Source organism: Cuculus canorus, chromosome 8, assembly GCF_017976375.1.
Source record: "Cuculus canorus isolate bCucCan1 chromosome 8, bCucCan1.pri, whole genome shotgun sequence".
Taxonomy (NCBI): domain Eukaryota; kingdom Metazoa; phylum Chordata; class Aves; order Cuculiformes; family Cuculidae; genus Cuculus; species Cuculus canorus.
The window spans coordinates 15,219,377-15,490,418 of NC_071408.1; the positions used below are offsets into that span (position 1 = coordinate 15,219,377).

At 39.3% G+C, this 271,042-nt stretch overlaps 6 protein-coding genes and 1 long non-coding RNA gene across 23 annotated transcripts; 2 read left to right on the forward strand and 5 right to left on the reverse strand.

Annotated features, from left to right (window-relative positions):
• Positions 1-12,903: 12,903 nt before the first annotated feature.
• Positions 12,904-26,490, reverse strand: RWDD3 (RWD domain containing 3). The gene is made up of 4 exons (XM_009563510.2): positions 26,339-26,490; positions 20,152-20,633; positions 19,348-19,463; positions 12,904-19,249 (listed from the first exon to the last, which is right to left on the reverse strand). The coding sequence occupies exons 1-4, from the start codon at positions 26,412-26,414 to the stop codon at positions 19,135-19,137; spliced, it is 789 nt and encodes a 262-aa protein (XP_009561805.1). The 5' UTR covers positions 26,415-26,490; the 3' UTR covers positions 12,904-19,134.
• Positions 26,491-33,125: 6,635 nt separating this feature from the next.
• Positions 33,126-40,778, reverse strand: LOC104061558 (holocytochrome c-type synthase). Of its 4 annotated transcripts, none has more exons than XM_054073501.1 (7): positions 40,690-40,712; positions 39,327-39,476; positions 38,440-38,591; positions 37,677-37,825; positions 36,436-36,555; positions 35,539-35,625; positions 33,126-35,283 (listed from the first exon to the last, which is right to left on the reverse strand). In XM_054073501.1, exons 2-7 carry the CDS (start codon positions 39,439-39,441, stop codon positions 35,085-35,087), a joined length of 822 nt encoding a protein of 273 aa, XP_053929476.1. In that variant the 5' UTR covers positions 39,442-39,476; positions 40,690-40,712; the 3' UTR covers positions 33,126-35,084. The 4 variants fall into 4 exon arrangements, with proteins under 4 accessions (XP_053929476.1, XP_053929472.1, XP_053929474.1 ...); XM_054073497.1 differs by having other exon boundaries at positions 33,127-35,283; positions 39,327-39,497; positions 40,690-40,778; XM_054073499.1 differs by lacking the exon at positions 40,690-40,712 and adding an exon at positions 40,545-40,684 and having other exon boundaries at positions 33,127-35,283.
• Positions 40,779-51,954: 11,176 nt separating this feature from the next.
• TLCD4 (TLC domain containing 4) lies at positions 51,955-89,898 on the reverse strand. 13 transcript variants are annotated; one of them, XM_054073763.1, is made up of 12 exons: positions 89,761-89,898; positions 88,823-88,947; positions 81,220-81,394; positions 80,639-80,751; positions 79,320-79,547; positions 74,328-74,489; positions 70,052-70,217; positions 64,944-65,033; positions 59,978-60,036; positions 58,060-58,154; positions 55,853-55,926; positions 51,955-52,656 (listed from the first exon to the last, which is right to left on the reverse strand). In XM_054073763.1, the coding sequence occupies exons 7-12, from the start codon at positions 70,204-70,206 to the stop codon at positions 52,341-52,343; spliced, it is 789 nt and encodes a 262-aa protein (XP_053929738.1). In that variant the 5' UTR covers positions 70,207-70,217; positions 74,328-74,489; positions 79,320-79,547; positions 80,639-80,751; positions 81,220-81,394; positions 88,823-88,947; positions 89,761-89,898; the 3' UTR covers positions 51,955-52,340. The 13 variants fall into 13 exon arrangements, with proteins under 13 accessions (XP_053929738.1, XP_053929733.1, XP_053929737.1 ...); XM_054073758.1 differs by having other exon boundaries at positions 80,639-80,759; XM_054073762.1 differs by having other exon boundaries at positions 74,274-74,489; positions 80,639-80,759.
• A 218-nt stretch (positions 89,899-90,116) lies between these two features.
• Positions 90,117-119,321, forward strand: ALG14 (ALG14 UDP-N-acetylglucosaminyltransferase subunit). Its single transcript, XM_054073771.1, is given in 5 exon segments — positions 90,117-90,246; positions 92,736-92,857; positions 92,859-92,888; positions 97,708-97,830; positions 112,949-119,321. Coding segments are annotated over 5 exon segments (636 nt in total). The 3' UTR covers positions 113,180-119,321.
• Positions 100,680-106,687, reverse strand: LOC128852956 (uncharacterized). Its single transcript, XR_008451124.1, has 3 exons — positions 105,839-106,687; positions 104,312-104,423; positions 100,680-101,479 (listed from the first exon to the last, which is right to left on the reverse strand). It is a non-coding gene; the product is annotated as an uncharacterized LOC128852956 (long non-coding RNA).
• Positions 119,322-131,877: 12,556 nt separating the features above from the next.
• CNN3 (calponin 3) lies at positions 131,878-157,505 on the forward strand. Its single transcript, XM_054072952.1, has 7 exons — positions 131,878-132,043; positions 152,166-152,287; positions 152,734-152,800; positions 154,174-154,311; positions 154,701-154,817; positions 155,545-155,691; positions 156,390-157,505. Exons 1-7 carry the CDS (start codon positions 131,987-131,989, stop codon positions 156,735-156,737), a joined length of 996 nt encoding a protein of 331 aa, XP_053928927.1. The 5' UTR covers positions 131,878-131,986; the 3' UTR covers positions 156,738-157,505.
• Positions 157,506-161,490: 3,985 nt separating this feature from the next.
• On the reverse strand, positions 161,491-203,024 carry SLC44A3 (solute carrier family 44 member 3). 2 transcript variants are annotated; one of them, XM_054072654.1, is made up of 16 exons: positions 203,007-203,024; positions 202,261-202,368; positions 199,303-199,445; positions 198,576-198,712; positions 197,124-197,217; positions 195,426-195,595; positions 194,787-194,876; positions 193,528-193,652; positions 191,768-191,954; positions 183,372-183,537; positions 177,271-177,427; positions 174,678-174,761; positions 165,531-165,668; positions 164,792-165,028; positions 162,865-162,963; positions 161,491-161,755 (listed from the first exon to the last, which is right to left on the reverse strand). In XM_054072654.1, exons 1-16 carry the CDS (start codon positions 203,007-203,009, stop codon positions 161,750-161,752), a joined length of 1,944 nt encoding a protein of 647 aa, XP_053928629.1. In that variant the 5' UTR covers positions 203,010-203,024; the 3' UTR covers positions 161,491-161,749. The 2 variants fall into 2 exon arrangements, with proteins under 2 accessions (XP_053928629.1, XP_053928627.1); XM_054072652.1 differs by lacking the exon at positions 203,007-203,024 and adding an exon at positions 202,510-202,850.
• Positions 203,025-271,042: the final 68,018 nt, after the last annotated feature.

The following is a 271,042-nucleotide window of genomic DNA, read 5'->3' on the forward strand; positions in this document are numbered from 1 at the left end:
GTTACTGCTGGCTCACTTCAGCAAGTTGTTTTCCAGACCCCAGGCACTTTTCCACCAACCTGCTCTCAGCCAGTCCATCCCAATGGAACACCAGGAATTCCTCTTTCCCCAGGGCAAGACTTTGTATTTGACCCTATTGAATTTCAGGAGGTCTCTGGCAGCCGTCTCCTCCATCCTGGCTAGGTCTCTCTGAAGAGCAGCCCAGTCCTCAAGCGTGTTGATTGGCCACTATCCCCCATTTTGGTGACACCTTCAAACTTTTTATAAGAGTGCACCCACCCTCCCAGGTCACTGACAAGGATGCCAAACAGGCCAGGTTCCAGGATAAACACCTAGTACTCCACTTATGACACATAGAGTGAGATCCGTCACCTGTCTCCCACAACCCACTGAGACCCATCACCCAGCCAGGTTTGTACCCAGTTAGTCACCCACCCATTCAGGCCTTAACATCCTAATTTAGACACTTGTTAGCATCCTACTTTTGAAAAGCTTTTTCTCTTGCACTGGTGTAACATAGAAAGAACTGTTGGTGTATGAGCCTGCTCAACAGGTAGAAGAAGCAACCCAGTCACTGGAAAAGGTCATTTCTCCCAGCAAAGGGTGGAGAAGTGAAAAAGCCACAGGAATGTCCTACATTTGACTTTAGAGTCAAGCCTGTTTATGCAGTTTGCAGCATTGCCTGAGCAATTAAAGGAGTTATTATGTAGTGTAGCAGATGTTTAAATACTTTACATATCTAACTAGCAAGTAAAGCCACACCATGTTTTTGTCACCTGCTTCAGCGCAGACAGGGAAAGAGGTGATATTTCCCCCTCCACATTTTTTCTTTCACAGCATTAACTTCTTTCTTCATCCCTGCTTTTCCCCTGAGTCCCCATTGCCTTTGCCTCTATGTCTCCGAGAGTCAAGACCCCCTACTCCTCACTGTCCCTAGGGTCCCTGTTCCAGTTTCCCCTCACCTTCTCCTTCCACTGCTGAAGGACACAAGCAGCCAAAACCAGACAGACCTAAACAGACTTTTTCCACAGTCAGAGGGACCCAGGTTAACCTCTCCTGACTCTCCCCTGTCTCCTGCTGGGGCTCTGCTGCGGATTGCCTCCAACACTTCATGAGGAACATTTTCCATTACATTTTTCATTTCCAACTCTCAACCTTTCTATCATATGATTTAAAGTTAAAACAGCAGGAATTTTGTACAGCTTATCTAGTTCAATATGGTCTTTCTGTCAGCTGCTGGAAAAAGATTAGTAGACGTGAAAGCCAAAAGCCAAAATCCAGCTGTGATTCGCCTCCAACCTCACCCTAGAAACTTAGCCTCATCCCAAATACCAAAGTTTTTCTAACTGAAACCAAGGGCTTGTACACATGAACCATCATTTGTAACCTTAACACTCCCTACAACACACCTTCAACCATCATAACTAGATTTTCCTCAGCTATGCATGTTTTTTAGTGATTAAGATGGTGCAACAGCTGAAATAGGAAATGCCATGTAGTTTCAGCTACTGAAACTACTGTATTTAACAGCTGCTCACTGCTCTGCGGGGCTGTCAACACTGCTTTTGCTACAGGCAGGTAAAAGAAGAGTGTGAGGGGAGTCACATACTCATTTTTAGCTATCGCATCTGTACAATGTACTAGTTTCTTCCATATTTTCCATCTACTTTGTGTCATAACAGTGGCTCCTGGACTGTAGCTCATCAAGCCACAGCAACTGATCCACAAGAAAAGGTGCGCAGCTCTGCATTGCCTTTGTAATAGTCAATAAAGTTTAACAGGGAGGACACTTTATACTTCCCATCAACCCACCCCTTGCAACTTCATAGTTCTCTGTTGAAAGGCAAGAAAAGCCTGGAAGTCATTCTCTGCTTTCTGTCATAAAGGATAACACTTTTACAATGGCATTTCCCAACAAAAAAAAAAAAAAATTACCTGGCCATAAAACCAATTAGAATAACTAAGTCACAAAAATGAGTCTCTGCAGCAAAGTACCCAGATTCCAGAATTTTGCAAATCCCAGACACTAACTGGCTTGATCATCTAATTTACACTGACATCATTACAATGAGCTGCCTACATCTGACATTAAGCATAATCTAATGATTATTAATCGACAATGAGGGGAAGCATAAACCCCGTGTTCCTTATCTAACGCTTTCCTTCTTTGCTGAGAGTTACAAGGATTTGCCTTGCTCTGTCTATCATCTTCTTTGGTAAAGACCAATCACTGGAGTAAATCTGATAAGGAGGATCATTCCTGACCTCTTTGTTCATATTCATGTCGTATATAAACATGGCGCTGGCAGCATTTCCTGGTGGTAAACTTCTTGATGTTTTTTTCAACCTATTAAACAGAAATGCATCACAGAATAGAACATAAGGGAATTTCAAAGTATCACAAATATAGGATTAGGAATCCTGCCAGCCATATCTACTGCTGACAGCTGACTTTATTAAAGTTCATCAGCATTAATTGTCTCATTGTTGAATGACTTTTGCATGTAATTATCACCACTCTAAACTCAGATTGCCTCAGGTACAGTATCTAATGCGATCATGTCTTCTGAATCCTACTAAAACAGCCAAGATGTAGCAGAGATTATTCTCTCCCTAACAGTAAGGAACTGAAAGAATCAACAGAAACAAGGGGAGATTGTTTTGCTCAGCCTAAACAGAGTTAATTTCTCTGTCTCATTCCAAAGTTTCGAGCAATGCTTTGGTGCCGTGGATGCTGAAGTAAGACTTAGAGATGCCAATTCTATACCAGTGTCATTTATCTCAAGGACATGTGAAAATTCCTGTGCCCCACTAGAAAGAAAATGCCTGAGGCGTGATTGCTAAAATGGGCTTTAAACGTCATGCTATATTTTAATAGACAGAAAGATGGATACATCAATGTCTAAAATAATAATTCTTAGATTATATTTATCAGAACAAGGCAAGGCTGGAATTGTAATTTGAAGATGTCTGAGCTCTAGTATTGTGAGCTAATACAGAAGAAGAGAGGACACACAGCCCCTGCTTTGAACTTCTATGCTGTTTTAAGATGTTTTCAAGATCTAAAGGCTTAGCATCAAAGACAAAATTTCATATTTTTTTACACCAACCTAAAATCTTCACACCATATTTCTATCCCATTCCCAAAATCTACTTTCTCAATAATTAATAAATAAATAAATTGCCATTCCCTTCCCTCAATGTACCAGCTCTTTTGAGGCTTAAAAGAATATATTCTACTCTTCCAAATCATTACATGCAATACGCGCAAGACGGGTTTTTTAAAAAAATAAATAAAATAAGATTTTTTAATTTTGCATGTGGATTTATTTAAAGTCTTCAAAGGGATGATCTTAACAGCCTCAGTATCATCTCAGGAATGAGTTGCTCATCATAGCAAATTTTGTCAATGTCAAATACCCAGCATTCTCAGGTACGTGCCTCCTTATGTGCACACCTATTCATATTCAAGAAATTCATATTCAAGATTGTGTTTCAGCCACAGATTTAACAGCAAAAGACTTCAAAACTACGTTACACAATATTTAAAAATACAGCATGAAAAGCTATATTGAATAAGGCCTTTCAACAGTGAAAAAGAATTTGACTATGGAACATAGACAGCTTCAGAATTTTTACAACATTTTTAAACACTACTAGATGTTCTTGATTTGATTTGATGTTGTGTGTTGTCAAGTTCTTTCACAGTTCTTTTGTAAGAAAAGTAGCTGCAGACATGAATGCTTGAATAAAGACAAGGCTTGTCACATATTACCTTCCCTTACCACTCCGCACATTGCTTTTTCTCTCAAGTTTATTAGCATTAATAACTGGAAGCACTGATGTAGCCTTTTAGGGTATTAGACCAAACCTGTAAATTAATGCATTGGTTCATCACAATTCATTAATCAAGACTGTGCTGGATTTAACAGACAGCAGATTATTAAAGACACCAAATTACACAGACGGAAAAAAACAGTTCCCAGAGGGTCAGATGTAATGTGAATGGCTTTGCATAAAACCATAAACCTGCTATTAAATTGAAAACAGGCAAAAATTATGTCCGCTGCTTATCTAAAGTTGTTGGGTTTTGTTTTTTTTTTTTAAATGGATGTTACGCTAATTTACTTCTTAACTGGTCCTGGTTACACAGCAAAGGACTAAAGGTTAACTGCAGTGGCTCCTCTGATGCTTGGTTAAGCAACTTACGCTAACATATCCTGACTGAGGTGAAGAAATTAATGAAATTACTACTGTAATTCATTACTAATGGAAAATTGTCAATGCTTTCAGCCAGCAGTTCACACAAATTTTCTGCAGACAGAAAGACCTACTACAGTGACTCATGCTCTTAGACTTCCTACTCTTAGTTCAAGTCCTAGCACCATTCATCACGGCCGAACTTTATGCCATGCTATCCAGCAAAGTTTAGCAACCTTTGATCTCAATAGCTGAGGTCTTTCTACTTCTGTGACAGGGGTTTATGAAGGTGGAAAAAATAACATGTAATTTTCAGCGTCAATCTAAGGAATGCTAAAATAGAGAGAGAGGCAGAATCACTGCAAGCAGCATCCAAAGTATATCAAACATAGGAAAGGTTGTAATGTGCCAAATAATGATGCCAAAAGCAAACAGTGTAAATGAGTGTAGGATTTATATATCAATTAGGAATTTAAAAGACAACATTTATAACAAATAATGAACACTAACAGTTAGTGAGGAGCCTGAACAAGACTGGTGAGTTGTGCTACGTAGTCCTGGTTTCCCTTTATATTCTTCACTAAAGCACAAAAGAAGATATCAAACTAAGATGAAGTTCTCCATCTCAAAAGAGAGATTTATCTGTGACTACTGTAGTATTTATCATCTGCAGATAGCAAAAATATGTTATATTCAGGGCATTTTGACATAAATGAATCATTTAATATTACTTGATTGTATATAACATGCAACTCCTAATAGTAGCATACTTCTATGTTAATTTATAGGGCAAGGTTAAATTATAGGACAACGTTGTTTTATGGCTGTGGGTTTATGATGGGAGGAAGACAATAAAGGTAATGTTTATAATCTTCCTATTGATTTGCTTTTTGTTTGTGAGCAAGAAAAACACTGTTTCTGATGGCCATAAATACACAAGAGATAAGAATTGTGCAGCATGGGTCCTCATGGAGCAGCAGGGTTAAATTATGCAAATAAAAATTGAAGTTTGAATATCAGTATGGCTTTTCTCTGTGGGAAAGGATAGAATTAAAAGAGGTAAGGAATACCTCTACACACATATGAAGCACAACCAAAGATGGTTTGACTGTTCTGTGCATTCGTCATGTGAAATGGAAAGTTCTGGCACAATGACGGTAACCAGCATAGAGATATGGAGGAAGACAGAAGATTTGCTTTCACATCTTTCCTTCCTTGTGTGGAGTGGGACTCTGCAGATGACATTCAGCAAGCATGGCCAAAATGTTCCTGTACATAATGTATTTTAAGCGATACATGGTGTCCTCAGGAGAAGCCAGTGCAAGTAAAAGCCAAAAGGATGGGGACCAGGGAGGAGCCTCACTGCAGATGTTGCCCATGCCTTATACTCAGTTCATAAGCATCGCTCCCTCAGCTGCTTTGAGAGAACGAGCGCTGAGGCAGACAGGATCCCTATGCAACCCGCATAGTATTTCTCAGGTTAACCTTTTGTCAAGTTCAAAAATCAGCATTTCTCATAACTTACTGAAGTGTATTACAAGAACTCTTACTCAAACCCTGATGTCACAGTGCACACTGAGAGCAAAGTGCCGCTTTGCAGCTGCTACTGACATGGATTAGTACAGTGGCAGAGCTCAAAAATTAGGTAATGCAACCTAGAAAACAAAGGAATGATAAGGTCTTTATGGACAAAGGATTCTTGGAATGCATCCAATGGAAAAGCCTTTGGTAATGTTGTTTAATACATAAAAATGACTTACACTTCCAAATTAATTCGCAGTGAAATCAGCTGAATATTGCCTTTGCATCCACATCTGCACCAACAGACTATAATGTACTCCATCAAGCACAATCCTTTCACCAGTATCCCAGGCCAAATCTCTACTTCGAACCTTGGACTTGTAACATTTCATGATGCAAATTACTAACTCTTCTATCGAGTTTTAAAGCATTATTTGTAAATCCCATTGAGATGGTATACACAGTCCCATTTTTAATGCCAAGTGTCCTGAAATACCTGGGGGTTTAGGGAGAAATTTAGTACGCATATGTGACACTGCTGTAATAGCTGTATATTACAAGCAGGTGAAAACAGCGAATAGTTTAACAGCAACAACAAAGTTCACCTTCCTAGCACTATAAAAACTATAAAATTTTAACGTTGAATGTGTTCCTTAATCATATAAAACTCACCAAAGAATAACATGGTTTAAATTTATTATGCAAATGCTCTTAATTTATGACAGATTGCTACTTCAAATACAAGTATTAAATCTCTATTAGATTCATTGAGGTAATGCACTAATATGCATCACTAAGGTCTTAAATTTCTAAGCAGCAATAGTGTTTGTTAGATGCAAATAAGGATTACCTTAATTAAAACACTATCCTCCGCATCTCGGAAGATTTAATCCAAATCTTTATATAGGGCACATTCATTATCTATCTCCAGTTAATAAAAATGTGACCTACTTTGGTTACATTTCAGAATTTAATGTTGATTACCATTTTGTTAATAGAAATAAGATACTAAAGACTTTAAAGACAAGCCAAAAGCAATTTAGCCAGCCTAATTAAAATACTATTTAATGGCCTCAGAAGGAGCTTTATATTTATGCATAACTATAGAGGTAGACTTTTAGAAACAGTTTAAAATATTGAATTAGACAACAGACTCCTAAAAATATACCTAAGGATAACAAGTGAGATTTATAACCAACAAGCTTAAAGCAGAGCCTGAAGAGATTCAGAGAAGAACTCCTAAACCCCACAGGGACACTTTCAAACACGGGAACTGTTCTGATAAGCTCAACAGGACTCCTCACTTCTGCGGGAGGAGGCCCATACCATGTGTCTTTGCAGAAGCAAGGCTTAAATTAATCATAACACTCCAAATGTAGCATCAAGTTACTGCTAAGCAGTAGTTTCCAAGGAGACATGATGCTTATCAAAATACTCTGATGTGCTGCAGCCTGCCAGATCTGAGACAGTATCTGAATGGGTTAGTGCACTTCTTAGCAAAATGCAGCTTATTCTGGATTAAATCAGGGACACAGCAGGCTCGGAGAGAAGGCAAAGTTTTTATGGAGCAGAGGGAGAGTATATCCTCACTGTAAAGCTTCTCTGTACAGACTACTGCTGTATTAAACAGCATAAAGAGGGTCCAGAGGGACCAAAGCCAGAAGAGGCGTGTGGTCAGAGACTCCTTGGGGCCACTGCTTCTCCAGATCCCCTTTTCCATACAGAAAGGCTGGACAAAACCACACTTACTAGAGAGACTATGTGTCAGGATTTGTCCTTCAAACCCCCACACAGGTGCCACTTACAATATCTTACTACAAAATACTTTTTTTTTTTAAGGTAAGAATGTCAGGTAATGGCTGAATCCAGAGCCATATCCATTTATAACCCAACAAAAACTCTAGCATACAGTTCCTCTTATTGAAATTAATTCAGATTGGACACCTCTAGTTATGACTAGGTTTACATTGTTGAAAAGTTTTGAGGGACTGAAGAATCTCACCACTTTCAAGAGACACAATGTTTATGGCTTTCTATGAAAGGTGATTATCAATTCCTACATTGTAAACTTGAAAGTATTATAGGTGAACAATGCCACAAATCTCTCACTAAGGTTCTCACTGCAAGTGGAAATTCCCAGTTTAATTAAAGTCAGTACATATTCTTTTCTCTTGATCTCCACCATGTAGAAGCCACCTTCTCCCACAAAGGATTCAAGTAGCAGTAGCTACACCTGAGGTTCTCAAAGGCTGGAAGACCAAGTGGCAGGCTCAGACAAAGTGACATCATTCAGAGAGGAGGCCACAGGAAGACATCAGCATACACAGCTGAGCAGTGCCGGGCGAAGCTCCCTATGCAGATGTCTCTGCTTGAAAACACAAGCAGCAAAGCAGGGACCAGCAGTCACCCTCATCCTCTACGTCTCCTCTGGCATGCGATGGGGAGCCAGAAGAGCCGCCTGCCACTGAGCTCCTGGGCACCCTGCAGCCCAGGGAGGTGGGAGGCAGGTGTGATGCCCCACAGCTCCCAGGTATGGGGCAGCCGGGGGGCCAGCAGCCACACAAAGCCTCGCTGCGGCCACTGGTCTCCATCCACACTTTCCACTCTCACACAATGTGCTCTATCTGGCATTCTCGGCCCGTTGTCTTACACTGGTTTTAGCATCAGTTTCTAGTCCAGTGTGTTTCCTTTTTCCTTGTTCAGTATTTCCACTCTCTTTTCTCTACTTGGTAGTTATTCGCTGGCCCTGTATCCTTAACAAGGGATATAAAAGCTCCTTCCCAACACCCAAATACGCTTTCAGAACAAACAAGGGTAATGATACATTCCGCCCATCTCTTTCACTGCGCTCAGTCCAACAGCAGCAGGTGCTGCGAGCCCACAGGCACCCGCACCCTGCCCCATCCTCGGGGCTCCCGCAGCCTCCCTGGGAATCCACTGCCATACACACCCACTGGGCTGTCCTCTGCTATCCCCAAACAAGGATTGTTGAACATGAGGAGTTAATTTTATGAGAGAAAGAATTTTTTAAGTCAAAAAAAACCTGATGACATTAGAAAGCTCATTGTAAATTTTACATTAAGAGGTCTTGTCTCTTTATCACGTACATAAATGTCACCCACTGAAAGACCGTTGTCACAAATGCCTCCCATGAGTGCTGGATCTGTCTGTAACATGGCATATAAGATGCTTGTTCTTCTAGTAATCTGCACTTTTCGGCAATTATTAATTCCTTAAACATTTAAAATAGACCTTTTCAATTGGACTTTCACCTCTTCAGGTCACCACAGCAATCTCAGCCTATTTGGCTCATAGTACCCTTTTTAGCATTCATTTTCAAAGGCACATAAGACACCCAGACAAACCAACAGTCAAAAGCAGACTCCTGAGGCTAAGATACATTTTTCCCCAAAACTCTTCCATATGTTAATATAAGTCCCTTTTACCAGGTTTCATGCATGAGACAAGGGACTTTAAAATATTCCTTATCTCAGGCAAAGCACAATAGTCAGGATTTTTCCCCTTTCAACTCTCAGCTACTCCTCTCCATGGCAGCATAGGCTGGAAAGATGATAAGGAGAGTATTCTAGCAGATCTACCCCTCTCTCTTCCTTTATTATTAAGAAAGTGAAAAAAAAAATAAAAAACTCATTACTTCCAAAATGGAGGCAGGCTTTCTGCTAGATAAACCACTCCTCCACATCATGTATTCCAATGAAAGGATTCATATTGGGCTCAGTATCTTCTAATAGTTTCATCAGTTAATATTAAATTGGTTTCAGAGAGGAAAAAAAGAATTTTCCTTACACTGCACTAAATAATTTGCCTTTACATAGGCTGCATAAACTACATTTCTGAAGAGGAACAAACATTTATTTTTCTATTTATATAACTGACAGTGGATGGATTTGCACTGATTGGCAGTCTGTATCCCATATTTTTGGTGTATTGCTGTGTAGCTGATTTTCACAATTTGGTCAGTTTCTCACAATTTACAAATGGAAAGACATTCACATTAAAACACAAAAGGATGGTGTTTTGTAGCACAAAGCTCTGGAATTGCGGTCTTCCATCCTCATGACAGCAAGGTGGTCCCTACTGCCACAGTTAGAATTGCCCATATATAAGAACAACCTGTGTAACAACTTGGACAGTTAATGGGATAACGTGGCATATGATGCATATGATGGACATGGGGTGACACCCAGGTGTCCCCAGAGGCAGCCAGGGTCAGTCTCATACAGCCTAAAATTAGTTCTGACACCCACCTATCCCCTTATTTCTGTCACAAGTTGGCCACAGACAGCCACTGCTGGGGACAGCTTCTGCACCCTTTGCCTGGACAGAAAGCTGACTGCCTTCCCACTCCTTCCAGCCCCAGCTGCCAGAGCTGCTTTCTCAGTTCTGGGGCCATCCAGACTGAAATGTCACTGTGCTCCTTCAGACAGTGATTGTACTTACACAAACCATAAAAGAAAGTGAGGAAGACCACTGTTTCAGCACAAAAAGAGTAAGAATCAATTATTTCCCTTTTTTTTTTTTTTTTTTTTACATAGCTAGTATTAACTGCAAAAAATGTTGCAGTGGCCGAGAACATTCCAATTGTCCAGCTTTGAAAACCAGCACTCATCAGTACTGAACAGCTTCATCTCCTACGATGACCCTTGTCCTTCAGAACCGATGACATGGGTTCCATTTAGGTATGTTTTACAATAGATTTGGTCAGTTAAATAAGTACTTCTGAGGCTGTACCAGTGCTCCTGTGGGTGTTACACTCTTACACATCACATAGACCGGCTCCCATGACTGTTTAAAAGCCAAGACCTTAAAAATGGCCAGTGTGCTGTCTGTACTTCCAAGCTTTGCCTTTGACCTTAGCTGTTCCCTAGTTCCTCCATAAAGAGATCTTTAATGCCAGCAACAGGGACTACTGTACAGATACCTGTTCTCCTCTGCTGAGCACTAACATCAGCTTCTGCCAGGAGCTCGGAGAGATGGCAATTCTGGACTGGTTTGAGGATGTGCCTTTGTTCCTGCTCTGCTTTATCATTGTCCTTCTTGTTATGATTTTTTTTTCTTTTTCCACAGCACCAATATGTAAATGAACAGCTTCTCCTGAGGTTTTATCTCTGTTCCTTTCTTTGTTTTAAAAAGCATTCCCCTGATTCTTCAAAATTAGTCTGAAGGAAACCTGCAGCATCTTTTAGTAATTAGTGCTGTAGGAAGTAAACAACAGAATTCAGAGAAAGCAGCTTCCAGCTCCTCTCCTGCAGCTGCCTTTAAACAAAATAAAAAAAAAAAAAAAGAAAAAAAAAAAGAAAAAATCAATGTGGTGCATGGCTGGCAGGAAAGATGCGCACTCTGTGCCAAGCTCCAGGCACTCTCCAGGTACCGCACAGCCCAGAAACTCCCACTGACACCCTCACACCCAGATGAATTTCTGGCATTGGTCTCCTTGTCAATGCAAAGGTCACCCTGAAGTCCTCCTTTGGGACACAAGTATGTCACAAACATGATTTTCTGGAACTCTTGTAGCCATTCCAGTGGAGTGTTTTCTTTCCCTCCCATTTTTGCTCTTACTAGATATGCCTTGTCTTAAATACTTAAAAGGGCCAGTCTTAATCCCACAGCAAATCCTCGACCCAGAACAGGTTTGCAGCACTTGAATCTTGTAATGCCACTGACCACTGTTATCATCCAAAACAACCTCTGTAATTGATGTGGAACTGAAATACATCGGCCACTCAAGACATCATGCAGTATTTGAGCAAGGACCACCTAACATCTCCACACCAGGTCTCAACGATATTAATGCAGAAAAAGTCTCATAACAATTAAACGCTTACCTGTGTTCTCAGATTCCACACATAACCACACTTTTTTTTTCTGAAAGTGATTTGTCAGCTCTTAGTCCTTGCTTTCCAGAAAGCCCATATTTTACAGATAATCTGCCCCTGGGAGCTGCTGGTCATCTCTTCTCTCAATCTTCCCAACTACCTGGAGGTATGACAGCATGGTAGCATAGTCTTATGAGACTTTTGGAGGTTGTTGCCTCAATAAAGCCTTTGTTATCACTGAGCCGTTAGAGGAAAATTTCTAAGAATTGCTCTAATTCCTTTGCTGACAGCCTACAGCTCTTGAGTGAGGTTAGTCATCTCTATACCCGTGAAAACTTCCATTACTTAGTTCTCAGTTCTACATGCCTTTTCTGCTAAAAAGAGAAAATGACAATGAAGCTGCATATTTATTTCAGGCAATTCTACTTGAAGCTTGGATACAGTAGTGATTTCTTTGCTCGTATCCTCAAATCTCTTTCCAAGACTGCAATCTTTTGGATTAAAAACTTTCTTTTGGCTTCTCTGAAAGTCACATCACCAGTGTTTTATTGCCGTCTGTTCCTTCCTAACACATCCACTTCTACCAGATAAAAATCAGCCTCTGGCATAGCTCTATCCACACAGCTCAGCTTCTGTTCAGCATCTCACGTTCTCAAACTAACTGAGTTATTTTACTTTAGAAAAGAACTGCTTTTTATAATATCTTGACTGAAAGGTACTCATAGCATCAACTCCCATAAAAATGTACTCTGCCTCTGTATACTACTACAGATAAGTGATCAATCAGAAACCAACAAAATCAATTTGTGTTGATTTTTTGCTAAGTGCATCCCAAGAACAATACAGGTACATTGATTTTAGCACCTTCAGTCTTAAAAAACTGTGGCACTGATTTTGCTCTGCAGCGTTCTCTGTGACTAGCACAAGCATAAACTTTAGGTTATTAGCCCCTGTGGCACTAACAGAAAAGGAGAACCAGGCTGCTCTCCTGATGTAAAGCTCAGATCAAGCTGAAGTCAACCATTCATTTTCTGCATAGGTGGAATTAGCCCCTTTAATTCTCTATGTAAGGTTGAAGAAATATCTAGCTAATTGCTTCAGCTGCGCAATTAGATGTTGCCGAAAGTGGTCCCATAAAGGCCTAGAGAGTACTCCACCTCTAAAGAGCAGTTACCAAGATCTACTATAACACAGTGAGCTGGCCTGTTAAGCTCAGCTCAAGAAAACCATGATTGACTACTCCCCATATAAATCTCTCTTCATTTCTTATTTGTGGGAACGCAAAAGGTGACAACAGGAAAAGAAGTACAAACCGGTGTCACTGTTCTAATGCAGAGATCTTTTATATAAAGTTCCATCTTGAAATAACTGCTGGCATTCAAGTTACAACACATAACAATACATGCAAGGGGGAATACTAATATAAATATTGACCCCAATTCCACGATCAGCTATGTTCTAATGCAGGATACAAATGGATTACTTGTATTACATTAAGAAACACAAAGGAAATCAAATGTGTAACAGTTATTAATTATTAGCATAAAATTAAAGCACCTGAATGCATATTTAACTGAAATGTTAGAGGATGCATTTTTAGAGTCCAAGAATTCTTTAAATCAAATCTTTCAGGCAAATTTTTTCTGTTATTCTGAAGAGTTCACTGCAGGTTAACACTGTGAGGTTTGAAAACACAAACTAATATCAATATAAAAGCCAATGAAAATATGAAAATAGCACAGAATAATAACTGCATAATGCTATTGGTGCATTTACATTTCAAGTTCCACTTATGTCTATAACTAAACCTATAAACAATCGTAACTCTTGCATAAGATAACATAAAATTAAAGTTTACATATAAAATATAAAAGCAGTACAGAGTGCTGCCAGACTTGCATGTGTAATGCACAAAGAGACAGGATGATAATGCTTAATGCTACAATAAGATATATGAAAGTTGATTCCAGCAATTGTGGTATTTCATAATATAAGCAATTTCAGTTGTTTCTGGCAGAAATAGTGTGTGCAACATTTCACCATCTTATTTCAAATGGACTATAAAATTATTACGTTTGTATTTTCACAGATAAAGCTGAACAAATCAGGGGACATACAGTTTTAAATCATGCATCTGTGTGGTTTATTAAACTATTTTTAAAAGAAACAACGTAAACAAATATTTTTCCACTATGACGTTTCTTTAGGCTCATTACAGTATTTCTGCATATAATTCATACTAATCTCGGAGGGGTTTGTGGGTCATTCACATTGAACTAAGTGACAAATAGTCTTATTATAGGAAAATGAGATAGAACTACAAACTCACAAAAATTAGCCTCATTCACAAAACAAACAAAAAAACTTTCAAATTTTTTCAATTGATTATGTCGAGGATTTGCATCTATGAGTTCTTAGTGTCTCATCCTCCCTGGAACACCAAATAACAAATGCAGGGTGGGTGGATGGGTAGGTGTGCAAAAATTATAATCTTAATGAGACTGAATAAGTAAAAAAAGTTGGTGAATTCCCAGTATTGATGTTGTCTCCCAAAGTATTTCCTCCCTTTGGAACTTCACATTACTTCCACTGACGTCATGCTATTCTCCTGAATGGTGGGCTACTTCACAGTATATGCTGCTCATAAAGGTTTCTTTCCAAAAGACAATAATAAAAACACTCACATATAAATAGTACATGTTAACGTAATAAATAATGCCTTGAAAGATTAATACAGAAAAGAAGGGAGTTTTATTCGTGCTCCCTCTACCAAGACAGAGACAGTTTTATCTACAGACCTGGGTCACAATCCCAGTCAGCAATGATTCTAAAAAAAACAAAACTGTACAAAAACTAGGCTTTCAGCTGTTGCACTCTCATTTCCTTCTTTCCAACGATATGACCACTCTATTGTAGTAGCATTGTACATATGTAGCAAGACCTGGCATTATATGAAATGATAAAAATTACCTGGATCTCACATTGCTCTTTTGATCGCTTCAGTTTACAAAGGGTTATGAGATAGAAAAGCTCTTCAGACGATCAAACCATCCTTCTTCTCATACCACAGAAAATGCAGGCATACGACACTCATGAATCACATGAGAGGAGAAGAAAAAGTGAACCTGTGCTATTCACCAACAAACCCGCCCAACATAGCCAGTGCCATCACTTCTAAAGACTACTGGATGCTCATCCAAGGCATTCATTCAACTGTGGTTTCACACACCCTTCCGTGGATCGAGCATGTCTCTTCCGGATTAGAATGGATGCTTTGGATATGATGTATTCATTGAAAAACAACTGTGCAAGTAGGGTTGACATTGGGTGTGGGGGTTGCTCCTATATCTATGTATCTTTCTTTCTTTACCCATTTTTTGTTTTCCCACACACTTAATAAGCCAAGGCATTCAAAAATACCAATCAAATCTCAGCTTGTTCTAAAAAATTATTTTTCAAGTGGTCAGTCCTATTGCAACAGCTTTCATTTTAGCCTGATTTTCAAAGAAAACTACAATTACAAATGACAGCGACTGTGCTGTCCATGCAGAAGCATGCACAATTATACTACAAAATTATTCTAGAACTTCTTAATTCAAGACATTTCAATTAAAATGAGAGGTTAACAGCCTGAAAGAAACAAGTTCCTACAACTTTGATGAAAACAGGTAGCAGAGAAGAAAAATGCTATTGATACTTTAACAAATTATGCAGAAAGCACAATCAATATCAGGCATCGGGAACGCACCTGGAAGAGCACCACAATGAGCGTCTCTTCTGCACGAAAGGCTTCATGCATGCAATTGTTCAGAAACCAGAAAGGCCAAAGGAAATGAGCCTTTACAAACCATGCTGTTTAAAGAGCTATTTATAACACAATATCCACAAGAAAGCTACCTTCTTATTTACTTGTTAAACCATTTTTTTCTTTGTGGATTTGTTTTTCCTTGCAATTGAATTGTCTTATTCTGATAGTTACACATACTTCACTAACTTTTTAGACACTGATATGCATTCTTTAAAGATTCTCAGGAGTCTTGACTTTGTTTCCCTGCGTTTTGTTCTTCCGTCTGTTTCAGTTCCCTTGGAGGGTAAAATATGCACCACAGTATGCATTTTGATGACTTTTGTGCCCCAGGGGCTCACAGGCTTGCCCGTCTCTTTTTACAGTAAATGGAAACAAACTATCAGTTAACAGACAGCTGCAACTTCCTTCCAAAAGAGCAACCTTTAAAAATACTGTTTACTTGTCTGAGCACAAGATACCCTCCTATCCTTCAAAATAAGGGACTGATTGATGGGTAGGCAAAAGCATTTCCTTTGACAGAATCAGACTGACATCAATTTTTATGTCCTCTGCTGTTTGAACAGTATCAAGCTGATCAGATTTGTAATTCTTCTGAAGCACATCAAATCAAGCGAAAAAAAAAACCACAGTCCCTTCCCACGCTGGACTTGTTGATTTGTCCAATGTAAGTTAGTGAGTAAGAAACTTAACTATGATTAAAAAAACATTGTATAAACTGGTTTTTACAACTTACCAAATGCAGAGATCATCCAGCTCCATACAACAACTTAATTCAGCAAGAAAATGAGCAAGATTGTGATATAGAATGTGCTTAAGTACCTTACGATTCTCTTTCCAGAAAAGTGAATCATTTTACAGTAAAGAGTTGGTTGGGGACATAAAATCTGTCTGGTGAGACCTGACAACACTTAGATTTGCAGAAAGATAGGGATCGTGTTTTCTTACGCTGCACGTGCACAGGGCTTTTTTGGTTTTGATATGTGTCAGATCTATCACACAGTATAAGCAGAGAGCCTCTGCATCATCTCAAGACTTTATACTCCATTGACACACAATTTTTCAACACAGATATTTTAACTAGGAATAGCTCGATTCTGAAAGCTATAATTTAAAATACATGGTATTTTGATATTTGAAAAATACTTGTGCTTTATTCTTCTTTATAAAATTAAAAATTCATCTCCACATACACACACTTAAAAAGGTAGAAAATTAGATTTCCTTTCCCTCAGGAAGCCACTCCAGAATAACATAGAACAGATTTGTAAAACCTGTTTAACCCAGTCTGTTTTCTGCTATGCCTGAAGTACTATATATGCTACACACGAAAGACTCGTTAAGAAGAGCTTTTGCTACAGCCTCATTAAAGAAGCCTTGGTATATAAAATAACATGCAACATATGTATTTGAGACACTCCATATTTGGAAAATTACCAAACTCTTTAAAAACTTAAACTCTCAAATAGTCTACAATCCGCTATGCATTTGACATCTCAAATGATAAAACTTAAAAATCTTAGTAATTTGTTTTAGTTGCTTTTCTAGAAAACAAAGAAAGAGGCATGATCTCATGGTCTGAGTACGCAAGTGGAAATCAAAATGTCTTACACAATGATTTGCCAAACCATGCTACAGGAACTAACCAAATTGTACCAGTCTGCCCTCAGTATAAGAGAGAATTTAATTGACAATAGTTTATATATGTTCAGTTAACACAGAACACATGAAACATGTGACTGCTGGAAGTGACTTTTAGAAAGCAGTAAAGGACATGTTTAGCTACAAGTTAAAACCAGTTGTATTGTTAGCTACTAAGAAACTCATGACTTCAAAATTTTTACTACTAAACAACTTACCTAGTCTTGCTAGAGAATGGTATCAGGTAAAATAGAAATCAAAGGACATAAATAATTATAAGAAATAAATCATAGAATGATTTGAGTTGGAAGGAACCTTAAAGGTCTCTGCTGCCTGGGGCTGTTGCCATGGGCAGGGACACCCTCCACTAGACCAGGTTGCTCAATGCCTCATCCAACTTGACCTTGAACACCTCCAGGGACAGGGCAACCACGACTTCTCTGGGCAACCTGTGCCAGTGCCTCACCACCCTCACAGGAAAAAATTCCTTCCTAATATCTGATCTAAAACTCCCCTCTTTCAGCTTTAAACAGTTACCCCTCATCCTATTCCTGCACTCCCTGATAACAAGCCCCTCCCCAGCTTTCCTGTATCATTTCTTCTTGTTCCTTGTCGAACAACAAGATAGAGCTCTTGCCACCTCTTATTGGAAAATTTTCCTTTTTGAAGAGCCTTGTTCTAAACAACAACAAACTGAGTATGCCCGCTAATTAATATCTCCACATATTTTTAAAATAATAACCTGACTTCTCTGATTAGAAATTAAATGTAATGATTTAACATTTAACTTCCCTTTAAGTAACGGAAGGCTGTTATAAAGTAGCCTGGGAGCCTTCTCTTTTCTAGGCTAAACAACCCCAACTTTCCCAGCTTGTCCTCATTCGGGAGGTGTGCCAGCCCTCTGATTATCTCTGTTGCCTCCTCTGGATTCACTCTTAACAGATCTATGACTTTTCTGTGCTGAGGACTCCAGAATGGAACGCAGTACTCAGGGTGAGGGCTCACAACAGCAGAGCAGAGTGGGAAAATCCTCTTTGACCCGCTGGCCATGCTTCGTTTGATACAGCCCAGGATATGGTTGGCCTTCTGGGCTGCAAGTAAGTAATCAAATCAAACAAAGTATTCAATTCTTCCCCGGCAAACCGAACTTGCACAACTTAATTTGAAAAATGATGTATATAATTTCTACCCCTATACTTAAGTAAAACACAGACAAGCGACAGAAAAAAAGCTTATAGGCAGGCCAAGGCCACCTACCAATCAGAAAAAATGCTAAAGATAGGAAAACTTTAATAGGGAGTTATAACTTACCAGCTTCTAAAATGACAGAGGTCTTGACAGAAGTCTTCAGTGGCAGAAGACTGAAGTCTGTATATATACTGCTTTGACAGTTTAATTGAAACAAGATATCTAAAGATGCACAGACAGCAAAACTAGATAAAGTGCAAAAAGGAATCTGTAAACTATCAAAGAAAACATTACAATTGGCTCTTTCCCAGCTTTTTAATCAATTTAAATTCTCCATTTGGGTACTTTCATACATTTTAGAGTAAAAAATAACATTCAATAACACACTTCTAAGTTTTTTCAGGCCCCAAGAGCCATGAACTTCTTCTTTAAATCAACATTTTAGTATTTATAGTCAGATAAATGGAGAAGGAAAAGTTAGCAGATGGACACTTAGGGGATACTAAGTATATGCTGTCCTAACATAGCAAATCTTATTTGCTATGCTTTTTATTGAAATATCTTCACATGACCTTTCAAAGCAAAATCAGTCACACTTTCTAGCAAGCCATTATGAAAAAACACTACCATGAAAGATAAAAAACAAAACACTGAAAAATAGAGATTGAGAAACTAGAAGACCATTATTTTAACATAATTTCTTCCCAATCTCTCATGCTTGTCGTGCAATTATGATAATTAACTGCACATCCCTTGGAAAATGTTATCAATACATAACTGTCAAAAATTTATCAATTCTTAATGTGTGAATGGCCTTCTCTTTCTTGCAAGAGCATGGCTGCTTCTGGCATTTTTTTGCAGGAGAACTTTAGCATTATTTGCCAATTTAGTTCTTTTTTCTTCCATCAACATCTTCAGTCAGTCCTGTGTTTTCTCTTGGTTTTATTTTAAGAGAGGAGGCACAAACTCAGAGAAAAGAGTTGTAAGTCCTGCTGTTTCAAATTCTTTTTGTAGTTCATCCAGCGTTGAATATTCTTTGACTTCAAATGTCTGAAACCTAAATTGTAGAAGGGAAACTCATGAATATGACTAGATTTGTCAGAATGTAATTATCAATTCTGTTACTTTTCTATCCACAACAGTACTAAATTATACCTTTTATGCTGTGACTGTACTTTTGTCTCACACAGTACACTAATCATTTTCTCTTTGCATTTCTTTCCGGTTGAGTCCACATCGACCTTAGAAGTTTTCTGAAGAATCAAGTACTCCTAAGTGACAAAAAAAGAACAAAATATTAAATGCCATCTAGTATCTTTGAAATTTAGTGAAATGCAAAAATCTATCAAAACATACACATATTTTCAGAAGATAGCAATCGAACTTTGAAAGTGCCCATCCCAAGAAGTGAATGATTGTTTTTGTTCATCAGCCTGAAGTTAAGCACAGTCTTAAGTGATCTAGAGAATATGAGTTTCAAAAGCCTCCTCCAATAACACCACAAACTTGCCAAAAGCAGTGGGAGTTCATAAGTACAGAAAAGAAGTTCAAAACCCACGCAGGCATTAGGAGCACCATGTGGTCTAAGTCGAGGAAAGAGACAGTAATGAGCTAGAAATACATCTGTTAGTAAATTCTCATCACAAATTTTCTGTTTTCTGGGGCACTTGGGAAATAGAGGAGACTGAACCTAGGCATATTAGAGCCATGGAATACAGCGGTATCATTACAGCGTGAAGCAAAGCAAAATAGGCCACAGTCTACAGGTATCACTTGTTTCCTTCCATAGAATAACTTCTTTTTCTTGAATACAGAATAAAGTTGCTGGGCCTTCCTGACCTCCTAATGATCAATTTGCTTCCAAAATTGTTAATCTCAGAAAAACACACACAAAATATTCAGACACATGGGTTTCAGTGGTAAATCGATAGAACTAGACAACATTCATTGTTCCCACACCTTAATGTTGCTCCTGTCACCCTGAAGAAGAATCAATATTATCTTGCTCATGAACATCAGTCTTCCAGTCAGCCTTAGATCTGAAGCCCATTTTTCCACAGTTTTGACGTATTTTGCCTTTGCTCTCATGTGATCTAAATGCAAAAGGAGCATCCAGATACCATCTTCTGTACTTGTTCCTTTTGACAAAGTATTTTCTTTGCAAACTGTTGCTGATTGCTTAATGACATCTTTAAGATGCTGCTGTATCCAAAGAATCAGATCATGTACCATAGGTTCAGAAAGATGCTTCTTTGCTTGTTCAAGTAATTTATCTTTCACATCCACACACTGGGCCCTTGTAAGCTGGTCTGAGCTAACAGAAATATCTGGTATAGTTGAGGGATAACTGACTGGTAAATGAAACACCAACTTTAAAAGTACATCTCTATCCAGCTGTTCTTTCACACTGATTTGAATGCTAAATGTGATTCCATGCGTCTCTGTAAAGTACAAAAAAAAAATTAATAGTTTGCTTAAAGTTGAAATACATATAAGTTATAAAGTCACGCTATTTTCTGTAACAATTCAATACAAATGACTGCTTTTCTATATGAAATAAGAAGTGCGGGTTATTTTGCAGGGTGGGAAGTTGCAACCAAAGGCTCAAGCTATACTTGCAGGGAATCTTGAAATGAAACACTTCCATATCAAACTAGAAGGAAAGTTATTAACATTCTAAAAAGCATTCACACTTTTTGGCTCTTTCAAAGTCTAGACAAGTCAGTAATAAAGAACTGTCTCTCTTAGAAACACATAAGCTGGCTTCCACATCTCAACAGCAGCAGCGAGGACAACTGAAAATAGGCTTTTCTGGATGGATTCAGCACTACCCTAAGTTTGCTCCTAGAGAAATTTGTAGGACTTCTAGCAATAAAACCAGCAGAAACAAACAGACTTGGCAAACAAACTTGTACTGAGTATTTTTTCAAGATAACTGTTCCGAAGCAGTTCCACACTAAAAAGAGCCTTGGAAAGAAAAAAAGCCAGATTCTTTCTCCCCTACAACTTTCAGGGAAATTACAGTTAATTATTTCTGCCAGCTTCTCCACATTTACAACAGCTGGACTGACATAACGAAAACATTTCTGTTGTACATCTGACCCTCAATACAACATACATACATACATTTGCATATGCTTATATAAATATATGTGCATATATCTGCATATCTACTCAACACCTGTTGTTGGTCTACTTTAGAACAGAATTATTTTCAGAGTGGAACAGATACATACAGCATGTAGCAGGAAGAGCACAAGACCACATCCTCCTGATAAATCACATAATCAAAGATGCTGAATATGAAAGTTATGTACAGTAATTCCTGCAACAAAACCTTCTTGACCAAAACGTGTTTCACAGAAAAACAATTCTAAACCTCATAAAGTGAAAAGCAGACACAAAGACCTAACCTACTTTTGCTCCTCTGCAATGAAGAAAGAGGGTATCAGATAAAAGATGATCTTTTTCAGATGTTCTCTGCTTCACCCCTTTGATGCATTCTAAACACTTCATGCCATTTCTTTAAAAAACTGCTAAAATGTCAGGTTGATTCATCCTACAAGGGCAGAAGCAGCCAGATTTGAAAGGCAGATTACAGCAGAGCCAAGTTTCAGAGGAGCTCTTTTGAAGTCACTTGCTGCCTTCTCCCACTACCTTATCTCACCTTCCTTTACGTGCCAGTCAGTTGAATTATGTTTGATTGGTATTGCTAATGCCACTAACCAATGTCAGTGCTCTCTATTATTTTATATTTGAGCTGTACTAAATAAGTGAAAGAACCTAAAAGTGGCTTGGACAGACAGAAGTACTTTAGACAGCTTAGCCAAGAACTTGTTTCCAAACCTCCTCCCTGGATCATCCAAAGAACTCTCTAGGTCAGAGTAGTCACAAAATAAAATAAGCAAACCCTCCAAACCCAATAATCAAACTTTTGTGTTATTATAAAAAACTCTCCAAACATCTAGAAGCCATTGCTATCTAAACAGAGTCAAACCCAGGGCTGAAAGTAGTGGACACAAATCCAATTAATTAAATGAAATTACATCCAACCATATCCATACCTAGAGGCAGTACACCTCAAAGCCTCATTCCCTGCCAATGGGAGTTGGTCTCCAGTCTTGTAAGACCCTATGAAAATTTCTAGACTGCTTTTAAGGCAAGTTTGTTCCTCAGAGATGCAGAGAAGAGACTCCTAAGCATCCATCTGGCAGCACAAGGCCCTCATTCACAAGCAGGAGCTACGCAGGACTTCAAGCCTTGCTATTCCAATCTCTGTCTTCTACTGCCCTGGCAAATGTTTCTACCTAAGCACCAGCAACAATAGCTCCTCTGCCATCACATTAGGCTCGGCACATTTAACCACACAAACAAGAAGAAAAACCTGCACTGCACCTCCTGGGATCCCCAGCGCCCTCTTGGCCACCGTGGAGGGTCTCCATACACACCTAAGCATTGCACCACACATGGACAGTGCCTGCTGACCCATCTCCTTCCAGCTGCCCCTTACACAGGGCAGCCTCACCAGGCACAGAGCCAGTCGAAAGCAAGTTGCATTGGCAGAATAGTATTAACATTATCACATTCCTGCCCATGAATCACTTTATTTTAAACTATGTTGCCGATAAATTTTAAAATGCACAACCTATAAATGAACTCTATTGCCGGCGTAATTACAGCGACAGAAAAACATGTTACTTTTCTGATAATCCTCCCAGGATTTTTTCTCTAGCTTGTCATAACAGATCTCACCAAAAAGTAACTGAGGGATAAGCAGACAGGCCAACCTTGCCCTTCAGCAAGGGCCTCCTGCTGCAGTGATCATATTCTTAAACCTGCAACAATCTCACACCTTTCCCTGTGATGATGAACTAACCCGAAGGAAGCAGCACAGCCTCGCATCCCAAGGTGTATCACCCTGAGCTATCACAAAATGCCCAGCCATGCTCATTTACATCTGCTTCAGACTTACTTATAAAGGAAGAATTAGTTCAAAACGTTTGTGGGCCTAAAGCTTCTAAAGTTTATTTAAACATGCCACCGTCCATTTTCTGCACCAGCAGTGCAGACAGCAGACAGAACAAAGAGCGAACCATTTTCGTCCTGCGTAAAGAGGCTCTAAAGAAATATTTCCTTTGTTTGCACATGCTACAAGGTCTGAGCTGTCTTCACAGCAAAACAGCAATTATTCTGAAATAAAAGGTTGGGTATGGCCATTCTGTTGGCATTTAATGTGCTAGTAAGACTAAACTCAATACATTTTAACTAATTTCCCCCATAGCTGCGTGCTTATCAGTATATTTAGCTCTAGCACACTTCAGACTTCTTATGTTCCATATCAACCAGACAGATATCCCCCTCCTCTCCTGCCCAAAGGCATTTTACGCAATACACGTGTCTATTTTAAAATTCAGAAAATGGCACCTACTAATGTACAAGCTTAGAATATATAAATATCTATTTATAGCAACTTTGGTGAGCAAACCAGAAGAGAACAGATTAACAAGTGAATTATGGATTTCTATCTGTAACTCTAACCTTTGTAAATAGATATGTAAGCTAAAAAAGATATACCATAATTAGTTTATTTAAATTCAACACACCACTTTTGATAAAATCATATTTTACATTCTGAATACTTCACTGTTAAATTCCAGAAACCTGAAGTTTTTAGCGTACCAAGAGATCTTCTTACATTCCTCAAAACTATAAACCCCCGGTTGCCTGCTTTTTTGACCCTGTGGATCTACAGACAAATTATTCTCACTGCATTAGCAATAGTATAACATAACAGTCTTACTCGAAGTTACTTCTGTGCACCCTTTGTCAATGACAATTTATATGGTTTGAAGGGATAAAGCAAACATAAGCTAATGAATATAGCAAAAGTTAATCATATATAAACTAAAGGATTCTGTAGCCCCAAAGTAAAAGAGAATTCCCAAAGACAGACAACTACCAAGAATTATTGTTGTAAACCATGTTTTCAACTCCAGCAGAAAACAATGGAAAATCAACTAGATATGCCTGATCCTAACATACTATGCACACAGCCTGGCTAAAGGCCCTGTAAGGTTACATAACATCAATATAAATACAATAGCCTGTTCCCCTTGTGCACTCATGGCATTTCACTTTATCTTTCTGGAAGGTTTCTAAGTCTTTTACAAAGCACCAAGAAGGATGTGTGCATATTTCTCTAACAGATTTGGAGGCATAGATACACATAAGCACTGTTCAGATACGTTCAAATTTTTAAAAGTAAACATCTGCTAAGCCTGGATGCTGTATTTTCAAACTATGCCCAAAATAACATTTCTGAACTTTATAACGTTTAAGACAATAAAGCTCATGCAAATCAGTTCATCCATCATATTTTAAAAATACACCTCTATCTGCATTGGTGTATCTTTAAAAATACACCAATCAAAAAAACACAATGGCAGAACTACCTGCCTGCACTGGAGCAAGAGCTGTGCCATGCAGATCTAGACACACAACAATTCTGCTTTTAGAGTATGCCAGTTAATTGTGCTCCATGCAGACACTGATGTTTCCATACCTCTGCAACTGTCTACATACAAAGTCCTTTTTTCAAGTAACTGCTTGCTGTTGTCTATTTCAACAACTATTTTCAAATCAAAGTTTGAGGTTTATTAATTTCCAAGTAACTTTTTAGTCAAAGTGAGTCACTCAAAAGTAGCCACATGCAATTACACAACAAAGCAGCAAAAAGTTATTTTTGCAGAATCACAGAACAGTTGATGTTGGCAGGGACCTCTGGAGGTTATCTTGCCCAAACTTCCCAGTCAAGTAGGACCATCTACAAGCAGGCTGCCCAAAGTAACATCCAGGTGGCTCCTGAGTATCTCTAGGGATGGAAACTCCACAGCCTCTCTGGGCAACCTGTTCCACTGTTCAGTCACTCTCACAGTAAAAGAGTGTTTCCTTATGAATCCCAGCTCTTTTGGCCTGAATACACACGCAGACGAAATCTGAAGGCAGGCCACTGGATGCATTTTTAATCACATTCTCCAGGATTTTACTGCAGCCCACCTAGCAGGAAGCTACTTCCTGGCAGCTGCTCCAAGAGCTCTCAGGACATCAGGGAATAGTGACTGATACAGAATATATGCACATTCACTGTGTTTGTGTGTGTATTAATCTCCAACAAATAAATAAGAGAGTTGTCACATCTGTGTTAGGCACTAAGCAAAATGTACTCGCACTCTAGAACAGAGGTGCATCACCTGCATATTCCACCTGATATGTTCTTTGAGCCTGACAGAACTGCTGCTGTACACTAGAACTACTGGGACTTATTGTCCCTTGCAGAAGGGGCACCTTCACAACACTGTGACAGCACAGACTGATAGAAGTCATCTCAAAGTTAACTTCTGATTAGCAGCTATGATGGCTGGCACAGAAAACACGGAGTGAGTCATAGGATCATAGAATCACCAGGTCGGAAAAGACCCCTTGGATCATCGAGTCCAACCATTCCTATCTGCCACTAAACCGTGTCCCTGAGCACCTCATCTACCCGTCTTTTAGAGACCTCCCGGGACAGGGACTCCACGCCCTCCCTGGGCAGCTGTTCCAGCGCCGCGTCCCCAGCGTGCAGCCCACAGCAGCTGATGGGAGCCAGAACTGCAAACCTCCTCGCCTTCCCCCCTCTCAGCAAAGGTGAAGGATCAGCCTCCAAACGCCTAAAACCGCAGCCACACGCCTGCTGCTGGAGCCGGGGAGGTTTCAGCACATCCTAAGGCCTGGATTACCACCTTACCCCCAGGAAAAGACAGAGAAGAACCAAAGCTTCTCCGCAGCTGCCCCCTTGCTAAACACTTCAGGCCCAACCCCAGGTGTCGGCGCAGGGGTGGGATGCAAATGCTAATCCACCCAAGCAGCAGCTGGGCCGTCCCCAGCTGCTCTTCGTAGAACCACAGAACCCCCCGCCTGGAAAAGGGCTTGGAGACCCAGACCCGCGGCTCCTGCCCACCGCGAGCCCATCCCCGCCCCCCCACCGTCTCGAACCGCCGCAGGGGCGCGGCTTCCGCCAGCGTCCGGAGCGCTCGGGCTGCGCCCGCTGCCACGAACGAGGTTGCTGAGGGCAAAGCGCCGCCCGGGGCGACCCCGCCGCCTTCACCTGAGGCCGCCAGCACCTCGCAGGCGCCTCGCTCGCAGTAGATGGCGGCGAGAGCCGAGAGTTCCTCCCGCGCCATGGCCGCGGCGCCCCCTGCGGGCGGCCCGGGGAGGGACAGCCTCTTGGGGAGCCGCGGGGAGGCGGCGCTGAGCGCGGAGTTGTGTGGGATGAAGGCTCAATAGCTTCGCCAGTGATACAGGAAGAGATCGAGTAGTTGACAGGTGACACCAAGATGAGTGGCGCAGCTGTCATGCCAGAAGGACGGGACGTCATCCAGAGGGACCTTATGAGGCCAAGAGCAAGGTCCTATACCCGGGTCAGGGCAATCCCCATTTTCAGTACACGATGGGGGATGGTGTGATTGAGAGCAGCCCTCCAGAGAGGGACTTGGGGGTGCTGGTCGAGGAGAAGCTCAACATGAGCCAGCAGTGTGTGCTCGCAGCGCAGAAGGCCAACTGTGTCCTGGGCTGCATCAAAAGAAGTGTGGCCAGGAGGGGAGGGAGGGGATTCTGCCCCTCTATTCCTCTCTTCTGAGACCTCATCTGGAGTATTGTGTCTAATTCTGGAATCCTCAACATAAGGAGATGGAGTTGTTGGAACGGGTCCAGAGAAGGCTACAAAGATGATCAGAGGGCTGGAGCACCTTATGAGGACAGACTGAGAGAGTTGGGGTTGTTCAGTCTGGAGAAGAGAAGGCTCTGGGAAGATCTTATAGCGACCTTCCAGTAGCTGAAGGGGCTACAGGAGAGCAGGGAAGTGACTGTTTACAGAAGTCTGTACGGGTAGGACGAGGGGCAATGGGTATAAACTGTAGAAGGGCAGATTTAAACTCGATATAAGGAGGAATTTCTTCACCATGAGAGAGGTGAGGCACTGGCACAGGTTGCCCAGGGAAGCTGTGGCTGCCCCTTCCCTGGAGGTGTTCAAGGCCAGGTTGGATGGGCCTTGGGCAGCCTGATCTAGTGGGAGGTGTCCCTGCCCATGGCAGGGGGGGTTGAAACTAGATGATCTTTAAGGTCCCTTCAGGTTTAAGGTCCTCTCAATCTTCTCACCAATCAGCACCCCCAAGCCATTCTCTGCAGGGCTGCTCTCAATCACATTATCCCCATCCTGTATTGAGACCAGCGATTGCCCCGACCCAGGTGTAGGACCTTGCACTTGGCCTTGTTGAACCTCATGAGGTTCGCACAGGCCCACTTCTCCAGTCTGTCCCTCTGGATTACATCCCGTCCTTCTGGGTTGACATCCTTCTGGGCTGGCATTTAGAATGCCTGGATTTTATTCCAGCTTCTCCTGTGTTCTTCCAGTTGCAAAAATGGGAATATTTCCTTTATCCTACCAGACATTCAATTTGCACCTTTGCCTGCACACTTCTGGATGTTCTTCCACACAGATGGCAAACGAAAAGCAATGAGAGCTGTCAGAAGTACAGCCAGCGCCGCTGGAGGAAGGCTTTGGTGGAAATCAGCCTCAGAAGTGCCTAGTTCTATCACTAAGAACTTTCTTGCCCCTGGTCTTTCCCCCTTCTCCTCATCCACTTTGCATATTCCATTTTACATGTTTAAATAAAAAAGTCGATGTAAATGTCTTTTAAATTGACACTATCACAAGACATTGAGGTCCCTGTGAATAAGTTACCGCGCTCTGACATTTGGAAGTCATCAAATGAGACAGTATAATGTCAGCTTGATATTTTTCACACTATGAAAATATCAGCTTCATGTCAAAGATCTGAATTCCATCTTAATGTAATAAATTTTCTTGTATTTGCAGACTAGTGGAAATGCTAAATATTTAAATTTGAAATGAACTTCTACAGTTACAATCTGGCCTTCATATTCCATTATTGTTAAACTGGAAGTCGAGATCTTATTTTCTCTCTCCTTTTTTTATGATTTCTTCAAACACTGCAGTGTTTTATGGAATAACATTAGCCATAGTCATTTCTCTAAATGGATGCTTTCCCATCAACATGTAGCAAATAGGGCTCAAAAAAAATCTTGCTTTTTAGAGTCAGCTTAAACCAGTTCCAGCATCCTGTCACAGATGTACATGCCACTGAAGACACCAGCACTTTCCACTTTGCCTGGCAAAGCTAATAGAATGCAACCTTCCATAGTAGGTGAGATTAATCTTCCCAGTGTTACTTTCAAACGTAGTATCCTTTGCTTTCCACTCACTATAATTACAGCCACAATCAATTAGATGTCATTTCGACAGCCGCTACTGATTATATATAAAACTGTGCATTTAGATGCATTTTCCCCTAATCTGAGTGGTGAATAAGAGAGGAGGAGTAGACAGACATTTGGAAAAAACCATCAGTTTGCAACATCTGTCTACATCTTTATACCATCATTTCCCTTCCAGCCAACCTTCTGGTCCCAGCTACTGCAACTGTAAGGAATCCTAAAGGCATGTACTTTAGCAAGCATCAAGGGACTACTAAGAAGAGCCTAAAAATCACTGCAGTTGGCTGTTTTGGGGTCAAAGACATACACTAACAAGGAACCTATAACCACAGCTAAGTGTGATGGCTAACCTAAGCAACGTAAATCATGTCCATCTTTCAGCACTGCTGCAGGACAGCTGCAGTTCCTATACTTTCTGCTAAACAATGTTGAGAGCTTTAATGCAGCCAGAGTGGTATTCTTACCAGCTAGAACTGTTCTTAACTGAGTTCAAAAGCACTGATTTTTCAGATATCTAAGAAAGAAGCTATAATTGCTGTAGTAACAACTGTTATTGCTATGGTAGTTTTCCCAAACGTGGCTTGTACAAAAACGGCAGAGAAAGCAACATGAAAACTTCTAAAAATCATTAAAATAAGCAAAAAAGCAAAAGTTTAAAGAAAACAGAAGAAGCAACCTCTGTAATTGTGAAAAATTGTATTAATACATGGAGATGTTTTTCCTCAGTATTTTCAAGAACACCTAGTAAAAAAGATCTCACCTTTTTTCTGGCCCAAAGTACGTGTTTTTTTTAAAGTTGGAATAAAATCATTTAACAAAACATTTACATTGCAAGTTAAAGTGCCAAAATTTGCATGTTTTGTTCTAGGGTTAAATTCAATATTTTTATGAGGTTTTGCTCTTTGGCTTTTGAAAATGAGCTAATGAATTCTCATTGATGTATTAAAAAGCCTTCTCTAATTTGACAAAAAAACAAATCAGAGGAAAAAAGTTTTCTATTAATTTTCCATTTAAGTATTTGAGAAGCAAGTTTTTCAAGGATTTGTGATCTAGTGGTGCTTTTTAAAGGCACTTTCATTTATTCTCTGTGCATCAGGCTCCTGTAAGTCAATTCCCTATGACACTTAATCTTTTGGCAGATGGAAACTAGTTTTGAAAGTCTGCTAATGATCAATTAAAGCATTAGCTATCTCTACAGACAGGTTTATGGAGTCACAGTCTTCAGAAGCTGGAGGCAAGAGCAGCAGCATGTTAGAAAAACAGCTAAAACTTTCTGTACTTACCACAAAATTGGCAAAGCATTGGAAGACAAAAATCATGACTTAAGTCTTTAATGGTTGAAAACAAATGTGATGATTTATATTTTACAAGAGAGACTATGGTCCAAACTGAATGACAGCAAAGGAAACTATAGTGTTTTAATTTTTTTTAATGAGGCCTAATAACAATCCCAATGCATCCAATAAATTTACATTATACCTTGAAAATTGGATTCATTCAGGCTCTAGTCATAAAAATATGTACCCATGCTGAAAATATGAAGACATGTGGGTGGCGAGGCACTGGCACAGGTTGGCACATCCCTGGAGGTGTTCAAGGCCAGGTTGGATGGGCCTTGAGCAGCCTGATCTTGTGGGACGTGTCCCTGCTCATGGCAGGAGGGTTGGAACTGGATGATCCTTAAAGTCCCTTCCAACCCAAACCATTCTCTGATTCTATGATTTGATGATTCTATGTCTTAGAAGTGGAATCAGTAGTTCACTAGTAAATAATGCATCATTTCACATTTGCTCAAGGTCTCACTTTTACATTAGGAGTCAAGACTTGTACACTGCCCAAAAGCTTCTATACCATTTGATGTACAAGTAGTATGACCAAATAGGTGTAACAGCTACATTCGTGAAAGAATTTAAGATTCTTTCTCTAGGAGTTTGGCAATACTTTTTTCTTCAAGGAGAAGCATGTAAAAGTGACTACCCATCCTATGCAAACTAAAAAGGATGCTTTTTGTAAATTGACATATCTAGTCTGACCATAGGTTCCTATTATTACTAACATTGCTGAGAGAATCAATACTTACTTGACTTACTGCATATAGATCTTTGCCTGCAATTTACCCCATGCAAAGTAAGATGGAATAATAAATAGAACACTCTTTCAGTGAGCATAAAAATGTGTGAAGTTGCCTACTAAAAATTTGTAGAAAACTAGCAATGTTGTATATTTTTAAAACAACATATGTGATGATACCTGTGGGTAGGGAATGGTGTGACACTGAAGACATAAGCACAGCTTGCATTATAAGGAGTATGTTCTATCCTCAAAATAAGTTCAGCTTCCACATCAAGTACATCTGCTTGTGGAACCTCACTATATGCATGTTCCTCCAGGTAAGCAAAGAGAGATCTAGGACTAAAGTGTAATTTAATGTAGTAAATGTTGGGAGACAGATCTCTACAAAGCAAAGGAATGGTGGTTTTGAAATGGGCATTTATAACCTCTATAAAACCCACAACATTTAAGAGTCCAAAAATGTGCTACTTAGTTTACCATTTCCCTTCACTTTTAGCTGCTGAGCTACATCAGTCTCAGTATCTATGACTCCATCTCTTGAACTTTAGCTATTTTCCCCTCACACTTTGACACGAGAGTTGTACAAACAAAACTGAGTGCCTAAAATAAAGGATTACTTATATTCATTTTCAGACCACCAAGAGATCCTTTGCCACTCTCACACCTTTTGGAGGCGGAACAATACTTGTCACCATATTTTAGACTTTAAATAATTATTTACAGATCATATTAAAGTCCTGATAGTAAATACCTTATATAAACATTATACAGCATTGTTGTCTCATTTAACATTAAACTAGCATACTTCTTTCACATAATTAAAAATGTTAATCCAGAACACTTTGCTTTGGGAGCAAAATATAGCAATAATCAAGAATGACACAAATACCTTCTTACTAGCAACAGTTTCTTTCTTCTACAGCAAAGTAGGGCAGAAATTCTAGGGCTTAGGTGAAAAATTCTTGTAAGAGGTTGAAGCTATGACCATTGGCATAATAGGAAAGGGAGGAGAAAAGTTGGTTTTCGGGGGGGGAGATAGGAGAGAGGGAGAGAGAGAGGGAAAGAGAGGACAAACAAGAGCTACAACTCCCCTTTCCAAACTACCTGCTAGTACAATGCAAGGGCAAAACGTCATAGAATGACAAGCCTGTGAATTACAGGGCACTGGCATTGACCAGATACTATCAGGACATACTGCAGAAGACCAGAGAGCTGGGCCAATGTTATAGAGTAGGAAGACTGTTATAGGCACAGCAGCCACATGTTTGGTGCCCCTCTAGGGTGGCAGCACTCAGCCAGTCAAGCATCTGAACTGCAGGGGAGTCACTGGCTGCCTGAAGCAATGTGATGGCAAGAGGCCAAATCAGATATTTGAATGCACAATGGTCTCCTGCTCCAAGTAATGAAGATCAATAGCACTTTTGATTACACATGTATGACCCAAGAGCTGATTACACTTGGAGTGTTACGTTGGAGTATTTTTTCCATCAACAGTCACAGAGGCTGCAGCTTCTGAGCACAATATCCTTGAAGGACGCATCTTCAGATACAGACCAGGAGAGCTCTCCTAACTTGTTTTAAGAGTCAAACACAGTAAGTCAAGCATGGCTTCAACACAGTAAAACAGAACATAGGTGAACTTCAGATACCTAAATACATAACGGAGTGAAAAAGTGTTCCTCTGTTAGTGAGTATCCACATTTTCCTTTTTACAGGTGCACAAGGTTACCCTGGTTTGAGATGCTGGTTTCCAAACTTCTGTTTCAGCCTGACTGTAAAAGGGAACCTGATGCTGCTGCAGAATTCCCTGAAGGGCCTGATCAGCGTTCTTCCTCAATGTTTTGAGCTTCATGAATTCTCCGTGCCTTTCTATACTTACAAAGACAAGATATAAATGGATTTATCTATGCATATATACACACACAACCTTTAATCTAGCCTAAACAAGTTCTATAATTAAAATATCCTCCCAAAGGGTAGAAAACATCAATTTAAATCACTGTTTTTCAAGTTTACATTGGAATTCTAATCACTCTTGACATCCATTTTCTCAGAAATAGTAAACTGCTAACATCATGTGGAAAGTAACCCAAATCTAGATGGGAGAACTCTGCCTTTATTTCCTTAAATCTTCCTGTTTGTAAAAATGAACTACTTTCATTTACACTCCAAGGAGCATAAATTCCTTGCATTCCTCTATTCAGAAGTTAGCCTGACTCAGGATTATTATATTTGTTATCGTAAGCTTTTATTCTGAGAGCTGTTGGTTTGTTTGGTGAACACTTGAATTTAGTCCTTGATTTGGTTCTGTATTCACATAAATAATTGAATAGTATAAACCTGTCCTGGTTTCAGCTGAGATAGAAATTGTCTACCCAACCACCACTGAGGGCTAAACTACGACAACGGTCAAAGATTTCATTATTTGTAACAGACTATAATCTCATATGACACATGCAAGAGCCCATCTTAATAATTCTTACAGCTGCAAATATGATCACAAAATACCAAAGTTAAGAAAAGTATATTTATTTGTTTCTCTTTTTTGTTTGATGACAAAGTAGTACATGTCATTAACAACAGCACAGAAAAGAATAGTTTTGAATCTATGTGAGATAAAACAGAAGACAGCAGATGTGTGAAGTGGCATCTGACACCTCTCACCGGATGTAACAGCAATTACAGTTTCCATAATGCACTCAACATCACGCTTCCAAAATCAACAAAGCAAACTCCTTCTTTTGAAGTTTCCAAAGCACTTCCTACATTGATGTTCCTTTTCCGTATTGAGTTACGAGAAAGACAGAACTCCACATGTATCAAGTTACCAAACGTATAGATAAGCCAACCAAACAAAAACTGCCCAAAAGCAGTAAGCCTCAGTTGTTACTGGTAGAACGGAGAAGAGCAGCTCTTTCATTATCAGACATGCCTCTGAAGTGGGAACCACCTACATCTCCATTGGTACCTTAAAGAATGGAGGCTTATCTGAATAATTTTTTCCTAAATGCAAAGTTTTTGAAATTTTGAGGCACTTTCCCCTTAGGAAAAAACCAAAACCAAACAACTTCCAATGTCAGTTAAAAATAACTACTTTCAGAAAATGAATGCACAGCTGGTTCCCAGTTTCATGAAGGAAGCTTCTCCCATTTGAGAAGCTACAATGTGATACTCTCCTCCTCCTTCCACGTCAAGTGTTCTGCATGGAGGACTCATTCTCAAGACTAATATACGCTGAAAGGGAGGAACAATTTAAATTTATAGGCACCTGAAATGTACCAAGCCACGCAAATTTAAAGCTATTACAGTGGAAGGTTTGAAAAAAAAACAAAAACGCAGTTTCTCTTACTAAGTACAAACATTAATTGATTCTTTAAGCAACCCAGCATTAACACACATCACTTAGAAAATGCTTAAAACAACTCCATTTCTTGGCACTTTTGATACCCTTCTAGCCAATCTACATACATATCTGCAATATGCCTCACTATAATCACTATGCAGAAATGTGTACAACTGTGTTGCCATACACCCTTGTGCAACTCCATATTAAAAAACCACACCGTGTTATAGTTGAAGTCAAGATGCAAAATACAGATGTAGTACACGAGTTCCTTTAAATAAGGTTTATTTCTGTCCTAAATGCATTATGACACACACATTAATGACATGAAAATACTAATATAGTTTTCTTATATCAGAAAACAAACCTTTTAAATACTCAAATAAATAGCCATTAGATATCAATTTTATCTCCCTTTAGAAATGTTGTTTCAAAAATAATTGATATTCATTCCTGTTTCTTAATAGATGATCTTCTGTTCAAAGATAGATTGCAGATGAAGGCATGAGTATATTCTCCCTTGCAACTTAACACACCTTCAGTAACACTCATACCACACTACACTTCCCCTAATAGACTAGACTTGACTGCAGTTTGCTGAGGAAGCATGTCTTTGAACAGGTAAAGTGCCCACATGAAAACAAATGCGTGGCTTTATATAGTTAATAAAACAAGCAGTTTGAAGCACTCCATGTCTTTTACCCTTCAGTCAGCATCTAAGTATTCAAATCCTGTAACTACATGAAATAGTTTATGAAATTTCCAGTTTTCACTATTTAAGTAATACTCAAAACTCCAGTCAGAGTCAGAAACATAATGTATTTGGTGCAGCACTGGAGTTATGAGGTGAAAAGGCAGCAAGCTTATGCAGAATTTGTGACAAAGTAAGATTTCCCAGTACTTAAAAAAATTAAGATACATATTTTTGCTACTACATTATTTGATTCAAAACACTGTAAAGCATCAGTGTACTTAACAATGGATTTCCCCATCCTTCCTTTCCCCACCTCCACCCCAGAACAGTGGTGATGATGAAAATAATGAGAAGTGCAGACAACTTCTACTTCAAGTCCTAGTACTCAAGTCATCTTTAGTCTAGGAGGAAAGTGGTTTGCTTTCTGACTACACTGCACAGGAGTAGTTATGAAGTCCACCTCCACCAAGCTACCTTCATTCTGTCCCACACAGCTGAGAGAGAGTCAAATGCAGGGCGAACATCCAGGATAGTGAACTGGTAGTTCTTATCTACTGCTCCACCATCATAGTAGTCAATAACATACCGCACTTCTTTTCCACATCGGTCAACTATCCAATCATGTCTGTCAAAGGGAAGTTCATATCTGGAAAGACAGATAACAGACCATGTAAATATTTTAATGTGTATTATGAACCTCGGAGAGGAAGCGGTGTCTTATTTAAGAAGATTTATTTATTCAGGCACTGACATAAGATCCCCACTAGCACCGCAATCTTCTTGTGATTGTAACTTGCAATTGCAGTCCTGAAGCACCTTAAAATAAATTCTACGCCATGCTTCCAGACATGTCTCCCTATTCTCGCACCTCAATGGAAGATCTTCTTTCCTGCCTACGTACCCCATCCATGAACGTATTCTGGCCCTTGGTGAATACTCCTTCGCTTTGCCTCCAAACCGCATCAGTGCAGGTCCACATGGACATTCCCTGGGCACACAATTAAAAAAGAATATAGTTTTTACCTTTCAAAATAGTCTGTATTATCAGTGTTTAAACCACTACAGTAATTTGCTTTAGAAACAGATAAAACTAATAGGAAAAAGAGCAACAGTAAAAAATTAATTACAAGTGATCTAAATCAGTTTTTTTAAAAAAAAAGTTTGAGAAGTCCCCTAGTTTCTGACGGCATTTACTAGTATAATAGTACCTTTGATATGCTCCACATCATTGCTCTAACTTATCAGCTGAGCAGTTCTCAGCAAATCTAATCTCCAGATTTAACAGAATAAAGAACAGAAAAATGTTAATGAAGAGAAAACCATAATCCAAGTTACTGTGTGACAAAGACCACGGAATTTCAGAGAACAATTTTTACATAAAGAATGCTTAACTTGTCTGTCAGGGACTAAATTGACCTAAAAAGTGACAGGTTGTTTTACACCAGTCACTTTTTATCAAGTTTACATCTTCTATCTTTTTCGTAATTTAAAGATTTCAAATAAATAATTCCCAAACAGACAAGATAAGAAGTTAATTTCCCCAAGTCTCCATTATACACACACACACCATCAAAATGCTCATCAGTTTTATCAACATAATAATTATCCAGTTCTAGTTAAGCTCTTCTGGATAATCTTCCTCTGTATTAATCAAAATGCAGGCTCCTACAAGAACATAACTTGAGACAAAGCAGCACCAGAATACCTCTGCGAAAATTAAAGAGACGTTCTATTTTCAAAGAATTGCAAAAGCCACAACAAAACCAAAGGATTGCCTTTTCATTTCATATGTACATACCCAGCATGCAGTGCTTCCCATTTCAAAATCTCCTTCCAAGCTTGCTCATTATTTTGGTTGTGTATCTTAATAATGTTAGTCATGTCTTCACCTGTTATGTCATCATCTTTCCACCTCCACCTAAAAAATGAGAACTTAAGAACAGTTTACAAGCATTACAGCATAACTATTCCACCTTCCTTTGTCTATCTGATGGGCTTTTGAAGAGCTTTAAGGTATTATGCAATGACACAAAGCAAGTATGGAAACTTCGGGCTCATCTGCTTAAGCACCTTGAGAACCACTTCGCTTTCTGTGTTCAAATGTAGTTATCAAATTATCATTGAGATCCGCAAATTCTAGTCAACTAAATTAACAGCTTAACTGGATCGGAAAGTTATCAGTGTGCACAAATCAGCACATCCATAATATTTATAAAAATGCTGAGTAAAAATCCTATCTGCATTCCTAATGCAGAAACATCTTGTATTCAGGACATTTCTACAGGCCCTTAGAAATACCTTTCATCTCTCTGACCCTGCACTAGGACTTCACATGTGCTTCCTTTACAAGAGGCAGAACGCTGAACATATTTAAGTGTTTACAGGATCAAAGCTTGTGTTCAATACAGACTTCTTATGACATATTGTCTTAAGAAAGATACTGATGTGTAGAAAAAAGAACTACTACTGTTTTTATAGTAAGTGCCTTTAAAGTCATCTGTTTGAGGATGACAAACAAATAAAACAATGAGGAAAGAGCACAGAAGGCTTTTTGGGCCACAGGAGGCATTTATCATTCAGTCAGATCTTGCCTACGCTGAATTTCTGTGAAGACTGAAAACATTTACTTGTCAAACAATTTGCATATTTTTAGCAATTCTGCAAAGGCAAATTAGATGTGCTCACAATCGCAGAACTTTTACTATCACTTTATAGGATGAACATGAAGCAAACTGAGTTTGAAAGGTGCCGATCATGCAAAGTGTGTCTATGCTTGTGCATTGACTGTTAGTTTTCTCAGCTAACAGCATTTGCCTGCCATTTGCTACCATCTTGCTGATCACTAGAGGAGACGTCTCCTTTGAGACCAGCTCATCTTTCAAAATAAAGTTGCTTATAAAACCAGCAATTTTTCAAAGAGTTGGTTATTTACTGCTTAGAGTCCACAAACACTTAAATAATATCAATGAATAACAACTAATGATATTAATTCATGAATTTCAGGATCATAGATTCCATCTGATAATTCAGTGTATTTACCCTTTCCTCAGCATAGCATTCCAGAACATTTGCTCTGAAGGATAGACCCATTTCTTGTCAGAATGTGCTCTAGGAATGGAAGATTCTTCTCTAGCAGTTGACAATGGAAATGGTTGACCAGGACTTGGCTGCTGATTAGGAGGAGGCATCTAAAAAACAAAGAGAATCAACAACAAATAAGAGTATTAATTTTTTTTATGTTACCGTGTTTAAGTAAAATAAAAGCTTAATCAATCAGCTGCTACAAAGTCAAGAAGTTCAGCCTTTATATAAGTTCACCAAAATTATCTCTTTTGCAGCAGAACTCCTTGCACAGGTTTGCCATCTGAAGACTAAAGGAAACCTTTCGCCTACACTTCAACTTCCAAAAAGCAATAATTTTCATAAATCAGAGGAAATCCTGGAAAGACCTGAATCAGAACTTAGCCGTATTGCTGCTACACAGAACACAAAACCCACTAGTGTAGCATAAAACCCATGCACGTCATTAACAAATACAATCAGACAGCAAAACACATTTACAAACTAGAAAATCACCTTTCATCAAAAAAATGTAAATTTGAAGGAAAGAACGTTGAGTAAGATATAACTTGGTTTTATACAAAATTTGTACTCAAAATGAGAAAAAGCAGTGTTAAAAATAAAAAAGTATGTTATCTGCTACAGTTTCTACCTTACACAGTATCACTATCTACATTTTGGGGATAGTATTTCAGAAGAAACAAGATTGGAGAAAACACCTGAAATTGCCATCAAAAATTACCATATTGCTAGGATCTATGTCATCTTTCATTTGAGATGCACCAGACTTCACTGGACATGCCACAAATTCATATGCTCTTTCTTGATGAGCAGGAACATCATCTGTGTTCTCAGTTCTACGATCAGGGGTCTTCTTCATATGCATTGGGCAGCCTGAAACACAGGAAAAAAGCAGTACATATTCTGCTGCAAAATGAAAACTCTAAGACATGGCAGGAAATGGGAAACAGTTCATCGAATGCTCAGGTAAACGCAAATTGGTATTTCACTTTTTCTTCTGAACTCTGCAGTAGTGGTTTTACCTGTTCTCTTTCCTACATTTTAGGACTCACCATGTTCTAAGATCTAAGCCTCTCATGCAGTCCTTGAATGCTCACTCCCCACTCCATGCTAGCCCTTATACTCAACTGTTAGTACCTAAGGTTTCCACAGCAATCTTAATCAAACATGCGTTGAGTGTGTCAACGACAGAGCTGACCGTCTCTTTCTCCAGACATTCAACCTATTTCACCCTTCTGCTGCTCTTTTCCAGATGCATGTTCTTCAGCAACAACCACCTGCTCCCAGTAACCATCTTTCGCACCTCCCTGACCTTCTGCGGCTGCACCATTCCATGGGAATAGATCTGCAGGACCCCTGTGGAATGGGACAATCAGAGCGACGTCCCACTTCTACAGCAAGCGCCTACTGTCTCTACAGATGAAGCAGCATGCATGCGCTCTGGTGAACAACCGACTCCTTGTCATGAAGGGTTACTCAAAAGCTATTCCTGCTAAAGGAAAAATTCAAGCTTTTATTTAAAGAACCATTTTTCTTCTCCCCTCCCCCTCAATATTTTTTGATCTGTTTTCAAAGTAAAGGGCTTATTTTAGTCTGAAGTGTAATTACCACTCATTTTTCCCTGGTGCATAGGACATTCTGAAGGTGGAGACGCTGACTGATGTTGCTTGGACCCATCTGGCGACTGTGCCGCAACAGCCGGGGAGGATGCAGACAAACCCATGGCTCTGACACAGCGGATCTTTTCCAATCAAGTTTCTAAGGAAAAAAGGCAAATATCTGTAACAACAAGAACAGGCACACTGTTACAACAGGAATTTAAAAAGTGAATTCAAGATAGGCATAAGTAACGAACGCCTAAACGAAACCCCGCTGCACCAACAGCACCAATCGCGTGGGACAAGTGGCGTAGAGCTCCCTGTGAGTGGCACCCGCATGTGCGCCCAAGAGCTCCACGCAGCACTGCCAGCCCCTCACAGGCACCCACACCCTTAGAAGCTCCGCGCCCTGAGACTGCGGCGGCCCCAGCAGCCCTGCACAGGCACCTGCGCCCCAGGGAGATCTGTGTCCATAGACTGCAGTGGCTCCAGCGGCCCCGCAACCGCACCTCAAGACCGCAGCGGTCCCGCAACCCAGGAGCTCTGTGCCCCGAGGCCACAGCGGCCCCAGGAGCCCCGCACCCCCGGGAGCTCCATGCCCCCCGACCGCAGTGGCCCCGAGACCCCGGGGAGCTCCGTGCCCCCCCGACCACAGTGGCCCCGCACCCCGGGGAGCTCCGTGCCCCCCGACCGCAGCGGCCCCGCACCCCCGGGAGCTCCGTGCCCCTAGACCGCAGTGGCCCCGCACCCCGGGGAGCTCCGTGCACCCCCGACCGCAGTGGCCCCGCACCCCGGGGAGCTCCGTGCCCCCCGACCGCAGCACCACCAGCCCCACACCCGCACCCCGAGACCGCAGCGGCCCCACATCCCCGGGGAGCTCCGCACCCCGAACTCGCACCGCCCCCAGCAGCCCTGCATCCCGCACCCCTAGGAGTTCCGTGCCCTGAGACCGCAGCACCACCAGCCCCACTCCCGCACCCCGAGAGTGCAACGACCTCAGCAGCCCCGCACAACCATCCGCACCCGCGGACCTCTGTGCCACAAGACCGCAGCGGCCCCAGGCCCCCGCACCTCCGGGAGCTCCGCATACCAAGACCACAGCGCCGCCAGCCCCGCCCCCGCCCCCTGAGAGCACAGTGGCCCCAGCGGCCCCGCACAGGCACTCGCACCCCCAGAAGCTCCGCGCCCCGAGACCGCAGCGCCAGCAGCCCCGCACAGGCACACGCACCTGCGTCCCCGGGAACTCCGCGCTCCAAGGCCGCAGCGGCCCAGCCGGCCCCGCCCCCGCGGCCGCGCCAAGGTCAGCCCGTCCCGTCCCGGCGGCGCGAGCACCTCCCCCCGAGGCCCCAGCAGCTCCACCGCCCCCGCCTCACCTCGGCCCAGCCCGTGCCGCGCGCCCGCCTCGCGAGACCTAGCTCGCCCCCTCCGCGCCTGCGCGCGCCGCCGGGGGGCGGGGCTGCGGGCGGGGGCGGGGCTGCGGGGAGGCAGGGCTGAGCCCGGGCTTTGGTGCTGCCGCGTGGAGGAGCGAACGAGTTGCTTCGAAAATTGTCGTTCACGGTGTTTTCTGCGCCGGGGCTCACGCGCAGTCCCCGCGGTGCCTGCGGGGTGAGGCACGGTGTGGTTCGGTCTGGGAAGTAGCCCCCCCCGCCCCTCACTACTGCAAATCATTTCTTAAGTATTAAAAAGCGCTTGGAGACACGAGCAGTGTGAATCATAGAATCACAGAATCACTAGGTTGGAAAAGACCTCCAGAATCATCCAGTCCAACCATTCCTATCACTAAACCATGCCCCTGAGTACCTCATCTACCCGCCTCTTAACTCCAGGGACAGTGACTCCACCCCCTCCCTGGGCAGCCTCTGCCAGTGCCCGAAGACCAAGATCTTCTGTGAAACATTTTTTCCGGCTATCCAGTCTGAACCTCCCCTGATGCAGTTTGAGGCCATTCCCCCTTGTCCTGTCCCCTGTCACTTGGGAGAAGAGCCCAGCTCCCTCCTCTCCACAACCTCCTTTCAGGTAGTTGTAGAAAGCAATAAGGTCTTCCCTCAGCCTCCTCTTCTCCAGGCTAAACAGCCCCAGCTCTCTCAGCCGCTCCTCATAAGACTTGTTCTCCAGTCCCTCACCAGCTTCATTGCTCTTCTGTGGACACACTCCAGAGCCTCAGCATCCTTCTTGGAGCGAGAGGCCCAGAACTGAACACAAAGGCTATTGTTGTGAAACAAGATCATACAGGAGTGTCCTCTGGTACTAAACTTAATTAAAGTTCCTTAAAATGGTTTGTAAACATCAACTAGTCAAGAAATGTATCACAGCTCTGCGAGATTTACTAAGAATATCCCTTTATTTCAATGCCAAAAATTGCAGTTAAACCATGCTCACGGAATCCTCCTAGAAGCTCTGCTAAAGCACATGGAGGTGATTCAAGACAGCCAGCATGGCTTCACCAAAGGCAAGTCCTGTACGACCAACTTAGTGGCTTTCTATGATGGCGTAAATGCAGCAGTGGTCACAGGAAAACCGATGGATGTGATCTATCTGGACTTCTATAAAGCCTTTGACATGGTCCCTCACAACATCCTTCTCTCTAAATTGGAGAGATATAGATTTGATGGGTGGACAGTTCAGTGGATAAGAAACTGGTTGGATGGTCATATATAGAGAGTAGTGGTCAATGGCTGGAAGTCCAGATGAAGATCCATAACAAGTGGTATCCCTCAGGGGTTTGTACTTGAACCGGTGCTGTTTAATATCTTTATCTTATTGACAGCAAGATTGAGTGCACTCTTAGAAAGATTGGAGATGACAGGAAGCCAAGTGGTGTACTTGCCACACCAGAAGGATGGGATGTCATCCAGAGGGACCTGGACAGGATGGAGAAGTGGGCCCCTGAGAACCTCATGAGGTTCAACAAGGCCAAGAGCAAGGTCCTACACCTGGGTCAGGGCAATCCTCGTTTTCAGTACACTATGGAGATGATGTGATTGAGAGCAGCCCTGCAGAGAAGGACTCCAGGGTACTGGTCAATGAGAAGCTCAACATGAGCTGGCAATGTCTGCTCGCAGCGCAGAAGGCCAACCTTGTCCTGGGCTGCATCAAAAGAAGTGTGGTCAGCAGGGTGAGGGAGGGGATTCTGCCCTTCTATTCCTCTCTTATGAGATCTCATGTGGAGTACTGTGTCTAATTCTGGAATCCTCAACATAAGAAGGAGATGGAGCTGTTGGAACAGGTCCAGAGGAGGCTACAAAGATGATCAGAGGGCTGGAGCATCTCCCATATGAGGACAGGCTGAGAGAGTTGGAGAGTCTCCAGGTTCAGCCTGGAGAAGAGAAGGCTCCAGGGAGACCTTATAGTGAACTTCGAGTACCTAAAGGGGCTACAAGAAAGGTGGGGAGGGACTGTTCACAAAGGCTCATTGTGATAGGACTAAGGGCAATGCCTGTAAACTGGAAAAAGATTTAGACTAGACATAAGGAAGAATTTCTTCACCATGAGAGTGGTGAGGCAGTGGCATGGGTTGCCCAGGGAAGCTGTGGCTGCCCCATCCCTGGAGGTGTTCAAGGCGAGGTTGGATGAGGCCTTGGGCAGCCTGATCTGGTGGGAGGTGTCCCTGACCATGGCAGGGGGTTGGAACTGGATGATCTTTAAGGTCCTTTCCAACACAAACTATTCTATGATTCTATGAATGGTGTCTGCACCACAGCAGTTTCATGAGTCTGAAAACAGAGCGCATCTTGCATCAGAGCGAGGAAGGCGGCTTTCCTGTCCCTTCCTGACCAACAGGTGTGAGATCCAGCTGTGCAGCAACAGCTAGAACAGGGAATACAAACCCTGCAGTCATCTGTTGAGTGCAAAAGGCAGGTGGGGAGACACAAGATAATCATTCATTATAAATATAACAAATAGAACTGATAAAAAATTATTTTTGAAATATAGTATTTCATTGATGCAATTAAAAGTAAAACTAAAGAGGGAAGGAATTTAAGCTTCGTAGGCCTGTTATTAACGTTAACTTCAGGTGAAGAAAATCCAAATTCAAAGGTGCAAGAGGGGTTTCTTGCACTTTCTGTATATACTTTTGTTGTAAAGAAAGAAATGAGTGATTCCCATTTCTTCTGAAAAAGATCAGAAGGATTATTAAATACAAATTCTAAACCACACTGAAGCAGTTCTAACAAGCATCTTTCGAATGATGTAACTATGTGAATTTAAAAAACTTTCATACATTTCTGGAGTGCTTTCAGGAACATCTTTCAAAACAGGACTTGTCTTATTAGCCATTCACTGTAAATGCAAAATAAAAATACAAGTATGAAGCAATATCAAATATCCATCCTTGCATTCATTTTTCCCCTTTCATAGTCTTTATTATGTAAGAGGAAATTGTACCCTTTCTGAATGCAGGAATTATTAGCACAGCATTGAGAGCTTGGAGTTGGAAAATGGCACTGTGTCAGTAATTAAGTCTCTCACAGGCCAAGTTTTAGGCGTGTTTGGCTTTGTTTAAAACTCTAAGACTGCATTCCCAGTAACAGCTGTGTAAGCAGCACTAGACAGGATACATTTTAGTCTTCACTTGCTGCACCTGACAATGCAGTTAAATAACAAGAGCCTCCTGCAGACCAACTGACATCTCTGCTTCCAAATATTTCAAGTCACTGGCAGAACAACTACAGGGTGAAATACATTTTCTGTCTGATGTTCTCAAACCAGGAATTCTTTCTACACCCTCCTCTCAAAGTACATTATGTTGTTGATGTCAGTGTGCTGTCCCCTTGCTTTCCACCATCACACTTCTCCAGAAGAAACAATTGCACTACTTATTAGACATTGCATAGATAATAGTTTTCACCTTTTATAAGATAAACCAAGCAGCAAATACTTTTTCCTCAATATAAAGAATTACAAAGAACACCAATGCCACAATCTTACAAAACACACATTCTACACTTAGGTATATTACACCGTGAACTCCAGAAAAGCTGAGCAAAATAAGATACTCACAACAGGAGTCCACTGTTAAAAGGATATTTGCTGTTAAATAAGAAAAAAACCCTGATGCAGAATTATGACAACAATACAAGGAGAGAAAACAAAAGAACACAGAGTAATAAAAAAAATAAAATGGGGGGAGCGGTGGGGGGAGGAGGGAAGAAAGTGAAGAGCAACTTTGCACCAAAACATGACAAAGAAGTGGATATGCAAAATACTTTCTATACCCTGCATCTTAGAAAGAGGTATGTTTCCCACAATTCAGGCAAGATTTGTTGAATTTGCCAGGTTAAGAATGGTCCTCTGAAAGGCATCCCTTGTTCCCAGCCTTAGTCCTTGCTTTCTTCAATTCATCGTTAAAAGCTGCCCAGCAGCAACACGGAAGCCTCCCACCAAACTCCCTTTGTCCTTTCTCAAGCAGTTGGAAATCTGACTTATATAGCATCTGACCCCAAACAACACTTCCAGACATTCCCAGTCACTTTCACACAGACTGAGTAGTTAATGAGCAGTTTTCCATGCTAACGGTGTAATATTAGTACCCTAAGAATATCGTTTACAAAGGGAACAAAACACCCCTTACAAGATGAGGGGACAAAAATAAAACTCTCTGGAATGCTTTGTGTATTCTAGTAATTTCACTGTCACAAAATACAAAAGAGAATTCAAAGAAACATGAGCAACTCCTGTGCTTGGAAGCCAATGGTTAAGGTGTAAGAGAGGAGCAACTTCCTCCAAGGATGCCCAGAGAAACTTCTGAGTTTCACTACCCATTTCATGCTTCCAAGGTGTACTTTCACTGCACACATAGAATCTAGCCACTGCCATATTAAGGACTTTACTTGCTCATCTTAGCATTCAGTGAGGGACTGTGTAGCGGATCACATTTATAATATGCTGATAACATATGCTCTTTATCCCTACAGCCTTCAGACAACTGTCCAACTTGTGCCCCAAAACATGTGGTATTACGATACAATGCAATATAATTATATTATCCAATATAAATAAAAGTTTTTCCTCAATATAAAATAAAATTTTTAGTTTAAGTTATGTTCCTGGCCCCACTGACATCCTACATTGAATTTCACCCTTCAAAAGTCCAGCCACATGCACCACAGTGTGGCTCAGACCTCAGAACATCCTCTTCACCTTTTTTAAATAAAGAAGATACAGCACAAAATCTAAAGATTCCATGTAAGCCAGTTATTTCTGAACTGAACCCAAAGTAAATAGTTCTTTCATGATGCATTCATTATAGGTACACAAGCTATTACCATATTAAGAAAGAAAAATTCACAAAATAATAAACTGTGTTCCTTTGCTTTATTATGAAGTACCGAGACCTTGCATACAACATGCAATTTATTGCTTCTTGACATTATTGCATATATCAAAGAGAAAAAATATAATCAGCCAGTATCATTTTATGCAAGCTCCTAAACTGGTCAAACAAAATACAGAAATGCTTTACAGTATCACTGAAATGCAAACAAATAATTAACATTTTTTATAAGTAGTAGTAAATTTAAACCCATAACACTTAATCATTTGCCTTATTATGACTGATTACTTTTATCACCAATCTCTTATATTGCACTTTTAAGTTCTTGTGCCATGATAAGGATTGCTACCACAATCAGACCACATTACTATTTGAATTAAATAATGTGATCCTAACATTTTGTGACAGTATTAGTACTTACTGTAAACTAGATTGTCAAGATTTACCAGAAATGAGTCTAGCACAATTTACAGTTTTTGTCCTTACTCTGCACATAAGTTACACACATTTATCAAGGTTTTTTTTTTTTAGACAGAAGATTATAGAAACATTTTTGAGTTACAGGCTCCATTACTTACGCCTAACTTCTGACTCATTTGTTCCCAACGGTTTTTGTAATTCAGTTTTATATCAGGTTAGCTGTGCTTATGTGTTAAATTGTTCTACATTTATAGGTATCTGTCAAGATTAAAGAAAACACTGTTTGGTATATGCACGCTAGAAACAAACTCAGGATATCTGGATGTATGCATATTAAGTGTGCAAATTATGTAGCCGAGCTCATGATTAGCCCTTTTCCTCCCTTCCTCCTATCATATGATCGATTTCTCTTGTGAAAATGGAATAGGGTTACAATAAACAAACCAAATATATCCTGCATTGCATTCAAAATGCTATATTCTGAATTACAGCTTAGTATTAATATTTAAATGTTGCTTTCAAACCCAGCAAATTTTTAAAAATACCAAAATTTAAAAACTTAAGAGGACAATTTACATGCAACATGTTCCACTTGGGTGCAGAGTCTCATATACTTACATATTTATAGGCTCATAAAAGCATGTCCTGTCCACAAGACAAGTACAATGTTTGACATCCCACACATAGATTAAAAATGAAGATACACTACAGAATATTTTCTTTGCTTTTATATTTTCAATTTCAGTAAGTAGGAAGTTATAAATAGCACACTGAATCATTATATGGTTGATACCAAGCCATGCTGAACTCTTCATAATTCACTCTCTTAAAGACATTTCCTTTACCTTACAACTAGATTAAAAATTTATATACATCATAATCAGATGCCCTCTCAGTGCAGGGCATCACACAATGAAATTGATCTCAGAAGAAATTTTGCCAAAATACTTCCTATACCAAACAAGACAATTTATTCTTCATAGCTACCTTCCATAGCTACCATTCTTTACTGAACTATAAAGTGCTTGGTTATTATAAATAGAGTAAGAATAGCAAAGGAGGTAGCTAGTAGAGATTTGTAATGGATAAGAAACCTTACTAAGTGTTACCACTGAAAAGTATGATTTGATGCTTTATCTCAGATCTCTAAACAGCCCGAGCAGCTCACCTTTCATCTTCTGTACTGATAAAAACCCTTTCAAGTTGCTTTCAGAAAATCCTAAGACCTTCACCTGTCCAACAAAGAGATTTTACCCGAGTTTGGATCAATGTTCAAGTTCATAAATATTGATAATTGTTTCCATATGACTGCTGTCAGGATCTCAGCAATGAAGTACTGTTCTTTTTCCAGCTGTCAAATATATTCCATAGACAAAGACACTCCACTGGGAACAAATCCTTCCTTGTGAAGTGCCTCGTAGCCAGATAATGATGATGTACATTAGGCTAGTAAAAATATGAAAATGAAGGCTGCCCATATTTTTCAAAGTCTTCTATACTTGCATTTATTTCTTCATCTAAAAATTCTAATGCCTTTCTCTTCACTTTACTGCTGGCTTTCACTTGCAGCCAAAACCACACCAGATCCTAAGCTGGAGTAATTCTCAAGGAGGCCTTTATTTTCCTCTGAATGGCGCAGCACAAGCATCACAAAACAATTTTGAAAACCTCTCAATTAAATGATCTTTTATGGAAAGCTTATATGTACATAGACTTAAACACGAACAAGTCCATGAGAAAAAATGCTCTTCATACAGCAATTACCAACTGATAACACATTTTATAGAGAATAGAATAGGAATAGGAAATAGAATAGGAATAGGAAATAGAACAGAACAGAACAGACTAGAATAGACTAGACTAGATTAGACTAGACTAGACTAGAATAGAATAGAATAGGGAATACAACAGAGTAGACCAGAATAGAATAGAATTTTCCACTGTGAAAAGAGATATGGAAATACCTAAACCTTTCTGCTACATATCAGTCTGCTGTTGTCCCAACCACAGCGGTAGGAAGACATCTGGATCTCTATACTTGTGTTCTCAAAGTCTCCTCCACCTCTCCTCTTTAAACCTGCTTGAATGCTTTTGCTCACTTGTGTAAGCTTTTTACTCTTAGGTTAACATTAGTTCTGCAGTATGAGTAATAGTCTCTCATAATTTTCCAAGATGGAAGTAATTATTTTCCAGACACTGTGATTAAATTAGTTTTTAATAAATTTTAATACAAAATTTGGAATGGTTAAGAATTCTATGTAAAAAGTCAGCTCCCCTCATTTTCCTGTGTATATGATATTTTTCATTATTCAATAGTTTCTATTTTTTAAGCAATTAAGTTATTAAATTATTGACCTCACTCAAGATAGCATGGATTTATAGAGGTAGAGTAGGCTTCAGAGACATAATTCTTACCACTGAAGAACGTGCACACATCACCCATAAAGCATCTCTGTAGTGTAAGGCTGGAAAGCTCACCGAGAAAATGAGTATTTGAAGTACATTTCCTCTCTGCAAGTGCTGTACCCACAAATCAATTATAAAAGCAAAACTTTACCTATCATGTCCCTGTAGTAGTTCTGAAAGTGGTATTTACTTATCTTTTGATGAAAAAGTAAAACCATAAAAAAGGGAAACTTGCATTCCTACATACAGCCTTATGGGTACAAATAGACTCTCCCATGATCATCATGCTAATTTTATGTCACCTAGTACTGAAGAAAGTAAAAGAAAAGAAAAACAAGATATCTGAGCATTTTTTACAAGATTAACTCCTTCAATTCGATATGTCCACAGCAAAGATATCCGGTGACATACCAAGAGTCTGCTTTTACCCTAGACAATGCATCTGTTAAAAACAGAAGTTTTAAGCCACTAGTAAGATAATGTTAAATTCTGAAGTTAGCATTTATTTTGCTGTTATTTATCATGCATTTAGTTATTTTGCATAAAAAAAACAGACACAAGTTTGCAACATTAAATTTCAGCAATATTCCACCACACTTTTTAAAATAAAGTGCAATTGAAAAAATGTGTGTTGCACCTATCTAATCTGCTGTATTATAAGTTTTTAATGGCAGGAAAAGAGTGCCCTAATGTATTCAGTACATCATAACTTTGCAGACTGTTTTCTATAGTCCTTGCTGACTAAATGATTTTTTTCATTAGGAATTTGTCTTCTGACACACAGTAGATGCATAAGAACATAACTGCAATACATAACTGCAATACTAACAAATTAGAAAATTGAAACCTATTGTACTGCAAAATACATGAATTTTGTACAGCAATCCAAAATATTATGTGTTTTAAAGTAATTATCCCACTGTCCTTCCTTTCTGGATTGTCGCCCAATGTGTATTATGCAGGGTCTGCGTTTTTTTCTATCTAGTTTTAACTGAATTTTATTATAGCTTGATCTGCCCCCCCATCAGACACAAGCCTATCTAGAAGTAAAAGAAACAAAACATTTTAATTAATGCTCCCTACTGAAAATAAATACTGAAATATCAAAGATTAATGTTAAGAAGGGATGAATTTCAAAAAGTTTTCATGAATTATCACCATAAGCATGGCTCCGAATTATCTTCCTTATCAATTTTTTATCCTCCTTAACAAAACCAGGCTTCTTTCAAACATATTTTCCAAAATGTTTTAATTTACTAATTTTTTTTTAAGAAAGGAACAAGCTATTACAATAGGATTCCCTGATCGAGTGACTTAAAAAGCTTGAGAAAAAAGTATTCCGTTTACACCTTTAAATGATAAAGGCGGTAGAAACATAGAGCCTTTGTACGTAGCATAGATTTTGCATTAGATGCACTGAAACCACTATTTGTAAAGATCCAGGTTCTGCAAATGAGTATAAAAGGCAGTCTGTTTCTTTGGGCATAGCAGGGCACAGGATCAGCTCACAAAGACTATGGATTTACCAGCACCCACAGAAAGGCCTGCCCTCACTCAAATCATACAGCTAAACAGATTAACTGCTAACTTTCCCAAGGAATAAACAGTTCTTTTGTCTGCAGGCTTAATAAGCACAGAAACAAGAAAACCCAAAGTCCTCGCAGCTTACACAGCCCTCTTGGGACCTTACAGAGCTCCAAGGCCTGAAAGACAGGAACATCGCGTCCCTCCCTGGGAGCACAGCACTGGGGCACCCACACCTCTGACGGCAGAGGGGAGAGTCCACGTCACCCCACTGTGTCAGAGGGAACGGGAGAGGAACAAAGCTAACTGTCCTACACAGGGTAAATGACTGGGATGTGCATTAAAGTACTGAGTGAAAATGAGTACCTTTAGCACAGAGGGTATAACAAGTAATGCCAAAAAAACCGCACAAAACCACATAAAAAAAAAAGCCATGAAGGAAAAAAACCCAGAAGTTAGTCACTCCCGATTCAGATATGGTTTAGAGCAAGTAAAACAAAGCCAAACTACACACAAATACAGCTCTCGAAATCATTTAAAAATAAAACAAAAATCAGAATTTCCTCAAATTTAATTATAAATTAGATCCTAGGCTATTCCTAGATAGTAGGATTTCTCTCTGATGCCCTCCAAACCTTTAAGTTTGAAGAAGGAATAGAGTACCAATTGACAAATATATGTCTTTAAAAAGAATAAAATGTGCCTACAGAAGTGAGCTGTCATTAGAATCATAGAGTCATAGAATAGTTTTGGTTGGAAGGGACCTTAAAGATCATCCAGTTCCAACCCCCCTGCAATGGGCAGGGACACCTCTCAACAGACCAGGCTGCCCAAGGCCCATCCAACCTGGCCTGGAACACCTCCAGGGATGGCATTGAACACCTCCAGCCACAGCTTCCCTGGGCAACCTGTGCCAGTGCCTCACCACTCTCATGGTGAAGAAATTCTTCCTTATTTCAAGCCTAAATCTGCCCCCCTCCAGTTTATACCTGTTCTCCCTCATGCAGTCCCCACAAGCCTTTATGAATAGCCCCTCTCCACCTTTCTTGTAGCCCCTTCAGGTACTGGAAGGTCACTATAAGGCCTCCCTGAAGCCTCCTCCAGGCTGAACAAGCCCAACTCTCTCAGCCTGTCCTCATATGGGAGGTGCTCCTACCTTCAGATCATCCTTGTAGCCCTCCTCTGGACCCGTTCCAACAGCTCCATCTCCTTCTTACATTGAGGACTCCAGAACTAGACACAATACTCCAGAAGAGGTCTCACAAGAGGAATAGAGGGGCAGAATCACCTACATTCTAGAGAACTACCATACAGCTTTACAGAAGTCTGGCACAGTTAATTCAAAAGTGGTTTTTAGTCAATACTTCTAGTTTCTAATGTGATTAACAAGGAAATGCGGTAAAAACCCTTTACACTTCATATCAAATAAGTCATTTCTGCGATAAAATAAAAAAAATTACTCTAAGTTACACCTCACATATATAGAAGAATTTTCTCTCTTTACAATTAAACTTCACATCCAAATAGCCAATGGTTAAAAATACTCTGAGGAAAGTTGCAGCACTTTTCAAAAGGTAGCAGCAAAGGAAAAAGCACTCCAGTAGGAATTATGCTGTTTCCACACAACATTTACCATACTGACTTACGAAATAAATTCCATGGGCAATTTAGAAGACATACTGTTGCATGTAACCCAACACAGCAAAAGTGAATCCTCCCATAAAAATCAGAGAATTTTAACAATTTTAAAGATATCCTGTAGTCTTATAATACAGCATTTTAGATAGAATTATTTCATAAATTTCCCAAGCTGGTTTGCATTCATATAAGGCAGAACAAAAAGCAGTAAAAGACTTCACAGAATCAAAGCTAAATGTTTAGCTTTTCTTGCAAAAATTAAGAAGTTGTCAAGAATGAAATATTGATTGTTATTCCTAGAAGAAAACATAGAAACATGCCAGGAGAATTGCACCATATCAGGAGTCTGGGGAGGGGTTTTTTTTTTGTTTTATTAAAAAAAAAAAAAAAAAAAAAAAGAGAGAGATTTCAGTTTTCACTGGATTTATAAAATACATTAATCTGAGAAACCTGAGTGAAACACTTCAAACACACTGGTGGACAACAAGCAAGTAACCAGTCTGCTCCTTTTTAATTTGAGGAGCTTGTAATTGCTTAGAACAGACACGTGGAACTCATTTGTGTAAGCCATTATTCCTCACCAGACAGGATCCATAAAGCATGGCCCTGGGTGTGCAGGCAGTGTGGCTAGGGAAAGAGTAAAGTCAGTACAGAGGTAATACTTTGTTTCCTTAAGAGGAGCATTCCATGGCAGAAATGTGCACTGTTTCAGTGAATCCAAATTATTTTCATAGCAGAAATTTCATTTTATGCTTATGATTTCTAGTCAGATTTTCCATTTCTATGAGTTTTGGCTTCCTCCAGTCCAATAAGAGAAATGACTTTGTAGCACCCTTTTGCAATTTTGACCATCCACATCACATTCATAACATCCAAGACAACACTTGAGATGATCCAGGCGCTCTGGGCTGCAAATCCTAATCTCTGGAAAGCCTCTGTTCCAAATGAAGATATTACATGACTGTAATATATAGGCATGACGGCAATCCTCACCACGAAGAACACAACTGTCATCAGCACACCATTGACGATGTTGGCCTTTGAAGATTTGGGATATCCCAGGACTTCAAAAAACCATCTGCAAAAGACGTGTTTACAGATACCAGGCAGACTTGAATGCAGCTCATTTAAAAATATTCTTATTTCATGTTTTTCTTAATTAATAACTTATTATTTTTTTCTACCTGTATCATTTGTAAATTATTGCACTGTGTCTGGGCTTGGTTGCAAATTCTGCTTGGCTGCATTCTTTCCCCCTACTTACGAGTGTGTAATATCCAGTACCATTGCAGAATAACAGGTACCTGATTGAACAGGAAACCTGATTTGAATTGTAAACCAGTTGACAACCAGTGTACATTTCAGTGACTATTGTGTAATACACTATAATTAAAATTCTCTTTTAAAATAATACATATTTATTAGTACATTTTGCACCAATGGGCAACTAAATTTCTATTTATATTATATGAAAGCAATTAGAGCATTGTGTTTGGATATGGTAATCTAGATAGAGCTCTAATATCCAGTTTCTCAGATTTGGGATTTGCTGACTGCTTCTGTTCAGCCCAAAACTAGAACTTTAGAACCAGACAGTGTAAATGGCCCTGAATCATTTAACAGCTAGGTATGTCATGCAATGAAAAAGATAAATTTAACCCCCCCGCCATCCCCCACTACTACTAGGTTATAGATGGTCTTTAAAAAAAAAAAAAAAAACTTGCATATTAATTATCTAGTAGACAGGCATAACATATCTATTGCCTAGCACACAGAACCCATGGGCTGATGGCTAGAAAAAGGCACAACAAACTCCTCTAATTATCATTTACACTTAAACCAGAATAAACACAAGGAAAATCTGTGCAATAGCAGGGTAAAGACAGGACTGGAGGAAAATCTCTTAAATCTCTGTATTCAGAGGGGATAGGGAGGGAAAGTGGAATCATCAATTTATTTCCAAGAAGATATGAAGGTAAAACTAATTAACAAAATAACAGTTCTAAAACTGGTTTTAGAAGTATTTTTAAATTCATTTACCTACAGATTACAACTTGGGTAATTACAGATATACTAAAAAGATTCGCCACACATCCAACTCTTAACAGAAATATTTCGTGAATTCATTATTAGTGCAACTGAAACAATCAAAATCCAGGCACTCAAGGTGGCCCTAAGAAAACTCTTACTGGGATGATGTTTTAAAGAGACCTAATATATTTGATCAGACTAACAAAATACAGAGCCTGTATTTTCACTTGTATGTACAATGCAGATTCCAAAAGTAATATTAAAAAAGGTTTTAAGGTACACTGCGATGAGCCAAAACACGTAACTGGACAATTTCCCTTAGCAATCTCCCTCTCCCAGCAAATTCAGAAAAATAAAAGTCAGTAAATCACAGTTATCATTACAATTTTACCCACTACAGTTCATAATTGATCACATAAATGCTGATACTACGCATTAGCTGTGCATCAGCTGCGAAAGGAACTATTTTGAAGGCAATCATAGTTGATTTTCTTAATTTGTTAAATAGAAAGAGTTACAGACACAGTCTGGGTTTTTTTCTGTGTCAGACCTCGTATATTACTTCTAATAGCCAGATGTATCATGGTACTTCTGACACCATAGTCTGAAAGCCAAGCACCAATACAGGTACCACTTAAATCCAGGATGAAATTCTGTCTGGGTAGAAGTCAGCTGGGAGAACGGTCATTCACTAGGACACAAATTTCAATATAGAAACTTACAATGTAACACCACCTTTTTTCATTTTCTTACTCTCTTCCTCCTTGTATTACTAAAATAAATTTAAAGAAGCATTTATTTACTTCTTAGCTTCTCTGTGCACAGAGGGCACAGGTTACACTATAGTCTCCTACTCAGTTGTACTGGGCAAATTAAAGCAGCCTCTGGAGAGCTTCACTATCCCATCTGCAAGTTGAATTTGCCAAGCTAATGTTTGAAAGGGTTCTCAGCACATTTTTTTTTATTCTTACAGATCAGAGGACCGCTACAATCTCATAAAACAGTCCAGAGTTTACAGCCACAATGCAGTAATGGGTAATACTTGGATACCCTGCTTGCAGGAGGTTTACAGTTCCTATTTCCTTACAAAACTTATCCTTCCTCTACCAAACACCCGATGAAGAAAACAGGTGCTATACATGTAGGATCAGTAAAGTAGAAATACACCCCAAAAAGGATGGGTGAGAAAAGGCATCTGAGGCGCTGAAAGATCTGATCCTACATTGGGAAAAAAAAAAAATTAGGAGGAGGAGAGGACTGCAACATTTCTCTATATACCAAAGCGCTTGAGGTAAAGTGTTCGTGGGGCAAATCCCTGCTGAAAGCTGGGTCATGGTGGCTACAGAGTAAGGAGAGAGGCCACCTTCTCCAGAGCACTGGCAAATTCCACTGACTGTCTTCCTCCACCTGTGGTACGTGGCATTATCGCCCTCCCTTTCCAATACTCACAGCACCAACTCTAGCAGCAACAGTATAACTAGAAGCCATGGCAAGCTTTGACTGTCACTGAGCTCTGCAAAAGAGTCTTCTGCCGCTTTCTTCTCTGATCAAGAGTGTGAAGGTTAATCATTCCAGGCATATTTAGGTGCTTTACTATTTTTCTAATTTAAGTGCTCAAAATAATTTCCAGAATGATTTTTAAAGTAAAGAAATAATATAAACTTATATTATTCTATGTCTTCATATGTATATATTAATATATTATTCTATGTCTTCATATATATATAGTAATATTTTTTAATATATGCACGGTACTGCAAAATAAACTTCAGATTATCTAAGGCAATGCAATTCCATCCTAGGATTGTGTTGACAATGGTATTTTGCTTTTTTCCCCTGGTTCATGATACTAAAATAATCCCTATTGGAAATGATGGCTTTATTATAATAATTAAATGAACTTAGAAATGCTAATGATATTATCTTTGTGAACTTATTTTGTTCAGTAGTTTCATAAAAATGTGGCATTTCATATGAAGGCTGGTCTACTCTGAAAAGGAGATCAGGGATGAATACATTAGTTATACCGTTGCAACTAAAGCAGCAAAAAGTTTTCATAGCAAAAGAGATTTCCACCTAATAATCCTTAGTTCAAGATGCATAAATTCCCTTTCAGCAGGCATTCAACAACCACAAAAAAACCTTCTGAAGTGACAGAAATACTACTACTACTAATAATAATAATAACAATAATAATAATTCACATTTTAAAAAAAACATGCAAAAATTCCCTAACCACTTACCGCTGATTGACAAAAGGAGTGGAGAACTCTGCAAGCAGACGGAAGTTTCCAAAATAAGCCAACAGACCTTTGCTCTGGTTAGCATAACAAAACAAACACACAAATGAACACTGTAGATGTAAAATCTTGATTAAAGTCTTCAAGTATACACAGAATAATACAATTTCTCAACTTGTTTATTAAAACTGATAGTAAGCCAGTTTGCCAGCTGTGGCCAACTTCCACGTGAGGGTTAGTACAAAAGCTGCAATCGCCCTTCAGGTATCTTGAATCAATAGTTTCTTATTTTAAATAAATCTTTACAAGACCTACAGTTAAGCAGCAGTGGAAGGTTAGCTAGAGAAGACCGGCACAAACAGTCATCGTTTGTAAATATACCACCTATGTAATCATAAGGATACTAAGAGAATTACAAAAGTTTGGATTTCTCAATGTTTAAACAAGCCCAAACAGAAACACTGTAAGCTAAATTCAAAATGTCTCTGCATTGTTTTAGGAACATAATTTGCCAAAGTGAAAATAAATACCCAGCTCTTATTTGGCAGCAGAAAGGGCACAAAGTCCTTTCTTCTCTCCTCCCTACTGCAGGGGAAACCCTTTCCACCAGCTCTGTTGCAGCTCCTGCTGTGCCCTGTGGCTTGGAAGAAGAGCACATCTCCACATCGGTATCCACATAACTGTGTAGTATATTTACACACACATTGCAAATGAGCACCTTCCTCCAAGTGACAAAGTATAGCATATTTTCTGCCTTGTTGTTTGGTTGCACTGGAAACAGTACCCCATTACACAACGGCTGGGAAAGCAGCAATTTGCAGATGTGGAGATAAAAAGATTTTTTGAAAAAATTCAGAGGGTCTCCTGAACAACCTATGGAGTGCGTCTTCGAGCCATGACCGACCCACTGCTTCAGGCACTGCACGTCAGTTCGCACTACAGCAAACAGAAAATCTGTTCTTAATCAAATTATCTCCTATGTTCAAGAGCCATTTCTGAAATAAGATTCTTATGAGTAACTTTCTCTGAAGACGAGAGTAACACACAGACATCGAAGGGTAGAGCTAGATCCAAATAGTAAGAACCACTTTAAAAGAAGGTCAACCTTGCACTACACTTGCTGTTTTCTCTAAAATCAATTAATGAATTTTCTGCAACAGAGATTAACCTTGGTAGTGATATTTTCATCTCATCTGCAGCTCTTAATTCACTTTCATCTATGATAATATTAGTAATCTAATAAGCTTCAACCCCAAACAGAATATTTACTTGTCATGTACTCCATCCCGTTTAAACTGTTACATCAGAAATCTGACTGTAATTTGGCATCTCAACACTTTTCACATTGTACACCTGGGATTCACAAAGTAGACAGGAAAAGAAATGTGGTAAATAAATTAAATTGTATTTTATAAGATTCCTTCATTTACTAAATGAGCTTTTCAGAAGGAATTCAGGAGCATTATTCTGGTGGTCAGTGCAATTTCTACCAAGTCACATGGGCATCTCTGAGAAATTCCAGCCAGCAAAGAGTAACTAAGTTAGTCTTTACCCCAGAACAGTACCCTTCTCCTTTTCCCTTCAATGTATATACACCACAGATATTTGTAGAGATATAATTAATCATCTATTGTTTCCCCACCAAAATAACCTTAAAGAAGAAGGATGAGACAAACTGGTTGTCTGAGAAGAGATTTTTTTTTTAAAAAAAAAGAAAAAAGCACCCGAGATAAAACATACTCAGTTAATTGTAGTACATGCATGAGAGTTATCAATCACTCACCTATGGCCTTGCAAATACAATCACAAAGAAAACATAACCACTTGAAACAATTTCCTTCCAATTTTACAACTAAAGATTCAGGTTTGTGGGTTTATTTGAAACCCTTTCCTATAACTATGTGAAGAGCCCCCCCCCCCGTCCAAGTCTCTCTACAGAAAAAACTAAAATGAATTCAAATTTCAGTCATTAAATAAGTTACACGTTTTTGTTGAAGGACTGTGACACTGAAAAGGCATGTACCTACAACAACTGACTGATAAAACCATTTAGAAAGTAATGACTGAAAACATAAATATGCCCTTCACAAAGCTAATACACCAACCAGTGAGGATTTTTTTAAAACATAAAGGAAATGAGATCTATAAAAGCATTGCCTTAAAACCCATCGGCTTGGTACGGTACGTTACTAGAAAAAAATAGCACTCACCAGTACAAAATAGTAAGCATACAAAGCTGCCAAGTGATGTATTACAAAAAATTTGTCACCAATTGCCTTCCAGTAGTAAATAATAAGCAACAAATCTACAAGAGAAAAGAAATAAAGAACAATTTATTTTACAGCCATTGACCTCAGAATAGTGTTTCTCTAAATTTTAGAGGTATAAATGCCAGCATAGGGCACCAGTAGAAACTCTCTGAATTAATTATCTCTGAGGATAACATCTTTATCCTAAAGACTTCACTGTAGTAAAAGCATTAAGCAACCATATTCTTCCAACTGTTGCCATAAATTACTGCTTTACACATCAATGGAATTACAAAGGCAATAGCTTTAGCTAAAGTATTTCGGAAGGAAAAATTGGATCCAGAATCTCACAGCAAGACTTCATGCTTAGGAACCACAAAATTGGAGCAAGTGACAAAAAAACTGGGAGGGGAGTCTACAGGGGTCACAACCAATATAAAAATAAATGCAGGGAGTCATTATGGAGAACTTGTGAATCAAGAAGTAGTTATATTAGCAAACAGGGAAACATTTACTAAAAATATTTCGCAAGGGGCACTTGGAATCAGAAACATTTGCTTTATTTAATCACAATTTTCCAATTACAGTAGAAGTCATATAGAGACCTGAATTAATGTTATAATCAAAGCTTTGATAAAAAAGAGTTCTTACGTGTCCCATCACAGCCTGATAGCAGAAGTTTTTCTTTTCTATACTGGAAGAAGCAATTTCTGTCCCTACTTTCTCCAAACGAGTACTTTGGATGAGACTATTACCAAGAAAGGTTCCAAACCAAAGACCGTAAGTTTCATATCTCCTGTGAGTACCTTGACCTCTTTTACACTAGCTATCCTCAGGCAGGACTTGATATCATCTGACATAGCCACTCCACGGCCTATTAATAATTAAACATTAACTATATAAGGAAGTGAGAGAGAATAAGTGGCCAGGCTCAGGTCTCTGTTCAAAGGCATTCATTAATTCATAATGAAAGTCTAATGCATAATTATTCAAAAATAGATACCAATACACTTAAACACGGGAGCTAACGTTCTTCTTGTGGAAAAAATTGGAGATTTAAATAACGCACAGTTTAACTGGGTGTGCTGATCATCAGATTATCAGTTCTACTGGGGTAAGAAATCTAATCTGAGAGATAATAAAGTCCATGGCCCAGGCTCTGATCAGAGACTCCATCCTAACATAAGAAGTTTTCCCTGAAAACAGTCCAAGTCAGAACAAGTTCTTGCTTTTATAAGCCAGCATTATTCCCACACGCCAAAAAGGAAAGCTTGAAAGCATTTTGCAGCAAAATTTCCATGCCAATTTTAGTTGAGAGTAAATAATTAAGAAAACAAAATATATGTAGGGGTAAATACCATACCAAGAAAATAATCTTAAGTTTCCATGTTTTATACATTACTAAGTTTTGGCTTAAAGTGAGACTAAAAGGTGGGCGGGCAGGATCCTATGCAATAATTCGCCTCAGCTTGTACTGAAGGTTTACTAAAATTCTTCTGACACCATTCTGAGGTCACAGGAGGAAACATAGGATAAAGGTACAAGTTGGGGACACCCTGAATGGAGAAAAGGGCACTGCTTTAACACCTTCTCAAATGGCTGAAGGGCAAAACTGAGCTGGAGTTGGTAGTTGTGTATCAAGCCATCATAAAGCCACACAATGGCTTTTCCTCAGCCATTTTTTTCTGTTTTTTACATCCTCTGGCAAGATTCTGTGATTTCACTAAACTCTACAGGTCTGTTAGCAATTTTAAAGGCCACAGCAGTAACTGTATCGTATACACATATCACATCTCCAGCATACTGGCTCAATATAAATATATAAGTATAGTGACTCAATATAAAGTTTGTGCGTGTTATATACACATTGCATACTTACCAGAAATGAGGTAGCCTGTGGTAATAGCAATATTCAGTTTCACAATTGAAGGGTCACCCCTATAAACATACAAAAAATAAACAGAGCCTTTATAACAGGGTAATTTGCAAAGGACATACACATATCAAACACACCAGGCCACCTTATTCTTGGCCCATCAGTAAGATATTACGAGATTTGGTTAGGAAAGGTCCTAGTCATGAAAACTGACTCCTCTTCCTACTAACTACTAACTACCCTAAATCAGGATTACTCTCTGCCTTGGGGCAGAGACTGCCCCAAGAGCCTTGCTAGAGACTAGAACTGAAACCCAGCAAGTACCCTGAGCTGGCTTCTCTGGAAGCAGAGGATAAAAAAAAACCAGCCCAAGCAGTGTCTCTTAGCATTTTAACTGACACTCTCCATCTCCATTTTTGTTCTTCTGCCAATGTTAAAACTTTGTTAAGGATGACAAAAATATCTTGCTCAGCTGGTGCTTTTCATATTCATAAGAGGATGGATGCTTATAGGGATAAACAGAGTACAAGGAGACAAGAAAGGAATTATTTGCCAGTTCTTTGGAGCTAAGCAACCTTAAAGGAAAAATGCTTTTCAAAGTAGTTTTACACTCCCCGTTCCTTCCCTTTTGATGCCAAACATTCAGCAGGCAAAGCTCTTAGTAGCACATACAACTTCAGTTCCTCTAGGATGTTCAGCAAACCCAAACTTGTGAATACAGCTCAAGAGAAGGAAGCATCTACATTAAAGCAAGTAACATTTGTTTCTTCTTCCACTGTCCTCTGTACATTCCTACTTTGAGGAGTCTGGTAAGCAAATAGTGTTTCCTTGGCATGAGGATCATAACTTCTTTTTTTTCCCAACTAAGTTATGCATCTAATCTAGATTTATCTGGATTTGTTTTGTGCAAGTATGAATTGAACATCAAGTGACAGGACTACAATTTATAAAATGTGAGCTGCTCAAGACAAACTGTGAAAGCAATATTTTTTGTAAACCTTCTGAGAAAAAAGGAACACAACTGTGCTTACAGCCACCTCCAATAGAAAGTCTACCTCAGCTAGAAAGCAGTAAAATGCTATTACTTAGCTATTATTTTTTAATCCTATTAGAATGAAGCCGTGGAAGAGATTTCCTGTATTATTACAATCTGTTCACTAAATTCTAAGGCTTTCTTAGCGTCCAAAACCGACTGCTTCCCTGAGCGAGAGAGTAGCTTACAAGAAAATAGAAGGACTGACAAAACTAGAATTCTGCCGTTAGGTGAGCAAAAACATTATCAGAAGAGCCTGGAGCTCACTTCATCTCTTAAGATTGGCCATAGGGGCTCCCTTAACTACAACTCGAGACAAGAACATTTTTCCATGGCTTCAAAACCTGGTTTAACGAGCTACACGGGTTGTGGGCTGAGTGCTTCCTTAGGTGTAGCTCTTCTGAAAATCACAGCTAAAACACAGCATATGTAGATATGTTCTCACAACTTTAGGAGAAAGTCATTACAGCCTTCCCATTAGAGTTGTGGCAGTAGCAACATCATAACCAAACTTGTAAGTGCTCCCAACACACTTCAGCATGTCATTACCAAGACTGAGCCCGTGCTCAAGAACCTTCATACTCTTCTCCAGGGAAGATGCAAAGGATGGAGTATATGAAATTAGGGCCTTGATAATGGTAAACACGCCTTAATTGGATAAGGCAGGGAATGACTCACTTCCCTTAATTCTTTCCATGAGAACAGTCACCTTGCAACAAACCTTCTCTAGACTTTCTAAACCAACTCTTCAACAACAAATATGGCTGCAATGTCCATGTGTCACCTCCCTTCAAAAAGGTGCCATTAACTTCAGTTAATGGAAAACTTAGAATTTAGTCTAAAATCTGTTAGATTTCCTGACCTGTCTCCTTGAACAGGAAATGCAATGAAGCTCACCAGCCCTGCTGTTCGCAGCCTGGTGTTGATGCCAGCAAAAGCCACAAGTGACAAACAGGGAATGGCTTAAATAAGCAAAAGGGAAGAGCTATCTCTTTTGTGAATGCTAAGGAGGTTACGTGTGGCAAAGGAATTGCACACCAACATGTACAGGCAGATGTAACAAACTGAAGTCAACATAACCGAACTTTCTTCAAAGTTATTTGCAGATACAGTCACATAAAATGCTACTCAGACTTGAAAACATGTAATGACTGTGAAGTAGACAGTCATATCAAAAAGCTTGCTTCTGTGAAGCTGCAACTTAATTCACTTATTTGCATTTTCTCCCTCTCCTTATCTGATCTCTACCACCTCCACATTTTCTAACCACCTCAAAAACAATTTCTACATCGTCTATGTTAGCTAGTCTGTATTACATATAGAAAAAAAAGCAAAGTGTTACGAGAAGTCCTAGACCATCAAAAAAGGTGCATATACACAACACTGATGCCTCCTGTAACTTATCAATGCTCCAGTCTTTATTATCCTTTGTTAGGATCTACTGAAACCTAGTTTCAGGCATTACCTGACAGTAATACCACACACTCCCTCCATTGGACCCAAACTCTTAGCAGGAGTCCTGATCCCTTTCAAGACATATGGGCATCATCACCATGCGTTTATGCTTTGTGCGAAACCAGAGGTTAGGCTGACATACACAGAGGGTCTGTGATTTTCCATTATAGATAAAGATACCTTTAAATCCCACAAAAAAAGAACTGATTGGATACTGTCATACAGTCAATGACTACACAAAGCTGGTGGTGATAATTAGAGTTAAAAAGTGTCTGCATCAAAACCTTCCCAGTAGCCTAAAATCTGAGCATTTGTGTAATGTTTTTAAGCTGCTTGGGTAGAACCGTGCAAGAAAGCTGTGTGAAGAATTCTTAGACATTTACTTACAAACTACTGAAACTAGATTCGCAAATGTTTCTTGTATTGTTAGTAAGCAATTCCTAGAGAAAGGCTTATGCATCCTTCACATCCGTAAATGACCAAGTCCCACAGCTTATGTCTGCATTCCAAAATGGCATTAGAGTTCCAGACTCAGCAGCCTTGCAACAGTCCATCTGGCATTTCCCCTATAATTTGTTTTTTTCCTCTTCAATCTTATTCAATTAAAATCAACGCTGTGGATTCAGCTACAAATGATAAGCATATTCAGCTACAAATGATAAGCAACTTAAGACTTGACATACAGCTAAGCTATAAAACAGGCTGGGGAAAAAGAAATGGTTAAAGCTCTACCTGGTCAGCTGTGGCTCTAATTCCTGGGTACCAGGAACCAGTATGACATAAGGGGGAACACATGGCCTTGCTAGCCATCTCTTTTTTAAGAGTCATGCAATAGTTAGCCTTAGAATAAAACAGACATCTGCAAATTCGGAGGAAACGACCCTACAATTCTGGCTTCACTGGCAGAAGAAAGCCTAACACAAAGTTGTATTTTACTCGCAGGCTGCATAAAAGGACTCGTAAAGTCACAGGCAATACTACATTTGGCCTTCCTTTGCACTTAATCACTCGCGTGAACATAGTTTCAAATCATTGCAACTGCCTTAAATACAGTGATACTTTACTCACTTCAAAATAATTAGTTTAGTAACTAAAAATACATTTAGAGTGTGTTCTGTGTACTTCTAATTAACAAATTCCTGAAACCAGTTTAAGATCATTTTGACCAAGAGATAATTTAGAGATACATCCATGAAATGAACCTGAAGCTTTGCTTTGAAACACACAGATTAGATATACCTCTCTAGATTAATATAAAGCTTTTCTTTCTCCACCAAATGTAAGTAATACCACTGATAGCAACTACTGCAAACATACCCAAACAGATAAAATACTTAGAAGCAATAGTAGAAATACAGGAAAAAATCCCCCAAAAGGCAGCTGGATTTAGTCTTTTAAGATGTAATGCTTTCACATAATCTAGCATGCTATGACTCCACAAGTGAGATTAAGTTCTCAGTGCAGTGTACAAAAATATTTAACATTTTTTTTCAAACTTACAAAGAACAAAAAAGTGGTTCAATTTCTGCTTAATTTGGGTTTTTTTCCCCTGGAGTTACACTAGGAAAACCTAGTGAATGTGAAGAATTAATTTATTTATCATCTCTAAGAGGCTTTTATTTCTGCCTTTCATGACTTTTGTTTATAACAAGGTCTGATCAGACCAACCGGGATAAAAGCTTCTATCTGACAAGGCTTACCACAACACGCACCGAGTTATGATAATATACTTGTTTTCAACGTGGTTAACAGATCTCATGAGATATTCAGACTGTATTTGGTCTCTCTAAAGATACCAAAACACAATGAAAAAAATTCAAAACGGCCAACAAATTAATTGTGTATCACTACAAACTGAAGAGGTCAATGCTGCCTAACACTATGAATAAGTGTTATATTTATTAAAGCTGCATAGAATATTTTGTTAACAAGAGAAAAATATTAGAAGCCCATTTATTAAATATTCCCGTTGCTTGTGAAGAGAGTGCTTGAAACTTTCACATATTTCTTTTTTCAAACAAAGACTGAGTGAAGCCTTATGGGAGGCACAAAGACAGACATCTTAACTTAATCAATTTAGAGATAATAGGCCCCTCCAGCTTTTTCCCACACACACTACAGACGTGCAACAGCATTTTAATTTCACTTTAAAATTATTATAGTAACCAGCATAGTTTCAGTCATGTCAACTTACAGTTACACTCTTGGTTCTGTGCTTTAGTAATTTAATATGCTAATTTCAAATCAATTTCTTGTATTTTATCTATTCCACTTCACAGAGACACAATGCACTAAGACATTAACACTGACAAAATTTCAGAATTATCAAATACTACAGGCATAAAAATGGACACATTGTAACTGCATATTTTAATAGGAAACGAAACATTTATTTCAGTAATTAATACACTGAAAAATTCTTTTTTTCCTTCTCAGTTATTTTATTGCATAAACACAATATATATATATCATGTGTCTTACCAAAGATGGTCAGCATTAACAGCATCATCGTACAACAAAATATATAGGCAAAAGCCACCAACCACCAAGGCATGGAATGTGGACACTGTCCTGGAAAAAAAAAAAATCAAAAAAAAAAAAATCACAGTCACAAGGAGATACTGTCATTCAAAACTTTTATACCGTGCTTACAGTAGGATGTTTCGAAAGACATTCTCAATGGCACCCAGATAACTCCGTGGAAGACAATCTTCTCTTCATTACACTATGTCCAGCCACTTATATAGCAAGAGGTGGGAAAAACAGTCAAAAAGAACGAATCTATTAGACTGAGGGGGAGAGGGAAGCTATAAATATAAAATAGGGTTTTAAAGTAACTGAGATCTACATTTTTCTCCAATTACCACATATATTAATGAAACCTTAAAGACAATAAGGCATCCAGATCTCTAACAAATACTTAGTTTAATGTCCCATTGCTGGAAAAATCTACATGCATTTCAGATTCATGTGCCCACATGTCCTGCAGCAGCAGGTTTCTCCTTTTGGGCATTACTTAATAGATGACCCATAATAAATCTGCCAAGCTCATGCCTTGGAAAGAAGGCTGTTAAATGAAAAATCCTATCAACGGAAGTCTCAGAAAGAATTTCTACTGTATTTGAAGTAGATTCTGGTTTTCAAAAATAAAAGCTGTATAACAAAAGGTTGTAGCTGAATATCTGAGGTATAATGGTTTCACTTTAATTTATACTCCTCTTGTCCTATATAAAAATCACAATAATCAGAGTTGCCTTGTCCATACTTGGGTACACAACACTTTTTTTGACAAAGGCACCAGTGTCAAGTCTACAAGCTGCATACATGCTGTAGATAAAATCTGAATGTTAACAAGCACTTAAAAAGAATTACCTACGTACAGAGGCCTCCGCAGGGTTTCGGCCAGGGCCATTCCTGCCCTTTTGAGTCCACATGTATTCTTGGAAGGTAGAATAATGCAATGGGCATGGGCCCAGAATGTGTAACCCTGTTCCTCTAGACACGGGTTTAATACTACTACAAACTGCATCGAATGCTGTGTAGCTACTTCTGCTTTTCTACCTTTCGAGTAGGAGGTAAAAAAATTACATGCCAAAATAGCTCTATGGATATTCTCACATTAGCTCTCATAGATACTGTTTGAAAGACAATAACTCTAAATTCGATGCTGTGTGATCAGAAACATCTCTGCCTCATCCATGTTCACAGTATTAATAATACGCACACAAATGTACAGATGCTGGAAGTTATTAGACTCGTCATTGTACATAGCAAATACATGTATTTGGAAGTTATTAATATTTTAGATGTGCATAAGTCACTCTGAGGACTCTAAACTCTACCATGCAAGAGTTGAAGAATACATCTTAAGTCATGCGGAAGACTTTGCAAAGAAAGACTACGTTGTAATTCCTAGTCTGTTTCCAGTAGCTATATTATGGTCTATTGGCATTAGAAGACTTTGTAACTTTCCATAAAAGAAATCTATTTACAATTTGTTTAAAGAGTGTCATCATGGTATTTACAGCAGCTTTTTTAGTAGTGTTCCAAAAAAATGGAGATTAATATAACATGAATAGTCAAATGTAACTGGAAGAGAACATTTATTAACAGGCAGAGGCTTCTTAGTGGCTTTTTCCTTTTTTTTTAAACAAAGAAAGAAAATTCAGTTATCAAAATTTTAATGTTATTTAACAGTTTAATTAAAATGCCTACTCTTGTAACACAGTATTACTATAGAGCTAGGAACTTTACTCCCTTTTCAAAACAAAGCATGGCATATAACATTAGCGTTTCAGAAATGTTATATTCAGAAATGCCTGGAAATTTTGAACTTCAGGAGACAATAATGCTGAAAGAAGTAAAATTTGTCATAGAATATAGCTCATTAGTTCACAGTTGCAATTTGTCTCAGGAGTGGCTGTTTACCCAAATCAGATTGTTTAGAATATAAACAATACAACAAGCACAGCACCTGAAGGGACATGGCGGGGGGAAAAAAAAGGGGAAAAGAAAAAGAAAAGCAGATTTCCTCCTTAACTCTGGACTTCAAAGTTTCTCCATACGAGAGGGGCCAGAAGAAGAAAGGAAACAGTGCAACGTTGCATTTTAATATGGAATCTAGGTCAAGCTATCAAGCTCCGTACACTTCCTGGAAATTACGGTCAAAGCTTGCATCCTTTAACTCCTCATTAAGCTTCAAAGAAAAAAGTTGCACTGATAAATTGCATACTTGCTCCTTTATTACTAAATATATGTGGTTTTGCAATTGCTTAATAGCAGTACAAACGTATCATAGAAGAGGCGACAGGAATTTGTGCACAACAAATTAAAGAGTTATACTATATCTGTGCTGAAGTACAGTTTTTTAACTCCGTCTGAGTGCCTGCATACTTAAGGCTGCAGAAGCAATTATTTTATTGGGTTTTAACTCTTGGAAGGTCAGAATGAACAAATTGACAGTATGGAAAACATAGTCCAGAGCTGCAGCTCAAATGCTTGATCACAAAACCCTCCAAACTGTAACAATGTATTTTCAATGCTACAGCTCATTTCAGGCAGATGCCCTCTTCCAGACCCAGCTGAGCTGATAAAAATGCATAACCATCCTCTTTGCCAGTTTCCTTCAGGACTGCCAACACAACCATTTGTGTAAGCATTCCCTACACCAGCTCAATGCAGGACAAAATAACAAACTTTTAAATCATTTAAGGTAACCTAACTCATTTTAGTAGGAGACGGTAGCTTTCTCTACCCGCACAGCTGTCTGTGAGAGTACCTACGTGTCTACCTACGTTCTCTGAACATGTAAGATACTCCTTGGGGTGTCTCTTTGTTTTGCTGAAACACAGGAGCAATGAAGTAGTTTGACAAATCACTGTGTGTTTCGTTAGCCAATCTAACAGTCAATCTTCTGTGGAAATATGCGCAGAAATAGCCTTTCTTTCACTCCATACCCTCCTCAGATATAACACCAACAAGCTGCTGATGAACCTGCTTTGTGTTTCATGGCTTCTATCTCTGGAATTGGATGTAGCACTGGACCACAACTTCTCTGCGTGCTAACATCTACATCGATCCCCCAAAAAAATGTGGGAAGCAGTATAAAAGGACACAACCTGGGGTGCTGTATCACCTTGAGTAGTTAAACACCTTACTACAAAGTAGCCCAGAGATTACAGAACAGCTTATTGCCAGCACACTTGTGATGTGTGAAACAATTCACATCTTATTATGCAAAGCACTACAACTCAGCATAGCGCTAGCAGGCATGGGATAAGTTCTCAGAAAGCCTATTAAGCAATTTAAGGGTCACTTGATGTGGCTTAGACACAAAGGTTCAGCTCCAACAGTATAACAGTTTAGTTTAGTTTCCCTGTCTGCCTCTATTGTAACAGAGCTAAACCTAAGCTGCACTGATACCATGAACTGGCATCCTATGAAGTTATTCGGGCAGATAGGTAATTATTCAAAACCTGAACTGAAATTAAGACGGTGCCTTTAAGAATACTGCAGGTGGACATTTGCCAAATGGAAGGGCAAGACCATTTAACTTGCTAATGCTGCTTAGAACGATGGAAACAACTTCAAAAGTATCCACCTCATATTGCCTTTGAACAGCACTGAGGAGAACAGCAATACAACTAATGCATTTTGAGCACAGTGACAGCCATACAGTACACATTTTTGAGCTTCAAATTTGAGAAACACTTAAAAAAAATAGGCTACTCAGGCATAAAGTAATAGGCTACTCAGGCATAAAGTCATACTGTATCAGTTAATTCAAACAAAGCTGGTGCACTATATATACCTAGTATATTGCAAATAAAACCACCATGAACATCCCATTCACAATTACTACCCAACACTTCCTTTATGACTTAAAAGAGAGGAAAGCTCCACAGAAAAATTCACAGAGCTCAAGAAGTTTCTAACAGCTCTCTGTCTGAGGACACAAGTGTTATGCAGGTGGATCCATCCCAGTGAAAAAACTGCAGGAACACAAAGGGAGTGAGAAAGGCTTTTAGATTGAGTTTTCACAACTCTTTCTGAATATGTTCCGTGTGTCACAGCTTCCTCCTCCTCTTTTTGCCGTCTCCTTCCCCATCAACACACAGACATACCTGTCTAACCCTACCTCACTCCAATAGTGAGGCTGAGACAGGCTGAGAGAGATGGAGTTGCTCAGCCTGGAGAAGGCCCCAAGGAGACCTTATAACAGCCTGTCAGTACCTGAAGGGGGCTACAGGAAAGCTGGGGAGGAACTTTTTTATAAAGGCATGTAGTGCTAGGATTAGGGGGAATGGCTATAAACTGGAGAGGGGAAGATATAGATTGGATGCAAGGAGGAATTTCTCCACGAGGATGGTGAGGCACTGGCACAGGCTGCCCAGGGAAGCTGTGGATGCCCCATCCCTGGAGGTGTTCAAGGCCAGGCTGGATGGGGCCTTGGGTAGACTGATCTGGTGAGAGGTGTTCCTGTCTATCACAGGGAGGGTTGTAGTTAGATGATCTTTAAGGTCCCTTCCAACTCAAACCATTCTATGATTGCATCACTACACCAAAGATTCATTAAATTTCTTGGGAAACCATAACTTACATATAACATATTGTAATATAGTAGCACCAAGAGAAGAGACGGCAATTTGCTTTGCACCCAAAAGCATGACCAGGGATAAACTAGCATTTAGATCATGGGATAAATTGCAATAGTTTTGATTTTCATGTATGTCTGGGGGAAGGGAAGACCTCTTCTCTTCACTAGAAGGGTCACGGAGAAGCCATTTAAAATTAATCCACTTCAGCTTATTACCTCTCACCAGTCACTGTTTTCTTTTGTTACTGGAGTTCACTTGGGCATTGTTGACTAACAACATGTCTAACGTTCAAGTGTTTGTAGTACTGTGTGTTTAAGAGTGGGCCTCAGTATTTTACATTCAGAATTTGTCAAGTGCCTACAACTGTCCCTCTAATTTTTACAGATGTTTAACTCCTAACTTTTCCTGCAGTTTTATTTACACACACACAGGTGGTTTAGATGTTGACAATTTCAGGTAGGTCATTAGCTGTATTTATTTTGAACACTGTACCTTGAATTCCATTCGATCTTCCTTTTTTGGCTGAGACTGTTAAAGCCAGGCGTTATTCGTGTTGACACCCAAGAACTTAAAACATGGAACAGGAGTTGAAATACAGTAAAACTGGCAACAGCAACGCCAATAGTCAGTTTGCTGAAGGAAGCCATTGTTCTTCAGCCTGTGAGTAGAAGCAGAAAGTAATTTCAGTTCATTCTCCATTTAACTATTTTAAGCAGCCACAGTGTTTTTGACAGCTAACTTATTATTCACAAGAAATATCCTCTTGTTCAACATTTCTACATAAGCCTGAATAGTATTAAAGTATCCCCAAACTTTTATATGTAAAAATTGCACTTTACTTTTGAGGTTTTTAACATCTGCGTACTACACGTTTTCACTGCTTAAAGTCACATGCATTTTGTTTACACAGAAAGGGGTGCGAGAAGCAGTAGCCATTGCAACCTTCAGCTCAAAAGCCTACACTTCTTTCCCAAGAAGCTCCAAAGTTAAAAAACATCTCATTCTTACCAGACTGACTACTGCCAATGGGATTTTAAAAAGCAACAATGAAATCAGATAAGCGTAGCAGAGATTTTGAGGTCAGCCCAGAGAAGCAATAGCCTCACTGCAGCTTTATGTTCGTATACTTTATAGAGACAGCAGCTGCCGATTTGCACTTAGTTCACAGTTGAGGGCTTCTCTTTGTGACAGCATATAGGCTATCATATTTGAGCTTTTTTCTTCCTGCGAAAGTCTAAACTTTGCACAGTTTCAGAGCACACTGAAAAGCTTCCTACCATCTAAGGTAAATGCACTTTTCAGACACTGGGTGCTTAGCTATTTCATGAGATCTTAAAAAATAGCTAAACAATTCCAAACATAAATGTAGATCCCTAAATCCTTCAATCATTTCTCCCAAGTTGCCAGTATTTTGTATGACAGAATAATGTTTTCCCAGAAGCCACAAACTTCTGATGTACACCTCCAGGTTGATGATGTTGTGAAGTGTTTTATATTCCAAGACTAACAAAGGTTACAAATTCATAAAAAGTCAAGTTGTATTAAGCTGAATAGAAAAGGGGGGAAGCAAATGTCTTCATTTAAAATATTTAAATAATTAGTTTAATAGCCATTTAAATAACTGTTGTCACTTATTTCAGTTTTACTGAAGAAAATACCTAAATGTAAAATGAAGACTTACAGGCTAAAATAATGGTCAGCAAAAACTGATAGAAATACATAATACACTTTTGTCCACCTTTAGTTTATGTGCATTCTAGAACGAGGGAACATGCCTTAGATTTTTGAAATTGTATCTGTATCACAGATGGAAAGAAACTTGAACATCAGGAGGAAAAAATAAAAGACAAGTCCAACACTTAAAATAATAAGTTTGAAAAATATTAAGTCAAGTACTCTCACTTGATGGTGTCAATGGTGAGTATATTGAAACAGTCTGCATTTAAACTTAAAACTTTAACAAGAGGTATATGATACACAGATCTGGAAAAAAAATACTTTTGTCTTCAAAGATTTAGAACTGAAAGGTTCAATGATCTCAAACATTCCTCCCTCCTCCTCTTTCTTTTCCTTTTTTTTTTTCCATCGCCAGATTGAAAAGTAAAAAAAAAAGTGAAATATCTGAAAATGCTCTCTGACTAGTGCCCACAGTGAAAGCTGCAGCTATATATGCAGAATGCAGGACAAATAAGAGATTTGCGGAGTGAAACCTGCATCTATATCATATGGATTTTGAGTGTTTACTTCAGACCAGCTTTAATCCTGTCCTAGGGACTCCGCAGTTGTTAGATTGTAATTGATGTGCTCTTCAGGCCTACCTTCCTGCTCAGCTCGACCCAAAAGGAATCCAGCTTGCAAGCTTTGGGATAGCTACGCAACACAAACCAAAGGGCAGTAAGTGGGGGTGATCAGGAGATTCAGTTCCTAAGTGCATTTTTACTCCAAAGTAGCATTTTAACGTGCACACACAGCAGTGCATTAAAACAAACTCTAGTTCATTCCAGTTGTTGATCTGATGACCTGTTCTAGTTCAGAATATTAGTCTTGCATACTTCTTAACATTAGTCTGTTAAAAGTTCAAATTTCAAATGCTATCCTGAATATTCAGTATTCTCTCAAGTACTTTTTACATTGTTCTCCATATGCTTCTCCATTTGCCTCCACTGGCCAAGATGACACAAAATACAAATAAAGTTTTATGCACTTTTTGCACAGTTTAAAGTACTAGAGACTATAGATGACAAGCTTGGTTTTCTAAAACTTTTCCTTTTGAAGGAATAAAACAATCAATTCAATTTCATATCTTCCAGTTTAAACCCACTGAGAAGCGCTGTATGGCTTCCATTCCAGATTCTACTCCTAGGGCCAAAACTTCCTTAATACATCATCTCATTTGTAGTACGCGCTTCTCTCTAGGACCACATAAGTTAAAAAAAAAATCAGTTCTTTTAATTGCTAAAGTGAAGGAAGCCAAAATGCATGTCGAAGACAGTTCTCTTCAGAAAAACACCAAACCCACTGAACATCACTCACACCTACTTCATCCTTTTGACTAAAACACAGCAATTCTCATGATGCTACCAATTTTATTCACCCGCAATGACTATACCAGTACCTCTGAGTTTCAAAGACACCGACATAATCCTTTGGACAAAAGAAACCCATGTTTTGTTTTGCTTCCTTAGTACCCAAAGATTTTGTTAGGTAAGTAATGTTGCAGCGTGTGGCAGGTGTTTGCTTTAGGACAGGAGATTACAGAAGTAAACAAAAACCCTCACAACCATCCCTTGCAAGAAATGCATTAAAAGAGCTAATCTTTCTTCTAAGCAGCAGGGAATTTGTTTTAAGGAAAAGTACTTGCGTGGAAAGTGCATGATCTGACTTTCAAAAGCATTACATATCCCTCAGAAGTTTTAGCAGCACGTACGGAACCGTATGCCCATGAAGGAGAAGGGTATGAGAGCACCAGAGAAGAAACTAGTCACTCAGCCTTTGGCCGGTCTCACAGATATTCATAAGGGTTTTGCAAAATGGATTTCAGAAGGTGATTCCATACATGCTTATCAAGACGCTGATTAAGTACAACAAGAACCAAGGCCAGGAATAATTGTTTTACTTAGGCAAATGAAGAGTGGTGCATTTTAATTCAACTCAAGAACCATGTGCAAACACAGACTTTCACGCACAATGGAAGAAAAATTCAGCTATAAACTTTTTCTTGTATCTCTGAGTTGATTTCAACTATATCCTGTTCAACATGAAAATTAACTGTTGTTTACAGGATTTTATTAAAGAAAATAATCACTCATGTTGTTGAACCAGAGCTTATCACATTAAATAAACATAATAAGCTGCTAATTACATACGACTTCTTTGTCTTGAGGGCAATAGCCAAAGTTAGTCAAAGGCAGCTTAGACTACACTGCCTCAGTATCTTCTTATGGCTGTCCAGCAAAGTCTGATCAAGGTACAGCACTTCATGGATTATGTATAAGCAGACACTTTATCACCCAAATTGCATAATCCTTGATTACCATTCAGGCAGCTGATCCGGTGTTTCAGCTGGTTGGAGGCTGGGTGAAGGGGGAAGTTTAGTGTAACTACTTTGTAATTCAGGAAAAAAGTACTAGATCCAGGTTGGTTCTTCACTATTACTTTTTTCAGGTCTTTTCTTGTCTTATCCCAAATTTCTGCCTTAACCATTCCGCTGGACAGTAATTACAAATGACCAGAACTTCACTCTTGCAGCTTCTCAGTGTAGTCTTCAGGTAAATAACTACCAGCAGACACTTAAAACTAACGATTTTCAGCAAGGTATTGCTTACACATATCTAGCGCAGTATCAAATTACTCTATTGACCCCTGTAATTTTAAAAAAGCTAATAGCACAGCTTTTCATTCCTACTTAGTAAGAGGAGAAAATACACTCTTTTCATCACTTCTATTAACAAGTTGGGAGTTTTCTGCAATTCTATTTCTACTTGAATTTTAGAAGAAAAAAAAAGCAACAATACTAAGACTCAACATTCATTCCCCCCATTACGAAATGATTATGAACTTCTGACAGAAACAAGTTAGCACTTACTTATCAGAAAATAAAGAAGCAAAAGTTACCAACCGCTGTACTGCTAACAGCACGTAGCATTTATGTTCTCATTTCACTGTTTGCACATCAATTTTTCTCATCATAAAAATAAGAAAAGCAACTACAAACCCACAGGACAGAGTAAGGATGCATAGAGAAAGGTGTAAGGCCCATAGTCCTTACTGCTCTCAAGGCTGGATTTCCAGATGAGTTGGATCAGCTTCCAAACAAGATTAGAGGCTAAAGCTGCTGGGGACACCAGCACATCTCATTCAGCCCCGCGCTCTCCTGATCTCTTTAAAACTGGAAGCCAAATCCAATCCTTGTAAAACTCGCCACGCCGATCTGCAAAGAGCAACGTGGAACTCCTGACTGTTTGCACATTTTATTGTGAGCCTGATCATAAAGCATCTGCAGTGCCGAGTTGTGCTGAGCAGGGGGTTCCGAGCGGGGGCTCCGAGCAGGCGGTCGGACCTCGGAGCAGACACACCGCGCTCCAGCCGCTCGCAGCCCAAGCCGTACCCTTCTCCAGGAATTCGCACCCCGAACTCCACCGCGCTTTCTGCTCTTTTCTGCCCAGGCAACTCGTAGATTCGGCTCGCTCTTGGCAGCGACAGAGCGAACGGGCTGAGCTCGGGATCCTGCACCCGCACCACCGAACCCGCGAGAAGTTGGCAGCAGGAGGGCAGCCCCGGCCCGCCCCGCGCCCGGTGTTACCTCGCCTTCCCCGCGGCGCCGCCGAGCCCGCAGCTGCGGGGCGGGGGCAGCGGCTGCGCGTCCCGCCGTCAGTGCGGCCGGCGCCGCGGTGCGGGCACGGGGCGGCGCCACGGAGGGAAGGGGCCGCCCCCGGGGCCGCGGGATGCTCCGGGAGGGCTGCGGCGCCGCACCGGGACGCGGCAGGCGCAGCCTTAAAGGGGCCAAGCGCCGCCTAAAGCCGCGCTGCCATCGACCCTGTGCGGGGACGGCGCCTCCCCTGCCCCGCACCGCCCCGCAACAGCTCCCCCCTACCCTGCACCACCCCCCCCCCCCCGTGATCCACAGAGGCTCCGCCCGCCCCGCAGCGGTTCCCCTGCCCCACACCATCCCCCTCCAGCCCCCCAGCACCTCCCTCTGCCCCGCAGCGGCTCTCCTGCCCCGCACCGCCCCCCTCCAGCCCCCCAGCACCTCCCTCTGCCCCGCAGCAGCTCTCCTGCCCCGCACCGTCCCCCTCCAGCCCCCCAGCACCTCCCTCTGCCCCGCAGCGGCTCCCCTGTCCCGCACCGCCCTTCCCCGTGCCCTCCCCCCTGTCCCGCAGTGGCTCCCTCTGTCCCACGGCGCCCTCCTGCAACACCCCCCTGACCCTCATATATATCCCGGGAAAATGCAGATGTTACTGCTGGTGCCCTAGGAATCCATTTATGCACCCAGTGCACAGCACAGGATCATCGGACCTGTCACACGGAGATCAGGTAATGCTGGTACCGGCTATTTTTAAAATTAAGTGCCTTGATTTTTGTCCAATTATTTTTCATTTTACATTTTTGAACTGCTGTACAGTGTGTAAAAGTCAAATAGAAGAAAATTATGTTGACAAATATGATGATGAATGGACTTGAAAGCGTAACAGTCAGGATTCTGCTCTTCCTGGTATGCTTCTATCACAGCTACCCTAAATCACCTCAACTCTCCATTTCCACTAAAGATTCCTGATCTTTCAGATCAATAATTTAAAAATCCTCCTCTCAAACACAATAATGTTGAAGGTATTCGTCCTATCTTACACCAGATTAAGCTGCAGCTGACAAAGAAATTATCTGTCCCACCTACATATATTGATCTACACTTGCAAGATGTCTCCCACAGCAGGAATGCCGTGGCTTAACCATGAAGAGAAACTGATGATGGCCTGCCGTAATATGCCCATCAGAGAAAGACGGATACCGAGGTTCTGATTCATGAGATATTGGGCCACCCCTGCTGTAGAAATGGTAACCTGTAGGAGGTGAGCAGGGCGCACTGCCAGCATCTGTAACTGTTGCAAGCCATCTTAGCTTAATTTGTTTCTGAACATAAATCAACCACCAGAGAAGTGTTTTTGCAAACATCAGAACTCCTGAAGTTGGACTTCCTCTGGACCTATGTCTTACAGTTCATGAGCTTTTAGACTTATTTTTGTTAACAAAATTCTATAGGACATTCTCAGCTGAGTGAACAAGGAGATCCCATTCCTGCTTCCAATCTCCTTCCATTCCAGAATAAACACATGGACAAATAAGCCATAGCATATCAACATAATTTCTTAGTAAAACTGGGATAAAAAGCTCATCTTTTACTGTCATGTAATGTCATTCTTCATACAAAGGAAGATTTCAACCTATTTTCTATTATGTCTACAGTTTTTAGTGAAACAGAACAGCCACTAAAACCTAAGAGCTGCACGGTGTGATCACAAATCACTTTCAAATTGACATCACTAGAAAAGCGATAAGATTTTTTTCTTCAGTAATTGACCTTCCAAAGAACAGCTGTCACTTTTTGCTTAATCCAGTATGGCTGACTTCGAAGTTTCTTTATACATACTCCTTGCCCTTTTAAGTTGTAACAACTATGACAAGTCTTCCACACCAAACAGCAGTGGACACCTGGGGTGACAGAGGATCTGCAGTGAGAGTGAAGGCAGGAACAGTTGTCCTCAGGCCTGCAGGCCAAGGCAAGGACTCCTTCCACTCACAGCTGAGAACCAAAGGCTCTGAACAACAAGCTCTGGCAGATTTAGCTGCTCTGTTTTAAAATGTTATTTCTCCCAACAGCCAGAGGTCATGACCATTCTAGTAGAGCACAGCAATTAAAGTAGGTAGCTTTTGATACACCAGCCTGTGACCTGGAGTCTCCACCATAAGATTGTGGTGATACCTCGCAGCAGGGTAAAGCAGACAGCTAAGAGTGGTAATGTCTTAAACTGAACAGGTAACTCTGCCAGAGGCCATATATCAGAGCTCTAAGCCTCAAAATAACTTATCACCGTTATGCACTTACAGGTTAGGAGGAGGTACACCAGACTCTTCCCCAAACCTCTCAATCAAACCTGTGAAGCATACAGCCTACCAAACAATTCCTTCAGCCCAGTGTGCTGCGTGGGTGAAAGAAACTGGTTTGACCTGCCTCACTGCTCTCTCCTTGGCCCATGATCAGCACGTTTTTGAGCATGCAGCAGACTGTGACCAGGGGCAATGCCATCTTTCAACAGCCCAACAATACATGCAGGGTTTAGCGCTGATGGCTGTAAAGCTGAGAATGGTGATGCACTGAGGATTCCTGGCCGGTAACTGCTCTCAGCTTTTTGATGAAGAGAACTGGCAGGTAGAAGAGAACCTGCTATGGGAGTATGCAGCTGAAAACTACAAGGTGCCACCACTAAATGGCAATTGTCAATACGTTTCCTGGTAACAAATGCAACTTCTGAAGCCAAGCTTCAGCAGGGAAGGGAGGTATGGGCTCTTAAGGTGAGGTGCAGAACAAAAACTTAGGACCACAGAGTGAAAAATAAAATTATATGCCTTGTCAACAGAGGGCACATACACTGAAAGAAGGTAGGGAGGACACGGAGGTATCACAGTAGCATGCACAGGTAACAGCATAATTCTGTTGGCTTCAGCTGAATCACCTTATTTACCCTATGAAAGAGAAAAATCAGGCTCTGCCTTTCATTTATGCTTTAACTACAATTAAACTTCTTGGTTATATTGATGATTTTCAGCTTCATGACACTTAGGCCCAGGAATTCCATATATGAACAAATTATGCTGAAATGGAGGGGGTCTGCTAAGACAGGGTGGTAAAGAGAAGATAGCCCAACATAAGTTAGTTGCAGTCTGCAGTAATCCATCTTCAGACAAGTTGTATACACCTGTTCCGTACCCCTCTTCTTCTGTAACTGACTTTCAGGGTGGCACTTCAGGTATGGTAAAAATTTGTTGTCAGATGACCGCTTGTAACTCTCACTAAAATGTTGTGAGAGGGATGTGACCATGAATAGAAAAACTACACGGTACCCTTTCCTAAGTATGCCTGTAATTTCAGAACCGTGCTTTCTCAGAGCTAGCCTACCTCTGCCAAGAGTGATGCCTTTATCACGTTTGCTGTACTGAAAAGTGAGGCATATGTGAGACTGGAAAATAATTCTAGAGCATTTGAAAATTATTTCAGTTCTGGTTTTGAACCTACACAGGATGTAACTAACCTTTCTGTCTGAATTTACCAATTGTAGTGAGAACAGTCTTAATGAATGTTTAAAGCCTGATCAGTTCATGAAAGAAATTATATAACACGGTGTTGTAGAAGCAGTGGATTGAACTCAGTAACCTAAAAATGCTTAGGTTTATTTCCATCTTAGGAAGTTCTACCTGTCAGCAGCAGGAGATATTCCCAAAAAATCAATTATACATGTAAGCAAAAATATCATCAAGATGAAAGACCGTGTGAAAGAGCAAGCACAATTCTCCTTTCAGAACACTGTGAATCAAGAGTAACTCCACTGAAGCCAATGAGTTACGCTGGTGTGAGTGAGAAAAGAACCAGCTCCATTGTCTGAAAATTGCTCAGGCCACCCATGGAATCCAATCACAGTAACTGCAGGCAGCTAAATATTGCAGCATTTAATTCAGAAAGCCCAAGACTGAAAAGAGGAGACTGAAAAGAAAGGATTTGAACTTGGATCTGAAAGGATCTGAAATAGCAGGAAAATGGTGAAAGGAAAAAAAATATTTCAGTTATAAAAAAAACCTTCCCTCCCCCCAAAAATTGCATAGAGAAGAGTGAATCTGCGTGCTTCAGGTTTTTGTTAAACACCCTGCATGTACCCAGTTAACAGTTGCTGAGATGTGTGCTTCTCTGAAGCATTCTCTTCATTTTCCAAACAGCAAACACACTTTGTGTGTTGATCCATATACGTACTTATAAGTATATATTATAGCTACCCAGACTGAGTGGTCACGGTAACACATCCTGTCACATTTTTATATAGCACTGTAGGAAACACTACTGTCACTTTCCCCTGCTTTTTTTTACTTCCTCTAAACAACACCCCCCACCCCCCACCCCCCATCCTCCCCCGGCTTCATCTTGGATCAGTCAGTTTAGCTCTCCTAGCTCCTGACACTCCCCATCTGAAACAGCATTTCTACCAGTAGTACTTACTCTCTGTAATGCAACAAAGGCAGGTTTCCAGAAAGCTGTCTGGTCATTAACCTCTTCCTGTATCTCAGCCTCTCTTCTTCAGTTTTCTTCCAGTTTTTCATGTCGTTTTTACTCCATTTCTCTCTCATAACATGCTGTCTCACTCCTCTAGTTACACTTTACCAGCAGCATTACCTTCTCTGTTGGTGTTATTGTCCTGATTATGACCACCCAGAAGCTACTGAGGACCTGTAAAACAGCACATTGTGAGTTTACTGTGCTGCATTACAAACCACTACAATGATGCACCATGTCAGCATTATGACAAAACATCAAACCACATTAAGACAGATGTGCTGAATATGATCCACAGAACTCGCAAGAACACCATCTACTTTTTTTTTTCCAGGTCATTCTGTCTCCTCTTTTTCTTAGCACCTTTTCCTTTTCTGTCACTTAGCCTTCCTCCTCCCCACAGTCATCCTCCTCTGGCTCCTTTCATTGTCCCCCTCACATTCCTCCATGCATTTTCTTTCCTCCACGTGCTGGCACACAGGACTATAACAGAGCGTTATAGTCTGCAGCTTTGTTAAATGTGTCCTTGAGTCTAGTAAACAAAGCTGCACCTGGGTGCATCTTCAGGCTCAGCAAACTGAGGGTCTAGAAAGCATTCCATTCCCAAAAGCTTAACCCAGAGAGCTTTGAGATTAACACGACTTCTCAGTTCCCTAATCTCTGAGCTGGAGCACACCAGAAACAGCAGGAGGAAGCCTGAAATAATACCAGACTCTTTTCTTCACTTGCACATATTTTCTTTTGCTTTGTATGAGTCAAGGCTCTTAGCAACAAGAGCACTGCAGAATGGGGTAGTGACTAGAATTTGATGATGTCACAACAGCAGAAAATAAAAGTACTTTGTAATGGCATACAACTGAAAAGCATGAAATTGGTGCCAAGTAGTGCTAAAATCAAACAAATTATTTCCCAACAATTCAACAAGCAAAGGGTCAGAAAGCAATACTTTGTAAAATATACAGACTGTTAATTAAAATTAGCATAATTTGGGTAGGGATTCAGGTGTTTGCTGATAATAAGCATTTTGTTTTACATGACAGCATCGGATTTTCAGGAGCAGCATATCAGGTAAAAAGACCAAGTGCCCACTTGGGACAGCCTCACTCATCTGTATGCTAAAGATAGCTTCTAAGCCTTGCTTAGATCAGTCTAAACTTTGGCACATACCACAGCAGCTGCACAGCATTTAGCTATGCCTCTCTCAGCACGCACCATAGTGCAGCAAGAGTGGTTTATTAAGATATCTTAATGGCAGATATATTCACCTGAAAAGGTTAAGTAATTTCTTCAGACAAGGTAGTTTCCTCTGAGTGTCAATTTTTGAGATTTTGCAGAATTGGTCTATCACTTTAGTGATTTTTCCATCCTCTGTTGATTTCTGAAAGCCTCAAGGAAACAAGGAAGGAAAATGATTTAGCAGCACAAGGAAGCAATGAAACCAGGTGCATATTCACATTATATATGTCTAAATGCTGTGGGACTCCATCAAAAAATGCTGAATAAGAAAACAAGTAATTGTTTTTCACATAGTTCTCTAAATAAAGTATCAATAATACTTGTAATAATTATATACTTTTCAGAGAACGTGACTTTTAAATTGTTATGCCTTAAATATTACAGCTTTTTAATTTCATATTTTGGGGTAGATGTTACAGTACATTACTACAAAAGGAAATACACTTTATGTCCTGATTTTGACAAGTTAGGAGCCCCAGAATATAGTATTCATTTGTATTTTATTGCTAATAATGTCTTTTAGCAAAGACTCTGCTTCTAGCAGTATAATGTGTTAATATTGTAATTATATATTTGCAAATTCTGTATTAGCACAGTTCTAGCTTCTTACCTAGAATTTTAATTCTTAGCTTCCATTGATCTCAGCAGGCATAGTGACCTCGCCCCTCTCTAAAGCTTTGATGTGCATGTTATTTCACACAGGCAAATTTCTGTGCCTCTGTGCAATACGAAGGAAACCATGCTGTGTGCTGTAACTTCCAAACCTAAGACCTAAGACAGCAGTTCTGGTAAGAAAGATATAAAAAGAGAAGAGAAGAGACAGTACATTTAAATACATCAGTGCTAAAACATAGAACTAAAGCTTTCCTTCCAGATCAAGAGAGGAATTTTTTAGGTTTCCACTTCCAATAAGGCTATTCAACACCATATATATTTTTGTTGATGAGCAACACTCATTCTGATTGACATACTCAAGTATCTACAAACATCAGGGAAAAAATATAAACCCCAATGACAATTAAAGAAAAATACAAAAGCAATCCTATTTGTATATGTGATTTATATAAAAAAATGTTAAGGTGGAAGAGTTTCACCATAAAAATGTATCATGCAAACAATATAAATAACTTTGAACAGTCTCTGTGAATTGCATCAAATGTATTGTATAATTGCAGGAAAATTACATTGTAGACTAATTACATCATCTTGGTTTGTTAAGGTGGGTTTTTTCCCAGAGTTGCACGTTTACCTTTATTTTGTTGTACACACACCATTTTGCAGTAATAATTGTACTGTGACTGCTTAAAGAACTAACATTTCAGCACCTGTTCATTTGATTTGCCCAACAATGGATATTATACATCAGGACTTCCTCTGGTGATGTCCTTTCCTAGGTGGAAATTATGTTCCCCTGGAAACAGAAATATCCCAACTGAAAGTGGACACTTTCATTTAGAATATCTTGGTCAACAGTACCTGCGCATAGGCCCACCAAGATGTTCTAGTCCAATGCCACATTCTGCAGTGCACAAGTCAGATGTGTTCTGGACATACAGTACTCAAGGCATATGCACTGAGTATTGGACCTGACACCTCTGACTCACTGGATGTGCCAGACCTACCATGCAGCAAGTCTGTGACATTCAGAATTCTGCAAATTTGATGCTCGCATATACAGGCCATCTGGGCACTGAACAAACCTTTATATGCCAAGTTATCCTGCAGAAAAATACACGAAGCTAGGTGCTGGAACAGATAATAATTACACAAGGTGCACAGCATTTTTTCTTCCAAAAAAATACGTATTTCAATAAATCTCCTTAAAACAGGGACAGTCTTTTCATCTGCCTTTTACATAGTGCCTGTCCCAAAGGATTCCTGCATGTGATAATTATAAAAAAAACAATTGATATGAAAACACAGTAATTCATCCCCCATCACCACTGTGGAAATCACAGGAATCAAGACTTCTTGTGATCCGATTGTTAACTACAAAAAAAAACAACAAAGGGAGAAGGTAGCAAGTCCAGGGCAGTAACTCTTCAGTTTCACTTACAACAAACTGTTCTTTGTTTGTGTCAAGTACAGTACTCTTTAAAGGTACAAACAAATAGTTTCTCAATTAGACTTTAAAAAACATAATAATGATTGAGGCTTATGCAAGCTCTTGGCTTGACTATTACCACTTAAGAATTGCTTGTATTTACAATTATACTAGTTTTCAAACACAAAGGTACAATCAAAAAGAAAAAATAGTTTGTCTTCAAAGTATTCTGGAAATAATATGAAATAATTTGTAAGATCCCTAATTGGAAATTATTTCTATGATTTATTTGTCTTTGGCCAGCGTCAGTAAATCGGAAGCTGCCATGAAAACTCATGAGTGATTCCACATGCATAAGGCTTTTTTCTTCTCAGTAATATATTAATCATCAGTCAGCAAAATAATTAATACCATAACTTAACTCTAAGCAGTCGTCTCATTATCACTACTTAATTCACAACAACAAGAATCTACCAGCTCTCGACACCTTACCAATGCATTAAATTCATAGTAACTAATGCAAATAGTGTCTAATTCCTAATACTCATTTAAGCGGTAATATAGACAAGGACATCCTCTTCTTGTACTGTTAAGCATAGAGAGGACAGTGTTATGCATCACCTGTCATTGATGAAAAAAGTGTAAGTGAGGAACATCTGTTTTAAAAGTTTTATCATTACATTATTAAAGACATAAAATGTAGTGCAGAAGGTGAGTTACATTGGCTTAACTGGACTTTCAACTGGGACAGCTTTTTGATGACATGTTTCACTGTGCTTGACTTCTTACATATTTTTATCTAAACAGATAGAAGCAATAGAGGGAATTTCAGATTTGAAAAATCTAATATTTTGTCTTGAACTATACAAAAACATATAGAAATTAAAATGCTGAGATAACTTGACCAGCCCTTGCAAACTCTACAAAGAATTCAATTTATCTCCATTGAGAGCTAATGGAGTCATTACATTCAATTGACTTTTAACGGGATTTGGACAAATCCCCAAATCTACAGCCATACTTGGCAGCATCCACAAAACAATCGTCAATAAATGACATATTTTTAAATACAACTGTTTAAAAGAAAAGACAGAAGGAAAATGGGACAAAATGAAAGACAGTGTAGAGCAAAGCCAGAACACATCATCTCTACTAATAACGCCAGTTCTATCCAGCTCCAGCATGTCATTAACTCTATGCTAGACCTTTAGAAACCTGAAGAGCTCAGAAAACTATACTCATTTTCAACCCAGGAACGTGTCTTTACAGAGGAGGGCTATCGGTTCTGATGCATTTTATATGCCTATAAGAGGAGGATGGAGAAGGACCTGAGGGAATGGCAGGAAGATGTGCCAGGGGAGGTTTAGGTTAGATATTAGGAAAAGGTTCTTCACCCAGAGGGTGGTCGAACACTGGAACAGGCTACCCAGGGAAGCAGGAATGGCACCAAGCCTGACAATGTTCAAGAAGCATTGGGACAGCACCCTCAGACACGTCGTGAATGTTTGGTTTATCCTTTGCAGGAACAGGAGTTGGACTCTGATCCTTGTGGGTCCTTTCCAACTCAGGACATTCTATGATTCTATAAGAAAGCATAGAAGGGTGAGCAGTCTTTTTCTCAAGCCTAACAACACTGAGGGGCGAGTACTAGAGTTCAGATGATGACCTGTGACGACGGCAGCAATCCCCCAACTACTTTACTTTCAGTCCGAGAGAGAAAGATGTATGTGGTAATACAAGCTGATAGATGAGACCAGGCTATTTCTCTGCACAAGCAATGGCCAGTTTTCTGATGGCAGGAATCCAGGAAAGGCTAAACAAGTCTGCATTTCTCCTCATACTCCCTACAGATCCATGGGAAATTCAGGAAAAGCCCAGTCAAAAAGCAGCAGTGAGTATGCAGAGAACCCTACATCCTATCCCCCCAAATATCCTGCAGATTTCATTTAACATTATAAACAGATTTGAAGATCTCTTTCCAGGAAGGCAATATCAGGCTTCAAGCCTATTTCTAGAAGTATTTTTAGAAAAGGCCTTATTTTTACAGGCTGAGTGGCCAGTGACCTCCAGGACATTCCATACTTTTAAGATGTGAAACACCAGTCTCTTTCTCCTGGCTTTTTGAATAGATAGAAAACATTAGTTTACATTAGGTTACAGGGACTGCTCCCTGAATGTGCTATCCAGTAATTGCCACAAGTTGCAATATGTAATTTTGGTGCTGTCCACTACAAACATTCCTGCTTCATAAAATCACACTCAGAACGCGCCTAAATGGTTACCAAACCGTGTTTCACCAAAGCTACCCACAGCGGCTCTCTAGCCACACAGTCACATATTGCAGGTTAAAGAAACATCTGCTGGCAGTCTGCTAGAGGAAAACATTTTCCCTACCCATTGCTCCTTTGATTCTTAATCCATACATGATATTTACACCCAGACAAATTTCTAAAAACAACCTCCTCCCTTCCAAAGACTATATACAGAGAACTTAGCATTGACAGAAAGAGGGAAATATTTAAATAGTGGGAGGAAAGGATGCCTTATTTATTGAGTTGGTGTAAACTCACAACCTGTTGTCGGTCACCGAGGGTGGATAGACACCACAGCAAACCACTGGGAACTGAAGTCTAAAGAATAGCAAATGTGAATGGGAGAAATAACTCAACATTAATAGAGAATAAATCTCATTATTTGGGGAATTTGGTTCCATCTTTTTGGCTATTTAGGACAAGTAGTGTTTTAAGTGCTTGCAAATGCTATATCTTTGTATCTAAACAAATTAAAGTAATCTTAAATATATATGAGAAGCATCATTATACCGGGAAGCACAGCACTAACTGTGACATTAGCATAAATACTACAGATGTTATTGATTACAAATACAAATCAAGACTTCTAAGATTACAGTCCCATAATTGTAATAACTCACAAGAAAGTAAAACTGCACTTAGCCCAAAGTAATTGAAAGTAACTACTGCTAAAAGGAACAAATTTTGCCACAGACTGGCTCTTACAACATCCTAATTCTATCATCAAGTGAGATCAGACAGTAGCTTATACATTTATCAGCTGTTGGCTCTGTTTTGTCCCCAGTTGATTCTCAATGGTCTAGTGCACTATTTAATTAAAAATCCCTTTCCTTCCCAACAGCAGAACATTTTGCAACACTTATGATGTTGTTACTGTTCTAGAGTCTTCCAGATAGAGCTTGTATTTCTATCATTAAAGAAGAATTATTAGAAACCCAGTCAAAAATCTTCAGGTCTTCTCTAATCAAAGAGCATAATATCACTGCTCTTTATGTTTCTAAAAACACCATAAGCACAAAAAAAAGAAATAGTGTTTTCTGCAGAAATTCATGTTTACTTATATATCCTGTTTTTCAAATCACTTTTCTTACGGAATTGTCATGCAGAAACTAAGAATAATATTTAGATACATCCAATACATGACTAAGGTTTAACATGACAAATGGTTCCACATTACAATTTTTCCAATAGCAAAGCCTGACTAAATGGTTCCTGCCATTTTCCTCGCACAAGTCCTCCTACCATTTTGATAGTTTACCCCTTGGCTGTGCTGATGCAACTGTTTGTGGAGCCAAACACAAACTCTAAGCCAAAACAAGTAAAATTACCTCATTTAAGGAAACAACAGGACAATCACTCTTGTTCATAGGTCTAATTTTAGAATTCCTAATTAGAAGAAGAAAAAAAATCAAAATGCCAGTTAAGAAGTCATACGTATGAGGTGTATTGCAGTTGCAGGCAAAGACTTCCTTAAAAGTCAGATCACTTAAAAGTGAAGTGTCAGAAAGTGAGTGACCATCAGATGGCCAAAGCTGCCTACGTTTCACTTAAGGGGAAAAAAACCCATTTGTTTATATTCCAATTGCAGCCTTTCCTATTGGACAAAAAAAAAATAAACTGAAAATACAAAGAAAGTACTCACCAGTGTAACTTTCAAAGGAGACACTAACCAGATATAGCAGTAAGCTTCCACAGCCTATTCACATAGAAAAGGATGGCAGGAGGTTTTTCTTCAGAACGCTGTCTCACAAGTGGTAAATGGAAAAAGTACTATTCCATTTTATAAAACTCTTTTTTTCCTATTCAAGAGCATCAGAGTTTTCTTTTGGACCACAATGATCAATTACTTAGAATGAGTGTGGTTTGCTTCTCCTTCAGTACTGAAGTTCAAAGCTATATTCCTGCATCAGTCACAGAGGTACCAGAGAGGTAATTACTGCCCTTGCACCACTTTCTGTCAATATATTTTTCAGGACAAGCACACTGCTTCCTCCCAAACAAACAGATTACATATTCACTTGCAGTATTATTAATTTTACAAGCTGGAAGATAGTATCCAGCACTAGCCATTGCCTTTTCTACCTCGCAGAAGTCCTGTACTTCATCTGTTGCACACTATTTAGCTGAAGTGACCACAATATATTACACTCTGGGAGAGTTACTGCTTTTTCACATTACCTTTCACATACATGTCTGATGCTGAGACAAATCATTCTCAAGGTATTTGACATATGGGAATCAATAACCAAGCATGTGGCAGAGCTGAATGAGCACAAAGCAACCTGCTTGCCCCATGACTTTTGCACTTCTTAGACTCAAGTCTCCCTGTTCCAGAACATTGTCTGTATCAAGTGAGCAGGGAGTTGCCATGATGAAAAAAACACAATTACATCTATGTCCCACTGAGAAAATACATAATTAGCTGTGTTATACTGCAAGTGGGATCTTCGCCGGAATTTATGAGGCAAACACACTGGTTAGCTTTTTGGACTCCTTGAAAGTCAGGATGCTTTGTCCAAGGAACCACCAAATCCTCAGTTTTCTAGTCCAAAGAACAGATATTTTTCCCTGTATGTTTTTTACTTGTTTTTAAACAACCTGCCCAGCAAAAATCTCCACTTTTCCAGCTTTACTGGTTTTAGGTCATGAAATTCACTAAAGAGCCTTACAGAAGAATTCTATCTAAGAAGGGGAAGTGCATACCTACAGAAGAAAGAACATGAAAAGGAGAAGCTAAGCTGAAGCTTTTTATATCGCTCTATCCTGCTGAGATTCTAGGACTGTTTCTCTGAAAAAAATGCCTAATAAAATACAGTTCTTAGCAACTTTTATGGTAGGAAAAATAAGAGCAAAGGGAATACATAAAAAAGCCTTGGGAAAAAAAAACCTTAAATAAAAAAACTGCTATCTACACCCCCTGTGGCAACCTGGGATAACTTCTATATCAATGACATTATTTTCACTGAAGAAGGTACAAGAGGGGAAAGATCAACACAGACATTTAAATTGGTATTTAAATTGCTTACAGAACTTACTGTCTTGTTTTAGCGTAGTAGTTTATTTTCTGAAAAGGGACTGTGGTGCTTTCTTCGTCTTTCTTCTGTAATTTAGAGCCTTGCCTATTGTCCTGTTGTCCCTAATTATTAGCTTTATGGAGCTAATCAAGTGGAAAGCAAAATGAATTTTTTAAATTCATGCATCACCTACAAAACTATTAATTAAAACCTTGTTGTTTCCAAATGCCAACAATGACTAAGCAATGAGATATTTTTTGTGAGGTTATTCATTTGGGTGGAAGACCTTACCATGGTAACATGTTTTTTAATAGTCTCTGCTTAAAACAATGGCAAAATTATATGTTGCACTCATGTAAAGAAACCCAAAATATAATCTGTAGAGCTGTGAGACATGAGTCAGAAAGATTCACTTTACTTCAGATCCTAAGATGGCAAAGAGTAGCTAGGAAGTCTATATTTTACTTGCTAATTATGCAATAGCCACTGGAATGAACAACTCACACAAGTTTTTGTTAAAAATGAGAAAGAAACGTTCAGGTTTCCCAAGTCTGGTAGAGATACAGAAAGTCAGAAAGTCCAACTTGTTCAGAATTAACAAAAGGAAAAAAACCAGCCAGAAATGCAATGTGTTTGATGTATGGTGTTTGTGCCCTTGAGGTACACGTGCATGGCTGTCACGTTTCATGCGCTTGGCAAGTCACCCCCTAAAGCAATAGTGTCAAACCTCTCCAAAAAGTTCTAGGGCTCATCGATCCTGGCTTGCAGGCCAAGAGGAGGCCCTTGTAGGCACAATGATGAATAAGCTCTACTGTTTCCTAATCATAAAATCTAACATCTTACTCTTTTTAGCAAGCGCGCATCTCGCGTGAGGTGAGTCCAGCGGCTGAATCATCACAACCTCCACAACAAAGGACAGATGCTGACAGAGATGAAAAGAGTGCTGATCTGTTGTTCCACACTTCTTACTGAAACAAAAAGCTGGAGTATGAGAATGAATAAACACAGGAATCACGAGAGGCAGCGAAATATTAGCATTCTTTGTGTCATGCATTATTGTAGAATCATAGAATCACCAGGTTGGAAAAGACCGCTTGGATCATTGAGTCCAATCATTCCTATATGCCACTAAATCACATTCCCGAGCACCTCCTCTACCTGTCTTTTAAATACCTCCAGGGACAGTGACTCCACCCCCTCCCTGGGCAGCCTCTGCCAGTGCCCGATGACCCTTTTGGTGAAACATTTTTTCCAGATATCCAGCCTGACCCTCCCCTGATGCAGTTTGAGGCCATTCCCCCTTGTCCTGTCCCCTGTCACTTGGGAGAAGAGCCCAGCTCCCTCCTCTCCACAACCTCCTTTCAGGTAGTTGTAGAGAGCAATAAGGTCTCCCCTCAGCCTCCTCTTCTCCAGGCTAAACAACCCCAGCTCTCTCAGCTGCTTTTTGTAAGACTTGTTCTCCAGCCTCTTCACCAGCTTTGTTGCTCTTCTCTGGACACACATTGTTCTTGGAGCGAGGGGCCCAGAAATGAACACTGGATTCGAGGTGCCGTCCCACCAGTGCCGAGTACAGGGGCAGAATCACCCCCTGGCCCTGCTGGCCACACCGTTTCTGCTACAAGCCAAGATGCCATTGGCTTCCTGCCCCCTTGGGCACACACTGGCTCATGTTCAGTCACTGTCAACCAACGCCTCCAGGTCCTTCTCCTCCAGGTAGCTTTCCACCTTTGTGAAATATAGCTTTCTAGGTTATGTGAAACCCCAGTTCCCTGCGCACATACCTGGACACCGGTTATCGCCGAGCATCCTTACAGGCTCCTGCGTCGGTGGAGCCTGCTCCTTCGCTTCGCGTTTCTCCGTTCACAAGGGACGCGCTCACCGGCGGGAGCCCCGTTTCTGCCCTTCCTCCCGGACAAATGACAGCTCCCGTCACACGCGTTACCGCCTTTGCGCGCGTAGCAAGCGTCTCACGTTTTATCAACGCGATCGAGCACCGCACGCCCGAAGGCAGCGTCCCTCGCAGCCCCGCTCTCCCACAGCCCTCGTGCCGCGGCGCTGCGGCACGGACCGAGTTGCGGGGAAGGTTGAGCCACGCCGGCTGCCGTACGCGGGGCGGCGGGACGGCTCTGGCCGCGCTATGGAGCCCCTGCTGCCTGTGGCCTTTTTCCTCCTCCTTCCCTTACTGCTCGTCCCCTTCGCGCTCTTGGCAAGCAGGCGCCGTGGCCGGCGGACGCCTCCCCTCAAACTCCTGGTGGTGGCCGGCTCCGGTGAGTAGGGGCTGCCGCCTCAGCCGGAACGGTTCGCGCCGCTGAGCACCCCCGGCAGGGTCCGAGAACTACGACTCCCGGCATGCATCGCGGCGCGAACTCAGTGCGGGTCTTGGCTGTGTGCCTTGGTGCATGCTGGGAGTTGTAGTCGCGGGTGCAGGCGCACCGAGCTAAGGGGAGGCCCGCCCGCGGGTGGCCGCGTCCCGGGAGCCGCAGCCTGAGCGCTGCGGGTGCCTCCGGGGCCGCCACCTGCCTCGGGGTTTCTTAGTTCTTAGTTTGAGTAATTGAACTGCTAAACAGCGCGGCTAAAAGGTCGTAGCGAAGTGGGTGCTGGTCTCCTCAACCAAGTAACAAGTGATAGGACGAGAGGAAACGCCTTGGTTTGTGCCAGGGGAGGTTCAGATTGGATATTAAGAGAAAAATTCTTTACTGAAAGAGTGGTGAAGCATTGGAACAGATGCCCAAGGAAGCGGTGGGGTCACCATCCTTCGAGGTGTCCAAAAAAACGCGTAGCTATGGCACTTCACAGCATGGTTCAGTAGGCACAGTGGTGTTGGGCCAATGGCTGCACTTGGTGGTCTCAGAGGGCTTTTCACCCTTAACGGTTCTATGATTCTATTTTATGGTTGTTAAGGTCCATCTTTATTTGGGGCATTTCCGTCAGTGATTTAGCTTGAGAGTTTGGTTTCTGAACGTTTCCCTCAGATGGCACCTGCGTTTTGCTGAAGCCCTTAAAGACTATATTGACTAACTCTGGTGCTGGACAGCCCTGTGCCGCTGCCTGGTCTTCTGACAAAAAATGTTGATGGTGATTAAGGGCAAGGCTTTCCCAAGACAGGCACAACCCTCACAAACGGGACACGTTGCCATGATTTTACCTGAACCACGTTTCTGTGGTACGCTTATAGGAGTCTCATGTGGGTCTGTCCGAGGCAGCATCGCTGCCTGTGTCTGTCACCCCACACTCTAAACACACACACACATCTGCTGCTCCTTATGACCTCCCCAAAGTTGCAGGGCAATTAATTTGTCCCAAAAAGTTATTCTACCTTGAAAATTTGCAGTTGATGAGTCCAGGCAAGCTTTGACATCATCACCTCCATGTGCCAATGTCTTTTCCCACTGACTAAGTAATAATCCCAGGATTGCTACTGGCAGTTTGTAATTTTTCAGGTTATCTTGACTTCCAATTGGGGGTGGAAATGTGCTTGCTTTCTTTCGGTCCTTTGGAATCCAGTTTGTGCACATTAAAAAAGTACATCCACCCTGCATAAGTTAACTTACTAAATTAATTCATAAGTCAGTCAAGATGGATATAATGTTCAAAGTTATTCTTTGAGACTTTTTTGAAGAAGGAATCTCCTACTCTTTGGTGAATAGTCAGATGATTGCATTAAAATTTGTGAAAGCTTCAACAAACCATTGCTTGTGAGACAACCCCGCCAAAAATGGTTGAGAAATACTGCATGAAATTCTATGGAACGCTGGCAAACTCTCATGTCTAATGCAGCAGCTTAGCTTTCATTGCTTGTCAGTTGTTTGCCAGTTAAGAGTGCTTGACAGCAAAGGTCTCCTAGGAGGCTAATGACACTGGCCAGCTGGAGGTAGCAGGAATACTATTTTGGTCTGCAACTTCCAATAAATCGTTATGCACATACTTACGGTTGCAGTTTGATGTGAAGCCAATCCAGCCCAACAGATAACACGTGAGCTGGCTCTACTTTTCCTGTACACACAATCATTCTTCTCCTCTCTTCCACTGTTACAGGTATTCGTGTAACTCTAGTTCAGGGAACTCAAATGAAAAAAAAATTAACCTTGCTCCCAAAAGCCTTACTAAGCACACCCTCCTCTTCTTTCCAGTTTACTGCCAGTTTAGCTACCTGAACACAGCAACCTTGCAGTTAGAAGGTTGTCAACTCCTGTTCCGAGGCAGTGGTTAAAGCGCTTGGCTGGAGTTGGACTGCTGCTCTGTCAGCACTCAGAAAGACTGAGATAGCTGCAGAGTGGAGTTGCTGCCAGCTTGATTTCAGCATTATGAGCTGGGATAGAGCAGCCTCTGCTCTTCCAGGTCATAGGACTGGAAGAGGTAGGGAGTACCAGTCAGGAGGTACCCTGACTGGTAGGGTCAGTGGGAGTTATGGCACAGCTCTGAGCTGGATCCCACCCTGCTTTGTGAGGTATAGTGTAACTCTTTGCCCAGTTGTTTTGTACTGTGTACATTAAACACAGATGTTGTACTTCAGGGTGATCCTGGTTCAATCCCATTTAACTGAAAAGCTTTCATTAACATAGCTCCTGTGGGAGCTAAATTGTCTTCATGTTACTTAAAACAATTTCAACCATCCTTTAATTGAATCCTCTACTCTCACAAGACTATCACTGATAATAATAGTATTAAGTTTTAAAAGGTGTGACTGATTCAGCTGAAGAAACTGAAAGTTACAGAATTTTTCGTATATTAACTGCAGTTTATTTTGTTTTTACAGGTGGGCACACAACAGAAATCCTGAGGTTACTTAGTTGTTTGTCAGAGTCGTACTCTCCTAAACATTATATTTTAGCAGACTCAGATAACATGAGCGAAGTTAAAATACGTTCTTTTGAACAAAAAAAGGTCTGAAACATTCTCCGGTTCACAGGTAACTTGTTAAATATGCTCTTGTAAGATAAAATTATCTTAGCGTGACATTCTGTTTCAAGGCAATTTGGAAGTGATTCTTTAAAAGTGTATTTTTAAGATCAGCAGGTGCTTTTGATTTGTAAGTATTGGTAATCACTTGCACTAAAGTTCATGTAAAGGTGCCATTCTGTGCGTACTGTTTCTTATGCTTCTAAAAGTGAACTAAATACACACTATTGATTAATGCTGTACTAGAGAGACACTGAAAATGCAAAGTAAATGTTCATAAAAATAGCAAATGCCATTCTGCTACAGTTTTCACTACTACCTTCCCTACTTTCTCTTAAAATGGTCTTTATCTCCTGTTAACATATTAATCCATTTAAAGCAATGAGGGAAGGTAATTGTCGTGAAAGTGACTATACGAAGAAGGCTCTCTCTTGTTCAGGAAAAGCATGCTAAAATAAATCTAATTTAATTTTGTAAAACAACTAGCCATCAAAGTGTTATTTGTAGCTATGAAACCATTGTGGTAGAAATATGGTGGGGTTTTTTTCTTTTGTTTTTAGTCTGACATTTCCCTTAGTAACATAATTTTTTTTTAAGACATTTTTAATATAATTTCTTTATCTGAGAAAATTTTAATTCTAATTGTATTATTTTTGTGTTTACAGACTATGTTTTCATTGGATTTAAAAGTGAGCATTAGTTACATAGGTTTAAAAAGTATGCAATACCTCTTAATGTCAGATAATTTTCTGGTTGATGATTTGAGCAAATGCTGATCTCAAAAAAAATCACGAAAATATTTTGTTTATCTTTTTATCAAATGTTTGCTTGCTTTGAACTGGTTTGCTGTATGATTTACAGACAGCAGTATGACTCTGATTACTTAAAGTATGATCTGATGTCCAGTGAAATGAATAGAAAGATTATATTTTTGTTTGGAAATTGTAATAAGTAGAATGGAAATGAATGCTCTGACTAAAAAAATCTTAGTCCTTTTGAGCATGTAGCACATTACGCAGTAAATTAATTGTTTACGTGGATTTATTTCATATGGTGCAGTTCTGATATTTGTATTGTCTTCAGCAGTACTACTGGAACAAAAGATTGTAGGACTCAGTACCAAGGATTTTCAGAATAAATCCTTTTAACGTCAAGCAAATGCTGCTAAGGTGAGCAATAGGCTCACTTAGGAATGACATTTTTAAGTTTGCTTACCCAGTTTTCACCTTAGGAGACAAGATGCTGAATCAAATGGGGATGACTTAGTTTAAAACGGAGCATGGCAGTCTCTTCTCTCACTCTGCAGCAAGGATGGAAGTTAAGTAAAGTGAGCAGAGATATTTCGTGGTCGGAGACATTTCCTTTGGTGATTAGTCATTCACACAGCCCTACTCACTTATCTGAAATATTTCCAAACCTAAATTATTAAATTTCTTTAAAATACATATTTTGAGTATTAAAGGATTATGCAGTTTTCCGCTAGTTCACTTAGTTTTGCTCACAGCTTGCCTTTCATGCCCCTTCCAACTGCTAGCAGGTCATGTAGTTATATTTTCTTTCAACATTGAAAGCCAGAGGAACATTTTTGGCTGCATCTGAGTTTGCTGTCTGGATAACAGATGCTCATTTTCCTTTGGCCATTTTTTTTTCACTAAGCAAAAATATTTAGAGTGAAAATGGAAGATAAATTTTGCAAAGTAAAAGGTCACGTGCCTATAGCATATTTGCTAACTTTCAGAGTGTGCTTTCAAGTAGTATGTGTTTTGGCACTGGACATCACCAAGCATTTAAAAATCATGTTTCAGTAGCTTCTCGCAGCTTTGAATAAATAAAAGTGAAAAGTCTGAACGATTCAACCCATGGTCATTCCCTTCCTCATCTTGACAGGGAAGTAATTGTTTCTTAAACTAAGAACTGGACAGAGGACAGATTACAATAATGACCTATGAGAAAACCAGTGTATGCATTTAACAAATTACCATGTTAAAAAAACCAAATATAACCAATTTATCTTTTTGATTTGTGGTCTAGCCCAGTTCTAAAAGCTACAGCATTCAGGGAGAAGGAAAGGAAGCCGGAATAAGCATCTTGCTTACAGGAAGCAAAATGCTGCACCTCTACTCACTAAGTCTCTTGAAAAAAAATCCGAAATGCCTCCTATGAAAAGTCTCTGGTCCTGCTATCACTTGCCTCTTTGTTGTCCCAGCCTGTAACTACATGAATGCCCCAGAGCATCCTCAGGGAATGTTCAGTGCTCAGTGTAGAGAACCTTCACTGCTCAATGTAGAGAACCTGCTTCAGCTCCTGCCAACCTGCTCTAGCAGCAGCAAACCAGCTTAGATTTGTTGAGTGGAGAACATTAATTCTTTGGTGGATCTGATACCCCCACTTTTCATGTCCAAGATGAGCAACCAAATAAGCTAACCTTTACATAATGCTCATCTGACCACACGTTCTTTTCTAGTTTATGTTTCATGAGAGCTATTATGCTAAAAAATCTTGTTCCTCAGCAGGAAAAGCAAATACATAAACCCAGTTTCTTTGCAAGCATTGCGGTATATTTAGTTGAGCATATGATAATAATTCACAGCAGTGGCAATTTTCCACCTACTTTTCCTTGCATGCTTGCGAAAGAACAATATTATCTAGGTAAAGGACTACATCACTGGGTTTGAAATTGCAGTCCCCAGTCAGCCATTGTAGTCTTGCCAGTTTGGACTATTTCTTTTCAAATAACAAAAAAGGTCTCTGACCTCACTAAAGCTGTAAGAAAAAATAAATGCAACCATATGACACCACAGAAGATAGCAGAGCAATTTGTCTGTTTCTGATATCAGACACATTATGCAGTTTTCCAGCAAAAGATGCAGGAGGTACCTTTGTCTGAAATACTAACACTATTCCATCAGATTAGAGGAAGAGTGCCGGATTGCAGAAACATCTGGCAGCAGCTTTTAGACAAACAAGCAACAATGAAAAAATCCAGTTGTTTCTCAGCTTAATATTTAAGATTTGACTGATAAGTGGACAGAAGTACTTACATCTGACATAGACACTGATGTGCAAAGTTTCAAGCATGTTTTTGGAAGAGTATAGATAAAATCAGCTCTATAGTTACTTCAATTCTACAAGTAAATTTCTGCTTTAGTACTGTTTGGGGTTCCTGCCAAGTTTTGCAGAAATTGTTTTTGAAAGAAAAGAAATTGTTTTTGATGAAGAAAATCACATACAGTTTTGTGGCAAATGCTGTTAACAGTATTCTGACAGTGAAGGGAGCATCTGAAGCCTGATCTGCCTAAAACCACCTTATCACACACATATTTATTTCGAGACTGAATACTATGCAAGGGTCTAAACTCCACTTACAACATTTCTTTTATCACCTGAACACTTCCAAAGCTTTAAGAAACAGAGAGGCAGTGATAACGAGAATCCTGTTGAATGAGGAGCAGAGGGCGTGTTTATTTTTCCATATTCTTTTGTCAGACTAATGCAATCAGAGTTTCAATACCTACAATAAACATAAAACAAACAGTTTGTAGCATCTGTTAATGCCTTCCAGAATCACGGTAACTAAAGAACCTTATTGTAATGAAACAGGATAATTTCAGTCAAGAAAATTAACTTTATGTTCTGATTTTACAAGTATTGGAGCTTTTTTTATTCTTTCCACTTTGTATATTAAAATAAGCCCCAGTTACTGCTATTCAAGACTGATTTGTATTTACTTGTATAGCTATCAGCAATATCATCTTTCCTGAGCACAAGTCACCAGGAGTAAGCTATGTAAATTAGTGATGCTGTGTTTGGAGTAACTGGGCAACTTTCAGTACTTACTGAATTTAGAATCCCTTACAGTATTTAGAATCCCTCACTCTCAGTTTGAGTTCTTCCAGAGTAGCGATCTGCTGTCCCAGATGAAGTGAGGCAGTGACCATTGTCCAGATCTAAACAATACATCAACATCAATAAACAGTGCAGTGCAGCCAATAGATTTGATTTTCATTTAAAAAGACAAAATTTAATTGGCATCAGGACTGCCTTCTGATGTAGCCATAGTCGTTAGGTGTAATTCCTCTGTATGAAGGTAAAAGCCTTCTGTGAAGAGTGCAAGAAGCCTCACTGCAGTTAACTGCTTACAGTGTTCTGAGACGAACAGAAAACATATTTTATTAATTTGATACCTTTTACACACAGTGGGTGATCTCTAAATTTTCCTAGGGGAAGAAAAAAGAAAAATATTTCTTAAACTTATTTTTATTTAAATGATGTTATTTCCTGTTTCTTTGTGCAACTGTTTTGTATTTTGAATATGCATCTTGCATATGTTTTGAATACTCCATTGAGTTCTCATTTAAAGGACAGTGATACTTGCTGTTACAGTTTTAATAGTATGCGTGGGATATTGACCAGGAAAAGTTGTTACATTCACTGCAGTGTAAATCCACAAAGAATTTAAACAGACGAGGCAGAGGAGATTCACGGTGTTTGGATTGTGTTTCATCAGACCTAGACACGTGCGACCACGAGGTGGGGCACTGCGTTAACGCACTGCATGTGAAGCTGCTCTAGCTGAATTGTTTTTTTCAGTTAGAAATGTTTTAAAGTAACAAAGATTAAAAAATAGATACATGGTTTTAGTATTTAATTTTCTTGAATTGCCAGGAGTGCTAAGCACAAAATTGAATAAGGCATCTAAGAAAATGGTTCATACCCAAACATTTCCAAACTAGATTTAGAAAAAGAAAAAAAGTTGGCACGAACAGATTTAATAGAAGAAGCAACGTTCTTGGAAAAATAACAGTTCAGCTTATCGTGCTCTTTTCCAGTTCACCCTTCATCGCATTCCCAGAAGCCGTGAGGTTAGACAATCTTGGACCTCCTCTGTGGTGACAACCCTGTACTCCATACTTTACTCCCTTCCTTTGATCTACAAACTGAAACCAGATTTGGTAGGTAAAGTGCATTTTAATTTGTTGAGAACTTGCTAATCTGCATCATAAAAGTATTTGGCATATCAAGACATTACAGACTGTATCTCATACGTATTCTTAGATTTACAGTTCACAGAAAATGTATTTTTGAATGTAAAATTAAAGCTGAAAGAGATATAGCAGTAATACACCAAGAAAGAGAGAAAGAGTTGCACTACTGGTGAATTAGAGTAGTGAACACCAGTTTTCCATCTTAAAGTTTGCAGGTAGTATCAGAGAGTGTTACTCCCTTGTAAATGCTGGCAGGGCTAGCACAAACAAGGTTGCAGGTTCTTGATAATATCTCTTCAGGATTGCAACAGCACAAACTGTGCCTGAAAGCCTGGTTATCCTGTTGGCTGGTCTTGCTCCTGAAATGGTATGACCAGTCTGGAACAGGCAGGTTCAGACCAGCAGAAATATATACACATTCAGTTCTTGTGCTTACATGACTTCTCAGCTACTTGCATGTTTATTTAGTCTTTGGCTGACTAACATTAATTATGTCATCTAATGACAAAAAAGATCACTGCTGAAGTGGCAACTCCTCGTGCTTTAGTACTTTTCCAAGCTGTTCACAAAACTGCAGTTTCGTGCTAATTACAACATTTATGTAAAAATACTCCACACACTTAATCAAGTCAGAAGCGTTCATGGTTGTCAGATTATAGAACTAAAATAGTTAGAACTATCAGGTCAATAAATTTTGGTTTTCCTGCAAGACTCAAAGAGTAGAGCACCGGACTCCCGGGTTTGAGTCCTAAAATTCTTTAAGACAAATTTTGATTAAAGCTGGCTTTTTTGCTAGAGTTGTTGCCATCTTAAGGATTCAGTTATCCAGAGTTGAGGGCTTTTTAAAAAGACATTATTTTAGCAGAATTTCAAATTAACATTTTATGGGGTTTTAAATATTTTAATGAAACCTGTAAAAACTTGTGCAGTTATGTGGGATTTTTCATAATTCAGTAGCAGCATATATATTCATATACAGTATAGTTCATATACAGTAGCAGAGGATGTTTGTAAACAGATTTTTTTTAGCTCTCACTGTGAACTGTATGACTAATTCTAAATAGGTTCATATGTATTTGTGATATTTTCAGTGTTTAGAGAAGTTGCTGTGAGTAATTTGATCTCATTGGCTTCAGTAGTTCCACTCAGTTCCTACCAGATCTAAAGCTGTTTGCTTGCTGGAATTTTTACAGAAGTTTAGTGTGCAGAACAACAGAAGTGTCTTTTTGCAGTTCTTGTTTTTCAAGCCTACTCTGGAAACTGGAGATCTTGCAGGAAAGGCGAGTGAAAAGTGTTTAGGAACCACTTTTATTTAACATATATCCTTTATTTAACTTACTATTGTGAAAGAAAGTGACTGGAAAATCTCACTATGAGGCTTAATATATTACCAAAAGTGTCAACAGGACACATCACAGGAGAAGAGCAGGAAGTTACTAATCTAATTCCATGGTTTCTCAGTTTACAAGAAGAATTAAAGTGACAGTGGGATTTACACATTAGAAACTGTGATAAGTTGTCAAAACCCTAACACTTTTAAAAAACACTTGTCCTTTTAAACTTAAAGAGTACATTTTAGCAAGGTCTTTAAGCCCTTTGTAGCATTTAAGGGAACCACTGCCTTAAAATTCTATCCAAAGAGTTCTTATCCACAATTAGAAAAGGGCTGGAGGGGAGGGAGTTGCCAAATATTTTTTTCCGGGTACAATCATCCACCACAACAGCAGCTGGTACTGCCACTGGCAGAAGAATCACTGGCATTATGCCACATCTTAGACCACTTGAAAGCTGCTTGCATATTACTACTTGTAGGCATATCTTACTTTAAGAATTCTGTAAAACATAATAAGTCAGTGAGCAATAAAGATTTTAAAACGCTTGCAAAGGAAAGTGTTATGGGGATTAAAATGCCTTACATTGCAGCAAAAAGATTCCGTGTGGTGTGTGAAGCAACTAGTAATACTCACTTGCCTTTAGAAGAAAACATTCATGCTGAATTGTAACCCCTTCTACTCTTGGCAAAATTTAATGCTTAGTTCTTTATACTATCAGAAAGGACGGGGCAAGTGCTGGCATTTGCAGGATTCATCTATAACTTTTGGCATGGAAGTCAGCATCTGAGTTTAGAAACAAGCACAGAATTGCATCATGATGAGAGCTTCATATTTTTAAACAGTAGAGCTTATGGGTACTGTACATTTTCAATCTGGGCAACTGGTTTTGTTTAACTGCAGGAGGGAAAGACAACTTTGAATTGCTTCTGTATGAGTGTACATAGGAGTGATCCTTACACTTGCTTTTATGCTTCTCAGAAATGTGTGCATGTTGGAAGGAATGACTGAAGTCTTCTCCAGACATCCAAAAGCTAGAAAAAAAAACCAGAAATGTTGCAATTTTCAAGGAATGCAGGACAAGACAAGTACTACAAAGAAAGCCTGAAACCATTAGATACACAAAAGCAAGATTTGGAGCAGATAGGCTTAGGCTGGCATAACTAGCATATCTGTGGAGCCAAAATAGCTGTAAAGGGGAAACAGCAAACCTAGCTGCACAGGAGTTACCTTATATGTGCTTATTTATGTGAGCTCTGTGTCCCTTTTGTGTCTCACACTGATCTTCTGGCAAAGCTTCTTAGCTTACTTAGCATGAGAAAGCAGTTCCATCTAACCCTTCTTCAAGATAGTGAGTTCAGAAATGAACAACTTCCAGGAGACCTTTGCTGTCTTGCATGACAAAACCCACACTTGAAATGGGTCCCCAGAGAGTTTAAGAAATGTTAAAATTAGCTTCGTTGTTCAGTTTGAGATGATCTTCATGAGGCCCGTTTCAGAGTTATGAACATCTGCACTCTGGAAAGTTTAGTCCCTTTAGAGATATTAAACCAAGTAACAAAATTAAGATGTCAGAAGTGATAATCGACTTGTGTTCCTATAGCCAAGTATTATAGAAATAAACTGTCAATGTTTTGCAGGCACATCTACACTGGGCAGTTTTTACAACATGTCAACCTTAGATAGGCTTCCTATGCAGAGGCCTAAAATTCCATGAAAGCAAGGCTTGCGCCAGCACACTCTGCCTACACCTTCCTTCCCCCAGAAAAGTTTTAAAACCATTCATTTGTTGCAGCCACGTTTAATATGCAGTCTTAGCCTCAAAGACTACAGATTCCTACCATGAAAACAGGCAGCTGGTCAGAGAACAGAGACTTTTATTGCCTTCATTGAGAGAAAGGCTGAGAAGAAATTTAAAACCAAAACAAGCTGTTAGAAGATCTACTATCTAGGGGAATATGCAAATCCTTCTTAGACAGTTAAAGAAAAATAGACAAGCTGCACAGAGATTTCTCCCAAATATGGAGAAAATTACTGTCTTTTACATAGATTATTTGATGTCCAAGAAGAAATAAACTAATGTTTTGACTTGCCTATAATATGCTTGAAGTCAGTCAGTAGGTGCAAGTTCAGAGGAAACTGGCCTTCAGTTTTCTTGCTGCTTACAGAACTATTGTCCTTGTCTCTGGGCCGATTTGCCAGCCCTGAAACCAGGTCTTCAGGTGATCTAGTCTTTTGGCTGGCTCTTGATTATTCCAGTCATTCTGGCATACTTGAAATTCAAACTGAAAACAAAGGATACACATGCAACCACACAGCGGAAAACTACAGAGATTACATCTAGTCCTTGTTTGCAGCCACGGGTGGGTTATGTAATTGGGTCAGCAATTTGCTCTCCTTTAATTTAACTGAATTTCACCTAGAATTGTGCAGAAATGCTGCATAAAGCTCCGTTCATTCTTTGATTGTGCATTCTGGACTCTTAGGACCAGGCCTTTTTTGCATTTTCTGGGGATACTTCTCAGCAATTCCTATTACCTACCTCAGTGCTCTACAGAGCCCTACATAAACAGGTATTTTCAGATCACTGCTCTTTGGAAAAGCTTGGGTTAAATCAGGCAAAGAAGGCAGTCCTTCCACATTAGGGCCTCCTTCCCGTGGGAAGTCTGCAGTAAGAAGTTTACATTTGCACAGCAAGTACAACAAGCTCTGCCGTCTCCCTCCCCATCAGCTGTTGGCTGAATGAGTCTCTCTCCTTTTAAAATTTCTTTCTAGAAGCTTGAAACCTGCACAGATGATTATGTTTTTAGCAGTCTCCTCATTCTTTTATGACTGCACATCGCATCACATATGCCTGGTGCCCCGACTGGTTAAATTTACTACAGGCAGCTTTTAGAGTTGTTACAGAAGTGTTCACACAGTAAGCTATGTGAAAGGGGATCATTATTTCATTTAGTTAAGATTTTCCATTCTTTACGCCCTGCCCAAAATGTCTTAGATTCATAGCAGTTTCACAAGTCAGCATGACCAATAATAAGTTATTGTCACTCATATCACAGTTCTTATTGGAACTTTGTAGAAAGCAACAAAATCTAAGTGGTAGCATTTTTTTCTCTACTTGCTTCATAACAAGCAATATATAAGTATTAAGACTATCTGGTCTATTCTTCTGTATGCTGAATCTTTCCCTTCTATTGATAATTCTTTTGAACCAGATTGATTTTACAATTATGTCTGATCAACTGTTGTGCTTCTAGGATCAAAACAGGCGGAATAGGCAAGAGTAAGAACATCAGATTAAGACCATCAGTGGTACAAATTGTATAGTGTAAAAAGAAAACAAAATTAAGCCCTCCAAATTTGTGTTTAACTTAGCAATGTTAATGAAAATATGAGTCTTATTCATGCCTCCTCTACCTTGTGTGTTGTGCATAACTACCCTGCAGCCACAGTGTAAAATTATCTTCTGATGAGCCCAGATAAACATCTAAAGCTATTGAAATCAGTTAGTATAAAGCTAAGTCGTAGCTCTGCCAGTTAGACATGCCTATAGACACTACGTTTCAGAGGGAGAATAGAAGTGGCAGTAAAGCTGAACTGTCTTAGATTTAAGCAGATTTTAAACTAAAAACTGATCACTCTTAACTTATGACCGATCAGATTCATCATAAACCTAATGAACTGCCTGGTCACACCTCCAAGTGTATTATAAAGCATGTTTTCAAGTAACCAGTCTCACTAAATCTGACCACTGAACCAGGCCACTGGTATGGAGATATAGATACATATTGCTAACGTCTCTAAGTTTTGCATTGTGAAGACATTTCAGGCATATTCTTGCTCTGACAACTGCAGTGATGAGGCAGTAGCCTCAAAGATGTTTATATACACATAAAATACCGCTTTAAAGTTCTAGTTAACTGAATGTTTGACTAATGAAAGGCACATTGAGAATGGCAATTAAAGGCTCGCTTTAGGCCACTATTAGTGATATATTCAATTATATTTAACAGTCTTTGGATTTAATTTCTCCTTTCCTTTTGAGTAGGTTACTCTAACAAACAGTAATTTCCAATATGAGATGAGATAAGCCTTTATTTTTAAATAGGCTCTAAAAGGTTAGATGGTGTTGCTCATGGCTCTCTGACCAAGAAACTTTAGTCAGGTTCAGACTCAGCCAAGGTGACACTTAGAACAAGAGCTTGCTGAAAGACAGTTAATACCAAGTATTTGTAGCTTAGTGGTTTAGTAACTACCATTTCATTTCTTGGCAAAAGCCTTTTACTTAGTTGTTTTATCACCAACTTTTTCATCCACACAAAGTCAAATTTCCTTTACTTCCTGCTAATTTACCAGCCCAAATAAACCATAGCCCCACACTGTGGTAATGTGGGTAAGGAGTTGGATTATTCTCCAGCCTTCATCTGCCTTGGTAGTCTTGTTCTTTTTTAATCAACCTTCTTTCAATCTACAGTTTCTCAAAAGACTCACTTGTGCCACTATTTCTTCACACAAACTTCTAGCAGAGAGCATGATGTTTCATCAGCCTCGCTAGCAGTCTGGGTGTTAACTTAATGTTTTAATAACCAACAGTAACACTGACAGACTTGAGCATTAGTACCACTTTCATACCTGTCATTTATTATTATTTTCATGGTTGGTTCTATATTTCTCATTTTACATTTGCCTATACACTGGCGGATATACTGAGCTCACGTCCCATTCTGCTTCCACATACCTACAGAATTATTATACACAGGGATGGAAACTACCACTCCAAAGGCCTTTTAATCCCAATGACAGACCTGCCACCTTTCCCTTGTAATTTGGGGGCAGGTAAGTCAGGAGCCTAAAGTTGGTGTCATAAAAAGAAAAAAAAAAATCAAATGTGTCTGTTTCTTTATGCATCCAAATCTAGGTTCTCAGAGTTTCCACACTAAGGTATTAAGCCTAACTTTTGAGGCTCTTAATGACCCCAATTATCTTTCTTTTCATCAGTGAAGCTCCCAGGCATTCCCAGAAACAGACCTGAGCTGTTTAAGTCTTTACAGTGTCAAATAGCGACACGCATAGCCAAACTCCTGAGCTCTGCTGAGATCCAGAAACTAGGAGCTCACCTTACTACTTTGCATGTGGATGCTGATCCAGATCACGTCAGCTGGCCCCCTTGGCTTGTCTTTTGACCCTGAGGACACTGGGCTGGTAACTCTGGGTCAGGCCACTAAGTACCTGGAAGGCATAAGTGACCATACTTAGTGTTGTTACAATTAAATCCTGTTGTTAAATCTAATTCCTAGTGTTTTTCTGGAACCTCTCCTCTTTTTCCCATAGAAAAATCCCATAGGCAGAGTTTTTGTCTCCCTCTCCTCAAGCTTCTCTAAAGTCAGAGCAGGGGAAACAAGGGAGTCAGCGATTCTTCCCGATACACTTCATTCTAGGATGAAAATAATACTCGGGAGGAAAAAAAGTAGTGTACATTAGAAACCCAACTGCAGTGTGTGCTAATTTAAGTCCTTGCTTTTCCACTTCACTCTTCCCCATTCTGGCATTCACTGATCTTATTTATCCTAGGTAGGTGATCTGCCTGTAGAACCACACCGTCTGTTTGTTTTTGTAAAGCACCTCACCTGCTGTGTCTGTGTGCATTACATGATAATAACAACAGGAACTGTACCAACAAGATGCACAAACTGAAGTAGAAAAGGTTTTTCATGGCAATACTACAAGCTGTGGCTGCTGACCAGCCTGAGCACAAGCTGTTGCTGTAGACCACCATTAACTGTCTTTTTGCAACCCTGATGATTCAAGTAATTTAGAGAGTAGAAGGTGGAAGCATAGCCAAGTATAGTGCAATTCTACCTTAACTACCCCATTTACATCAGACTATGCATCTGGACTTTTTTTTTGTCCTAGCCACTGCATTCTGCACATGACATTCAAACAGTGCAAAGAAGTGTGAAAGGCTATAGCATTTTTTATGTACAGGTTATGGCGGGAAACAAAATGGAAGATCTTCACCATTTCAAAAAGAATAAGCCAGTAGGAGTTTAATGACCTTTGTATTCAAACAGAACCTGAAATTAGTCTTTTCTCCCCACCAACACAAGAATAAGTAATTGTTGGAAAAGGTTCCTATTTTCTTTTTAAACTTAAAAATATATATTACAATTTCAAGCTAGTTTTCCTCAAGTTTGACTTGGATTTGCAGACATGCTGAAGAGTGAGACTAGCAAGAGCTTTAATGGGAATGCTCCCACCCACATACTTAACTATTTGAACTAAGGAAAAATCCCTTTCACTCTAATTCAGTCAGTTTCTCTTGTTTTTCTGATTAGCAGAAAGATTTATATTCCCTAGAAGAGATCTTATTTCTTTCATAACTGTTCCTCTGTGTAGAGGAACAACATATCTTTTGAAACCCTTTAGAGTTACTCCCCTATGAAAAAAGTTGTAATTTTTCTGTTTGCCATGCTTAAGTTGCCATCGAAGTTCCTAGCAAAAATTGATTCTTAATGGATATGCCTTGCTGTTTCTGAACATATAAAAAAAAATAATTCTATTCAAAAGAAAATATCACATACATTTAATCTTAGAGTATGCTACTGAATCAAAAGGCATGCTAATAGAAGCAATACTCTCCATACCTGGAGATCTCTACTGAGAAGAGTACACAGGAATCTTGACGTATCCTCTGTGAGGAGCAAGTTGTTGTTTTCCTAGTGTTAAAGTAGAAAATACTGATGTGACAGAAAGTGAGTGGTGTGCCCAACTCCTATGGTGAGTCCACAGCAGAGCTGTGAGTACAGCACTGGTTTCCTGACTCTCCTGTCTTGCATCTTGGTCATGAGCTCATAAGGTAAATATATTTATAATTAACATTTATGGTATTTGTTCACAGATGCTATTGTTACTTTAATTTTACAGTTAAATTGTCTCCAATATTAAGAGAGTTGGTCCCACAATTACAGGGGTGCAGTGCTTGCAGTTGTGTTTCCCACAGACTTGGGGGCTGTTCAGGATGCACTGAACAATCAGCTGAACCAGGTCCTTGGGAATCTCAGGGCAGGAAATGGCAACAGCTGAGACCAAGAAACCAGATTTCAGCTGCCTTTGTGGGTAGCACACAGTGCTTCTGTAGGTGAAAGAAAAACTGTTCAGCTAGATACTTCATCTTACAGGTCATTAACGTGAAGTTTTCAAAACAGTAAGGTAATACTAAAAAACAAGCAAGTGCTGATGAGCTCATGAGATGCTGTGATTTACATAGCAGAACACAAATAAATTCATTGCGGATTCTCTCTTCTTGTGGCACAGGAATGACCAAGCTTCCTCATCAAACAAATGGTTTTGTTCATATGGGTTTTGTTTGTGACACTCTGAAATCATAAAAGGCAATAAACTCCTGAAATGTCAAAACCCCCTAGCTACTATGTGATGAATGCAGGAGTCCAGAACTAGCGCTGACATAAAAATGAGAATGTTATTGTGTTTTTTCTTTTAGATTTCCTTTCAATGTCCAAGAACCTCTACTCAGCTTTCACTAAATGTGACAATTCAGATTCTCTGTCACTGGAATCATTCTATGCTCCATTTCTCTTGTGTCTGGAAGATGCTTCAGGTTATTCTATGGTCAGATTTGTAGTTTCATGAAGGAGGCTTTCTTTTTGTCAAGACAGTGTCTTCTGCCCCTAGTGAGTTTTCTGTATCTGTATGTCACTGAATTGTTTTTCTTGTTACTTCTGCTACCTTTCTGAAAGTTTTATTATTTTTGTCTACCATTGTTTCTACAATTTCTTAAAGCTGATTTTTGTAAGGTTTCCACATATTGCAACTTGCTATGTTACTTCATTTTTTTCATTATGCAAGTCCGATTACCAAACTCACACATTTGTGTGTCTGTCATGAACTAAGAACATGCAATGAAAATAAAAATATATACTACATTAATTACAGTTCCTTTAGTTGCTTTCTCTATTTGGTGCATTTCCCTGCTGACCTTTGAAAACTCATCCCAAAGCTAGAATGCACTTTGCCTGGCAAGATGGAAACTTGTCAAACTTGGTCCAAATTGAGGAACTTTCTGCTGAAAATACAGTACCTTAGGCTGAGGAGTTTTGTCAGATCTGCAGATGGTCCATGTCGTTCATCAGAGCTGAGTGAGATTGTTTTATGCCTGCTTGTTCTTGGTATAGGAACTTAACTTGGGGGTTTTTGTCTGTTTCTAAATGAAGCTTTATTTGCAAACAAGCAAGCTTTTTTCTTAAGTTGCGTCTATGAGGATATGGCAGTATGGTCATGTTTTAAAACTCCTTTTTCTTCTGTGCTGACTTGTTTTTTATTACAACTCAAATAGTTTCCCACATTCCTCTCTCTTTCCATGCTGGTCTTCTTTTTTTATCCCTTTCCTTTTCCACTGCACTTCCTTAAAAATATCAGAACAGCTATTCAGATTTCCTTGGCTTTTCTGACAGAGCTCAGAGATACCGTCTGTGCATTCAAATCTTAACAGGCTTAACAGTTACTTTTTGTTCCAAAATGTTAAATAGCCATTGAAATGAAGTATTTATCAACAAAAGCTGAGTTTTAGCAGTCCAGCAAAAACACCAACAGAATAAAATTATTAATAAATTACTGCTTTTGGGACCACACTTCTTCCTGAGAATTCGAAAGTGGTTTGGTTTTTTTTTTCCTATATTGTTAAAAAAGTAGGTCTGCTTACTTGTATAGATACACAGAGATCACACAATTAACCCAGCTCGGGTCAGTTCTGTACTATTCTACTTGCCTTTGCTTCTTTTAGTTGTTCTTTGTCACTACCATCTAGTGGTATACTATATACAGGTATATACAGCTTTCAGTGCACCTCAGCCTGCAGCAGCAAGCAGCATTCCCACACCCTAACCCTGCCCAACCCTAGAAATCTGGGCAGTTTTCCTGCTTTTGTCCAGGTGGCAACGGCCAAAGTCTGTGGAAGTAATTAAGGAGAACAGCAGGTGTTGACAGTTTCTTATGCAAAGCAAGTCTCACATTAGTTTACTACTTTCTGCTAAGTTTATGGAGCCTTATGCTGTCTTTCCTTTGCTGGCTGTAATTTGGAAGCATAAACAGCACTCAAATACTTGTTCATTAAAGATAGACAGCAAATGTGAGTTTACATGTTTAGGAGGAAAAAATGCAAGTTTTCTGCTTTACTCATTTTTGTTTTAACCAGTGGCCTGACATTTAATCCCAGTGAAGCTGTGAGCTATGTTTTCAGGGTTTTATCTGGTAAATGTCACTCTGCTACAGTGCTGCATTCACCAACTCTAAAGCGGCTTTTATCAGCAGTGGTGCCATATGCCAGTGCTCCTAGCATGCCAGACTGCTGGGTCAGCTTGTTGTCTTTCAACGGCTGTAGAAAATATCTGAAACAGAAAGGCAAGAACTGTTGCATTTTTATATGAAAGTGATTAATGTGAAATTAGATACAAATAATTGTATGAAAATATATAGATTTGCTAAGTATAAATATTGTATTCTGATCTTTTACTTTTAAGCTTCCATTAATATACAGATTGATTAGTTTATTGTCCTGTTTAAAAGTCTGGTTACATTGAATTAGTAGAGGATCTTAGTACGTAGGATTTAGTTCATACACCTAGCTGTGAAGCCAAGCAGCCAGTGAGCAATTTAACAGTTAGCTGGACATTTCTTTGCATTAGAGGTGAATGTAAATGGTGTAGAGGGGCCTGCAGCACTGACTTTGGAAATGATTCCTTATAGCTTATTGGCAGCAAAGTTGGATTGCCCGATGACTGAGAAAGTTCTTGAGCAATTGCAGCTCAGAAGGGTGACAGAAAAATTGTCTGTGGCCACTTCTTTTTCCCTTTGTGCTGTCTCACTGAGGAAGGCTGAACCAAATAAACTGGAGATATTCATAGATATATCTCACGCAATGCAAATATTCTACAGGCAGCCTTGTAGCTAAAGTAAATAGATGTTGGGAAACACTTATCCTGAATAGCTGGTTGACCTTGTAGAGGCCCTGCTCCCTTCTTGCTCAATAGAGGCCTGCTTCTTCTCCACAGCATACTAAAGATTGCCACTGGATTCCCAGAGAGATACTTGTTTTCTGCTGGAGGGGAAAAACAAAAGCCTTCGTCTTTTCAAGGTGGAATACATCAATCATTCTCCAAGATCTACTTTTGAATGGTGTTTTGAAATTCACTAGCAGGGACAGCTCTCCTCTCACACATTTAAGGAATGCTGTAGCTTATTCAATTCCTTTTCTCCATCAGCAAGTTTGTATACTGCCAGAATCTGAACACTAGCACTTCTGGCTTACAGATTCCACAGTGCTTCCTCTTCTTTATAGTGTACATACTTGTTTTCTCAGGAGTTACCCCTGTATTCCTTTATGAATGTATGATGTTGGATTCCAAGCAGCAGGAACACTAATTTCTCTTCTTGCTGATGGTATGAGAAGGAATAAGTAAGACTGGTCAGACCAGATTTTTGGAGGGGAATTGCCACTCAACACGTAAGCATCTCTAACAGGTCTAGGTACAAAATGTCTCTAGACATGCACTGAAGGTTAACTGAAGGTTAATTTTTAATGATTGGAAAGGTTGATTAGTAGTTCAGATTTACAGATCACGACCCTGAATTCAGATAGGGATCTGTTTGTCTGTTGGCTTCAGCAGGTTTATACTGGAGTGTCTTTCAGGGGACAATCCCTAATCTCAAGCATTTTAGAATAGGAATGTCTATAGTCAGAGTATTTTATGGGCATTTTGCATATGGAGATCCAATAGAGCCACATCTGCTTTGTCTTGTTTGAACTGGTATGTGTGGAAGGGAAAAGAGCAGAGGACAGGAGTTATGATCAGACGATGGTTTTTTAGAGAGGTTTAGTCCATCATTTTCCTCTTCGTTTTACAGCATGCAAGTACCTTTCCATGAATCATAGGGCATCTGAGAAGTGGCTTACAAGTTATGAACAGTCAGTAGGAGGTGTAAATTGAGTGCATATCAAAACCTGGATATAGTAAAGGTATTTTATTACTATTTTAATTTTAATTTTAATTATTGCTTTTCTCTTTTGCACCTCAGCAAAGTAATAACAGCAACTTAGTGTGACCTTTAGAGCTACACATAGATTTACAAATAGAGTCATTTGCTATTGTTTCATTACGTGACCTTTTGTGAGTACACTTAGTTTGGAATTCATTCTAGAATTTACCTTTGTGTATGCATCTAGACACAAGAATACCAAAAAGACTGGAGCTGCTAGCCAAGTTTAATGAAGGGAGGAAGCAGGATGAAGTGCATGGCACAGTGATTTGATATAGACCGTGACTGTAATAATTCAGGTTTTTATAAATCCTGTCTACTATTCACAACTTCTGGGTTGAGAAGGATGTTAGGTTATCTGCCTGACCTAAATCACATCTGTGATTAGCATTTTTTGTGTCAGATTGTTGAAAGTCAGGGACAATGTGAAACTCCCCTTCCTTTAGACAACTGGGTTTAGCTTTCACAGCTGATGGAGGCTAAAAGAGTGCAGAGCCACTACAAGTCCAGAAGGAAGACAAGTGGAAGGGCACCCGAGAATAGGAATGCAGAGTAGGATGAATAGCAGAGCTCATAGAGAAAACCAGGAAGAGAGGATGAGTGGGGGACATCTCAGAGGGCTGAGTAGAGAAACATTGAAATGGAAGACACTGAGGAAAGGATGAGGGAGAGGACTATAGTGTACCAGAAAAAGGACTTGGGCAGCAATGAAGATGAGACAATATTTATACTCCAGATAGCTCTACTCAGGGAAGGGAAAAGTGGAATTTCTGTTTAGTAGTGGTGCACATTTTTCATCTGTTCACTTAAAGCTTAATTTTGAATCTGAAATCAGTACTCAGACTGAATATTCACAAAAAAAAAAAAAAAAAGGCAGTAAATAACTTTTTGGGGCTGTTTTAGTGCTTCTTATGCACTTGCCTGAAACAGACCAGATTCTGCAGCAGAAGGACCCTTGTGTGTTTCACCTGCAAACACAGCAGAATACTCCAAGTTGGTTCCTATGCCTATTTTTACACTACAGTAACAAATATCACAAATACAGATACCTAAACATGCCTTAATTTATATATCAGTAGCCATGTACCAGTAGCACAAACAAACTTGTCAAGAAATGGGGCAAAATACCTGTTTTAATCCACAGGTATAGAAAAGTTTCATTGAAATGCTAAAAGGCAGCGTGTGTGGTTGGTTTGTGTCCTTGCTTGCCTAGCCAAATGTATAAAAAAAAAAATAATTCTCAGCATATTGTAGAGTAGGCTTTAGTATCCCAGCACGTATTTCCTTGAGATCAGGTTCAGCAGGAGGTTTGAAGCCGTAGTATATTCTCTTTCTTTATCACTCTGCTTTCAAAAATTTGATATCAAGATTAAAAAAGTATACAGCATGTTGCTTATAAGGGTCTTTCAGAAAATGTCAGCAAGTCTTGCATGAATAAATAGTTCAATTAACAGATCAACAATAAAATCAGAATAATTTTGCATGCAGTGTTACATTCTGCTGTTTCTGATAAGAAACCACAACATTGTGGTCTCAACATCCTCAAGCTAGATTTCTGGGGCTATTTTAAAGGCAAAGGAAAGTACAGGTGAGAGAGTTTGGAATTCAGTAGCACCAAAACTGCTGCTGCTTTTAACTGAGGCAGTGTGCTGTTAGCCAGTTTATCAATGGAATCTTGCCACAAAGCAGGGAAGGAAACATTCTGAAATGTTTGCTACAGCCATTAAAAATAAACTATGATTTCCCCCCTTCCTCCCCCAATATGATATCTTTCTCAAGCTGGTGAACTTGGAACAAAAAAATGTGAGATTATAGGATGTAGGACCATGATTTTATGAAAGAACTCTTTATTTCCATGTAGCACCCAGCTGTGCAGAAAAGTGCTGATTACAAGGTAGTAGTTAAATTTAGTAAGAAATTCCTTGCCTGAAATCAATTTTGATATCCAAGTAGAGTGCCTAATATACCCTGGTTTAAACATTTTACGTCTAAGCAATCCATTTTTCAGTTTACCAATGTCTAAAATCAAAAGACCATTTTATTTTGCTGTTAGCATTTATAAATAAATTTGAGATCCTATGCTACAAGGTGTTGACCAAAACACCTGCCTTCTGTATTCTTGTTTCTACATACTGGTGTTTATTAGAAGGAAGAAAAAAATCCAGTCATGTATATCAGCTAGTAGCTTCTGATGAGGGTCCTAATTCACCAGCACATTTTTGCTGAATGCTTAAGTGTTTTGCTGACTTAAGCTACAGTCCAAGAAGTTTATAACTGGATCCCAGGTTTAGTAATACTAATTAAACTTATTTGGCCTTATTATGCCTTAATCTGTGCACAAATCTCATGTTCAATACAACACAAAGCTGTGACTGAAATTGGAAGCTGGTTTAGTTGTATACCGATGAGTCAAGGAATTCTGCTTCCTTCATGGAAATTAACTGTGCCATCTCAGAGCGCTTCTCCTCCTCCTCGACAAGTAAAGATGATTATTTTTTTTGTCAGCTACCTTGAAATAATGTCTTTTGTTTGCCCTAGCCTTTTGTTTGCTTTTTTCATGTTCGCCTCTTCTGTTCTTTAAAATATCTTTGAAAATAATTCTTTTGTAAGTATAATGTTATATAAATATACACACTTTTAATTCTTTACCCTGTGAAAAAAAACTCATGTTTTATATTTATAAAATGTTTCATCTCTTTTAGATATTGTGCAATGGACCAGGAACATGTCTTCCTGTCTGTATATCTGCTCTTCTTCTTGGGCTTCTAGGAATAAAGAGAACAATCATTGTGTATGTAGAAAGCATCTGCCGTGTGGAAACTTTATCCCTGTCTGGAAAGATTCTTTACTACTTTTCAGATTACTTCATCGTTCAGTGGCGTGATCTGAAGGAAAAATATCCCAAGTCAGTATATCTTGGTCGAATAGTGTAACAAGAGAAGACAGGCTTTACCTAAATTAAACTCTGCAAGCTCCTCACTGAAGAAATGCATTCACATAGCAATTTATTTTCAAGGATTCCAGTTGAGAAATTAAATTGGTACTGGAAAAGGAGGCAATAATAAAGATCTCAACATTTAAGTACATTTTTGTGTATTTGTATATACTACCATCATGTAGGTCTGTTCACTGATACCCCATAATGGCCTTAAGTCTATGCTCTCTGTTTTTATCTAGTTTTCCTGCTATGTGAATGGAAATTTTGTCTACAAATAAATATGGGAATTTGTATGAATTGTAACATTTCCTGTAAGGAAACTTTGTGTAGTTTTCTGAATTGTAAGAAACAAAGTCTTGTTCTAGCACAACAGACTTTATTTCCTGTATGCTAGCAGTGAAGTCCCTTGTGAATCCTTAGAGTATAAAGGAAACAGTTATATTAAGTTGGCTTCATGACAGTTTGTACAGTGTTCCAAAACCCCCAAAGCATTAAACCAGTATCATTTTTCCTCTGGGCTTGTCAAAGCTGTCCTTATAATCTGTAGTGTGCCTTTTGAAAACTGTTGCTCACTTCTTAAATAAAAAGGTGACAAGTGTCATGCTACAGGCACGGTACTTACACGTTTAAGAAGTACTTCCTTCAAAGCTTTAATAAGTAAGTGTAAAAAGCCTTAGCAGGTTTACATCACGGAAAGCAAACTGTCACTTGGGAACTGGTTCAGGCTCCAAAATACTGAAAAGAAAAAAAGATGTGTTACTGTCAGTAACAGAGGAAGAAACAGAGTTACCCTGTCTTTTTCTGATACAGTGAGTTTAATTTTCTCTACATCTTGTTTTCTCATTGTAAGCGCCTTACTTTCAGCAGTACAATATCCACTTAAGATTTTTGGATGGAAAATGCTATTCTGTACATTTGAATAACTTTTAAGAGGTATTCTGCTGGAGCCAAGTCTGTGAAAGTCTACTTTAGCATTTCACATTCATCTAACAAGAAGTAATTCTACACACTGTTCCACCTATAAAGCAATATAAACACTTCTGTCATCTGTACACACAGAGCTGTGTCTGGCTACAGAAACATAAACAAAGAAAAAAGCTCAAAGAAAGGGAAAAATGCTCTGCTAACTGCAGTCTGCCTTTGGTGAAGCCAACAGCAGCTCTTTGCACTGCTGCAGAAGACACTCTGGAGCCTTTTTCTGGATTGGATATCAAAATATTGCAGCAGCTATTCTGGTATGGAATGGGGTCTTGGAATACAGCTGAACTGAAATGGTGATTCCTGCTGTTAGGAATCAAGGGTCTAGAGGAGTAGTCTGCTTTGTGCAAAAAAACATTAGATACCATCAGAAACCATTATGCAGAAAATTTCTGTGATGATGTTACAAGGCTCTGTGGGGAAGCCAGCCGTTATAACCTGTCCAACAGGCTTAATAATCCTCGGCATAAGTAGAGTCCCTTGATGTGGTCACATGTGAGTTCAGAACAGAGAGTTGTTGTGGTTTTTAACCTAGATTATGTCTGACACTACAGAGCAGTTAATAGGTTAAGACTACGTGGGAAGGACTCTCTGTGCAGTACATACTTGGGCCTTGAAAATGACCTGGATGAAGTAAATCTGACATGGGCAAGGGCTTTCTTCCCTGAACTGGAGTGAGGACTATCTTATCGGGACTTTCTGCACAGTTACAGATAGTTTGGTAAACTGAAGATACACTGGACTTTATTATGGCTAGTGGTAGTTTATTTTAGATTAGTGCTCCCTGGAGTGGATCTTGCTTTGAATCTTGCTTTCTGTTTTGCAAGGGAGCTGGAGTAGAGGAGAATGAGGACAGAGACAGCCTCTTCCTCTGCTCTGGGCAAGGGAGAACAGCACAAGATCAACACCCCGAGGCCTAGAGAAGCATGAGAAGAGAAAGGCAATGAATGCTTCCATTCATGCACCACTTCCCGTGCCTCAATAAGCCCACTAGTCTGGCAGGAAGTGGGACTTGTCTGTAAACACAGCCAAGGCTCAAAAGATGCTGAGTTCACATGCTGCTTCTGTTTAGAGCAAAGTAGAATGTAGCCCATCCGTATCCTTCTGTAGACCTGTACCTTGGCAAAAGCATCTCTGGCTGCTCAGTTCCTCCCTTATGGCCCTGCCCAGAGCAGGATTTTGGGTTTTGGTGTGCTTTTAAACTGTGGGTTCATGAACTTCATGAGTCTACCTTTGAACGCTGGGGAGTTCCAGGAATTATCTTCCATATGTCACCTGCATGGCAGCAACTCTTGCTAAAGGAAATCACTTGCCTGTTCAGACTTGTAACCTCCCATGTAAACACTGGAAGGTAACAGTAGATTTCTTCACAAGAGGCTGTTCTGAACAACTGAACTGCTTCAGGCCACCTAATCTGAAGTAATCTCATTTTCACGGATTTAGGAAGACTTCCCCCCCCTTTACTTCACTGCCAGTTTTTTTGTGGGAGCAAAACCAAGAGAATCTCTGCCTGTGTTCCCCCAACAGCATGTTCTTTACTCTGTTTGGTCAGTTTGGGAAACACAGGTTAAAAAAGCATATATAAAGCGGCTTGTAATCTGGATAATTGGCTGCAAGAGAGTGGGATAGTATCCATTTCCTTACATTTGTTGCTGTTTTCCTTACTGATTACTGGCTCAAGTGCCAGCTTGAGCTAAGGACACTTACTTTTCAGTAGTTTATTTTAGTTTTAGTAAGTGAGAACCTGGATGACCCAGAAGTCTGTAAAGTTGAAGCAGCTAGAACTACTCGGGAGAGCTCAGAAATGGAAAGATAACAGCCTAACTCTGACAAGCCTTCAACAGAATGCTGCATTGCTACCATAGGGGATGGAGAACAGAAAAGAGTTCCTGCCTTGAATTCTCTTAAAGGAAGTTCTGTTATCAATTAGACTGAGTTTTCCTTGAAAATATTATCTCAAGTAACTGCTAGTTCTCTCCAAAAGTACATTGGAGCTGAAGTAAACTAGCATTTTGTTATTGAGTAGCTCTTATCTTTTGTTTGTAGTAGGTGGGTACAACTAAATTGTTATTATTCTAAGGCAAAATTGCTTTCTCCCTGCTCCCAGCATGGAACAAAAAATAACACTCCCATGGTGTATCCAAAGACTTTAAAGGTCGTTGACTGTATTCCTTAAGTTTAGATTCTTGGGGTTTATTGTGTGTCATTCCTTCCCTTAACTATTAACATTGAGGCAAAGACATTTGCATTATGTACATGAGGGTCATTTGGAGTGAAGTACATTACTTGTTTTTGCTCTGTTTCCAGAAGAGGAAAGCATAGTACATGATGGATTTAAAGCAAAATGGAGAACTGTATTCTTAAAGAAAACAAATATGACTTTATGGAAATATCATCATCAAAATTGGCAAAAATTCAAAACAAGAGGTATCCAAAAATTCTTTTCCCACGTACTGGCCTGCAAGCCAGACTTTAAATTAGCTTTAGTTATCAGGTTGTTTTATCTAGATATGCATTAATTGACAAATATTAAGTATTCAAAGTGGCTTATCCTTTGGCCTAGTGGTCTTCTGATGCAGAATAGAAGGTATGACACAAAAAAACCCCAAGAAAAAAAACCCTATAGGTTGGTAACCCAGCACAGGAGAGGAGAGACAAAGAATCATAGGATTGTTTGGTTGGAAAAGACCTTTGAGATCAAGTCCAACTGTGTTTGTCCACTACTAAACCATATCACTGAGCACCTCATCTACCTGTCTTTTAAATACCTCCAGGGATAGTGAGTCAACCACCAGCCTGTTTCAGTGCTTGATAACCCTTTCAGTGAAGAATTTTTTTCTGATATCTAATCTGAACCTCCCCGGCACAACTTGAGGCCATTTCCTCTCATTCTATCACTTGTTACTTGGGAGAAGAGACCAACACTCACCTCGCTACAACCTCCTTTCAGGTAGTTGTAGAGAGTGATAAGGTCTCCCTTCAGCCTCCTTTTCTCCAGGCTAAACAATCCAAGTTCCCTCAGCCACCTCTCATAAGGCTTGTTCTTCAGCCCCTTCACCAGCTTTGTTGCACTTTCTGGACACATTCCAGCACCTCAATGTCCTTCTTGTAGTGAGGGGCCCAAAACTGAACACAGCATTCAAGGTGCAGCCTCACCAGTGCCAAGTGCAGGGGCTCAATCGCTTCCCTTGTCCTGCTGGCCATACTGTTTCTGATACAGGCCAGGATGCCATTGTCCTTCTTGGCCAGCTAGGCACACTGCTGGCTCATATTCAGCTGTGTGTAAACCAGCACCCCCAGGTGTTGATTGAGATGGTTATAGGACTCCTTCTAACCTGTCACAGTGCAACAAGGCTCAACTTGATCGCTTCACTCAGTGAAAGTGGAGGCATGTTCAAATACAAATGTTTTCCTACCCTCAGTCAGAAAATGTTGGTGTGCAAGAGTGCAAAGTAATTTAACATCAAGTTTCTTGTGAAAGTGAAGAAATCTGTGATGGAAATTTTTCAAATACTGACAGAGGCTCGCAGTGAAGAGTGCATGTCTCGTGCATGCATTTTTAAGTCAGTGCTCAAAGGAACCCATTTTTTGTCAGCAGAAGACGTGAAAGCAAAAACAAAGGAGAACCTCATCAGGCTTTTGGAAAATTATCTGTGGAATTGCTTTGAACATTGGCAACGCCTTATGCAGCTGTGTTTCAACTCAGAAGCGAATTATGTTAAAGGTGATCATAGTTGATTTCTTAATTTGTTAAATAAAAAGAGTTACACTACAGTCTTGGGGTTTTGGAGGTTTTTTTTTGTGGGGGACCTCATACATTGCATGTACTATAAAAAAACAGGTAAATTTTATTTTAGAAAAGGAGGAAGGAAAGAATTGAGGAGCACCAGTTGGACTGTAATGAAACAATGATATGAGAAGGTTAACCATCTTACAAGATTATTTCTAAGTTATGCAAGGAGAAAGTTAAACAGACTGATCTGAAAGCTAAACAGATTTATCTACTTTCAGTCAATTCATTTTCTTACAACTTGGCAGTGACCATTCCAATAAAGTTATGCTGTTCTGCAACATTTTGGGAGCCATTAAGGATTTCTGGGGACAGGCGTTGAAGTCTCCAAAGTATCTTCTGAAGTTGTACTCACACAGTTCTTCAGACAGACATCTTTCATGCAAAAACACCCTGTCCTAACAGATGACAGTTAATGCCTTGAAACAAAAGATTTCTGTATACAAATAGCACATAGATAATTTTAGATATACAAATGCAAATCACGTTTGCAGAGCAAAAAGATCCTTTTATATTTGTGCAAGGGGTCATAGAGCATAAGCAGACCTGATAAGACAATCTTTTCCATCATTTTTTTCACCCCTAAATGAGCTTACCAGTGTGCCTTGGCAAGTGTGCTGCCACAAATTGCATCCAAGCAGCAACCTGTTTTCTAGAGACAGGACAGAAAGTAGACTGTCTATGTGCAAGAAATTCTCAGAGACAGTTTGGTAGCAGCACTTGCACAAAACCCTTTTCTTGTTTAAGTCCCATGTGGCACAATCCAGTTGAACATATTTTTTCCCCACCCCTCAGTCCCTGGCAAATGGCACAAAAGGCTTCTGTCGCCGTTTCTCTCTAGGGACTGCGTCTCTTGCCTCTTCATGATGCCAATGAAGGGTTTTAACAGATCCTTGTTAGATGCCTCCATGCTCAAATGTATTGTATACAGAGTATTTGTATTTCTCTTCAAATCATGTTTGTGTTGCCTTTCCCTCTACTGCTCACACCTGAAACCAAGTCAGCATGATGAGCTATGGTGTTACAGTACCACAGCAGATACAAGCTGCTGATCTTACTCTGCTTTTATATCTTTAAAGGAATTTTTGCTCTCCCAGCTGGAGGCACTGGGAATGAATGCAAACATACAAGGACTGTAGCCATGGCCATCCCACTTCACTTCTAGTTGTTTGCAGTGGTGTGCTTAGTAAAAGCCTGAGGTGATTCTGCCCCTTTATCCCTCTCTTGTGAGACCTTATCTGGAGTATTGTGTCCAGTTTTGGAATCCTCAACAGAAGAAGGATACGGAGCTGTTGGAGCAGGTCCAGAGAAGGCTACAAAGATGATCAGAGGGCTGGAGCACCTCCCATACAGGACAAGCTTGAGAGAGTTGGGCTTGTTCAGCCTGGAGAAGAGAAGGCTCCGAGGAGACCTTATAGCGATCTTCCAGTACCTGAAGGGGGCTACAAGAAAGCTGGGGAGGGGCTATTCACAAAGGCCTGTAGTGATAGAATGAAGGTCAATGAGTATAAACTGCAGGGGGCAGATTTAGACTAGACCTAAGGAGGAATTTATTCACCATGAGAGTGGTGAGGCACTGGCACAGGTTGCCCAGGGAAGCTGTGACTGCCCCATCCCTGGAGGTGTTCAAGGCCAGCTTGGATGGGGCCTTGGGCAACCTGGTTTGGTGGGAGGTGTCCCTGCCCATGGCAGGGGGGTTGGAATTGGATGATCTTTAAGGTCCCTTCCAACCCGAGCTATTCTATGATTCTATGATACTACTTGGTCATGCTTGTTATAAATGTTGAAGCTTTAAAAAGTGACTTTTTTTCTTTGACTTCAAACTTACTGTGCAAATCAGAAACAAACCTTTTTTTATATAATGTTGGCTATTTTAAGACAGCATAACAGCGATAAGCAAAAAAATTGTCTTCATAAGTGTTTCCTACAACAGGTTGCAATCCCCCATTCAACTTTGTGTAGGTCAGAGCAGATTGCATTCACATTGTCCCTGCTTTCACTGTTAGTTTGGACACAGATATTAGTCTTCCCTTGCAGTCAAGCAAGGGACATAAACAATCGTGGTGTATGTAAGAAGTTTGATCATTGAGGGATATGTCGGATACTCACCAGTGCTAGAAGCAGATCATACAGCCCTTAATCTACATTTTCAGACTGACTTCAGGAAACTAGTTCGTAAAAGTAATTATGAGGTGATTGCTGAATGTTATATGTAAGACAACCATTCCCTAGGACATTAGTTTTTAATTATAATTTCAGAAAAATAGTCTTCCATTCATTAGTAATGCAGTGTGACTGAAAGACAGCTTACATGTGATGAACATGCAAAGATCATTTAACTGAAGCTTATTTAATTGTCAGTGGAGCAATGTGCTGAGAGGGAGGTGTCTGTATTATGGGACAGTTCAGAAATTTTTACAACAAAAAATGAGAGCTTCCAAAAAAATGTACACTTAAAGAAAAACGAGTTGTATTCTTGTACGAGACCTGACAGTCACCAAAATTAGAAAACTGGTAGCACTGGCCACTGTAAGGCAGAACACAAGCAAGCACTGTGTAAGGTGTTTGAAGAAGCTCCCTGCTCCCTCAGTCAGGATTTTGATGTTCCTCCCCTTTTGCTGGCCCATGCTGAGACCACATGCTGTACCAAGAACCACCTAGTTGTTTTAGACGGTGGGTGAGGATGTAGGAAAGTAATCATTGAGCCCTTCTGGTTATTGGCAGCACAATTTGAACCTAGACATTTCTGAAACTTGGCTTTGACTTTTTTGATCACCATACTTCCTTATAACATAACAATAGTCTCATGGCCACTATTGTTGAAATCAATCAGAAGTACTTTGAGGCAGAGGTCATCTTGCAGAAAGCGGCTTCATAAGGGACAGGATTTTGCGTAAGAATTTAAGAAACCCAGTAGCTTTCACTGTAATAGCTTTGGACAGCATTTTTCAACTGCATTGCTGTTTCATGCTGCAATGGTAGTGGAGAAGGAAGAGAAAGTGACATATGATACAAGGAGATTGACCTTTGTTGATATGTTCATTTAAACTCAGGTGACTATTCTGCACAGTGTAAAATTTCACATTTAAAATCTATTATATCTTTTTTACTTCCTCACCCAGAAAATTAATGTTTTGTAATCCAGTTAATGAGTCAGACAGAAATGTTCATGCAACAGAAATAAGCAATTCTGCATTTAGCTATGCCAGCGATGAACTTTAACCATGCATGTATCTATAAAAAATGAGGGGTTTTGATTGATAACATCAGTTTTACACGTATCTTGTTATCCTTGCTTATACATAAGGAACAAAGCTAAACAAGGTGTTTGCTGTGTTTGTTATTCTTTAACCAGAGAGGGACAGAGGGCAATAATGATCATATAATCATAGAACATTTAGGGTTGGAAAGGACCTTAAAGATCATCTAGTTCCAACCCCCCTGCCATGGGCAGGGACATCCCACTAGATCAGGCTGCCCAAGGCCCCATCCAGCCTGGCTTTGAACACCTCCAGGGATGGGGCAGCCATAACCTCCCTGGGCAACCTGTGCCAGTGCCTCACCACTCTAATAGTGAAGAAATTCTTTCTAATGTCTAGTCTAAATCTGCCCCTCTTCAGTTTATACCCATTCTCCCTAGCCCTATCCCCACAAGCCTTTATGAATAGCCCCTCTCCAGCTTTCCTGTAGTCCCCCTTCTGGTACTGGAAGGTCATTATAAGGTTTCCTCTGAGCCCTCTCTTCTCCAGGCTGAACAGGCCCAACTCTCTCAGCCTGTTCTTATCGGAAAGGTGCTCCAGCCCTCTGATCATCTTTGTAGCCCTCCTCTGGACCCGTTCCAACAGCTCCATATCCTTCTTACGTTGAGTATTCCAGAACTGGACACAGTACTCCAGATGAGGTCTCAGAAGAGAGGAATAGAAGGACAGGATCACTTTCCTCGCCCTGCTGGCCACGCTTCTTTTGATGCAGCCCAGGATATGGTTGGCCTTCTGCGCTGCGAGTGCAAATTGCTGGCTCATGTCAAGCTTCTCATCAACCAGCACACCCAAGTCCTTCTCTGCAGGGCTGCTCTCAATCACATCATCCCCCATAGTGTACTGAAAACGGGGATTGCCCCAGCCCAGGTGCAGGACCTTACTCTTGGCCTTGTTGAACCTCATGAGGTTCTCAGGGGCCCACTTCTCTAGCCTGTCCAGGTCCCTCTGGATGACATCCTGTCCTTCTGGTGTGGCAACTACACCACTCAGCTTGGTGTCATCCACAAACTTGCTGAGAGTGCACTCAATCTTGCTGTCAGTGTCATTGATGAAGAAATTAAACAGCACCAGTCCCAGTACAGACCCCTGAGGAACACCATTCGTCATGGATCTCCATTTGGACTTTGAGCTATTGACCACTACTCTTTGAATATGACCATCCAACCAGTTTCTTATCCACTGAACCGTCCACCCATCAAATCCATATCTCTGTAATTTAGAGAGAAGGATGTCATGGGGGACCATGTCAAAGGCTTTACAGAAGTTTAGATAGATCACATCCATCGGTTTACTTGTGTCCACTACTGTGGTTACCCCACCAAGTTGGTCATATAAGACGTGACCTGGTGAAGCTGTGCTGGCTGCCATTAATCAATATTAATCATTAATCAATATTAATCAATCTGTTTAATAATATTAAACAGATAAAAATGGGGGGAAGGGAGAGGTCTCTGCAAGGAATGCTTCATGTTTCAAACAACTTAGAGCTCTTTATCAATTAAGATACTATGCATATTAAACAAGTCTATTGTAAATTAATGCTTCATGAATGGTAGGACAGACCCTTCTCCAATATTACCAGATCTTTGTCACTGTTCTACACAGAATGTTTCATTTTGGGTTTGGAGGGCTAAATACAGTACTGGATTTAAACAGGTACTCCAAGAGATTTTGTATAAACTTCAGAAAGAGAGAGAGAAAGAGAATATTTATAGATACATGAAGTTGTCCTTGCATTGTGCAGCAGATACTTTTAAAGGAGTCCATATGACAAAGTTACAGGCTGGGTTTGTGGGGCTGATTTTTTGGCAGGGATTTTTTGGTCATTTGTTGTGGTTTGGGTTTTATTTTGGTTTGGTTTTGTTGTTTTCTTTTAATATCAAGATTTAAGAAGTATTTTAAAACATGCATTTGTTGTGCATAATCCTGCCCCTTCTATGCGTTGGTACACAGTAAGTTCTTTAAAAACCCTCTACTTGGCTTAAGAAAGAATGGATATTTGAAATGTTATGTCAACAGTCAGATCTGCTCGGTTAGCATTACCGTAAATTCTACTTTCAGCTGCCAGTAGTTTGGCAGTTAGTGTTTCCTGCTTTATTGTTATACAGTGCAATTGAACTCTGCTGCTTTTCATTTATGATCCAGCTTGGGATGTCAGATGACACCAAAATGAATGTTCTAACCTCCAAATCAGTGGCTTAAAGGATAACTCCCCAACATCCACTGCCAAGATGAAGTCCAGAAATTATTATTCAGCAGTAGTAAACAGAGTCTGTTTTTGCAGGCAATCATTTGTAAAAAAGCAAGTGTGACAGCTGGGAATCACAGTTAATGTTCTTTTTATATCCACACTGAAGAGCAAAATATGAAAAGTAATGCTGCACTGTTTGTAAGGAAGCACTTAAATATATTAACAGCTCTACATTAATATTTGTGATTATCCCTTTAAAAAGTAACCTGCCTGCAAAAGGATACATTAAGTCAGATTTTGCTGTGTAGTTCCATACAAAAGAGGTACCTTCCGATATTATTGGTGTGGGCATCTCTGCTTTTCTGCCACTTACAGAGCAATGGAGGTTTTATAATGCGTGGGCTGACTTTACTACTGGTCTGTAACACTGAACTGTGCTGGCTGTGATGTAACAAATATTTCCAGAATATCATGTTCATTTGCCAAGATTTCTTCTTTCCTCTGAAGAAAGTGTATTATATGATGCAGATACAAAATAAAGTTGTCCCTGTTTACTTACAGTTTCTAACCTCCATAACTAGAATCTTCCTTTGTGTTTACAAGTGAACATTATCAGTACTTTATACTTGCATGCAGCTCTTGCTCTGCCCCACACACTTTCCTTTTGGAGATATGTCAACAGACAAAACACACATGAGAACTGCAGGTACGGGACAGTGCCATCCCCAATACTACATTTACTACTGAGTAAGCACACCTAGCACACACAAAGTATGTCGCATTAATATCACTGAGTTTTAAACAATGGGTTTTACTTGCATTAAAACTCAAGCAAATAACTACTTTAGTTATTAAATCTTTGTCCCAGTTTGGGAGAAGAGGGAGAAAAAAAAAAGAAAAGAAACAAAAAAAACAAAAAAGACTTCTGCACAGCACACACACGCACACAAAAAGAAAGATCTTTTGGAAATGCTGAAGTTTTGTGGGATGCAATACAGGCATAAAGTGGACAAGATTAATGACCTGGGATAAAATGGCTAAAAACCTCAGGATTCTGTATTCTGGTACAGTCTCAGTTATCTGAACATCAGCTAATTCCTAATACCCTTCTCTCCCCCCAAGTCTGAATCACATCCTCTGACATCTACTGAAGTACATTAACAGTGACATGGATTATTCGAAACCTCTCTTATCCAAACAAATTTGCGATCCTTACTATTGTAACAACCGAGTCTCCATGTCCCTGGTAGCCAGCCTCTGGCTAAATGCCACTGTATCTCAGCTAGTTGCTCATCATGTGCAACACTCAGCAATCTTTCCTCCTTTGCACTATTTCAGTCCCAAATAACCCTATAAAGCACTCAATATCACATGTTCTGCTCTTGAAATTATCTTCTAAGTAAAACTTTACCATGGAAATTCAAAGAAGGGTATTAAACTAAAGTTAAAAAGGCAAAACCCCCACAAACATGAATACCTGTCAGAGATGCAAAATAATTCCTGATGAGGAATTAGTCTCATTTAGAAAATACTACTGAGATAATTAAAATTGGAAGAAGTCACAGAATTAGGCAGCAAGGAGAAGTTTCTGTTCCTTTTTTCTATATTCAGATTTTTACTATTAAGACAAGAGAATTACAGGATAATTAGCCCTTTGAAATACCAACACTGCTCAAGTATAATCTCGTTTCAATAAGGGGGTATGTGGAGATTTTAACCATCAGAAAACTGACCTATTTGTAGGCCAATATGTTTCAATTATTTTGTGTTTGGTATTCAAATAAGTAAGTTTGAATAATGCAACATGAAGTTGCATTAAAAGTTACCATGTACTATTTCAAATTAATTCTGTTCTGAAGTTATGTACTGGAGAACATAACAGGGGATGAAGAGGAAAAATTGGGTGCACAAACCATTCCTTGAAAGACGTGAGTTTGTCCAGACCTCGTTAAGAGTTGCACTCTTAACAGAAGCAAGGAGAGCACACTCGGGTGGCATAAAAATCAAGTTTTGGGATTTGGGGAGGGAAATAAAGGCTTCAAATCAATCTCAGATCACACTGAGCAGGCACCAGCCAAATAGCGAGTGTACTAGCTTCTGTCCACATCCTGCAGAAATATCCTCTGGAAAATATATGTGTGCGACGTTATATTTTAAATGTATCTATGGAAATTTAAAGTGGTAGCCAAAAGCCAAGAATTATAGGAGCATGGGACATCACAAAGGTATTGTTTTCTCCCTTCCTCTAATTCCCTGCTAGAGTGATCCCCTCTGAGGGGGGGTTGGTCAGTCCAGGCCTCAGCTCTCTGATGTCCAAGGCTGCCAGGGAAGCAGCATGGTGAACTTTAGGAGCAACAGTGCAACTGATGGGAAGTTTCAATAAGGGTGATCAGAAGCAAAATAATTAAGAAGAAAAAAGCCACCATCTTCAAAGGAATCTAGTCTTCTCTTTAACAGGAACATGAAGATATAGTGCCAAGTTATTTGCCTATCAATGTCTCCCTTAAGTAGAGGAAGGAAAGTTGAGGCATGTTTTCTTTCATGAACACACTGCCTGCTGTATCATTCTTGTAGGTAAACATCACTGTGAAATAAAAGTGATGGCTGTTAATATTTAGCTTGTTGACAAACAGAATCGAACACTTTGGTACCCTTACATTGGTGGCAAAGGCTGTCTGCAAATATTTTAGGTCCTGCTGATGGAGAAGTGCAGCCAAACAAATAGGACGGAGAAATGACTCCCTGACCTACCTGCTGCAAGCCAACAAACTTACTGTTTCAATGCTTGAGGAAGAAAATTGTGAAATATGTCAGGCATTTTGATTGCACAGCAAGCAATCTGAAGTCCTTTGTTGTCTTCTTCTTGTGCCCTGGTTTTAGCAAGTTAAAAAACAATACCAGCAGTAAGCTTTTCACTCAGATTCAGGGGGCATGGGGCAGACAGGGGACACACACAGTGACAGAGGATCCCCAACACTAATGAGGTTGCAGGTAAGATATTTTTTATCTTTCTATTTTCTACTCATTCTAACGAGGAATGCAAGTATTTGGCATTCAACTGTTCTCTAGCTTTACCCCCACTGATAAAAATACAACTATCACATTTTAAGGGAAGGTCATGGATCTCAAGTAAAAATGAAAAAGCACAAGAGTCTGCATTAAGCTTATTGGTCAACAGCTAGCTCTACTGGATAACAAAAAACACTCTCCATTTTCATAAGAGGATATAGGACAGAAGAAGACATCAGTGTTAGAATCAGTGAAAAAGTGGTGAATTAAAAAGCAAGAATTTAGATATTCTAATATTCTGAATATATCCAGGTTTGTTTTAAGTAAAGCTTAATCCCTACAAATACAAGCATTTTGATAAGTCTTTCACTTCAGGAAGTTATTTTATCATTAATGTGAGTAACATTTATGTCCTTAAAGATTAGACACAAAGCAGACTCTTTTCCAAAACAATAAGACTTGGGCTCCCAGTCTTACCACTGCCAGAACTGATGCCCAAAATCCCTTCCCAAATCAGGGATTTCCATCACTATCCCCTTTCAGAAAAAGTCTGGGATTCTATTTCTTCTTTTTTTCCCCTACTACAGTATTTTAGGTTTGGTCCTATGCAATTCTCTGAGCATTTTGGCATCATGTGCATCTCCTAAGACATCTCCATATAAGGGAATTTACTCAAGCAATGTAGGGAAAACACAGATATCAGATAATAATTCCATCAAGGCTGAATTTGGCCCCATGATTCAGTTTGTGGTATTTGTAAGAAGTCTGTGTACTTAGTTTTTCCAGATGTTGATTTTAAGACACTTGTAAGCTGGCCTTTTAGGTAGAATTAATGACTGCCAAGAAAATGTTGTCTTCTGCAGTCTGGTAGACAAGAAAGAGGAGTACAAACACCTCATAGCACCCATAATTGTTCTACAAGGCAAGAGGATCTGTCATATAGGATGACAATAGAGTCTGTTAAAGTAGTCAAGAAGCAATACAGTACAGCATGTTTAATTAAAGTACTGAGGGCAGTACTGCATATCCCCAGGATCTTCCAAATTAATGTATGTGCACAGCGATGTTTTAAGTATTTGAGGTAACATATCAAAAGATTTTATATGAGCTTACCTAGGACACAGATTATTTTCCAAAATGAATCCTAATAAATAAAAGCTCAAGGACGGTTTGGGGTACTGCTGAGGCTCATCATTGCCTCTTCTGTAGACCTCGTAGGCAGTTTCTCCAGTGCTACTGCATGCCATACTAACATTTGCTTTTAATAGGCATCAACCAGCAGGATGATGCAAGTCTTACTAGAGTCTCAAACTGTATTTATCCTACAGCTGTGTTAATAACTTTAATAACATAAGTTAATTAGGCTGAGATATTACTGAGTGTTAGTGTCATTAGCACCCTGGGACAGGCCATTTCACAACAGCAGGACTTGTTAACACACTGAGGTGAGACAGGATAGTCTGGCAAAAATTTCCTGAGTTCAAGGGAATTGCAAAAGGGCTTAGTTAGCTCCTTGCTTCTTAGCTGAAGCACAACAAAGGGGAAGCACCAGGTTATTGAAAGCATTTTTTTTAGCCATCCTCCCCCCAGTCGGTTACCTGCAGGTTGGCAAGCTCCATTTGATGGCAACACAGTGCAGGACCCACTCCTCACCAGAGTGACACCCTGCCCATACCATGATAGTACAGCTCCCTGCTTCAGTTTCCTCCTGCACTCTAGTACTTTTGAACACTGTTGCTCCCACCTCCCACACAGAAACTTACTCCTCTGCCCCAGGCAAAATCACACCCACACCTGTGACCACAAACACACACCCAGTCGTGCTTTCTTCATCTTCTCCTACCCAATACGACGGCTGGTACTACAGCCCACCCCACCTGAGAACCCTGCTCCCCTCTGTCAGACCAACCACACCACTCAGTAGAGCCTTCCTCGCCTTTGGAACTAGTCCTGGCTTTCCTGTACACATTTTATCTCTCCCAAACTCTCTCTGTCCTTCAGGGATATCGTCCTGCTCCTCCTCAACTGAACCAGATGATTAAACCAAGGCCATTTATCAGGATCAGCTGGGTCAGAACAAGCCGATGATCTACCTCAGACATGGCTAGGCCTGCTCCATGCGCACTTACTAGTCACCTTCTTCAACATGTTCAGTCATTGATGCTCAGTATGGCTCCGACACAGAGTGGAACAGAAAAATCGCAGCACCTATTTGATACTTTTCCATCGAGCCACATTCGTTCTATAGATTATAGTGGAATTACACATGGGATAATTTAGGCTCAGGGAATTTAATAGGACTACACATATGCTTACAATAATTCATGTGCAGGAATATTTATAAGATTATAGTCCATGTTTCCAAGAAAACAGACTTTGTCTCCTCAGAGCTCATTTTCCTTATTTTCCAACTGAAGACATCAGCACATGTTTATGATATTACATATAGTTGCTGAAGAAGTTATTATAGTGTCACAAAGAGATTATGATTTCAGGTGGGGAATAATTCTTGTACAAATCCTCTTTCCATATAAACAGCCTTAGTAAAAAAGAATGTAGAAAAATAGGGCAAAGATAAGAGATTTATGCATAATGAGCCAGATTGCCCAGTATGCTCCAGCTGCATTGTACTGCACTGCTGGGTTTAAATTTGCTTTGTGTTGTCAGAGCAATGCAAACCAGAATGTGTTTTTTACTACACTGAAATATTTCTAATACAACCTTTTCCTACAGAGCGTGAGCATATTACTGGTCACAGAAATAATAGCAGCAATCCCCCCAAAGGAGTGGTAGCTTTCTTATCAGACATTCAGTATCAGCTTGAAAACGCCAAATGGTATTTGTGCCCTACTGAAATGAGGTAAAAAAAAAATGCTAAGTTATTTATTTGAGAATAATTTAAACTAAATTGTCCAGCAAGAAAATAGGATGCCATGTTTTGTCTGCTGATCAGGACCATTTTATTTCAAAATTGATGAAACATATAACTTATGTAGTTGAGAAAAGCGTGCTAATTGCGAATGTCTCAAATTGCCCAAGCCACTATGTGTTGTAGGAAAAATGATTGAGAGCATTTACAAATAAGGTCCTGATCCAACCTTACTTAAGTCAATGAAAACATTTCCAAAGACTACAGAAGATATTGAGTCTAGCCCTAAATCATATGTTCTCTGGGGTCATGAAAGATGAGTTTATCCCAACACAAATGTCTGAAAAGTAATGAACTTTCATGATGTTTACATGAACCACCATTTCCCTCACCCCATTCTTCAGTTTCCTACTTCTCTTGCACAGTTTCCTTTTCCCAATGGGTAGTTCAGGCAGTTCTGCTTCCTTTAATTAGGAACAGTCCTGCTGTTTTCATTAGAGGCTGTGCAGCAGTGGGGCTGTTTAAGCTGAGCTGATCCACAGCACCGCAGTATAAAACAACCTTCTGGCTGCCCTGCAATTCCCTCAGGACTGTTACAGCCCAATTGAGCTCCCACCACAAGTCATCTGAAAGAGCCCCTTTGGCTTCACCTGGAGCTAGACCAGACACTTAGTCTTGAATTTTTGCTATGAAATGGGAACTTATTTCTGGGGGATATCAACTAGGTGGTTAGATGGGCCACAGCTCCAGCCGCTAGGCTTCCAGAGCACTGTTCCTTACCCAAATATTCCTAACCATGCATCATCTTCTGATTACTGGGGGTTTTATTGAATTTGTTAAAATTTAACTGTATTTGAAGGGTTACTTTGTATGCCCGAGGTTACAGTAACACTAAAGGAAACATAGTTCTGTTTTTTTGGGTCAGCACTTCACTCAATGAACCAAGTGTTGAATCTGTACTTGCTTTCAGGAGTGGTTTCAGCACCGAAGCCAACTGTGGCCCACCACTCGCTGCCAGGAATGAACGCTCCCAGGGCTGGATCTGGTGTAATCCCACTGGCATGCCCAGCATGGAAACCTCACGTATGCCCAGTGCTTTCCAAAGAGGGATGATGCTTGGGTTGCAGAGCAGAGTGGCCGCCATCCCTACATGGCCAACAGAGTGCTGAGTCAATTCACTAGTTCGGGAAGGAGTGACCCGCACCGAAACCCTGCAGTGTTGGGTTTTATGCCCCCAGTGTAGTGCAGAGGAACAATGAGCTCAAGGCCAGCCTATCACCCCACTCATGGAATCATAGAATCACTAGGTTCGAAAAGACCTTTGAGATCATCAAGTCCAATCATAGCTGTCTACCTTCATCCCACCACCACAACTTGAGCACTTCTTTCTGCCCCCTTGTTGCTATCTCCCAGCGTTTTTCAAAGTTTCCTGTGATTTTGTAACTTTTTAAAGGCATTTCAAAAGCAGTTCGTGCCACCAGACTGCTCCTGGCATGGGCGGCTGAGCCCTTTCCCAGGAGCCAGCCCTTCCCAGCTATGCTTTCCCAGCGCTCCTCTCTGGCAGTGAATGAGAGGCCCCAGTCTTGCATCCTCTGCAAAGAGCCTGAGCAAAGGCAGCACCCTGCGACAGAGACCACTGCCATCCTCCCGGCATTCCCGGCTCCTCGCCCGCTTTGCCAGTGCTGCCATCCCAGTCCAGTGGGGGCTGCGCACGGGGAGCCCGGGGAGCCCGGGGTGGGAAGGCTGTCACGATACCAAAACTGCCAGCAAATAAACTCTCTAAGACTAATTTTGGAGTTTTAGAAACTGACTGCCCTTTCTTAGGCCTGGGCATCAGGTGGGAGCGCTCTCCATCAATAGTGTGCAGCCAGACCAGAGCCAGGGAAGCTGGTGTGAGTGGCGCTGCCACTGCTCTGATACAAAAAAAATGCCGACAAACAAATTCTCTTAAGACTCATTTTGGAGTTTTAGAAAGCAAGAGCCCTTTATCAGGCCTGGGCAACAGAAGGGAGTAACCTCCATCAATGGTGTGCAGCCAGACAAGATCTGCAGTCAGGATGTATTTCCCACTTACGTGCACATGGATAAATTTTCTCAGCAACTTTATGCACACACTTATTTTCCAAGGACTAATTTAAACGTTATTATGAACTTCAGAACAGTCAAAACTCTTGCTAATTTGGAGCTTTGCAGCCAGCTCTACCTGACCTTGCTTTTGGGGTAGGAGAAGGCTGCAAACACAGCGGATGGCAGCAGGAGCCACAGATGCTCAGGGCAGCGCGCGCCGCACACGAGCCGTTATCATCGCCGAAGAACCAACCGTGTCTGGAGAAACACCGCTTGAAAGAAAACGTGCTGCCAAAGGGACATTCTGCCTAACTTTCAAAGAACACAATCGCTCCGATGAAACTTTAGCTTAAATGAAAAACACGCTACTTTTGGTAAGGGTAAGGCCCTCCGCAGCACTCCCGACCCCGCGGGACGCCGCTGCCCCCGAATTCCTTCCCGCTGACGTCGCCCCGGGCGGCTCCCTCGGGGCGGGGCTGCGGGGGCGGTGCCGCGCGGCCATTGGCGCTGGGGGGCGGCGAGGCGGGCGGCGGGGGAGGGACGAGAACTTTCCGCGGCCGCGGGCGGACTCTCCCCTCATCCCGGAGCCGCCAGGCAGCCCGCGATTGTCGCCGTCAGGCAGCGGGGAGACCGCCGACATGACCCACTTCAACAAGGGCCCCTCCTACGGGCTCTCCGCCGAGGTCAAGAACAAGGTGCGGGCGGCGCCCGCGCTTTGTGTGTGTGTGTGGGGAGGTGGCGGGGGTCGCTGATGGGCGGGATGCGGCGCTCTCGGGGCTGGGGTCGCTGAGGGGCGGGATGCGGGCGCTCTCGGAGCGGCGGGCGTGATGCGGGCCCTCTCAGGGTGGCGGGCGTCGCTGAGGGGCGGGATGCGGGCGCTCTCGGTGCCCGGGACGCCGCTCCCCGCTCTCTCCGCTCTCCCCGCGCAGCGTCGCGTCTTCCCCCCCCCCCTCCGCATTCCATCCGCGTGACGTCACGCGCTCCGCACAGAGCGCGCATTGTCCGCCCGCCCCGCCCCGCCCGCGCGGACAAAGGCGCCCCGCGCCGCGTTGACAGCGCCGATACCGCGGGGCTCGGCCGGGGCTCCGCGCGTGTTCGGCGGGACAAAAGGGGCTTCTGTTAACGCCCCGTTATAGACCTGGCGCGGAGCGCGTCCCGCCCGGCGGGGCCGGGGAGGGGAATCTTCGAGACCGCACCTCGGATCCTGTGTTTAGTTCTGAGCCCCTCGCTACAAGAAAGACGTTGAGGGCTGAAGCGTGTCCAGAGAAGGGCAAAAAGCTGGTGAGGGGCTGGAGAACAAGCCTTGTGAGGAGCGGCTGAGAGAGCTGGCGTTGTTTAGCCTGGAGAAGAGGATGCTGAGGGGAGACCTTATTGCTCTCTACAACTACCTGAAAGGAGGTTGTGGAAAGGAGGGACCTGGGCTCTTCTCCCAAGTGACAGGGGACAGGACAAGGGGGAATGGCCTGAAGCTCCGCCAGGGGAGGGTCAGATTGGACATTATGAAAAAAAATTTCACCAAAAGGTCATCGGGCACTGGCAGAGGCTGCCCAGAGTGGTGGTGGAGTCACCATCCCTGGAGGTATTTAAAAGATGGGTAGGTGAGGTGCTTAAGGATATGGTTTAGTGACAGGTAGGCATTGCTAGACTCGATGATCTCAGAGGTCTTTTCTAACCCAGTGAGTCTATGAACGCTTAACTGGTGAGAGGGAAAACGTTTGCAATAAAAATTGCACTGGCAAATACCCAGGGGTGAGTTGGTGCCCTGTGTCTTCATTCATAGGCTTAAATTCGAAATGCAATGTTTAATAATTGGTTATTTCATACACGCCTGGTTTCAGGCTTCAGCAGATCCCCAAATCCTGTTTTACTTGTGGCTGAGTAGAAGGGGGAGGAGGGAGGAAAGTAGCTCGCTTTAAACACTGTAATTTATGCAGAAAGTCTAAGTTAATAGGTTGGATGCTTTACAAAATACACTTTTTTTTTTTCCTTTATTGACTTTTTTGGGATGGTTGTGGGGTTCTGCTGCAAAGTTTGGTGACATCATGTAACCAAATGTCTTCCAGAGCAATTGCTTCCAATGCCTAAACTTAGTGATTTATCTACTCTGCTACAGTCTAAAAAAAGACAATAAAACATATGTTATGTATTATTGCATGTGAACTAGGAAGGGAGCAAATGGTCTTCTGCTTTAAAAAACATTGACAGAATCATATAGTCTTAACAGTGATCCCTTTATGGAGACAAGAAGAGAAGAAGTTCTTTGTTCTTTCTTTTATTTTCTTATTGTCATCAGCTTCCTTAGGGCCTCCTGAGAGTAATTGTTGCAAACCCCTGCATTAACCTAGAGTTTGAAACTGGTGTATTTCACACCTTTATGCAAAGGGCCTTCTACTTTGACTTGCCAGTGCCTGTTCTTTCACTGACTTCCTCTGCCTTCTTCCATGCGAGTATTGCAGGGGGATGGATGTTCAGTGGCAGCTTTAGTCTGCTTGTATGCAGGCTTGTGCTGCAGCCCTTGAACGTATCAATACAGCAGTGCCATAAAAAATAATCCAGATGCACCGAAGACAAGTCAACTCATCACCTTTAAAACACTGAAGCAAACGAAATCCCCCAAAGAACAACAAATACTCTAGCAAAATATATAGCTTTTAACTTTAAATACGTTGCTCTTGCTGTAAGAGATCAAATTTCAAAGCAATTATGTTATAGACATTGTGTATCTCCTGTCTAGTATCTTGCATGAGTCTGTGCGTTAGATGTGTCCTTGTTTCTCTATAATTGTAGAGGGTAGGATAATAATGCCTCTGTAAAGATCAGAAATTCCTTTTTCCAGTTCCTTCTGTCTTATAAAGATTGGAAGAATAATCACCTAGTTTCCAACTCTTGGTGGACCATTTTTTGATGCTGATTTTAATCATGCTTTCTTATATGCTGAGCTTCATGCAAACTATTGGGGGGGTTGGTTTTTTTTGGGTTTTTTGTTTGTTTGTTTGTTTGTTTCAATGTAGTGTTGGTGTAATGTTTGTAAGTAGCTGTGGTACCTCCCTGCTTGAATGATGGTGAATGTTAGATGCCCTTGTCCAAAATTTTCAAGCCTAAGCAGTATTTTTCTTCAGAAAACAGATGACTTGGTAGCTCTGCTGCCTGAGGACCCAGCTATGCTGGATAGAGAAGTCTTTTGGTGTCGGTTTTTGTTCTTTATTTTCTCATTTGGCTTTGTATTAGTGTTCAGAGAGACTTTTCTTTGCCATGGTATTTGAATTGATGAATATAACATTTCCTGGTGCTTTGTAAGAATTTTCTTTAATTGATATTTAAGATTCTGTCTCTAAGCTTAAAATCTTTTAGTTTGGTGTTTAGGAGGTTCCCTCCCCCCCTTTTTTTTTTGTCCTTTTGAGGCTCCACTGTTCTCTTGTTTTGTTCCTTACCTTAGTTCACATGAATAAGGTGTCTGGTCTCTGTTACGGATCTCTCTTCCTTGTTCCTATCAAGTAGGATGGAATTTGTGTACTGTTTCTCAGCTGTAAGGGAACTTGTCCCCATGAGAAATGTGTAGGTAGTCAAACCCCTTTGAAGTTGATTCCCTGTTTACTTGAGATCACAGAAGATACTTGATCCAAACCAAATATTCAATGAGGAGCCCTTTAAGCTGATTGAAATTGATAGTTTCTTCTGCAGGTAATAAATAATTTTTCTCTTAAGCAGTGGGAGGGTTTCTGCATTACATGAGGTCACCATAGCTTGAAATGATGATGCAATTAGATAAAGCTACACACTGGTGTTATATTTGCCTCTGATTTACAACTGAGGTAGGTAAGAAATTAGCAGAAGGTTTTCCATTGTCTTGCTACATAAGGTGTGGAGCAAACAGGAATGCAGGACAGGAGAAGGAGAGGTTACGGTTCATTCAGCTGCTTCCTAGTGTTTCCACCCTTCCCATGGAAATGGTATTTACATCGGACAGGCATTTATCTCCTTCCCCTGCTTACGTTTGATACACTGCCAGTTTCATCTCTGTTGCTTGCAAACGGAAGGGTAGGCAGAAATGTGGTCTGTATGGGGACTTAAACTTTGCATAGCACTTGGTTATCCTGTGTTTTGACTAGTCTCTTCTATTTGTTCCCAGCCGTCCCTCCATCAGGAAGCTGGCACTGTTCAGTACCGTTTTCCAAAGTTTTTAAAGCCAGCAGAGTAACTAAGGCGAGTTAGTCTGTCCCTGTAGCCACCACCCTGAAAGGTCAGGCACTTGGAAAAGGAAGGGAAATGAACTTTTTAGACTGGAGGCTGGTAGACAGATGAATCCTGTAAACAAAATAGCTCCTATTTTGCAAGGGTGCAGGAGGGTAGTAGTGCTTCCTGCTTTCCTTCTCAAGGGCAAATCCAAATTAATGAAGAAGAAATGAAGTCTATGGTGAGTAACACTAAGCAATCCTGGGTAGAACTGCTACATTCCTCCTGAAACTGCTGAGGAGAAAATTCTTGTACTGTATTTTACTTGCTACAGGCCAAATAAACAGATTTAACTTCTTTGTCCATAACTTACCCTTTTATGAATGTTTTTAACTGAGAAGCAGATTCGAATCATTAAATTTGAAATTTTTTTTTAATTGGGGATTTAATAGCTAGGTGAAGTTTTGGCTGCCTGTAGTTGGGCTGTTAGCCCCTCTCCTTCCTCCTTCTCACCCCTCTTTTCAAAACGGTAATGTCTCTTAAAATGTAACTGTTCCTACTATATACTTGTTTTACCCTTCCACACTTCCTCTAGACTATTTTCCTTTAGCAAACCTTTATGTTTGCTCATTGAATTTTATGATCCTTATGTAATAATATTTGGTGGTGATAAAGTATTGCTGTTATTGCTGTCCAAAAGGATGAAATAAAAAATGAAGACCACTGGATAAAGGCAATGAGAACTCATGCTTTGGGAGAACAGAGTGATATCTTTTGCAATGCTAACAGTGTACAATTTCTGCATTCCCAATTGTCTTGTACATAGAAGTCTATATAGCTTTTAAAGAAGTAATATCTTTAAATTAAAGTTTTAAATCAGATGTCTAGTGTAAAATAAAAACAGCTTGTGTGACCTCTTCCATTACACAAATCTTTAGTTTGTGGCATAGAGAATAAACTTAAAATCCAATAGTTTTATTCTAACTGTCAGAAATTTTATACTAGGAATATACACACTAAAATTTTACAAAGGACATTTCAGAGGAAGTAGCAGAATAGTTTTACGAGATCGAGCATTGAACTTCAGCTTGCTCCAATTAATTCATGGTTTCTGATAGTTGATCATAGCTCTTGAAGTTAACGTTTGCTAGCTAAATACCAGTTTCATTGTGCATAGCAGTGACTGAACCTTTTATCTTTGTGTCCAATTTCTGTATTTTTTTCCTAGGAACTGTGAAATTTCTCCAGCTGGATGCAGGCTTCAGTAACAGATCTGCCATTTGAATGAACAACTTCATAACTTTGTCTTTTATATTTATTGTCTTCCAGAAATCTCTCAGTGTGTTAATCTTCAAGCATCCTGTTTTTTCGGTAGCTGTTCCCAAACCTCATTTATAATTGTAGTACGCAGAAATTAATGACACGCTGAGTGAAAGCGTCTGCTGTAGGTTTAGTCAGCTAGATACACAGAATGCATTCATCATAAGAGAATAGTGCTTAACGGTACAGTTTTGATAACTGAGTCAACAGCGAAACTATCCACAAAGCAGAATTATAGTAATGGAATAATTCCATATCTAAACTTGCAGTCAGACAATGTTTGGCACAATAACTACATGTGTTATATAAAACATATTAGTGATATAAACAATGAAAACTTGTATTTTGTCTGTTGCTGTTAAGATGCTTTTGTTTAGTGTATCGGCAACGAAATGATGAGAATTCTCCACCTACTTTACAACATCCTTGCTTGTTACTTCTTCCTAGTGCTTAGTTTTACCTTGACTGACAATATTAAATTTTAGAAGCTTAGGTTCAGCAGTGCCTCCTAGAAAATGGTCCTGCTGCACGCTTCCCTCCACTTCCAAGTCATTGTGGTATTCCTTTTCTGGGCAGCAGCCTCTTCTGAGAACGTTTGCCACCTCCATTGCTCAAACATAAGTTCAGCCTTGTGCTGCAAATTTTGCAGAGGATTGTTAAGAACCGTCATGAAACAGTAGATATGTTAAGAATACAAACTTAATAGTTTGTATTCTCCTGGTGTAAGCTCCTGTGTGTGAAGAGTTCTCATTGGTTGAGAGGTGTTATTAATGCAGTAGCCCTTAATTAGTAGCTACGTGTTTTGGTTAGGGTTTGTTTTTTTTTAAAGGGGGAAGGCATTACAGCAGTGGAGAGTCTTAACTGCTGTGTCTCCATTCATCTTCGTCCTTTACTGTCTACCTCCATGTATCTGCTTTGCCTGTCATGGCATGTCTGATCCATTTTCCTCTTTCACTGTTACTATTTCAGAACAGGTCCGCTTTCTTGAGCGTGTATCAGGTATAGGTTTCCAATGCTGTGGCTACTCCAATAGAAGTATTAATGCTACAGCAGTAATAAGTAGACTTACTAATAGTAAGACAAACTAATGGTAATCCTGCCTATGAAGTAATGAGTTGACAGTTCATACCTATGATGCATCGCTTTTTATGATCAGCAGAAGCAAGTTATTTGCCATGGAAACATTTTCCTTGCCAGCAACTTGGACGCTAGCACCCCTGCCATCTGATTAACACCTCCTGTGTTTGCCAGCCCAGTGCTGCCCATTCTGCACACTTGCCCGAGCCCACAAACAGGGCACTTGCCTCTCAGAGCCCTTGCAGAACCCCACTAAACAGGCGTGGCCTGTGTCCAGCTTCACGGGTCAGTAGGCCCTGAGTAGGTGAGATGAAACAAGCCTGCGAAAGTATTGCTGTAAATCACCCAGATGGGATTTAATTTCTTTTCCTCAGTGGTTTAAATCCCCAGTAAACCTTGTCATTGCTAAGTTGACAGTTGTCTTTTGAAGTCCTTATGCATCTCAAAACTGTCACTTGGAACACTGCACAGCCATTCTTGACCTGCAAGACATGTATCACTGCCCTGTGCTAAGCCTAGTGTGAGGGATATAATTTCCAGTCCTTTCTTTTGGCTTGCACCATTTTTTCTAGGAGGGTGATGAATCACGTGACGTAGCAAGGATTAGCTACCACTGCCTTGTGAACATCTAAACAGGGGTGGGGCACTCACTCCGTGCTTGCTTGTGTGCAGGAGGACAGCACAGCTAGAAGCTGCCCGTGTGCCACCAGTAAAACGTGGTGCTTAAGTAAATTAAGAGTGAAGACGTTTGATGTAGACTTTTGTTATGTTTAATCTTAGCAACAGCACTGTCTGCACTCTCAAATTTAAAGCACTTTCTGTGAGTATATAAAATGTACTATAGTGGCCTTATTTCTGGTAGATTAATAAACTTTTACTGGTGACAGAAAAATATTAAACTTGCTGCGGTTAATGTTTAAGGGTGTGGGATAAGTGTCAAGTCTTGCATCCTTTACGTGCAAGCTCACAGTATACCTCCTATGGCCAGAATGCCAAATTGGGTTGGCAGTCATGATGATTAAATAGGATTAGTCATCTCAGAAATAAAAAGTTTAATTTGCTTTGCAGTATTGCTTGTTTCTTTAAAATGTACAGATGAATGTGCTTTTTTTTGTGGTTTCAGAGTTAGACAGTTTAAAATTTAGAGAGAAATACCTATTTTAGTCCTGTTGCTGAGTCAATACCCTTAAAAGCTGGATGGATGCATGCATGCATGCATTCCTCTGGGATGACGGCATGTCAGCAATTTTTTTTTCCTTATCTCAGCTTTTTTTGGTAAGAACATTAATTTGAAGACTTTTTCTTGCCTCCAATTTATAATTTGCCTTGGAGAATAAAGGATAGGAATTTCTCTGTACTCAGAATTGTTAGCTTCTGAAGCTACGTAACACCATACATACTGTGCATCTGACACATCCTTTTAAGGCAAACTTTGTAGAGATTCCCATCCCCTATGGAACTCCACAGGAAAAGCCTTCAGTAAAAACAGGCTTGGGGCCAGGACACGTAGGGCAATTTGAAGCAGATTTTTTCGAAGTGAGATCATGTGAAAATCCTTTTTTCTTTAAGAGAGACTCTTGCTTAAAATGCAGTAATGCCTCAGAGTAACTTATTTTGTTGTTTCTGTTTAGTGGGCTTGAATTACAGCGTTTTTCTCAAAACCAGTTTTAAGTTTCTTCAGGTGCATGGTTCTATGTTTGGGATTTGTTTTCTTAAAAAAACCCAACAGACTTCTCAATGAACTTTCCCCCTCCTCCATTTTTTTCCCCCCTTGGTTTTTTTTTTTTTTGTTTCTGTTTTTTTTTTATTATACCATCGTTAAACCAGTGGAGTGTAGAGGAGGAGTAGATATGAGGAGAGGACACATAACTGCTCTTTGCTTATAGGAAACCATTTCTTACCTGAAGCAGAAATTATTTTGGATGTATAAATTACAAAGACTCAAAGGCTTTAGTCACGCTGGAGGAGCTGGCAGTAAGAGCAGACCATTACAGTGAGGCATGAAGTGCTGCTGTCACAGCTATGGTCTAGTGCCCTGCTTGGACTCTCACCAAACTGTGCTTTAAGCCTTGGAAGCCTGAACTGCCTCTGGTCACTGATCCTGCTCGCTCCTGGAAACTGGACTTTAACCGTTTGATGCCTTTGCTACTTCACTTCCAAGCCTTGACCTGATTTTCTGGGACCTAAACAGGATTTTTCTTGAGGACTTTGTTTAGGCAGGCACCTTTTTGGTTACAAAGTAATCCTGAAGAGATATAGTGAAATGAAACTGTACATGCCTTGAGCCTACACCCTGCAGGGTTTGAATACCAAGTCTTTTCCTAGTTTTTGGCGAAGTCTAAATATTTAGATGCTTCCTTGCTGTTCTGAAATGCTTTCAGAAAGGTAGGACCTAATCTCCTGCAAGTCCTAGCAAATTCTGTTATAGATGGATTCCAAACAAATCTTCCTATCCTGCTTTGCATGTTTGGACTGCAGCTCTTCCCAGAGTAAAACCAGACATTACTGCTATAAAAACCTTACTTTGTTTTTCTGCTGAGAAAGCTCTCCTGTTATTTTATGTATTGCTTTCCTGTTGATAGTTCCACTGCTACATTCTCTTATTTATAGACAGAGAGTATTATCTTAGTATTCCTGGTGTTGCCTCAACAAGAGTAAATTAATTGAAAACCACTTTTCTCTTGTCCCTGGTCAGTTGACTAAATGCTAGAAGCTTTTCCAGCAAAAGATAAGGAATAACAAACATGCATTTTGGGAAGGGAATTGGTTCTATTCAGATGTTCAAGGTGAAAGCCATTCTTACCTCACTGCTAGTGGGGGCTCCACCAAAACATTTCCCTTCTATGCTGAGCATAAACAGAACATGAGTCAGAGCTCAGGCCAGTGCACACCAAGCAGAAGGATGTGCTGGAACAGGACCTGTGCTGCAGCTTCTGTTGAGATTCCCACTGCCTGACCAGCCTGAGCAGTCACGGTTTTGGTTAACATTATAACGCTACGTGGGATCAATTTGAAATTACATTATATGTCTTAGAGTCAGTACAGCATTAAGTCACTGAAGCATAGGTAGTTCAGACACACCTAGTGTTCCAAGACTGAAAGTTCTTCACTTATTTTCGCAAGAAGCTGTCCCCTTACTTTGCTTACTTCGCTGTATTAATTGTGCCCCAATAAAAGTAAAATGTACAAGTAATTGTCTAAGGAAATAAGACTCTTGCGTTTTTACTATAGTCTGTCTTGATAGCATCCTTTATCGCTAATAAATTATGGTATGAAGATGTCTGTGATGTGTAAAGTTACTTCTATTGGAAAGACTCTTATCAGGTTTTAATTTAAAAAATTGGCAAAAAAAGGTTGTGAGATTATACACCAGAGGTAAAGAATTGAGTGGTTGGAGGAGAGTTGGAACAAAACACAATTAACAAAGGTAGAGTTCAATCAAGGCACTTGAATATTTTGTTCCACAGAAGATCAATGGAACCTTAAAGAATTTAGGATTGGGACCTCTCACCCTTCATTTGTAGTATATCATTGCCCACACATGCTGTTGCTTGTGTTATTTCAAACCTACAGTGAATATGTGTGGGCAGTGTAATGATACCACAACTTACCTTGTAGCATCATAGAGTTTTGGATGCAGCGTATATGTGCATCCCCTATCAGTTACTTCTGCTGGTGCTCAATTGCTGGCAAATGTTGCTTTAGAAGTTACTATGTTGTGTTTAATAAGACCCTCTTCTGTAGGAGTTTGACTGTCTTCCCTATTTTAACAGTGGTACTTCCTTTTCCACTCGTTATAAACTTCAGCATAGCCAGTGTATGGCTTGATTTTTATATAACTTAAATTACATTTTCATTAAATAAAAAGTTGAGCTAAAAGTTCATCTAATTATAAACTTTAAAAAAATCTGTCCAGCTGTCTGCAGTGCAGATTTTATGATTTAAAAAGAACTGCCAGAGGAGCTGTGTACATTTCAAATATTCTGTATTACTTTTCATAGACTTTCTTCAGTAACCTAAATTTGAATGGGAGGCCTTTAAAGATGGGTATTATAACAAAATTAAATAAACATGTTCTAATGTGTTTATGGTAATCACTCTTTGTAAAAAAAAATCATATTGATTGTAGATTGTATTCTTCTTGTAACTCTTTTCATGTCATTAGAACACAACTTGCCTGGCTAGCCACGTCCAAAATATTTTTGGACATCTGGAATATAATCAAAATTGTGTATCACCTATTGAACTTTAACCGGTCAGAGATATACCCAGGAAGGTAGTAGCAGAAGCAGACTTTTATGTTTAATTCTTTACGCTGAATTCTTTCTTCCAATTTTTTTGGGTGGTGGTAAAGCAAAACAATAGTATGCAACAGCTAATAGGCAAGATTTTCTAAAGCTTGGGATATGAAATCTGCATATCTTATGTTTCTGCTAAGATAACTGGATATGGGAGAAAATACCTCAACCAGAAAAATGTGCTATGTGTGAATTCAGGGATTTTGGTCTACTACGTGCATGAAAGATAAATCTAGGCAGACTTTGCTATGCAGTAGAAGCTGAGGAACGTCTCAAGAAATCATGTTTTTCACCTAAATTACAAAAACCACAGACTGAAGCATTTTGTGCAAGGATGGACTGGTGGTAAGAATGAGAGAAATCTCTATTTTCCTTGTGAATACTTATCACAGGCACCTCGGTTAGCCTGTTCAGCTAATGTGAGTTCGTGGAATTAAATCAGAGCAGGCTGACAGGCGACCAGATACAATCAGAGCTGTTGGCGGTAAACACTGAGCACTATTAACTGGGAAACGCGAATTCCCTTGGGACCATGAATGAACCATGAATGAACCATGTCATCAGGTTCATTTTTCAGTCAAGCCTATACCTAGGGTCACAATTGGCAGTGAACAGTGAAGTGTGTGAATTTACTGAGCGGGGGCAAAAGAGATGCGAAAGCAGCAGAGGCTTGAGGTTTACCATTGAAAAAAGTGCTGAGAAAACGTATCATAGACTGTGACTTCGCTGGAGAGACAGAATATGTATTTTGAGTAACATTTAGCAAAGCTTGCATCAAAAGCCTTCAGTTTCCTGAACCTAACTTTTTTTGAGAGGTATGTTTGAGTTACTAACTAGCTGCTTGCTGCTGTAAAACACAATCCCTCTGCTTTTTGTAATTGAAGAGGGTTTGAAGGGAAGAGAAAAGGTGTGAAGAGAAACTCAGACAAAACTAATTGGATTCTGTGGTCCTGTTCAGAACATGAAGTTGGAAGACTTGTCAACACAGTTGGGCCATGGGAAAGGGCTGCAGAGGCACAATACAGTTTGCTTGTAATGTGACCTATTTTAAAAGCCGCACTATTGGGAGAGAAAAGTAAGCTCAAAAGAATATATAATTTCCTGGGTTGCTGCAGTAGCAATAGATAGAAAAATGCTCTCAGAGAGATACAATGATCATTGATGTTACTATTTTTTGCAGGCTTCATCTCATCTTTGAGAACCAGAGTTGTCTCAGGAGATACTCCCTGGTTTAATACTAGGAAATCTACTAAGGTGCTTTCATAATTTTTGTTTCGTTTTTGCTGTTTATGTAGCAGATTGTTCTGTTAGGTTTTTTACTTTTTTTTTTCCCGCAAAAAAAGAGCAACTGGATACCACTGAAGCCTGTCAGTACAGCAGGCTGTTAGTATTCTCAGTGTAGTGCTCAGCATGTTGTTTCAGAAGACGTCAGGGCTGCTTATGTTGGAGCCTGCTCAGATGTGTTCTATCAGATCAACGCTCAAGCTAGTCACAGCCAGGGTGGGTTTTAAAGCAAGGGGAACATGTTCTCAGGGTGTAACAGGCTTTTGTGCCCCAGGTTGGATAAGTAGCGAATATTTCTGAAACTGTTTTCTGTGAGGAAATTTAAACTGTTCAGCAATACACAGGCTGCAGACACAGTGCAAAGGGACCCAGTTTCAAGAAGTATAATGTGTAGTGGCAGGACCAGAGGGTGCTGCTGTTGAAAGTGGAAGCTAATGACTAAGGAGAATTTGATTTATAAGTTTGAAAGCTGAGACTATGATAAGAAATTATAAGAAAAACTGTGAGAAAGATTTGAATAGAGGAGAGTGTTGCACTAGTGCAGCTGCAGAGAACAAGAAGTTACCAATGTTCAGTCCAGTATTTGGGTGTATGTTGGACGTGCACTCTGAGGAGTGAGATGGTAGTATTTGCTTCTTAAATAGCTTGCAAACTGTTACAAAATCATAGTGGGCAGCCAAGGAGTAGAGCACTTAGTCCTTCCAGCCTGCTGATCTGGCAACAAACATTGTGCATGACTACAGGTGTCTTACTTCTAAGATGACTTGGAAACTTTGAGGAATGGCTTGTTTTTGCTTCACAGACTTTAAACTGGTGCCTATGCAAAGAGTGCTAGAAATTTTGGATTAAGGGTCATGCATCCCTCCTTTAAAGATTTTAGCCTAATTTTTGATTTCCAGAGAAAACAGTGAGATGTTGGCAAGTTATCAATTATAGAATCATAGAATGGTTTGGGTTGGAAGGGACTTTAAAGCTCATCGAGTTCCAACTCCCCCTGCCATGAGTGGGGACACCTCCCACCAGACCAGGCTGCTCAAGGCCCCATCCAACCTGGCCTTGAACACTTCCAGGGAGGGGGCATCCATAACTTCCCTGTGCCTCCTGTTGCCTCCTGGGTCAACCTGTTCTAGTGCCTCACCACCTTCATTGTGAATAATTTTTTCCTAATGTCTAATCTAATTCTTGCCTCTTCCAATTTCAAGCCATTCCTTCTTGTCGTATCACTCCATGCCCTTGTAAAAAGTCCCTCCCCAGATTTCTTATAGCCCCCTTGATGTACTGGCAGGCCACTATAAGGTCTCCCCAGAGCCTTCTCTTCTCCAGGCTGAACAACCCCAACTCTCTCAGCCTGTCCTCATAGCAGAGGTGCTCCAGCCCTCTGATCATCTTTGTAGCTTTCCTCTGGACCTGTTCCAACAGTTCTTGATTGTTACATTCCCTTTACCTCTGGGTTTCTCCTACACAAATATGCCTCCTATGACTTTTGATTTTGTGTGCAGTCCTGGTCAACATACATGAAATTAACAGGGAATTTTAATTTGTCCTTGTGACGAAAAGTCAGGTTGGTAGCTCAGATGGGAGGAAGCTCCACTTGACAACAACCTTGGTACCCTGTCGCTCCCTTTTCTAACCCACTTTCAGTAAGAATCAAAACCTTCTATTTTCCCTGCTGTCTTAGGTTCTCTCTCTCAACTTAAAGAATGTGCTACTTATTTATTCTATGACTAAATAACCACTTTGCTGGCAGTTAACTAGAACTGCTCTACATAAAAATACTGATTATATCCTTGTCACTCTCCCCCACCTCTGAAGCTGAAGATTAGCTATGTACAGCAATCTATTTACACTGTAAAAATTTAACCAGGAAGTATTGTCAGTTGTAAATTAGAAAAGAAATCTAGAAAACCTTTCTTCTTGCTTAAAAGAAGAACACTTACTGTTCTGGGCCTTTTTCTTGGTCATTTGCCTAACCAGTAAGCTCTTAACATTTTTTTGTTCCAGATGTTTTGCTGTGTAAATTTTTGGTGCGAGATTCAGAATTGTTCTGGAACAGCAAATGATGAACAGAATGGCAGCTCAGATGCCAGTAGCTGGAATTCTGGAGAATAATTTGGGGCTAGCCATGTAGTCTGCCTCACTCCCATTTCTGAGGAGTAAGGGCTTCCAAGAGCTGCTGCCATGATACCATCTTCCCCTATACCATCATAAAGCCTTAAAAAGGGAAGGTCTTATGGTAAACTAATGCCAAGGAAATGATAAAGAAATATCCACATTGGTAATTTTGATCTCTGCAAGACAAATCACTCCTGAGGGTAGTGCTTATTTTTCAGTGCAAAGGATGTTTGGAGGAATGACTGAAACCATAAAAATTCGGTTTCATTCAAATATTCTTAATTAATAATAATTCAAAAGTTGATATAGGAACAAACTGCTGCTTAAAATTTGAATGATAAAACTTTAGATCTTAAAAGCTGGAGCTTTCCCTTGGTTATCTTTACTTGTTTTCAGTAGTTCATTACCTCAATGTGTGAAAGTAAAATTAATAAGAAAACTCCTACCTAGGGGTTTTAAACCTGTATTATATTCAGTATGAGATTAGTATGGTCCCATACTTATTAGAAATCCAGTAAGCTTTCTCTACTGATTTTTTTTGACTGAAAAATTACTAAGGATATGGGCCACACCAAATTTCTCCCTATGGAGAATATTAATCCCTTAAACTTAGGGCTTTATATGTATTTTTCTGTTCACTTTGCTGAAAATCTATGTGTGTAATCTCTTTGTACTATCTGGGAGTAAAGTCCTGGCTATTTCTCTTGCTGTACATGGCCCTGTACTTGATTTACCTTGGAAAACAGCAATATACAACCTATTTTGCCTCTTCTATATGTATTTAAGTCGTATGTTTTGTTGAAGAACCCAGTTCCCGCAACAGAGTTGTTCACTCACTTTGACAATACATGCTTTTATTGTTAGAACTTTTAACCAGAGAGCCGTTTCTCCAGATGCTTACGACTACTCTATATTTAGCATGCTGCAAGTTAAACATTTGACCCCTGCTCTGGGGGCATAAAGCCAGAAGCTTTAGTCAAAAGTTTCATCGGAACTAAGAAGCGCGAGTTGTTGTAACATGATGGATAACTTTGAAAAGGGATATCTTTTATGCCTGCTTTTTACCTAAGTTTTTTCTTTGTTAGTCCCAGTGGCTTGTAAAAAAAGGTATGCAGTGTGCTTAAACTCTTTCTTGACACACTGTTACAGTGTTTTTCCAGAATAGCAGCAATATAGATAGCTGAACTCTTAAACTGGACATCTGGCATATATGCAGACTTCAGTGTACAGTGTGTACCGTGTAATTTGGAAAAGATTAGTATAAAAGAACAATTGAAAGGCCCTATGATATCATTTATGGTGTGAAATGCTGTTAACATCATCACTCAAACTTAGCATGCCACAGGCACATTGAGCAACTTTAATCATCTCTCTGTGTCCCTTGAAGCTGGACGGCATAACTGTGTTTGTTTCCAGGAATCCATACACTTGGTGAAAACAGTGATGGATGCTGTTCTTGTACTACAGACAGAACAAGGTTTTTTACACTACAAGAGGTCCCAGGCAGGAAAGTCCTACCTGAACAGAACAAGATGTGAGAGTAGGGTGTGAAGTTGCCAGGAATCAAGTTTAACCCAAGGATTCTAGCCTTAGGCATACATTGGCATAAATGTATTTATGTCACATCACCTGCCAGTTATTATCTGCATCTGACATTGAAAAAAGACACTTGGCTTTCAAAATAGGAATTACTTGAGAAGAGGAAGAACTAAGTTCTTGGTGCCCCAAGTTCTACCCCTCTGTCCTTCCACTCAAAGTCAACAGCTCCAGCCCTACAATTGAGGTGCATCAGGTTTAGGTGATAGAGATGAAGCGTTCTCTTTAATTTATCTGTAATAGAAGATTACTATACTGAAAAAAAAGATATTTTTAGGGGAAGTACTGATATTAGTATAACTGTGTTTTGCTGCTTTGTCTGCATCATTAGTGAGGCAGTCTTTTATCCTGGCTGAACAGGAGAGACACTGTTTAGCAGCGTATGCATCTCAAACATTTTAGTTCCTGATAAATTTAGATTTGTATCCTTCAGTAAAATGTTAAAATGGCACAAATGTATGTGAAGCTCGAGAAAAAGCCAAATTTAATGTGATGTTAACTGGTATTAAAGAGTCTCAAACTCAAAATGTTTTCTTATAGCATCAAGAGGTTTTACAGATCTCTGCCTCCTTTCTTACAAGTTCACATACAACTAACTAACTCAAGTTGGTGTTTTGTACAGCTGAAGTTGAAAATGAGTAGGTGAATTTTTAACAATCAGATGTGAAGCTAGTCCAAAGGGAGAGTAATACATGAAACTATTTTTTCTGCAGTTTCTTCTTACTTGTAACTTACAGTAGTGAGGTGAAAGGTACCGTCAGTCTGCTGAAGACTACTTGTAGTAGAACTATTAAATTTCTACTTATAATTATTCAAAAATTTGCCTTTCAGTTAATTGTCAAATTTTGTATATCTTTTTCTAAAGTGAATGCAGAGACAACTCCTTTGTACTGGGAACTTTGCTAGCAGTCAAGCGCTTGCAATAGGCAAGTAACACCAATTCTTTTTCTCCCACAGCCTTAGGTCACCTGTAATGTTGACCACATGTATAGACTTTAGTTGCCTTTCAAAGGTATTTCTAACTATTAGATCCGTGTCTCTGAAGTATCTACAAAGAGTAGCTTTTACAACTTTGTATTTGTCAGAATAAAGTAGTTAAATTAAGAGTTTGCTTCCTGCTGTCTGGTTTTAAACTTTTATAAGTACTACAATTGAATCTTTCCTATGGTGTTCTGAAACCATAGCTTTTTTCATGGCACCAGTGATGAATACTTTGAATGAAGCTGCTTAGCTACTGCTTTCATCTCTAGTAGAGGAGTTTTCTTTTGCTGTGGACTTGTAAGATTTGAGTATCTTCCATGAAAGTTCAATACTTAAAAGGGATCAAGTGTTGGCATGTTGATTGGTAGTAATGGAAAGAGCCATAAATTTTTTTTTTATTTACATCAAAGCTTCCAATTTCCCCTTGTAGATAGCAATCTAAGGAAAACTGGAACAATTCTGATAGACGTGGAAAATATGAAGTATTCACTAACAGTGTTACATAACTTCTGGTTTTGCCATCTGGAGTAAAAGAACTAAGAATTCAAAGTAAGGAAAATGCCTCCCTTCTGGTAGTACCTGTCACCTTCTGTGTTTAACCCATTCTTGTCACATGTTTAAAACCAGATTCTTAAATTTCCATGTCTTTAGTGTTTTAGGTAGTTTGAAGCCATCACCGTGCTTTACTCTCTGTAACCTAGTTTCCTGCCATTTCAAAAATCAAAATAAAAACTTTGCCATATTTAAGTCAAACTATACCAATAGTGAAGCCAATTCAGAAAATGAACAGGTTTAATAGTAATGCTTTTAGTGGCCATAAGACAAATTTGCTCACATGTAGAAGCATTTTTTATTTCCTGTCTCTAGATAAGCACTGTAGTGATACCCTAAGACGCTTTAAAACCTGTTGAAATACTCAAGATTTTAGCACATGTGCAAGTTTTCCAACAGAAAGTAAATATTTTTCAGGACAAGTGATAAAATTCCATGTGATTACTTCTAAATTCTCCAAGCAATAGGAGTAGCAATTTAATATTTAGCTCGGTGGAATATGGAAAATTCCATATTCCAAATATGGAATGCACTTTTTGTTAAATGAAAGAAAATTTTGCCATTTTTTTTCGTTTATATGTTTGCCAAGAAAGATTAAAATAGCCACACTTGCAGAAGTCTTTAGAGTTCTCCCTCTTACTAGCTTCCATGATTACTCATTTTTTCTTTTATTTTAATATGGGGAAGAAGGAGATAGAGTTTGATGCTTAAAATGTGCCTATTGGTGCCATGATCACAGACTTCATTTCTTCTTTAAAAAAACAAATGTTATTACCAGTACTTAAAAATAAATGGAGTTGTAGAAAGACAATTCTATCTGTATTCCAGACAATTCCTTCAGGAGGATGGTTAAACTATGATTTAGCATTTTCTTTAGGCTGCACTGAAACCAAAACTGCCTGATTTTTCAGAAAGCATAATGGTCATTACATTTCTAAATTACTAAAGAGTTGCAGAAGAGATTAGCTTAAAGCCCTCTCTGTACCCACATGCATGTTGGAGTGATGATTTTAACCTTGAATCAACATATGAAACACCAGCCCAAATAGTCTTTCTACTCTCTCCTACCTGGAATATCAGAACATTCAAGGTGCTGGCTTTCCTACAAATCCTGTTTTTTTCTTTTCAATTGGTGTACAGGAGTACGTTATCCACTATGTGTCTCATCTGAATGCATAATTTAAGTTTTTGTGAGCAGGATCACTTTTGTAAGATCTCTGTCAGCTCTGTAATGTGTAATAAGAGCATGATGCTAGGTTTCATTCTTCTGAGGATATTTTGGGATCTTTCTCTTGTGCATATGCTTACTTTCACACAAAATAACTGACTCAGTTATGTCCAAAACTGCTGTTCTTTCATAAGTTTGAACGAGCTAGGCAAGTTCTGCCAAGTGTTCTGCGTGAGACAAACTAAGGCTGCTATCACATAAGCCTTGTTCCCATTGGAAATAAAAATAGCCATGAAAAGTAGGTTGTAAGCTAATCACCAGGTTAGGAAGGAGGAAGATAACCAGCTTCCTCATACACCACTTTCAAAGCATTAACCTTTCTGCAGCTCCTCAGTAAAGGGGCTACTCACCTTTTACTATTACTACCATCATGATAAACAGAGAGCATGGTTGTGCTTTTTGTCTCCTTTTTTTCTTCCTAAGAAAGAGTTATCTTGTTTTTCAGACCAGCATTGGTCTAAGCAATGGTACTTGTTATCTCATGCAGCATATTGCACAAAATTTTACACCTTAATCGAGAGCTGAATAAGAGAATAGATTGCTCCATTATCCTGATCTGTAACTGAAGCACCATAGCACCACTATTACAAATAGTCTAAGGGAAATGAGTATTACTCAGACAAGTGTTTGAAACAAAGCCAGAGATACAGGAATTTTCCATTCCCCTTAGAAGAAAATTAGAGTACAGACTACTGCAATTTTCAGTTCGGTCAGTTTGGAGTTGGGGATTACTGACACAAGCCAAAATGTAGCTATTGCCTTTATCCAAGTAATTCAGATAGTTTCGAATTATAATCTCATGCAGTATAAGTAGCTGCTAACATCTGGCATTTCTGGGCTGAAGTTTAAGACTACATATAAATAAAGTCCAACGTGTACGTTTTGATTGAATGTGAATGACTTTACGTGGGTTTCTTGTTAGGAATTTGTAAGTAACTGGTAGTAGCTGAGTTGATTTTCCATTAGTTAGAAATGCTTCAAGTACATTCTAAGCTTGCCTGTCAGGTTTGTCATGGTAGCTCCCTCCTTCCCAGCCTTGCTCACTGACCCGTGCAGGACAGCCTCTAATGAAGGTGGAAAAGCTGCCAACCTCTGCACAAGTGGAGGTATTTTATGCTATAAAATCTTGTGCTTAGATAAGTTGTTTTGTTTGCAGAAAAAAGTAGCAATGCTTTCAGTGATATAATCCCTTTTTTCCAAATTGCCAGTATTGAAAAATATTGCAAAATCACCAGGTTCAGGCTGGAGGTTTGAGCTGCTCTTCAGTCTCTGCAGGGGACAGGAGTGAAGGGCAGAGGGTGGACCGTGAGCCCCATTAGCTGCCAGCATGGTTGGAGTTTGTGGCTTTTAAGCATTCCACTTACGTGGATTAATTTCTAGCAACTGAAGCATAAACTGACACACTGAGTAGTGAAGTCTGAACATCTGGAAAAGGGGTTTGTAAGCTGCCTTGCTTGCAACTCTGGGCCTCTGTTTGATGCCTTTAATTTCAAAGACCATTGCAGGTTTTCTCTCCCTAAAGTAATAGTGCAGTAACTTTGCAGTTGAGACATGAGATCACAGTTTATTCCATTAGTCTTCCAGCAAGGCCAAAGGAAAGAGAAATAGCAGGCATACTAAAACTTAAAATCAAAAAAGCCACCCCCATCCACCCCCACTCCACCCCCGCAGAATCTCCAGCAAAATAACTTAACTAAATCATTTCAGTTAATCATAATCTAGCTAAAAAAGCAAACCCACCATAAACTTTGGCTGAATAACTTCAAATCTATTGTGTAAAAGTTCCCATGTGGAAATCTACACCTGAGCAGTAGTATTGGTCATGTAGCAATTCAGAATTCTTATGATCATAACACAGTATTCACTTCCTTACTTCTTGCTGAAGTACAGCTTGGGCAGAATTTTATTTTCTTTCCCAAAAAAGCCATCATTCCTCTGCAGTTGCAAAAGCCTATTGACAGGCTCCAGAAATTCTTACAGTAGGAAGAACTGTTAAGTGCTCCAAGGCACTATTTGCAAATAAACAGTAAGTAAAGCCATAAACTTTATAGTAACAGGGATAAAGACTTACATCTGTACTCTGATATTTAAAATACAGTACTGGATAAGTGTATAGCATACTCTTTGAAACAGATTTGAGGGGAAAAAGTTGCAGTTGTCTCTTGTGAAGTAACTTTATAACTGCTTGTGTTACAGATTGCCCTGAAATATGACCCCCAGATTGAAGAAGATCTGCGTAACTGGATAGAAGAGGTTACAGGGCTGAGCATTGGTGCAAACTTTCAACTGGGATTAAAAGATGGCATAATCTTATGCGAGTAAGTGTTTATTAAGTAACCTTATTTTTAGTAGTCCTCCACTTTGGAGGAACTAAGGAGGGACTTTCTGAAGACTCCCCTTCAAACACATCAGCCATAATGGGCGAAGACAGTTGACAGTAGGTTGGGAAACAGCTTCTTTGAAAGTGCGGTGAAGAGTAAAAACTTCTATCTCCTTTATGCTTCAGCAAAGACTGCTAAGTATTTCTAAATTCAATAGTGAAGCTCTTTTCTATAATAATCAAATGGCACACAAAAATTCTTACACTCTGTTAGAGTTTTTAGACCTGAGATCTAAGCTAGGCACTCTGTATAAGCCAAAAAATAACTATTTTGATGAAACTAATGCAACTAATAAAGCATGAATGAAAATATATAATGCCTGCACAGATGATATAAGAATGAGATTTATTGTTTAAGCATTTCCCTTTTTTTCACCTCCCCAGGCTTATAAATAAGCTCCAGCCAGGATCAGTGAAGAAAATTAATCAATCAAAACTAAATTGGCACCAGGTAAAACAAAAAAAAAACCCCAAACTACACCTCTAACCCCTCCAACCCCCAAACAATTCTTTTATTTTGTATTAACAAATTTTCTGTGAATATGGTATACCTTAAATCTTAATAGCACCTAGTTTTGTATATGATATGTACACAACAGCTGAGGATACTACATATGTGAACAGCAGTTAACAGAATGTACCTGAGACTGATCATAAATGATAGTTGAGTATACATATTTAATAGTAGTGCTTTAGCTGTTACGTGGGACTTGAGATGGGAGGAGAATATCAAGGCATATAGCAAGACCTTTTTCCAAGCTAAAAAAAGGTCGTTAACGTTTTTATTAAATAACAATCGAAGTTTTCCTTCCAGACAGTGCTGTACAGTGTTAGGTTGCCTAACAGCTTGCCTGCACCAGGACATTCAAGGTCACTTTATGAAGTGTCCTTCTGAGAAAGCAGCTGGAGGAGATGGGGAGGGAAAAGGCCTGAATAGTCTCAGAAGAAATGGTTGTGTAAGAGAACTCAGAAAACAATATGCTGCAAGTTACAGTTATGTTTCATTTCAGTATACCCAGATTTGATTTCTTATGAGTGCTGTCTTTAGCGCTTCCCCCTCAAGGGACTATCAAAGGCAGCATGCATTTAGACCAAGTACTGGAAAGGTTAGAGCTGACTGCCTTTACTGTTGCTTGGGTCTGGCTTAACACTGCTGTGTCAGTCTCGTGGTTTTATTGGCATTGAATACTTCTAAATATGATGAAAGATTTTTATTTTTTAAAAAAGTTTTAATACCTCTTAAGACTTAAGCAAAGATGAGATTCAGTCCTTACTCCTTTCACTCTAGCCTTCCAATTTCTACAGAGCACAGTGCTAAAAAGTGCTAATAACCCCAGAAGCTTAGTTGAATTTGTCCTAGAAGGTGAGCAAGATCATACATTCAAACCAAGTTAAATGTCATTACTACCCATGTAGTTATGTTTTTATTTTACTCAAAATTATCAATTGCTGAAGTCAAATAGCATGGTCACTATGTCGAACTTTCCATTTTGAAGCAGGATTTAGATATAGGGTTTCTGTTGGAAGGGACAGTTGAGGCAGTTTTGGCATCAAAACTCCCTCTAACAAAGTATATGATACTCACTGATGGAGCGATGCCAGGCTAGATAAATCCTCAGATTGATTTCTGAAGTCAATATTAAAAATAATCTCTAACTTCCTACAAGTCACTTAGCCATGCCAGCTGTTTTGTCCAGTTTGGACAAGGCAAAGAACTCCTGTAAAATAAGCCAAACAAACAAACCAACACCAGAAAGCTTTAACATTATTTAGTTTCTGAATTGAAACACTGAGTGGAAAATTGGCTTTTTTGTTTCTGTTTAGCTGGAGAACATTGGGAATTTTATCAAAGCCATCCAAGTCTATGGCATGAAGCCACATGATATTTTTGAAGCAAATGATCTTTTTGAAAATGGAAATATGACTCAAGTGCAGACAACTCTCGTGGCGCTAGCAGGTCTGGTAAGTATTTGTACTCCTGGAATTGGGTTGCACCCTTACCACTCATGTAAATACAGTAAATACAGGAAGTCTTGGAGTTCAGGGTTAGGATCATTGAGTGCAGATGGCCTTGTTCTGGAGCTGTGTGTGCATACACAGAACTGGGGAGGCTCACAGAACACTAAACCCTGCAGAATATCCTTCTGACAAGACGCTTGGGTCAGCTTCGGAGCTGACTCCCCACCTTCAAACGGGAGGGGGAACTGTTACCTCCTCTCACCCCTAGCACAGAGAGTTTCCATAAGAGATAAACGTGCATCACTTGAGAGTCAGGGCTCTAAAGCTGGTGTTCCAGGAGCAGAAAATATGATTTAAACACTGAATTTTTATTTTTTCTTTCTCCTAAATAGGCAAAAACAAAAGGTTTTCATACTACAATTGATCTTGGTGTCAAATATGCAGAGAAACAAGCACGAAGTTTTGATGCAGGAAAACTAAAAGCTGGTCAAAGTGTAATTGGCCTGCAAGTAAGTACAAAATTCAAATTTGCAGTTGATCTGTTACATTTGAGAACAACTTTCTTGTTCTGATTAATGGGTATATTGCTTATGCAAAACCAGAATTACAATATATTCTTATCATAGAAGAGAGGTATGAGGTTTTAATTCTTGTAAGCCGTTGATTGGCTTTATAAGATCAAGTGGCTGCCTGTAAAGGTTTTCTGTTTGTTTTAAACCAGCAGTAAGAGTGACAAGGAAAGGGACAGCTAATCATAGCAGTATCGCCTATGTCCCCCTAAGGTGGTTTTAAAGTAGGAGTCTTTGGATAGCTAAAGCTCTTTACATGGTAGAAGCTTGTTTTCTCTCTACCTTCTTTAATGGTCATAAAACCCAAAATAACTGCCATAAAATCTTAAAACAGATGTTGTGGCAGTATAATCAAATCATTAATGTCCAAGGTAAAAGTTAATTACTTCATTTTGTTGCATACATCTGTTCTAATTGCACATGCAGTTGACCAACCACCAGTCACTGAAATGCCTTAGGATGATTTGCTTTTGTTTCATTTTGAAGCTCAGTATGGAGAAAGGGTAATTTTTTACAGGTAGTGGGTCAAGCTATAAGAGGAAAGCATGGACTGTAATTAAGTCTTCCATCAGCCATCAGTTACTAACTGTATTTGTTTCCTTACACTGTATTTGCTATACAAATAAAAATTACTTTTTCTGTCCACCTCTTCCTTCCCTCAATAAAGATGGGCACCAACAAGTGTGCCAGTCAGGCAGGCATGACTGCATATGGAACTAGAAGACACCTCTATGATCCAAAAATGCAAACTGATAAGCCATTTGACCAGACGACAATTAGCCTACAGATGGGCACTAACAAAGGAGCCAGTCAGGTAAGCAGGACTGCATATGGAACCTGCAGGGGGGATACAGCTCTCAACCTGGGAGAGCCCAGTGGGACAGGAGGGTCTGAGTTGCGTGTAGTAGCAGAGTCCTGACTGGCAGAGTGAGAGGGTACAATTCAGCTGTGCTTTTATGCAGTAATTGAAGAACCAAGATTTCTTATTACTAACCAGCATCTTTCCTGCTGAAAATCTTAAGTTGTAAAAATGACCTGATGCTTCTAGAATTTCCATCCGGCTGTGTTATACCAGAAGAAAACAGTAACTTCATTTCAAGTACTACCTAGAGGCAAAAAAAAGAAATTGCTTTCTGGGTACTACCTTAGAGCACTTAGTGTATTCTCTCCAAAGCGGGAAATAAACTGGACCTTTCTACAAGATTTTCTTCTGTGCCTTACCTGCTAGTGAGCACGTGCTGCTGTACTACGTTTTGTTATACTTTAATTCCTACTTTCTAGCTTGTTCAGTAAGATCGTAGAGTCATGGAATCATAAAACAGTTAGTGTTGGAAGGGACCTTAAAGATCATCTAGTTCCAACCCCCCTGCCATGGGCAGGGACATCCCACTAAGTCAGGCTGCCCAAGGCCCATCCAACCTGGCCTCGAAAAGCTGTACTAGCTGTAATCGTAAATCTGGTAATCACAGCTCTTGATCTTCTTACTGAACCTCTGCAATCCTGTTTTGTTAGGCTGGTATGCTGGCACCAGGTACCAGGAGAGACATCTACGATCAGAAGCACATATTACAACCAGTGGATAACTCAACCATTTCACTACAAATGGGTACCAACAAAGTGGCTTCACAGAAAGGAATGAGTGTGTATGGGCTTGGACGACAAGTGTATGACCCTAAGTACTGTGCTGCACCAACAGAACCTGTCATCCATAACGGCAGCCAAGGAACAGGAACTAATGGGTCAGAAATCAGCGATAGCGATTATCAGGCAGAATACCCGGATGACTATCACGGAGAGTACCAAGATGACTATCAAAGAGATTACCATGGTCAGTACAGTGACCAGGGCATTGATTATTAGCTTTGCATCAAAAGTCCAGTATTAGTCCATTATTTTATTCAGTAAGAACGAAACTAGCCTTGTGGAATTGTTACCCGTCTTTCCTACACACTATACTTAATGTACCTAAAGAAATATTGCCTTACGTACATTCCTTTTTCCTTTCTCTGCCCTTTCCCTGTCTAGTTGCCTTTAGTGCTGTAACAGTTGTAGTCTACAGCATAAACAATAACTGCATATGAAGTAAAAGGAATACTGTGAAAGGGGGAGTGCTCTTGTACAGCCAGGTTGTCTGATATGGACCTATGCATTTTCACAATCTCTACTTAAGCAGGTATTTACATACCACATTAAGCCTTCATTTTACATACTTACAGCTCTTCTATTTTCCAGATGAGATAAAAGAATTTCATGCTTAAAAGTTCAATGCAGTCTTTGCCAATTAAGTCTAAGACATCGCATTAGTGATTTAAATATCATTATTATGTTTTTAAAGTGTTGTTTGCTAATGGTAAGTCCTGCATTAGACATAAGTGTGCATTTGTGATTGTGTACTCATTCCATTATCAACACTGACCAAACTCTTAGAAATAGTTGTCTTACTAAAAAGGGAGCGTGTACAAAGTCTTGAGCCAACAGAAGTCCCATGATTGATGGTGCATTTACCTTTTATTGTGCCATAATATATCCATGTAGAAATGCTTTTTCTTCCTCAAACTGTATTTATTGCCACACTTCTCAAACTGATCCCAGTGTATTTTTATAAATAAATATTTTTTCTTAAAGGTACGTACAAGATCCTGTCTTATTTGTTATTACACCATTCGTAAAAATTAGATGGCACAGTGAGTATTTCCCAATCAGTACCATCTTTGCCTGTGTTAAGAGTAATGTAGAACTGCTGTCTTGCAGTTTAGGTTCTTTCTTTTCCATAGGATTTAATCTAAGAGCCTTGTAAAAAAATCTCCTGGGAGTGAGGGACAGTTACTTAACAGGAAAGGAATGTAGCTTCTTTGCAGCAGAGTTCACTTCCCCTCTACGTGACTGTGAGGTTACGACCAGAGATCTTTAGCTGTTCACTAAATCCCTGCCCTTTCCTCAAGGCAAATGAGGGACTGCACACATTTAACGCTGCCTCTGCTTCAGCCTGTAACCATTATAGCATCGCTCTGAGAACTCAAACCACACTTGCTCTGGAGTATGTAAAGGGATATCCAATATTTGTGCCCACTAGACTGCAATCTGAGTTCTTTACTTACTGGTAGAGCTTTATTCCCAAGTGGAAAATGCTTTCCCCTTCCCTGTGGAGTGCAGAGAGGCTGTACTAATTTACCTGGGCTGTTTTGAACAGGAGAAAAAATAGTATGCCATCACTGGGGGCCACTGTTGCTGATCTTGACTTATGTAAAAAAAATAATTAAAGGTATAAGTATTTACCGAAGATTAAACTCATTTAAATTAACATACATATAAATTGTTTTATACTTAAAAGTTTTGGACTTTTAAAGGATTCTTCCCTCAAGACTAAAAACTGTGCTTTGCTCCATTAGTTTATCTTTGAGTGTGATGTGGTGACCTGACTTTGAACTGACCTATCTGTTGAATATGTCTTACCCTTATTTATTTCACAGAATTTAAATTTGAAAGGACCTCTGGAGGTCACTGGTCCAAGCCCTGCATCTGAGGCAAGAGTATTACTGCCAAGACGTCTATTAAGACGTGCTCTTTCTGCACTATTCTATTTCCTCCCCTTCAAAATAATAGTATTTAAGAATTTGGAACTATTTTATCCAGTGCTGAAAAGCAGTGCTACAATTGACAACAGAATTGCTTTCATAGTTTTAGTGAAAGCAGGGTCACTTTTTGAAAGTCTGAACCATGCCCTCCTGTGCTCCTTCTGAATCCAAAACTTCTGCTTTAAACTGCTCACAGACATTTATTATGAAACTTGAACAGAGGAAACATGACAACACAAAACCTGTTCTCAGTCTGCCTGTTTTCTTTCATCCACAGAGGTATCCAGTAGGATCATAACTGAATTAAGTGAGAGTTTAAAGTAGACACCAAGCAAGACCAAATGCAAAGCGCTTTACTTAAAACAATAAGCTATAATACTTAGCCATTTCCTGGTCTACGGACAGAGGTAGTCCCTATGTCCTCTTTTTAAGGAATAGAGTTATAAAAGTAACTTTTGTTCCTCTGCGCCCAGTTTGCTTTAGCTGCAGGAAGGGGAGTTCACACAGTATTGGGCTGCTTTGCAGGGCAAATGTTGAAATAGCTGAAGTGGCTTGGACAACTATCAGTACCTGAACTAGGACGATGTATTCACGTGAGCTGTGCCTACATCCAACCCCCCCACCAACTTCTAGCCTACTTTGCAGTTGTCCAACTACACTATTCTGCAGTGGAAGACAGCAATGAGAAACAAGTGCTGAAGAGCATCAGCTTTTGTGGGGTGTTTTACCCTCTGACTCAGGTGAGAACTCATGCTACGCAGGAGTGCTGCAGCTGGAGGCTGTTGACACAATTGCTGGTGGAATGTATGTACAACTTAAAACTACAAAGCTATGCTTTGTGTATAAAACCTAATGAAAATGTAAACATTCAGAACTCTTCTCTGAATATTGTCACAGTTGCAACTTCCTGACTTTGGGCAGTACCGCATTGCTTAAATGAAGCACTCAAATACAGTTTAACTGGGATTTCTTTTCAGTATCTTCCTCCTTTGGAAAGCAAACCAAACTTCATGATGTGTCTAGAAGTCTTTTCTCCACCCAGGAACGGCAGTGAGGGCAATGGCACTGAATCATAATTGCAGTGAACAGAATTGTTGAGATTGGAAGAGATGTCTGGAGGTCAGCTAGGGACTGTCTGAAAATGAGGATCTACATACATACATAAAAAATTTCCCTCCTTTTCTTCCTCCAGAGAGTTCCTGAGTTAAGGGTCAAAACGTGTAGTCTGAGTATCAAATGCAAACAGGAAAAAAAAGCAATGTGTAAGGAGGACTGATTCTTTTAACTTCCAAGTGAACCCACTGTGCTTTGTAAATTGGTAAACATTTTTATATTGTGGAGACACTACTACATGGAAGCAAATTACTGGGACCTGCAGAAGGGAAAAGTTTTGCCCCTCTGCAAGCACCGTATGCACACTTTCTCACAGAGAGCTATTGCTTTTCAGCATGATTTTCAGTTCCCACGGCATCCCCAAGCCAAGCACCAAAGCACCCAAGTGTACAGTTTTAAATAATGAGACGTAGGGAGTCACAGCCAGTAGAGGACCAGCTTCACTTACCAGGCAGAAAGTAATTCATCTCTTTCTTTCCCCTTTTTAATCATCTATCCCATATTCCTCAACTTTTTGAAGTAGCTCATAGTAAAGCACATGTAAAAAACATTCTCAAAAGAGTATAAAGACAGACACCTACCTCAACTATTAATTATCTTGACTACAGGGAATTTTTACCAATGGTAATTTCCAGCAGTGATCTCAGTGTTGTTTCTTAATTGGTTGCATTGGCTGTTCAGATATACAGAATAAATAAGGAAACAGTCACCTCAGAGTGCCCTCTACGAATCTCTGTTTACTGATCCGGGGATGACTGATCCAGTGTTCCCAGAAAAAAGTTAATTAAGAATAAAAAGCAAGTATGTCTTAGCATTCCCTAGCAGATAACTAATCTCCATTTAACAGCAGGAGATCAGTTACAGTATTTACCTGAAAAAGATTTGTCATTCAGGCCATCAATGAGCTTTTCTGTCAGTCACTTCCAGGCTGTGACTAATCAAAGGTTTATCAGTCTCTTCATTATGGCAGTTTGAGTCACTTACCTGTGATACTGTCTCACTTCCTATAGTGATCTTTACTGAAATCCCTTGTTGGAGTCATCTTCCCACTTCGAACCACTCCTCAAATACCACGTTGAAGGAAATATTGAACAAAGAGAATAAAAGCATGTTCCACTGTGTAAAACCTAAAACTACCCCAAACTCAGAACACAGTGGAGCCTGTGAGTGTGTTATAACGAGGGCCCAGCTACAAAGTTTAAGCAAACCTCAAAATTGCTCACAAGAAAATCCTGACAGACTGTTACCAAGATATTTTTTTAAAAGTGCCCACGCTTAACACCTCCCTCTGCTGAGGACAGCCCTGACAAGCTCTTCTCTACCTTCCTCTATGATATATTATATTTCACATCCATGATACAATTACACATTTCTATAAAGTATTCTTTATAACATCTTTTATTCTCATTTCTGTCCAGCCACTGCTCGTCTGCTACTTCTTTGTAAAGCTGTAAGTCCAGATACCATTTTTTTTCTGTTTCCTTTGTCTTCTCAATGGCAAAGGGAAGGTAGTTGTTTATTTGTATTTACAAAAAAAGGACTATTTCTCATCTGCCCTTTGGAGGGGAGATGGGATAGTTTATGACACTAGCTAGTAAAAAACATTCTCAAAAGAGTATAAAGACAGACACCTACCTCAACTATTAATTATCTTGACTACAGGGAATTTTTACCAATGGTAATTTCCAGCAGTGATCTCAGTGTTGTTTCTTAATTGGTTGCATTGGCTGTTCAGATATACAGAATAAATAAGGAAACAGTCACCTCAGAGTGCCCTCTACGAATCTCTGTTTACTGATCCGGGGATGACTGATCCAGTGTTCCCAGAGAAGCACAAAAAACCTCCCATGTTATCTGACACACCAAAACCAATAAAAGGACAGCTCAATGATTTTGTTGACTTAATATTTTCAGTCTGACAACACAGAAGTTTACAAGGCATTTGTTTATTAACAACTTCCAGGCCATTATAACAAGTATATTAATGAAAATCAGATGTGCTGTCACACAAAATATATTATCCATACAAACAGATTGTGTGTCATTTTATCAGTGCAGAAGATACAACAGAGATTTAGAGAACCAATACATTGTCCTTGGGTACTGATAGCCTTTACTTCTTTTCTATGACCGGTTTTGCTGTTGCTGGTCTGTCTTTACCAGAAGTGTTGGTGCACTTTACGTTCAAGTCTACAGAGAGAAAAAGTGAGTCAAACAACATGCAGTGATAGTCCTGTTAGTGCATTTAAATGTCACAAGAGTAAACAGAAAATAATTAAGGTTGTTTTGTGTCTCACATCTGCGACTCTTTTTCAGGGAATAACTTTCCCCTCTTTCCGCCCTGTCCTGGTTTCTGTTTCCAGCAAAAAAATTTTGAAGAATGCACAACTGACACAAACAATGAAAAAAACAAGCACCACTCTCCCTCACGGAGGCAATAAACTGCATCAGTGCTCTGTAGCTGAACTGCCTCGAACAGAAAGCCCACAAGATTGCGTGAGAGTTTGTTAGAGCCTGGCACCTCTTGCAAGCAGGTCAAGAAAAATCACTAACATCTGTTTCACTCGTGTAAGAAATAGCAAGGAGGACACAAGACACTCATAGCAGTGTCCAGCATGAATAGGTGCCATGGTAGCTGTTGCTGCAGAATCTTTTTCCAGCAGCCCTGTCTTGGCCTCCCCTGATGCCGGGGGAAAATCAGCCCAGGTTCTGAACTTGCTGGGACAGCTTCTCAGGTTGGGCAATTTGCAATATTTTTTCTGATGTCAGTTGGTGAGCGTCTACTCTCAGGACTTTCTTGAGCAAAAGTGTGGGGAACACTCCCTTCTGGCACCTCAGCTTTTCCACCTCAACATAAAACAGAGTAAAATATATAAACTGATGAAAAGGAAATAAATAAAAAGGGTGGGCGTGGAGAGGGACAGTCTCTAAGTTCTGCTCTTGCAGCTCTGGAACTGAAATCAAGCAGCCTGACACTCTTCTGACTTTGCGACAGCAGACATGTGAAAAGCTATCTGAACAGGATTTCTCTCTCATCCCCTTGCCAATCTTTCTCTTCTTCTGCTGAGCATGCTGGGGAATGGGAAGAAGAACGAGAAAAAACTTGATCTGTCCATTTGCTACCAGCACAGAGTTCCCTGAGCAGGGAAAGCAGCAGAAGGAAAAACAAGATACTGAGTACAGCCTGTTGGTTGCTGTGAGACAGCAGGAGATGTGACAGCCTACATCCATTCTTCTTGGGACACGAAAGCAAACACTTTAACTGGCACATAAATACATATTCCACACTCCTGTCTCACCATAGGTTGGAGCTCTGTCCCATCTTCATTGTCCTGGAAATGTCTCATGCTCCTGTGTTTTTGCCCTTCTGTTAACCTGTTACTCTGACTCACAAAGGCCTACAAGGAAAAAAACAGGGTGAGATCATTAGGGAATGAAGATAAAAATACCTGGAAAATGAAGATAATTAGCCGAGGGCTAAGATACTATAGGTGGTTCCCAGCTGGATGACACTGACTGATACTGGGAGGGATTCTGCAGAGGCAGCAAGGGTGATGAATGCAACTGAGAAGGATGAATCAAGAATCTCTCACATCTCCTACTACAGGAATGACAGGAATGAGGACTCTGGCTGTCTGAAATCCCTCAGCCCGTTCTCCACCCACTGCCCTGTATTGTCCTGAGAGCCACAGAGCCTCTCTTACACTCCCAGGCATTTGTAACCTGATTGTAACACAAATGTCCTCGGGTTAAATGCCTTCACGTGCTGGTAAACTCCAAGTTCTTGGCTATGTAAGCAAACCTACTCCCGATCATGCAACAAGGTGAGTAAACCTACTCGTGATCATGCAACGAGGAGGAGTTTGCACGTGCTGTCTTCAGTATTTCCGTACAAGGTTATACAGCCTGCCCTACTAGGAAGACTTCTTACCCCTCTCGGAAGTCCTTTCTTCACCCAAGGTTGTAAGACATGGCTAATTGCAAGGAACTAAGACCAGAGTTAAAGACAAGCAACCACAGAGTTTGGAACTGGAGAAAGGAAAGTATGTTTGCTTCATGAAGAATTGGCTTAAGAAGTATTTTAGCATTTGGCAGAACAGAGGGAGAAGAACACAGGTCAGGGCTTCAGAGTTTTCCATTCAGTAACATATTCCTATTAGGGACATATGCTTAAGTACTGTTCTGACTCAAGGCCAAAGAACATCTATCTACTTTCTTCTATACAAGTGGTTAAGCCTATCTTTGGGCTGCCTTTTTGTTGTTTTTTGTTTTCAATAAAATTCTATGAACCTTACAGAGAATCTAACAGCAACATTAAAAAAAAAAAACAAAACCAGTTCTTCTAACACTGTCCTGAAGAAATCCATCCAGAAGATTCGTATCATATGAGCTATGCTGGCTGCTGAGTTTGTTTTTCATGAATCACTAAGATTTTCTTTGCTGCATGGTTTATGAAGGAAAAGACAGAACTGGCAAAAACAGCATGAAAAGAAAACACATCTGCATCTTCAGATATTCTCTTAATATGAAAGGGACGGTATGTATACATTCAAATGCTTCAGATACAGCTATTAACTAAAACTCTTCATCACTATTAGCCACAAAATGATTCTCCATGGAAATGCTTTTAATAAAATACAGTAATTATGAAGGTAAGGACACAGATCAATCAGCCCAGAGGAAGAACAATTAAATCAAGAGACAGAAGACAGCATTTTGGTGAAGAATATGTATTGGTATGAAGCACAGCAATTTGAGTTTGCGTGAAGTTTGATCAGAACTACAGCATCCATAGGACGTGGATGGTTACCTCACTCGCTGCTGGCAACAAGACGCTCCTTGTTTACTTTCATTCATCGCTGTACAGTAAGTCACAATAAATATAAACATCTAATCTTAGGACATCTCGCAGATCAGCCTCTGCTGCTAGCTCATCTACTTATCAACAACACGTTGAATATATATCTAGTAAGGCCTAAAAAGTCAGCCACTACTCACAGGGTACGATCTAAAAGGCGGCAGCAGATTATAGCTAGCGTACAGGAACCAGAGGAAGCCATCCCCTTCCATTTATAAATTCACATATGATTTCTATTTCTGATCCATCCTGTTGTAAGTGTTGGAAAGGAAATATCACAGGTTCTAGGTTCAAATTGCTAGGTCATGAGGAAAGAAAAGTCCCTAAAAGCTTATCACATTGCTTTTATCACATTTTTCTCTTTTTACCAGCAGCTCCTGATCCACAAAGTATGGCTTCTCTGCAGATCCATCATTTGTTTCCATATCAATAGCGAAGCAAAGGAACATGGCATCTGCTGTCACTTCAAACACCGACAGAAAGCTGTGGGACATCAGATAGGCAAAAAATCCAACCAGCAACAGTGGAACTACCCAAGCTTGCAACTCCCGATGGTAGTTAAATGCCATCAATCCTCCAAAAACAGTAAAACATACAACAAACACCTGCAAAGGGCAGCAAGAGAGAAATGCAGCCTCGGTAATCATTTATAAATGTTTCTTAAAAATAAGAAATCACAGCCCCCCCCATCCCTAAGACAAATACATTACTACCAATATTTTAGCAGCAAATCTCATCTAGGAGATAGCTATCCAGTTTCTGGCACCATGGAGTTGTCACACTCTGTGTTCAATTCAGTGTGTAAATTCGGGAGGGCAGAGGCAATCTTATGCTATGTATCTACCAAAGATTCATTGCAATGGGAACTGTAAGACTGGTGACAAGGACATGACTGTAATACAACTAAATACCTCTGTAAAGACTAAGAAAAGGCTTAAATTCCTCAAACATTATCTTTTCTCCCAACCTTATAGCACTAATAACACTGAGTTTAACCTTATTTACTTCATAAAGTAAATATATATTTTTTTATATATATATATAAAGAAAAGACAATCAAACCCTGATTTTTCACTTCATTCTTATAGAATAGTACTTAACTCTTACCTTCCCTAGAAATAGTATAAAATCTCCAAAACAACTAATGGATGACAGTTTAGCAGAATTCTTTGCCAAAATAAAGACAGCATCCTTTGCTGATGTACAAAAATTTGTCCCATTTATGGCTGCAGTTGTGTATGCATGCTGAAATGAGAGAAGATAATAATGCAGTGAGAAAGACTCTTATAATCTAGATATTACTTCAGCAACATGCAAAGCCTTAAACTCTATTTGGAAATACAGACTTTATGAGTATAGTTATTTCCCATAACATAGCAAGTTTATTTTAAGTGACTATAATAACTATGCTTCTAACTTCAAAGGTTTTTTTCTACATAATTTCCTTCACTCGCAGATGCTAGAATAGTGACTAAATAAATTTCTGAACCCACCTTTATCCAATTTATTTTCAAATACCAAAGTTTTCTACCCTAATTTTTGTGAATGAATACAACACAATTAGCACAAAACACTTCCTCACAAACTATTCAAACTTACTTGCTTATTTGCTGGTAATCTATCTCCAAGACTGCTGGCAAACTATGTAAATGGAACAAAAAAATTATGTACTCATCAAGTCATTTAAAAGTTGACAATTGAAAAGCCTTTACACACGACCCTGAAATGTCTGCTGAACATTACCAGCAGGTCTTATGAGTAGTTTCCCTTGACTCAAAATATTAGAAGGTGACTTATACCACAAAACATTAGTTACATCTGGTAAAGTCAGTAAGAACCTGGAAGTGAAAAAAAAAACCAACCTGGTTTGCTGAATGTGAATTATTCTGGCCTACTGCAAACCACCTCCTGTTCAAAAATCTGTTTTTTCTTACTTATAAATCAAAACATAGAATAGCTTCAGATATCTGAAGGCAGAGAAAATTTATTTTTGCAGAGGCCAGTTTTACCCCATAGCAATTTCCGTAACATGCTTTAATTTAGCATAGCAAAGCTATACTGACATTATCTTAAAATAATACAGGGCAAAAAGAAAGTAAATGCAGTCAAAGGTCTTTTGTTTCTACATTGTGGATATTACTTATTTTTATATATGATGAAGATTTTTTTCTTCATTAGTAAGAAAAAAAGAGTAGAAGGAAACAGTGAAATTCTGTAAATATTGTACTTACATGGTAGCAAATACAGCCACAGATGGAAGAAGTATAAATAAAGATCATGGATTTATTGCCTACTCTAAGAGAAATCAAAGACTCCACTGAACTCTACAGAAACATAGAGTGTCTGCATAAAATCTGAATAAAAATCTGTTCAAAGAAGCAAGTTTGCTTCACTCCTAAATAGGAAAAAAAGCTCTCTGCTAACTTTCATTTCTCCTGGTGCTGCTCCTTTCCCTGGGGAGTGCTGTAAGAGGACCAGCAGAGAGACAGATCCTTTGGCTCGGTCGGGCAGTGACTACAATACCTTTGGCTTCTTGGTTGCCTGCACCTCAGAAAGAGAAGCATCCTTGTTCTCTCTGCCTCACTCAACCCAAGAGGTCTGCAAGCAGCTCGCTGCCATCCCCTGTGAGGAAACTCAGCAGCCAGCAAACTCGTCTACGGCAGCATCAGCCCAGGATGCGGCAGAAGGACTGCTGGCAGTTGGGCGATGCCTGCACCAGCCTTGCTGAGCTACTGTTTCCCCAGGACACAGGTGTAAGGTGTAGGGTAGATGACCTCAAGTCAAGATCCTTCCCTGCCTTCCGTCCGTAGCTGTCACTGCATATTTCACACATGGACAGACCCATCTTTGTATCATGCAGTGAATTAAGGCTGTTTCATCATTCCCACTAACAGACAGGAAATTGAGACACAAAGTGGAAAAGGGGTTTTTATGTTTGTTTCTGTTCTGTAAGAACTAAATTTACAGAACAGATCCTGATCTGGTGAGGTCAGTATAAATTTTGCCAATAAATTAAACAGAGATCCTGTATTCATTATAAATAGCATAAAATGTTCTGTTTTAAAAATTAAAAAGAATGTTGAACATGCATGTGCACTTGTACAAACATTGTTTCCAAACTTAAAACAAATAACCATTTGTTTGCACTCTTGAATTAGCTGCTGTGGTATCTGAGGAATGTGCAACCAAAAGAATTTCTGATATTTATTAACTAGAACAGTTATCTTGGAAATACTGAAAATAATGCTGGAGACTGAATACTACGTGCACAGGGATTTATCATGTTACAAAACAGTTGATAAAAACTAGCATTTATAACAATTCTGACTTCAACAGATAACACAACTATCAACTAGTCATAACACTCAAGCAAGAAAGGCAGCCAAGTAAAAATTAAACATTACAGAAGGAATGAGAATGACACAGAAATGAATTAACGGCTACAAAACTAGTCATTGATGCAGGTAAAGCAAGAATGTTACTAGTACCAGCTGAAGACTTAGCCAAGTGCTCTCTACCTTTTAGCAAAAAAATAATTTCTGAGAAAAAAAAAGCCCAAACATTGGGGGTTTCTTGTACAGCCTGGACTGTGGCTTCACGCACCTTCCTCACAATTCTCACATTTCCCGTGCCATACCCTGATCCCATCCAGCTACATGTCAATCTACACATTCTGACTAAGAAAATACATGTCTAACATTTAAGCAAATGTATGAAACCTAGAGTTGCACACAGAGGAGCTCAAATGATTTCTCATCCTTACCCACCAAAGAACACCTAACACACACAAGCTATTACCAATATTGGCAAATAATTTTGCACTTTGTACTAAGAAGCATAGATATCTCATTAATTTTCCAGTTGCAGGGTATGTGTGACAACCCAATCCCTTTCAAGAAAAGGTAGTTGTGAGGGCTAAGACGGTTGACCACAGTCAGTTAAGAACCTACTATGATTTAGAAACGTGTTATTTCAATGTGCTTTTCTACAGAATGTATTATCTATTCCCATGCACAAAAGCTCTAGTGGACTTGAAAATGCTTGAGAGAAGGGCAGCAGGAATGATCCAAAAGGTATGGAATGTCTTCTGTCTGGGAAACAACCGAGTACACCAGGCTTCTCTGTCTGGAAAAGAGATGACTGAAAGAGGATGCCGTAAGAGGGCTACAAAATCACGAGAAATGCAGAGAGGGTAGGCAGGGTTAGATGGCTTGCTGTTTCTCCCAGAACAAAGACTAGGCAGGGGGAGGACCAGACAAAGTAGTAGGAGCCAAATTTGAAAACAGATGGTATCTCTTCTCACTGTAAGTCTGTAAGCTGTGAACTTCTGGACAAAGGATGCCTTAGCTGCTGAAAGTTCACAGGAGCTCAAGGGAGACTGAGAAAGTTCAGGGAAAAGGGATCCACGAAGAGTTATTCAACACACAGGACATATTCAGCTCAAGTCCTTACACTGAAAACAGATTCAGAAATAGCACAGACACAAGGAAATATACACTCATTCTACCTTAGCATTCACTCACAGCCACTGCTGGAGATGGGATACTGAGCTAGGCGAGACTCAGTACGGCCCAATATAGCTATTATGTTTTTTATCGTTGCTTAATTAGTTGATATTTTACAATGGTAATCTCTGCTATGGTAACAAGCATAATGGCATAGACAACACACCATTGATCAGAAAGCATGGGAGATAGTGGGTCAGGAACAGTCTTCATCCTTACATCAGTAAGTTGGTACTATATCACCACCTTGGTGAAAAAAACAAGCCTCCTCTGGCTTGGAGCCTGGGAACTAGCCACTAGTTTCTCAGTGTCAGGATGAATAAATAAGGAATGTGAATGTTTACATATATCCAAATACCACAGTATGCAAAAAAAACTATTTAAAGAATACATCCTTCTGTGCCTCACAACACAGAATGTCAAGGGTCTTGGAAAAATTGACCTGATAGTTTCATGAGAAAGGCTCTGTGGCTCAGATCCAGGCTGTAAGTTCCCCAACTGTTGAGAATAATCGCTACTTTGTGTAACAGCTGAATTCACTCCTCCATTCTAGGACTTGCTTTAATAAAATGAGATCAGCGAAGAGAGGATTGCCATAGCAACAGAATCTTCTTTTAAAAAAAAGAGGCAGGAGACCTGCTAGTCTCACATCTCACTACAGCTTTTTCTGGTCTTCTGGTAAAATATTTTCAGCCTGCTCTAATTTTGTTGCTGCCAACTCTCTTAGGGGCTGCCCCGGTTACCTACACCCACTGCAACGCTGTGTGGCTCAGGCTGAACTTTGATGTGTCTTAGCTCACAAGTGTCACAGCTGCCAGCGGAATCCCTTCAGAAAACAAAATCCAGTGGTAGCAAGAAGTAATGACATTTCTGTGGCTGCTGTACAGCAGTCACTGACCCAGCGAGAAAGCTCTATGTTATCTCTAAGATAGTAGTGGGGAATTAGAGCAATGTGGGCCTGTAAGGCTCTGCTGAAGAGATGAGGACATGTAAGGCTGGAAGGGACTTTCAGCCACTCCGGTCCCTGGCTATTTCAGATTAGCACATTATACAATTTCTTCTCGTAAGTGGAAAGTTCCCTCTTTACACTACTTAGGGCTTTTCCCTCTCCCAGCCCTTACATTTGGAGCTACTCCAGACAGTTGTCCCTCTGGTCCTTGGGAATCTTATTCCAACTTCCAGACAAGATTTACTCATGAACAGTTTACATGTACTCATTCTCCTGCTGATCGTGTCTTGGCTCTTATCCTTACTTCCCTGCTCTTTCTCTTCTTGATACACTCACAGACAGTTAAAGGGCTTGCTCTTATCATTCATTTGTCAAAGAAGACACATCAGATTATTCCCCCCTCCCTTAAGCCTGATCACCTAACCAGCAACTTGTACAATGGCAAGGACTGAATCTGCCCTTTCTGCAGCCTTGTTAAGTAAAGGCTATTGTCCAGTGGTTGACAAACACACACAGAATATCCTGCTTCCAACGAATAATCACACAGCTAATACAGAAATGGTTACTTTTTATTCTTAGGCTAATTACTATCTGTAAGAAACCCTTCAATAGCCTCCCAAATTTTCCTAACCAGTCCAACAATCACAACTTTCCTTTATTTCTGTTCCATCTTATATCTGCAATCATCTACCCCCTCCCTGGCTGTCATCCACTGGGTAGGGCCAACACAACTTTCTCCTCGGAGGGTAGTTGGGCGTCCTTTCCTGCTACACCTGGGCTCCATTACAACCACAGGGGCCGGACCACAGGGATCCCGCTTTAAGTGCCCACTGCATCATGATTACATCATTACTGGAGCTGCTTACAGTGGTTTCTGTGGTTAGTGCGACAATGTTCTCATTTGGGATTCCTGAAATAAAATCAAGCTGAATATTTCCAGAGAGCTGTTCATAAACTGCTCTGCTTAAAAGCACTGAAATATTGGTCACTTGCTTCATTGTCTTTTTTTTTAATGGGTAGGGAAGAGGAGAAAGGTACCAAAACAAGAATTAGTCAGCCTTGTTCATCTCTATCCCCTACATAGTTCACTCTACACAGCAAGTAAAGACCTAAGGAATTTTATTTCCCGTTACGGCACACACAAAGCCTATACAGGGAAAACAAACAGTTAAAATATGATTTCACTGAAGATGAACATATTGGCCAACTGTATTTTCAAGAAGACTGAAAATTTACCTTATCATCTACAAGCAATTTTGCCAGTAGCATTAAACAGAATTATTTTTGGGAGGAAAAAGAAGTATTTGATGGAGTGAAGCACAATGTGTTTGGCAGAGCAGAGAACTGTACTTACATTAGCATGCATGAATTTTGGTTTTATCTAGGTCACCTCTCCTCAAGGCTTTTAACTGCAACCTCCTGACAGGCTTCCATCCAAAGTTTAAGAGACAACCAAGTGCCACGGATAAACGACCATGAGACAGACTTGCTTCTGATTTTTCACACTAGATAGTTGCTGGCTTTCAGTATCAGTGTAGGCTCTCAGTACCAGTAAAATGCAGGCTAGCACTCTGCCAGAATCCGTAATGGCTACCACAGGGCCCAGAAGGCTACACTGCAAGTAACTGTGCTGATGAAAATAAAGAAACCACATACTGCCCAGCAACTCCTTCAAAAATCCATGTGCTGCACTGTGGAGTGGTTGCTTGCCAACTGGCTGTAGATGAACCAAAGCAGACACAGGAAAGCAAAATTATCCTGAAAATAGGTATATTGTTTAAAAAAAAAAAAAGGGCACTGCAACAAGTCTGTAAAGGAAAAAAGACCAAACACCCAAACAAGCACTTTGATGTACCAGAATTAAGACTGCCACTACAATTCAAGAAAGCAGGAGACAGACGGACCTTGTAGCTCCCAAACCACATATTCTTCTTACGGAAGAGAAACTTCATTCTCTCAGATTTTACTTGATATTATTTAATATGTTTATCTGGAACACACTGAGACCATCAGAGCCAGAAGATGAAAAATCTGTGGTAATTCTGACAAGTGTTGGCAAACAGAACTGTCAAGTAAGGATAATGACTTTATATACACAAAGCACTTTTCATCCAGATAGAACCCAGAGTGCTTTACAATTGTTACTAATGGATTATACACACACATGAATCACTTTGCCCATGACTGAAATGGAACAGCTTAAGGAGTGAACTGTTTAACAGCACATAGCAACACTACACCACAGTTTAGCACAAGATCCAGTTGCAAATCCAAGAGAAATTTAGGAAAGCAGAATGTAATTATCCACATTGCAATCTGCACAGGATGCTGGGCTTACATTACCCCTCCTCCACCAACTGGAAATAATGGTAACTGTCAGCATCTAGTGCAGCACTGTCACAATGGGAGGGTGACAGGGTACCTTTTTGTTCCTGTTTCAGTTAAGTTCCAGGAGAGCTGAATAAAATTTAGCTGAGCCTGCAGAGAATGAGTCCATGCAACTATCAAAGTCAGCGTTATCCTATCTGAAAGATGGCACCTCAGCCCAAAAAGTACTCTTTGATAACATAAAAGAGCACTTGGCTGGTACTGCGTGGGATGAAAGAAGCTCATACTCCATCACCAGTGTTAATTCCTCCAGCACCTGTTTCTTATCTGCAGGTCCCCCACGGGAACAAATAAGGGACTTTGTTTAATCCCGATTAAACTTGTGGATGAAGGAGAGGAAGGAATTCGTAAATAATCTAAGCAATATAACGACAGGTTGAAGAAAATAAAGCAGAAGTGATGGAGAAGGTTTTGGTTTGGTTTGGTTTTCAAAGATTCAGGTAATGACAGACATTGCTACAGTGAAACTAATACTAGAATAAAAGGCAAAAATTTAATATGGAAATCAGCTTTGGATCCACATTTGTAACAGCTGTTCCACATTTCAGTAATTTCAACTCACATAAAAATCAAAATCCAAACTAAAAAATGCTTTCAAAATGTTAGAAACATAGATACAAGCAATTTTTAATCCCTATCAAGCCTATTCTCAAGTCCATGTTCAACACTCATGTGAAATATCAAGGCTGTACCCAGCAGCTTTCACCGATCTCAGGAAAAGCTTTGAAGAGTTCAGTACTTCTCTTAATCATGCCATATATTAAGCAGCTAAAAACTGCAGACTTGGTTTTTTTTCCCTTTCCTTCCTTTTTTACATTTGGCTGCAGATTTTACAAAATTGAAGAAATAGATTTGAATACATCATTTATAGCAAAGAAAGAAAAATAGATACTTTAATTACCTATGAAATAATTTGAGACCAATGTTACCTCTTCGTAGAGATAAAATTTCTGTTAAAATCTTACAAAGTGTTCTGGCTTTTCTTCTCCTCCAATCCTCACCCAAATTGCCCTGGATTTGAAACACGTGGAACGCCATAATCTTCGCTAATAAGATGTTCAAATAATTATCTAACAGCAAACACAGTATTATGATCATTAGGTTAAAACCCACAACTCGCATGAAAACAGAAATTTGCCTAAAATAGATTAAGAAACAGGAAATCTTTTCAGGGGACAAAAGCTACAACAGAACCTTCTGAAACAAAAGGAAGAACATTATAGTAATTAATTCTCCTTTAACAAACACATAGCATTACAACAGCTGGAGAAAGTAAACACTAGGATGCTGGATATCTCTTTGAAAGGCAGGAAGCCAAGGGGAAAGGGTGACTACAAATGGAAAGCCTGGAGCGAAAATGAACTTTGAGATTCCTCACCAAGTCAGTAACCATAAGATCTACCTAAAAATTTAAGTCTGGAAAATTCATCATCTAGAACCAGAGATTTCACTGCACAAGTATTTAATCCAGGCTGAACTAAGTGAAAAACTTTCTCTTTGTAGTTGGCCAAGATTGTTTAATTTATGCATGTGCTTTAGAGAAGTCAGACCTTTATCAGAATTGTCTTGATTACTTCACTACAGCTTCAGCAAAGAGAATAAAGAATACAGAAGTAGGAGAGTTAGGAATCAGCATGAACATCTGATTCACTTTCACATTAAGAACACTGCAGTTACCAGAAATAACAAAAGGGGACAGACAAAGGGAAATATTAACTATTTACAGTGACGTATATAGAGTTAGAAAACAAATGGAGAAAAGGATCAGGGCAGATAAAGTAGGAGTCAAGTATCTGAAAAACTGCTGCATGTCAGAAAACATCCACTCCCAATAAAAACACCTCTAAAACAAAACTACTAATAAAACAAAGATGTCTTTCAAAGAAAAAAATATCATATCATCTGGCTTTTTCATTATATATCATATTCCCAGATATATTGATAACGGAAATCAGCCAGGAGTTCAAGTTTCTTCATTCAGGACTTCCAGGTGGAAAACACTGTAGCTAGTTTAATGACAAATCTTCATGTGCACCTCTTTACTTCTCCATCGCTTCCTTCCTTCCACCTGGACCCTCCGTATTTCAGTAGTCTGGCTGGCACAACTCAACAAAACGTTAAGTCTTCTTACCTTCAGAAATAGCAAATGACCCTCTGAAAGGGATATCTCAAGCTGTTTTAACAAGTTTTCTAGAATCTCGCACCCTGCATGTTTGCCAATTCCCTGTTTCTTTGCAACAAGCTCCACCTACACTTGAAGACTTTTTTGTTTGTTTCATTTAGGTGGCCAGCAGGAAGCTTTGGCTTGTGTGCACTGGATTTGTTTTAGTTGTGCTAAATGGAGCTTGCACATACACATGGTTTCCCAACTAGGTATGCAGATGCTTGAGTAACAGAGAGACGATAGTGTACCTGGTTAAAGTATCTTAAGCAACTTTCCTGGCACCAAAAGCAGCAGAAACAGCACTTGAACAGGCACTTTGCACATGCACTCTCCTGCAATAAAATGAAATGCTTGATTACTGGACACAGAAGAAGACTAAAACAAAACTGTCATTTCAGAAAAACTTGTTCTTCAGGTGACTGACTCTTCTAACAAAGCCTTCACTTAGGCAGCAGACATTTCCTTTTAGATAATAAGCAATGGTTCTAATGCCAACCGTTCAGTATTAATAACTGATGAGCCAAATATATTTTTTTTTTCTTCCTGTCGATGGAAGATTCTTTTCTGGGAAAAGAAAATAAGTGCTGCAAGCAGCTTTGTAAACTAACAGCTGCTCGGAGAACAAATCAGGCAGGCAAGTTCAGTAACCCTTACAGTACTTTGCAGTGATTAGCACGTACACCAATAGATCTTTAACTTTTTTGTTTATCAAAAAATCTTCACAGTTCTGAAATGAATGGTAGTCTAATGAACACAAATAAAAGAATGGGTAGAAGGACTTGTATGAAGACTCAAAGCACACATTCATTTTTCAAGACAGGATAAAACCCATGTATTAGACCAACCATATATCATCGATCTATACTAATTTCATACTAAAACAAGAGCAGAAAAGCTAAGTGTTTGTTCCCTCACCCCATCTCCAACACATCATAAGCTCAGAACTGTTCATCATACAAAGATTTTACCAAGCAAGACAAGCAAAAGACATCTTAGTAGCCGTGGTAGCCTTCCATATTTAATTGACTGTTTTTCTTAGCAATAGCTGAGTCTTTTTAACCTCCTTTTTTCAGTGGTCAGAATGTTTTTGTTTCGGAAAGCAGAGCTCTTCCAGTCACTCAGTTCCCCATAACTACCACTGGCTGTGCAGAAACCATGAACCTCCCCAAGTTTTTCCTAAGAAGTTCTTGGAAATATTCCAGGAATAGTTCCTCTAAAACGATGACTGTACATGCAAACCCCTGACAGCAGAGAAATAATTTGATCTTGCTGTGTATTGCTGGAAAGCTGATTTTACTAAAACAGTATTAATCTCAGTAAGTACTATTTATTAAAAACCCAGAGCAAGGGACTTCAACAGCAATCTCCTTTCTGAGTCTGCTTGAAGACTGCTGTGTAGCAAACGTCTGTAAATTTACCGGCAAGCTTGCAGACCTCTGGCTTTTCCTCCTGTTCACAGAAAACAGCAGCACTTTTTTTGCAAGGACGGTAAAGTCTGGGTAAGCTCTACAAGAACACAGCATCACTCTTCCAATCTGTAGTACCACTACTCTGACCTTCTACGGAGAGAACCTCAATGGAAAGAGGCCATAGCCTGTCTTTTCTGCCATGGGAAGGAGCAAGGTTACTCTGAGTGGGGGGGAATCTTCTGTGGAGTGGGGTCACAGGCTGGTCTGAGCACTATATAGCCTCTTTAGGAGCAATTACAATTATGAGTCGTGTTATATCCTCAGCTGAATGCTTGGCAACTGGACCCAAAGGAGCTTCTAGCACACTGCTATAGACACAAATAATCTTTCTTTGCTACTTAAATTTTCTACAGCTATTCAGTTACAAACTCATGTATCCAACCAGTCCACTTACTCTGTTTCCTCTAGAGGCTGAAAATACTCTCTTTTCAGCACAACTCATCACAATCATCATCTTTACTTAAAGTTCTCAGTTGATCCAATTCACCAAGTTTTAAAGCAAAAGGTTTCACAAGAAACTGACATAATCCCAGTCACTTACACATCTTTAAAGTATCCTATTACACGGAGCTTTTAAGTATTCACAAACTGCACTCCACACACACAGGTATCAGAAATGGTCAATGCAAATATCTCGTCATAATTACACACAATATGCTTCAAGACCAAGGTAAACTCTAGAGGAAAAGACCTACATCTAAAAACTTCGCCTAAATCTTCCACTAAAAACAGAGCTGTGCTGTCATGACAGCCCCCTCTCCTTGCCAAAGTACTAGAACTATCTGCAATGGTATATTTCTAGCAGAAGATGTGAACATGCATCAGAGACAGAAAGAAGTCAAGCAACAACCCAAGCAGCTTAGCTATATTTCTTTTTTGTATCTTAAAAGATGCGGTTTGCATCCTACACAGATCTCTGGAATAGTTTTTATTTCATACATTCTTTCTATAAACTCGTGACAAGGCAGATGAAATCTTTTCTAGAAGGTATTTTCACATGCAACAATAATGTAATTACTTGCCTTTGTTTTTTTAAAAATTATGATGCAAAAATTTTAAACAGGACATTCTACCAAAATTTCCCTTTATCCTTCATAAAAACCTTCATATATGAAAACCCTAAATAAAGGTGGTTTTTAATGTTGGTGTTTTCTGCTTTTAAAAATATTGGAGTTGGGAGGGAAAAAAAAAGGAAGCACATGAGAAAAGATTTCTTAATTAAGATAATGGGATAAAAGATAACATTCATATCATATCATATCATATCATATCATCTATTTTTAAGCAAGAATTAAATTCTTTACCTTTTTTTTTTCCATTACTCTCACTTTTTAAATACCATTTTTAAAGTATTGCAGAAGTACATACCTACCTTTTGTTTTAGGATACTATAAAGGTACGAGAGAACAACCCTCGGTATTCTCAGTATTGTGATTAGAAATGAGCCTTTTACAGCAGTTCCTAGATGATAGCAAAAAAGAACTGATATAGAAGACAGGATTGGGTGAGCTGGTGGGCTGTTTTTATTTCTAGAAAGAAAAACAAACAATTTAAAAATGTTTTAGAAACTTGCTTAAGAATATATACATTGTATCTTTTCAGAATTGAAAATGTAAATAATTAAGCTGGTATCTCCTTTCCCACTTGAATAACTCCAGTTTTCCTATGGAATTCATCTGAATGTTTGCATTAGTCCAAAGGAAAGCAGCCAAGTTTATAACTTTTATTGGATCAGTTTAGTTCTTAAGCAATGACTGTTTCAATGGAAAACTATCTAGAAAAAAACTAGAATGGAAAATACCAGAAGTGAACAACAGCTAAGAATACTTCCTTGAATGCTGCTCCCCGGTTTCTGTCACATCTCTTATTCTCCTCAACTTTTTATTTGACTGCTGTTTCTGCAAGACTTTAGTCTCAAAGGATAAATCTGCTACTTCTGCTTAAGTGTTAAAATTAAAACTAGAAAAAATATCACAATCTCTCCCATGTAAAAATGAGATCTATTATTTACTTTTATTGTTGCAGTTTGTTTTAAATCTTGTTCAGATAATTCATACTTTTTTTTTTCATAGAACAAGCTTTATTTTGGGGATACACAAAAAAAGCAATATCATACTATATGCTTAGAATTATAATTTGGCCTAAAAAACTTGTAATTTTGCTGCACACTAACCTGTACTGTTTTGGAGAAATAATGTGTTTCCCAAAATCAAAAAGGAAAGAGAAAAGAATGGCCTAAATACAAGTTTTATTTTCTTGGTTCCTTTCTAAAGGTCAGTGTAACGTCAATCATTTACAGAGAGCAGTATGACACAGCTCTCAAGAATTTATATGAAAACTAGGAAATGAATTTAAAGCCACTTCCCCACCTCTCTTCAAATGTTGTTAAAAAAAATCAATAAAATTAACACTATAAATACATTCCAGAAGTGTTTCAGAGGATAAAAAAACTCCACAGTGACCAATAGTCAGAAAAAGCCCTTCTACAAAGCAAATCCCAAGCAACTGGCCCAACCCTGAAAAATTTACTTGGACAACAGAACCAGCAGCAGTTTCACTAAGTACTTAAGTAACAATCAGTCCTTATATGAAATAAGGTGTCCTATTTTCCTAAGTGATTCCTAAGTTTGCACAAGAAACTAAAAAACAAAAAGGCAGTTATAAAAGAGTGACTGGTCGGGCTAAAAAGTTCTCTATATTTTTATAAAATCCTCACTTCAGGAAGGATTCAAATCATACACATTACATCAAGATAGGCAACACAGTTCTGCAAAGATCTTGAAGGTATCATTGCAGCTCATTCAAAACACTTAATACTTTGCAGCTGAGAAGTTGTATTTAAATATGTGAATATACCACATTATTTTAAATAGGAAATTCCAGAAAAGCAGTTTCCACATTTATTATTTTTGGTCTTACAACTAGGGGAACAGTTTGGGGGACAGTGGAATTTTATACTGAATAAGTCAGGGGTTTTTTTAAGTTATCAGGTTTCTGTCTTAGAAACATACATTGCAATACAGATGAGTTATTCGACCCATATAGGACCATTATTTCCTTTTCCCTCATATACAACCTTACATATGACAGTCTCAGTCAGACCTCAGGATATAAAAGACTAAGTTTCTGCAAATTAAATGCTAGCCAAGCATACAGAAAGGACAAAGCTTACTTTTGTGTTAATAATTTATTTGCAACTGAAGAGAAAAATGAACAAGGGGTTTGATATTTTTTTAACAGAACTCATTAAAGAGCTGGAACATCAAAATTTGGATGCTTTTCCACACGTTCTTTTCCTAGTAAAAGAACTCTCAGAAGAACGGGGTCTGACAAGGTTTCTTGCTTTGCTTCCAAATAGATTAGAAAAAAAGAGCAGAATTTCCTTGTAATTCTGGCTTTGGGTAGGAAACACCAGAAAATGGCTAACTAAACACAACAAGTGATGCTTGTGACTCCAAACGAGCTCAAGATGAGCTCAGCCATCCACCTACACCCAATTACCTTTAAGGGTGAAGTTTCTCCCAGCTCTGTACATTACATGCCTGCAATCCTGAAATGACTTCAGCACAAGCCTACAGTCAGCTACAAGCATACGGTTTTGTACGCAGTTCATACTGTTCTGTGAATTCTGTATGTGTAAGAGTCCACTGCCTGCACACAAGGTATTGGGCAAAAACAGGAACCTGCCTCATAAAACTGGTTACAGGACTGAGCAGGGCCAAAACTTGCTTTACTTCTTTGGTATTCTTATTTTATATTACCACAGGATTGTTTGATTTACACAGAACTCTACTATTCCAAAATCCTGTGAACCTGTACTCAATACCGCACCATCTTTTAACAATTTCCTTTCTTCACTGCTGCCAATCGTCTTTATTTTCTTGTGAGCTCTGTGACATTCGATATCTTTCTTAAGACCAAGTGCCTTGAATCAAATGATCACACATGCACCCCAGCTTTCATTTTAAAACTTTTTCTGTGTGAAGGAAAAAATGTAATCTTGACACACCCAAAAGGCACAGACATTTGAAAGATGAAAAAAAAAAAAAAAGCATTGATTTAAAAGCCTGCTCCTCCTTTTAGAGCTTTAGTTTCCCTCACTTCTGCCTCATCTCTTTCAAAGACTGCCTAAAAAGAGATTTAGTGTAAAATACTCTAGAAGTGTTAAGGAATGAATCACATATTTCTCAAGTAAATACGAACCTCGGTTTTTAAACAAATACAATAAATTACAAGATTTGTAATAAAAGAGACATTATGGTACTTTCAGAGAACATAGACTGCACTTCCAGACACCCTTTTACCTGCTCTCAAAACCACAAGGGACAGCTGATCACTCTTTTACATGGCTTAGGTCAAGTATGTAAGCAGGGCAAAGGATGCTCTTAAATATTGCAGATGTATCTGAAAAGGGAAGAGGAATCCTTTAAAATTTTTTTCCTAGTTCATCTCTTGATGACTTTGGTGCGAATCCATAAATCTGGACTCTTTACTTACTGGGAGATATACATACTTCACCTCTCACTGAGTCTATCGGAAGCTGTTCTGCAGAACACCTTAGAGACAAGTGGAAAACCCCAATCCTGCTAATGCTTACAGACTACCTTAATTTCAACCTTGTGTAGTGACATAGATGCACTGGAGTAACTGAATATAACTGAAACAGGGACAGGACAGCAGAGCCTCTGACATGGGTCAAGTTCCCATGCCAGCTTCATGGGAATTTATCTTGGGAACCATCTGGCTGAAAAGGTAAATACGCATGTAACACCTAAGCACATTAAGATGAAAATAAACTCTCACATGAAACAGCAACAATAACAAAGAAGGTTTTCTAAAAGACTGCGTCCTCTTCACAAGTTATAGAAGGTAATCATTAAGCAAAAAAGTTCTATTTATTTTATTTAATTAATAAAATCTTCCATGTATTCATGTTTCATCTGAAATAAAAGATGACAAAATCCATTTTCAGAGATGGTACTACAGGTCAAACATGTCACCTGTAAAGCTAATACAGCTGAAATAACCCCCTGCCCTCCCTGTTTGCAATTCCACTGTGACTGTTGGCCACATAGCACTTTGCAGCTTGTGCTGTGGAAGGAGATTTCCGCAGGGAAAGGCTGTGCCATTTCCTCACAGCATTTACAAGCCAAGAAAAAAGCCTCTCTATGAGGTATCATAAACAAACTCTTGTGACATGTCTTTATGATGCTGCCCCAGGGAATACATTAAAAACACACAGTAGACAAGCTCAGAATTGCTGGAACAGCTTGAGATAACCCTTGCCCTTGATGGTGCGACTGCTCTTGCAGCTAACCAACCTCTGCCCATTCCTGCACTGTGTGCTCCCATTCCAGCTCAGATCTGTCCTGACAGCCTAAAAGCCAGGAAGAGGGATCACCACCACAGAAAAATTGCATTTCCCCTTCCAAGCCCAGCTCTCTCAACAGAGTACATGTCACCTGGCAAGCAAGAGGAGAGCTTGACAGTAGATGTACAAAATGATTTCATTACAACTGGGTGCAGGAACCTTCTGTACTCTGCGGCCAGTTCCTGCAGGAGTAAAAAATAGCTGTAAAGTGGAAGACACTAATAGAGTAGTAAATGTCATCACAGTGGTTTCTACAGGTGCTTCCCTGCTCTGTGTGAAGAAGATACGGACAGTGTCTTTGCCTTGGGGATTTAGATGGTGTATTGTACCAAAATGCATGGAAGCGCACAACCCAGGAAGTCAGCGAAACTTCTTTTCTTTTCTGTGTTTTCTCAAGCAAGACAGTATAAATGAACCCTTACTGCCACAGCATTCAGCTGCTAAAGCTGAAGCAATTGCTAAAGCTTGAGGAATATAAATTTGCTTAGAAGAGCAGCCCATTACCCACAGAACCACAGCCATGTTAGTCACTTGTGCTTACGGCTTTAATAGGAAAAAGAAGATGACATAAGAAACACGAGTTCCTTCCTTTTTGGGCCCTATCATGGCATGTAAAATAGTAGTGTGAGACGGTGTCATTCTGCAGAACTCAACCTTCTACAAAGCAGCATCCTGGGTTTTGTCTGCTCTTTTAACAGTAACAATTCAGTGACAGGGCTGCTGGCTGCATAGAGAATCCTAGCAGAGACAGGCTCCTGATACACGTTAATCGCTGCCCTGTCTTTATCTTTCAGATAGGATGGAAAACATCACTTAAAACTATGGTAGGCACTGGCTGTTACCAGGTCTTGGCTGGAGCTACAGTCAGTCACAGCAGGAACTCCACAGTCGTTCCTGCAAGCAGGGCCTGTGCTGCTGCCTGCTGGGTTGGGGGGAACAGACCACTTGGAAACCTTTCAGCAGGAGGCATTCCTATCAGCAACTGAAACACCCAGGGATACGTTCTAGAGATCACCAACAGAAACATGCCACCTGGCTTATGGGGAAGCCCAAACCCTCCCTTTTCAGTCGTCTGAACCCCATGATCCCCAGTGGCTGTGGCCAGAGCTCTACGGTCCCTAGTCCCTCTCCCATCAGGCTCCCTGACTCACTCTCGCATCCCCTTCCTCAAGGGTTCATTTTCAAACAAATTGAGATTACCGCCATACCATTCTTCTAACACAAAATTAAATGCCTTAACATGCCAGAGTTTTTCACAGATCAGAAAATTTCATCACTGGGCGTAGAGGAAAAGAGCAATGAGGGTGAGAGAGATCATGAAATACATAGGAGGAAATATGTTTTCAGGATAGCACTCTTCTCATTGTCAAAACCCTCAACAATGTATTGTGAGATTTAAATCTTCCACCATAAAGACAGAATAGCACTGTTCCAGTGAATGAAACCAACTGAATTACATATTACAGTATTGCAAGCCTAAAACACAGTAAAAATTATTATAAGTAGAGATTTTTCCTGATTTCCTCGACATTTACATTTCAGAGTAATACAAAATTAAAAAAAGTTTGTTTACAAATCTCTAAATTCTTAACAGTGCTGTTAAAGCACTTACAGTTAACTGAAAATATCTGCACAGAATGAGAAAAGAATAGCAGAAGAGGCATTTATGAATTCAGAACAAATGGAAACCCAAAGCAGAGATGAACACTTAGAAAGAGGTTAAACTGCTTATAAATACACAAAATTACCAAGGAGCTATATATTGAATCTCCGTTTAGAGCTAATGCAATCTCTTGGAAAAGGGTCAGAGAAAACCTGTGCTTTCCAAATGGCAATTTCACCATAGCCAACTGAGTTCTATTGGTTTGAATCAAGGTTCAATTTAGCCTGGTAACTTCAGCAGTAGGGGTGAGTCACAGCAATATCATGCACATTGTAAAATCTTACTCAAGATCTTCAACAAGCAATATTATTTTATATTAAGTTGGATTCTGAGATATTGATATAAATTGCAGTCTATTTGAGACTATTTTGCCTAGAAAAAGTTTGAAAGTAAATGCTGGAAACCCCTCAAAGCTATACAGGGGCAATTCTGCACTCACCTGTTGAAGTAACAAGTAACCACTGCCCCAGCAATCGTCATTTGCTGACAGGCAAGAATGAGTTCACTAGTCCAGATAAGGCCAACGAAATGATACCATGCCATGTAGCAAATTCCAGACAGAGCTCTGTATTCTACTTGACCTCCTGAAGTAGTCTGTGCAGTACCTGGAGTTGGGATTACAGCACTGTATTATTATAACACACCAGACTGGGGGAGGTGGGGGGGAAGTGCATATAAATGCTTCTGTACCCTTTCGAATCACAGAATGGTTTGGGTTGGAAGGGACCTTAAAGATCATCCAGTTCCAGCCCTCTGTCCTGGGCAGGGACACCTTCCACTGGACCAGGCTGCTCAAAGCCTGATCCAGCCTGTCCTTGAACACCTCCGTGGATGGGGCACCAACAGCTTCTCCAGGCAACCTGTTCTTGTGCTTCACCACTCTCACAGTAAAACAATTCTTTCAAATATCTAATCTAAATCTTTTCCCTTCCAGCTTAAATCTGCTACTCCTTGTCCTATCACTACATTGCCTGACAAAGGGCCCCTCCCCAGATTTCCTGTAGGCTCCTTTAAGGAAAGGTGGGGATGAGCAATTTTGCTTAACTTTTTTTCAATTAATTATAAAAAAATAAATGCTGGTGATATTTAATTCTATACACATTTTGAACAAAGTCAGAGAGTAAAAATTTTCTAACTCAAATAGAACTTTGAAATATAAAATCTTACAAAAAGCAAAAGCTTGGGCTTAAATTGGGATTGAGACACAGCTGCCAATAGAGTCCAGAGAACAGCTACGAAATAGTAAGGATTTCTGAGAAAACATTACTCAATATTTGAGTAAACAAATACTTCAGAAATAAATGAAATCTTTATTTTCTTCATTCATATTTGAAATAAACTCATAGTCAGTTATGAAATGCTCTGGACTTTTTCTATAAGAAGCAAAAGATAAGGGCTACAGAAAAATATTCAAGATGCATAACGTATCACTGCAACAAATCAGAATTACTATTTTAATTGCTATTACTAATTAGAACCATGGAAACCAGTTTTCTAATTTATTTTGCAATCTCTGTGCAAAATATAGGCACATAAAGGTGGCCTCTCCAGGAAAAAAAACCCTGAAACCAGACACCTGTTTGTATGGCAGTTTATCCTCCAATGTTACTACCATATTCAGGAACACTGATGAATTCACTTATTCAAGCCAAAAAAAAAATTTGCCTCTACTTCTGTTAATAACAGAGAATGTATTCCATATCCAATAGATGGCTTTTCACAGAAGGCTGGGCTAAGTCACATACTTCACAATCAGACCTTTCTCTATGCAATCCTGTATATGCCACCGGACTCTGAAGTCTAGTCAGGGGATAACTCCATTCGGACTTTTGTTCCTAGTGAAATGTCTCTAGGTCCATAAACTGCTATTTCTTTTGTTCGGTCTATTAACTTTAAAGATAAACATGTCCAGAGAATAAAAAAATCTCTGGAGGTGAGCAGTTTCTTATTCTAACTCCATGAAAAAAATAACAAACTGAGACATAGAATTGTCTGTTACTGCTAGAACAGGATTAAAACTTAAGCTTTAATACTTCGTGTAACCATTTGCTACTCTTGGCAGCATTATGTTTATAGTCGGACTCAATGATCTTAAAGGTCTTTCCAGCCTATGGAAAACAGGACTGAAAATCACAAGATCTACGATTCTATGTTCTCTGACAGGACACCACACTGCTTTCAAATTCAAAACTACCAAAGACACAAAGCTATCTATGAAATGGTTCACTTAATTTCTGTCCTATTGTTCTATACTCAAGAATAGCTGGAAGTAGAAACAATAAAGATTTGTTTTTAGCAATACCGTCAGGTTTTGACAAGGTTTATAAGTCTTTGGAAGCAAGGTCTGATCGTCTGAAAAATATTTATCTACCTCACAGTACCATTGCAAAACTATTTTAAAGTGCTTTGAAAGGATCAAAAAATGTTATATAAACACAGACATATGTTCTAGATATTTTATCTTCTGAAAGTTTATAAATTTTAAATAAACAGGCAAGCTCTTTTTAGTGTACAGTTGGTCATCCACAGAAATACTGCTGCTTCATTACATTCTATGATTCAAATGTATTCTAAGCCTGTGAAATACAAGATACTGTGTGTGAAAAAGCTGCTACTTGGACCTCTTCCCACAAACTCACGGCCACTCCTCCCTATCTCCTGCCTCCTTAGTCCTTCTTCTGAATTTAAGGGATTTTTCATCTCCTTTACTTCTTCCAGAGGCTCTAGACTGCCTTTTTCCTGCAAGATTCTCATTAATAATAGCGTATAGCCCCTACTGAGGGAAATTATGTACATGGTAGGTCAATGAGATACAAAAAGGTCTCCTACCACCCCATTTTAATGCAAAGGCATTATGCCATTTGGTAGCAGAATTAAGCACATTTTCCACCATAGAATCCACCTGAACATTTATTTTCAAAAAAAAGGCACATTTCAAGCTTTGCTTCTGTAGTTTTGTCATGAATACTGATAAATATATGTATGGTAAACTAATTCTGCTTGCTTTTTATCAGCCTACTGACCTAACCATCTGCAGTAACAACAGTAATGGCTTTGTCTTTCCTGGCCAGCCTCAGACGTGTACGTGCACAGCGCTGTGCCCTGCTGCAAGAAATCAGGCACATCCACCTGTAAACTCCCCACTGATCCCTTTGCTGTCTTGGTATGGTAGGCTGTTTGTGTTATATCACAGAAATCTGTTTACCAATGTAAGCATCTGTGTCTGACTGATTCCCTGTCTTCTGGGCCTACCGTGCATGCATAATTTTGTCAAGAGAATTACATACAATGCTATTTTTCTTACGTTAGTCTTAGCAGCACAGGTAACTTTAAAGCTATCCTAGATACCCTTTTGAGAAAAATACATGACATTTTCCTCACTGCTCTGCTGTGATCTATCTGTTCACAGATCTGTTCTGGAAATACGGTTTAATTTCTCAACAGAATATTTTGCTTCAACTACATAATCACAAGTCTTTCCTGGTATACTATACACTCTTAGAGATAACATTAAAGTTAGTAAAGAACTGAAGTCCCTACAGCTGAATCACCAAAACAGAAAGCCTCTGATCAGTACAAATGTTGGTCCGCTGCAAATACTTCAAAGAAGTGTTGTTAACAATGCAAGCATGCGTGTTTGCAGCAGAGTTCAGAAGAGTTTATCCATCTGACTCTAGCTCAGTGCTGTGCCATCGCGTCAGTCAGCACAGCAATGCAGCAACACAAAATCTGATGTCCACATGCAGCACCATTAGCTGCATTTTAGTACTTTCAGACTTATGTCAGATGCTCTTACTCAGCAACTGCTGTTGCAAGGTTTTGCTGATGTCTGGAGCAGTAGGCTGTTGTAAGGGACAAAAATTCCTGGGAAGTCTAGTTCAGCAATTTCCTTATCAGAAACAAAGAACCACTGACCAGAAAATACTGAGAACCCTTCTATCAGTTCCTGTCAACATGAAAACATGATGTGCCCTTCCCAATGCTAAGTGAGGAAAGGTTCTGGCATCATACACTGAATCTTCATGCTTCCTGCAACAGAATTTACTATGTTATTTTATTTAGCTTTTTTCCATTTAGTGGTATTTACAGCCAAGCTAGCTGACTGTAATTGGAACATCAAGGACCCTGCAGGAAATACATTTTTATTACTGGTTTTGCTACTGCACAGCTTTATGTGGCAATTTTATTGCTCACTTGCCTGTAGGATGCACTTTTATTACATGAAAATCTCACACCGCTTTCTCATTCTACATTACATGCATCGGATTTATGCCATGTGGACTCCACGACTTCTGCCTGCTGGGAAGTTAAAAGACGTGCTTTGCTGTACCGCATGGCCACTTCAGTTCTGCAGCAAAATGCCTCACAAATTAGCAAACAATAAGAGTCAATAACCCTAAGACATATCAGCTTTTCCAAAGCACAGCTGAATTCCATTCCCAGCCAGCTAATGGTTCTAACTGGTGCCACTGTTTGTTCTGTCTGAAGTCTCATAGAGTCTGGCATTTCTCCTAGTTTTCTATGTCTGGAATTCACTCAGACTCTGCTGCTCTTACAGATTGTGAATTACCAAGGTACTTAAGCAGGTGCCTACCTTAAAATGCATAAGTAGTCCCACTGATTTTAATAGGATTATCCACGTGTTTCAAGTTAGTCATGTGCATAAGTACCTTTCCAAGTGTGGGCTATTGTTTTCTACAGCTCCCAAGAAGTTAAGTCTTTCCTCAGAGTAACACTAAATTTTGGAGGGGTGTAAATAAATTGTCTGTGTGGTCGCGTAATGATCAGGTGCACCACAGCTGAGGCGACACCCAGTGTTCCAGAGCTGTAAGATGCAGAGACACTATAAATGTTACAGAATTAGTGAAGATTCAAGGCAAATGTTAAGAACAGGTGCAGCACAGCAGCAAGCCAATTTCACTTGCCCATCACTCTATATTAGACAAAACAATAGTGGTTTTACAAAGATTTCATTTTTTCTTCAGCTGTCTTGGTATATTTGCATTTCAAACGTGGTCTGCACAGCCTCAGAAAAAATATTGTGAGAATAAAAAGTCAAAGAGTCTAAATCACAAAAACCACCACCTGTATTTTACAAACTGAATCCTGAATAGGTAACTTTGCCAACAGGAAAAACAAATTGCTCAAAGAGAGTGTGTCGTGGGAGATCTTCAGAGAAGTACTCTCAGCTGTTGCAGAGAATCCCCAAAACTCAAAAAGCAAAAGAAATGTCTTCCATATAGGGTGATTGTAGAAAACCAGGAAATAGAAATGCCAATGCATTATTAACCATACTGTACTATATATATATTTTACGGGATGTCTAAGTACTAGTCATCTGGAACAGCAATCCAACCCCCAACAAGCTACCTAACTGCTTTAGCAGACAGCATTTCTGAGGACTCATAGTTGGGTTTAAAACTTGAAATAAAATCTAAAGGAATATTCTCAATATCAAGTCTAGTCTACTGTTCAACTGTCTGCGTTTTGAACCACAAAACAAATCTCAGGTAGAGTGTGGGACTGGAAATCCAACCAAGTATCATACTTCTTGATGACACTGGCCTCCTGCATCACCTTGAAAATCTCCTTGGCCTGAGATCTGGATGAAAATAATCCTCCACTACCTTCCCAGATCATTAAAAGGCTAGAATTGCCTTTGTTGTTGAGGCGTTACTCTGTAATCAGAGCAGCTGTAAACAGTGGAGCAGATTGAGAAGAAACTGTCCCACACTACTTTATCGGCACCTAGCGGGCATTGAGCTGCGGCACCTCAGCTACATGTTATTTACACAACCCCTCAGCCCCTGGCCTTTGCCAAGAACTCTGTTCACATCTGCTGAGTGACAACAGCCACATTTAACATAGGCAGTTTAACAAAAAGAATAATTACAAATACAAATCTTAAAATTAATAGAATCGAGTTTTAACTAAAAAAATAATCGAAAACATAGAATGCTATTTTTCTATCTACATTCATGCTTAGGCTGTAACTCAGAATTGGCTTGGATTATTTATCAAATGCACATTATCTTCTATCATCAACACTATAACTGTTATCAGAGAAATCTTACAGGGACTGACATCTATACTATGTCTCCTGGCAGAAGATCTCAGTCGAAACACGTTTTACTAGATTCCTCATATGAGCTACATATTGACAGTTAAACACCTGGAAATGTCCTTCCCATCTTATGCCATATCTACAAAAAGGCAATTCTTTCAAAATTGAGAGTGTCCTAGAAACCTTAACATCACTTTTCTGTGTGACAAGATTATGCTGCCTTCTGTGGTAAACTGTACTGTACTGTATCACTTGCTGGAAACATCAGTGTTCTTATTGTGCTAGGGAGAAGACAAAAAATAAAATACCTTTGAGCCAGGAGATGTGTGCTGCACTGTGAATCTAACAGCAGGTCACAAAGTCTTTGAATCCTACTCTCCAAGCAGGCAGAAAAAAAAGCAAAAGTTGAATAGAAATGTCTAGCAGGAAATAGAGAATATTACTGATGAAGGAAAATGGCACAACATGGAAAAAGCATAAAAAGCCTCTCAAAGGCAGTTTTCATTGCGTTTTATTTCTCTGTGAATACACAAGGAATTTGCTTTTGGATATAATGTGCAAGTCACTACTTTGCTGAAAACTCTGTAAAAGCATCCAGGAAATACCTGACTAGTTCCCCATCCTGCACTTATCATCAAGCCATTTCTGCCATATGAGCTAAAATATTCCCAGTCTTCTAATGACTGCCGCATTTCCAAAAGATTTTGAATACAACAGACTCAGCTGGCATTTTATAAATTTAGATTTAACAAGGGAAAGCTTCACATCTTTATGTGAGCATATTAATGGTACCGTTGAATATTCCTGTGAGTAATAGGCCAGCTCAGCAAAACATCAAGGATGTAATATTTCCTCTAACAGTTCTTGTTAATTACGTATTTAGCAAATCTGTTTATTATCGTTCGTTTCACTTACTTGCTACTAGATTGGCTATAGTTAAAGTTTATCTTAAATTGCATCTGATCCAAGCAGGTGCATGAAATGAACAGTTGGTTGATTGCTCAGGAGATGCTTCTTTCTATAAAGAACTGGTCTGAACCAGTGAGAAGACATCCCACATGGAGAGTTTGAAAATTACTGCTGCCAGGCTGATATAAATGGGATGAGGATTTTGCAGAAAAGCTAACAACTATGCAAAGCTGCAACTAGCACATAATGCTGCCTCTGTAAAGCAAATATCCAACCCAGAGTAGTGTGGAGAGGGAACATCCATGACACCTAAAGCAAAGTGAATCTGCTTGACTACTTAGTCAGCCAAGAACAACTTACAAAAAAAAATATAGGCTGGAGATTCAGCCTTGCTAAGTCTGACCCTCTTGCAGGAGAAGCAGGTTATCAGCTTCAAGCAACTATTTTTGACAGACAATGAGCTACTGGAGGAAAGGCAGCAGAAACAGAGACACCCTTGCAAACCTGCACGACTCTCCAATGAAATCTGGAAGGAAGCAGATCCTAATCTAGCCTAAGCAATGGGTGAGTGATTTGCAATGCTAACATGGACTCAGACAGATAGACTCTTATGTTACAAGTGAAGTGTGTCTTGTACAGTGGCAGAATTAACAGGGTGAAACTGAGATGGAAGCAGATGTGATGGAAGAGGAATGTGGTACCTGACCCATGGAGGTGGGGAATACTGCCAATTTTGCCAAATGGGCTCAGCTACAGAAAGGCTGGAGGTTTTTCTGGCCTAGCAGGGATCTGTAAGCCTGTACAAAAGGAGTTACTGCAGCCACTGGTCTCAAGGGGCGGTGGAAACATAAGATAAAATGGTAACACATAAGCGTTTGAAGAGCTAGGCTGCATTTAGTTTTCCACACAGAAACCACTGCCAAAATTCAGAAAATAGAAAACTCATGCATCAGTATAGGGATGACAAACAACTGACTATCTGCACCAATTCTGCATCAGCTCCAACACAAAGGACAACAACTACCTCCTAGCAGTGGCCCTAGGAATTATATATAAAAAAAAAGAAAAAACAAACCAAACCCCAAACCGTAATGCTTCCTTAGTACAAAGGTCGATATCTGCAACAGAAGTTATCCCCAGACTTATGCAGTTTAGCTTTCCCTTCTTTGGGTGATGTTGCATGGAAGAATAACCTCTTCCCCCTTGGATGGCATAACACTGGGCCAAGGGAGAGCATCCAAATTACCCTGGTTCAATCTGTGACAGATCTTATAGTGGTATGTCCCACAGTAATATCACTTTCATACTCAAAATCCGTTCATGCAGATCTTTCACAGACTATTTCTACAGAGCACCTCCCCTACAACAACAAGAATCTCTGAATTAACCCAATACTCTTATACCAGTCTAAATAATGCTAGCAGTTTTCATGGAACTACTGCTCAGAAACAACATTCTGCCTCCATAACAACTGGACATTGTTTATAGTCAAAAGAGATTTAGATTCTCAGTTCATAACAATTGCACTAAAAGCTGTTTCCTCCCTCCTGTTACCTTTTTTCATTTAAATACATCAAACATATACTGTACCTACCACAGGCTAATCATAAATTAAATAACTGAGAAAGAACAAAACTGAAGGCCATATGTAGGAGCAAAAATCTCCCTTCTGTAGTGGTATGACTCACAGAACTATGGTGATGTTGAAGACTCCAACTAGTGGGGGAAAAAATAAACAAAAGAGTAACACAGCTGTATAACGATGTGCATTTTGTACACTAACACCAGGAGGCCCCATATTCAAGAATTTAACTTAGGACACAGATAGCATTCATCTAAAAACACTGAAAGAACATACTTACCTGCAGTTCCTAAGCTAAGTAGTACAGCAACCCAAAATAACCAGAAAACAATGAGAATCAGGAAGGTCCAGAGTGGTTGGAACAGGAGGAAAGGAATTCTGCCAATGATTTTACCAACAATTTGAAAGAGCTGTACTGTGAACTGAAGCCTCTTTCTTAGCACAAGTATAAGGGAAAGAAGAACAACCTGTAAAAGGAAATAAAAAGACAAATCGTTGGGTTGTTTTCCTTAAATATTAAGTATCAGAGTTGTCAAATGTGGGATCAGGTGTACAAATTTATCAAAGATGTGACAGCGAGGCACATTACACAAACAATGCAGTGGCAAAGCTTTCTGAGGCAGTGCCTATATTCTCAAAGAGCCTGTGGATTGAAAACTGATTTTATGAAGTCATTACTACTGTTTCTATAAAACAAAATAGAATTCATAAAGCTGTAATTTACGCAATGGAAGCAGTCTGTTTTGCTTCACAGCAAACACAAATGTACATTACACACTACACATTTCCTTCACATACCCTGTATGTCATGAACATTTAAAATTTCCTCCTACTCAGGTCAGCTTGCCGCTGCTGACAATGGTAGGAAGACGCATCCTTTTCTGCAGAAAGGACAGTAGCACACCCAAACTAATTTGAGAGCTGTGTATGTATGGAAACAAAGCAGACATAAAAAGAAACCTTAATTAATTAGATTACTTTTAATTGAAGTAAAAAAAAGCCACTGACAACAAAACCCCAAGTCAGAAACCCCACAATGCCCCCAGTTCTTTGTATACAAGTAACCATGAACAGCAATTAAAAGGGAAGGTGAAATCTTTAAAATAATAAAGGCAGTGGCAGTTGCTTCACTAGTTTTCTTGCCTGTGCTAGAAAGAAGCCCCCAGCTCTGAAGAGAAACATAACCTGCAGCAGTGGATGTTCCCACAGTTCTACAGATGGCAGCCAGTTGTACTGGAACACACATGCATGCAAAGGAACCTTTTCTTACCCCTTTTGTATAAACAGAAGTAAAAAGACTACAGCTTACAAAGGATAAGAAAGAAAATCTGATCTGTAACACCTTTATATTTGTCAGTGTAAACTGTCAGACTGTGCGCATCTGGTGAATACCAGTCTATGGATCCTACTCTGTTTTAGGAAAACAGAACAACAGACATTTTGACAAATGTCTCACGAAGTACAAATTGTATACTCGTATTTAGCAATGACTCCCTAACATTGCAACATCAAGAGTGAAAAAAATCACTTTAAAAATTGCATGCCCCACTCAGACTTGCTGTTGGAAAATAGGGTCAATGAGAGAAGTAAAATTTAACCCCATCACTTGAGGCCTAGGCACTGCTGCCTGTTCTTCACTACCCCTTTCATTGTCTAAAAGAGTTGCTCCTACCCTAATGACAGCTTAGGCTGAATCCACAAATTCGCGTTCATATCAAGGCAGTGCCCCTATGTTCACAAAACATGACTCTCTGGTCATGCAGAGAAGAAAGGAGATGGAACACAATTCTTGCGTTTCTATACTACCAATATTGACACTGTTTGAACTGGGTTGAAGCATAGCAGAACCCTGTGCTGACAAACAGATTTCACAATGAAGATAGAAAACTATTTAAATGAGCATAAGCAGATCTTATAACTGATTCTCATTTCTCAAATTTGAAAGGAATGAGGAATTTATTTTTTGCTGTTACAGAACCACTGCAGTTCAAGTTTTCAAGTTACAGCCTCTGCTATCCCTTAGGGTAAAACGTTACTTACGGTAACTATTGTTGAGAAGATAGCATATCCAAGTAAAAATTTTACATTTTTCTTTTCTGTTTCCAATTCAGTGCTGGGATCATTCCTGTAGTCATAATAGAGCCACCAGAGAACACCTGAGACAACTGAGCAGACAAGAGCAACATGAAGGATGTTGAGGCTCTGGAGTGTGTCCAGAGAAGAGCAACGAAGGTGCTGGAGAAGGGGCTGGAGAACAAGTCTTACGAGGAGCAGCTGAGGGAACTGAGGTTGTTTAGCCTTGAGAAGAGAAGGCTGAGGGGAGACCTTATTGCTCTCTTACAACTACCTGAAAGGAAGTTGCAGAGAGGAGGGAGCTGGGCTCTTCTCCCAAGTGACAGGGGACGGGACAATGGGGAATGGCCTCAAGCTCTGCCAGGGGAGGTTCAGACTGGATATCAGGAAAAATGTTTCACAGAAAGGGTCATCGGGCACCAGCAGAGGGTGCCCAGGGAGGTGGTGGAGTAACCACCCCCGGGGGTATTTAAAAGATGGGTAGACAAGGTGCTCAGGGATATGGTTTAGTGGCAGATAGGAATGGTTGGACTTGATGATCTAAGAGGTCTTTTCCAAAGTAGGGATTCTACGATTTTATGAAGGCAGGCAGCACTCTCCAGGCTGCAGCATGCTGCTGTCACAGGCTGCTGCCTGCCTGGCACTCTCTCACCAACCTCTCGCCCTGCTACCCAAACCAAGCTCAGCTCAGGAATTCTATCATGTAGCAGAGAGGAACACTATAAAAATGACCATAGAGAAAATACACATAATAATCTGCTAGTCTGAGGTAAAATGTTTGGTTTTCTTGTAGTTACTTTAAAGCTGAGGCATGTAATTTCATAGAGGAGAAGCAAAGCCCACTATTATGGAACAACAAGCTTTAGCTGGACAGGTTCCTATAGTTCTCCCCTTTCTAAAGCAGGCAATGTAAAACTTCACTAAACTTTCTTTGAAACAGTATCGTTTTAATAACTGCATTCATCTGCCAAAATAAATGTTGTTACCAGGCATCTATAAAAAAATAATCATCATCAACATCCCAACACTCAACAACAGGAACAGCACAGCCAGAGCTCAGCACCCAAAGGCAAGACGGGCTCAGCTTGGATATGGCTGTGGTAAGCTTAACGTTACAGAGGATGGCCGTGGAGAAAAAAGGATAGCTGTTTGTTCAGCTGGCTTTTCATCAGTTCAGAGAGATGATCTATCTAACTAAGCATACGCTAAAAGACAAATATACTCACATAACAACCCGAATACAACCAGTGCAATCAGAATATGGACCAGAAGAGTCCGAATGAATCTGAAGGTTATAACCACTATAAAAGAGAAGCCTGAAAAATACACAAAGTAAGTTTATTATGAGTGTTACAATCCATTTAAATTAATTCTTACTTACTTTAAAGATAAATTTAAGGTTCTTTCAGAATTTGAACTTTTATTTTTAAACAGTGGTCTCAAAAGCAACAAAAAAGCTGTTAACCCTTTCAACATTTAAACCACACAGTTTCCTGTAACTTACTAATAATGAACTTACAACTGAAATATTTCACGTTGGTAATTATTAGCTTTTCAATAATATGTTGTGTAATATAAGTTAAAATGTTCATGCTTATGCCATTTTTTCCATCAACAATTTCTTAGAGTCCCCTGATATGAGGTATATGATCTTATAAAGGAACACAGAATCTGATACTTCTTAGAGCTGTATTCCATCAGTCTATTAAATGCCTCCTCATAAAACACAATCACTTTCTTAAAACAACTCTGCCCAGAAAAGATGAGAAAGATCACTTTAAATTAAAGATACAAAGTTCATAGAAACATTTCAAATCTCACATTTTAATTGAGTATAATTATTCACTTTTTATTCATAAACTTACCTAGTGCAAGGACACTCAGTCCTATCACAGTATCTCTTCCTGCCAATATTCCACTCAGAGTTCGGTGAAAAACATCCATTTCATTAACCATAGTTATTAAGACAGATGCATACTTGGAATAGCATTCTGGGCTTTGTGGAACACATCGATTAAATAATGGAAAAGATTTACTGGAAGGTTAAAAACAAAGATGATAAAAAATATTAATTACTGGGCAAATAGTTTTAAATCCACAGAGATCCACTCCACCATTCTCTTTCAAGCCCTCTGCAGAACCCTACTGGCATCTTCAACATCACTGTGCAGACACAGTCAGCTAATCTGATTTGTGATCTGTCAGCATCTTTCCTACCCAGGAGGAGAACTGGCACATGGAGTCTGACACATCAGGGCAGTGGGCATAGGAGTGGTCTGCTACAAGTGGCAGGTTCAAGTTTTATCTGCAAAATGAACTCCTAGCAGCATCATAACTGTATCACTTTATGAGAACATCCATTCAAGATCAGCCTGAGAGAAAAAATGAACTACTGTCTCAATCTCCATCAGCATCCAGCTCCTATTCCCATTCTAGTCTGGCTTCACGTGGTTTGTTCCCATGTGTTTATGTAAAACCTAAGCTCATGCTAACATAGCTGTAAGCTACATTGTTGTAAATAATTCCAGACCACGAATATTTCATATTGTTTTTATGATACCTAAGGCATTCTAAAAGCAACAGCAAACCAGCGTTTGTAAGGTACAAGTAATACCACCAAATATTTACATATGAAATTATTTGGCACTCCCAGCCAAGCTCCTAGAATACATTTATTGTCCCACTTTGGCAATGCTGCACTACAACAGTCAAAGTAAGAGTCATACCTAAAAAGAAGAAGACTGTTCATCAACAGTTAAAAACTTCTCTGACTAGCTTTGCTTCTACTATTAAATACTCCTGTGCAAGATTAATAACTTTGCTGAGTTCCTTGCCAAACAGAAAAAAGCCAAAGAAAGTTGAAGAAATAAGTAAAATGGACCATATTTTTCCATCTGTTTACATGCTCACTTTTGATCCACTGTATGTAAAGTTTTTGTCTCCTGCTCTCTTCTGTTTGCTTTTTTTCTCTATTTTCTTTTGTGGAGAACAGATGACTTCACTCTGCAAATATGCGGATTCTAAGTATTTGCTCTATTTTCATGACACAGTGGAACTTAAAATCATGGGTTTCAGGATTTTGATTCACCAATGCCAAACGCTAAAGACTATGCCATCCACAGCCCTGTGCTTCAAGCCAGCTAGCCATGAAAAAATTCTGATGGAAATTCCAGGGTTCAGGATAGTAAGCAAGGCCCAAGACCACAGTTCCTCTTCCTTGGCATTGCAGGAGAGAGCAAAAGTCCATGCAGGAGATAATTCACTCCTCATATGGAGTGCTTTTCCCCTGATTTGGAGAGGAAAAGTCTCTAAAGGGTAGAGGAATGGAAAGAATGCAGTCCTCTGTAGGACAAGATGCTGTTGTGCTCACAGGCGCACATGAGAACTCACAGGGATTCATGTACAAAAATAAATAAACAAAGCAAACCAATTCTGACTGTAAAGCACCTACAATATGCTTGTACAAGCATATACAAAATACAAATACAAAAATGTGAGGAAGTAACAATCCTTAAGAAGCTGTTTGGACTAAAGAGTATTGTACAGTACCCAGTAATTCTTACCTTGGTGGAACTGGCAGCGTGGGACACAACTCAGCTGCCTCTGTATTTAGTGTGTAACTGGAAATGTTCAGGTTGTAAACACAAAGATAAGAACCTAAGAAAGGGAAATAAAAGTAACTTAGTATTAGTTAAAGCTTTAGAGAAAAACAGATTATCAATTAACTTTTGTTCACACTTTTGCCTTGACCCCTTAGCAGGCCATATTCACCCGATATTCCAGAGGGAAGGTAAATAACAAAAGTAGTTAACTGGGTAAATCTGAAGCAACCTCTGCAGAATATTCTACCTTCCAGACTTAACTATAATTACCATTTGATCTTCCCGGAGAGCAGGAACACTACCTGTTTCAGATTGTGATACTTTAACTCTAAACACTTACCCATTAGGGTAAGAAAACAGAAAAATCTAAAATGACAGAAGCTACTGTAGAACGAGATCTTTGTATGATTTAGAGGAGAATAAACATCTATCCAGAAACAACATTTTCTGGGCTCTAGGCTAAATACTAGCAGGTACTCTGCTAATAAGCTCTGCTCATGCTTCTGACAAAGAAAGAGTGGACACATTCAACCCATTCAAAATGCAATACTGCCCTCTCCCTCAAGATAAACATGCAAACATGTTTAGCATGTAGATGAAATTCCATGCAATTAAATTCAGTTACAATGAAAATACTTATGTAATATCACAAGTGTTTACAGCTCTCTGTACTTACCAAATAATGGCAAAATATCCCAAAATAAAATTAAAACAAATGTCAATTTAAATAGCAGTCCTTGCCAAATAAAACAACAAAACAAAGAAGAATGGAATTCTGACCTTCAATAAAAGTAGCTATTAGTATTCATACAGTCTGCAGTTTACGCATACCCTATGGAATAAGGGTGAAGTTATTTTATTTACGTGTTTGACACGAATGAACTGGAGCTGCCTCTTTTGCACAATAACTACTTCTGACATCACAACCGTCTTGAACATCAGAATAAAATAAAAAGAAATATAGGTGGAATAGCAAACTTTGGGATCTGATGTATAAAGGGATAAAATCACTTGTATCTCTGGATCAAGTAATTCTACCACAGTTTTAATTAAAACTTAAAAGAAGTAGTTGCATAAGTTTCTCAAATTGCATGTGCACTCTTCAGCTACTGGGACCCGCACCAAACTACACTAGTTGATTCTCAGCAGCCAGCTTTATACTGGATAATCTCAGCATTGTACAGGAATTAATCAACAACATCTGAATTTGCGTAAGAGTCATATAACATTTCTAGAAACTATGGCTTTGAAATAAAGTAGAAACAAGACATTTTATTTACTGTTGCCACGGACTGCTCAGGAAATTAATGGTAAGAAATTACCCCCTAGCGTAGTTAATGTAAGAATAACAAAGTGAAAGCTGCTCAGCTGTTCTATAGATACACTAAGATATTTATATTCCCTGTTGCACACCATTATTCCTTGCAAAACTCTGGAGGTCTTCCAAAGAGTTGAGTTGCTCTTGTGGACAACTAGACACGCACAAGGAAACTGAACTGATTTTGGAGCTTTGCATTTCCAGGCTGCATGAATTCAGAAAGAACACATACCTAGAAAGAAAAAAACATCCTCTTTTCAAAAAACAAGATTTCTGGTTTTTAAATGTTTAAATTCTGAGCCTTCTTTCCATCTTTTTAAAGTGCTACAAAGCAAACAAAATTCTTTTACCATATATAATGTAAAAATATGGAGTTGAAGTCAGAAGTTAAGAAGAAATTTGAGAATATGCTATATTTTTACATCTAATTCCATGTTCTTAAATGGGATCAGAAGCTGCCAAGGTGGGTGCCATTCTACAAGGACTAGCTCATGGGACTTGACAGAATGACGGGATACTTCAGCATGCAACTTCCTTATGTGCAAAGAGTTGCCATATAGAATGACTGCTGGTTTGGCCAAAATCCTATTTAAGACCTTATTTAAGAAGAAGCCAGCACAAAGCATAATGATGTAGCACATTTTCAAATTCTATCTTAACTTTCTAGTTTCTCTCACCATTTTTGCACCATTCTCACATCTTTTTTTTGCCTTTCAATACAAGCATGTATATATACACGTGTATATGACTGACAACTAGAAGATGTATATCTTATTAAATTCCCAAACGTTTTATCTATTTAGAATTATCTGATGTACTTACTTTTTATTAGTCATGTCCTGTCCAGAAAGGGGTGCTCCATTTACAGGAGTGTTCTTCCTACCACATATGTTCCCGAAGCTGTCATATCCAAGCACAAGTCTCTCTGCAGCACCAGCCATCACAGCATAGCCAGTTATAAACATCTGTTAAAATATTTTTTTATGTGAAATCATGCTACAATAAGCTTTTCCTTCCCATTCAATAAACACTCATTTTAACTCACGCATTTTTGACTTGTGGATGCAAACAGTTAAAGCTAAAATTCACCCCTCTTGCACAAGGTCAGAGGAAGTCATATGGACAAGTTTAGCCCCACTGGCTCCCTAGAGCTTTCCCTTGTCTATTGCTTGAAGTATTTAAATGAAGCAGAGTATCACAGAAGAAGACAGACAGGGGTCCTGATTAAAATAATAGGAAAGCAGTAGTAAGTACCAGTGCTAAATATTGCCTCTACTGAAGTTCATGTGTGTCCCTAGGCAAGGTCACTCAAATGGTTATTTTTCACGTGTACTTACTGCCTTCTCATTTTTCAGAATGCCCTTCAAGATACATCTGGGCAACACACCTGCTGAAATGTTAAGCCCTTGGAGCTGCTAGTGAATTTAATCAGAGGTATATTTTAAACATATAAAGTATAATTAAAATACAGGTTATCGGAAATTTCATGAAGATGCATTCTTTAACACGTGAAAAATCTGGAGTCGCACTGTGGTCTTAAGTGACACTGCACTGATCTTACAGATGCTCTGCTCTTGGATGGAAGCCCCAGCAGATCCCTAGGAGCAGTTAAGCACCTCTGTTGGCCAAGCAGCCAATATTAGACACCTTGCTTAGTAATGCAGCTTAAACCTTTCTCATGTACCCTATGAGGGCAAAAATACCCCTTGGAAAGAACCTTTCCAAGTGCCAAGAAACAGTAACTCTTCTTCTGGGAAGTCAGTGAAGTCCTTGGCATGACTCTACCCAAAGGCTTACTTAGAGCACTCCAGCTATGGCTGAAATCAGCGATTCAATCATCTCCTCCGTCCCATGCGGTGTAAACCGCATTTTACACACACTAAGGACAATACACTAAGTTCTTTGGCTACATGCCAGCTGCTGGCAGCAGCAAGTATTCTCTGTCCCACATTAACCACAACTAATTTGCTGAATATCAGCTGTACTGAAGACAGATTGCACGTATCAGACCCAGTACAACTGATTTCTTAAGGGGTTTAGAGCCTTTATTTGTTATTCTACTTATAACACTTGTGCCTAAAGATGGGATCTGGGCAAAAACTGAGTCTCACACACAAACATATAAGCGTCTGTTTCTTTAGTCCCTGATGTAGTCTCATTACCACTTATACGTTTGCAGTCTACCTACTTTAATAATATTTTTTAAAATTACAACTGCATGTTAATGCCATCTCAATAAGGAGATATTTTTAATTAAAGCTGTTAAAGCTGACATACTACTTGTGCATATAATACTTATTACAATAACAAAATCTTTTTGGATCCAGTTTATTTTACATAGCAAATGTTTGTTAATAATTAAATTGTTCTCAGAAGAAAAAGGAGAAATGAGTTGGCACTGTAACTCAACCTGAAATACGCTTTCAGAAAAGTTCTGGCACTCCTAAAGATGGATGTTGCATATCCATTGACACCATTATGGAAAATACCGTGTACATGTGATTTCTTTTTTTTTAAGTGCAGAATGCTGGACACAAGCCATAAATATTGTTAAGTAACAGATGGCTGTATGATTGCTGGACGGGTGTGTCCATACATGCCAGGAGATGCAGTTCCACAGAGTTAATAATGGTTTCTATTTTTTTTCACAAATCAGTGTCACTAAAAACTTTTTAATCTTCTGAAAATGAGATGAAACAAAGGAAAACAAATACATGTATGCAATAAGCTGTTTCACAGAAACTAAATAATAAAAACAGTGAGGGAAAAGAAACAAAAATCCTAAATCCTCACCATTTGACAGGTTTAATTTTTGGCGTTCCCTCCACTGACCAAAGCACTAAGCCTAAGGCAGCATGTAGGAAGGTCCTACAGTGATCTTCCAGTACCTGAAGGGGGCCTACAGGAAAGCTGGAGAGGGGCTATTCATAAAGGCTTGTAGTGATAGGACGAGGGGCAATGGGTATAAACTGGAGAGGGGCAGATTTAGACTGGACAATAGGAAGAATTTCTTCACCATGAGGGTGGTGAGGCACTGGCACAGGTTGCCCAGGGAAGCTGTGGCTGCCCCATCCCTGGAGGTGTTCCAGGCCAGGTCGGATGGGCCTTGGGCAGCCTGATCTAGTGGAGTGTCCCTGTCCATGGCAGGGGGTTTGGAATTAGACGATCTTTAAGGTCCCTTCCAATCCAAACTATTCTATGATTCTATGTAAAAAAACCTGTCCTGTTCACAAAGTTATCTTACGCAGAGTTCAGAATGTGTAGGTATTCTTCTGTATCAGCTTCCCCTGAGAGAGTTGTTAGGAACCAAATTGAAACCTAGTGTATCCATAAGAATCCTGAGTAGCCTCTGAGATACCATGACACAAACTTCAGAAAGGCAGTGCCTGTTCCTAAAAGCTCGCACGTTGTCCTAAGCACAGGACAGACAGTGACTTGATAGACACGTGTTGCAAGCTAACAACATTACAATGAATAAGAGCTCGATCAGAGCCTGGATTAATATATAAAAAAGCAAATCCTGAGTGAGCCAGCCCTGCGTGTACATGGTGCGTAAAGGGTACGGCCAGAGCTCCCAGGGCTGCAGAGCAGGCACTGCACACGCCCTGCTGCCACAGAGGCCCCTTCTGTCCCCGTTCTGTCCCCATTCCGTCCCCATTCTGTCCCGTTCTGTCCCCGTTCCATCCCCGTGCCCATTACCGTTCCAGTTTAGCTCCAACCCTGCGGAGCCCCATTAACTCGGGGTCCAGTTTTTCTTTCAGGATAAAACCGCGCGCTTACCAAACCGGCCCAGAACAGAAAGAAGAGGAGCAGCCAGAGGGTGTCCGTGCACCGTCTGTGAGCGACGGGTCTCCACTCCCTCGGCTCAGAAACACTCTCTCCGGAATCCTAAAATGAAACAAAAGGAAAAAGAAGAAACTTCCTGTGAGTTGGAAAACGAGTTTCAGACCGGTGAGGTTTCAGACGGGTGAGATTTCTGCCGAGCACAACCCCGCGGGCGCTGCCCCCGCGCCCCCGGCCCCCGCGCACCCGCTCGCGGGCCCCGCGCTGCTCCATGCTCCGCCCGGGGGCTGCGGGACACGGGGCAGCGCCGGCAGTTCCTCCCGCCGCCGCCAGCGGGCGCTGCCGGGCGGGGCGCTCCCTGCGCTGGGGGCGAGCGGCGCCCGCAGGGGAGGGGGAACCTCTGCGCCCCTCGCGTGGCACCCCACGTGGAGCTCTGCGTCCAGGGCTGAAATCCTCGACATAAGACGGAGATGGAGCTGTTGGGATGGGTCGAGACGAGGCTACAAGGACGATCAGAGGGCTGGAGCACCTCCATACAAAGACAGACTGAGAGAGTTGGGGTTGTTCCGCCTGGAGAAGAGAAGACTTCGAGGAGTCCTTATAGTGAGCTTCCAGTACCTGAAGGGGCTGCAGGAAAGCTGGGAGGGGCTGTTCGCAAAGGCCTGTAGAGATAGGACGAGGGGCAATGAGTATAAACGGGAGAGGGGCAGATTTAGACTGGGCATAAGGAAGAATTTCTTTACCATGAGAGTGGTGAGGCACAGGCACAGGTTGCCCAGGGAAGCTGTGGCGGCCCCATCCTGGAGGTGTTTAAGGCTAGGCTGGATGGGGCTTTGAGCAGCCCGATCTGTGGGAGGTGTCCCTGCCCATGGCAGGGGGAAGTGGAACTTTAAGCTTTAAGGTCCCTTCCAACTCAATCCATTCTATGCTTTCAAACGCCGTAGATCGGTTTCCCGCAGAGCCGGGCGGGGCGAGCGGGGCTCCTCGCCCTCGGGGTGGGGGGCACAGCGAGGGGTTTGCCTGCCGGCCCCTCACAGCCGCGACCTGGCAGGTGGGAGGCTTATTTTTCACCGCTAATGAGTTAATTTATGAGAGTAACTCGATTTGTTCTGGGCGGCACAAAACGTGAGCACATTGTGCGAAGCCAAGTGATCCTGATACCCCTTCGGCTGTTCTGGCTGCACCGTCAACGTGCAGTCACTCACAGACCCTTTCCAGCCCTTTTCTTTGCTGTTTTTTTTCCTGTTTGTTTGTTCTTTGTACTGTTATATTACGCTGATGTGTTCTGTTAGAGCACAGTTACCTCTAATTTGTGGTAGCTCTAATACAAATTCTGCACATACGGGAATAGCCGCACTGATTTAGCTCTGGAACGACCAATGAATGCAGAAATCCGCTGCTTTCAATAACCTGTTTTCTCAGTGCTGCCCCTGTTGTCTTTTTATTTATGTGTACTCTAAATCCTGCTTATTAATCTAGAGAAAATTAATATTATGAATTGCAAACATATTTAAAGTGTGGTTTTGTTCCCTTCCTGACAGTCAATAGAAATGTTGTCCTCTTTAAAAAGTAATACAGCAGCTGCAGCTGCAAAAAAAAATGGAATTAAATTGAAGCTACTTTGGAAAGCTGTTTAAGATTTGGTCCACCTTATGGAGGAGATCGAGCATTAGGCTGGCTTTGCTTAGAAATAAGAACGTATTCCATTTCTCAAGTAAAAATGCAGAAGGAAACTTGCATAGGTGGTAATATTGGAAACCAGGATTTTGGTTTAAAAACGGATGAGTCTTTGCCCCAGAGAATTCCAGAGGCTTTCTATGCTAACTGGAAATAAACACAAACATTTCTGACATTTACTTTTTAACTGATTTAACAGAGCTTGGTAGATTCTGATTTAAGTTTACGCACCATCACTCCTATACCCAGTGGTTCTGAGAATCCATGACAGGAAAGATTTCTAAAAACTGTTTGTATTACAAAGGATTTATTAAACTATTTCATTTCCACTCTATTCACACTTCTTGTCTTTATCAGTATTGTGCCTCTTAATGCTTCTTTTTCATTAGTTTGTAGAGAGTTTTCATAATTTGCGTGTAAATAAAATTCTAAAATTGGTTGCAAAAGTAATTTTGTGTTGTAAAAATAACTTTTCCTTCACTTTGTGCTATTGCACTTGAAAAATATATCAAAAAGTAGTTTTCCCTTGAAAGACAAATGTGAAATTTCAAGTCAAACTTAACTTTTTTTCCATAGGAGGTCAGTATTTTGATTATATCAAGAGAACAAACAAACTTATTAATAACTTGTAACCTAGACACACAGAGTAACCTTATTATCTGATAAGGAAAAACTGTTCTAAAAGAACAATGCCAATGATGAAGGCTGATACTAGAATTTGATGGCTTGCTGTCATCACGTGCTAATACTAGCTTTCGTTGTTGATCTGGCTCTTTTTGACTCATCCTCATTAGAGTTTGTGTTACATTCTTATTGTGAATAAAGGAAAACAGAAAGTGGAACAAATATTTTTAATAAAATCCAGATTCCAAGCTACTGAAGTTAATGGAAAAACACTGGAATTGGGAGTAAGGCCTGATTCTACTGAGCAATATCAATCATTGTATTCCATCAGTTTGCCTAGGAAAAGTTATCTTATGCTTGATAGAAAATAACTCAGGATTAGAACAGGATGGTTTTAAAATTGTAAATGAAATATTTTATTGTAGTAGTTTTCTCTGAATTCCAGACACGATCCAATGGAACATTTACTCTTTAGTAAGAGATGTGCAGTTCTCTTGTCACTAGGTGATGCTCCACGTTTCGAATTGGTGAGAAGAGGCTTGTGCTGTGCTCTGCCAGGATTCACTAAGGAGGATTCATGCTGCAGTTTTGAGAAAATATCAGGAAGCAAGGGTCAGATTGGATGAAGGATTTAAACATCCACATCCAAAATGTAATACAGAAAACTCTTGCCCAAATTGCCAAATTCAATTTTAAATTTTATGTCTTGCTCACAAGAAGGAGCCTGATTCTGCAGCTGAGTAGTTCAAGCACTCAGTGGGGAGAAGGGATTTATAGAATTTACGTTTTGTATGGTTTATTCAGCTTAATCTGAAAAAGAAATGAGATAAAAAAGAGTCTTTGCAAAAGAGTATTGGATTACAAAACCGTTCCTGATATGAAAGCACTAATGACTTGGTCAGAGAGGTGTATGGCCTGTGCTCGCTTTCTCTAGTGCAAAGCCCTGGGTGGAGCCTTTGGTCACAATCCCTTGGTCTACATGCACAAGGTGATGACACTATAATATGCTTCTTCTAAGCCTTATATCCAATTACAGCCTATTTCCTGGGAGATTAGTATGATGATTCACTTACGAGTCTTCATGCTGTCATGAGTATGTAATGTTTCTTGCAAAGGCAAAAAAATACTTAAACTCCTGGGGTACCCAGGAACTCATAGTGATTTGATTCTGAATTAAGACAGTGACCATTCAGCACGCTTTGTGCACTGTGTGGGGCAACCATGGGAAGAGAGACTAAAATGTACATTTTCAAGACGACAGGTAGTTTTTAAGAGGTTTTTTTTTTTACATATTGCACATCTTCAGACACATCTATCAGCATCAGCAACAGAAATATTGCAGCAGTGAAAACTCATGGGCTTTTTTCTCTGGTTTTGATACTTTGTTTTTCACAAAGTCACCCAGAATATGTAGAAGAAAACCAGACACAAGCTCAAGTTTCCAGACTTCTGCTTTAATCACAAAGTTCTTGTTGTTTCTTGTGAATGTGTTGTTTACTCACAGAGAATGAATCCTGGTGCTGCCCGCCTTTAAGGCTCTACTTTCTTACCAAGAAATTTACCTGGTTAAAACTGGGGCAGGAATGTGGGAAAAGCTTAAATGAAAGCATGACAGTTCCTTGCTAGACTTGTTAAGTGAGATGACTACCCCTATCTGTATCAACTTCTGTGTCAGACAAGGAACAGAGACCAATTACTTTAATAGCAGGACACAGCAACTGAGAAAGTCAACCTAAAAGCAAACATTTTCTGCCTAATTAAATAAGGTGCAGCTGAGCATAATTTCCATTACTCTCAAATGATCATAGTAGGCAGTAGCTTAGAAAGTAGGCAGTGTTCTCCATATGCAGCAATGCTACTTGGAATATCCTGAATTGAAACATCCAGAGACTGAATGTAATGCCACCTATTATGTTCAAGCTGCTAGTCAGGTTTTCTGACAATTTCCACTACAAGACCTGGTGTTTATGATCTTGCTTCACTTAAACCAGTTGGTCTGAAATTTTTCATGGCAAGTGCTGAAGATTTTTTGACAACTTCAGCATAAATCATTCAGTCACTTCTGAGAATGAAATTAAAGAATCAGACATTATGGTATCCCCTTTTTGGGTAGTGGTAAAGACGTTCTTATACGTAACTCGGATCAGAGATTTTTAATAGACAAGGAGAAAGAAGTGATTTCTGCTTTTTCTCATCTCTGAGAAACTTTGTCCACATTTGGCCCAATCACTTATCACAGCGTATGCTCAGTCAACTTGCTGAGCTTCATAGATAAGGAATCCAAAGACTGTGTCTGCACGGTGCACTCCTGAACTACCTGGGACAGTTTGGAATATCCTGAGATGTGCTTCTGATCTGCCACAGGCTTTCACTGTTTTGCCTGTGCCACAGTGATCATCCTGATGGTGGCCAGGCACAAGGGACAAAAAGGGATCCTGAGTTGAGACTAAAGAAAAGCAAAAGGAGAAAAGGCTATTGCTGTTAAGCAGCTTCTTGCAATAAAAAATAACCTTGGTTAATAAGGAAAGCAGGGCCTAGGAGCTCTCTGAGAATGATTAGAGAATTCATAAAAGTCAGTGTCAGGAAGGGTCACTAGAGCATTTTACTTAATGCTGTACGCAGCGGGCCTTAATGCCATTAAGCCACAGTAACTGTGAGTGACTGAAAGCAAGGACTGGCTCAGCAAAGACGCTGGAAACAGAAGCCTTGAAGGAAAATGGAAGACTATGACAGTAGGGGGATGGCAGCTGGAGAGAGGAGGTGGACAGAGGACTGGCTAGCAAGGGATGGGGAGCAGGACTGGAGGGAAGGGTAGGACTGGATGTGAATAAATCTGAAAGCTAGGAGAAGATGACTGTAAAAGGGAGGTGAAGACTGAACAAAGAAAGAACTGCAGAGCTAAATGGGCGGTTAGGATTGCTATAGGGAGGTATACAGCTGGCCAGGGAAGAGGAGGGTAGATCAGAAAAGCATGAAAGCTATGCAGGGATTAAACAAACAATATCGTTAAGTCCTGAAGGTACAGAAAAGAATAAGGCTGTGAGAAATGAGCAAAGGAATCTGGGTCTGCTACCACTCCCTTTCACAGCCAGAGTATCACCTTTCCTCTGGTGTCAGCAAACATCCACAATGGTGACTTGAAAGTGTCCTGTCACACTGTAGCTTGACTAACAAGTCAAATCACACTACCACATTTCTGATCAACCTGCAAATGGTGTCAGCCAGTCCTTGGGATCAGTTGGCAGATGTCTGTCCTATATATATCTAGGAAATCCAATCCTTTTGATTTCTTGAATTAGTCTTTTTATGATGCTTCACGTTAGCTTTTCTGTTTGCTCATCTAGAAAAATCCCACTTGATAATATGTTTACAACTGGAAAGTTAACTACTCTGTAATCCATATAATGATGAAAATGCACATAAGGTAAAATAAGCAGTATTTTTTTCTAGTAATTTGATGATTTTTGAGATGTTCCATTTCTCAACCTTAAAAGTCACTTGAATTTAATAAGTTAATAGCCAGTTCCCAAGCCATTTATGTCCAGCCTCCAACAAGCATTAATCCACCTTCTTCTGGATATCTCCAATGCATTGAGGAGCTTTATTTTTATTTCAGAATATTGAGTAGATTATCCAGACATCTAGGAGAATAGAGTGTGCACATATTACAGCCCAGCGTTAGTTTACTACTGCTAACAACCACCCCTCCTGTGATTTACCAACCATATGAATCATTCAAGGAAGGAACATAATGCCACAAAGTTAATTTGTTCCACTTTCCACACCAGCAAGCAGAGATCTGCACAAAGAGCCCTTTCATCCCTGTCAACACATAAGCTAGAGTACAGTCTGACCCTAGGAGAGTGTTTTGAGTATGTTTGCTGAGCTGAATCTGATAATAAAATTTAGAGCTGACTCATTTGAAGGTTTTAGAACAGACCAAGGGATCGGTGTTTCAGGATTATGTGGTACTTCATATACCAATCCAGACAAGAAACAGCAATAGAACTGTAGCTTTGTGGGACATCAGAATTACAATGTACTTACTCAGTGTTCTGACTGGTGAACAGCATGGGTAGCATAAGGGGAAACTTGAACTGGAACTACTTCTGTTGTTCAGGACTGTTAACATCCCCTCCAGTCCGAAGAGTAGGCATGCCAGTACATCTAAGTGCATCAATACAGATAATAGAGGAGTAATTGTATTGGCCTTCACAATGCATCCAGAAATGCCAGGGAAGGGAATTGTCTCAGTTTCAGAAAAACTGAAAAGTGAAAGATGTATTTGTAAGATTGGAGAAGGGTGGCTTGTCTGTAAATTATATAAATGTAAGGAAGGCATTCTTGACATCAGTGAAGAAAACAAAACAACCTAGGATAAATCCAAATCAAACAGGCAGATAGTGAAAGCCATCAAGCTGGACCACATGGAGTCTGTAGAAATATCTGTGACCTACACAGTCAGGTCCAGTTCTGAATGAAAAGGATGAGAGGTTTTGATTAATAGGGTGAAGACCAGGGCAGCACAGTTTTTATCAGCACTGAGATAAGCAACAGATTCATTACAGGGACAAGAGGGAAGTGTTTTGTGCCAACACAAGATCCTTCATTGATAGTTCAGTTCTTGTAAGGATAATTCATATTAATGGATTCAGCTTCTGAACATTTGCCAATGAAAACAAATCATGTTGAATCCAGACAGGCAGCTTGGACTGTAGGCTTAGCATGAGGCCCTCTCAGAAGTGCTGCGCTGCACAAGGAGCTGGTGCTGCCACCTGCACATTTCCCACACGATGTCACTCTCAAGCTGTTTTGTCAGCCCACATCTTTGCCTACAGCAGAAGGATTGTCAGCTCCAGATATCAACCTCATATGCAGAGCATCACTTTGCTTACAGTATCTTCTAAATGCAATTTTATTGTTGCTTTTAGTTTTGGACTTTCTGGGCACTGCTTTTCAGTGGTTCCTCTAGTGACCACTTAAGACTAATTTAATGGACTTACTGTGTCTAGATATTTATTTTACAGAGGTTTAAAAACGTGTACAACTCTGTATTCTGTAGTTGTCTTTTTAAAATAAAACCTGTTACTGTATAGTGAGGCTTGGACACAAGCATAGATTTTCCTCTTTTTTCTTCTCACGAATAACACAGTTTTTGTATGGAGAAGGCATTAAACTGTCTAGTCTACTCAAACCTAATGTTCCCAACCACACCACAGGCAGCCAGCAGAGAGTCTACTCAAGTTATTAATCTATTTGTAGACTTCATTGGTGTATTATTGCAATTACTATACTTAAGAATAAACATTACTTTTACTCAGGAGTTTCAGGATAAGGCTCTTCATGTGTAACAGTGTGTTTCTGCATAATTTCATAAAACTGGACAAGATCCAAAGTTCCACTGTATTATACATTAAAAAGACTCAAAGTCAAGGCACCTTCATTGCTTGAAAAGAGAATACTGAACATCCTGCTTTGGTCAGCCTGTTAATGCTGACAAGATGTCTGTGATTTATCTGACCTATTCTTTATACTACCTTTGGTTTACTGTCATATTTTTACAGAGACGTCTCATAGATTACCTGCTCAATTAAAGTTTCACATCAATTACTCATGAGAAGAAAATCAACAGTGAGTGGAATGTAGGCATGGAACCAGCAGTTAGCGGCAGTGTTACAGAATACGCAATGGCATGAGTTACGTAAACAGTTCATTCATCTTCATTAAAGTTACACTGAATCAGCACCAAGGCCCTATATGAGAAACTCTCAGATGAGTAGGTCTAACTCATAGGGCTTCTGTAGTCACCCCCATAGACACAGCTGTTTACAGGATGAGAGTCCAATAGCTGAAATATTTGCAAAGAACACTAGTCCAGTTCTGCAAACCCTAATTAAATGTTGAATAGCTAGCAAAATAATTCCAACATTGTTAAGAATTTCTGGAAGCCAATATTATATGCTAATGAACCCTGAAATATGAAGTTTTTTCCATGACATTTTAATTTTCCCTGTTATTCAAAAATATATAGAATATTGTTACATGTTACATATCAGACTCTTATCCTGTACATATGCATGAAGTTCAGCTAGTTAGAGCAGCTGGTTTACAGAAACAGAATCCTCACAGCTCTAAGTCATTGCCCAGTCCTACTGTGTTTCGGGGCTCCATCCATTTGCCTCCCTGTACTTCAGTCATACCAATATATGGTTTTGTACAATATTTAATCACTTTTCGTCCATTGATCATTTAAAGTGAAAGAAGAAGCAGTTTTCCTATAATGGCAGTAAGGTCACTACAGTAAATTTTGTTCCAGCCTAAGATTGTGTTTATGAACTGCATTCATCTGAGACTTCTTTTCAAGTAGTAGTACTATTTCTGTAATAACAACCCATCACTTTGGTCATAATGCTTATCACAGAATCCTAAGGCAGCTATAAGCAATGTTATTTTGTAAAATGATTTTGTGGTGCAAGGTAAAATGAGATACAGTATTACTTTCATAGTAGACACTAGGACCTATGTAAGGAAAAGTGTACATAAATGTCTAGATGTTGATGCAGTATTGATTTATTTTAATCTTTGCACATAAACCAAGGAGTGATACTTATCTGTTGTGATTAAACAACAGAACAACATTATTTCTACTCTGTAATGTTATCGGTAAAGTTACAAGACAGCTACTGTACTTTGATAACATTTATGCTATAAAAAAGAGTTTTTCTACTAACTGTTCCTACAAGACCTACATTCTTTCGTAGTTGTGTATCATTACAGTGGAGTAAACTATTAGGCAACGTATGAAATAAAAAAAAATTGATGGAAGGTAAAAATATCTTTTTTTCAGCAGCTATTTGAGGAAACAACATTTTGCAGCAATCATCGCGTGTTTAGTACTGGAAATAAGTTTTGAAAAGAGGATGTTGACCCTCTTTCTACTGACTAAAATTTGATGTAGTCTGAGCAATGCAGTATAATAATTTCCTGTTCACGTAACATGTTTGCACAACATAAAGTTGCTGATAAAGCTAGCTAATAAAGTCTATAACACCCAAAGGATGTGCATGTGTCTGGGAATTCCCATGGTCCTTCCTGTCTACCCGTAAAGGGTATTTGTAGGAATAAAACAAGACTAACATCTATGGGCTAATCATGCAAACTCTTATTCATACAGTTTATTACTCTTCACCCTGTTGACCTGTGAACCTTACGCATCCAAATTTCTGTATTTGAATAGTCAATTATGTAGGCAGTAGTAATCCAGCTTTCTGTCAACAATTGGCTCAGAAAATAAATAACATGCCAAAACAAAAAAGATTTAAAATTTGATTCTGTTTTGTGTGTGTAGCTTCTTTAGGAGACTTAGAGGCAAAAGGTGATTCTGTTCCGTTTCTGGCTTTTCTTTGAACCTGTGGGTCAGGTAGTGCTCTAGCTGCTGTTGCTGAAAGCAGAGTATTTTGAAGCACATCAGAACATACCAGCAACTTACACTCACAGTGTGCCCCTTTATGATTATTTGTTTCTAGTAATTTGCTTGCTCATTCTTGCAGGAAAAAAATGCATGATTTGGGTTATATGTAGGGATCTGGCCTTTAGATAGCTTCTCCCTTTTTCTGTGCCTGCCTCACTGCTGTCAAGCAAGTATCTTCACCTCTCCATGCCCCAGCCCTGCCTCTTGCTTGGTACACTGGGAGCAGTTGTGTTCATCTCTTCTCATAAAGCATTCTCAGATCCATAAAAAGCAAGTGAACTTGGCCACAAATAGCTTTGTTCATTATCTTAATTTGATTATGATCTGCTATGGGCCATACTCAGTGTCAAGAGATAAATATGCATATTGCATATATGTTATAAATTTGATAGTACTTGTAATAAGATTGTTGAAGTCCTAAAAATAGTGGTCAGTGTACATCAGTTTTCCTGTTTCCAGCTTATATATTTTAAAAATTTCAAATAATTCAATTTTTTTCTAAGAAAACAGGCATAAACCCCAAATATATTTATTTTAGATAATGTAATCTGAATAAAAACATTCAGCTGTGATACATTTCCCCCAGGAATCAGCTATCTGCAATGAAGCTTCAGCATTCACACCACTGGAAGTCACAGCTGGAGCAAAATTTCCTTGAATGTTTTTTGAAAATCATTAATAAAACCGATAGTTTTGTGTGGTATCTCTCCAGAGAACAATGCAATTTCCATTCTCAGTAAGACACAGTCCCAGAGATATGTACATTATATGTGTATCTGATGCTTTGAAAGCCAGAATAGCTATAACCCAAAGAATTTTAGCATATGTAGTTTGCATTACTTATCATGCCTCTTCTAAGAGGGTTATGACACAAATGCTGGGGTCCAAAGTAAACAGTGTTTCAAACGCTGCATATCATGGATGTAGCCTGCTAAATGGCTTCTAAGCAGATTTGTGGGAAGTAGCTTCAGGGTTTTTTAATGCATATCAACGAGCTGTACTCTGTGTTTGCAGTCTTCTTACTGTGGAATGCCCTAGACTTTGTTTAAAATCAAAAGCATGAAGATACTTATTTTCCAGTCACTGTAAGCTGCCAGTGTGAACAAGGCAGTGTGTTTCTTTGTACCTTATTTTTAAAGCTTTTCTGTTAATATGCTAGTAAATCAAGTCACTAGTCCCGTCTTTCATGTTGCAGCTTGCTTTTCAGGCATTTCCATGAGAACACAACTCTGGTACATTAGGGTTCTACAACACTTCAGATTTCTGGAAGTATCTGTAATTTTGATAACTGAAAGGAAGTTCCTTATTGCTCATACTCATGCTTCTTGCAAGTTTTTATAATTTAGAAATCTTCATGTGTAAATCTCACTTCCTTCCTTCTAGTAATCAGTGAAGTAGCTTTTCAAGACTGGCCGAAGACTTTTATTTTTCATGCAGTTGTCCATTCTTTAGATTCAGTTAATACGTGTCGTGGTAAACAGTGTTAGATGCAATACTGAAAATTTGGTGGGATGTAGAAAACAAACCAACTGATTTCTCAAAAGCCCCAAGGTCAGAACCAAAAGCTTCTGCCACAGAAAAGTTAAGGAAAGGGAGAGTAGAGATGTGCCTCAGGACAATGATCTTAAGCACTTGAGTCATTACTGAGGAAACAGGCATTCCATGTATAGACAGCAAACTTTCTCAGACAATCTCTTATTCTTTTTTCTTTGTTCTTACTTATAGCAGAGACAGAACGAGTTCAGGAATCTCATGAGTCTCACTTCTAGTTATTATTTCAGTGGCAAAATATAGAAACAGACCAAATCCTGTCTGTCCATTCAGAAAGATTGTAAAATATTAAACAAAAGAACATGGACAAAATGAAAACCAGGCATTCAATATGATTCTTATCTGTCATTGCTCATTGTGATAAAGGGCAAAATAAGATGTGAAAGAAGATGCACTGGTTGCTAATATTTCCTGTCCTTCCTGGTATCTCAATGAATTAATTCTGTAGCTGTCATATACCTGCACCTCTCCAGGGACAGCGACGTCTTTGTCAGATTGTCCCACTTTTCCGAGGTTTGTGCATATTGACTCAGGGACTTTGAGTTAGGCATACTGTTAGTTACTAATGCCATCCAGTCTTCGATGGCCTCAGAGTACAGACCATGGAACAAATACTGAACGGTTTCATAATAGACATTCTGCACTGGTAAACTGAAACTGTCAAGTGTTCTTTCATGTAAAATAGATAAAAATGTAAATAAGATAAATTGATTAATTTATGTACTCAGCTTGCCGATAATCAAAAGCGTATGAATTATATGCCCTGTGCTTTTCAAAATCTGATTGGTATAGGGGTAGCAGCACAAATTAGTATGTAATTCTTAATGTACTGCATATAGTTAGTAACACTGAGGAGGTAATTGCCTGAATTGTCTGTTTAAACAGTCATGACAAAATAATATCAGAGACAGTTAAATAAACATATATTAACAGTTATAAACTCTAGTTAAATAAGTAATAGTTAAAACTATGTTAAAACTAATCTTTGATGCCTAATCCATTTTGACTCAGGCCTAGCCACCTGCCAGCATCTTTTCCAGGGATATACATGCCTTGACCATACATTTAACGTGAAAGTAATGGTACTATGAGAATTCAGGTGGCCAGAAACTTACAGTTTTAAGATACTCCTGAAACCCAACATAGCAAACCATTTGGTAACCTCAGGTACATCCTACATGGCTATGTTTTCCTTGAATTATTCGCTAAACTGAAAAGCAAATTGTTAGGTCACAATATTGTGAACCTTCAGTAGAATATGAACAGCTGAAACAGCAGTAACTAGAGGTGGATGCATAAGCAGACAATGGACAGATAAGCAGACAATGCAAAACTATCTATCTGTGCTTTGATTTATAGAAATGAGTAGGCCAGGCATGATGAGAGATGGGCAGATTCATTACTTCATTTCATTCTTCTGAAAGGAAACAATTTACAGAGGACAGGAAATTGAACATGCAACACTTTTTTTAGTTGTTTCTAATATACTCCTTTTGTGTTTTACTTCCTCTTTTTTAGCCTGTTACACCAAATCTGGGAAAGAGGAGACAAATGAAAAGTGAATAAAGGAAAAATGGGTGCTAGAGACTGACTCATCCCTATTCACAGCTACTTCTAAATTGAAGTAGCCCTGTTATTACAGCCTGTGGACAGACAGAAAATGTCTCCGGAACCGCCAGGCTGGATTTTTTACAAGAGTTACATTTGTCTGAAATCAGCTAATAAGAGATGAAGTGGACAAATATTCTCAGTAAAGCCCAATAAAAATAAATCTTGTGTGTATGCCTGTACTTCAAGTTGAACTCTAAGCTGGCGGTAATCAGCCAGTTACTCGGGGACACTGCAGGTCAGCAAGTCATGAGAAATTTGCAAAATGACTGCAAAAAGGTTATCCCTCTGTCCACTTCATACATGCAAGGCAGTGCACACAGTTGGCAGAGTTGTGTCAATGCTTCCTAGTAAACATTGAGTGTCCACAGCTCCCACAGGCCCCAAACTCACATTACATCTATATTCTCTGTATTTTTCATTAATATGTGTAGAACAGATAAGCTGTAATACTATAAAGTGATAACACTGTGCTTACCCAAACAATAAGTATTTTACTGGTTTATCTTCCCTTGAACTACCAAATAATAGTGGGTTAGATAATGGCTTTTCCTCAATGCAGCTGAGCAGCCACCTTACAAGAAAAGGTTGCAAACACCAATCCAGACTAAATTCTATGGTCATCCATGCAATGATGGGGCACAGTACAAAGGCACGAATTTTCCCTGCTGCAAGGGTCCTTCTGAGAGGGCACCTAGAATGTATTACAGGGCTTGACTTTACCTCTCTGGAAGGGAGCAAATAACCATTCCTCATGCTTCATATCCCGTAAGCTATAGTGCTTTGAAAACATAGGGCCTGGTCCAAAGTCTGGTAACCCTGGATATTCTAAATGAACATACCTTTCACGAACTGAATGAAGTTAATTTGTCATGCTACTTGTTCTGCTCTGAGGCATTAAGAGGATGCCAAAATGGTCAGGCAGGAGCAAACCCTGCATCTTGAAGACAGACGTATAATATGGTCCATGTCTTGTCTGGTATCAATGACATCACAGAAATCACAGAAGCAAATTGTGAATTCACAGAATTAATTGGTGAAATGTTCCCTTCCTTCTTCACCAGAAAGTCAGCAGCTTCTCTAAAGCTGAATTTGGATCAATTTTGACTGAGTTCATATGATCAGGTTTTGGTGCTTGCCTAGGATATCTGTTTGATAGCCAAAATATTGTTCTATCATTATCCTGCAGATTATTCATGGTCCCTAAAATTACCCTAGCCATATTTTACTTTCCCATTCTACTGTCACAATGCTATTCCATTCCGAGAATTATCAGTAATCATCCCACTCCCTCTGCCAGTCAGTTGTTAGCTGAGTTATGAAACAGTATAAAAATGTCTAAAGTTAATTGGGTTGAAAGACCGTAAATAGTGCATTAAGGAGCTATGCAGCATCTTCCAGGCTTTTAAATACAACAGAAATGTTTACTTAACAATCATCTCTAAAATGTATTCTTTAGGAAACAGCTGCTTTAAACAGCCTTCCCTGTTCATGGCTTAAAATTAAAACAAAACAAAGTAAACCCATAAAACTGTAAACAAGAGTTGACATTAACTCTCCTTCATTTGTACTATACAGAGTCCCGCCTTGTTTAACGTAATGCAAGTGTTTATTCCACTGGAAAAATCATGACTGCGAAAAATAACAACTTGATGGATGATGATTAGCAGTAAATACAAAAATGTTTATATTATATTGTAAATGTAGCCCTTAAAAAGTCATAACAAAATTGACTCACTGCCTTGACTAACTTAACCAAACTTAGAAGATGTCTCACATGGAGGAGGTGATGCAGTGCAAAAGATGGAATAACAAACATAATACGTGGCCTCTTTTCAGACATACACTAAGGATGATCACAATCGTTACCTGCTTTGCCATTAGCAGGACATCATTATCTGACACCCTATGAGAAGCGAGGCTTGAGGAGCCTTATGTAAGTAATGCTGGCTTCTGAGAGGTTTTACTCCTCTAGCAAGGAGAAAAACATCTTTCCAAACTAACAAAAAGTTTCTATAAGTCAGTCCCTATGGTACCTGATTCACCGCAGAAGACTTAATGCCAAATTCATCCCTGTCATCAAAAGCAGTGTATTACCTGCAGAATGCAAATGGTGAAACTTGCAAAGGCTGATCACCTTTGACATACTGGTGTGATGCCTTTTAAGAAATATAGTTTTACTAGATAATGCAGAAAATGGGACATGAGACACCTCAAACTCCATCTCCCTGAAGACACTGTTTCATTCTGAATTGACTTGAAATGTAAGGAAATGGATATTAAATGTTTTGATTAGTGTGGGTTTTTTTCTGACTGAAGAAGACATAATATGGCACCATTTGTCATCCTAGCACTTGTTTTTTTCAGAACTGTGTGAAAGTGTCAATATTTCACGTGTGATGAGAACATATGTTTTAATGATGGCATTCCCCATTCTGATTTTTGCATTACTAGATGAGTTGTCACGGATCGACTTAGTTTTAATGACCGAAGCTGAAGTACTTAAACATTCATAAAATACTTCTATTAATATGAAAATGTTCACAATGCACTAACAAAATCTTATAATTGAAATTTTCACTCCAGACACGTTTCTGTAAAATAAAAATGTATTATTTACTCTCTGTCAAAGTCTGTGTAGTCTAAAACTTAACTAAAACTCCTCTGTCAAATGAGTTTCAAATTAGTTTGAAAGAAATGAGGATTTTCATTAAAGATTTAAGACTCTAACTCATTAGGAAGGATCCAGATACCACTTGAACTCCATTTCAGACCCTAATAATTGATTTGGCAGTCTTCAATAGTGCCTTAAAGTAACATAGTGACATATTTGCAACAACATGAGAAGACATGGTATTTGTGACCATCTGAACAGACTGAAACGCTTCCTCATGGCTGGTGAGGGCTTGTTCACTGGATGTCCAGTCCTGTGGAAGCATTTATGCTCCCAGGTCAGTGACAGCATGCCCTCCCATGTGCTTTTTCTTTGTAGCCATATGCGCTATTCCAAAGAATCAGTTACAGAAGCTACAAGAATAAGCCCACAACAGGACAGTGCAGACATTATGTGCCATGCTGAGCAACCTCATTCTGCAGAGTCATGCATACTTGAAACCCTTGGCTCTGTAGTTCATTTCATCCCCTGTCTAGGCAGCACCAACATTTGGCATTATAATCTACTCCCATCATTTCATCAGCCAGTCCTGCGTTCAACAGCGGGCAGGCCTGGCTCGCATGACCGGAGGCTTGCCCAGTGTGCTATGCCCCATCTACAAGATAGCGCGCCAGAAAGAGGATCCACGCCCGGAACTACAGGCCTGTCAGCCTGACCTCAATAGCAGGAAAGATTATCGCGAGTGCGTTCATTTTGAATGCGCTCACCAGGACCGGTCCAGCACCCAGCGGAGATTCCATGCCAAATCTGCATGGTTTCATGAGGTTAGGTCCTGTTTGACCCAATCCAATCCTCTCTATGACCAAGTGATCCATAGTACTCTAGTGGATGAGGGAAAGAAAATGAAGCTGGTGAAGGGTCTGGAGAACAAGTCTTAGGTGGAGCAGCTGAGGCAACTGGGATTGTTTAGTCTGGAGAAGAGGAGGCTGAGTGGAGACCTTATTACTCCCTACAACTACCTGAAAGGTGGGTGCTGATCTCTTCTCCCAAGTATCAAGTGAAAATGCCCTCAAGTTGCACTGGAGGAGGTTGAGACTGAATATTAGGAAAGAAAATCTTTACTGAGAGTGGTCAAGCATTGGAACAGGCTGTCTGGGGAAGTGGTGGAGTCCACTTCTGTCTACAAAAAAAGTGTGTAGACCTGGCACTTTGTGACATGGTTTAGTAGGCACAGTGGTTTTGGGCTGACGGTTGGACTGGATGATCTTTACCAACCTTAATGACTGTATGAGTCTATGATTCTGTGATTACTTCACCTAGTGTTCCGATGGAGAGAATAAACCACAAATTAATGAGGTGAAGGCAATTTCTGTGTTCAATTTTATATATGCCACCAAGCAGTCATGGCATAGGACAGTGGGAGTGAGCTCAGAGTTTGTGGAGAGGGAGAAGACAGGAGACACTAAGTCTGAAGTAATGGGTTGAGGTGTGGTGTCCGTTGGGGTGCAGCACAGAGCTTCAGAGCCCTGGGCTGAGAGAGGTGGTAGGACAGGCATGGCAGCAATGAGCATCTGTGGCCCGGTGCTGTTTTGGAAGTAGAGCAGGCATAGTGGAGTAAAGCTTAGGGGCTGTGAGGATGATGGGAACCAGGTGTGGTAAGAAGTGAAATAGCAGGGCAGGGCTCCACCAGGGGCAAGGCAGGTGTGAAGGAGTGAGACCCGAGGCAAGGGAGGACCATGAGAATGAACCCTGAGCATAATGAGGAGGTGCAGCTCATGGCACGACTTCAAATGTGTGGCAGAAACAGAGGTGTGGGACTTGGGGCAGAGGAGGGCCCCCAGGATGGACAAGAAATATGGCAAGTCCCTGGCACAGGTTCAGAGAAGACAGTACCCAGCAGCGCTTGTGAAGCACAGGCAGATGCTAAGGCTCATGGTCTGGGGGAGGGCTGCCAGGCCCAGCAGGTGCTAATGCGCTGGGCCAGGACAGGCACAGGTGTGGGGACCAGGGTGTGACGAGAATAAGGAGCAGCACAGCTGAGAGGCCATGAGGTGTCAAAATGCCCAGGCCCCGGCACTGTGCCCAGGCAATGATAAGAAGGGAAAAAAAGAAATCACAAGAGCAAGTGGCAACATGCCTGTCCCAAGTTCCTCCCAGGAAACTCTTGGCAATAAGTGGGTTGCTGTCTCAAGTCACTTGTGTCAAGGGGTAACAACATTTCTAAGGGGCCAAAACCTATCTTGAGTGTGCCATTGTACAAAGCAAGGGATTGTAGCCTGATGCTCTTTCTTTTTGTGTGGCACAGTTGATTGAACATTTTGCCATTCTCTCTTTTTTCCTCTTCTCCAGCTAATTAGCAGTAAAGTTACCTTCAATATCTGTTCTGCCGTGGGACAAAGCACATTTCTAAATTATTTTAAACTTCAGAAGTTAAATAGTTCATGGTATTATTATTGTTATTATTGTTATTATTTTGCTTCTTTCCCCAAAATACATTCTTTTCTCAGTTTATAAAAGAAACATGAATGATACACTCCCTGTCGCCAGCTAAAACTGACCATCTAAAATCCCAAAGAAACAGAGTCAGCTCCTGTGTATGAAACTTGCTGAGTAATTCTACCCCCTTAAAAAAAATCTACTCTAACTCTTGCAAACAATTTGCTATTCTTTAAGACCACATCCTCTAGAAACAGAAGATCCCATTACTCTGTGTTGCATGATGTCTGCGGCAGTCATGATTTTTATCAGCTTTATTGGCACTTAATAAGTATACAAATATTTTCCAGTTCTTTTCCTCGTAATGTCTCTGTATGGTTATATTAAATGCTGTGTCAGAGATGGCTATGAATAGGACACTGTTACATTCCTTAGCACTGAGTAGTACTCCTTCTTTAGAAAGAAGAGGGATACTTTGAAATTGAGCTTTTTCTTCCTGTGTGGGGCTCACTACACATGTACATATATTTACAAGTGTGAATATGTGTGCAATGTGCATATCTATACCTATGTATGTAGTAATACATATACATCCTGCTACATACATGGCAAAACTGTTTCTGGATGTTACTCTTCATATGTCCTATAATTTAAACATAACATCCTAAACATAAAAGATTGTACAACAAACATGCCCTATAGGCCTATCTTGGAGTTTAATGTTTGTTGGTAATAAGACAGAAATAAATACCAAAATATTTAATTGGTGTCACAGAAAAAAAAAAAACCAATCCAGAAAAACAACAGCGCAATCAAATGGAAGGAACTCCTTTCTATTTACCTTCCTGAAAACTTACCATGTCTTAATTCTGCATTCCTTGTGAAACATAAATTCCCATCGAAGTTGATAAAGCGCAGTAAAGTGAAAGTTGGGGATTTAAAAATCTATTCAGACAGGTTTGTGAATAAATATTGATGTGACTACAAAGGTTATCTTTAGAACACTAGAATGGAGAGATGAAAGTTTGTTTAACTTGGAAATGGGTCTTACTGTAACAAGAATCTCTCAGATGATCTTCCAGATACTCAGGTGATCTTCCAGGTCTTATTTCTTTTGCTGGTTAAATATTTCCATGATTAAAGGTTTCCAGAAGGACACAGTGAGATGTGGAAGCTGGGGTGGTATGCTATTGAGTACCCATCTGGAGATGGGTATATAAAAATACAAAATTAATTCTCTAACATTTATCAGAAACTGTAGTGAAATCTGCACTACTAGAATATTAAACAGCAGCTAAAGCTAGGATATGCTGTGGCAATTAGAGAATACACTTTTCTATTTTAATAGAGTGCCCTTTGAAGTCACATAATGTTTAGGCACTGTCTCTTACACAAATGGAATATACTTGAGAGAAACTTTGTCTAATCTCTGTATCAACCTATATTTGTTGATTTCATTCCACTTGCCAAACACTTTTATGCACTGACCCAGAAGTTTTGCTTGTTATGCACATTGCTTTACACCACTTCCTTTGATGCATCTCTGCAGTCAATCAAATACTATTATTATTTCATGGGACATTAATTTTACAAGGCTGTAAAAAAAAAGAGGCTCTCACAACAGAGCAAATATGCAAAAGATATGTGCTATCCTTCAGCAAATATCAATATATATGTTTGTAAATATAAACAAATGCACCATAGGTGTCAGCAGAACTGAAAGATAAAGTTTGCAGCTGGCTTTGGCCAAGGCACTTAACGCCCTGTGCTCCAGTCTCCTTATCCAAGAATGAACAACAGTATCGTCTAGACTTCCGTCTTCCTTTTATAGCATACTTCAGAAGAAAAAGATATACTGTTGTTGGTATAATTACTTTGGTTTGCTTTCTGCAAAATGCCTTGAAATATAAGAACGAATGTAAACACATGTTTCTTGTTAGTTGGTCTGGTAGTAGGGAAAGAATACTAAATAACCTTCCATCTCATAGCTTCCTACTATACACTACCACAACCAAAGAAGTACTTAATAGGAATATAATCAGTAATCATTACACTGCTGAACTACTATAAGATAATTACATTTGAGGCTCAGAGGCAGGAAAGTTTGAAAAGTTAACATTTAGATTTTGGTTTTAAATCCACAATAGGCATTTAATGGTATCTTTGAACTCTGAACCTGACAAGATTTTGAAATTGTGATGGTGACTTCAGGAAAACCACAATTATCTCCCCAGGTAATTTCTGACTATAATATTTGCTCTACACTTGCCAAGGGAAATAATACAAACACAGTATTTCTCATGGAATTTGAATGCTTTTGGTTTTTGATTGCTCGGACATAAGTCAAAGTCTCTGAATTAGGAGGCTGTTTAGTTCCTTTTTGTAGCTATGTGGATTAGTATGAGATGGTACATAAAACAATATTGTGATAACAGATTTTCATCTTTGGGAACTTGATTATCAACACCTGGCCTGGATCACATTCACAAGGAGTTTTAAGTTTAATACAGGAAGAATTGTGATCAGCAAATCATATAATGCATAATAACTCAGTGCCCAGACTATGCAACTAAGATTCAGAATACTAAATGAGAGTAATTACTGTGCACTCAGTTTGGCCAACAACACTACAAATACAGACAGTAATTTCTCACAGACGTGGCCTCTTAATACTGAGATCATAATTTTTATGTACTCTTCTTCTAAGCTACCAAATACTTTTTAAGTTATGTGGTTTAGCAATGATAATGCAAGATGAGTGTCTGTTTGCCTGATGAAGCAAACCATAAAGAATGCCTGGCATTTATTCTTTTTCCTCATTTCTGAACATTGTTTCACTTAGTGTTTGAGACCACTTACATGCTAGATATTCTGGAGCCTAGCTGCTTACAGAATATCTGTATTAATGCAGTATTGTGACATTTGGAATCACCTAGCACGTTTTTGCTAATGCAAATGTTATAGATCCAGAAAACTCTCAACTCAGAGATTTGTTTTAAGAAAGCCTACTCACATTGACTTTGAAGGCATGAATCTGTTTTCATGGGCTTTTTGCATAAGGTATGATGGTAGAAATTATATTGACTTCTTCTGACTTCTCTATTAGGTCTTAACATTTATATACATGCCCAGTCTACACTTTGACAGCTCTGCTTATAAAGTGTTTTAAACAGAAGTGTGTATTTATAATCAAACTGTGTACCTGGACTCTCTGAACATGAGTCTGTGCTCACACATGGGCTCTGGGTGAATTTACTAGTGCTGGGAGGAGACCGCTTGTGTACCTTCTACCCCATCATGCAGGCCTACTAGTACTGGTAAGCTAAACATGAACATAGCTATGCCTGCTCAGCCTAAGTCTGCCACTGTACATCCCATAATACCCAGCAACAATATCAAATGACAGCCAGGTTGCTATATTGTTCCATAACTTAAAGGTTCGCATAGAAGTGCCTTATCAGAAATAGAGGTTACCAAACTTTCCTTAAGTGATGCAGATATCTGCAATGCATCAGGCTCTTAGCTTGCATGGTCTTGCGACTGATATCTCATTTAGCAGCATAAAGGTAAACTACATGTGAAAAGAGTATTAGAAGGTTGCTTTGTACATCTTTCAAAATCAATAAAAGGAAGGAGAGATCTTTTGTATAAATCTTTGCCAACGTTTTCATAGATGTTTATTTCCAAATTTATTATATTCCAAATTACTCTGGACAGAACCAAAAAATTTCAGTTATTTAATGTCTTCCTGTAGTGTCTTGGAAGAGGACTGCTTGAGTAGCAGGCCTCTGGCAGGGTCTGCATACACAGGAGTCAAATATTGAGAGCAAAAGTTACTTTAGTTTGGAAAGATTTCAGCCAATTGACTTTAAAAAAACATCTGTCTCTGCCTATTTCCAGCATATTTATTTATTTTGAGACAGATGACTCTCATTAGCCTATTGGTGGGGCTTGGCTTCCTCAGGCAGTGTCATGCTCTCTACTGCCACTTATTGCTTTTCAGTTTCTGAATGAAGAGCTTTGTGAGTTCCTCCACTGTCACAGAATGCTATTTCTTACTTTACTTCGGCATATGATCATATGACCCCTCTGCTCTGCAGCCATGAAACTACAGTCTTGATTTATTTTCATTCATTTAATTTGCATTCGCAATTTTGTTTTATTTTTCAAAAGGAGTGGGAATATAAAAGTAGCAAACCAATTAACAAAAAATAATCAAGAAATGTCAACTCCATATCTTAGAAAGACAGCAGAGGCTGTGCAGACTTCCTCATCCAGCATATAAGACTGGTTTTCTTCCCATATTCTTGTTACAGCACAGCATTTTCAACACACTCTGAGAAACTAGGTTTTGGTGATTTTTTTCTCATCGGGAAGCCATAGGGTAGGTCAGAAGTAGACAAGACAAGGAAAAGAAAGAAATTGTGCTGATGCAAAACTCAGAATCTAAAAAGAATCTTGTTGTAGACTACACTCATAGAAAATCTTTGGTAAAAGTCAATGAAGGCTCATCACAACAGAAACAAGCATAACAGGTCAGAAGCCACCCAATTTTTTTCTGCAGTAGAGTTCATCAGTCCACCTACCTATTTCCAAGTTTGCATTTGGATGGCATGTTTTAAGAAGTTGAAAAAAATATCACTGGATGTCAAACCCCTAGTATTTCAAAACAGTTTCTCCTAGTGCACTATCTCCTCGTCACTTATCTGGTTTCTGTTTGCAATAAAGCTGCAATAAGTCAGCACATTCCTGGTATTGACTGGGTCTACCTACTCACAATTGTGGTTAAAAAAACTCAGTGAAGCTGGGTGCAGGTCCTCTAGCTAGTAAAAGGAATTAAATTGCTTTGTTCCGCTATTTTTTTACTGCATTTATTAGTGGTAACACATTCTACCGGAATAATTTGTCTGTCATTAAGTTTTTCCCTTTTACTAGTGTGGGAAAAGAAACTTATATTCAGCTGACTTCACTGCTGTCCCCTCAAGTCTGTCTATTTGATGCAAGGGAATCATTAGAGTTATTTTTTTTGTGTGCCAATGAACAGAAAAAAATTAATTGCATCATTTGTGGCTTAAAATTTATGCCAAGAAGATGACTGCAAAGTTTCTTAAATTCAAAGTCACATTCTACAGAAAGAAAATCTCTTGGTATCAAAAAAATACCTAGTGTTTGCTTTTTGGTAGTCGTACACTTTCATCACACAGACCAGCCAGTTCTTTTTTAGATATTAGAATATACTTATTTTTTAAATTTAATATCATCACTCAGTTCTCAATTGTGTTGTATTTCTCTGCTCTGTGAATCTGGAAAAGATTGATATAAAGTGGGAGGCTGTGGAAAAGGAAGAACATCTGACTCACACAATTAGAAATCATGGCCAAACCACTCTGCAGGGAGGAGATAGAATGTCCTGGGAAAGCTGAAAACTAGCTATTGGAAAGAAGCGACAGCTGTATTCAATAGATTTGTGTGAATTTGTGTATTTGTGGTATCACTCTAAACAAGTACTCAGCTATGCACATCTAAAATTATCGTGACAGAAACTGACACAATTAACAACGGAATTAACGAAACCAATTAAAATAACTGCAGACTTACTAGGGCCTTTCTGTTTTTGAAAGAATTTGGGTATTTCTGTATTAAAATTATGTGGACATCTGTAAATATTAAGACTGATGATTACATAAGTAAATCAGAATTTTTCATTTGACTAGAAGTCCATTTTTATGCTCAAAAGTGATGCATTCAGTTATTTAAATTAAAAGTTTGCACTCATAGACAACTATTTTGGAAAAGAAGAAATTTCTTTTTGATTTTTGAATCTATTATAGTAGACTGCTATCCCTGCTGTTATCTGTGAGACTTGAGTCAGTTATCATCCTTTTCTTAATTCTAGATAGCTGATTTTTATTGCTTATTTGCTTTTATTGTATATATGGGAGCTGCTTTTAAAAAGAAGATGCTTATGCATTTAACAGAGGATGTCACTGTATCAACAACTGAGATTTCAGAATATTTCCTTTGCACAGGAAAAATTAAATGTTTGGGGCACTGTAACTGTGAAGGTTGCAGCAGGACATACGAGATCTCTCCAAATACAGTAAAGTAGAGAGGCCTGATGGAACAGGAGCAGCACAGACACTGCCAAGTGCTGGCTATGTCCCAGCCCTTGGGGATGGCCACCTTCAGTGTAGTAGGAGCAGTGCAAAAGGAGCTGGATGCAGGGGCAGGCACTGAGACTTGTTCCCTCCAGATTGGCTAAAGGGCATAGATACTTAAAATGAATTTTTGTTTTCATATAATAGGCTGAATCACTTCATTCTTTTTGCCTTGACTAGCAATAAAGACATAGGTTTTCTGTTGGATATGTGAAAAACATTGCTTGGTCTGGGTTACCTATACATGATGGTAAACAAAGAATACAGACATGGGAAAACACGGATCCAGAAAATGCAGTAAAGCGGAAGGGGCAGGAAAACCAACTCTATAATAGATTCTGGTGAAGCAACAACTGCAGCCACTAATAAGATATCCTGTGAATAATTATGAGAACCCACTAATGACTAGCATCAAATCCAAGAGAAACTAAAGGAAAACCATTCCTGCTAGCAATTATAGCAGTGCCTTGCATAACATTGCAGTTACAGTCACAACAATTCTAGGGAAAGAACAGCCAATTTCTGCTCCTGTCTGTGAATTCAAAAGTCTCTGTTGTGGCACTAGCAGACACTACAGGAAATATGGAAGCCCTTTTAAAAGTGGGGTACAGTTAACTCAGAAGCCACTGCAAAGGTTTTGGAGATCAATAACTTAAAAAGGGATGAAAGAGCCACCAGATAGATTACTGTCTCACTGGGAAGTGCCACACAGTGAGTATGAGGTGCAGGGTGGTGAAGCACTAAAGACTCTCCTGTGCAGTCAATCTAGATAATATCGGCCCAAGTAAAAAAAAATAAAAAACAACAAACAAACACAAACCTATTGGTGGTGAATTTGTCAGAAAACACCCCAGAAGTCCAGCCTTGAGCAGTAGCCTGATAATGCAGAGACCTGAATGTATGTTACTATGGAAAACTGAGGACTATCGCAAAGGTGACATGGAGCAAGGCAAACTAAAGACTTTTGCTGTATCTTTGAGACCAACCTTGGTCCCAGGAATGGTTTATATTTCAGCTACAAGAGGCAATATACCTGATGAAAAATTACTTGAAAATAGAGCTGGTATACCAGATGAAATTTGGAATATTGATATGTCTTGTAAGGGGCAAACCCAAATGTTGAGCCCTTTTTGGCACAATTTGGTTTAAGTTATCCTATGTGTCGTCAACCAACATGAAGACTTAACAGCTGCAAGAGGCACATGGGTTAAGAAAAACAGGTCTTTTCTTGTTTTGCCTTGTAATCAGGAGGTGACAAGAGCAGAGCTGCCCCTTTGTGTGGCATCTCCTTCTCTACTTCAGATACTAGGGAAGATCCACCAGATAATGCTGCTTGTCATGTCCGTGCATGTATGTGGGCTGCTTCTGTGACAACATTCATTTCTAGCCTATGCAGAGGAATACAATTAAGGTGTGAATTGTTGCGCTAAGCAACTGTGGTACCTAGTAATATCCTAAGATTAAGATGCACAAGCCCGACTCCTGAAAACAGCCTTGGAACATTTAATGGAAAAATATTGCCCTTCCTCTGACCCTCACTTGTTGATGATTAGCCAGTATCCTGCTAAAAACAGTGCTGAGACACCAGGGAGATGTCGTAGTCCAAGAGGCTTGACGGGAAAAAGCTTTAGAGTGCAGAAGCAGCTCTGGGGAAAATATCTTGGAAGCAGGACTGCTCCCACAAACCCTTTGCAAACTGGTCTGACATTCTGTGGTATCAAGACAGATTTTGTCCAACTTCAGAGAACCCTGGTTTTGTACATGCTGTTCAGCAGACGGTGATCAGCTTCCTTTATTCTGAGGTTTCCGGGGCATGATAATCCTAACACAGTGACAGGTCAGGGGACTGAAAGCACCCAAAAGAGACAATATGTTCTTGGGCTTTTCACGGTTTGAATGGCTACATGGAAGGCAGCCCAACAAAATACTGGAAATTTTCTGGGTAATGTGATCAGAGAATCTATTTGTTCTTTTGTCTTTTGGTAGTAAACGCAGCATCCAAATCTAATGTTTGTTCAACATCTTGGATGAAAGAAACATAAAAGGCATGATATTACTTAACCAACCTGATATAACACTGCCAAACAGTGAGAGTCCCAGAATTCAGGGGCCTCACTGCATGTTCTAGGCCCTTACAGCTTCAGACTCTCCTGTTTACACTACCCAAAGTCCCAAACAATAGTTTAGAAACTGCTCTGATTTCCGGCAGGTGATAGACCTCAGCGATCATGTACCAACCACTTCATGGCAGAACTCTTGCCAGCATGTGCAAACTCCCCAGGGAGTCTCTGTGTCATCTGGTCTAAATGTCAGGTATGAGCAGAAAAAACATAAGATAAACCCTGAAAGAATTAAACTGTCTTTCCTCAAGAATTAAGATAAGCCCTCTTTAGGTAAGGTACGAATTCACTGGAATTGCCTCTTCTATAAGTGTCAGAGGAAAATTTTTGGATGATTTCAATGATCACAAAAATCATTACCTGATTTCTAGGGGAAAGGAAAGTAGAGAGTACACTACAGTGTAGAGAAGACCTGTATAGATGCACTTGGCAAGATACAAAGCCAAATATATGACACATCCTAGACTTCACTCTGTAGATGGGTGCTTCTTAATAGTGTTATTACTCCTGTGAGATTTTTGGTTGCAACTCAGCTGGTTACCATAATTAGTTACCACTTTACTATGTGTGTGTGATGTGGTGAGTATAAACTCAGTGATATATAGCTCTTTCAAGAGATGCATGAAATTTCTTTGCTATAAGTAAAAGTTACTTGATTTCTTGCGTTTTCCTTAGCAATCTATTGCTTTTCAATTTATTCTTTAGAGTTGTGAACAGGCTGTAGAGTCAGTGCTGCACTGTGAACTTATATTTCAATGAATACATAATAGAATTGGCTTCTCTGATTATCTTTGCTAAAAATAGTGCTCACAGGCCAGAAACAGCATCGGCATGAAACCTTGGCATACTTTTGCTTAGGGTTTGTGCACTTTTGTTCAGTATATTGCTCACAAACTGCTAGATCATGATGACTAAAAAAGTCCCAGCATTTGATGTGGTAAGAAAGAAAGAAATACAGGTGTTGTATAAAATATCTGTGTTATAGAAGTTCACAAACAGAGGGTTTTAACTTCATTTTAAGATTGTTGTCAGTCTAACAGAGCTGCTTAATGATTTCAGAGGGCTTAGGGAAAAGATTGTGGCCTTTCCATTGCAAAATGAATTTCGTAAAGAGGCCCTTTCAACCCTTCAAAGGAAGAAAAAGAATAGCAAACTCTCTCATTTCCACCCTTTTCTGCTTCCCCCCTCCATAGACATAGAATTATGCCCATGCGAAAATACGAATGTCATTCTGTTTTCTGATCTTTTTCGGTACATAGAAACACAACAATTTTACTATAATACCTGCCCACACCTCATAACATTTGACTAGTGGTTCTTTTAGAAATATACCAAGTAACTGAACTTTAATTATTAATACAGAGATCTACGCTACAGAATGTCGATAAAGGAGGGGGAAAGATATTAGCTTGTTATATAAAGTCTTTGTCTACTAGCATGGCTAGTCTTTAAACAATGATTCAGTCCGAATTGACAATTTTCTTTTGCAGATAAAAAACTGAACATATTAATAAATTATTAGCTATATGCTTGTACTCTGTAGATAACTCAAGAGTGCACAACTATTTCCCAAGCAACTGAAAGTTCTTCTGCATCTTTTGCTTCTTTCATGTCATACACAAGGAATTTTGCACATGCTCTGAGCGTTGGCTCATCTATTTGACGTGTGTGGCAGTTTCTGGAGTTTCCCTGTGTGCTCAGAGCTACCCATCATGTAATGCATGATGGTATGGGAAAAAGTAGAGCTTGGGAAAAGGTATTTTGAAATCACATATAGTCATCACATTTGTGGCTATGAATTCACATCAAAAGCAGCTCTATCATGAGGCACAAGAATCCTTCATTAGCTCTTCTCTCTACTACTATTATGTTTGGGAATGGAGAGTTGGAAATTCGAAACCAGAACTCACTTCTGAATCTCTTAATTCCAACACTTATTAAGCTATTTCACTGCAAGAGAAAAGTCATGCCCAATATTTGTTAAAAAAGCACTACTAGCTCAGCTCCATACCAAGTCCAACTATTCTTACAAGATCAGCTTTTTTAATGAAATAGGTGGGTTTACATATGCAACAAAACATTACAGGAAACAATAATTCCCTAGCTTTCTTACATCTGTTTAACACTAATCTTTATTTACTGCAGTATATCTGTTTAAGTCCTCTCTATTCTGTATTTGATTATATTATCTTTATATTTTACTAACTTGTTAATCACCTTGCATAAATACAAGGAAAAATAATAATACAGATGGAACAAAGAGAACCAGACCAGGCAAAAAACAAGTAAAGACTTAACTAGAATTGCATGGATATTAACTGATGACATGAATTATACAGGTGAATACAACTCCCCACCAACAATCAGCTTGCTATTTCAAATGAAGAAGCTTGTCATTTTCACGAAGTTTTGTTAAGTGTTTAAATACTTCTGAATGTAAATTTGGTGACATGAGTCCTGGAAGTAAATGAAATAAACACTGAGATTTTACTGACCACAGGATTCTAATTGAGCTCTAATACCAGAAGTTATAGTGTCCCAGCTGCCCACTACAGCTCCAGTATGGTTATAGTTCTGATTTTCAGGACTATTCAAAGCCTCATCCCTGTTCATTGAAGCCGAGTAAAATTGGGAGCTGAAGGAACTGTCTGTTTTTGTCAGTTTTAGGGAACAAGTTACTATTGTCTCAAAATAAGGAGACAGTAAAAGCCTAGTCAGAATAAGGGAAAGGAATAGGAATATTGCCTTCCATGTCCTTCCTCCAATGTATGAAACCAAACCCATCCATTTCTTAGAATCTATTATAAATCTTTAAAAGCTCATTTTTAACAGACGCATTAGAGCTGTGACACTACTGACTTTAAAGAAATTATTCAAGGAATAAACCTCTAACATTGGTTCGTACTCTATTTTGTATTTTACATTATGCCAAAATGTAAACCTCAGTTGTAAACCTTTTTGAAAGTACTAAGTCCTATTCTTGAAACTCTGTGCTGCCAGATAGACAAAACATCTGATGTGGATAGCATCTGATAACTAACATCTATTTCTGAAAGAAGCAGTATGTGATTATTGTAACAGCAGCTGCCTTTTCTGGAAAGGATATACATGATCTGATGGCCTACAGATGTGCACTGAAACTGCCTTTGGTCTACTTCCTAGAGTACCAGACGGTTTCACATCTGAGTGTTTCTCTTTGTGTATGAGTATATGCAGTCTATATGCTGAGTCACTAAAGCTATAAATAGTCTAATTCCTAGTAATATTTTTTTTTTTTTTCACCCAACAACATTCATCAGCCTCTTTCACAGGGAAGTCTCTCAAGGTAGTAGCAACAGCTTGAACATATGGTTAGTTGAAACTACATGTTGTTAAAATTTACACAAATGTAAGTACATAATGGTAGTTTGGCAGTTTCCTTAAAAAAAAAAAAAAAAAATTCTTAGAATTGTCTGCCCTGAGCTCCCACAAAGAAGTTTAGCTTTTAGTGGTTTGGTGTGGGAGGAGATGGTAGGAAGCAGCTGGTAACGACTAACTACTGAAAGTATCATCCCTTTGTGTAGTCTGTCCTTGGTGGGACTTGCCACATGTATGTTTTATTGAAAAAATCTGCTAGCAATGACTACTCAGTTCTGCAGAGAGCACCCGGTAGCACTGTCGGCTTCCCAAGGTTTCTGCTGGGAATGAGTTCCTAAAACAGCAGAAAGAAGAGCCTCTTTTTAACTCTGTGCTTATTTCATTATTCTCAGCAGGTCACCGGATGATATCATGCTTCTCTTATATTGTGCTTTTACCAGAACAGCTGTCAAGAAACTGAAGACTATGAACTAACTTGGTCTAAAACTCATTGAAGAAATACTTGGAAAAAGATTAATGTTAACTTCAGACGGATTTCAATTCCAAAAGGCTCCTTTCATCCTGAAGTCATGACTCCTTCTTCCTTTTTCGGAAGACTGGTGAATTTGAAAGGGACTCAGACCTAAATTCCAGTCCCAAATTCTCCACAATATTTTGAGGAAGTATTCATTAATGTCTGAATTGTGTAGCAGACCCCATACTAATGGCTGAATCGAGCTCTGTTACAAGCACCTTAAGGTTCATATTTTTTAATCAATTAATCTATTTGATTCTCATGAATGGAATTATCTTCCTACCTCCCCATGCACCATGGGGTAGGTGGGAGATCACCTGTAAACTATGAAGTGTAAACAGTGTTTGTCTGCATTAAAAGCAGAAAAATCCAAGTCAGTCATTATTGCAGTTTTTGTTACCTAAACCAAAAGTTTTCATTATAGAACTAAACACTACTTAGTTTCCAATTTTTTAAAGTGAAGTCCTCCAATTTTCGGGAAATTCAGATAATCTCTTCTTTCCTTTTTTTTTTTTTTTAAATAAGAAAAAATATTTTCTTGAACAGGTAACATAACAAAATATCTGAATACATTTTGCTTATGTTTAAACATCAGTTTGAATTTTCTGTGTTTTGATTTTTTTGAATATACGAATATCATTTAAATGATATTCACAGTGACAGAGAAATAATTCAGTTTTCAGAAGATACTTTGTTTCTCTCAAATCCATTTTAATTTCATAAGCATTTCAAGAAACAACTCCTCTCCCGAGGCATTGCAAAACTTGACTCACATACTATGATGACCCGTGGAAAGCACTCTGCGTACTCACAGTTTTCTGTGACACGTCTGAACTAGTATGAAATGCCTTATAATGTATTTGCCCTGGTTTGGCCTTCAGCATGTTATGCTGGGATTTTTTTGGCATGATTTTTATGAAACAAAAAGTTAAGCGATCCAAAACCTGCAGATGTACAATGAGGAAAAAGCCCTTGCAGGGATTAAGTCATGTGGGGTTTTAAATAGATACAGTACACAACAGCAGTTAGTAGTAGTCTTCAGTGGCATAGGTTAACTTGCTTCGTTTATGAGATATTCCCAAGTCTTTATCTTTTCAATTAATTAAAGTAATAAAGATTTCAGAGAATAAACAGAGTGAAAGCTCTGTTGTGGGTTCCTAAGAAGTATAAAGCTTCATTCCACTTCCCGCTTCATATTCTAGCAAAGAGTAAAACCACGCTGATGTGAGTAAATGTGGCCTTCAAACTGAGGGAACAACCTCTATTCAAAAAGGCCACATGTAAGTAGCTTACAGATGTTATCAATGTACTACTAATGATGGATACAATATTAGAAAGTAAAAGAATGGCTTTCACGGAGCCTGTTACCTGCTAATGTACTTTGCTCAGATTCCTCTAGGATACTTTTGTTGTACTCCTATATGGGTATATTTATCAGTTCTGAAGTATTGTTTCATCCAGGTCTAAGATGTGAAATATATTGAAAAATTATGGTAATATGTTTCACTGGAAATAACTGCTGATTAGCTAAAAATGTTTTTATCTATACTATCTACATACATAGGTTCATCTGTTCATATTCTGTCCCTCATATCTGATTTCTACATTATTATTTGCTTTACCATAATGTGTATAGTATCCCAGTGAACACAAGATCTCACATGGTGCCTTCATACTAGCAGTAAGAAGGCACTTCCTTGCAAGAGATGAATAGATTAAGAGTATGGAAAAAGGAGGCTACTATTCCCATGGCAATATATAGGAAAATGAGATACAAGAAGATGGTGGCCTTGGTTTCTGGACTTGGTATAGCTACGGGAGCACAGCATATGCCAAAGTGCACAAATTCTCTTCAATGCTTAATCACTTTTCATAGTTTATACTCTGAATACTCCTGCCCTTTTGCCAAATAGGGCTGTTCAGTTGAATTCCTGTCTTATCCCCAGTTTGTCTTATCCCCTCTAGTCATGTATTCTAGGATCACTCCCTCTGCTCTCCAGTGTTTGTTCCTCTTTACTGTCTCCCCCTTTTTGGATAGATTCTCCCCCTAGCAAGAATATGATCCCTGCTCATAAGCATTCACAACTGCCTTGCTGTTCCCTCTCCTGATATGCTTATTCATTCCCCCTGCCAAGCTCTCTCCAACTTCCCTGCTAAGACAGCAAGTTCTCCTAGTGAGACACTTTTATTTCTAGTTTAAATAGTAGCTATAGAACAATAGGATCCCTATACTAACTGTTCTACAAACACAAATACTTGAAGAGCTGAAATACAATTACCGAGCTGAATAGGTGCAGGCATGACACTTTGATTTCTCCCATGTTGTGGGGTTTTTTTTAAACCTGCTCTACTTCTCTCTTAGTAGGAATGCTTTATTCACAAAGCAGCTTTTAGAATCACATGATTATAGTGGGACTGAGTCTAACTACTAGAAAAGCTTGTACTTCAAATACTTTCCAATGTAATACTTCAGTCCAAGTATCTCATGCCTCTTTTTCAGTTACCTACAACATTATTGGTTAAGAACATGCCTACCCAATTACCATCAATGTACTTGGTTGTGTATAAATTCAATATTCAATATTCATATTTTACACTACATATGTTAGGGAAATCCCAGAAAAATTTTTCTGCCTTAGTTCCATTGTCAGCAGAACTCGATACAGTTCCTGTAACATTCACTAACGTTCCACAGGGATACTGGCAGTCAGACTATGGGAAAACTGGAAATGTCTGTGGACCACATTGTTTTTCAGGATCAGTTTTGAATGTAGTGACACATAAACTACCATTTACAGCTGAAAAAGCTGTTAAATCTCTACATGCTAGTAGACACATCCACTAATAAATGAGACAATCCCTGAATGGGAATTTGAAAAGCAGGAAATTATCCTGCATGTGACAGCACTTCAACATGGGGGGGAAAAATTTTTAAAAAATCTGTGACTGTTTTAACAATTCAGCATGTTGCCATTGTCGGCATGGTTTTCATAGTGCCATGTTACTTCCTGTCCTCTATTATTGGCTTTAAGGCATTTTAGTCGAGAAATTTTAAATTAGAATAAATTAGAAATGAAAACTATGTCTTCATCAGTGATTCCATTTCTTTGAGAAAGCAAGATACGAGGTTGTTTATTAAAGCATCTGAGACTTACAGTCACTGAGGATGAGGATGCAAGTGAGGCCAAAAGGCCCAGTGGGGTCAGTCTTAACACCTCTTGACCTAGTTTATTTCCTTGCTAATGATGTGGACAAACTAAAAGCCCCAACTCCAGTTCCACTTTTGATCAGTGACTTCAGACCGACATCAGAGCTGAAATTTACAGAAGGGGCATAGTACTTAAAAGCAATTTTTTTGGCACCTTGTCTTAGAGGATCCAATCTAGTGTTCCTCTTGTTTCAGACGTGCTTTTCTTCTCAGTGGCTCACTCATTTCCTTGGGTGCAGTAAAATGTTTAGTTACCCAATAGGGTTCTCTGATATAATGTTATTTTATGGAAGTTAGTATAACAAAAGCCAGTGGCTTCTAGCCTTTCAAGCTGACTGCTTTCCAGTCCTTTTCTTTATAGGCAGAGGTGGTAGTCATTGCTTCCCACTGTTCTGCTCAGGGTGTTGCCTAGCTAGTTTATAGTAATGCCAGATGTTGGAATTCTACTGTGCAGGCCCCAAGACCCCCTCCACCCCATGACTTTTTGCAAAGTTCCATTATTCCTATACCAGCTAAACCGACATACAGCTACATGCTCAATCACTTAATCCTCCCCTACCCTCCAATGCAGGACTAGCTACTGACCATGCTCATGAACTTCACCCACTGCCAAAAAGCTGGCAGTTCTTCCAGGGCAGTTGTACCTGAGGGCTGTAAGTTCACCTTTCACCTGACAGGAAATCAAATGTGTAACCAGCAGTAGAACTGTTTTCTTTCTTTAAGTTTTTAAGTTTCTCAGAAACCACATGGTCCACAGACATCTCATTTTCTCAGTTGTCTCATTCTCAAGCGTAATGCCTACTGTCCCTGAAGAACATCAGTGTACATTATATTTTTCTATGTATTCTCTACGAGAGTCATGCTGCACTTTCTGTTAGGCAAGTCCTGTGGCTAGATAAAGGAAGGCTGCCTGTTTGCCTGGGAAAGGAGAGTACTTCATCCTGAGAGCAACTGAACATGCTCAGACTGGAAAAACACCTAGGGTAGAGCCTGGGGCAGCCAGGAGGGAGACAGGCATTGAGAAACTGTATAGACTGGGAGACTCCTGTGAGAAGGGGATTCACCTGCTGCAGGGAGCTCTAGTGGCATTATGATAGAGGGTGGCTGTGACTGCAATAACAAGTGAGGTAAGAGTGCACCTGTACAGTTGGTCCTGCAGACAAAATATCTACAGGGTAAGTGATTCAGCACTTTTACTCCAGAGAAGTTATAGCCTAGTCCTGTGACCAGAAAGCTCAGCAGTAGCTGGAAGACATGGATGCATAGTGGCAAATCTTGCCTTTCAGTTCCATCTGAAAGGAGTCCAATTTGTGCACTCCAAGACTGCTAGACTACATGAAACAAAGTATTCCAAATGAGAGCAATGGAGATTCACTTCAAAAGCACATTCTCTATAAAAATAATTAAAAAAAAAATGCTAAAGCAGATGCACCGAAAGGTTTTCCTTAGAACCTAGAGAAAATGGCTGGGAAATAATTTGAAAACAGAAAGTCACCAGACAAGGTTAGACATCAGTCCTGCAATGATTTAGCAAGCAATACCTTTGTTTGTAAGTCTTATTTTAGTCTCCTATGCCCAGCAGAGCAGTGTTTTCCATTATTACAGAGTTACATTTTTCTGGTTTGTTATTTATGTATTCTAGTGATATACAATTCTAATGACACACAACCCATCTTTAAGGAAAAGGTGTGTGTGGGAGGGAAAGGCTCCAGTTCCTCCTCAGATGGCACAGCTCAGTATTACACCTTGCTATTTCTGTAACCATGACGATGTGCCATGGTTTACTAAAAAGTTAACAACTGCAGTCCGTCACAGTCAAAGTAAGCAGATTTGTCAGTCACTTGTAGAACAGGCAGTCTGCCCTTCCCTTAACAAACTGCTACCCCAGTAATTCTCAGCTGCTGCGTATGTAAATGGATTCAATATCTATTCCACTGAGTTATTAAGCTCACAAACATGAAGAAAGCGTTTTCATTATTAATAATAAACTCCTGACCTTTTTTTGAGCAGTTAGCCTTTCACCATTCATTCTTTGATGGGATGATACAAGGAGGAAATGAGAAATGGAAATTCTGGCACTGAAAGGCAAGCACAGAGCAGAATGAGAGAGAAGTATCTTTACCTCCTGATTATTGAAAATGAAAAAAACTCTCAAAGAAGATGAAAGCAATGTCAAAAATCATCTCTGTGGGTTCATATCTGAGATTAAGAGAGTTTTTGGCTTATGTTCTTTTTAATAGTACAGGATGTGAACTGATTCTTTTGAATTTGAAGAATGCAACTACATTTTATAAAAATGTTGAAATCAGTATTTTTTTACCTGATTCCATTTTTACAGTGAAGCAACTTGGCTTGCTTTTCTACAACTTTCTTGTAGCTCTCAATCACTTCTGAAAAAAAGAGAAGGAAACTATATTGCAGTTTAAAAGATTTTGTCATCAGCAATACATACATCTACAAACCCATACGTAAATACCACACATTTTTTAAAACACCATTTTTAATTGTTCAAGGTCGGAGAGGTACTTGTGTTCCACTTTTCCAAAACCAATCCTGCTTATGGCTATAGACAGACTAGTTCGCTCCCCAATTCTAAAACAAATTCTAATACCCTCTAAGTCCCCATATAAAAAAATTGTTTGCTTACAAGTGAAGTGCTTAGAACACCAAAATGTTCATCTCCTTTTAACGTTGTGTCAGCACTTGAAACTTAGAATCATAGACTTGTAGAATCAGTAAGTTGGAAAAGACCTTTGAGATCATCAAGCCCAACCGAACCTGTCCACTACTAAATCATATTCCTAAGCCCTTCATTTTCTTTTAAATACCTCCAGGGATGGTGACTCAAACACCTCTCTGGGCAGCTTGTTCCAGTGCTTGATAATCCTTTCAGTGAATAAATTTTTCCTAATGTTCAATCTGAACCTCTCATGGTGCAACTTGAAAGCTTTCCCTATCACTTGGGAGAAGAGACAAATACCTCTCTACAACCTCCTTTCAGATAGTTGTAGACAGTGATAAGGTCTCTCTTCATCCTCCTTTTCTCTAGGCTAAACAAGGCCAGTTCCCTGAGCCTCATAATGCTTGTTCTCCAGCCCCTCCACCAGCTTTATTGCTCTTCTCTGGACATGCTCTAGGACCTCAATGTAGTGAGAGGCTCAAAACTGAACACAGGATTTGAGGTGAGGCCCCACCAATGCTGCATACAGGGGCACAATCACTTCCCTGGCCCTGCTGGCCACGCTGTTTCTGATACAGGCCAAATGCTATTGGCAAAACTTCTCATCCTTGCAAAACTTCTCATCCTGATCCTGATTTGATCACAGGAACACAAAAGGTTGGTTCTAAGGAGACAAGGTTCTTAATCACCTTGTGTTTGCATAAACCAGTCCTACATATCCCATTTAGGTAGCAACTCCCTTCTCCTGCTCCACCAGATTTTATGAATGACCTCAACTCAAAACTCTACAGTTTTCCCAAGGAATGCTACATTTCATTTGCATATTTCCAGATATACTACCATGACAAGATTTATTATTTTGTAGGTCTATTCAAAGCATCAAAACTTCTCTCACAGGGTCTCTGACAATGAACAGCAGCTTGTCTTTAATGTGGAGACATTAAAGATGGGAATATACTGAGAGGTATTAGGAGAATTGGGAGCTAACTGTTCTTCCAAAATTTGCAGAAGCATCATTCTGTCCAGCACCTCTATGTTACCAAATGCAATAAAGTTGGTATATTCACCCATGGCAAGACATTTTAGGTAAGTATTAGATTTCACAGGCACCTTAATTTAAATGACAGACCAGTCAGACATTTTTGCCTCTTTTACAGTTTTCTTTCGTTGAAGACTGTTGAACAGCTGGGGTGACATTAGGTTAGTATATTAACTAGCTACCAAAAAATGAATTTCAAACAATCAAGTCCCTTGTGGTTTAACTGCACAGTCAACTGTATATTTTGTCATGTATTTAACATACGAGGAAATAGAATTTTGTCTCAACAATTGTATGGCATGCCATACAAGATTCAGCAAAACAACACAAAATCATTGAGAGGATACCTACATAAGCTACAGTTATTTAGTTTCCCAAAGGATACAAATACCTACTTACCATTAAAATAATGAGTACGGGTTTTCCATATCACACTTATAGCTTTGAATTGTAAATATTTTTTAAAGGTACTTGTAGGTATGTCTGATGCCCTGCTCAACGTGTATATTTGCTTAATGTACTTGTTCTTGAGCAGGGAGTCAACCAAGAGTGCTACAAGCCAAATAAGATGATCAACAGCTTCTGTCAATCCTTCGACTGGAGTCAAACAGCCAAAGATTTAAGTAACTGGAATTAGTAAAGCATCTTTCTGCTGAAGCACAAGACAGTAGTAACCAGCTCCTGCTTGTTTGTGAGGGAAAAAAAAAGTAAGATGTACTTCTGACAGAGAGCAGAAAAAAAAGCCATGCCTATAAAATCAGAAAATGCACCAAGTTTCTATTTCATAAAAAGAATTACATCTCTTTCATAGGACTAACCTTTAAAAGTTAAATATATTTTTCTTTAACAAAACATTGTAACACAGACTTGACAAATGCATGAGTTGTCTAGAAGAATTAGTTTTCTGAAAATTTAAAGAACGTCCATTTTATTTTCTGACCAGTTAACCCTTCTATCAAAATATTATGCTACAGATGTGTAGTTATGTGACCTTTCAGACTCCTGTATTTATTTCTTACTTCGAACTGCTATTTAATAATATCAACAGATATGAAAAAGCTTGCTCAGTATATATCAATAAATTGGGTTTGGTTTCCTCCAGCTTTCATTGCACTGAGACTACAAGAAGAAGAAATTAGATCTATTTCTGCTTACTCTAGTGAAGCATACTCCATCTTAGCAGAGAGATACTAGCATGAATAACAGTTAAAGCCCAAGTAAGTAATTTTGGCAGAAATTAAGCCATTGAAAGAGTTCATTGTGCACAGAGCATACTATGATACATTCACTCTAGAGCTTTCCAAGACCAGAGTTACACAAAGAATTAATTTGATCAAGGACATGAAACTAAGCCATGCCAAGAAGAATGGCATTTACTATGTCAATACATATATCAGTCATCGCTATAGGAACCTGATACAGCAAACTGAACCTCAAATGCAACTGGACTGTATAATCCCTTGAAAAACAAACTGGTATGAGCTCATCTGTATAGGTAAATTGAACCCATTAGAGGTCAAGGAGCATTCAACAGAAGGAGTTATGCAAAAGGAACAAACTATTCTCACCTGTGAGTAAAAAAGCACAGACTGTCTGGGACATTTTCCAAAGCATAGGGGAAAAATGAGCAGAGGGAATGTGGCAAAGCATGACCAGGCCTTAACATCTCTCTTTGGGTTGGGGGAAAGAAGGGATTCCTAAAAATTTGTCCATCCTCTTTTGCGTGCTGGGATGCAGGCTGCCCAAGACTCAACAAATTACTGCCATTTAGAGAAGCGTGATACTAAACTATGAGGAAAAAGAGCTATTAATGAAGTTTAGATCAACACCATATTTACAACAATAGACAACTGGGATACTGTGGGGCATTACAACTCTAATTCACTAACCTGTTGAGCCTTATTAGATTAGGACTAAGGCTTCCATGCTTTGCCTTGCTGAGTAAAATAGACTACTACCAACTTACATTTCCAGAATTTCACTATTTATCATGAAGCTTTCAACAGTGTAAGTTATTTTTTACAGTCTGCCGATCAACAACATTTTGACAGATTTGCCCATAAATTGTGAAGCCTTGTTATTTGTATATACCACCTTTGACAAAATGACACAGGTTTCGTTAGCTACAGAGACAGGATGCAAAGATGCACAGCCAAAATTTTTTTCTTTCATCTGAAATTAACTTGAGAGGTGTCACTAAAGCTACACTAAGAAGTAGGGCATTTTGTTATTGTTCTGCAGAAGAAACAGCCCAGGCCGCTCCTAGAGGTTTTAAACTTAAAGTTTAAAGCAGTATCTGAACAACAGCATCAGCCTCAGACATTTTGTCTTTGTAAATAATCTGAAGCATTATAAAACCTACTATAATATTTACATATAATGTTTTGCTTTTCAGTGACTGTTGAAAATTTGCATCTTGTTACTGATCCTAATGATGTCTAGTTTTAATTTCCAAGCACTAGTTGACATTATGAGTGCCCCTCTAGACTTAGGAGAACCACCTCTTCTGCGGGCAGTTTCTTTTACACTACCAGGAGTGGTTTCTTGGTCTTCGCACCAACAAGTAAGCAGGTTGAATTAAACTATTATTGAACTAAGGAAGGCATGATTTATAATATTTCTGTTCTAAAATTATTGTTATTACATTACTTCTGCTATTAGACTAAAAAGAAACAGTTAAACTCTCCATTCATTGCATATTGTTTCTAAAAGTGACACTGGATACTGACCAAAACCAAGTGGGATAGTTGGGCAATTAGAGAAAGTGAAACAATTGGAAAAGATTTTCATCTTTCTGACTCTATGAGTCAAATCAGTTAATGCGTCTAGCCAGGAAAGAGGCTTAAGATATTACAAAACATACTGCTTTGTTCTTTTTCCTTTTACTCTTCAGCTCGAAGGGTAGGCTACAATTATCTCTTGTAATCACTAGCATTAATTGTGCCTCTAGTGCAGTACTGCATCACTTTACATGTAAGTTGGTGCTACCATGGTCTGATCTATGCTGAGTCAACTCCTGGAGCAAAGCTAGTAGAAAACTATTATTTCATGTGTTCAGTTTTCTGGTAGTTTAGCCATCAAAAGTGTTCCCCTGAATGACCAGACAAATGCTTATGCCAAAACATGTAAGGAAATGGGGCTGTGGCAGAACTAAATTACTTCAGCTGAAGTCATTCTGGAGCTGCACCTCCACTGTGTGATTAGCATTGAGCTGTTTCTAACATCTGCAAATAAAAGCATCTCTTACGAATCTATTTACTCTGTGAAACAAGAATACCCTTGCAGCCGACAATAATTTATTCTAACTTCTAGGTTCTTACAGGAAGACATAAAGCCAGCAACCAAAACACCAAAGAAGTGCAAACTAACTCTAACCTAGCTTCTCCGTGTACTCATAGCAAGTGATAGGAGCATAGCCTTCAGAAACTAAAAAGAACGTAGCACATTGGGAAAATTCAAAACTTTAGAAGAGTCTATGCCAAAATGAACTTTATGGCCTCAAGGATGAAATGCAACATTTAGCTTTGCAGTGGCTGCAAATAAGATTCCAAGATGAATCAGCAAGGGACTAGTCAAGTTTCAACAGCCTTGGTGCAGTAAATGGGGTCATCGGGGCACACTAAGAGTTGTCAGGGGACTGATACAGGTGAACAGAGCTTCAGAAGGCTGGAGGTAGAAGCATTGTTCTGGACTCACAATGACTATGTAACTGTAGTGGAGATAGTTGTAGTCCTATGACTGAATATGTGAATAGGAGATCTGGGATTCCCACCTCTGCACTTCTGCCTCCCAATATCTTCCTCCTTCCCTTCAGACCACAATACAGGCTCTTCCCCCAGCCCAGTCCCTCACCAGGATGACCTCCCCTTTTATCACCCCACCTCATCTCCCCTCCTATAGCACTCCTCCTGTTGGTGCAGCTTGTCTGGCCCAATTTTGCTGCACGTTTCCTCCTCTGGCTCCTGCCACCATTAACATCACATGAGATGTGAGGGGAAGCAAGGATCTCTTCCAGCAACACTAACGCTTGTGATTATATTCAAAACAGCTATTTCACACTTGCTCAGGAAGGTCCACGCAGTGTACAGGGGAAGCTATTCACAGAGTGGTCACACAATGTTAGTGGGAGAACAGGAAACACAGCAAAGACCTCTTGGGTCCCACTCAAGCACGCTTCCTCAAAACCCCTCATGAGGCTCTCCTGCACGCTTGCAGAGGCCTGTGACACAGGTCGACAGCTGCTTAGCACTGGGAAAGACCCAGGGACACAAAACAGAACAGCTGTAATTGGTTTCGGTGCTGTTGTGTTTACAGCATTTTGTTCTAGCTTGAGCCAGGGAAATTCCAGTAGCTCAAGAGAGCCTTTTTAAGCTTTACATAGAGATGACAGCCTCAACACGAATCACGGAAAATTCTGATTTGGGGCTGGGGGATGTGGAACAGGCTTGGCTGGCATCGGCTTTTTACTGACTCAGTTTGGGTTTCTGCCCAAATCATCGACTGAAGAAAATAGCATAGAAACTTTCTGCACAGAACTTGTGTATCATGTTAGTCTGGGCTTCAACGCAAACTATCCGCTAAACAAAATAATTGCTGCACGACAGTTTTACATCGTATGTGCCTTATTCTGAAATATTTATAAAACAGATCTTCTATGTAGTGAAAGACAAATTTAAAATTCTAGATCTAATTTACAAATTAAATTTTCAGCTCATGTGAAGTTGTATAACTGCTGAAGATAATGGAAATAACATTAATTTGATTCATCTGAGGCTCAAGATGATAATTATATGGGAAAATAACCTTCTATGACTTTGGATTTTATGGGCTTTTTGAATCAGGTGGTACTCTGAAATGGTGAGACTTAACCCAATTTCAAAATATTTTTGCATGTATTGCATTTATATGGCAGAATACTGGTAATAGAAGAATGATATTTAAATGAAAACATGTTTGCACATTTCTGAGGAAATTATGCAAATTTCCCCATTTGGAAAGTTGTGCGTCAGACTGACAGCTCTTCTGTTCAGAGGTGTGACTCCAGTGACCTGCCCACCTATTACACCATTTTCGCAATGACCATTCCAGGAAAGTACATTATGCTTTTCAGCTTGGTCTTGGAGAGCTAACCACAGAGGAAGCGTTCTCAATGCTCACAGGCAATATCATTATTGCATTAGTGTTTATGTATGCGGTTGCACCATTTACAGAATTTATTTTCTAATTCCAAATGCAGGAACCTGTGGATTAATGTATCGCTTGAGCAATACTATAATTTTGATTTGTAAAATCATGAAGCTGCTATACATATTCACTTACATATTCTCAAAATAATTTAGAAAAGAACTTCTAAGACTTTGGATTTTTTAAATAAAGGAAAATATGGTGAGCATTACCGGCATGCTAACCTCTCTATGTGAGCATTCCCCCTTCCAATATCAGTAGAAGGCTTAAAAAATCCCTCTTTGTAATTTAAATATTTGAATAGCTTTATCTCTGCCACATTTGGTCACTAAAATAACACTGTCCAATATGAGCTGCAGGGTCAAAGGTTCAGCAGCTGAGTAGTGTTTTGTGCAGTTGCTGAGTCCTCCAGTTTTGTCTCCTCTGCCCTGTGCCCAATGTGCTCATTAGACAGTGGCTGCATGTGACCTGCCACACGTAACCCCATTCAGTATTAGAAACACCACTTAACAGTCATTCTCTGCAAAAGGACCAAGCTCAGTGTCACGTCATCACCAACAAGCAAGATCTGTTTCCCCTGCATCCTGCAAGCTTCCTGAAACCTCTTGCAGTTGTTCTCTCTCTTACATTTCTGAAGTGATATAATTTTCTTATTGATGGTAAATTGCAAACTACAAATTCCAAGACTGAAGAACCAATCCATTTTAGTTTCAAATGTTTTCAAGTTACATTCTGTCTGCTCCCTGGGTAATTCCTATGTACAATCTAGGCAAAGATAAAAATAGAAACTTCTCTAGAACACCTGTAACTGAGGAAGTTTCTGGAATTTATGAAATTTAGCATGTAGTGATAACATCTTTTTATATCTTTCTTGGGTAAGTTCCTTCTAGGCTATAGATTCAATTCAGCTATTTCATAAAGGACACATGTATTTGAATTTTGACACTGAAAGCTTCAGACCAAACTTCTGAATTATTATCACAATCTTTTTTTCTACATGCCTCATGGGTCTAGGTCAGTTTGTGGAACTACACACTAAGAACAGAAAGCATATCTCAACTCCGTGCTCTGCCCTGACTTACATTACAAATAAAGTCAAGATTATAGTACAAACAAGCAGACTGAACAAATCTGTGTATATTTAGATTAATTAGCACTCAACTTTAGCCTGACTTACAAAGCTACTCTCTTTCTTCTCCCCACGTAACCATTAATTTTAAGTTGGGCTACTCCGGGGGGCCATTCCGAGCCAGACCTGTTCTATCTCTGCTGCCTGAAAACAAAGTGAGATGAATCTGAAACTCCTAACCCCAGTATTTAAAGTTAAAAGTATAAAGAAAAGCCATGTGAATATCCTCTTATCTTATACTCATAATCCTATTGTTCCACTTCATTTTCAAAACATACTCATTCCTCGTTTTTTATTGAATGTAGCCACCGTATTTCAACAGCTATTAAAGACACCCAAATCAGATTGGAAGTGGTCAATAAGTTTTATGTTCTTTATGTTATAGTTTACTTATCAGAAACACTGGCTTTTGACTCCAGAACTGTTGCTCTGAGTTTAGGTAGCATATAGCAAGCAAGTTGAAAAAGAATATAATGACAAAGTAATCTCTCTCAAGTTTTTAATAGAGTTATCAAAGCCAGTGGGTTGATAGTCTCCCTATGTCTACATAAAATGGTAAACTGACAAGCACTGGCCAGTAAGTCCTTAATATTTTTTAAGGTTTTAGAGTAGACAGAAGATAAAAACAAAGCAAAAAAAAACCCCAGAGGTTTAATTAATCTTGCACCACCAAACTCCCAAAATATTCTGTCTTAAAATAGGGGCTTATTGGGAAAAAAAAATGAAGGATGAAAAAGCCCTGGGATATTAACTAATTCAGAGATCAGCAATCAAGACACTATGGCTATCAGACTTGTTGCAAGTCTGAGATATACATGGCTATGTTGTATCAGAAAAGTTAGTTCCATCAGAAAAGTATTAGTAGCTTTGTGCAAGACTTCATCTGAGCTATTGGAAATATACTGGTCACTCATGTTAGTGAAAGGAGAATTGAAGTTTCCACAAGAGCAAGAAGCAGCTATTAGTTTGACCAGGGGAAAAGAGATCTCATCTGACAGAAAAACAGAGAGCTTAGCTTGCTTAAAGTAATACATGAAGACTCCTAAGGTGCGATCTCTATATATGAGTGCACAGAGGGGGAAAAAAGACAAAAAACCTATTCAGGTTAAAACCAAAATTGAGCATTAGAAGAAATGAGTGCAAGGTGACTATCAGTACTTTTACACTGATTCTTAAAGGAATTAAGTAACTATTAGAGTAATCACACCTTACAACTTTGCTCATTAAATTATTTTATGAAAGATTATAAGATTTGGCATCTGCAACAGTGTCAAAATCCCCACACCTCTATGTTCCAAGTTTTTTGATATACATCCCAGTATAACAGCATATTCATCGCTAGCTTAGAGTCATACCAACTATACTTACTGTTGCCTTTTTGTCAAAGCTTCTAGGGAAAGTATACATAGGATTAAAATTAAATTCAAAATCAAGGGTAAAATGGTATAATAACGGAATATTATCTGTTAGAAGTCCTTCAACAAATGTCTTTAACATAGCTGGCTACAGTGGATTACCTTTTGACAGGAAGATACTTGAATGCAAACTGTAATTCACTAGGTACTGAAGACACCAACAGTGTAAACTAGGCATTAAATCAACAGCAGGATTACATTAAGTCCTTTTTTGTTACAGTTCGCCTGATTAAGTTTTGGATTGCTGCTGCAGAAGTCTATTTCAGGACAAGTTCTGATTACCCCTTTGAGCATCCCTTGTTCTAATTCCAATAATTCAGCAGTCATCTTATTAACTGGTTTTCTTTTTATCTACAACAACAGTCTCTCTCAAGAACCTCAAGGTAAGATGAGATACTTGGGATACTTCATTTTTTGCTTGCTGCATGACTAATCTGAAAGTTATATTATTAAAAAAAAAATCTTATTCATTCTCCTTTGACTAGAAAAAGCTGAGGACCATAAATCCCTGTGATTATTTGGTACACAAGCAGGTATGACTCCTTATAGTTACATACCACTATGAAACTAGCTAAATAGTATTAGTCCTTAATCTGAATTACCAACACAGTAGAAGAAGTATAAGAAAACTAAACAGAAGATAGGCTTTCAAAGTCATAATGCGCCTTTATCTTTCCCTCCCCGGAAAAGTCAAGGGCACATGCATGACCAGCAAGAGCAATTGTAATACCTAAGGGAAAAAAGCACCAACAGAGAGTAAATCATACCACTAACTACGGAGATCAGTGCCAAAATACACAACAAAACACATAATTCTGAAGAAAGAGAGGGAAAGTGATGGAGAGAAAAACTGCCCAACAAACCAACCACCAGGCAATAAAACACAGAGTGAATCTCAGTCAGCAAACAGCAGCCAGACATTTTGGGCTAAACTGTACAATTTACATAGAGGTCTGTGTTGAGAGTGTTATTCATCTGCATTTTATCAAGCAATTGTCACTATACCATCTATTATAGTTGCATAGTCTTTTTGCTGTTGTGAAACTAGTCCTTACTTCTCACCCTGTCACCCACATGGATTTGACAAGCCCTAGTTTGTCTGGAATACATTGCTATTAGCTCATTGGAAGAAAAATGTTGTTCCTGAGTCCCCACTTTATGCTTTGTGACATGTCCTTGTGTGAGTCATGAAACCAGACTCGAGAAACAACTCTGTTCTGTGTTCACCCACCCACACTTATCTCTAAAATGGTGTGTTGCAATTCTCACTGAAAGGCAAGGTAGGAACTATGAGTAGATACAGCACATGGAAACAACTGTCATTAAGCAATAAATACTATCTTGATTCTTTTCTCTATTAGTGCCAAGAGCTTTTAATCTCTTGAGTGGAATGTGTGTATTTTTTATAACAGTACACACCCAAAGGTGTCTCACTGAGGTTATGAATCCCGATTAGCATTACATTAAAGAAAAAGACTTTCGATTATCTCACTAAGGTGGAAGACTTCCTGTTTGCCTATTTGTCTTGTTACAGCAGCGAGGTACAAACTCATTCTTTTGTCATACTGCTTTAGTATTTTATTTCAGGTGATCAGCAGTTCCTTGGGCTTCAGCTGACTTTGGACACACTTGGCTCTACTGGCTGCCATTTACTGACTACAGAGAAATAATTTTTGTTATAGTGATGAAAATTTTTGTTTTAAATTTTATCAGAAGCCAAAATTAGAACGTCAAATGGCACTCAGGGTGCAAGTTAGTCTAGATGGCATGCAGATTTATCAGAAGCTATCAAAAGTCCTACAAATGCAGTACTGGTTGAAGTTATTTTCTATTATGGTGAAATGTTTGTAAAGTTTGTGTCAATTTATTCAATGAAGCAAGAAAACTTGTTTTGACAAAACTGATCCCTAATCTAAAAGTTGAAACTGTAAAATGAAGGTGGGGAAAGCACTAGTGGACAACTAAAGGAAGAACATAGGATAGGTGCTACATACAAAGACAAGGAGAGAAGTAAAAAACAGTGCAGATTTGAAGATAAGAAAATCTGCCACAGTACTGCAGTCTGCCATAACAGTAGGAGTGGTCAGCTGACAGCACATACTGTGCGGGAACAATATGATCAGGTTCCTTAGTCTACAGCTTAGTCACAAATGCACCCAGAGCAATGGATTTGTCAAATAAAGGGCTTTCAAGAACTACAATATATGTCAGCTGTACTTCTCCTTGAGGACATCAGAGTTAAAATTTAGCACTGACTATGTGATGATTAAAGATAAGAAGTAATAAAGACACTTCAAAAAGAATAAATCCCTAAAATAATAGTGGGATTACTTGGAGATGTCTGAGGAAGTACCAATGGAATTAAAGGAGAGAAATTAACTTAAATTATTACTGGGAAAATATTGTAAGTTCTTTTAATCTAAAGTAGAGGCCTAAGGAAATCCTATAGCCAGGAGCAATTATGTTTTTATAGAGGTATGGAAAACATTATCTGAAAGACGTAGAAGCTAGAGAAACATCTATTACCTCAAATAGTTATTGTAGGACAAACACAGGAAAAATTGCTCTGACATACTAACAGGCCAGAATAATGCTTCTTGGCAGGGAGAGCTGTGAAAGGATTTTGTAAACAGCTGAAAATGAAATGTTCAAGTAACAAAACAGCCTCTTTTCCTTTCTGTATCACATAGTTTCAACACAAAGTTTTTTGTGACTGAGGCCTTTATATATTACAGTTACTCTATTATAGCAGACCTGTACCGAGAAAGAATTGATCTTGAAAATAATTGTTTTCCAAAAGCATAATTGTAAGCACAAATAAAAGATTGCTACGCAAGTGTAGTGATATTAGCCTATGTCAGAGCCAATATTTTTGTCACATTACAGCTCTAGGACAGATTAACATGCTTGTCATTTAGACATCTACCACTTTTCTGTATCTCATACATCAGCATATCCAGTGCTTCTATATATTAGCCATCAGACACAACTCTTATTTCTTAAGCAAAACACATTTCAGATTCTGCAAAGATCAGAATTACTCCTGCTCCTTTCCAAAGTAAGCCAAAATAAGTACAAAACATGGAATGATTCTTCTCCTAGAAGCCTGTTTGGAACAGGCAAGGAGAACAGTTTCTCTCTGCCTTTCTACTAAATAAGGCCAAAGAAATCCAAGCCGTCTTGATTCCTACTCACTCCATCCGTGCTTTATCTGGTGCATGGGTCAACTATTTTCACAAGTGAGCTGTTGATACATCAAGGATATCATCTTTAATTGAAAACTACTGACATTATCATTTATCTTCTGTTGCAATAGCTGAATTTATCAAGCTCTCTAAGAAACATTAGTAGCAACAACTGTTCTTGCTAACTCTTGGGGCAGCTGCTGACCTAAACAGCCAACATGGGAGGTTCTTTTCCTACTATGCTATTATCTTTCCTCCAACTTGAAAGAACTTTGTGAGTGTGGTTTGCTAATTCATGTCAGTCCCTGCGGACTGATCAGCTCAAATCCTTGTAAATCTGAGCAGCAGGATTTTACATCTAACCTGGTCTCCATAATCTTACAGAGGCCAAAGTTTTACCAGTAAAACCCCTTGTGTATTGAAGACTAAAAATATTGCCTCAGAACCTTATCCATCTGGTGACATTGTAGTCTCTGCTAAAGATAGATTATGTCTTTAAGAAGCATTAAGTTTGACAAATATTTAACTAATTTATCTAGTATATAACAAATAATTCATTATTTACCCTAAGAAATACTAGGCTGACTGGAACCTGGTACATGTTGATGCACAACTTCTAAGCTATCTTTTAAAATAAATAAATTACAATGCTTGGAAATTCCCATTGTAAATCTGGCAAGAATTCCTGCTCTAGGTAAACAAAAGAATTCACTTCCTTCTGTAACAGAAAACTGAAGTAATTGAGATAAATCTATGATAGAAGCCTATTTTCTACAAGGCAAATATACAATGTATTTTCTACTGGCATCCTGTCACCTCATTCCCTTATATACTCCCTTTACAAAGCTGAACCTTTAAAACAATCACAGTGGCCCTCAGTGTAAAAGCTGGAACTAGAGGACATGTTTTGTTGGGGGGAGCAACTTTTGGCTGTAAGCACCTCTCATTCCAGTTCCCTGGCAAGCCTCATCAGCACATTCTTAATGTTCCTAGAAAAAAGATGGACTGAGACTTCTTAAAACCCTTTCCTACCCAGGATAGCTTTTTTGGCAGAAGAACAGTTCATCCTGGTCTGACTATGTTCCCCTGATCTGAGCATACTTACAATATGGCAAGTATTTCATCCAGACATACTGGATTTTTTTTAGGATGCAGTCAATGACAGGAAATCAAATGGGAATTATGGGCTACGAGTTTATTCTCAATTTATAGGTAATCTTGGCAATACAGATTTTTTATATGGTACAGTTAAAAAAAATTTGAAGAGTATTGCAAATGCAATTAAAACATTTTTGTAGATTTGGAGGAAACAGATCTCAAGATTTGACCGCACCAAAAATTAACTGATGAGTAATACTGGTAAGTAAAATTAATCTGATTTAAAAAATAATTTAAATTTTAATGAGTACTCTTAGCTGTCTTCTTTATTCATTTAATAAAAATAGTTATTTATCTCAAGTTCATATTTTGTGTTTTGCATGCCTACTGCTCTACTTCACTGTCCTTACAGCAGGCTATCAAAAATATTACTACTGACGTAATTGATTTTTTTTAAGTTATGTACAGATTAAATAAAACCACTTATAAATCTAAAGTAGCTGAAGGGCAAACTCCAGTTATTTCACTGTTTCTTGTTTGCCACCTCCCCCCTGACCCCAAATGAAACCATAGTTCTAAGGCCTTCAACATCTTTCTGTGGTTGTTCACACATACTGAAGTACTCTTCACTATAATCTTTCTGCAGAAAGACATCTGCATTGTTAAACAACTTTAAATTGAAAACGCAATTTGTTATTCTGGTATGAATCAGAGAAAGTGGTTTATAAAATATCATTGGGGAGCAAAGTTAAAGCACAAAGAAAGCAAGTTTTATTCTCTGGCTACCATGAAAAGAAAAAAAAAGGTCAAAGGCAGCAAAATGAGAAAAAGGGAAAGTTTAATTTGAGGAAGTTGTACTGTTCTTTCAGCTGAAGGTGTAATATTATAGAGCTTCATTATTGAAAAGCACTGTTAGGTTCCCATACTGGATTGAATTCCCCTCTTGTCGAATTCACTTGTACAGTAATTTTTCAAGCCATTACTATCTCATTGATTTATATCATCTTGATCTAGTCATAGCCATAGTATAATGTGCATATTTGGTGCTCTGTTACAATCTTCAGCCATCAGAATAGCTATTGGCTATTAGCAGATTAGTTATTCCTATTATTTCTTTTTATTAACTTATTGTACTTATTTTAGTGTCTTAGCCTGCTTAAGAATCCTAATCATGTATCAAGAACTGTACAGTCCATGTTACATAATACTATCTATCTGCAAATACAGAAGAATTAGGCATCTTACTCCATAACTGAGGGTGAACTTTAAAAGCACTTACTAAAATACTAATGTTTAGCTCAGTCACTCTCTTGCCCTCCCCTGACCATTATGGGAGAAAAGCCAACATTGCTGCTTTTGTTTTACAGATCTTTTTATGACTGTGACTGTTATTCATGAGAACATATTTCAAACTATGTATTTGTGTACTGGAAGAAGTTAATTATCCTTGCAAACACTCCAAAGTATAGCATTATCAGCTCTCTGCCTAATAAAGAGCTGGAAAATACTTGCTTGAAAGGCTTCCTGTGAGCTTTATCAACTTTCACGGGTTTCAGTCTAAGCCACTGTTTAGATGATACTAAAAAACCTCAGTCACAGGTAACTGTTTTAGCATTACATCAGATAAAAAGCATTTTGGGGAACCACCTCTCTTTATAACTAAGTACATCCCACTGGATATCTCCTTGCTTTGTGTACCTTTTGTACTCTTCCTCTCCCCTGTACCTTCCCCATTCTGAAAATTTCAGGTATCTCATCTCTTACAGAAAGAAGTTCCACTTCTCTCTGACAGATATAAAATACTAGGAAGAGGTCAGTGTGGTTTATCTAGTTTTGTGGAAGCTGACAGGAAAATGAAAGTGCTATTTATGGCTCCAAATCCACTTAAACTTATTGTACAAGCTACTAACTTCATTCCAGAAGGTATGGGAAATTGAGAGAGGTGCCATTACATCCTTAAATAGGCCAAGATACAGTCTGCATTGCAGTCTTCATAGAAGCAGCATCAGGCAGTGTTATTGGGGTGACAGTGTAACACGTGCCTGTCGTAACACAAATTATAGTCACCTCTTTAACATGTGAGAGATTATGCATCACCAGTTTCACCACTTACTCCTGAGCTCAAGCCCAGCTCTGACGCAGAACAGACATTTTTATAAGGACTGTCATCAATATTTCTTTAGAGATAAAAGGCTCCAAACTATTAAAGCCTTCACTAGCCTGTGCATGAATTTTCTGCTCAAAAAACCTGTCTTTTTATTTTAACATGCAGTGAACGAGAGTCAGGTTACATATAAGCAAAATCTAAGCACATGCACAGTAAATCACTGCAAACCTTTGGTCTGGTCACTTCAGGGCAGCAAAAACATGCGGGAGAAGAAAAGAACATAAATTTCCAGCTGAGAGTCATGCCTTCTTGTCATCCCCACCTTTATGAGCTACTGCTGAACCATGCTCATTCTCATTCTTAAGGTATTTATTGGCTATGTAAATGAGATTTATGTCTGTTCCAAGTGGTCTTGATTTCTGTTACTTAAAATCCTGTTTGACAATTAAAGCCTCAGAGTGATGTGTCAGGTACTTCCCCAACAGTGACTGACTACCATTAACAGAGTTTTCTGGACATACACAGGCTTTAATAAACAACGATTTAGAAGAAATTTTGAAAAATTACTCCAACGGTTCAATTAAAGAAAGACGACAAGAAGTGTATCTGTAGGAAAATAAGAGTTAACTGAAGAAAAGCAGATTGAAATGTTGTTGAAAATATGGAACGAGAAAGGAAAAAGAGAAAATGGTACAAACATTATTATGTTTTCAGTATGAGTGTACAACCTCATGTTAGTTAATGTAATGCAGTGGAAAAACTGGATATAATCCTGAAGCAATGCTCAGGTAAGGAAACTGCTAACTGGAGGAATCTGTGTATTTAAAGCTGAGACAATCCTTTTGATCCAGCTGCAGGAAACAACAGACCTCATCCTGTATTAGGAGAAACCATGTGCCTGCCATTCTGTTAATGGTGGAGAGCTGACTGAGCTCAACAGCCTAAGCCCCACCCTCTTGTCTCCTTGTGTTGCCTGCATGTGGAACGCTCACTTCCAGTTGGTATTCTAAATAAATGCAAGATTGTAGATAGAGATGTCAGGAAATCACAGAACTGAAAATAAGCGGAGTCAGCAACAGCTGGATCAAATCCACTATTCCATTTGCAAGCATGATGCTCTCTTAACTGTTTGTTCAGTTTGAATGTCACTCCTTAAAAAGCTTCCTAAAAAAACTAAGAGGCCAAATGCTCAACAGCAAGGGAAAACATCATGCTTATTTAATAGGAGTCTTGATTCCTACAAAGGTTTGCTGCAATAGAAAAAAGTGTCCCTGCTGTATTCATATCATGTTATTAAAATTGGTTAATATTTAAAACATATAAGAATTAATTTTTTTGAGCCGTTCATACTCTTAAATTACTTGCATGTTTCTCAGTTTAGCGTTTTCTTCCTATATAGGGAGAGGGTGGTGGGCAAAGTGCTAACTGGAAATTCCCAATGATGGTATTATCTTGTTCTCTCACATATTATATATTAAGTCAGTTTGTTCTTCAAAACTATATGCTATAATGATAGCAGAATTAATTGATTGAGTTTTGCAAGCTGTATCACATAAAGATTGTCAAGCCCTTAAAAAGTAATAGACCTCTCCCAGTGATTTAAAAAAAAAAAAAATTGTCTGAAACCCAAAGTATCTTAGAAAAAAAACCTCTCTGAAATATGGCTGTTTTCCCTGTATTCCTTGTACTGTAGGTACAGAACTATTCAGTCATAAGCTCAGCTTCCAGATTTTGAAGGCACTGTGCTAATGACATGGTTAATAGAGAATATGTCTGCAGAAGAGTGAAAGACCAGAAGCAGTGAGCTAAACATGCTGAGATTAACTGTATCTCTAAAAGTGCTTTCTTAGTTTATTTTTATTACATCAGAAGTTAAGCAATAGGGGGAAAGCTCTTCACCTAATACACAGTGCTGCAAAAAGGAGAATGACTAGTTCACTCTTGTCTTCATCTCAATAATACATTCCACATGTGGTTCATTTCATTTTTGGAGATACTCCTATGAATTTATGCCTTCAAATTATATGTTTATTTTTGTGCCTGGAAATACATAAATGATGATGTAATTCATGGGGAGTTGTCCTGGTTTTTGTCTTTTAAAACTCATCTTTTTTAAGAAAAGAGAACAAGGATGTGACTAGTAGAACAGAAGTAAAAATAAGGAAGGAATAAAATCATGCAGCAAATAAGCAACAGTCACATATAGAATAAATATAATAAAAGTCCAATGACTTCATGGCCTGCTCCTGTTCTTCCTCACATAAGAGCAAAAAATAAAATAGACCAAGCTGAATTAGCTACATTTACTTTTTCATTAATTTACACAGACACTAATAAAATCAAGCCCATTTCTTCTATGCCTCACATCCTGTTAGCCATCCACACATTAAATGTGGGTGTATATGACACTACAGAATCAAAATTGTAAATTTCATATTTGAAACTTAGCAATAGATAGTTTGCATAAGCACTAGTGTTTCTGAGAGCATGTTAATTACAAGGGGGAATGGTAACAGGCATTAACATAGATCAATTTAAATTAGGATCTAGTATTACATTAGGACATGACAAAGAGAGTCCTAACATGCTGAAAACCCACAATCATCAAACTTTGCTCTTTTTTGATGTTGTGTCCTCTTTTTCAGAAACCCTGTGTTTGTCTTCCATACTTTTCATCTCCTGCTGCACATGAGGAGACATATCAAGCAACATTTCAGCTCAAAAAAAATCTCAGAAAGGAAAAGCTCAGTTTGCCTCAAATAAAGAGAGCAAATGGAAAGCAAAAATATCAGATTTTTGAAACAAAAAGCTAGCACACCTTTCTGGTGATGATTACTAATGTTGGCTGGAGTCTGAGAAAAATAAAATGAAATCATTTGGTTCTTCAAATGCATTAAAATATGTCGTAGAATTTCAGAGTATCAATATCAACATTTGAAATGGATGTTTTGCAGAAAGCTTGCCCGTCAAGCTGAAAATGGCAGTTGGCAATATCTGATTGCTATCTATGTAAATATAAGTACCCACTTGGGAAATGGAAAAGAGCTGGTCCTTGGACCAGGTTTTACCACAAAGTAAATGTAGACTCATTGTTGAGCCCATTTTAAATGAGATCTAATGATTCCTTTATTTTTCTAGTAGCAGTGGTGGTGGCAGTAGTGAAAGTGCAGAGGTGCGTACATGCATTTTCATCACATTACAGAGACATGCTAGATAACAGGAGGCTTAGAAAGTCTGCAACACACAGTCTGTGCTGTCTGGTCATACTCAGCCACCCCACACTGGTTAACAGCTGGGGCTGTAGATATTGCACACCTGAAAATTATCAAACTCTAAGAATTTAAACTATGGGTATAAGTAGGAAAGTTTTGTTTGCAATTTTAAACCTGAATTGCTGTGGTATCTACTGAGCTGTCTGACAGAAGATATCATTAGCTAACAATTCCTTTGCAGAGAAGTAGATGTCTTAAGAAGAAATCAAAATCCATGTATGTATGTTTTAGGCCTGCTAATGAGTCAGACACTATTGCTGACAGATGCAGGTCTCACATGAGTGTCTACATCTCATATACCTCGAACCTCATTTTCTTCTCCTTTCCATCATCAAATTAATTCCGTAAAGCTTAAGCTGTCATATAGCCAGCCTAAGCAAGATTAGAATACATGCCCTCTTAATAGAGTTGCACAACTACATAAAGATTACAAATAAATGCAAATGAATTAGAAGCCAGTTATTTAAAACTCAATTCCAAGTTCCCCAGGTTCAAACTTGTTATGAACCACATACCTTCAAATTATAAATCCAGGTGCTAGTTGAAAACTCTTTTGACAACCTCTCCCACATCTAGAGAGAATTTAAGCTTCTGTAGGAAGGGAAAGTGACTTTTGATATCCCTCAGTAGCACACGCTTCAGCATTGAACTAGCAGTGTAAAAGGAAAAACTCTGAACCTAAAGTAGGACAAAAGCAATTGACTTTTTTTGCTGTCTTTATTCTGAAAGCACTGTTGAAGGGAAATTAGTGGAGGATAGTGTAAACTATCTTCAACTCAAAACACTTCAAAGAAGAGAAAACCAAAAAAAGCCATTAGACTTTTTTTGCAGTAATTCCAAGAACAATGACAAAAATACTTAAAAGCTGAAGTTGAGTCTTTGGGTATATCCAACTCAAATGCTTTTTTTGCATTTAAAAAAAGTCATGAAATAAAAATGAAGTCTCTGAACAGGTAAATATTTTGACTGTGAAGCTGGATTTATGCTGAAAATGTTTGTTAATATAGCTAGACCTGTGCAATTTTCTTGGCCAAAGGCTTTCTGTATAGTTGTCCACATATTCCAGCCTATTATGGGTCAGTTCATTTATCTGGCAGAAGTAAGCTATATAGGAAAAACCAAGTTAAGAACAGATGTAATTAATATATATTTGTCTTTTTTTTTTTCTTATATTCATTACCCCTGTATCTGAAAGCAAATTATTGCAAAAAATTTCACCTGGAACTACTGCTCTGAAGAATAAATGAAGTTAAGGATATAGGAATAATCTAATGTTAATTCTATCTTCATTGTAATTAACAGTATCTGCTACTTTCCACTTCTACACTAACAGAGAGAGAACTGGGAGAATTGGTGGAACAGACCTGAAAGGAGCAGGAAAACCAGCTGAGTGCAGATATTTAAAAACACAGCCAGCAAGGGAATTAGTTGCTGAGCAACAACTATGGAAATGTGTGGAACACAAGCCATATTTGCCAACTGATCAAGGCAAAATGTAAAGCTATTATAGACACTAACTACAGGGTCAGTTTAACTTAAGAGTATTTTTGTCTGCAGCATTACTTCTTAAATAACAGCCCTTTCTTTCAGAATTAAATCAGACTTTTCTTTCAGAATTAAATGAATGTTTGTTACAGATGGCAGAGAACAGAGAGATGGCAAAAGAGGCTAATAAAAGCTGGTCCTCTGCCTGTCTTTCTCCAATGGTAGTCTACACTGCTGATCATGGGCAAAAAAACCTAAATAGGCAGAACAAAATTTGCCTGTTTCCTTCTTGGCAGCAAGAAAATGTGTTTCCCTGTGTACTCCTGTTAGTTTGGTTTTACTTCTGATTTCTTTTATGCCATCAAATCTAAGACCAAGAAAGTGTCTGGCTCATCCGTTCTTTCAAGCAGCACATAAAAGGTTTTGTGAGTCTAGTATTTTTTGTTTGTCAGGTTCCTTGTTCAAAGGAATCATTGAGCAGCGCATTAGTCAATTCATGGGCAAAGCAGCACAAATTTATATTCAGAAAGTGTCTGTGTTCCAGTTCCTAGTGCTCCCTCCTTTCTTTCCTAGAAAATGGAACTATCATAATCTTTATCACGTGAAGGTTTAGGAATTAGCCCAAGCAACGACAGAGAGAATTCTGAGTGCACGCTGAATCCAAAAGCCTCATTGCAGAACCAAAAATGTTGGTTACGTATTTTGCACACCACTACACATGATTTTCCAATGTATTCAGTTGGTCTTTTCAAACAAAGTAACAAAGAATAAACACTCATTGAACTCTGAATGAGTTTGGGTTTTGGACTAGAATCTATAAAGTATTCAGAATTATTTAAGACAGAAGAACAGAAGGATGGGAGACGATCTTGCAGATTCTGGAGACATAGTTTTGGACTTGACACAAGATAGCAAGTCTGGAAATAAGCAGAATTGTGCAGTGAGAGTTCAAAGACTACATCAAAAGAGTTTGAAAGCTGTAATCCAGCCAATTCTGGCCTCTTTTACTGGAATTCCACCTCCCCCACCGAATGACTCTCCCTGCCTGGCAGTACCATGTGTTTGAAAAGGTAACACCTTGGGTTCAAATTCCTTCTGAGATTTTAAAATTCCAAGGTGATACAATCAGCTCAAGCCTCTGCTGTATGTCAAGAGGTGCCTATTCCAAGCATGCCTCTCAGAATACGACAAGAAAGGGAGGAAAAGATCCTGTGAAACATTTGAAAAATGCAGTTCAAGATTTTGTTTGCCCAGCCAGTTTTTATGTTTTAATTGCAAGACCCTGAAGCACTTAAAACTCCAAACAAGTTAGTAACAAAAAACCCCTTATATTTAAGATTGAAATCAGGTGATCTAGAAATAGATGTTTATTTTTTCTAAAACATGGCAGGAAAATTTATCAGGACTGATTATGGGGAAAAAATACCCAGTGTAAGAAAATGGAAATGCTACCAAGGGCTGCAACAGCAAATCCACAGCCTATTTTACTCTTCTTGGGACTGCTAATTGATCAACACACTGTTATCTGCCTTTAGTGTCCTGCAATATTGCACAAGATTGTATTTGATAAAGGAAAAGATCAGCACAGGCGCTACAGATTATCCACCAGGAAAGGCAAAGCTACACATATCTAGATAAATCTTAACAGATTATCCTGCTGCTAGCGCAGGGAGTCGTTATTAAGTTGATACTCAAAGTATATCCTGACCTTTATCAGCATAAAGGCATCCATGCTGAAACTATGCAAGTTTTACAGTCAGTTTTTTTCCCTGCATATAGGATTTGCACTAGAAAATAGTAACTACCTCCAACAAGATCAACTGCTGGACATATACATATGTGATTCAGCATAAGGTACACTGTGCTGTGTCTATACACCTGTGTGAATGATGCTTCTGCTTTATTATCAGACAGAACCTTGCTCTATTTGCTTCCCTATTTTTATATCCTCACCCCAAAAGCCAAAGTGAAAAACAAGTAACAATTGCACTGAATAGCAGGAGGAGACCATACATGCTTTGCATATTCTTTGAACATTAGGCTTATTTGGTATCTGAGAAGTTAGATCAGGAGACTTACAAGTCAGGCCGTTCTTTTCTCAACCTTCCTCTCAAACAGTGAGCCCTTTATCTGCTGAAGTGCCGCTGTTTTTTCATGCACTGGACTTCATCATGTAAGTACAAAACCCCATTTTATTTTCATGAACATTTCTCAGGAACTTAAGAATTATAAACTCATTTCTCAAGTTGATAAGCATCATGTTTCTGAAATTCTTATGTGTCTGTCATGCATTTTGAATTTAATTGCAATTCTATTACATAAAAAGTATGTTAAATGCCATTCAATTTAAATGTGATGGTAGAAAATACTAGATTTGGTTTTCGTTTTTTTAACAAGATCTAGTAAATAACTTGCTATATAGGATTTAGAAGCTATTTCAGAAATGAGGAAGTACTGCACAGTAACATCAATTGTAGCTTAGAGGCCTTAGGAGAACACTACAGTTTGTCCTACTCGCTACAACTTCTGGTTTGTGGAGATGACTAAACCTTTCTTTTGAAGGGATGCCTTCTGTGCATCCTGTTCAGAAGAATCTGGTTCTCAATGAACCCTTTGTTCAACTGTATACCTACAAGCAACACTCAAACTCTCAATTTAGAGAGAAGGATGTTGTGGGGGACCATGTCAGAGGCTTTGCAGAAATCCAGATAGATCACATCTATTGCTTTTTCCATGTCCACTGATGTGGTTATCCCATCATAGAAAGCCACTAGGTTGGTCAGACGGGACTTGCCTTTCATGAAGCTGTGCTGTCTGCCCCCAATCACCTCCATGTCCTCCATGTGCTTTAGCACAGCTTCTAGGAGGATCTGTTCCATGATTTTTCCAGGCACAGAGGTGAGGCTGACAGGTCTGTAGTTTCCAGGGTCATCCTTTCTACCCTTTTTAAAAATGGGCACAATACCGCCCTCCTTCCAGTCACCAGGGACTTCTCCTGATTGCCATGACTTTTCAAATATCATGGAGAGTGGCTTGGCAACCACATCAGCCAATTCCCTCAGGACTCTGGGATGCATTTCATCAGGTCCCGTAGACTTACATATGTTCAGGTTCCTCAAGTGGCCATGAACCTGATCCTCCCCTACAGTGGGAGGGGCTTTAACCCCTGGTCCTGTTCTTGTTGTCCATTCACCCAGGAGGGGTGAGGAGAGCAGTTGTCAGTGAAGACTGAGGCAAAAAGTTGTTGAGTACTTCAGCCTTGTCTTAATCTGTTGATACAAAGTCGCCATTTTCATTCCTTGAGCAGGAGGATACCTTTCTTTAACCTCCCTTTTCTGGCTGACACACATATAGAAGCCCTTCTTGTTATTCTTTGCTTCCCTTCCCAAGTTCAGCTCCAGCTGTGCCTTGGCCTTCCTGACCCCATCCCTCCCAAGATCTTGCTTTATAAACTTGGGAAAGTCTGAAAGACTTTTGCCAAGTCTGTGGGAGTTACTGGATTACAGTTCACATCATTGAATTGCGGTACTTACTTATCTTAAAACTGAAGAGTCTTTGGTTCAAATGACCCACACAGAAAAGTAAGCAAATGCATGTAAACTAATGATTAGCCACAAAATTCAGGGTCTGTAGCATCTGAGATAATTTAGAATTCTTGCTACATAGGAATCTTTATTGCAGAATTGCAGTCTGTTTTAGTGGTGCAATGGATGGTGTCTCATTTGTTTGTTTGCAGTTTATTATGTCTTGTATGCTATGTTTGGCTAAAAAGAAAGGGAGAAAAAGACTGAATAAGAGGCATAGCAAGGAAGAGCCTGCAATAAAAGCAGAGAATGGGAGGCTGCTGAGAACATACGGCCCAATCTCCAAATGGAATTTTTTAAAAAATAGCTTTTTCTGGAGACTTGAGGGGACTCTGTGAAGTTCTTTTGCAACCAGGAAAGATTGTGGGGAAAAGTGCAAACTTAGCGCTCAGGACTGTGTTTTGCAGGAAAGAATGAGTAGAGAACTTAAACATACACTTTCAATCTGCATTATTCTATATTATCCTATTTAAAGAGTGCATGGTTCTGATTTTTGTCTACATGCAGGTTAGCATTGGGTTTATAAAACCTTTTAAACTGCTATAGTACGAATCATTTGGCAAAGAGACTAAGGTGATAGCACTTCAAAGTTTCCACTGACCTGAGGACCCTAGCAGATATACTACTAGTTCACCAAAGCACTAAGGAGCCTAAGTCTGTAATTGGGAGCTTTACAGGGGGTTGGTTTTGACTATATCAACGTGTTAGATAGCCAAGGAGCATTTTCCCTTTATATGAAAGGTACTTTTCCTCCTATACCAACAACTGCTGTATCATTCAGATACCAACCACGCTGTTTATATCAAACAAGGAGGTAGGGAAGACAGTACATAATCCAAGATGTTCCTGCTGGTATCAGCAGGAGTCCATGTGGCCCAGTATGGTTAGGATAATAGAGGAACTTATTATGGGGAAAGAACAAACATAAGTGGGCTCAAGTAAAATCAGTTTTTTAAACTTAAAAATGTAGGTTCTCTCTACGCGTTAATAGAATAATCTAAGCACACATTCTTTATGACCATTTGAAACTCAGACTGATCAATGTTTTTAATTTTTAGTTTTTCTTTGTTCTAAGGAAAACATTCAACCTAAGAACGTATTTCCTCTATGTACTCTACATTCCATTCCATTCACAAAGCTGCAAACACAGTTAATCAGCTAGCTACGTGTCAGAGTTAACAGTTTGGAATGCCAGCATTCAGGCTTTACAAGAGACCCTAACTTGACTCCTAATGCATTAAACCACAAAATATTATTTTAAAATCCTCGAGACTTTCAGGGTCCAAACTTCAACACTTTGCTACAAACCACACAGCTTTTCTAGCTAAATACTGGTTACTGGAAGTTTCCCCTCACCCCTTCCTTACTAAGTCTTAAATAATTTCCCACAGGTAAGTACAAGTGTGCTCTCTTAGCCCTCTGATATGGTGAAAGAATGCATTTGGGTGCTGGCTGCTACGGGAGGATTGCTCCACATACAGAAATGTAATGTCAGTTCATACCAGTTTATCCTGTAATCATCTTGTCCTTAAACTGGCTGAGTTAAAATTGTTCATGACGTTCAGATACAGAGAATGAGTATGTCTGCAGGGACCAGTGTATAGACACTTAAAAAAACCCACTTCAGACATTCTCCTTAGATCAGCTGTAGGCTGTTTCTTTCCCTTTCTGCTAGACAGCTCAGAAGCTGATTAGATACAGTCCCTCCCTTTCCATATATTTTTTGGCACAGCCAAATAACTGACCTCTATGATTTGAATAACCTGAAGCAGCAGAGAACATCTAATAAGTGATGTGGTCCCTGCCAGCAGTTTATCAATACTAACATCAGAGAACAGCAAGAGTCAAAACCTTCCTTTGCTCACAGCATGTGGGAGGTAAAATTCACTTTCTCATCATGATGATGAACTCTTGAGACCAAACCAATGGTACTGCACTAGCCATTTAAATCTTTTAATATTTTTTTTTCTTCCTTTGAAATTAAATTTAAAGTCTGACACAAGGCGCACAATGTATTAAGTAAATATTATGTCTTTTTTACACATAATTTCTAAAAAATAATGTCACTTTATAGTGATATTTAATTATTTGGGAAGTTATAAGCAATTATATCAAGTTAAATAGATAAGACATGTAGGGTTTGGATAATGTTTTTTCCATCATGATTTTATTAAAGACCAAGATACTACTTCAGCTGTATTTTTCTGAACAATATACCATTATATATTTTCAAAATCACTAAACAAAATCCTTTCTTTAAACACATAAAACAACTAACAATTTATGCAGTACAATTCTAGCTACCATTGGCATGCTTTATTTCCTGAGGAAAAGAGAAATACAATGTTATTAAATTCCAGTGATTACGATCATCTATGTGTTCATTAAATTAATTGCAATGCAAACTTAGAAAGCTCAAAATAAAGACTGTACTATGAGTGATACATAACAATTACAAATCAGATGCTTCCCCTTGTCCAGAAACCTTTCAGAATTGTAAAGGCTGCCTCCAATCAAGAAGGCTATCAATGCTGAGTCTTGTCGTAAGCTTTAGTAACATACAAACTGCAGCGTGCAATGCAGCTATTGTTCTTCAGGAAGGAGAAAAGTGCAGTACTGTGATGGAATAGAAAGATGACTGAAAGGCCACAGCAATCTACCATCTGAAGCTGGAGAAGCAAAGCCATATCTACCTAGTGTCATGATTGGTGCACAGAGTGTAATTCAAACTATGTGACAGTGAAAAAGTCTTCTTTGTACTCCAGTGCTAAACAGGAACTTTTGATATATTTTAATTTTTGATATATTTTAAAATGTCAAACCTATGTTTGATAAGCTCATGGACTTTCCTTGGGTGTGACACACAAATAAGCAGATGTGGGAAGTAGAGAAATCATTTCAGAGTAAAATTCCCTGGGCCGTAAAGCCAATAAGCTACAGTGGTGTAGCAGGCTAATTCTGTCCCATTAGCAAACGCAGAATCATTCACCTACAGCTTAACTGATCCATTTTCCAATTATCTGATCCATTTCTAACCGATCCATTTCCCAAGTCGCCAGTAAGGCAGTATTAACAAAGTACTGTAATGTCGAAGAACAGAAATGCAGGATATTAAAGAATCTCGCAACTTCATTTTGCCTGTTAGCTTTACTGCAGGAATGTTTTTTGTTCTATCAAATTACTCCAAAAGAGAAAGCTGTATAACAAGAGAATTAAACATTATAATAGCCAAGTCAAACAGAGTATGGTTTACCTTTTCCTCTCTCACAGTTCCTAAGAATGGGTTTAATGACAGCCTAGGGACTACATTTGTTCAAACTGAAGCTTTGGTTATTTTACCCATGTAATTGCCTAACCTTCAAGGCATGCTCGCACCAAACATTTTTACACAACACTGAATTTGACAACCACTGCCTTAAGTGAGAAGCTATATATGCCACATCTAATATAAAAAAGTCAGGGTTTTTTTAACAACTGGTGAAGAAGGGAAATACTTTTTACTAACAGTTATAAATGCCTAGTAAAATTAATTTATTTCAGTTCATTATAAAGTCTGGATTCAGTATGAAAAAAGACGCTACCATTAACGTACCCACCTTCTTTAAACAGGCTTTATTGTCACTTAATACACTGCCTTTTTTTTCAACCAGTTCCTCAAAAACTCAGTACTGGGTTAAGCAAATAAGATCTGGTAGTTGCACTTGTGTCTAGCATCACGTGTGAAAAATAAATCTTAAGAGAGAGATACATAGGAACTGCAAAATCAGTTGATGTAATTAAGATATCCTGGGGTAAATTAATTACTCTAAAAGCTACTTCACAATTGTGGTGAAGCACTGGGGATACAGGGAAGACAGACGGTATTACAATGTTAAACAATAGATTCAACCTCAAAACAGTCCAGTTTGGCTAGCCAGAAGCATCTAGGCAGAGAAGAACAGCATAAAATTTAGTATCTCTGTCTCTGTAGTTACTGTTGTGCTTCAATGACATCTATTACTACTTAGAATTACTTGTCCTATAGCAGGAGAGCATTGCTAGTATACAAACGCAGCTGTGTACAGCACTACAGCAATACCTTACCACTCCTGATAACAGTCCTGTGGTATTGCTACTGTCACTCGCTTTCTGAAGTCTTTTATGTGTTGAACTAAGCAAAGAGTAGTTTACATTTACGTTTACACAGCCCTGTTTACCCCGAGGCATCCCTGCAGATTACAGAAATTAAACATACACAAACCAATAAATCAAATTCCTTTTTAAGAAATAATGCTGCAAAACAATATTTTGAAAATTATAATAAACACATGACATGTCATTCTGTGAGTAAGAAATAGGAAAGCAGCCAGTAATTTGGAGTTAACACCAAAGCAATATTGACAGGAATTTCCAGTCTGAGGAAAGCTCAAAGGCTCCCTCCTCGGGACACCTGTCCTGCCTCCCAAGAAGGCATCATATCCATCATAGATCCCAGAGCCAATCCAGACCCAAAAAATCCCACAAGATTTGTTCTTTTCCTGGTGTCTGTTTTTATAGTATCCATATGGTAAGTGAAAGGATGTGTGTATGATTAAGGTTGTAACAGAATTCATTTTGAAAACAGAAGATCAGAAAACCATACAAAGATTTGCTTGAGGACTTCTAAGATCAACAAGAAAATCATATTGTACTGTAAGGAATATCTTTTGCTGATTTCAATTTTTCTATCAATTTGATTTATTCATTATTTCTTTCAGCAAGTAAAAAGGGAGTTTCATTAGCCTCAGACCTGGATTTAAATTCTAAACTACTTCTAAACCAGTGCAACTTTGTTTTCAGTTAAGCTACATGTGATTTTATAAAATCACAGCATAGTTTTAGAATGATAGGATAATTTATAATAGTTTAGGTAAAAAAAGTTTTAGGTAAAATCAGAGATGCCCAAGGGACTGGAACTTTAATTGGTGTGGAGAGCACATGAATAAACTTTCAGGCAATAAAGTTGTTTTTTCACTCTATTATGCACTGTTTACCACAGAGTTCAGTGAAATTACACTAATTCAGTTTCTGTGCATCAAAAATGGGACTTGGTAACCAATTTTACACCATTATACAAATACTGTTATATGAAATTTATAGCCATTTTCTATATAAGCTCTGTTTGTAGTCTCTTTACTTTCTGACTTGATGTTCATTGATGTGATCATCACCTACAATTCACATTACAATTAGAGAAGGTGCAGCTGTTTGGCAGGCATGAAAATAAGCCAGCAATAATCAGAGTGCACTGCAGAATTGCTCAATGACTGGAGAAACATTTGTTTGTGTATTTAATGAATTTTCACACTAGTTCTCACATCCACCCTCCATACCTTGGTGCAGAACATTAGTACAAACAAGTTACTCAGCTTTTAAAGATGTATGAAGTATTATTAACTACACCCTGAATTTAATTTTCAGTATTTTTCCTTTATCTTCGCTAGAGAATTTTCAGAGATAGAAATTCTTCTTTGCTTAAAAAAAAAAGAAAGAAAGAAAGCATAATCCTATGATTACAAAGCCAAAAATTATCATAAAATCAAACCCTGTACGTTCCTGACTTCACCATAGATTTCAGCATATCCATAGAAGAGGTGGGTGAATAGAGTTTCCTCACTATGTATAAAATTGGTGCAACACAGCCCACAGGATGTATGTAACAGAAATGAATTTATTATTTTAAGGCATTTACAAGCACAGGCAGAAAGCATTGATGTAAACTTGCTCTCATTTCAAGACTTTTGAAGGGTCTTTTCCTTAGAATTTTATTGGAATGCAAAAAGACTGAAAGAACAAAGAGCTATTCCAGATACAGGCAGCGTCGGTTATTGAATTTCACAGCCTATTTACTTGCACTACATATAGATACACAAAACCATTTCACTAATTTAATATATTAATTAGTGCTAAACCACAATGTTTAAAAGGCTGTGGTATTTGTGAGTCTGTGTATCCGTTTGTAATACAGTATTCAATCAGCAGCTCTGTAAGATCAACGCTAAAACATTTATAGAAGCAGGTACCAAGTCAGAGATTGACTTCTGTTCTTTCTAACTGAATAAAATTAAGTGTATACGTAAACTAATTATCCAGTCATATAGGTCACTGAGACAAATTAAACAAAGATCTGAAAAGTCAAGTGAAGGAGAAATATCAGGAGCAATTTCGTTTTGGAAAAAGCTCCCCAGAGATTTCAAATCTTACTTGCACAAGTAAATTTTACACTAGTGGGTACGACAATACTGGTGTCTCTTATATCGGCATCAAATGATCAATGTTTTATAGCACAACAAAATTTCAAAGCTTTCTTAAGTATTACAAAATTTTCCTTAGAATCTTGCGAAACTATTAGCATAATAAAACCAATCTGTTACTGATGTAACCTGAGGCATTCCACTTCAATGTCAACAATTATATAGGATAGTACAGAAAATACAATGTTGAAATTGCTATGGTAAGCAAGAAATGATTTTGTAGCTCTCTCAAAGCTAACCAGGGTAGAGATCTGGCAGTCATACCATAAATATAAGTATCTCTTTCCAAAACCCTAAAGTTTTACAGATTTAGTTTCACTTTTCTCCTCACCTTCCCCTCAATCAATGTGTGGATTGGTTCCACAGCATATGTTTCAAGGAATGAAAATCTGCAGAATCTAATCATAATCTGGCAAACCTTCCTAATGGTGAAAAACCTTGATTCCGCTAGTTTCACCAGAGTCACAGAAATCACACTGCAATAGAGCTCATCTCCTAATGTAAGGCACGTAGCCAGCCTTACGCTCTTGCATGTCTCTCACACAGCCTAAAATATTCACAGTAAGATATTGGTCTCAATAGAAATGTCCCATTTATTTCAATATTTAAACAGATGAATTGATCTTGCTCTAGATGCTTACACTAGGAAAATACGGGTTTCACCTTAGGAAGTAATTTTTTCTCTGTGGACTGTAAAACGAGCAGAGGATGACTGAATCAGTTAGAGACATGTACAGAATCTATGCTTATATTTTGACATTCCATCGTGGAAGACAAATTCTACATTTCTAGATAAATTGCCAGAGCTCTAACTCAGCACAATGCTTGCCTGCACGTAGCAACGTATATTGGAAAAAAAAGGGGGGAAATTTTCCATCTTAAATGAGCTGTTGAAATACCACTGAAGTGCGCAGGAAATGTGACCAGAAAGTCATAGCTAAGTCACTAGCTCCTGAGCAAACTTCCAGCTCAGCAGCATCAGCACATGTCAGGCAGTGCGAGGTTCCTCTCCTCTACCACACTGGTTGGTGCCTGGAGTCAGGCAGTGCTGAGAAATTCTCATTCTTCAGTCAAATCTGCACCAAGACTTGGTGAAAGAGGAGAAAGAACAGCAGAGACGGCAGCAGTTCCCCATCTCAGTGCTTTTCCTTTGTCCATCACACCCTTCCTCTGCAAACCTGATCTACCTACACTGTTCCCTTGGCATGCTGTCTTCCCCCCAGTTTTCAAATTTTCCATTCAACTTCTTTCCCTCAGAATGACTAACTTAGTAAAATTACCCTATTTCCTACCACACAACACCCTCCTGCCCCAGCCTCTGCTGGATTGCTTGATCCACCACTCTGGTAAACCTGGTGAGACCTCCTTCCCTCATGCCACAGAACGGGGCAGGACATCTAAAAGCCTTAGTGAACACTGGAGTATCTTGCTGGCAAATGGAATAAGGTAACACCACTCAAGCTGCTTAGACTGGATGGGGTCTGCAGAGTTCCCCGTCTGTCTTAAGTATGACAGAAGAGGTGGGAGCAAGAAGGATGGATAGGCAGGAGAAGGGAATACCGAGACCATCTCCATAAGAACCAGAAACCACCACTGACCCACTTTCTATCTTCTGTGACTAAATTACAAGAAAATTAATTGGAATTAGAGCCCAAAGGTCATTTAAGGTTTTATATAAACACCTCTTTTCTTTAAACAAGTGGGTATTGTTTTTTCTCAGTAATGTTCCCTGGAAAACAACTGTGATCTTATAAGGCCACAGTCTTGAAAATCTCATCATATGAGATCTGTACTCTACACAAAGTTAAAAGCATGCAAGCTTTTAGGCTGACGTAACACTGACATACAGCTGCATAAAGACGGTGCTAAAATTGATCAAAAACAAGGCAGGAAAATTAGGAGGTGCATGGCTGGATTTTAATGAATTTTAATTTAAAAATCAAGGGTTTAGGTGCACCTCGAAACACACTATATGAATTCTGACGCAGGCTGTGGTTGAAGTGGATATTGTAGTTTGGTACACATGCATATTTTTTGCCTCGTGAGACAGAATTGATTGTTTGTGTCTAAGTATACATCAGCCATGAAAATTAAAGGCTATGTAACTTTCTCATTAGTCTTCTCCTACTGCCTATATTTTCCAGGTACAAAACATTGTACAAAATAAAAATAAGACTCAGCTTAACACTGCAAAATGCATCTATCCTCCCTAATTACCTACTTGGTTATGTAGCCCGTTTCCCATCTTCCCCACAGAATCACAAGCTAAGTGCACACTCAGCTCCCTCTGGAGCTTCAATATCAGGTGAAAACATTGCATGCAACCCCTCTGCTCCAAAAGCCTGCTTTAAGTCCTTAGAAAGGCAGCACCGTGAGAAAGAGCATCAAATACACCAGAGGGGCCAGGGAGACTGTCACAAAGGCTGCAGGCTGTGATGCAGAAAACCTTCCATCAGAGTCTCTGTTACCTGTGAAAATGGCAAGACTTTCCAATGTAAGCTTGTAGGCTTGTAGGCTTGTAGGTCCGGTGGAGGCTACAAAGATGATCAGAGGGCTGGAGCACCTTCCATACAGGCTGAGAGTTGGGGCTCTTCAGCCTGGAGAAGAGAAGTTTCAGAGGAAACCTTAGAGCAGGTTCCAGTACCTGAAGGGGCTACAAGAAAGCTGGAAAGGGACTGTTCACAAAGGGCTGTAGTGATAGGATGAGGGCAAACGGGTATAAACTGGAGAGGGGCAGATTTAGATTAGACATAAGGAGGAATTTCTTCACCCTGAGGGTGTTGAGGCACTGGTACAGGTTGCCCAGACAAGCTGTGGCTGCCCTATCCCTGGAGGTGTTCCAGGACAGGTTGGATGGGCCTTGGGCAGCCTGATCTGGTGGGAGGTGTTCCTGCCCATGGCAGGGGGTTGGGACTGGATGATCTTTAAGGTCCCTTCCAACCCCAACTATGCTATGATTCTATGTTTGTGACTACACGCAACTGAGAGAAC

Excerpts from the sequence above, each read along its gene's own strand:
- RWDD3 (XM_009563510.2), bottom strand. The coding sequence starts at position 26,414 with ATGGCGCGGGAGGAACTCTCGGCTCTCGCCGCCATCTACTGCGAGCGA. Across the intron at positions 20,634-26,338 it reads CGAGGTGCTGGCGGCCTCAG|AGACGCATGGAATCACATTT; the intron begins GTGAAGGCGGCG and ends TGTACTTTACAG. Across the intron at positions 19,464-20,151 it reads GTGACAGGAGCAACATTAAG|GAGTACTTGATTCTTCAGAA; the intron begins GTGTGGGAACAA and ends TTTGTCACTTAG.
- LOC104061558 (XM_054073501.1), bottom strand. The coding sequence starts at position 39,441 with ATGGGTTTGTCTGCATCCTCCCCGGCTGTTGCGGCACAGTCGCCAGAT. Across the intron at positions 38,592-39,326 it reads GCACCAGGGAAAAATGAGTG|GCTGCCCAATGCATATGAAG; the intron begins GTAATTACACTT and ends CCTGTGTTTCAG. Across the intron at positions 35,284-35,538 it reads AGAATACGTTCATGGATGGG|ATATGAACTTCCCTTTGACA; the intron begins GTACGTAGGCAG and ends CTGTCTTTCCAG.
- TLCD4 (XM_054073768.1), bottom strand. The coding sequence starts at position 70,206 with ATGGCTTCCTTCAGCAAACTGACTATTGGCGTTGCTGTTGCCAGTTTT. Across the intron at positions 60,037-64,943 it reads GTTAATGCTGACCATCTTTG|GGGTGACCCTTCAATTGTGA; the intron begins GTAAGACACATG and ends GTATGTTTATAG. Across the intron at positions 58,155-59,977 it reads CACAGGCTACCTCATTTCTG|ATTTGTTGCTTATTATTTAC; the intron begins GTAAGTATGCAA and ends TTTCTCTTGTAG.
- CNN3 (XM_054072952.1), top strand. The coding sequence starts at position 131,987 with ATGACCCACTTCAACAAGGGCCCCTCCTACGGGCTCTCCGCCGAGGTC. Across the intron at positions 132,044-152,165 it reads CCGCCGAGGTCAAGAACAAG|ATTGCCCTGAAATATGACCC; the intron begins GTGCGGGCGGCG and ends CTTGTGTTACAG. Across the intron at positions 152,288-152,733 it reads GATGGCATAATCTTATGCGA|GCTTATAAATAAGCTCCAGC; the intron begins GTAAGTGTTTAT and ends TCACCTCCCCAG.
- SLC44A3 (XM_054072652.1), bottom strand. The coding sequence starts at position 202,536 with ATGGAGCAGCGCGGGGCCCGCGAGCGG. Across the intron at positions 202,369-202,509 it reads AGCGCGGGGCCCGCGAGCGG|GATTCCGGAGAGAGTGTTTC; the intron begins GTGCGCGGGGGC and ends GTTTCATTTTAG. Across the intron at positions 165,029-165,530 it reads TTATACTATTTCTAGGGAAG|GTGTTTGTTGTATGTTTTAC; the intron begins GTAAGAGTTAAG and ends TGCCCTTTGCAG.